Genomic DNA, 240,912 nt, shown 5'->3' with positions numbered 1-240,912 from the left:
GATTTTTATGAATAAAATAGTTAGTTTTCACGCCTACTAGGCAAACCGCTTAGAGCAATGAGCTGACAATCGGTGTGTAGCTGGAATAATCTTCATAGAAAGTCCTTGCAGTAGTACAGAAGAATCGGATTACAAACCACTGAGTTATGATTCGAAAGCCAACTCCGTGTAGCAAATGCGAGATCGAGATACTCTAATAGAACAGTCACCCTAATAGAGCATTCGGCTAATTTATTTATTCCATTATAGAATTTTATTACATCACAAGTTATTCTGTAGGGAGTTCAGCTGCAAACAGTTACAGTTCAGCAAGAAGACAGTCACCATGTGGAGAGTTAAGCAAATATATCACTATAGAGATTCAGAACATTACAAGTCACACTGAAGAAAGTTCAGCTATAAACAAGTCATACACTGTGTAGAGAATTCAGCTACAATTAAGTCACTCTCTAGAGAATTCAGTTACACAGAATTCAGCTACACACAAGTCACTGTGGAGAGAGTTCAGTTACAAACAAATTACCCTTTAGAGTGATCAGCAACAAACAAAACACTTTGCAGGGTGTTCAGCTGCAACAAATCAACCTTTAGAGCGATCAGCAATGAACAAATCAACACAAATCTACCTGCAGAGAGATAAGCTAGAAACAAGACACAATGTAAGGAGTTCAGCTACAAGCAATCACCCTGTAGAGAGTTCAGCTAAAACAAATCAACCTGCAGAGAGATCAGCTACAAACAAATCACCTTATAGAGAGTTCAGCTACAAACAGATTACCTGTAGAGAGATCGGCTACAAACAAATCAACCTGCAGAGAGATCAGCTACACACAAATCAACTTGTAGAGAGATCAGCTACAAACAAATCACCCTGTAGAGAGATCAGCTAGAAACTACACACAATGTAAGGAGTTCAGCTACAAACAAATCACCCTGTAGAGAGTTCGGCTAAAACAAATCAACCTGCAGAGAGATCAGCTACACACAAATCAACTTGTAGAGAGATCAGCTACAAACAAATCATCCTGTAGAGAGATCAGCTAGAAACTACACACAATGTAAGGAGTTCAACTACAAGTAAATCACCCTGTAGAGAGTTCAGCTACAAACAAACCAACCTGTAGAGCGATCAGCTAGAAACAAATCACCCTGAAGAGAGGTCAGCTACAAAAAATCACCTTGTAGAGAAATCAACTACAAACAAAACACTTTGCAGAGAGTTCAATTACAAACAAATCAACCTTTAGAGCGATCAGCAACAAACAAATCAACCAGTAGAGAGATAAGCTAGAAACAAATCACCCTGTAGAGAGTTCAGCTAAAACAAATCAATCTGCAGAGAGATCAGGTACGTACAAATCACCTTATAGATAGTTCAGCTACAAACAAATTACCTTGTAGAGAGATCGGCTACAAACAAATCACCCTGTAGAGCAATCAGCTAGAAACAAATCACCCTGAAGAGAGGTCAGTTACAAAAAATCACCCTGTAGAGAGATCAGCTACAAACAAATCAACTTGTATAGAGATCAGCTACAAACAAATCACCCTGTAGAGCAATCAGCTAGAAACAAATCACCCTGAAGAGAGGTCAGATACAAAAAATCACCCTGTAGAGACATCAGCTACAAACAAATCAACCTGTAGAGCAATCAGCTAGAAACAAATCACCCTGAAGAGAGGTCAGATACAAAAAATCACCCTGTAGAGAGATCAGCTACAAACAAATCAACCTGTAGAGCAATCAGCTAGAAACAAATCACCCTGAAGAGAGGTCAGATACAAAAAATCACCCTGTAGAGAGATCAGCTAGAAACAAATCACCCTGAAGAGAGGTCAGCTACAAAAAAATCACCCTGTAGAGAGGTCAGATACAAAAAATCACCCTGTAGAGAGACCAGCTACAAACAAATTGCCCTGTAGAGAGATCGGCTACAAACAAATCAACCTGCAGAGAGATCAGCTACACACAAATCAACTTGTAGAGAGTTCGGCTACAAACAAATTACCCTGTAGAGAGATCAGCTACAAATAAATCGCCCTGTAGAGAGTTCAGCTAAAGCAAATCAACCTGCAGAGAGATCAGCTGCAAACAAATCACCTTATAGACAGTTCAGCTACAAACAATTACCTTGTAGAGAGATCGGCTACAAACATATCAACCTGCAGAGAGATCAGCTACACACAATTCAACTTGTAGAGAGATCAGCTACAAACACATCACCCTGTAGAGAGATCAGCTAGAAACTAGACACAATGTGAGGAGTTCAGCTACAAGCAAATCACCGTGTAGAGAGTTCAGCTACAAACAAACCAACCTGTAGAGCGATCAGCTAGAAACAAATCACCCTGAAGAGAAGTCAGCTACAAAAAATCACCCTGTAGAGATATCAGCTAGAAACAAATCACCCTGAAGAGAGGTCAGCTACAAACAAAACACTTTGCAGAGAATTCAGCTACAAACAAATCAGCTTGTAGAGAGATCAGTTACACACAAATCAACCTGTAGAGAGATAAGCTAGAAACAAATCACCCTGTAGAGAGTTCAGCTACAAGCAAAACACCCTGTAGAGAGTTCAACAACAAAGAAACCACCATGTAGAGAGTTCAGCTGCAAACAAATCACATTATAGAGAGTTCAGCTACAAACAAATCACCCTGTAGAGAGATCAGCTAGAAACTAGACACAATGAAAGGAGTTCAGCTACAAGCAAATCACCCTTTAGTGAGTTCAGCTACAAACAAATCAACCTGCAGTGAGATCACCTACAAAAAAGCACCTTGTACAGAGTTCAGCTACAAACAAATTACCCTGTAGAGAGATCGGCTACAAACAAATCAACCTGTAGAAAGATCAGCTACACACAAATCAACTTGTAGAGAGTTCAGCTAAAACAAATCAACCTGCAGAGAGATCAGCTACAAATAAATTACTTTATAGATAGTTCAGCTACAAACAAATTACCTTGTAGAGAGATCAGCTGCAAATTAATCAACCTGCAGAGAGATCAGCTACACACAAATCAACTTGTAGAGAGATCAGCTACAAACAAATCACCCTGTAGAGAGATCAGCTAGAAACTAGATACAATTCAAGGAGTTCAGCTACAAGCAAAATCACCCTTTAGTGAGTTCAGCTACAAACAAATCAACCTGCAGTGAGATCACCCACAAAAATGCACTTGTACAGAGTTCAGTTACAAACAAATTACCCTGTAGAGAGATCAGGTAGAAGAATTCACCTTGTAGAGAGTTCAGCAACAAAGAAACCACCATGTAGAGAGTTCAGCTGCAAACAAATCACCCAGTAGAAAGATCAGCTAGAAGAAGTTACCTTGTAGAGAGTTCAGTTACAAAGAAACCATCATATAGAGAGTTCAGCTACAAAAAAATTACCCCGTAGAGAGTTCAGCTAGAAGAAGTCACCTTGTAAAGAGTTCAGCTACAAAGAAACCATCATGTACAGAGTTCAGCTACAAAGAAACCACCATGTAGAGTGTTCAGTTACAAAGAAACCATCATGTAGAGAGTTCAGCTGCAAACAAATCACCCAGTAGAAAGATCAGCTAGAAGAAGTTACCTTGTAGAGAGTTCAGTTACAAAGAAACCATCATATAGAGAGTTCAGCTACAAAAAAATTACCCCGTAGAGAGTTCAGCTAGAAGAAGTCACCTTGTAAAGAGATCAGCTACAAAGAAACCATCATGTACAGAGTTCAGCTACAAAGAAACCACCTGTACAGAATTCAACTACAAACAAATCACCTTGTATAGAGATCAGCTAGAAGAAGTTACCTTGTAGATAGTTCAGCTACAACAATTCACCCTGTAGAAAGATCAGCTAGAAGAAGTCACCTTGTAGAGTGTTCAGTTACAAAGAAACCATCATGTAGAGAGTTCAGCTGCAAACAAATCACTCTGTAGAGAGTTCAGCTACAAAGAAACCGCCATGTAGAGAGTTCAGCCTAATACAAACCACCTTGTAGAGAATTCAACTACAACAAATCACCCTGTAGAGAAGAAGTTACCTTGTAGAGAGTTCAGCTACAAAGAAACCATCATGTAGGGAGTTCAGCTACAAAGAAACCACCATGTAGAGAGTTTAGCTGCAAACAAATCACCTGTAGAGAGTTCAGCTAGAAACAAATCACCCCGTGGAGAGATCAGCTGGACGAAGTCACCTTGTAGAGAGTTGAGCTACAAAGAAACCATCATGTAGAGAGTTCAGCTGCAAACAAATCACCCTGCAGAGAGTTCAGCTACAAAAAAATCACCCTGTAGAGAGTTCAGCTAGACGAAGTCACCTTATAGAGAGTTCAGCTACAAAGAAACCATCATGTAGAGAGTTCGGCTACAAAGACACCACCATGTAGAGAGTTTAGCTGCAAACAAATCACCTGTAGAGAGTTCAGCTAGAAACAAAATACCCTGTAGAGAGACCAGCTAGAAGAGGTTACCTTGTAGAGAGTTCAGCTACAAAGAAACCATCCTGTATATAGTTCAGCTACATTTCAAGTCACCCAGTAGAGAGATCAGCTGCAAAAAATATCCTGTGGGGAATAATGGGCATGTAATAAATATATGTATATAATTTGTATAATTACTAATAAAATCAAAAATAATTGAAGTACTAAAATTCTTCTTTAAGTTCGTTTCTTCTTTCTATAGTAAAGAAAAAAACACATGGGTTAAAAAAGCCCCAAAGCCAGCCATAGGCCGGCTTTGTAGTATACAAATACAAAAAGAAGTGATATCTAATCAAAAACAGCCAAGCTGTAAAAAACAGGTGCGGCCCCCAAAAAGGCCATGGTGAAAAAAGATGTGAAATCCAAGGTGGCAGCCAAGAAATGGCTGTGATGGTAGGTTAATGGTTACATTTTAATAACGACAATTCAGGTGAATTTTGTGCCGCTTGGTCTTGGCACCAAATTCACCTGAATTCGCCTGACTGACCATAGTCACAGGCCAAACAAAGCAGCACACGTCCACCATTTTATGCCACAATAATATACTCACCAGTGGGATGTGTCTTTTGGGGTTCCAATGAGTGTAGTCCCTCTGCACCTCACTTATCTTTTCTTTCATCTTCAATCAGTCTGCTAGTCTTCTTCTTCATCCAACAAAACCATAATTATTGAGGTGTTAATTTTCCATATCAACATTTTCTTTCAGCAGCATATTAGAGGCCACAGAATTATTTCAGAGCTGGATTTCAGAAGCGCTTCAGTCCTGGTGCTACTATAAGAGGTACATGTGCACACAAACACACACACCACCACTCCTGTACGTATGCATACACGTACAAACACATGCACATATACAACACACACACCTTTATTTATCCCAGTCTAATCACGAGCAACAAGGAAGATAGTTCACAACTGGTGAACTTGTAGACTGCCATACCCAACTCATTCAGTTGATTACGCGCATGTGCCAACTTCTGCTCAACAGACACTGGACCTTCATCCATGACTTTACCATTACCAATATCTGTACAACAACATATACTAGTAGTACAACAACATAACCATCTAACAATGAACCTTTAAAATAGCATCACAAAACAGACCCATGAAAGAACACTAATCTGGTTACCCTTTAACTTTTCAACTAACAAGGGTTAATAAACAGTTTAGGGCAGCTCAGTACTAATGGTACTAAAGATTGTGTACCTAAACCTACCAAGGTGTTATCTAGAACAGATAGGTCCACTATACTTGTATAGTACAATTTCCATACTACACATCACTTGTACACAGAAAAGTCCCACAATAAAGCTACTTGCTTTGTGCAGTCAGACAGTGTTAGCTATCATTTGCAGTGTACAAGGTAGAGCTACCCACATGTTTACTTAACATATGAATGGTTAAAGAGGTAGTATAGTAATAACAAAGCCATTAACTCTGATGACATAATGCATGTTGTAGAAATGCATGGAAGTTTAATTGCAGCATGTGATTATGGCAAAGTAGCTAGCATTAAGACATGTCTAACATAACTGATAAGAAGAGAAAAGAATGGAGGGCAAATCATCAATGAATCCACATGTTGAATTCACTGTTTGAGATAAGATTACAAGGTGGTTACAAAGTGAGAGTTGACAAACACTCAAGAGATTCTGCGGCACTTTAGTTTATACCATTGATACCCGTTAATGTAGTTAGCATTCATTAATCTTGTCCATTAGCATCCAATAGCTACTATACTCGTCCAGCAGGTCCATTAAGTAAACTTGCAATGTGAGTTCCACATATTTCTGTTTACTTTCATGACCTGTTTTGTTTCACTAGCCCAAAGAAATCATTGAAGTTAAATGGCTTTCCTAGTACCTAACTACTCCTTTAATTAAAGCACAAAAAGTAGGTATTTTAAGTTTTCTTTTTTATTCAAAAAGTTTTCCAAAGAAAAAACATTTGGCAAGAAAACTCATACACAAAAGACTGCTAGTCGTATATACAACAGAGTAAACTCTGTTAATAAGATACTTCTCTGTCACAACATATTTGTAGACCACACAGTAATTCAAATACACACTCACTTCCATTTTCTCTGAAGTAAGGGACCATGCCTTTGCCAACATTGCTGCCTACCGTGATACTACCAAACAAACCAGTGATTATGGGGTCCTCCATTACTCACAATGGTACTATAAGACACCTCATATCAACGTAGTCTTCATAGTTCATGTTGTATGTGTAGGAACTCACTTCTGAGGTTCAAGGTGATCATACAATTGCATTACCCACGGTGATTGTATATAGCATTTTAAAAGGGCGTTACTGTGTGTGCAACTATAGAAGAAGAAATTAGTAATTCTGTAGCTTAGTATTTTTCTACAATGGACAGTTTGTATGGATATTTCCGGTATAACTCTAGTTAACAACAGCCTTCTTGGTGGTAACATTATTATATCCTTAAAGTTATTGGAAACATTTCAAGGAGTATTCATATGTATACTACAAGTTCACCTGGATAGGACACTAATGTACATATACATAGTAACCATGGTAATACATAGTACCCATGGTAACCTGAAATAATTATTTTCATCTTAACTGCACAGTCAACATAGTGGTATATCACATAAATAATGAGTCATCAAATCTACTCCATGTAACTACCAATAATATAACAAACATGCTATTAAATTTGAACTTGGTCAGAACTTTGGTGCCATTGTAACTGCTGATGCAGCATAGATACCATGTATGAGTAAACAACAAGAAATTTGTCCCAAATTTTGTATCTTGTTAGTGAAAATTTAAAATTATTACCATTGGTCAGACGTTTGGCTCAGCATAGTGAACATCAGCTAATATAAAAGGAGGCATCACCATCAACGAGTACTACATAATAACTCTGAACTACATGAGAAACACATCTTCTGGTTTGGCTAGTTAGCAAGATGTTGATGGTACTGAGTACTGTTTTGATATTGGTAACAACTTTGCTTACTACAACAGTTGAAGCTGAAACTGAGGTAAGTACAAATCAATGTGATATAGACACCACTGCACTACCAATCCTAGTATGTGTTAAACTTTGTCACATATAAAACACAGTGAAGATGTGTTAATATCAAGCCATAAATAAAATTTACCTTTCTATCTTCTTAGGTAAAGGTGGAGAAATCAATACTACCTTATCACCAGTTGATGACCCCCAAATGGCTGACCAAACATGCCAAAATTCACGTATCATATACCTATACAACTAACTACCTAGATATTCCTGCTGGGGTTGCAAACCAACACATCTTAGAAGTTCCACTTGTTCCTCCCAATGTACTGACTAATGCTGAGGATCAATGTGTTACTGTAACCATAACAATTAGTTTGGATGCAACATGGGCTAATGGTCGTAGTGACCATGACCCTCACTTTGGAGTAAGCGATGGTGACAGATTTATTGGCTTTATCGTAGTTGACAAAAATAACTACGCTGGCTTACCTCCATGTTATTCAGCAGAGGGAGATGATGTCAAGGATGTGCTTACAAATTTAGTCCATGATGCAGCTGGTGCTAAGTTATTATCAAATCCTTCACAAGGTTACTCCAGTGAGGTTAAGATACAAATAAGGCCTTGTGAGAAATGGGGATCTTGCCTAATGGAACATGCTGAAGGATTTCGTTTTATTAAGAATTACCAACGTCAACTTGACCTTACTAAAGGACTGTATTTTAACATGTATTGTCACAATGCTGGAGAAGCTTATCGTATTGAGCACATCAAAGTTGATGTTGAAATGGATTAATCCCACTCAACAAGAACAATGTGAACATTTGTGTACAGTTACAGAACAATTCATATTAGTGTATTCTACAGTTAGCTAGCTAGCTAGATGTACAATTGTGTAAACACTGCATACCTGTAGTTATGGTGATGTCTTTAATCACAACCAAATATTAGTTATCAGAAAACATTGAAAACACTCTCGCGTAATATTTAGTAGGGCTAAAACGAATATACCGAATATTCGAATTCGTATTCGGTTCGAATTCGTTCGAAACAATAATATTGTAATTCGAAACATCGAAATTACAGTAAAGATGGCGGACACTAGTGATGAGGAATCTTTGAACTCTTGGTAACAGCTATGAAGTCTTTTTGCTCACTACAAACAAATAAAGCCTTTCTACAGCTACTATTCCATAAAACGCTACATTACGAGAAGCCATACAACTGCACATGTAAGTAGACTACTACTATTAGTGTTAAAATATTCTTACCCCTGTGGTATAGCTGTTACACTTTAAGGACAAAAAACTGTACCACAGGAAAACTAAACCGATTATCTGTGTATAACAGCCATCTTGCACTTGGTAACTAATCAAAATACGGAGTAATCAGAGACAAGGGAGCATGTATTAAAATAATTATGTGTGGTGCCTAATTGTCTGGGTTGTGCAATAGAGGCCAAACCACTATAGGCAGTTGTGCAATATAGCAAATTTTAAGTTACATTACTTCTGCTTTCTCAATGCTACAAATCATTATAATATACATCATGCAGTAGCTATACCTGTAATTCTATTTGATCACACTTTACAGAATATAATCAGTATATAATCAGTATCAACTCTTTTAGGTACAGATTAATTGGATATTGATACAACTGAAAATCCTTATCAGTACACCTCTAACTAGGACACTTCTACTTCATTTCAAAAGCCACCTACTGAGGTTTTAAGATATCAAATTTTTACAATTCAATAAGAAATAACACATATACACTGTATTTCAGTATTGCACCAAATATAGAGTATTTGGTTATTCGTTCTTTACTAAAAACATTCGTTCTCTTTCATTTAGAATATTCGTTTTAGCCCTAATATTTAGCAATACCATAAACGTATGTTAAAGATTTGCAACGGAGAATATGTGCTATATATTATAATAGAAAATCACTACAAACATTGACAACTCCTCTTCTAGTATTCACAATGCTGTAATGCCATTTCACTTTGATGTTAATGCTTAGACGGGTATATAGCTTTTACATATTATGCAACAAAATTTGTCAATTAAAACTCTAGTATAGAAAGTATAAAGTGAAGGTCCAGTTTTGTGATTAGAGAAATCATGTGTTTGAAGTATTCAATTTTGTGGTAGCAAATTGTTAACTACAAAAATGATGAGTCATCAAACATAACATGATAAGTGCAGTCAAACTTGGTTAGAATGTTAGACTGCTTAGGCAGTCAAGATGAGGCTAACACTTTTCCAATTTCTCTATCTTGTTAGTGAGATCTAATATGATTATGGATGGTTAGACAATCAACCCAACATAGAGTACAACTGCAAGTATAAAAGAAGATGTCCTCAACAACACACAATAGTCCTTAACCTCTCGAGGAACAAGTTTCATCTACAACAATTTAGCAAAATGATTCCAATCTTCACTATTGTTGCAACATTGACAGGTACCTGTTTGACTGCTACAGCATATGCTACTGATGAGGTGAGTGTTGAATGCTTACCATATAGCAAAAGATTATAAAGCGCTGGAGATTTGAATTTCATATCAAATTTTTACGGTTACACATGGAATTGAAGATGTACAAAATGGATTTATCCTATCAGATTTGTATCAATAAAGTCTTATCAACTGTTATGACTTATTCCATATTCTTTTTTCAGGTTCCTTATCACCAGTTGACGACTCCCAAATGGCTAGCCAAGCATGCCACTATTCATGGGTCATATACCTACAAACCGAACTATCTGGAGATCCTTGCCAGAATTACAAACCAATATGTTTTACAAGTTCAACTGGTTCCTCCTGGTGTTCTAACTAACGATGATCATAATGTGTAAATGTTACCATGACGATTGCCTTGGATACTGTGTGGGCTGATAGTAGAGATCATGATCCATTTTTTGGAGTAAGTAATGGAAAAAAGTTTGTTGGCTTTTGTGTGGTTGACAAAGGTAACTATGCTGCTGGACCACCATGTTACTTGACTGAAGCTGATAACATCAATAACGTACTAGAAAATGCTGTGTACAATACTGCTGGCCCGAAACCAAACTCCCCAAAAGGTTACTCCAGTGAGGTTAAGATACAGATAAAGCCATGTGAGAAATGGGGATCTTGCCATACAGAGCATGATGAAGGATATGTATTTATTGCTAACTACCAACATAGCCTTGATCTGACCAAGTGGCTGTATCTTGATATGTATCGTAACAGTCCATTAGAAACCTATCGCATTGAATACATTGCCGTTGCTGTTGAAATAGATTAACCATTCAGCACTACAATTGGAACATTACCATTAGTGTAGTTCAATACCTAAGGTATTATACAGTTAACTCATGATTTTTACACTTCAACTTGTAACAATACATTAACTTTGTACAGTATGTATAGTGGTGTTTGTAGATAATATCTAGTACAAAATTGAATTAGCAAAGAAATGTAATGTGTAACACCTGCATCACAAGATACATGCATACACACAAGAGTACAGCGTACAATATTCATGGGATAAAAGTTTTGTGGCTACGAATATTGTCATCTGCATATGTGATACAAGACAAGAGTCTTGCACTATGTATGCCTATGATAGTAGTGTATGATAGTGTTTGCAGCCTCAACTTTCTTCCCATGAATATGTTTATGCTCTGCTGTGTACATATATAGGTGTAAAACAAGAGTAATTGCTAAAACCAAGCTCCTGAGTTGTAATTATTAGTAATTAACCCTTACTTTATTTGCTAATTACAAATTATCTTATTAGATACTCATAATTAATTGACCAATTACTAATCACACACACACAACTGAATTGGTTACCATGGAGTATCCCATAAAGGACAAAATTTAATTGTAACAGGAGCTTATAAGCGCCCAAAGGTGCATTTGTGAAACAAGTAGTTAAATTAACAAAAGTGGAGACATTAACTTATTACAAAGTACTATCACTGCTATCACTAGTAACCTCGTTAATAAGGCCATTTCATTCATTCTTAAGTACAGAGAGTATGTATGTATTTTGGAAACCTCCTCAACTTGGGGACATGCATGCTAAGCTGGTAATCTATCTTTACCAGTTACCATGATGATTGCTATGGACGATACTGTGGTTGCTGATGCTAAAGACCACAATGTAGTTATTAGAATTAGTGATGGAGAAAATAAATCAGTTTTGTAAAGAGAGTTTACATCCATGTTATTTCAGTGGTAGGTGACATTAATGTCAGTAGAAATGCAGTGTACGATCACCATCAATATCATTAGTTTAACAGTTTTGCACATTTCTACTGTAACTACCCTAATAGAACACTCACTGCTTAGCAAACATTTTTGGCATCGAGTTAACAAGAAGCTTAGCACTGAAGGCACATCTGACACTTATTAGGGCTAGGGCACAAAATAGCAACGCATATTTGCAAAAATTAACACAGTCTAATCTGGTCGAATTACGTGACTGACCACATAAACAACAAGTTATCAAACATATCCCATGTAACCATGTATGTGAATACTCAGTCAGAACTTTGGTGACAGTCAAAATTGCTGAAGCAGCATACATGTAAGACTAACATTTGCTGAGTGCTAACAAGCACTTTGTAACTCTTATTAGTAATAACATAACATGATTATTGTTGGTTAGAAAATATTGACAGAAGAACAGTACAAAATCAACAAACATCACACAATACTAAATTTAACTACTCAAGAAACAACTCGTGCTTTTGACGAGATGGTGTTGTCACTGAATACAGTTTTAATACTGACAGTGACTTGTTTTACTGTAACAGTAGAAACTGACACTGAGGTAAGTGCTAGTCTTAATGATATCTCAAATAGTTCACCAATACTAGTATGTAGGGAAGTGTAATACATCAACATATACAACATTTATGTACAGTGTAGGTGAACATGTGCTCTATCTTTGAAGTATAATGCTGTGAAAAAGGTTATCTTTTCTCTTCTAATAGGTAAACCTTGTCAAACCTTATCACCAGTTGATGACTCCCAAATGGCTAGTCAAACATGCTACTATATATGGGTCATATACCTACAAACCTAACTATCTGGAAATACTTGCCGGGACTGCTCATTACCAACATGTTTTACAAGTTCAACTGGTTCCTCCTGGTGTTCTAACTAATGATGATAGCAAATGTGTAACTGTTACTTTGACGATTGCTATGGACACAGTGTGGGCTGATAGTAGAGATCATGATCCATCTTTAGGAATAAGTGATGGAGAAAGATTCATTGGTTTTATTGTACGTAACAAAGGTACCACATCTCCATGTTACAAAGCTGAAGGTAACAATGTAAACAATGTACTTACAAATGTCAAACATGACACTTCTGGTGCTAAGTTATCAACTTATTCACAAGGTTACTCCAATGAGGTTAAGATACAGATAAAGCCATGTGAGAAATGGGGATCTTGCCATACAGAACATGAAGGAGGATTTGTATTTATTGTTAATTATCAACGTAATCTTGATCTTACTAAAGGATTGTACCTTGAAGTGTATCGCACACATGCTGGTGAAATTTATCGTATTAAATACATCACAGTTAATGTTGACATGGATTAACTTCAAACCTTATAAACAGTGTGAACGTGAACCAGTAATAGTTATTGTCTTTGATACAATGTTGAATAGTAGATAATTTACGTATATGTTTGGTATGTTATGTTGGTTTCCATTACAAAATCGTTACAATATTCAAAAAGCATATTTACAGTTATGCAATAGTGCGACTAAGTAATTATACATATGACCAACAAAGGGTCTAGGTAACTTTGTATAGTTTACACTACAGAACTAGAAAATCAACTGTTAATCTACGTATTAACTAATTGCAAAATAATAGTCATAACACAATTGTTTAGCAGGCCTATGGCTGTAACTACGTACTTGGCCAGAATCTCCAACTCTCTTCAGATAATTGTATGCCTTAGCTCAGCATTCTAACAGCAAGTGGTGATAATTATGCTGAAGTTTATAGTAGTGCTTGAGTCGCTCAACATAATCACAGCTGGATTTGATGATTACCACAAGAGGCTAAGTTTTTTTTTTATCCACCAATCTACTACATACAACACTACATGGTTACACACAATTACAACAGACATGCAAACATCAGTAAGTGACAGTGGAAGGAAACAAGTGTTGTTCAAGAGAAATGGAGCAAACACTTCAGCCAATTGTCTATGGCGCAGTTTTATTATCCGCTTAGTATCGTGGATCCACCTGCTTCTCTGCCACAAATCATCCATCCGCACAGTACATCATAGCCATTTATAGTCAACATGTCACAGTAACAATTAATGATCAAGTGCTTGCAACCAGTTCAACTAGTTGATTTTATACCTGTTAGGTTGAGTGTCACAGGGATCAAGAGACCACAAAGATGTGACAGGATTGGCAATATGTATGCAACTAAATGAGTACTACAGTGAACGTACACAATGCAGAGATGTGAAGCAGTTTTATTGTCAGTGAGAAAGCTAAGTACTTAGGTAGAAGACTTTTTAAAAGTGTTATCATGTGTGAGCCAGTCTGCCATAACAGAGAATGAATAACTGAGCAGAGAAGAGAGCAAAGAACCTCCAGAAAAGATTTTGTACAGGGATGGACTGAAGTCCACGGTTGAGAGAAGTGGATTGAAGCTATGGAGCAAGTGAGAACTCGATATTACCACTACCACATTTACACGATGCAAGAAGAAGCTCCCACCTCAAAGAATTCTCCCTGTAACCATATGGTTCAGAGATGACAAAACACACTTGTGATACTGATATAAACTGAATTCTCAAAATGCGACCCGGTCTGCGAAAAGGGCTCTTGTAGCCTTTCCAATTCTCCACGTTTGGCAAATCATAACTCATGATCAGCTAAATCTATCATCTTGTAATTACACCCTCAGCTAGTGCTATGTTAGGAGTGTACAGTGACCAAATTGTAGGCTTGTATCTTATTCACAAGCTAAGTTATTGGTTACCATGTTTACATAATTGAAAAGGCGATAAGAGCCCTTTTCGCAGAACAGGTCACAAATACTTTCCACATTTGAGCCACATTATATTCTCTGTTATATAGAAAACAATGCTACACTATGAGAAGCTATAGAAATAAACATGTGGCTAAGATACATTGATACAATATTTAATAACAATACAAAAGTATCAAAGTGGAGACCTACAAAATGTAACCATGGGATGAATGAACCAGGAACACAACTTGAAACAACAGGCCAATCTTTACAAACTATTGCTTAAATATAAGGCATGTCCACATGAATTCGAATTAGGAACTGGATGCAAAAGGAATTGAGGAAATGAGTTGCTGTCCATTTAATATCAATTGCTACAACTCAGAAGATCAATCAGAAAACATGCATAATATTTATACATAATTATTTGCATACAAAACCACAAAGGTATAGACAAAAAATCTCTACAGTTTCTGAGGGACTATAGATATGCCCTGACCTCTGCTCTAATGTGCCTACCAAATCTGGAACACATCCCAATTTCAAGCTATTGCTTGTACGCTGTAGTTAAAGTTACACTTCTCCTGTCATATGAAGAACTTTTCTGCACAAAGAAAAGACACATTATAAAGCATAATGCATTTCTGAAAAGCATAAAATCAAGCATAATAGACAGAAAATTGAGGAAATGCCAAAGCATAATAGGGAAATTTTGGAGCATTATAGACTCAAGCCTACCAATGGTTACTTCCAACGTGATTATTTGTTGTATGGTTAATAAGTATTGTATGTTAGCTAGATGTGTTTTCTATGGCTTGTCAAAGTTTACAATTAATTTTTGTCAGTAGCTTACTGTCTGGGTTAACTGAGGCCATGCCATAACGTGATTGTTAGCACTTTGAACCACTATCTAACTAGAATAGTCTATATTTAGTTTCCTCCAGGCTTAATGGCTACACTTTATTATATCAGTATGTCAGATCAGTATTGGTGTTTAGTATATTGTTGGCTGGGTATGCCTTAAATAAGCTCGAGAGTCGCACAGCCTGCTTTTGTCACATTACGGAACAGTTCAAGACATATACAAGTATATAGTCCAGGTCTACGTAAACATGAGACCAACAAGTTATAGTTAAAAGAGAAACATCTCATCAATGTAAGTACACAACCTTATCTGGTTGAATTAACTGATTAATTTAGTGACAGTAAAGCACAACCACATAAACAACCAGTCATCAAACATACGTATCACACATAACCATATTTGGTCATAACTTTGGTGCCAGTCAAATTTCTGAAGCAGCATAATATGTAAGACTGAGTGATAAACAAGTAATTCAAGTAATCTAACATGATTATTGTTGGTTAGACAATATTGACAGAAGTAACAGTATAAAAGGAAATGTCATCCGTAATGAGTCTGAATTGAACATGTCCACATGCAATATGGTGTAATGCGCATCACTAAATTTACTAGTGTGGTAAACAGAAAATTACCAGTTCTTGTTAGGTTAGGTAATCCTAAGGCTGCAGCATGTCAGACCTTCAGTGCTGGTCACTGTAAAGTGCTAATAATAATAACAACAGTGAGTTTAATGATAGAATGAAAGGAATAGCTCATAGTAATGCTTATTCTTGTGTTTGTAATGTACTGCAAGGATTTCTATGAGCAGAGTACGAAAGACCTCTGATGGTGCATGAATGGTATGGGGTTGTTTCAAACTCTAAGAGCTAGCTACAATGATGAAACACTGCTTATACATGTCCTTGCACTTTTATTTCACCCAGTGCTTCTGTATTTCTACCCACTGTTGTTTATAAAGGTCACGGGAAAATGTGTCAAGCCCTCACATGCTACGTAACTAGCATTGCATTATTATGATGTAGCAAAATTTATCTCAATTCACCAGCCAATTTGCGTTCAAACCACCTGTAGAGGTGGGTTCGTGTAAACCACTTTCAATTCGAATTGCTTCAATGCAAATTACGTGTGGACGCAAGTAATTCAAATAAATACTCATTCAATTCGCATTATTTCTGCTGTGTGGACATGCCTATAAAGATGTATAATGTGGGTGGTAGCATGCATTAAAATATTGGCTTATTGCTGGGTTATTAACTTAAGCCACACCACCACAAGCAACCAAGCATTTCCAGTAAAACAATAAGAAGTGTTATATTCCCACTGTGCATTTCCATTATGGTATCTTGAGCACAGTAGGGATATAACACTTCTCATTGTTTTACTGTGATTAAATATCGTGCACTACTCCAGTTTGATTCAGTACTTTTTTCCGATGTGTTATGGTCCCTACTCTAGTTGAAAATTCTAAATTTTGTGTACTTGTTTGTTAATTTTTTTTGTAAAAAAAAATTATTATGACTGGTGAACCCACACATACTGCATCAATAGAAAGAAATAGCGCTGTGTGCTCCAGCTATCAATTATCATCTGAAAAGTGAAGTATTCATTATGCTTCGTTGTCAGCTATGTTCAACCTGTTACATATTAGCATTACGAATCAAGAACTGTTCGAAAAGCACATTTGTAATCGAAGTAGCCACTACGAAAAATACGGACAATTTCTGTTATGAAGGGAAGCTATCACATGCTACCGCCAAATCCACACTTTTCGTTGTCAGCAAAGATGAATGGGACACAAAGGAGGACACTGGTAAGTCCATGAAGAATGCATTGCACATACTGTGGTATGCCAAAAGGCACCTCTCGGGCCGAAGTGATGTCAACAGTGAAAAAATCAAATCCATAGCCTTAGCTGTTATCAAGTTACACTTGTCTGAAGGCATCAGTCAGGCTGTCAGTCAGTCAGGCAGTCAAATCAATCAAAAATTTCATTTAATAATTTTTTAAAAGTCCGTAGCAACCGGTTGGAAACTTTTCTGGTTGATTTGAAAGCTTGTTTGGATTTAGTTTTACTAAACCAATACTGTCTCATCGTCATCAGGGAAAAGTGAGACTGGTGATGTTTTTCATTGACCACGCCCACTCCTTTATGGTCCCTACTATATGGTACAATACTACTGTATGATATGGATAAATAATCTTTAGGTGAACTACCATATCACCAGTCGATGACTCCCAAATGGTTGATCAAGCATGTTAGGCATGTACAAGTATGATGCAATAATATATAAGGTTGATAGTCACATGTGATACAGCATGTTCTGTCCTGTATCAAGTCACATGTAACCTTTTTGTAGTTACAGGTTTTTGCAATTGAATTCGTCGGTATTGCAATTGAATTCGTCCCGTTTGCAATTGAATTCGTCGGTTTTGCAGTTGATTTAGTCGGTTTTGCAATTGAATTCGTCGCGTTTGCATTACAATTCATCATAAACAAAACGGCTCCAAGAAACCAACCCGTTCATTAAGAGATGAACTATTTATGCCTTGGAGAGTTACACTTGAGACACTAGAAGGTAATTGAAGATGGTAGTACGCGAAGCTGATAGCTGTCTGACAAGTTAATTAGCTTGCTCGCGAGTGACCACACCCATCGCGAATGGCGGAGTAGAGTTTGGAATGTTGCTGGAGAGGCTGCAGAGGAAGAATTATTGCCTTATAAAGAGTTGTTTACTACTGTTGTACTTGAACAAGTTCTTGTAGCAGCTGCTACATCATGTTTTCATGTTTGCTCCAGCTACCATTCTTGTTACGGACGAATTTAACTGCAAAAGCGACGAATTCAATTGCAAAACCGACGAATTCAATTGTAAACGGGACGAATTCAATTACAAAACCGACGAATTCAATTGCATTACAATTCGTCAAAAAAAAAAAGTTTCGTCAATATGGCAGTTGTAGTGCAGAAATCTGCTCTCTCTCCTGACCATCCTATTGACGTTATATGTGGTTCCTTACCGGCCAAACTGTTTCCTGATAAGCTTAAGGATGGTTCTAGCCGTTGTATTTCGTTTACTTCGAACTGTTCGTTTATGACTCCTTGTGATTTTGAACGTCGTGCTGGGCGTTCTTCGTCCAAGAACTGGAAGAGAACCATTCGTTACGCTGGGAAACCCATTGGTGAGTTTCTTCAGGATGTGGTGAATCAATATGGTAAAAAAGAAGTTCGTTTAGTCGTTTCGGATCCGCCATTGTGCAGCTCGAGTCTCGGCTCGAGTATCGCTGATTCAGCAAATCATCAGTCTTTGTCGGTGTCTGCGGTTTCTTTGGCTGGCAATGGCTCAATCGTCACTTCGAAATATCCCGTTAAAGTTGTGCCTTGTCCAGCAGTTCCTGATAAATGTGTTACTGTTCCAGCAAGTCCTGTTGTATCTGTCACTGTTCCAGCAAGTCCTGTTGTATCTGTCACTGTTCCAGCAAGTCCTGAAGTACCTGTCCCTGTTCTAGCAAGTCCTGATGTATCTGTCACTGCTGCAGCAAGCCCTGATGTATTTGTTCCTGCTCCAGCAAGTCCTGATGTATCTGTCACTGTTCCAGCAAGCCCACCTGTCACTGTTCCAGCAAGTCCTGATGTATTTGTTTCTGTTCCAGCAAATCCTGATGTATCTGTCACTGTTCCAGCAAGCCCATCTGTCACTGTTCCAGCAAGTCCCGATGTATTTGTTACTGTTCCAGCAAGTCTTGATGTATCTGTTCCAGCAAGTCCTGAAGTGTCTGTTTCTGTCTCAGCAAGTCCTGTTGTATCTGTTCCTGTTCCAGCAAGTCCTGATGTGTCTGTCACTGTTCCAGCAAGTCCTGATACTTTTACTTCAGCAAGTCCTGTTGTTGTTGCTACTCCAGCAAGGTTTGATCCCACTGTTCCTCCCACAGCAAGTTTTGGTGATGTTGTTACCACTCCTGCAAGTCTTGATCCTATAGTTACTTCCACAGCTAGTCCTAATGTTGGCGCTCCAGCAAGTCCTGGTGTTGTCACTCCGGCCCCCTCCTCATCGGTGACTGTGGATACCTCAGCCGTGCCGGAGTGTTCTTCCGTTCTAACCTGTCCCATCTGTACTAAGTCTTGCTCTTCTTGTTCTCTATTGTGGCAACACATCAATTCTGTGCATATTTCTAGAGTGGTTTTTCCACCTGCTGCTTTCTTTGAAAATGCAACCGTCTTATTTGCTCAGTTCCTTCCTGCCGTTGGGCCTCTCATGATCGTTATCGTAAGACAGGATGTCGACGCCTCCTTAAGCCTGGCCAACACTGTAATGCTCCTTTGGTTTCAGCTTCTGACCTACCTGCTGTGTTTAGTATCCAGCTTCCTCCTAGTTCTCCATCACCTCCTTTGGTTACCTCCACCAACATACCCAGTGATCCTTTAGAGTTAGCCCTTCTTTCTGCTTCAGCTTGCTCATTTATTAGCCCACCCAATCTAGAATCAGGGGGCCTCACAGTGCTAATGGAAGCTGTCATGGTTTGCCCAGTTTCTACAGTTGTGCACATCCCCCGTAGTGTTCGTCCATTGCTTGCAAAAGTCTTGTCAACTGAACTTCGCAATGCAACTTCCTCACTTTGGGGCTTTGTGCGTCTTTTCTTGTTTGCTAAAGTTGTGTTGCGTATGCCACCATTCCGTCAACGCCGTCGTCGTTTTGTATTAGCTTCTATGTTGATGGAACGCCTACACGTTTGGTCTCACTCTGATGGATTGTACACTCTATGGAAGTCTTTACAAGATGATTTTTGTGTCCGCAAATCCACCAGTGGTCCTCAGACTAAATCAAACAATGTTTCTCGAGCTCTGTTTTGAGCACGTGAAGGGCGATATAGTAATGCTGTTCAGTCACTCACTTCTACTGGTGTAGCTGATAAGAATGATGATTGCGCTTTTCAAGAGCGGCTCGAATGCCACCCAACTTCTGATCCTCCTTCCTGTTCTGCTCCTGAGTCAGCTTCTTTGATTGTTGATGAATCAGCTGTGCTCATGTACTTGAAAGGGTTCCCTAGGGGTACCAGTCCTGGTGCTTCTGGTTTGCGTGCTCAGCATATTCTTGATGCAGTCAGTGGACATACTACTTCATCTGCTGAGGACTGTCTTCATGCTCTCACTAGGTTTATGAACTTCTTGTTATCTGGTAAAGCATCTCCTCTGCTAGCTCCCTGGCTGTGTGGTGCCCCTTTAACAGCTCTTCTGAAAAAGACAGGGGGTGTTCGGCCTATTGCTGTTGGTGAAGTCCTTCGTCGCCTTGCCAGTCGGTTGTGCTGTCACTTTGTTCGTCCGTTTCTTCCAGATGTCTTCCTTCCTCATGACCAAGTTGGAGTTGGCATTCCAGGTGGCTTGGAAGGGGCTATTCATGCTGTCCGTCATGCTCTATCTTAGTTGGGTGGTGATGAATCACTAGCTCTTCTGAAGATAGATATGAAAAATGCTTTTAATGAATGCAGCCGCACTGCTTTTCTCAGCCGTGTTTATAAGGATTTTCCTGAAATATCTCGTTGGGTGTACTGGTGTTATAACCAGCCTGCAGAATTACGTTTTGGCCACCGTCGTATTCTTGCTTCCACTGGTGTACAGCAGGGTGATCCACTTGGTCCTCTGTTATTCTCATCAGTTTTGCTTCAGTTTCTTGGTTTCAATCCTCTTAGTGAAAATTGTCTCCTAAGTTTGTGGTATTTAGATGATGGCACTTTTATTGGGTCTAGGTCTTCTCTCCTTGCTTTACTATCATGCTTTACTCAGTCTGGGCCAAGTTTTGGCTTGCATATCAATCTATCCAAATGTGAGTTGTATTGGCCTTCTGGAGATAGCTCTTTCCCTGAATTTCCTCATGCAATAAAACGAATTAATCCTGAAAGGAGCTTTTAGGGTCTCCTGTGTGGGGACCAACTACTTTTTTAAATTTTTTTTTGTCTAGTAAACTTGAAAAAACTGCATCTATTCAGGATAAGCTTGCAGAACTTGGAGATCCTCAAATTGAATTGAATTTGCTTAGGAGCTGTCTCAGTGTTTGTAAGATCACTCACATATTGCGCTGTCTCCCTTCTTCATCATTAGGCTGCTTTCCATCTGTGTTTGACTGTAACCTACGCAACTGTCTTAGTAGAATTTTGTGCTGTAGCATCTCTGATAATGCTTGGTCTCAAGCTACTTTGCCATTCCGTTTAGGAGGCTTGGGTTTGCGTGAGTCCCAACGCTCTTCACATCCAGCCTTTTTGGGTTCCTGTAATTCAGCCCGGTTTTTGGTGTCCCGTTTAGCACCAAATTTTGATGTGACTTCCTTTTTTCCAGGTGAAAATTGTGCTATCTCCTATTTCCAAAGTCTATCCATCTTGCCTTCTAACTTATCTTCCCAAAATGACTTACAGGCTTCCCTTGATGATCAATTATTTGCAAGCATTTTCAACACCTCCACAATCCATGACCAGGCTCGTTTACGTGCTGTTGCTCACTCCTCTGGTGTCAGCAGTGGCTGGCTGAAGGCCATCCCTCAACCAACATTGGGTTTGGCCTTTTCTCCACATGAGTTTGTTATCGCTGTCCGTTTATGGTTGGGTGTTCCTCTTTTCCCATTGTTACCACTTTGCACATGTTTGTCTGTCATAGATCAGTTTGGTGACCATCTTCTTGGTTGCTCTCATGGCCCACTACGTATCCAACGCCATGATGCTCTTGTTTCTATAGTACATCATGCTCTACTGCAGGATCACCCTGGTGTTCTCCGTGAGCAAAGCATTGCCTCTGATCAATCTCGTCCTGGGGACATTTACCATCCTGATTTTACTCTAGGCCATCCTGCTTACTTTGACCTCTCTGTCAGGTGCACAACTCAGCCTTCCTTTATTTCCGCTGCTGCATCTAAGGCTGGGGTAGCTGCTGCTGCCGGTGAGGAGGCTAAGGATGACCGTTATTTGGAAACTGTTAATAACCATGGTGGTGAATTTTTTCCCCTGGTTTGCAAATCGTTTGGTGTTTGGACACCCTTTGCTTTATCAACCTTATCTACGATTTCCGACCGTACCACTGTTAAAAGTGGTATTCCCAGACAGTTTGCAAGGAAACAATTGCTTCAGCGCTTGTCAGTTACTCTCTGGTGATATAATGCCAAAATGATCCTGAGGAATTATGGCTTATGCCCAGAAGATGGCATAGACTTGTTGAACTAAGTTATTAATTAAGGTTGTTTTGTAGTTAAGGTAGCTAGTTTTGTAGTTAAAGTACTTAGTTTGGTAGTTAAGCTAGTTAGAATTTTGTATGTTCTACCAATTTAATAGCATCTAACTCCTTAAAAAAAAAAAAAATTCAATTGCAAACGGGACGAATTCAATTGCAAAACTGACGAATTCAATTGCAAAGTCGCCAAATTCAATTGCAAAAACCTGTAATAGATTTTGCACATGAACAGTGAATGCACACATCATGATTTGTAATTGCATTTTGTAAGGTCACTAGCTAACTATAAAAGAACGCAAGTAGCTTTACCTTTAGTAGTTAAGGTATTAATGAACTACTTTAAGTGGAATATCAAGATACTACAAAGAACAACTTGTGCTTTTGATAACTAGATAAGATGGCACTTGTACTGAATACCGTTTTGATACTGGCAGCAACTTATTTTGCTGCAACAGCAGAAGCTAAAACTGAGGTATATAAGTGATATTCCTTAAGATTCATACATTAATATATAACATAATTAATGTAAATACAATATGATGTTACATCTAACAGCATAATGAATTCAACATTTTTTCTTCTGTTTGGTAAAACTAATCAAATCAGTGTTACCTTACCACCAGGTGATGAGTCCAAAATGATTGAGCAACTATGCCACTATTCATGGGTGACGGGTCATATACCTACAAACCTAACTACCTGGAAATACTTGCTGGGATTTATAACCAACATGTTTTACAAGTTCAACTGGTTCCTCCTGGTGTTCTAACTAATGATGATGATGATAGCAAATGTGTAACTGTTACTATGACAATTGCTATGGATACACTGTGGGCTGATGCATCCATATTTTGGAATTAGTGATGGAGAAAGATTCATAGGCTTTCAAGTAGTTGACAAAGGTAACTATGTTGATCACCGTCCATGTTACTTGGCTGAAGGTGACAACGTCAAAAATGTACTTACAAATACAGCAACTGATAATTATGGTCTTACACCAAACTCCCCACAAGGTTACTCCAGTGAGGTTAAGATACAAATCAAGCCAGGTGAGAAATGGGGATTTTGCCACACAGAGCATGATGAGGGATTTGTATATATAGCAAACTATCAACGAACTCTTGATCTTACCAAGGGATTGTACTTTGACATATATCGTGGCAGTGCTGGGGAAGTTCATCGCATTCGATACATCACAGTTGATGTCAACATGGATTAACTTCAAACATTACAAACAGTGTGAACATGAATAGTAATAACAGTTGCATGTCTTCTATGTAATATTTGTACTGTTGACATGTAGCAGTAGTGGTAGTATGTCATTAGTATGTACATTATTAAGTTGTGGTGTTTCCAACTTTTCTGTACCTACAATGCAACACTGTTAGATCAGAAAGCCTACTAAAGTTATAGTCACACCAGGAGTCCATAAGCACCACAAGTTGCAACACGTATGGGCTCCTGGGTATATGTGACTGGATCTACGAAAACAGTTCTTATCGCCCAAGACAGGAAGTTTGATTTCTTCACACAAACACAAAGCTTAATGAATGTACTATCAAGTTTCACTGCCACAGTCGACCAGAGTAAAGTGGTCTGCTTTTGCTGGCTGCTTTTCTAGAGCACAGTGGCGAGCCGTACGAGTGGTCTGGGGTCTTGATGGAGCCCTGGCCAACCAGGAGATGGCTGTGTGTGGCTGTACAGCTCTGTGGTGTTGGACAATGACCTGTGCTGTAAATTTCCTTTCATTTTAGCCAGTTCTGAGCACTGAATGGCCTATAACTTGGCCTAATTCATCCCAGTACGTCTCTTTTCAATTTTTGAACACCATCTTGCCCGCCTTCCAGGGCCCCCACCTCCCACCCTTCTGAAGCTCGCCTGATACAGACAACCTCGGTTTAAAAACTATCTAAAATGGCGGGAAACTTAGCTGTTGACTACTTCTTCAGTGGATGATCAGGAAGGTAAGAAATTGTTGTGAAATGTGTGAAAATTTGGTATGCGTGGCTACCACCATTGGCCAGCTACAACACACAGAATATTTAAAACCGACGTTTCTCGATACTTTTAAATGGGCGATAAGACCGGTTTTCCCAGAGACAGTCACATATGCTGCATAACAATAAACAAGTGTAATGAGCAGAGTACAATGTAAGCATAATGTATTGCTCAGACAGAATGGCCAATCAAATGTAAATTTGATTGGCCATTTGAAAAACTGCATGGTTATTATAATTAAGACAGAGGTGTACTCTGTGTGTGTGTGTGTGTGTGTGTGTGTGTGTGTGTGTGTGTGTGTGTGTGTGTGTGTGTGTGTGTGTGTGTGTGTGTGTGTGTGTGTGTGTGTGTGTGTGTGTGTGTGTGAAACACACCCTGCGCAGTGTGAAGCACAAGCCTTCTAGGGGTTTGGAGGAAATGGAACACTCTGAGATCGAATCTGAAACTAGTTTCAAACAAATTTGATGTACATATTTTATACAGAAAATCAATTGCATTTGTCAGTAATGTAATTATGTGTAGCTATAATTTGTATTTTGTGCAATAAATGAATAACAGATGAAATTGTGCAGCTATCATTGTGAATTTTGTACATAGGTTATATGTGACCGGATTTGCGAAAAGGTACCTTTTTCACACACAAAATTTGACCCACTTTTTGAACTTTAAAGCTTCATAACATTTTGATCATAGCATAAAATTGCTTGAACGTTTCAATGAATGTAGCTACAGCATCTGGCTACATTTTGATACTAGGAGCAAGTTAATCAGTATAAGGAGACAAGTGTTACATCATTTTGTTTGCTGGTATGTCAAATGTGTGGAAAAGGTACCTTTTCGCAAATCCGGTCACATATTTACATTGTTACAAAGCACCAAGTTTTGAGTCAAGTAAAGTGGCACCACTTATAACTATTCACCTAGCTATTGTTGCTAAAGTGTCTTGTGAATTGCATCGCATTAGATCAAAACTTATCACAAATGGTTTGTCCGTCGGCAGAACTTTTTTTGTCACCATTCAATAGCGCTGGAAATTCTAACCACAAAACAGCCGTCATAATCATAGTGTAAATATTATATTTTTCTATCACCGGTAGTATCATCATACATTTCATCACAACACAAAATTGAAAACCACAATCGATAATTGAGTTAAACACATGCTGCAATGTCCTAGTTTACGCGTGTGCGTAACGTTGGTTCTTAGATGGGATAAAGACTTTATGTAGTGATTGAACAGAATTGATAATGGATGGTAATGATGAAACAATAATAACTATCATAATACATGTTGTAAAGGCTAATAATAAAAAAATACAAGTGCAAAAAATATGGTTGGCACAAATGGCCTACCAATGGTTGCATTGGTCAGTCAGCAGCCTACTTTGCTCAGAAAATGGCAAATGGCCAACTGTTATTTTGTATTCTGGATGAGTGTGTATTGATCATAGCCAACCAATTAAGAAATTGTATAGTGTTTGTGGCATACACAACAGTACAGGGAAAGCAACTATGTACCAGACAATATTTAAGACTTATGAACTGAAATAATTAGTATTTAAAACATGGTAATTTAAAAATGAAGTAGGGATATGTGCAATAAAGTAGTGACACAAGAGATGAATGATGGTGTTACAGCATAGCACAGTGGGAAATTCCCTACTTTAGCATTGCACAAAATAAAAATAGTTAATGTGCCAAAGTAGGGACTTTCTCACTGAGTTATGCTGTAACGCCATCATTCATCTCTTGTTTCACTACTTTTTTATTGCATAGATCTCTACTTCATTTTTAATTTAACATTTTTTTACAATACTAGTTTGTTTAGTTTTTTTGTTGTGGCACAGCTAGCTACAATGTAATTTGTATTAGTCCACTTTGTACTTTCCACATCTGTAGGTATGGGGAAGGAAGATACCATAACTTATAAACATCTTGCCCATTTGCTCAGTGAGAAGAGGAGTTCCCCATATTCTGTGGTTATGGGCAGGCTTAGCTGTAATTTGGGGTTCTCCTTGCTGCGCTCTTCAGTAACATGTGTATCACGGGATTGCATTCTACATCCAAGCGCCACTGTGTTCCTCCAGCTGTCAACCTTGCTGTCACTGAGGGGCATCTGTCTTCTTTAGAACAATACTACTATGAATTAATAATTATACTAATTTTATATTGTGCTTGCTTCTTTTTCTTATATAAAATAGCTATGTCTACCAGAACGATGTAAATTTTAACTGTTCTGTCATATATGACTGTTGTATTAGAGTGACTGTTGCTTTAGAGTATATCTCGAGTCAGCCAAGGGGTGTGCAGCTAGCTAGACCAATAAGGAGTGAGTTGATCTTGTTTATAGTTAAGTAAATAGCTAGATTGTTAAGAGGTGGGGTTTCTGTACTCTTTCGCTATTAGTCCACCTAGATCTTTATTTGGTGGGCGTGGTCGCAAACCTACACGAACCAGATCCCAATCTAGTCTGGCGCCGCCCGCCCCTTCGCAAAAAGTAAGGGTCTGGTGAAATACAAATACCTAATCATTTCAAAAGGAATTCAATTAGACAGCGTACGTATTGCTTGTTACGTCAGATGATTGCACTTCTATTCGAACAAAAGCATTGTGTTGCCAAGGCGATTTCTGTGTGAACGTCATTGGCATGCACTAATTGGCTAGCGCCGAATCTGGGCGCTAGAAATGATTTAGTATCTGTATTTCACCAGACCCTTACTTTATGCGAAGGGGCGGGCGGCGCCAGACTAATCCCAATCGTGAAGTTGCAGACATCTAGCAAGTAGGTCTGTGCCTATTATGCCAGCACACTCTTGAGAATAATAGGTAAACAATTTCATGAGAATAATTCCGGAATTATAGGATGGTTACAGGCATAATTGTGACCGGATTTCACATAACAAGGCTTCCACACACAAAATCAAACTTACGATTTTACCAGAAATGGATTGCTGGTCTAATACACTATCATATTTCACACTGTACTTCCTTCAGCACTGACAAGTCTGGTTTCTGTAGCAGCTTTCTTCCGACCCTGTCAAAGCCACGAGTGTGAGATTGGCACCATTAAATGGCCATGGCTTTGTGATAATGGTGTGTAGTGAGCTGGGACTTCACAGAGAGCTCGCCAATAGTGTTCTCAGTCAATTTGGAGTAATCTGAGGGCCATGGAGGGCCATGGAGAGCCCAAACTTGGCCTCTGGATTCCAATCGTCTTCTTACTTCATTTTATACCCCTATATTAAGACCGGTTACAGGCATAATTGTGACCGGATTTCACATAACAAGGCTTCCACACACAAAATCAAACTTACGATTTTACCAGAAATGGATTGCTGGTCTAATACACTATCATATTTCACACTGTACTTCCTTCAGCACTGACAAGTCTGGTTTCTGTAGCAGCTTTCTTCCGACCCTGTCAAAGCCACGAGTGTGAGATTGGCACCATTAAATGGCCATGGCTTTGTGATAATGGTGTGTAGTGAGCTGGGACTTCACAGAGAGCTCGCCAATAGTGTTCTCAGTCAATTTGGAGTAATCTGAGGGCCATGGAGGGCCATGGAGAGCCCAAACTTGGCCTCTGGATTCCAATCGTCTTCTTACTTCATTTTATACCCCTATATTAAGACCACCGTCCACCCCCACCCTCCCACTCTATTAGTACCACCGTCCACCCCCACCCTCCCACCCTATTAGTACCACCGTCCACCCCCACCCTCCCACCCTATTAGTACCACCGTCCACCCCCACCCTCCCACCCTATTAGTACCACCGTCCACCCCCACCCTCCCACCCTATTAGTACCACCGTCCACCCCCACCCTCCCACCCTATTAGTACCGCCTGTGATATTATTACCCGCTCGAAAAAAGCTGCTCAAAACAGGGTAAATCTTGGGTATCAGAAATGTATACACCCACTCAGTGGTAGCTAGTGAATTTTGTATTTGTATTTGTATTTTAAGGATAAAGGCTTATGCCTGTACATCCATAAACAAAATTAATAATTATTACGTACTTAGCTATTCTAATTACTATACAAAATCAAATAAGCAATTACTATAGTGTCTGTCCAGCAGTGTTTTAAAATCATTGACAGAGGGAGAATCGACAATAGATTGGGGTAATGAATTCCAGTCATTGATTACTCTGTTACTATAAAAATTAGATCTTGTATGCAGGTGAACAATTGGTGCAAATTTTGTTTGCACAGCTGTAGGCACTGGGAAGTTATTACACAATGATTCCTTAAAATCGCCATATCTCCTAACAAAGCTTTGTGCGTCGAAGCCTTATTTTGTCAAATTCAGTCACAATTTTAGAATAATCGGACAACCAGGGAAATAATCAGTGGAATGAAGGACGTGTCTCTTCTTGATTACCTAGAAGGAAGAGTTAAGCTACTACAAATGATATAAAGCTGCCAGCAGTGCTGGCTGAAAGGAGCTGAAAAGACCCTAAAAGATCGATATACTCTAATAGAACGCTCAAATACTCTAATAGAGCAGTCAGATCATTTCATGTTAACAATCTGCAGCCATCATCAGGGATTCAACTGCGTGAATATCTGCAATTCTGAAACTTGCACATCTTATACCAGTGTATCTTCTTTAAGTCTGAGCATTATTATCTACCGAACTTCATAGCTATACAGTAGTTACAGCATATCATTATAATACACTTATAATTAAATGCATTTGAATTATTGCTGTAGATAGCTACTCTAGGTCTACTGTAACTATTATGGATAGTAAAATGATGTGTAAGGTGGAATGCTTCATATATGGCTATTAATAATTTGGACAAAACTACTTACAGCAGCATCTTGAAAACTAAGTGACTAGCCACAGATATACTGAATGAGAATAATATTATGGAATAATAGGCTGAATACAAGAATAACAAAAAGAATAATAGGAGAATTTTTGGGAAATTCTGGAAAGAATAAAAGGTAAAAGTTTGACCATAATAGGCTCAGGCTTACTAGCACGTGTACCTCTCATAGTATTGCCAGGACTGAAATCCAGCTCTGAAATAATTCTGTGGCATCTAAATATGCTGCTGAAAGAAACATTGATACTGAAAATTAACGTCTTGGTATGGTTTTGTTGGTTGAAGAAGAAGACAAGCATCCTGACTGAATATAAAAGAAAACACAAGGTGCAGAGGGTCTACACTTGTCAGAACCTCAAAAGGCACATCCACTGCAGCTGGTGAGTTTGCTGTTGTGGCATAAAATGGTAACCGTGTGCTGCTTCATTTGACCTCTAACCTTGAGACTGTGGTCAGGCAGTGAGACTAAAATTCGAGCTTTGGCGATTTAAAAAAAAAAATCTATATCTGGCCACCTGTAAGTGTTTCGTTATAATTTATTTAATAGTATGCATAATAGGCAAAATTTTGGGGATATGCCAAAAAGCATAATAGGCAAATTTTGGAGCATACTAGACTCAAGCCTAGCTGTAGCCCCCCTTCCTTTCTAAGTTAGTACTTGGCCAATAAAACTCAAATGTGTATCAAAAGCAGACTTATTTCAGGAAATAGTCAGTCCTTTTCATTGTGGGTTTAAGTTTTATAGGACACATGCAGTCATGTGCCAACTAGCACCAAGACATGGCAAAGCAGTTTAAAGGTATATCTAATGTGTCTCATCATCTGATTTTGAATAAAATGTGATATGATGATTATGATTATTGAAAGCTCGATTGGAAGACAATTATAGCTACAAGAGAAGTTCTGATGATACCAAGGTTAGTGATGAGTCAGTATAGCTAGTGAATATCTGGACATTGAAAACAGTGAAGTATCTGCAGGTCTTCAGTGAGGCTGAGGTTAATTAACATCAAACCAGGAAAATATTTCAAAAAAGATTGAATTCTCTAATGGAACAGTCAAACACTCTAATAGAGCAGTCATCACGTGCAACAGAGAGAATGAGAAGCATTCAGTGTTTACCCCAGCAGGCTAATATGTTCTTGGCATGGTAGGGCAAATGCAAGTCGCATAATATTATACTGAACAATTGCTGTCCTTTGAATACCAATTGCTAAAACTCAGAAGATCTGTTTTTATCAATAATTATTTGCATACAAAACTACAAAGATATTAGATAATAAAATGTCTATAGCTTCTAAGGGACTATAGATTTGCCCACAGATCCCTTGCTGTGAAATGCCTACAACTCTGGAGCACATCCCAATTTCAAGCTATTGCTAATTTTTGTATGTTGAAGTTGAAGTTACACTTTACATTCACATTCTATAGTATGAAGAACTGTCTTACTTAGAAAAAACACTCAAAGTAAAAGCATAATGCATTTCGGAAAAGCATAAAATCAAGCATAATAAGCAGAAAATTGGGGAATGCCAAAAAGCATAATAGGCAAATTTTGGAGCATAATAGACTCAAGCCTACAAACTGTGATCACAAAACTGGTATGTATAGTTGAGTATTCTACTCATGGTTGAATGATTAGTTGAGCTTGTAGTAGGCCACCTCTCTAATAGTTGAGTTTAATTTCCCCAAGTGAGACATTTATGTACTATAATCTTTTTTTTTATCCTTGTGTATGAAGTAACCATTTGTCTTAAAGGCTAATTATAATCTTGGACTCGGAGATGACCAGCTAGACAGGTTCCACTTTATTACATTTATTTTGGTCAGTTTAGACAGCTAGCATAATTATGTAGTTTGTAGTTCTGCACTTGATGAAATGTTTGTAATGTTTCATTCTAATAATTATATAGAATATAATATGTAATTGTCAATTTTTAATTATAGAAGTCTCTGTACATATTGTGTGGTAAGCATACAATAATATTATGTACAAGTTACACTGACGATATTGTATGGTAAATACACTGTGTAGCACACTGTAAGTAACTGTAACCTGCACAACTGTGAATAAAATTACATGTCCTAATGTGGATTGCACAAATTTAGCTATCAATTTGTTGCTGTGTACTCTATTAATGCACGATTGCTTCTTGATATTGTCACAGAGTAAAGTATAAAATGAAACACAAAAAAAATGTAATGATATGAAATTAATAATGAAAGGATACAATATTATTGCATAAGGAAATTGTTAAAATGTTTACAGGATGTATAAACATTGTTTGTCTGTGTGCACATGCATGTACAAATAACAAATGTTGTCATCAATAACTTTGTGTACAATATTAGAGGCATCAGGTATTTAAAATATATTGCCATCATCATCACTTTGATCGCTTATCTTATCAATGCCTTGAACATAGTAGTAAGCGACACCTACACCTGTAAAAGGTGCAATTAATGTCCCAACTATAGCACCACCAGCAGCTCCAGCAGTTGTTGCTGCTACTTTCTTTATTGTTCCACGCTCTACTACAGAATTTCCAATTGCTCCTCCAACCAAACCTCCTGCGGCAGGTGATGTAACTGTTGCTAAAGTCCACACACCTGGGGATGTAACAGCTTTTAATACTTTATGAGTGCGGGTATTTGCAGTAAGTTCCTCACTCCATTCGCTCCAATAATTCCCACTGCAACTGCGAACATGGAAGGAATAATGTGTTCGAGAATCCAACTTTGTAAAAGTTGCTGAATGTTTATGATAGTTTACTTGGTATAGTACAGTTTTGTATATTTTCTCTTCTTTTTTTTTAATCTGTACTTCATAATGTGATATAGGTAGACATTTATCATGATTTATCTCCCATCGTATCTTGATTAATGAGTGGGTTCGCTTGCCTGAAATACGTATGTTAGTTGGTATAGGCAGATCCATACATAGGCCTTCTGCACATGGCTTATACTCTTGTCCTATTATAAATGGGTAATGTTGTACATGTAAATCATGTAATTGGAAGGACTACTTGTGTGATCACATTAATTTTGTGACTGAATTTTGGAAAATCACCCATATGGACGCATTTGACACCTAAAATATTTAATGATCAAATCACAAACTTTGTAGTGCAAATCTACTGGTTGATAGTTTTAAGCCATTCTCAATACCTTAAATTACAAGAAAATCCTTGAAATATTTTCAAAACTGTGCCCTGCTCTTATTAGCAATCCACTAAACATGAAAATTCTAATTACTTCACGCGTGCCCATATGGGTGATTTTCCAAGGTTCAGTCACATTTTGGAAAATCATCCTTTTGGACACATGCAAAAGTTGTGGAAAATGTCAAATTTCAGCAATTTTAATTAACATTTTGCAAATTATAATTAAGTATTAAACCTTCTTGCTATGAAGTTTCACTCCCATACCTTCTTTATTGCTTAAACAAGGAGAATTAGGAGGTTATGCATGATTATATCTAGGGTAGGATTTTCCAAAAGGTTAAGCTAAGGGCAACTATAGTGGGGGATGCAACAAGTAGATACAACTAGTGTCTAGCGGGTACAGTGTGCAAACCAGCGTTGAAACCGGGTCGGGTCATCCGGGTCACATTTTCTCCGGGTCTGACCCGGTTTACAATTTATCCGGGTCTGACCCGGATTGGATCACGTGAGAAACGAAATTATTCGTTGACGACGTGGAAACTTATAAACGCTATCGCGTAGCTATTTCGTGAGCCACGCCCACTTATCGCATTACCAACATACGCTCAGCCACGCTCATTTGTTAGTAAGTGTAGTATGTAGCACGAAATTGAGGGTATCTATGGTGAGGGGTAGCTATTGTCAGTAGGTGAAGACTTTTTTTTTTTTTTTTTGGTCTTCAACCTACAGCTAGGCTGAAGTTGCAATATTTACTCAACACGAATCGAACGCTCAAAATGTAGACTCGTTCGCTCGCTCGAGACTAGCCGAAACACGTCTCGGCTTTAATTAATCGGGGTCAATCCGGGTCACATCCGGGTCAAATCCGGGTCTGACCCGGATTGCTATCTGGGTCAGTGGGTCATCCGGGTCAGCAGTAGTGACCCGGTTTCAACGTTGGTGCAAACCACACTCAGCATGCAGAACTTGCTTTATCTGGAGGAATGCCCCCCACTGGAAATTTTTGAAAAATTAGCCTACTGAGATTGATTTAGTAACAATAATTATTTTGATAGAACTTTATTAAATAAGCACAATCACTGTAAACCACTTCAACAAAGCAGTGGTATATAAGGGCATATGTAGCATACCATATAGCTGGTTATTGTTGAACCAGAAATTTTGCAAGAATAGTAAAATCTTAATTTTGAAGAATGCATACTTTGAAGTACAGGTGAATTTCGAACAAATTGAAATTTGTGTCACAAAGTACAATACTTAGTCTACGTGTGCTCGCCTTACTGTTGGAATCGAAGATGGAATAACTCCACTTTTGCACACTGGAAAGAAGACTCAGTTATAAGTGGAGTAGTTAGCAGCCACTGGTGAGACAATCATTGGCTAGATCAGAGTACAACAGCAGATGACATGGATTCTCAACAATGCCTTTCTGGATATTCTACTGGCTATTGATTCCTGACTATGATACTGTTCAACTGTTATTAATAATACTGAGCTTAAACTTGTAAAGAATAGCTACATGAGCGAATACATGTTGTTCAATCATGTGAAAGCATAGTATTTTTGCTTGTGGGAAATTATTTTCAAAGAGCAACTGGACTTGTGAATTTATTTTTGAAGAGAAAGGCCTCTTCGAAACATCCAAAAATGAAAACACTTTAAAAATAACCAGCTATACGGTAAATGCAGCAGTTTGGTTTGGGTTAAGAGTTTAGATATACAAAAGCTGTAAGATATTTAATTCCATTACCCTAAATTGATGCTAATAAGTTAAAGGGTAAAACTACAATGCTGGATTTATGTTGCAGCACTTTCAAAGTTTTCAATTTATTGTCATCTGAGAAGGGCAGTTATTTATGGTTGGGAATTTATTCACAAGTATATATATGTAATAGTTATACCACGAGCACGAGTGGTTTGTCTGATATATACACATGTGCCTGAGGGCAAGTGCATATATACAGGCAAAGCACAAGTGCCCGTAGTATAACTAATATGTTCTACTTTAGCATGCAGACTTACCTAATAGGCAAAATCTTTAGTTGCTATGCCCTTCTCTTAAATATGGAACCAAGTAAGCTGTGATTGTGGGATTGAATATTTCCAATCAAGCTGTGATTGTGGGATTCATTTTAATGCATCAAACAGTAGTTTGATTTACTTTTGCTAAAATAGTAATTTTAAGAGACCAGTGTTTATTATGTTTCTTTAATTACTACATTAAAAAACTACTGTTGATATATTAAAATTGAATCCCACAATCACAGGTTTTGGTAAAATTCAATCCCACAATCACAACTTGCTTGACTCCTTATGTAAGAGAAGAGGATAGCAGTATAACATCAAAGAAACCTGATGATTTCTGGATATAGTGTGCACTCTTATTAGGTGTGCACTGTCTCAAGTTAACGAGATATACACACTGTTAGTAGTGCATATGTTAGAGTTAAAGCACCGCTGTGCATGTGTACGGGATATGAGGGGGTGTATCGAGAGGCTAATACAGCACGAGGTGAAGCCAAGTGTTGTATTTTCCTCGAGACACCCCCCGAGTACTGTATTTTTCGTACACACAAGCAAGGCAGTGCCTAAAATGTTATGTTGTACTTCCTGGTCATCTGGCTAGTAGCGATTTTCTCTAGTACTCAAATCGCTGCGATTTTCGGTGATAAGGATATCAGTAAGTGTTTAACTAATCTACTTCTAGTCGTAGAATGATTTAATAGGATTAGTTTGGCTAGTTTTAGTGATTTACCATGTCACGCACGTGATCAGTTGTGCTGTCCTTGTGGAGTAATGTTTAAAAAGCTTCGTGATCAAATGATCGGTAAGTGTCTATGCAATCTATTCCTAGCCATAGAATGAACTTGTAGGATTAGTTTGGCTGGTTTTAGTGATTTACAATGTGTTGTTTGCATAATATTCCTTAACTAAATTCTCCGCATAACTGTACTGCATTTTCCCAAGTTGCCCAATTAAGTGCATAACTGTACCGTATTTGCCTAATTAGCTGCATAACTGTACTGTATGACTCATACAGTACAGTTATGCAGTTGATTAGTACTGTATGGACAATACAATACGCGGCATCGCTTTAATACTCCCACACAAAGTACAATATATCTTGTTAAGGCAGTGTATAACGAGATGTAAGCACTGCCTTAATGAGTTATATGCACTGGTAGCAGTGTGCATATCTCGTTAATATTTTGAGCCAGTGCAATATGTGATATAGGTGCACTGGCTCTCCTTTGATCTGAGGTGTGAAAGTGATACGTATATATATGTACCACTTTCACACCTCAGATCAAAGGAAAGCCAGTGCACATATATCACATATCACACTGGCTAAAAATATTAATGAGATATGCGCACTACTACCAGTGCGTATATCTCATTAAGGCAGTGTGTATATCTTGTTACACACTGCCTTAATGAGATATACGCACTACCACCAGTGCGTATATCTCGTTAATTTGAGACATTGCATACCTAATAGGTGTGCACACTATATCCAGAAATCATCAGATTTCTTTGATGTTATACTGTTATCCTCTTCTCTTATATAGGGAATCAAGCAAGCTGTGATTGTGGGATTCAATTTTAATACATTAACAGTAGTTGTTTTTTTACTTTTGTAAATGTAGCAATTAAAGTAACATAATTAACACTAGTCTCTTAAAATAGCTATATTAGCAATAATAAAATCAAACTACCATTTGATGTATTAAAATTGAATCCCATAATCACAGTTTGTTTGGCAAAATTCAATCCCATAATCACAGCTTACTGGGTTCCCTATATAACAGAAGGGTATAGCAACTGAAGATTTTGCCAATTAGGTGAGTCTACATGTTACAGTAGAACATATTAGTTATACCATGGGCACTCGTGCTTTGCCTGTATATTCACTCGCCCTCGGGCCTGCGGCCCTCGGGCTTGTGCATATATATATCAGGCAAAGCACTCTTGCCCATGGTATAACTATTACATATAGAAATTTAAAATAGAGTAGGGACACTTTATATAGTACGGCAATAAATAGCACTGAAACAAGCTGGATCGGAGTAGTACATAATGTCCAAATACTGTAAAACAATAAGAAGTGAATATCCTTACTGTGCTACACTCAAAATGCACAGTAGGAATATTCACTTATTGTTTTATAGTATTTGGACATTATGTACTACTCCAATCCAGTTTGTTTCAGTGTTTTTATTGCAGTACTATATATACATTGCCCCAACTCTAATTTAAAATTCCTATTTCTTATACTTGTTTGTGAAATTTTTTTACAAGCTCATAACTACTAAATACCCTGGAAACCAGTCACAACATTACTCTAGAGTTAATACTGTAACAGCATATTATAATTATTATGCTAGCAATCAACTAGCATATCACACAACTACATTGAAACCTCACTTAGCAGCTAACTCTTTAATATGACCACCTAAAATTTTGCTATAATTAATGGTTCAAGTAATAATTATATTGTGGGCTCTAGTGATTTACCTGATATGTATACCCAAGCTTGAGGGCTGCAGGACTGAGGCATGGGAGTACATATCAAGTAAATCACGAAGACATGTGATATATACAACTGATATGTAACCTGCAAATCAATAGGCCAAGAGTTCATAAAATTTGTTTGGGGGAGATTGTCTAACTGAAGTATACATTCAGCAAACACACTGCTGCAAGTAACACCTCGGGCTTCTCTTAGAAGAAAGACTTGGCCCTGTCAACACCAATCATCACCTATTAATGGTTCTTTGTCATCAGTAGAATCAGGCTAGAAGTGTACATATGATCAGAACTGAACTTGCAGCAGTGTGTTTGTACAGGCCATACTGGCAATTAAATACTCTCCCCCATACAAATATTATGAACTCTTGTTAGACTGCACCTTTAAGCAGGCTAATAGCCTGCTGGGTAATAAAAGTAATTACCCCAGCTAACATGTAATCCACTTCCTGATTCAATTTATAAACATGACTGATTAATTCAATTATGGTCAACAATTATTGACTTTGAAATAATGTTGTCTACACGATGCATGAAAATCTGTTAATAGTGCATGGAGTGCCATGTGTGAAACATTGTTAATGGTTCACTGAAATAGAAAATTCACTAGCCATTTTATTTAATACCATAGAGTCACTAAGCGCATGTATCTATTAAGTGCATATTATTTAAGCACATACACATTTCTTGTAATTAACCATGGATGATAAGCGCACATGGCCAAATGCGACAATAAAGCTACACACAGCAAGAAATGGCAAGAAAAGCTGAAAGTACTGCAAAATTAATGTCTTCTCAAGTGCTTACGTCTCCCTTGAGGTCACCTTTCGTTATGTATATAGCATATGAGCCATCTGGATAGTGATAATCTTTTGTTATCACGAAGGATTTCACCCAGAAACGGAATCAAATATCCTTACCAGCGTTAAAACCGAGTCACTACTGTTGTCACTACTGTTGACCCGGATGACCTGCTGACCCAGATAGCAATCTGGGTCAGACCCAGATATTACCCGGATGTGACCCGGATTAATTTAAAGTGAGGCATGCGCCAATTGCTACGTTTTGAGTGCCGACTAGTGCATTAAGCACGAGGGTGTCTATACTTAATGATGGTAGTCACTGGGCATGATTCCATGTAAGTTTGCAAAAAGCATGATATGTTTCCTGCAAGTAGGTGTGGCTTTGCGCATACCTTACACACCATAACTTTTTTTTTAAATATGACACATTCCCAATAGAAAGTGGACATGACTTATGAAAGAAACTGGCCTTGACCTATCTCGTACAATAGCAATTGATTAGTGGGCATGGCTCCACATAAGGCAGCAGGCAGCTATGAGCATGGTTTCATGCATATCTGTAGACTTTAATATCACTGATAAATGGCCATGGCTCACAAAAGAAGCTGAGTTGCATCAGGACTTCACTATCACGCATTTATACACTTCCGTACATTCCAACTAAACAATTTGTTTTGCACGTGATCCGATCAGGGTCAGGCCAGGATAATTTTTAAAGCAGGTGACTAGGCTTGCGCCTATTATGTTGGAATAATTTTGAGAATAATAGGTCACCAATTTCACAAGAATAAGTCCGAATAATAGGATGGTTAAAGGCATAATTTTAGAATTATCGGATGTCCACGTGAATAATCAGTGGAATTAAAGAGCATGTTTTTTCTTGATTACCTAGAAGAAAGAGTTAAGCTATTAAGAGTGATATATAGCTGACATTATTATATGAATGCTAGCTGAAAGCCTTTAAAAGACTGATATACTCTAATAGAACGCTCAAATACTCTAATAGAGCAGTCAGATCGTTCAATGTTGATAATATCAAGCCAGCATCAGGGATTCAACTGCATGATTATCTGCAATTCTGAAATTTTTACATCTAATACTAGGCCAATGTATCTTCTTAAAGCATTTGATCATTATCTTGGTATATAGCTACAACCATATCTTTAATACACCATTAATTTAAATAATACTTCAGTCTGCAAATAATTATTCCAAGTCTTTTGTAACTACTTACAGCTAGAGAAATTAATGATGTAAAAGAGGAGTAGTCAGAGCACTTCATTTGTGGCCATTAATTAATTCTCAACTTGAAAGATAAGTGACTACATAGCTACAGAAACTATATAACAATTATTTTGGAATAATATGCTAGACACATGAATAAAAAAGAATAATACAAGAAAATTTTTTGAAATTCTGGAAAAAAATAGTAGGTAAACTTTTGAGCATGATAGGCTCAAGACTAAGCAGGTCTGGCCTGGATGACCATGGAAAATTGTGACCAGGTTGACCCGACCCGATTTCAATGCTGATATTTACACACTGGTGTGGTGACTGGCACAAACTATTAACTACTATATACAATGTAGTGATTCCATGTTACACTCACCATAATTATTTATTATGCACATGCGCCTAACAGATAGTATGATTTTTACAAAACATTTTCTCTGAAAATTATAAACGCATACGCTTAACAACCCGACTTTACAGTAAATAGGCTGTTTATATACTGTAATGCAATGCACTAAAACACCATTTTAATATTTCAATTATGTTGTTATACTGAGATATTAAGCCACAAAGTGGAGTTACTCCACTTCGTGACTTAATACTTTACAGCATTCTAAGATTATGTAGAAGTACTTCGTAGTGTTCCAAGGATTGCTTGAACGTTCTGCTTGAAAACAATAGTGCAGTTGTTCTGTAGTTGCCCATGGCTCAGCCTCTAGCGCTTCACACTATTGAAGCTCACGCTCCACAGAGTAAGATACAAAGCTGGTACCATGAAACAAGCAATGGTATTCAGAGTCAACTATCAATTATCGGGCAATATGGTTTTCGAACAGCTTTTGCCACTCATTTCATGGAAATCCAACAGCTTAGGTTATTGTACCACAAAGTAGCCTAAACTAAGCAGCAATTATCATCCAATAATCAAATATGTAGGATTAATAACATGAGAACTGCAGCTAATAATATGCTTGGTCCAATGATTTCCATGTTCGAACAAATCCATTTATGAACATTGCATTTTACTACCAGAAAAAATGTACATTTTTTTCAAATTTATACATAATAATTATAATGACAAAAATATAGTTGTAATATCTTTAGCAGCGAGGGAGTATGAGCTTTACAATTTTTGGCAAATGCCTTCGATTATTTTTATTTAGCAAAACCCACCAGTAAATTTATGCTTCTACAAGAAATGCACAACTATTAAAGCACAGAAACTAGTAAACAAGCACCATGCATGTGCATAACTGTACTGCAAAGTTGATATCAGTGGATATTTTCACTGGTGCACTACATATTTAGCTCTCCTACATGAGATGCAAAAAAAATGAAAAATTGAAGTTACGAGAAGCAACCCCCTGACCATCTCTATGTGTTAGTCTAGGTGGCCCACCAATCCTAAGAAACGAGGGGCTTTCCTTTCTCTACCTTATATGAGCGCACAAAGATACATGCTATTGTCAAAATTCTGCTAATTTATGTACTGATATAAGGTAGACAAAGCGTGGCATTTGTGGTGGGACACCTAGACTAACACTAGTATTTAAAAAATGTTATTTATAATGAAGTAGGGATCTATGCAATAAAAAGTTGAGAAACAAGTGGTGAATGATGGTGTCATAACCTAGCTCAGTGGGAAGTCCCTACTTTGGCATTTGGCATTGGACAAATCATAATAGCTAATGTGCCAAAGTAGAGACTTTCCCACTGAGCTATGCAGTAACACCATCATTCATCTCTTGTTTCATTACTTTCAATTGCATAGATCCCTACTTCATTTTAAAATTTAGTGAATTTTTTAAAATACTAGTTTGTTTGCCTTGATATGCAGTGTTGAGGGTAACATAACGCGTTACGTAATAATTATTACTTTTGTGGTATATAACAAAGTAGAAATACGCTATAAAAACTGGTAATATGACTCAAGTTACCTTACTTACAAATGTATTGTGTTACATAAGTAATGAAGTTACTGTGACAAGTATAAAGTAACAAAGTTACTAATCTCATTACTGAGCTGCTGAGTAATGCCTAGCTGCAACAAAGTAACGGAGCCTACTGAACAAAGCTTATTAACAGCCTTCTTACTTACAACCAATGTTTACACAGCCCAATCGTGTCACATGATAAGTAAAGGTGGTAGTTGCACACATGACAACTTAAGGTTGTGGACACAAAGTAATATAACACGTAATAATATTATAGTTACTTTATTTTATGAGTAATATGCATATATAACTAAATAGTTCTGTTGCAAGTAATTATGTTATATGAAATGATTAATTTCTACTTCAGTCATATTATAGCTATGAATAAAGTAGGAAATAAATGTTCACTAGTGTAGCTGCAGGAGTAGATGACCTCCTTGTTTCTTTGTTTTATATTTCTATGAACCTATTAAAATTTAAAATGTCTATATACTTGTATTTAAAAAATAATTGCCCCAACAGTGTCGATATGGTTTCATTGGATAAAGAAGAAGACAAGCATCCTGACTGAAGATAAAACAAAAGACAAGGCACGGAAGGTCTACACTCATTGAAACCCTAAAAGTCACATCCCACTGGTGAGTTTATTATTGTGGTGTAAAATGATGACTGTGCACTGCTTCGTTTGGCCTTAAGCCTTGCGACTGTGGCCAGTGAGGCAGACAGTGAGGTAGTCATTGAGACTAAAAATTCAGTTTTGGAGATTTAAAAAAATTTTATCCGGCCACCTGTAAGTGTTTTGTTATAATATGCTGTAATATGTATTATATGGAGTAGTACTATTCCATAAAGGTGACTTTTGTCATGTAAAATGTCTGTACGATGATTTTTGAAGGTAGAATTTTGGGTGGCATACTATATAAATATTTTGAAATAACCGGAGTAGTACCGTTTGATATAGAAATGGTCAGGACGTTGTTTTTCGTTACTTCATTTTTCAGCTTTCCATGTAGTAGGACCTAAAAACACGGTGTGACAATGAAATATCCTTGGTATCAACTTAACAGTGTTCTATAAATGCAAGGTATTTATTTACCAGTTTCTGTATAGCACTGGTGCATTTGTTGCAGAAGGATCAAATCTACTGGTGGGTATGGCTAAATAAATGGAAGATACTACCAAAATTTGTAAGGCTCACATGACCCTCTCTACTAAAGATACAGAGACCATTTTTGCTCATTGATAGCTAATGAACACAGGTATATTATACATATTTGGAAAAAAATTTGGCATTGTTTTCTGATAGTAAAACATAATGTTCGTAAATGGATAATTTTATTCGAACATGGAAAAAGCAGCTCTCATGCTATTAATCCTATGCATCTAATTATTGGAAGATAATAGGTGACAATAGATTTTGTGTCCGTGGTCGTCCGTTTCCCAATGGTTTCTGTACATTTTTATGCCTAACCACAGCATCCTGTGGTTGCGCAAACGCAATTAAAAGATCAATTAAAATACTTTCCCTTACATGCAACTGGTTTTACAAAGAATTTATTTAGGATGTAGCAAGGGTGAATGGATAAAACTCAGTTGAATGATTAAGATTCAATGTTACAGGTTCATTAATAATTGTGACCGGATTTGCGAAAAGGTACCTTTTAAACACAAAATTTGACTCATTTCTTGAACTTTGATGTTCATAACTTTTGTATCATTGTATATAACTGCCTGAACTTTTCCACAGATGCAGCTAAAGTATCCGGCTGCATTTTATACAAAAAGCACGTTAATCTGTATAAGGAGTCAAGTGTTACATCATTTTATTCGCTGGCATATAAAATGTGTGAAAAAGGTACCTTTTTGCAAATCTGGTCACAATTGTAGTTAGTTGCATCAACATAAAGTTTATTCTTGGCCACTTCAGATAACAGCTGTTTTGGTTGCCAGTTACTTTTATTAACCTGTTTTACAACCAAGATATTATTGCATGGATTTGGTAAAACTTTGATAATCATAGTTAGTTGTAGAAAACTTTATTTTTGGCCACTCCAGATATCAGCTCTTTCAGTTACCAGTTAATTTCACAGAGTCTTTTCTACAGCTGAGTTGTTTTTACATAGGGTTACAGGTACTTGTAGTTTCTTGTACGTGCCTTTTTTTACAGCAAAGGTGTTTTGGGGGATATCACAAATTTTTATCAGTTATGTAATTTACAGATCCAGCCATGGGGTGAATGATGAATTTCTGCATTGTAGAGGTGTTGCAACCAAACATAAATCTGCTGATAAGTGGTGAACACATATCATACGTTCCTAGTAGCTGTGACTTCACTGTGGAAAAGGAGGGATATAAGATGGTATTTCCAGTGGCTTATTAAATACAAAAAAGCTTGATATAACCTGTATTATACTAACAATCTCATGTAAGGCTTTAGTTAATGTGTTAAGCATACTGAAACCATATATGTGATGGTATAGTGTGGGAATTATACTAGATATAAACTATCTAATCCAAAACAGCCAAGCTGTAAAAAAAGTGTGCGGCCCTCAAAAAGGCTATGGTGAAAAAAGATGTGAAATCCAAGGTGGCGGCCAAGAAATGGCTGTGATGGTAGGTTAATGGTAACAATTTTAATAACAACAATTCAGGTGAATTTTTGTGCCGCTTGGTCTTGGCACAAAATTCACCTGAACTGTCATTATTAAAATTTTTACCATTAACCTACCATCACAGCCATTTCTTGGCCGCCACCTTGGATTTCACATCTTTTTTCACCATAACCTTTTTGAGGGCCGCACACTTTTTTTACAGCTTGGCTGTTTTGGATTAGATTTCATTTCTTTTTGTATTTGTATACCCCAAGGCCGGCTTTGGGACTTTTTTAACCTATCTTTTTTCTTTACCACAGGAAGAAGAAAAGATGAAGTAGATGTACTTTAAATATTTTATCAGTAAATGTACAAATTATATATATAATACATATATTGATTACAGAAATCTCCATGGTGGTTTCTTTGTAACTGAACACTCTACAAGGTGACTTCTTCTAGATGCTCTCTCTACAGGGTGAATTGTTTGTAGCTGAATGATCTACAAGGTAACTTCTTCTAGCTGATCTCTCTACAGGGTGATTTGTTTGTAGCTGAATTCTGTACAGGTGATTTGTTTGCAGCTGAGCTCTTTACAGAATGGTTTCTTTGTAGCTGAACTCTCTACAAGGTAACTTCTTCTAACTGATCTTTCTACAGGGCAATTTGTTTGTGGCTGAATTTTATACAGGGTGATTTCTTTGCAGCTGAACTCTCTACATGGTGGTTTCTTTGTAGCTGCACTCTCTACAAGGTAACTTCTTCTAGCTGATCTCTCTACAGGGTGATTTGTTTGTAGCTGAACGATCTACAAGGTAACTTCTTCTAGCTGATCTCTCTACAGGGTGGTTTGTTAATAGCTGAATTCTGTACAGGTGATTTGTTTGCAGCTGAGCTCTTTACAGAATGGTTTCTTTGTAGCTGAACTCTCTAAAAGGTAATTCTTCTAACTGATCTTTCTACAGGGCAATATGTTTGTGGCTGAATTTTCTACAGGGTGATTTCTTTGCAGCTGACCTCTCTACAGGGTGATTTGTTTGTAGCTGAATTCTGTACAGGTGATTTGTTTGCAGCTGAGCTCTTTACAGAATGGTTTCTTTGTAGCTGAACTCTCTACAAGGTAACTTTTCTAGCTGATGTCTCTACAAGGTCACTAGTTTGTAGCTGAACTCTCTACATGGTGGTTTCTTTGTAACTGAACTTTCTACAAGGTGACTTCTTCTAGCTGATCTTTCTACAGGGTGATTTGTTTGTAGCTGAACTCTCTACAATGTAACTTCTTCTAGCTGATCTCTTTACAGGGAGATTTGTTAGTAGCTGAACTCTCTATAGGTGATTTGTTTGAAGCTGAACTCTCTAAATGATGGTTTCTTTGTAGCTGAACTCTCTACAAGTTAACTTCTTCTAGCTGATCTCTCTACAGGGTGATTTGTTTGTAGCTGAACTATCTACAAGATAACTTCTTCTAGCTGATCTCTCTACATGGTGATTTGTTTGTAGCTGAATTCTGTATAGGTGATTTGTTTGCAGCTGAGCTCTTTAAATAATGGTTTCTTTGTAGCTGAACTGTCTACAAGGTAACTTCTTCTAGCTGATGTCTTTACAGGGTCACTAGTTTGTAGCTGAATTCTCTACATGGTGGTATCTTTGTAACTGAACTCTCTACAAGGTAACTTTTTCTAGCTGATCTTTCTACAGGGTGATTTATTTGTAGCTGAATTCTGTACTGGTGATTTGTTTGCAGCTGAGCTCTTTAAAGAATGGTTTCTTTGTAGCTGAACTCTCTACAAGGTAACTTCTTCTAGCTGATGTCTCTACAAGGTCACTAGTTTGTAGCTGAGCTCTCTACATGGTGGTTTCTTTGTAACTGAACTCTCTACAAGGTGACCTCTTCTAGCTGATCTTTCTACAGGGTGATTTGTTTGAAGCTGAACTCTCTACAAGGTTACTTCTTCTAGCTGATCTCTCTACAGGGCGATTTGTTTGTAGCTGAACTCTCTACATGGTGGTTTCTTTGTATCTGAACTCTACAAGGTGATTTCTTCTAGCTGAACTATCTCTTTCCATAGTTGCATGAACTCCATACAAGGTAACTTCTTCTAGCTGATCTCTCTACAGGGTGACTTGTGTGTAGCTGATCTCTATACAGGTTTCTTGTTTCTAGCTGATCTCTTGAATTCTCTTCAGAGTGACTGCTCTATTAGGATGACTGCTCTATTAGAGTATCTCGATCTCGCACTTGCTGCATCAAGTTGGATTTCGTGTTATAACTCCGTGGCGTGAAGTCTGATTCTTCTACAACATTTATGAGCCTTTCTAAGATGATTACTCCATCTGTACAACGATTTACAAAGTATTACCCCAAGCGGTTTATCTGGTAGGCGTGGCAAGCAGTAGTTTTTTTATTAGCTAATCTCGATTGCGTAATTGTTACACACTGTTGGTTTTTTCGTTGTATCTTCCTGTTTTTTAGCTCGATTTCTTTCAAACCACAAAAGGTTTGAGGTTCAATAGTTAACCTATTCACCCACCGATTTTCAGCTTCTTCCCATGCGCGGTTTACCCTGTAGGCGTGACAACATATTGGTGTTATTTTTCGTGAATAATCGCTCATAACTCTTTGCCTGTTTATCGTATTCCAGCCAAAGTTGGTACCGAGATGCGCCTTTATATCCCCTTCTGTTTGCAAATTTCAAGGCAATCGGATGTGGCGTTCTATAGCAGTTTTTGTAAGTGTGCGACAAGAAAAAGAAAAATAATAAGAAAAAAAACAAACCAAGAAACTGAGCCAATTTTTGAAGTCGCATATCTTGGGAACGCTTGAAGCGATATCGCTGAAATTTGGAATGTGGAGTGCTGCAGTTGGAGAGCATGTCCACAGCAAAAATCGTCTTGTTTCATCAAGGAAGCACAGAGCTACGGAGGTGCGAAAATTGCGTTTTCTTTCTTCCTGTCAATATACTCACGGGTGTTACGCGCCGGCTTCTTTGGCCGCACGACACACTACCGTGTGTCTTGATTTCAGGTAATGTGGTAAATAAACTGAAACCATATATGTAATAGTATAGTATGCATTATACTAAAGTATAACATGAGTATAATACAGGGTTTATATTAAAGATTATTTGTATTCAATAAGCCACTAGAAATACCATCTTATATCCCACCTTTTTCACAGTGATTGTTATTCAAATCAGGGCCACAGTTTACTGGTCAGGCCAAGTAATGGCTACAGTCAGGGCTACTACTAAAAATATGTGCAAAACACTTACTTGCAAAGCATGCTTTTCTAGGTTGTCTGGGGGGTTGCCCCATCTGAGAAAAATACAATTTTGAGATTGAATCTGGGAGTGTATTCAGACAGAAATTTAAATGTTTTATCATCTTCTGCTATATTATTAGATGACTGTTCTATTAGAGTATTTTATTGCCTGGCTGTTCAATTAGAGTATATCAATCCATAAATAAAATCTGCTACAGCTTCTGATATAGTAACCGTAGTGTCCTGAGGGCAACTTAGTAACTTGGTTTTTCACTTGCAGCACAAGATGCTTTGCTGAGGGTCTATTAAAGAGATCGCAAACGTGGTACACCAGATTATACTAATTTCATTTCATTACATAGATACATCATATACAAGCACAAAACACACACAAAATTTACAAACACAATACATACTATATACATGTTCACACATGTACACCATATATTGGTTGTACTTGATGTAAACAGGTTATTATCACCTAGCTCTCTTGAAATGCTCTTGTAAGCGAGCTGATAATGCTCTTACTTATTGATGTTTAAAAGTTCTTGCAGTGCTACTGCAGAGGTAGCTACTGGGGAGTGAAGGATTGTCTTATGTATACTGTATCACTATACTATTGTTATGTTAATGTACATGATTTACCATTGAGGAATATGATTTTGGTATGTTGGTAGACTGTAGGCTATACTGCATGGTGTGTTTGACTATACAGCAGCATGCAGAGGAAAAAACTTGTATTCATTCAAGTTTTAGAAGGGAGGACGGGTGCATGCAGCGCAGACATTTTGTGATGGTGGGGACCTGAGGATATTAGTATGTATCCACATTAGTGTGCTGTTCACATGCAGAGCATGCCAACTATGGGGATCTGCTGGTGGGTATAGCTATCAGCTATGCATATGCCTCATGGGATACTTATCACAGCTACCTAGGGGCCCCACTTTAACTCTTTGCCCTGGGCCCCTTAATTTCTCTGGGCGGCCCCACTTATAATTATACACTGCTTGAAGTTTCTAAGTTTACTAGAGTGATATATTCCTAGTATATGGAACAGTTAATTGTTTGTTATTTTAGTAGATTTTCAGTAAACCCGCATTCACTGACATTCTACTGAGAGTTTAAAACTTAGTAAAACAATTATGTTCCATATACTTAAAGTTATTGACATTTTACTATCAGTATAACTGGGTACAACTACAGTAAATGTGACCGAATTTGCAAAAAGGTACCTTTTTCACGCATAAAATTAAGTGATCCATTTTTTCAACTTTCAAACTTTGTAACTTTTGTATCATTGCAAGCATGTGTCTGTAATTTTCCATGAGCATGCCTACATTATGTGACTACATTGTGATACAAAAAGAAAGTCAATCAGTGCAAGGAGGCAACAGTTATGGTGCAGGACATCATAACTTTCCAAAAACGTGACGTGCTGTATAACTTAATTGATCGCTACGCATGCTTGTAAACAAAGTGCTGTAAAATTCGAAGTGTTTATCCTGCGGCTACGCAATCAACGTCATTATACTTGTGATGTAATAAGGATTTAAATGATACCTAGGGATTTACCCTACAACGAAAGTGTGAGGATCAAAACACGCCGTGAAAATATATTTTAGTTTATAAAGCACACAAATCCTTTACATACCTTTAGAAAATAATCCATAACTCGTTTCCAGTTGCTCCTATTCGCTCCAAATAACCGTTGGCTGATTCGCCATTCAATGGCGAGTAAGGCCATATACATGTAAAGGCAGGATCACGTGACCGAGCAGAGCTGGAAGACGCACGTGATAGGCCACGTTGCCACTATTGACAGAACTCGATGTAGGCTAGGCTTAGTTGTTGTTTTGAGTATTTGTTAAGAAATATTGATAAGAATATCAACTAGGTACAGACTATTTGTGGGTGGCGAGAACCAGAAGGGCGGACTGAGAAGGTTTTATGCTAGTTGACGCCGCCCACAGTTCTACAACTTGGAGGTCCTACCGAGATAGTCTAAGAGGTTACTACGGCCGAGAAGAGTCCCAGTGAAGAGGATCTTGAGTGATGGATAAAGAATCTGATTTCAAGCTCACCGACCAGTGTATCACGTGCGGAGTTGATGTGAAGGATGAAAACCAAGCTCTCCAGTGCGGCCTATGTGAGGGATGGGAGCATATAAATTGTATTAGAATGTGTGATCGACCATCACAAGCATGTTATGATGCATTAACACAGACACCGTGCAAATTACTTTTGTTCACGTGCTCTCGGTGTAAGCGCAAGGGTACCCTAGCGCGGCGCCTTATACATGTGGAGTTGACGCTCGATAGTGCACAAGTACAGAAGGGGCTGTACGAGCAGTTACTGGCTGATAAGGCGAAAGAAGCAGAGCGTCTGAGTTATGAACGTGAGGCCAGGGCCGCCCACAGGGGGGGGGGGGCAACTGGGGCATTTTGCCCCGGGCCCCAGCCTGAAAGGGGCCCCCTGAATACCTGTTTAAAAGATCGATATACTCTAATAGAGCAGTCAGATCTAAATACTCTAATAGAGCAGTCACAGTATTCTTCAGAGGAGCAGTGTAGCAAGCTTATAGATAAGGAGATATGGTTGGTGCTGGGTAGTTATTGTCATTGCCAGCAGGTTGTGACCTTTTTTTTTTTTTTTTTTTTTTTTTTGGTCTTCACCTTACAACTTGGGTCAAGGGCCCAGGGGCGGATCCAGGAGTTGGCAAGGGGAGGGGCACAAGAAGCCAAGTTGTAAGTGAGCCAGATTCTAATTCAATTTTGCATTTTTGAGGCAACAAATAATCACCTCTTAGTAGTGTTTCACTGTTGATTTTTGCCATTTTTGCCTTTTCAGATGGTTGTGAAGTCTTAAAAGTTGTTTAAAAGGCTCTGAATGTCTTTAACAAATACAACACGATAATTATTTTTAGAGGCGCTTAGTACGTACGAAGGTGCTTGGTGACGATTTCACAGGTAATTTGACTTTGGTTCGCTTTGATTTCAGGTAAATTTGTAACAACTGCTAGTAAAATGTACATATTTTCATGAGTTTCTTGGCCCAACAAAGTTTAGTAGTTATTTTAATCAGAAGTATGACTGCCAGTGGCTCCTCCACAAATTTAGGGGGGGGGCATTTGCCCCAAATGCCCCATCCTGGATCCGCCATACCACTTTAACTCTTTGCCCGGGGCCCCTTAATTTCTCTGGGCGGCCCTGCGTGAGGCACTGCAACTGGAGAGGAAGTGTTTGGAGGACAGGTTGGAGGACGCACGGAGCCAGCTGGAGGAAGCTCGTCATGAACTGTGCGTACTCCGTATAGGCTCGACTACTGAGAGAACTGCAGCTACAAGCAGTGAAGTAGAGATGAAGCGGGTTTACACACCTCCACTGGTGTCCACGCCGTATTCGTCAGGGCCATGGTCACGCCCCCCTCTCGTCGGTCGGTAGACTAAGCTCCCACAGACTCCAGTGTTAACGGCTGTGCAGCAGAGTACTGTGGTGCCATCGTCGGAAGAGAGCACCCGTGTCTCAGCAGTGACACCTTCCGTCTCTGAGGGAATGAATGTTAGTTTGCAGCCGGTGCTTAGTGTCAGTTCAACTGCAGGGGCAGAGAAGTGATGTGACCACTTTGCTAGTAGATGCAGCCAACCATCTGACAACAGAGTCACTTCCTACAGCAGTGTCTTCAGTACCCATGTTCACCACACCTGTGCTAAGTAGAACAGTTGCTCACACTGTAGGGTCAACTGAGCGTGCCTCATTTGCTGCCACTTATCCAGTGTTGGGGAGCATTACTACCACTGTGCCAGCCCCTCCTCCTGCTCACTCTGGAGTACACATGCCATTACCAGTGTCAGTAGGCACCCTGGTACCAGCTTCAAGAAACTTATCCACAACCCCCACTACTGGTAGAACCACTGATTTTAAGCAGCCACCAGCATTTAAAGAATTACGTGAGAGAGTTAACAAATTCTCTGGAGAGTTCAAGGAGGACTTTGAGGTGTGGCTGGCTGACTATTGTGAAGCCACAGGAGACTGTGGATGGTCAGATGAATTAAGGGGAAGGTGGTTCTCATGGTTTCTTTCAGGTGCAGCTAAGCATACGAGGCAACAAATACTGAGCAAAGAGGACAAGGCACAGTGGGACAGCATTGTGAGAAGCTACAAGGGCCATTATGGGGTACATATGGATCCTCGGACAGCATACCTCCGCTGTCATGAATTACAGTACAATGACTTTTCATCTGTGCAGGGACTGTTGGAAGCAATGAAGGATTATCAGAGGATGGCACCTGATCATTTGTCCAATGACAACCTTATCTCTATCTTGTGGAATAAAGTTCCCTTCAAATTGCAGAAGGAAGTGGGAGATATTAAGGATTGGTCATTGCAGGAACTTTTGCACCGGTTGTTGAGGGCAGAAGCTAGAGTGGCTGAGCGAGACCGGCGTACCAATAATCAGATCATTACTACTAGGAAGAGAAAGAATCAGGGTGGAAGTGATGTCACAGTCCTTCATAGTGGTAGGACTACAGGTCCTCAACATAGAGTACCGGATGAGAGTGGTAAGGGCAAGAGTGAATCTGCTGATGCTAAGGGCACCGCAGAGATGGAATTAAAGCATGTGAGATGCTATAAGTGCCACAAGAATGGTCATATAGCCAAGTCATGTCCTAACACACAAGGTACGAAGCCTGCTAACAATATGATAAGTTTGGAGTCTAGTAGTGAATCTGTGGTAGAGCTAGCTGAGTCAGAGCCTTGGATGAGAATTCTGACTGTACATGGAGAAGAGAGCATATCTCAGAAGTCTGGAGCTAAACTGTCTGGGCCAACCTTTAAGGTTAATGTAGTGGTGGAAGGGGTTAAAACCTGAGCTCTACTAGACAATGGCTCTCAGGTGACCTTGGTCAGAGCTGAACTGCTTCCAAAGATTAAAGGATGGAAACTTGAACATCAATCAGAACAAGACTCCAACTTGACAACACAACCAATTGGTGCTTCTGGGAAGGAGCTTGGAGCTACTTCAGTTGTGAATCTATGTACCACCATGGAGCAAACAGGACAAGAGTTGATGATTCCTTGTTTTATATTACAATCATCGAAACCTATCTGGCAGGGAGTAGTCCACGATTGTGCAATAGTGCTAGGTACTAATGCCATGATAGAATACGACATAGAGACGGTACAGGCTGATGGGACCCCAGTGAAACCCTTTAGTCCAACCAGAGGAAGGGAGGACGCAACAGAGCACAGTGTGAGAAGGGTACGTTTGGGGCAGACAATCCATCTGGCACCAGGTGCAGCACGACAAGTGCGAGTTAGAGTGGCATCAGATAGTTCAGTTGAAGAACAACCTTGCAAGTCTGAGGTAGGTATTGTTGTGCCAACAGAGGAAGTGTCGGCTGGTAGGTTCTGTGATTTTCAGGAGTGTCTTTGGAGAGGAGAGACAGAATTCAAAGTGGTGATGAACAATTGGGGGACTGAGCCACTGACAATTACAAGAGATCAACAGGTTGGTACTATTGAGTCAGGTGTTATAGTTCCACAGGTTGACCCTGTTTGGGAAGACACATCAGATATGCAAGTTCGGTTGTGTGAGACCAGTAGCACAGATCTGGAGACAAGGAAGACAACTGCAGATGCAGTTGCAGATTGGAGAACAACTATCCGACCAGGAGAAGACAAGCCTGGAAGAGCTCCTTTTAGCTTACAGTGATGTGTTTGCTCTCACCGATGAGGAACTGGGAGGAACTGATTTGGTGACTCACAGTATCAATACTGGAGATGCAAAACCAGTGAAGACCCTGCCTCGGAGGCTACCCTATGCCTTACACCAGGAACTAGAAGAAGAGATGAGGAAGTTAATTGATCTAGGGTGTATTGAAGCAAGCAATAGCCCATATGCTTCTGCATTAGTGTTAGTAAGGAAGAAGGGTGGAGGGCTCCGCGTATGCGTTGACTATCGTAGTGTGAACAAGGACACAGTACCTGATTGCTTTTCGATGCCGAGAATTGACAAATTAGTAGACATGGCTGGATGCACCAAACCCAGGGTGTTCTCATCCCTGGACTTGATGCGAGGCTACTACCAGGTTAGAATGGCAGAGGATTCCAAGCACAAGACGGCGTTCACTTGCCATCTTGGGCTTTATCAATACCGAAGAATGCCGTTTGGGTTAACAAATGCCCCGGCAACCTTTCAACGATTGATGTCTCAGCTCTTTTCTGGATCAGAATGGACTATTGTGTTTGTGTACCTGGATGACATACTGGTGGCTTCCAGTAGTGTGGAGGAACATGTACTCCATGTGAGAAAGGTGTTACAGCGGATTAGAGAAGCAGGCCTGAGGCTCAAGCCAGAGAAGTGTAATTTTGCAACCCTGAAGATAGAATATTTGGGACATACCTTTACTCCAGAAGGTGTTAAGCCCAATGAAACAAAGATCATAGCGGTGAAGGAATTTCCACGGCCCCAGTCAGTAAAGGAGGTCCGCACTTTCCTGGGATTAGTCACCTTTTACAGAAAACATGTAAAGAATATGGCAATCATTTGTCGACCATTAACAGCTTTAACTAGAAAGGATAGACAACAGTTCACTTGGTCCTCTGAATGTGAAGAAGCATTTGCGAAGGTTAAACAACTGCTTGTGTCAGCTCCATTACTACATCCACCTAATCTGGAGAAAGACTTCTTTTTATGGACTGATGCCAGCGAGCAGGGTTTTGGTGCTGTCTTGGAACAGGAAGATGAGAATGGTATTAGACACCCGGTGGCATACGCTAGCAGACCAACTAACAGTGCCGAAATGAAGTACGCTCCTACTGAATTAGAAGTTGCTGCCCTAGTCTATTCGTTAGAACATTTCCAAGTTTACCTCTTGGTAACAGAGTAACAGTGTACACTGACCACCAAGCCTTGGTGTCATCATTTATACCATATCTTAAGAGCCAAACAAAAGGGCTACTAGCAAGATGGTACTTGCGCCTTTCACCATTCCTGCCAAACATAAATTTGCAGCACAAGCCTGGTACTGTCAACCAAGCAGCTGATGCTCTATCTCGTGCTCCAGTCAGGAGGGAACAGGTGTTACATATTGAGGTAGAAGCATTTGGGTCTATGATGCAGAAGGTCAGAGACAACCAACGAGAAGACCCTGAGCTATCACAACTGATGGACTATTTGGAACAGAATATCCTGCCTGATGACACAGTATTGGCCTAGAGAGTTGCCACTCAGGCTCAGAAGGGCTGTTATATTGTGGATAGTGTTCTTTATTATGAAGACTCATCAGCTTTAGGACGCCAGAGACTAGTGGTACCTACTTTGTTGAGAAAGCAACTGTTGTTGGACAATCATGATGCTATCTTTGGGGGGCCCAAGAAGATGTTACAGAGAGTAAGCCAGTTTTATTATTGGCCAAAGATGAGTGCTGATGTACATGAAGTTTGTCGATCATGTGTAGTCTGCTTGTCTACTCAGGGACAGGAGAGACGGCCACAACCGCCACTGAAGAGTATTCCAGTGGGGGAGCCCTTTGAGTGTGTGGGCATGGACTTTAAGGAATTTGATGTGAGTAACAAGGGAAACAGGTACGCTTTAGTGTTCCAAGATTACCTCACCAAATGGCCTGAGGTATTCCCAGTTGCAGACAGAACAGCTAAGACTGTAGCAAGCTGTTTAGCTGAATTAGTGTGGAGGCACGGAGTACCAGCTCATATTATACATGACAGAGAGGCAGAATTTTTGTCAGATGTTTTGCAAGACACTGCAGCCATTTTGGGAGTGAAACAATTACCAACATCTGGGGGTCATCCCCAAACTGATGGACTTGTAGAGAGGTTGAACAGAACCCTCAAGTCAATGTTATCTAAGCTGGTGGTGAAGAAGGGACGAAACTGGGATGAATTGCTTGGCCCAGTTCTGATGGCATACAGGACAACACCACAAGCTTCATCAGGAGAATCCCCGTTCTATCTGTTGTATGGGCGGGATGCCAGTTTGCCATCTAGTTTGGATTTCTATGTACCCAAACCCAAGGCTGTTACATTGGAGTCAGATTATGGCAGGGAACTGTTCAAGGAGCTCAAGCAAGTGAGAGCATTGGCTAAGCAGAGTATTGCCAAGGCACAGAATGAGCAATACGACAAGGAAGTGAAAGAGTCAAAAATCAGTACTGGAGAATTGGTAATGTTGAAAGTAGACCCTAAGTTCAAGCTTGACAGACAATTTCGGGGTCCATACCGTGTACATAATGTGACTGCAACTTGTGCCTACATACAACCGATTAACATGCCTAATTCAGACGTGATTTGTGTGTCATTGCAACGGTTGTCACATTGTACAGGACAGGGGTTGAAATCAGCTCAACCGTGGTTGGGTCATGGCAAGACCAGAAGAAGGCGTCAAGTAAGACAGACAACGAGATTACCAAGTGAACATGATGACAATAATGATAGTATTTGTGATTAAGTTAGTGGATCTGAACAACAGAATAATGGTCACACTAAGACCAGAGCTGGAAGAACTGTGAGGAGACCTCAGCGTTTTCTTGATGATAACAGCTTCCCTGATGGGTCAGCTTCTGAAGTGGGGGGAGGTTGTAAAGGCAGGATCACGCAACCGAGCAGAGCTGGAGGACGCACATGATAGGCCACGTTGCCACTATTGACAGAACTCGACGTAGGCTAGGCTTAGTTGTTGTTTTGAGTATTTGTTAAGAAATATTGATAAGAATATCAACTAGGTACAGACTATTTGTGGGTGGCGAGAACCAGAAGGACGGACTGAGAAGGTTTTATGCTAGTTGACGCCGCCCACAGTTCTACAACAGCTCAATTGATTCAAACCATCATTAAAATGGCGGATGAAGCATGGATTGTGGCGTTGTGACAAAACCAGTCGCTGTTCTTCATCGCTTTATAGCAAGTAAGTCTCTGCTGTTACAGTGATTGTTTAGTCTTCCCCTAGTAGCCCAATAAACAGGCTTTCTTTTGCTATATAGTTTTAGGCCAATGGAGTTAGACAAGCCAAGTGGTTTGGCCATGTAGCTAAACCCGTTTGTTACCAACACGCATTCCTCAAACATTTTGTGTGGCTTTAAATATTAAAGCCGGTTCTAAAAGCTGTAACTCTTGACTAAATTTGTTTTTAAAAAATCTGTCTTGTATAATTTTTTTACATGTTACAGTCTGTGTGTGCACCAAACTTCATGACCAATGGTGCCTGTTTGGTTGAGAAAAAGTGACTTATGTGTTTCCCTCTTATTGACAATAACATAGAAATAAAAGAAGATATCAAAAATTTGTCTTGTATAAAGTTAGAGCTATCACTGTACTCCTTTTTCACCAAGATTCAGCTTTGTGGCTTACACCTATATGGAGAAAAAGTGAATTATGTGAAATACTGAGTTTAGCCAGTTATTACATCATTGTGCAAATGGTTTGCATTGGTATGGCTTCAACTTCCATTTGTGTAACCACAATAGTTACATGCTCCACCTGTCGAAATTTCAATGAAATACACCAAATCCACATGGAGTTATGACACCACAAACACAGTACACTACTTTTGGAAAGTTATGATGTCCTGCGCTATATGACATTTTGTTTGGCAGTATGTCAAATGTGTGAAAAAGGTACCTTTTTGCAAATCCGGTCACAAATCAGCTTAACAAATTAGTAAACTAAGAACCTTCAAGCAGTGATAGAGAGCAGTGGATTCCACAAGGGTATGGTACTCAAATACATCAATTGTGTACTCTTACCAGCGTTTTCGGACCAAGGACACACAGTCATGTACCTACGTATATTTACAAGTATTTGTGTGCGCTACCGTAGGTGTGAAAGGGACTTTCCAAGGGCCTTTCCCTAAATTTGGACAAAAGTTGATTCCCCTTTGTGACCAGGTCTGCGAAAAGGGCTCTTATAGCCTTTCCAATTGTCCAAGTTTGGCAAATCATAACTCCTGATCAGCTAAATCTATCATCTTGTAATTACACCCTCAGCTAGTGCTATGTTAGGAGTGTACAGTGACCAAATTGTAGGCTTGTATCTTATTCACAAGCTAAGTTATTGGTTACCATGTTTACATAATTGAAAAGGCGATAAGAGCCCTTTTCGCAGACCAGGTCACATTTATGCCTGGCCATCCTTGGCTACCTGCTGCATGGGTTGACGTGCATCTAATTTCTACTAGTATGGCACGTGTTTGAAGTGGTATGACCAAATACAGAAATGGTGCATCACCTTTACCTACTTTGCAAAAGGGTGTAACTAAGTTTACTATCACTTTTGTATGTGTGTATATATAAGTGACTGAACATGAGTGAATTTATCAGAGTTAACCATTAGGTGTGCATGTTATGCACCTGTCAATGTCATGCCTATCTACCCCAGGTTGGGAAGAGGTGGGGGTTTGCAAAAGCCAGATGACAAATTCCCCACCCTGGGGACAACTTTGAATTACGAATCCTCTACTATTGTCCTTGGGAATCACTAACATATGCTAACAACATAGTTTATTCATGCTGCAAATGCCTTTACCTTGGGGATGAATTAGGGTGACCACCCACTGCCCAACCTGGGGTAGGTGGGGCATGACATTAATAGGTGTATTAGTGTAAGAGAGGAGATGGTTGCTACTTTATACTGTTGTACGTAGTAAAGTCAGTAGAACTGAAGTAAGTTTTCTAAGATTATGGTCAAGTTTTGCCAGGTATTAAAATTCTCCTTGCCCGAGTGGAATAGGAGGTGGATTTTCTCCCAGGCAAGTTGAAATGCCATGCAGAGAACTGGCTATCAAAACTGGATGACATGGAAATGATTTGCAATGCTGCTCAAAGAAACCAGGAAGCCAAAGTAAAAGTGCCCCCCCCTCCCCCCCACTTAGTTGGCTTATATTTGTGATCAGGTCACTACGAGTGTTTCTATAACATACAGTAAGTGGATAATGTGTGAAGCACAAAGCACACTCATTCTGGAGGGGGTCTGAGCGCATGCCCACCTCCCTGGAAGCAATGAGGATTGATGTCCTCTGAAGCAGACGATTGCAGATACAACATTAAGAAGAAAAGTCTATAGTCATTATTGTTTTGTCAATACTGGACAATGGGTGATTTTTAAGAGTGCACTTTTTGAAATATTGAATTGTATTGCTGTGTGTTAGCCATTGTTTACTTGTGTGACATGTGATATGAGCAATTGAATTAATTGCGAGATATCTGGCCATGGCTATTGCTGCATGTATCAATTAGCCATTGTGTTTAGTTACATGACATGGGATATGAGCAATTAATTGCCAGTTGTCTGGCTTTACTGTGCATGAGTACCATTAACTTTATTCACCGCCACATCTCATCTGTGACAATTTCTACATGAGTAAAGGCAAATCTTGTGATATCACACAAATGGCGTTAAATGGAATTACCCTGAAAACACTCTCCCTAGGGAAGTTACATTCTTCATGCTTTCAAAGTACATTTATATGAGTGCTGGGAATATGTCCATACGATGTCTTTAAAAGTTATTTTTTAGATTAGGCGTTTGATAAGCAAAATCCACTGTACAAGAAATCCAGTACTAGAAAACTCCTGTGCCAAGTTTAATCCACAAAAAGACAGTTATGTTCAATGATAATAATTATGGTGACAACACTAACACAAGCTGAGATATCAGCATAATAAAGTGAATTTACTCTTATTCTCACGGTTATGACAAGAAAACGACATAATTACAATTCTGGTGCCCACTGTACTGTACATTTCCATTGAGGATGATTGCATAATTCAGGGCAGTCCCTACACGCAAATAAGTCACAGTAGTAGCCACGCATGTTTTAATTGAAGCGTGCATTTTGTAGTTTCTTGGCCACACGCCTCACTACTGTGAGCCTTGATTAATTTTATCTTTTCATTGCCCATGTGGACTCAAGATACAACTGCACCTCTATTGTATGTAGCTTTCACTAGCTTACTAAGGAGAGGTGCTTCAGCACCCCATGTACTCACCCTTGCATATCAATCAGACCATGTAGCAATTTCACTTGAAATTACCTTGCAAATTAGGTGATTTGTTCAGGTGATAGTGTAGCTAAAACTGAGTCTTTAGATAATGGTACATGTTATTTTATTGAAGAAAAGACCAAGAGCACATGATTAAAGTACAGTATTAGCAATCTATTTTATACATTTTAGATGGTAGGAATGGAAATACTTGTCAACAAAGTGATTTGTCATCATTTTTCACACATAATCACCCACAAACTCAACGCATTCCTACAAAATAATTAATAGTTTGTAATGTATTAGACAGTCATGTCTTTGGAATTCAATGTACGTATCGTGTTAAATTTTACAGATAGAAATCACTCAGTGCATAATTTTAGGTAAAAATAAAGAAAATTGAAATAAAGAATACTTTTCCAAAATTGGGTCACATAATTATAGGCTTGTAATACATCACGGCTAATTGAAGTTGACACCAGTGGTGTGCATGTAGGATATGAATCTACATAATTATTGTATTAATTTTGAGCTACATTAGTCCACCATTTATCTAGACATGAATTTTATTTTGATACTGGTGTGCACAATAATTGAAACTTCTATATATCCTACTGAAGCCCTAAGTAAAAGTTAAAAGTAGGATTATACGGTAGTTAAACTTGGGAATGGAAGTAAACTCTAGTAGGTCAGAATCCTTAAATATGATTGACAATTGCAAGCTGATTTGAATTCAGTTAGATACAAACATGAGCCATTGCTACAAGCACAGCAAAATTGAAGCCATACACAACTTTACTAACTTCATTGCAGCTTCTTTTGAAGCAAAATTTTACAAAGTGTGGGATAAAAGGCATTTCATAATGCATTATCAACACCTCAATTTAGCAACTGTCACATTGTTTATGAAGTCAAGTACTTAAAAGCATGGGATAGAAGCCATTTAAACCACACCTGCACTCATACGATATCTGTTATCAACACCTCAGCCTCCGCTTAGCCTCAGCTTTGCCTTGGCTTTGGGTTAACAACGACAATTCTAGCTATAACAAAATCCTACAGAGCAGAGTTTGCAATAAATGTTAGGAAAGGAAGCAGAAGTGAAAATACAAAAGTTATATACCTAAATTATTAATAATGAACTTCAGAAACTATTCATCAATTCAATAAAGTTTTGGTTAGGCAATTTTTCTTAGTATCTGCCCATTTTTAACCAAGGATAGTGAAAGTTCATAACTGTAATCACATAAAATTTTTGTTTCTTTCATAAAAACAGCAATTCATGGTTTATGCCTTGGTGCACCATACTGTGATTGATGGTGATACATACAGTGTAGTGTAATAAGTTATAGTTATATCCCATTACGAGGGTGATATCATTGTTATTACACGAGTCCGAGGCGGAGCTGAGGACGAGTGCAATAACAATGATATCATCCGAGTATACGAGATATAACTATTTTATATCCCAGTGCGCGGGAGTGCGCAGAAGTTTACGGATAGTAAATTAAGTTCCGGTTTGAGTTCCTGTCACTGTGCTCAAGATTTTGTCTGAATTGTGTGGAAATTCTACTTCGTAGCTACAAGAGAGACCTTATATACTGCCTACAAACTGTAGCGAAGGGTGGCATTATGAAGCACAGGCCCGTAGCCAGGAATTTTGAAAGGGGGGTTCTTTTTGACCAAAAGTGGACCTTTACTTGCATGATGATTAATAAAGGTACTGAGACTGGGTGTGCGAAGCACACCCAATCTAGGGGGGTCTGGGGGCATGCCCCCCCCAGAAAATTTTTTGAAAACAGATACTAAAAGGTTGAATTTAGTGGCATTTCAGTCAATAAAATTAACAATTTTTTTAGGTAAGCTGAAGACCAGCTGTATGAATGATATCTGGAAAAATATCTCTACTGCTACTGTAATTATACCATCTGCACATACATGTGTCTAAATATAATATATTGGAATGTCACAATGAATAAGAATGGGAAAGATTGAGCACTCTGCCATGATCAACAGGGGCAGTGTAGCAGAACAAATGGTGTCTTAAACAATGAAAATACATATTGCATGGAGTTGAAGCATGGATGCTATTCGTGGGCTCTGCATGGAGGGGCTTGTCCACCAAAATCTTATATTTTAATGAAAGCTCGGTTTAGACAATCTACATGTAAATTAAGTAGCTTTTAAAAGAAAATGTAATTGTGACTGTTCTATTAGAGTGATTGTTCTATTAGAGTGGTTGACTGCTCTATTAGAGTATCTCGATCTTGCATTGCATTTAATGCAAGCACTGAATGAGTTACTCGGAGCACTTATTTTAGCTTCTTATTATAGTGGTATCTAGTAAACTGTAGCTAATGGACTTTTGCTCCTGAAAATTTGGACTTGTATACTAAAATTGTGGACCTTTTTGCTAAAATTGTGGACCTTTTACTGAAATTGTGGACCTTTTTTCCAAGAGGGCGGTTCTTCAGAACCCCCCGAACCCCCCCTGGCTACGGGCCTGAAGCAGCGGTTCCAGGTACGATTCGCCTTCATCAGAAGTTGGTATGGTGGTGTCGCATGGTGTGCAAGAGAAAAATAAAGACCAACAAGTGGCTACCATAGTCCAAGATAGAACGATGAAGCTAGAGGAAGTTAGTTCTTCACCATAGTGACCGTTGGGAGTGATTGCGGGTTTTACTCCTTTCACCACCTTTCATAACCCTTACGTAATATTAAGCTCAAAAGCATCCAGACTTCCTACTGTAGTTGTTGCTCTCTCTCTTCGACTTTAGGGCACGCATCTAGTAGTTGCCGCGAGTAGTCGACTTTAGGGGATGCGTCCAGTAGTTTCCGCGAATAGTAGACTTTAGGGGAAGCGTCCAGTAGTTTCCACGAGTAGTAGACCTTAGGGGAAGCGTCTAGTAGTGTTAGCGTTAGGGTTAGGATTAGAGTTCAGCTTTGGTTTCTTCTTCACCTTTAGGGTTAGGTTCTTCTTACTATATACAGCTTATTTCGTTAGTCACATTTATAAGATACAAAAGAAGGGAATCAAGGGAGCTAGCAGCGGTAGCATAATCGGTAGCACGCTGGACCATCACACTGGGATCCTGGGTTCGATCCCCCCTCAAGACTGCACTTTTTTTTTGCCTTTTTGGTTCACCGTTTTTTGTCTAAGTTCTGTAGGGTTATGAAATAGGGTGAAAAGAGTGATACCCGAGTGATTGTGGAGCGAAAATCGTCACGGACTATTCTTGACATTTGTTAAACTATCGTATTGGTAACTTGTAGTGTTATTGTGTAAACGATTAACAGTTTTCTTGTGAGATTTAGCTAGTTTAAGTACTGTATTGGTGTCTTTTGTATCAATATTTCCTTATTTGGCTCTTTGTTCCGTTGGTAAACAATGCCATTCGCGGTTATTATGATGTCACAAACGAGACTGAGTGGCTCCGAAATAGGGTGATAAGTTAGTTATCACTGGGTGATAACTAATATATCGTACAGTAGCAGCGCCGCTCTGTCTAGCTGTATGCACAGCAAAAATAGTGTTCCAATACTATCTATTCTAACCCCGTCTTTATTCAGTATTGGAACAACTATTTTTAAAAACTCCCTATAACGAGACAAAACGAACCTCAAAACTATAAATGACTCTAATGTTATTCACTATTGATGGCTGTGGTCTATTTTTGTTTGAGCCAAGGTAGAATTTTTGGACTATTGGTTCCAACACCAAAACTTAGACGGAATAAATACAGTCAGTATTTGTGTATGAATTATGCTGTGATGGTAGTTATAACCCAGCGCGGTGCTTTGATACTCCCATGCACTGAGATTTAAGTATTGATATTTTGAGTATACATTACATGACCGGATCTGCGAAAACCTAGCGCAAGCCTAAATTTCCAGTATAAAGCATTGAAAACAATGGGTGAAACATTTCATTATATATTATCTAATTCAAAGCAGCCTAGCTGTAAAAAAAGAGTGCAGCCCTCAAAAAGGCTATGGTGAAAATAGATGTGAAATCCAAGGTGGCAGCCAAGAAATGGCTGTGATGGTAGGTTAATGGTAAAAATTTTAATAATGACAATTAAGGTGAATTTTAGTGTTGCTTGATCATGGCACAAAATTCACCTGAATTGTTGTTATTAAAATTTTTACCATTAACCTACCATCAAAGCCATTTTTTGGCCATCACCTTGGATTTCATGTCTGTTTTCACCATAGCCTTTTTGAGGGCCGCACACTTTTTTTACAGCTTGGCTTGTATACCCCAAAGCTGGCCTATGGCCAGCTTTGAGGCTTTTTTAATCTATTTTTTTTCTTTACAACAGGAAGAAGAAAAGATGAAGCAGATGTTAAATACTTTAAATATTTCTGATTTTATCAGTAAATGTACAAATTATAATATTATAATACATATTTATTACAGAACTCTCCATGGTGGTTTCTTTGTAACTGAACACTCTACAAGGTGACTTCTTCTAGCTGATCTTTCTACAGGGTGATTTGTTTGTAGCTGAACTATCTACAAGGAAACCTCTTTTAACTGAGCTCTGTACAGGGTGAATTTTTTGTAGTTGAACTTTCTACATGGTGGTTTTTTTGTAGCTGAACTCTCTACAAGGAAACCTCCTCTAACTGAGCTCTGTACAGGGTGAATTGTAGCTGAACTATCTACGAGGTAACTTCTTCTAGCTGATCTCTCTACAGAATGATTTGTTTGTAGCTGAACTATCTACAAGGTAACTTCTTCTAGCTGATCTCTCTACAGGGTGATTTATTTGTAGCTGAATTCTGTATAGGAACTTGTTTGCAGCTGAGTTCTTTACAGAATGGTTTCTTTGTAGCTGAACTCTATACAAGGTAACTTCTTCTAGCTGATGTCTCTACAGTGTCACTACTTTGTAGCTGATTTCTCTACATGGTGGTTTCTTTGTAACTGAACTATCTATAAGGTGACTTCTTCTAGCTGATCTTTCTACAGGGTGATTTGTTTGTAGCTGAACTCTCTACAAGAAAACTTCTTCTAACTGATCTCTGAACAGGGTGAATTGTTTGTAGTTGAACTCACTGCAAGGTAACTTCTTCTAGCTGATGTCTCTACAAGGTCACTAGTTTGTCCCAGAACTCTCTACATGGTGTTTTCTTTGTAACTGAACCCTCTACAAGATGACTTCTTCTAGCTGATCTTTCTATAGGGTGATTTGTTTGTAGCTGAACTCTCTACAAGAAAACTTCTTCTAGCTGATTTCTCTACAGGGAGATTTGTTTGTAGCTGAACTCTCTACAGGTGATTTGTTTGCAGCTGAACCCTTTACATGATGGTTTCTTTGTAGCTGAACTCTCTACAAGGTACCTTCTTCTAGCTGATCTCTCTACAGGGCGATTTGTTTGTAGCTGAACTCTCTACTGATGGCTTCTTTGTAGCTGAACTCTCTACAAGGCAACTTCTTCTAGCTGATCTCTCTACAGGGTGACTTGTTTGTAGTTGATCTCTCTACAGGGTGAATTGTTTGTAGCTGAACTCTCTACATGGTGGTTTTTTTATGGCTGAACTCTCTACAATGTGACTTCTTCTAGCTGAAGTACTTCTTTCCGTGGTTAAACTCCCTACAGGGTAACTTCTTCTAGCTGATCTATCTACAAGTGAATTGTTTGTTACTGAACTCTCTACAGGGTGATTTGTTTGTAGCTGATCTCCATACAGGTTGCTTATTTCTAGCTGATCTCTTGAATTCTCTTCAGGGTGACTGCTCTATTAGGATGACTGCTCTATTAGAGTATCTTGATTTCGCACTTGCTACACTAAGTTGGATTTCGTATTATAACTCCGTGGCTTTAAGTATGATTCTTCTACACCATTGAAAAACCTTTCTAAGATGATTACTCCATTTGTACAGCGATTTTCAAAGCATTACCCCAAGCGGTTTTTCTGGTAGGCATGACAAGTAGTCGTTTTTATTAGCTAATCTCGATTGCATAATTGTTACACACTGTTGGTTTTTTAGTTGTATCTTCCTAGTTTTTAGGTTGATTTCTTTCAAACCGCAAAAGCTTTTTGAGGTTCAACAGTTAACCTATTCACCCACCGATTTTCAGCTTCTTCCCATAAGCGGTTTACCCTGTAGGCGTGACAATATATTGGTGTTATTTTTCGTTAATAATCACGAATAACTTTGCCTGTTTATCGTATTCCAGCCAAAGTTGGTACCTAGATGCACCTTTATACTCCCCCCCCCCCCTTCTGTGTGCCAAATTTCAAGGCAATCGGATATAGCGTTTGCATTTTATAGTAGTTTTTGAAGTATGTGAAAAGAGGAAGAAAAAAAACTAAGAAACTAAGCCAATTTTTGAAGTCGCATATCTCGGGAACGCTTGAAGTGATTTGACCCAAATTTAGAATGTGGAGTATTGCTGTTGGAGGGAGTGTCCACAGCAAAAATTGTCTTGTTTCATCAAGGCAACACAGAGCTATGGAGGTACGAAAATTGCGTTTTCGTTCTTCCTGTCAATATACTTACGGGTGTTGCACGCCGGCTTCTTGGGCCGCACGACACACTACCGTGTGTCTTGATACTACCTTTAGATATAGCTGGCTCTCTGCAGCATTTTTTTTCTTTGCTAATGGAAAGGCTTAGGTAGGTTCAGACAACCAAGCACATGATGCACCCTCTCACAATTGCATGAATGATAGAATAATAATGTTGAAACTGGAAATTTGAATGATACAAGATTGAACCTGAGAGCATTTTAAATGGAAATTGTGTACCTGAATTAAGTATACCGGTACCGGTAATAACTACACAAGTAGATGATCAAGCCTTTTAAACAGACCAATGCACTTCATTGTGTATAGGCGCAGGCAGATTTGGAAAAATTCTATAACAGAACAAACTTTTTTGCTTACACTGAATGTTTTATTACAGTATAGTATATCGATCTTGTACACACCCAATGCTGATCTGGGTCCTTGTTGCATAACCTTTAGCACAAATCCACTATAATGCCTTGGAAAGAAGTTTATAAGGTGGGTTTATGAGTATTTGTATTATCAGTGTTTATATAATTATGCTAAGACAAAATTTCATTATATGTGACCCGGTCTGCGAAAAGGGCTCTTATAGCCTTTCCAATTGCATAAATATGGTAACCCATAACTTGACTGGTGAATATGGTACAAGCCTACAATTTGGTCACTCAACAACCCTAACCTGGCAGTAGCTGTGGGTGTAATTACATGGTGATAGCTTTAGTAGATTAGGAGTTATGATTAGCCAAACATGGATAATTGGAAAGGCTATAAGAGCCCTTTTCGCAGACCGGGTCACATATGTAATTCTCAGCATATTGATCAAGTAAAGCTTAAAAATGAAGGGGGAGCAGGGGGGGTTGGTCACCCCCTAGATCCACCCCCGCTACAGAGGTGCGAAAATTGCGTTTCCGTTTTTCTGGTAATTATACTCATGGGTGTTGCGCACCGGCTTCTTGGGCCGCACGACACACTACCATGTGTCTTGATTGAAAAAAATTCGTAACGTTTTTGAATGCCTTTCTTATTGAAGGAAGTGACTAACAAAAAAAAAACCTGGATATCATCTTATTTGCCTACTCAAGAGGAGTTGGAAAATCTTTGTTTCATTGCAGTAGACCCAGATACACAAGATATGAACGTTTGTTTATGTCACGTCGAAGCAATCGTACTTTTTCTTCATGAAGTTTGCCTTTGTATGTAGTGAAGAAAGGTGATAGAAGGAAGACCTAACCCAGTAAAGGATTCGTATATCCATGGCGAACATGATGGTGAAAATTTCAGCCCAATACATCAACCTGTTCATAAGTTAAAATCATTTTAGTAAGCGCCTGTAATTTATTTTCCCTATACTTGCCGTACAAATCGATTTTTCTGTTGTTGCTACTTTGTAGTAGGGCTTAACTGTGAAAGTTATTGGCTTATGAGGCTGAAACTTTGCCAGAAGGTGTACTTGGCTAAGCATATTATAAATATTTAATAAACAGGAATTCGCCATTGTGTTGGGTTTTCACAGATCCGGTCACATATAGCCAACCAGGATTGCTGACATTTTAAGTACAACAGCTAATAAGTAGCTATCCAAACAGATTAAGAAACCTTTTAAGTACTGAAAATGATGTAACCACAAGTTAGAAATTAGTGGTCCCACAAAACTGGATACATGTTCTTCTGTGCAATTACGGAAATATTGTACTGGTAACAGCCAAAATTGCACTTAGCTTTGCTTTATGCAATTTCAACTATTTTTCATACAATTATTGCTTAATTGCTCTCAAATGTGTTTGATTACCTGTACAATTATGAAAATTTTCACAAAAGAAGCAAAACCGATTTGATGAAAGTTTACATGGCCAAATTAAGTGGAGAAATTACAGGGTATCAGTAGGTACTCTAATACAAAAGGTTGTTTCATCAATTAAAATCGATACATTACCGCTTAAACAAAAGACAAAATCAAAATTTGGTAATGCCTGTAATGCAATGTTCTATACCACAAAGGAAATGATAGCACACTTACTACTTGTAAACACTGTGACTGTGGCATCAGGACAGCAGCTCTCAGGAGTCTTACAAACAGGATAATCTTTATTGGTGTAATACAGCTATTACACAGAACACTTACGCTTGTATTTCTTTTTATTTGCCTCCATGATTTCTTTAGCTGAATCAATCATTTCTGCTAAATCTCTGACACGCTTATGGTCGCATTTACGCATAACAGAGAGCAACTTTTCAAACTGTGTTTCATCACCTTTTTCTAGTTCTGGTTTGATAGTATCAAGAAAATATTTGGCTTTTTCTTCACGTGTTTTAAGTGATTTCAGAGAAGCTTCTGTATTTCCAGGTAGCAGTCCAATTTTGCACAGCTCTCTTATAAATTTAACATCATTCATTGGCAAGGTTGACACTAATTCGTCATAACAATACTGAAATACTTTAAATGCTGTTGACTTGTCTTTTTCCATGTCATCTATTGTGAAAAATTTCCAAGGTTATAACACTCTCAAACTTCCAATATGCACTCAAATACAATAAAAGTTTATATCATCTCATGAAAACCTTTACATACACAATACAATATGACATTTTTACCTCTGGGAAAACCAGTCTTATTGTCTGTGTATTGAGAAATTTCTGGTTCAGGTATTTAGATGTTATAGGCATAGCAACTGGGGGATGGAGTCTTCTATTGATTTTCTGATTTATGTAGCTTTCAAAAAGATTTAAATACTCTAATAGAACAGTCAGTTGTTAAAATACGTAGACTGGTCAGTGTGTAAAATTGCCCTCTCACAAGGCTTCAATTTCAAACTTTTCCTGTGGGAGCATGCTTTCATAGAGAGATCATGCTTCATATGCTGAGCACACTGGTGCACCTGTAGCTTGGAACAGAGCCCCCTATCTAAAATATCTTGCTATACCTATGTTTAGAGTGTTGTAGCTTGCTAATGGGTTAAGCTACATGTATTGTATATACCAAATTTTCACATATTTTATACTTATTTCTTATCTTTCTGGCCATCCATTCCATTGTACAAAGTAGCTAACAGCTATGTAAATTTCCCCAACCACTTAAGATAGCTTTTCTGAAGATGTTGACTGTTTTAGGTGAGCTCCAATAGGGGTAGTGGACAGGAGGATGAGAAGTTATTTATAAAAAGTAGGAAGAATGTGTGGGGATCAATTAGGCCCAGTTATCAGCCATTCAGAACTCAAAACTGGCTAAAACAAAAGGTCTTTATAATTATAAATCCCTTTCCAGCCCAAATCAATAGGTCAGATAATCAACATATTTTTACAGGGTTTTAGAAAAGCCATTTAACTAGCCAAACCATACATTTTTGTAGAAACAAACCAAGTGCCAAATTAAACTACATTAAATTTTACATGCATAATTAATGAAATGTCAGCCTATCAGACAGGGCCAGAGGAAGCAATTCTAAAGTGGTTAGGCCAACCTGTAGGCACTATGAAACAGCACTTTGCTGTGTGAATGCTGGAGGATCTGGGGGTATGCTCTCCCAGGAAAATTTTTTAAATTGCTAGCTCTGAGATTAAATCTGAGACTACTTTCAGCTGTAAATCTAGTACATTATTGACTAACACTTGTATTAAACTCACTGCATGTACAGTACAGCTCACGGGTAACGTCGCATGTACACGCATGACGCGCGTGACATGCGCTCGAGTGACCTGTGTGGATACAGCAAGGCTACAGTAATGCTCCACGATAGCTAACTTTACTCGAGAGCGTCACGCAAGACTAGATAACAGGTCTCACCTATGGTCTTGGGAGGCTGCACTGGCTCAGTTCCGCCAGCTGTGAAGTCTCCTATTGCAATGCCTGTGTTGTAGCTACTGAATACTTGGTAACTTAGCTACTGACTTGACCTTGACTGTCACGGACTACAGTCAGTGCTGTAGCTAGCAGTATAGCTACCTTAAACCTAGATGGATTGGTCGCCAAGTAATGCCACAGAATCCCAGTTAGTGCATTTTTATAATTCGTATTTTCTTTATCTAGATAGTTAAAGGAATGGTCAACCAAAGTTTCAACTCTAGAAGCCAAGAAATTTTGAAGTTACAGCGATACGAAGTGCTAACAGCAAAAAATCGATTTGTACAGTGACAATAAATTACTGCAGGCGTTTAATAAAATGATCATAACAGACGGATGCAGTCCTCTACCAAGATGCAACTTGCACCATCGAATTCTCCATGAACAAGCAAATCCATTGCTGGTTAAGTTTTGTCTTCCAGGACTTTCCTACGTCCACGGGGGACCGGCGAAAGAGAACGAACGTGAGAAAAAAAGCGATAGTGAACTACTCGTCTAACGCAAGGCAGACTAACGCTGATATCTTCTGTCTCCTTGAGAGTACTGACACGAAACAAAGAGTTTGGAACTCCTCTTGCTTTTGGGATCATGGTGCTACCAAGGTTTTTGGTGTTATCACTTTCTTTCATTGTGAAACAAGCGCTTTAGAATTTAGAATTTTTTTTTTTCGTTTTCGTAAATATTCCACCCATTGCGTTCTGCGGGCCTAGGCGTGCGTTTATTGCATTCTACTGTATAATTAGCTAGCTAGGCTTGCAAGAACATAATTATGGGACCGATCACAAATGTTTATGTGATTTAAGTGTTGTATGAAGTTACTAAACTCAGTAGCGAGTGTTCTCATGAGTGGCGAGTTTCTCGTGCGGCTAGTGCATATCCACGTGATATTCCACAGGTATATTGTACAGTACACGGCAAAAGAATGATCCCGCGAGAAGATGCGAGCATTACTCGCATGTGTATACTCGCTACGTTACCTTTGAGCTGTATTGTAACTACATCATGTGTTCATATTGATTTCTTATATTATGCAGTTGTAACACATGTAAATACAGTATTATTCCCTTTGTTGTAGCTACTATCTAAACCAAAACAGCCAAGCTGTAAAAAAGGATGGGCCCCCCCCCCCAAAAGGCCAGCATGAAAAAAGCAATGTGGCAGCCAAGAAATGGCTGTGATGGTAGGTTAATGGCAATATTTTTAATTACAACAATTCAGGTGAATTTGCATTGCCTACTCCACTATGATTCGGCACCAAATTCACCTGAATGGTCGTAATTAAATTTTTTGCCATTAACCTACCATCACAGCCATTTCTTGGCTGCCACAATGGATTTTACATCTTTTTTCATCCTGGCCTTTTGGGGGGCCGCACTCTTTTTTTTACAGCTTGGCTGTTTTGGTTTAGATATCACTTCTTTTTGTATTGCAAGCCACAAAGCCAGCCATTAACTGGTTTTGGTGCTTCCTTCTAACTTGTTTCTGTATTTTTTTCTTTTCTGCAGGTACTGTGGAACAATGGAAGAAATTTTGTGTAAAAATTTTTGTCTGATTAAAAATATTTGTATATTTAACAATGAAAGATAATCACATACTTTGTATAGGTAATAAGGTGACTTCTAATGCATAACTGAACAGTAGCTGAAACTCCCACTGTTTGTAGCTGAACTCTTTCAGAGTGACTTGTTTCTAGCTGGACTCTTTACATGGTGATTTGTTTCCAACACATATTTCTACAGGGTAATTTGTTTGTAGTTGATCCCTATAGGGTAACTTGTATCTAGCTGATATCTCTACAGGATGACTTGTTTGTAGCTGATCTCTATACAGGGTAATTTGTTTGTAGCTGAATTCTCTACAGAGTAATTTGTTATCAGCTGAACTCTCTACATGGTGGTTTCTTTGTAGCTGAACACTCTACAAGGTGACTTCGTCTAGTTGAACTATCTACATGGCCATCTTTTGTAGATGAATTCTCTACAGGGTGATTTGTTTGCAGCTGAGCTCTGGTTTCTTTGTAGCTGAACTCTCTACAAGGTAACTTCTTCTAGCTGATCTTTCTACAGGATGACTTGTTTGTAGCTTAACTCTCTACATGATGGTTTCTTTGTAGCTGAACTCTCTGCAACGTTAGCTGAACACTCTACAAGGTAACTTCTTCTAGCTGATCTTTCTACAAGGTGATTTATTTACAGCTGAATTATGTACAGGGTGATTTGTTTGCAGCTGAACTCTCTACATGGTGGTTTCTTTGTAGCTGAACTCTCTACAAGGTGACTTCTTATAGCTGATTTCTCTACAGGGTGATTTGTTTGTAGCTGAATTCTGTACAGATGATTTGTTTGCAGCTGAGCTCTTTACAGAATGGTTTCTCTGTAGCTGAACCCTCTACAAGGTAACTTTTCTAGCTGATGTCTCTACAAAGTCTCTAGTTTGTAACTGAACTCTCTACATGATGGTTTCTTTGTAACTTTCTACAAGGTGACTTCTTCTAGCTGATATTTCTACAGGGTGATTTGTTTGTAGCTGAACTCTCTACAAGGTAACTTCTTCTAGCTGATCTCTCTACAGGACGATTTGTTTGTAGTTGAACTATCTACAAGATAACTTCTTCTAGCTGATCTCTCTACGGGGTGATTTGTTTGTAGCTGAATTCTGTATAGGTGATTTGTTTGTAGCTGAACTCCCTACAAGATGGTTTCTTTGTAGCTGAACACTCTACAAGGTAACTTCTTCTAGCTGATCTCTCTACAGAGTGACTTGTTTGTACTGAACTATCTGCAGGGTGATTTGTTTGTAGCTAAACTCTCTACAAGATGATCGTTCTAGCTGATCTTTCTACAGGATGAATTGTTTCTAGCTGATCTCTCTACAGGATGATTTGTTTCCAGCTTAACTATCCATAAGGTTAACTGTTTGTAATTGAACTCTCTACAGGGTGATTTGTTTGTAGCTGAACTCTCTACAAGAAAATTCTTTCTTGTTGATCTCTCTATAGGGTAACTTGTTTGTAGCCGAACTCTCTACAGGATGGTTTCTTTGTAGCTGATCTCTCTATGGGGTGACTTGTTTATAGCTGAACTCTCTACAAGGTGATTAATTTTATTTGCAGCTGAACTCTCTACAGGGTGTTTTTTTTGGAGCTGAACTCTCTACAAGGCGACCTCTTCTAGCTGATCTCTCTACAGGGTGATTTGTTTTTAGCTGAACTCTCTATAGGTGATTTGAACTCTATACATGGTGGTTTCTTTATACATAGCTGAACTCTCTACAAGGTGACTTCTTCTAGCTGATCTCTCTACAGGGTGATTTGTTTTTAGCTGAACTCTCTATAGGTGATTTGAACTCTATACATGGTGGTTTCTTTATACATAGCTGAACTCTCTACAAGGTGACTTCTTCTAGCTGATCTCTCTACAGGGTGATTTGTTTTTAGCTGAATTCTGTACAGGGCGATTTGTTTCTAGCTGAACTCTCTACATGATTGTTTCTTTGTAGCCAAACTCTATGCATTGTGATGTGGTTGTAGCTGAACTCTCTACAGGGAGATTTGTGTGTAGCTGAACTCTGGTTTCTTTGTAGCTGAACTCTCTGCAAGTTGATTTCTTCTAGCTGATCTCTCTACTGGGTGACTTGTGTCTAGTTGTACACTCTACAAGGTGATTTGTTTGTAGCTGAATATTCTACAGGGTAATTTTTTGTAGCCAAACTCTCTGCAAGGTGATTTGTTTGTAGCTGAAATCTCTACAGGATGGTTTCTTTGTAGCTGATGCCTCTACAGGTGACTTGTTTCTAGCTGATCTCTCTACAGGATGGTTTCTTTGTAGCTGAACTCTCTACAAGGTGACATTTTCTAGCTGAGCTCTCTCTTGTTTCTAGCTGATCTCTCTACAGAGTAACTTGTTAGTAAAGCTGGACTCTTTACATGGTGGATTTTGGTTGTTAAACTCGCTGCATAAAGACTTGTTTTTAGCAGAATTTCTACAGAGTGAGTTGTTTGTAGCTGAACTATCTACAAGGTGCACAACTTGTTGATAGCTGAACTCTCTTCACTGTGACTTGTTATAATTATACAGTGATATAATTATTAGTAGCTGAACTCTGTACAGGGTAACTTGCTTTTAGCTGAACTTTCTACAATATTAACTGGTTGCTGCTGAACTCCCTACAGCACAATTTGCAATGTAATAGAAATCTATAATGGAGTAAGTCATGAACTAGCTGAATGCTTTATTAGGGTGATTGTTCTATTAGATTACCTCAATCTCACATTTGCTACACGGAGTTGGCTTTCGAATCATATAACTCAGTGGTTTGCAATCCAATTCTTCTGTACTACCACAAGGACTTTCTATGAAGATTATTCCAGCTACACATCGATTTTCAGCTCATTGCTCTAAGCGGTTTGCCTAGTAGGCTTAAAACTAATACTTTTTTATTCATAAAAATCGATCGCATAATTTTGACACAGGTTGGGTTTTGTGTCATATCTCTATGGTCTTTATCTTGATTTTCAAACCACCACAAGGCACTCCTATGATGGTTACTCCATCTACATAGCAATTTTCAACTCATTCCATGAAGCGGTTTACCCTGTAGGCTAATTATGCGATCGATTTTTATGAATAAAAAGTATTAGTTTTTATGCCTACTAGGCAAACCACTTAGAGCAATGAGCTGAAAATCGATGTATAGCTGGAATAATCTTCATAGAAAGTCCTAGAAAGTCCTTACAGTACTTTCTATGACAGTGTAGGCGTGACAACAAATCTATCTTGTTTTGGGAGAATAATTGGTCATAAATCTTTAACCGTTCATCAGATTTGCACCAAATTTGGTACTAGGATTCACCTTTGGACTGCCTTTCTCTGTGCCAAATTTCAAGATGATCGGAGTACGTGTTTGTGTTTTATAGCAATTTATGTGAGTGTGTGAAAACACGAAGAATAAGAAAAAAAAAACAGAAACTTTGGTTGCTTGTATCTCGGAAATTGCTTGCGTAATTTCCTTCAAATTTGGTATGTAGACTCCCCAGGCTGGCGGACAACTCTGCAGCAAATTTGGTTCCAATCGGATAAGGTATCACCGAGATACAAATTTGTGAAAATGACGTTTTCTTTCCTCCTGTCAATATACCCACGGTCTGGCGCGCCGGCTTCTTGGGCCGCACGACACACTATCGTGTGTCTTGATACACATTCAGTAGAAATCTAGCATTTGAAACTATACCTAACTTATAACTAACTTTAATGTGATGAAGTCACAACTCAGTGAATAGATAGCTAGGCACTATAAAACTATAGTGCTTAATCTTACCCTATCATGCTATGCTGCAGTGCTGAAATATTCATCCAATAATGTATATACATTTCCATGCAAAGATATTAATTTTATACTTCATACTTGCTTGCTTCCAGCATTTGACTAATAAATCCACAGTCAATACCTAGGTGCTCTATTAGGGTGACTGCTCTATTAGAGTGTTTCGATCTTTTCCATAACTGATTTTCACGGGGAAGGATTTAATAGTATGATGTAAGTATTCTACTGGCATTATCACAATTCTTGCATGATGCTTTAGGCATCTATCATTCACTAAAACACGCCAACATAATCGGCAGTGCCTATCTGAGGTGTGCCTATCAGTGACTCGGATATGTACTTTTGAAACTAATGCTGAAAAAGTGGTCAGGTTATGGCCAGACTGGCCGGACCACTTCTTCCAGCCCTGCCATCATATGACTAGAACACTCCTTGTATTACTGAACTCTTGTCTCTTCACAAATGATGGGTGTTTTGCATCCTTTTCTTTAGCAATCAATTAATCTATTTTCCGAGGAGAGGTTTCAGCTGAAACCATTGCAACCCCCCTGTATCTGCCATTGGTAACTATACCTATTGTTCAACTCTGTTCCAGGAGAGTCTGACTTCCTTTTCCTCAAGAGCTCTTCAAAAAACAGGTTTTGATTGTAGGTTACTTCTCCAGTTATAAAAGATTTAATTGCAGGTTTCAGATAATTAGCAGTGTTTCCACTATGGCTATAAGAGGTGATTGATGTGGTTTTTATATATGATTCAAAAAGTGTTAGTTGGTTTAATTGGTTAGAATTACAATCAATTACAATCGTCTAATTCTACTGACAATTTTAAAATTTTTATTGATAACTTTTATTCTTAATGTAATTGTTTATTGTAATGAGCAGGACTCACAGGCATAATGCCTTTTTCTCTGTATTTAATTATACAACCAAGTAGTAAAGATAATACGAAACGCGGTTAAAATTACATCATAAATAAATAATAGTTAATAAATAATAAATAATGTTCTCGAAAACTATGAGGTCTAGAGACATGAACTAACCGGGGATAGATTCCCCTGTGAATGAAGGCACAAACGTATAATCGTCGTTCCTGTTCGTGCTGATGACTTGACCATACGTGTAATCAAGACACACGATAGTGTGTCGTGCGGCCCAAGAAGCCGGCGCGCCACACCGTGAGTATATATATATATATATTTGTTAATGTACAAACTCAATCATGAGTATATTCGTACATATGTAGTTAGCTACTTATTTACAAATTTATATAATTGTTAAATAAATCAAGAGATGGAGCTTGGATAATATGATCATCTAGTTGGTTCCATAATTTTATTGTAAAAGGAAAGAAGGAGTTCATATAAGCATCTACCCTTGTTGGCAACTGCAGAAATCTTTGATGGTGACCTCTAGTTGTGGTGTTGCTTGGTCTAAACTGTTGGTGCACATTAATATCTACCATGTCATTAATTATTTTATACATTAGTGAGGCTCTCAAATTATTTCTTCGCTTCTCCAATGTGTGCCATTGTAAACTGTTCAACATTTCTGTCACACTAGCTGTTCTATTATAGTTATTCATCACAAACCTTGCTGCTCTTCTCTGTACCATTTCTAATTTATAAATGTTATGTTCATGGTATGGGGACCACACTGTACTGGCATATTCTAGAATGGGGCGAACAAATGTATTATAGCAGTAGCATTTAACTGTTGCAGGACACTTCGCTAGATTCCGTTGTAAAAGACTTCTTACTGAGTTTGCTTTTGCAGTGATCATGTTAACATGTTGTGTCCATTTAAGATTTTTGTCGATAATGACACCCAGATACTTTGTATGACTTTCTGATGGTATTAAGGTATTAGATAGGTAATAGGATGATTGAACATAATTCATTTTATTGGTAATTCTCAAAAATTCAGTCTTTGAAGGATTAAATGACATCTGCCAAACATCAGCCCATTGTGATAAAGTATCCAAATCATTCTGAAGGGCTACCACATCTTGTTCAGAATGAATACTTCTGTAGAGTAAAGTATCATCTGCATACAACCGAATTTTTGATGAAATATTGTGTGCAATATCGTTAATGTAACATAGAAACAAGAGTGGTCCCAACACTGACCCCTGTGGCACTCCTGAAGTTACTTTACACAGTTGGCTATATTCACCATTCACAACAACTTGTTGGGATCTGTCTGTCAGGAAGCTTTTAATCCATCTTAATATATTTCCACAAATACCATAGTGACTAAGTTTGCTGCAGAGTTTGTTTATAGGTACGGTATCAAAGGCTTTGGACATATCTAAGAAAACTGCATCAATTTGTCCTGATAGGTTGAGAGTAGTGGCAAAGTCATCAATTGTTTCAATTAACTGGGTTTCACAAGATCTTCTGGATCTAAAGCCATGTTGTTGGTCAGCAAGAACATTGTGTTTATTTAAATGAGAGTAGATATTTGAAGATATTATATGTTCTAGGGTTTTGCACACAACACTGGTAAGAGAAATTGGCCTATAATTTGCTGGTAAACAGCGATCCCCTCTCTTAAAAACAGGTACCACAAAAGCTTTCCTCCAATCATCAGGGATAATTCCTTGTTCTAAGGATCCTTGGAATAACATTGTAAGGCAAGGTGCTAGTTCTGAAGAGAATTCTTTCAAAAATCTGGTTGGAATATTGTCAGGGCCACCAGCCTTTTGAGCATCCAAGTTAGACAGTAATTGTGTCACTCCTTCAACATTAACTTCAATACAGTCCATATCTGGAAAAAGTGGGCCTGGTACTTCTGGTGTTACTGAAGTATCTTCTATTGTAAACACAGACTTGAATTGATCATTAAGAGCATTAGCCTTATATATCTGTATCATCTGTGATTGTGTTCCCTTCAACTGTCAGGGTTGTGATTCCAGTAGTATCTTTACGACAATTTTTAATGAAAGACCAAAACTTTTTGTTGTTCACTCTAGGGTCAGGTAGTATATTAACAGGAAGAAAGAAAACGCAATTTTCACACCTATGTAGCTCTGTGATCCCTTATCCGATTGGAACCAAATTTGCTAGAGACGTGCCGCCCAGTTAGGGGAGTCTACATACCAAAGTTGAAGAAAATCGCTCCAGCCATTTCCGAGATACGAGCGAACAAAATTTCGTTTTAATTTCTTCGTTTTTTGCTTCTTCTTCTTCATCTTCTTCATTTCGCACACTTCGCAAAATTCGCCATAAAACATGAATGCGTGCTTGGATTGGGCTGAATTTTGGCACACTTAAAGGGCTCATTAAGGCGGATCTCCGTACTGACCTTGGTAGGAATCCGATGAACATTCACGGAGTTATGACCGATTATTTGCGTAAAATAAGGTCGAAGGTCTGTCACGCCTACAGGGTAAACCCGTTGGAGGAATCAGTTGAAAATTGATATGTAGATGGAGCAACCATCGTAGGAGTGCCTTTTTGTGGTTTGAAAGGAATCGAGATAAAGACAATGGAGATATGACACAAAACCCAACCTGTGTCAAAATTACGCGATCGATTTTTATGAATAAAAAATCTATTAGTTCTCGTGTCTACCAGGCAAACCGCTTAGAGCAACAAGCTGAAAATCAGTATGTAGCTGGAATAATCATCATAGAAAGTTCTTGCAGTAGTACAGAAGAATCGGATTACAAATCACTGAGTTATGATTCGAAAGGCAACTACGTGCAGCAAATACGAGATCGAGATACTCTAATAGAACAGTCACCCTAATAAAGCATTCAGCTGCATGTATACATTGCAAGTTATTCTGTAGGGAATTCAGGTACAAACATGTCACCCTGTAGTCAGATCAGCTAGAAGAAGGTACCTAATAGAGAGTTCAGCTACAAAGAAGCCATCATGTAGAGAGTTCAGCTCAAATAAATCACTCTGTAGAAAATTCAGCTACAAACAAATTGCCCTGTAGAGAGATCAGCTAGAAGAAGTTACCTTGTAGAGAGTTCAGTTACAAAGAAACAATCATGCAAAGAGTTTAGCTGCAAACAAATCACCCAGTAGAAAGTTCCGCTATGAACAGATCACACTGTAAAGAGTTCAGTTAGAAACAAGTCATCCTGTAGAGAGATCAGCTAGAAGAAGTTACCTTGTAGAGAGTTCAGTTACAAAGAAACAATCATGCAAAGAGTTTAGCTGCAAACAAATCACCCAGTAGAAAGTTCCGCTATGAACAGATCACACTGTAGAGAGTTCAGTTAGAAACAAGTCATCCTGTAGAGAGATCAGCTAGAAGAAGTTACCTTGTAGAGAGTTCATTTACAAAGAAACAATCATGCAAAGAGTTTAGCTGCAAACAAATCACCCAGTAGAAAGTTCCGCTATGAACAGATCACACTGTAAAGAGTTCAGTTAGAAACAAGTCATCCTGTAGATAGATCAGCTAGAAGAAGTCACTTTGTAGAGAGTTCAGCTACAAACAAACCACTCTGTACAGAGTTCAGCTACGAACAGATCACCCTGTAGAGAGATCAGCTAGAAACAAGTCATCCTGTAGAGAGTTCAGCTAGAAGAAGTTACATTGTAGAGAGTTCAGCTACAAAGAAACCACCATGTAAGAGAGTTTAGCTGCAAACAAATCACCTGCAGAGAGTTCAGCTAGGAACAAGTCACCCTGTACAGAGATCAGCTAGAAACAAGTCATCCTGTAGAGAGTTCAGCTAGAAGAAGTTACATTGTAGAGAGTTCAGCTACAAAGAAACTACCATGTAGAGAGTTCAGCTGCAAACAAATCGCCCTGTAGAGAATTCAGCTACAAACAAGTTACCCTGTAGAAAGATCAGCTAGAAGTTACCTTGTAGAGAGTTCAGCTACAAACAAATCACCCTGTAGAGAGTACAGCTACAAACAAGTCACCCTGTAGAGAGATCAGCTAGAAACAAGCCACCTGTAGAGAGTTCAGCTAGAAGAAGTTACACTGTAGAGAGTTCAGCTACAAAGAAACTACCATGTAGAAAGTTCAGCTGCAAACAAATCGCCCTGTAGAGAATTCAGCTACAAACAAATCACCCTGTAGAAAGATCAGCTAGAAGAAGTTACCTGGTAGAGAGTTCAGCTACAAACAAATCACCCTGTAGAGAGTTCAGCTGCAAACAAGTCATCCGGTAGAGAGATCAGCTAGAAGGATCACCTTGCAGAGAGGTCAGCTACAAAGAAATCACCCTGCTTCATCTTTTCTTCTTCCTGTAGTAAAGAAAAAAATGACAGGTTAAAAAGCCCTAAAGCCAGCCATAGGCCGGCTTTGGGGTATACAAATACAAAAAGAAGTGAAATCTAATCCAAAACAGCCAAGCTGTAAAAAAAAGAGTGCGGCCCTGAGAAAGGCTATGGTGAAAAAAGATGTGAAATCCAAGGTGGCGGCCAAGAAATGGCTGTGATGGTAGGTTAATGGTAAAAATTTTAATAACAACAATTCAGTGAATTTGGTGCCGCTTGGTCTTGGCACAAAATTCACCTGAATTGTCGTTATTAAAATTTTTACCATTAACCTACCATCACAGCCATTTCTTGGCCGCCACCTTGGATTTCACATCTTTTTTCACCATAGCCTTTCTCAGGGCTGCACTCTTTTTTTACAGCTTGGCTGTTTTGGATTAGATTCTATATAACGCCCAGTACCACACCCTTGCTTAATTATTTACAGATTGCGCGAAGGAAAAGATTAGCGATGTCCGTGCAGGAGAGCCAGACGCCACTTTACGTGTAAAGAAGAAGATTACAACTAAGTTTTTATGTTTGTAACATCTCAAATCTCCATGCCAGCTGCCAGTGGATTCATTCACGTAAATAAACAATACAAGAAAAATATGCCACGCTCTTTACAATACAGTTACATATAAAATACAAGTAAACAATTTTGTCTTGTGCAGCTGGCATGGCGAAGTTCCTTTGTGTCGGTGTCAGGCAATTCAATACGTGCTTGATCTTTTTTGCCTTCACCTGGCGTAGCTAGTAGACTCTGGCTGGCTTGGCTGTCTTCTTTTATCTGGTTTATCTGGCTTGCATACTCCTACAGTATTGTGTAGCTATCTCCTGCATGCAAGTTGTGTATGCATAATTATAGTGCGTCACCCATCACTGTGCCATTGCTACACCACTGATGAACCCTATGTAGCTCTAGTTGATGTTGATATACTGTGCTGTATATTGGCTAATAATTTTTATCTGGTGATGTTGCCTATAATATATTGCTGCATACAATACTGCAATAATGTATAGTTCTCTCCTGTATGTTTTGTATACATATACTTTGTACACGTCACTGTGCCATTACCACACCAATGATGTACTGGCACTTAGCTACTGGTGGCCTTTAGTTACGGTGCCACTATTGTGTTATATCTGTCACTACTGTGACATATTGAGATGATTTGGAGATCGTGCCTTCACTACCTAATAGCCTCACCGGGGGCTGTCACTTTGGTGTATGTACTTGGTTGTATGTGACGTGGTCCTAGTAATAATAATAATAATAGTAATCAGATCTCCGAAACGGTCTTCCCCAGCAACAAAAACTAACCACCATCTTGTCAAGTATGATGTGGCGAATCCGTTGCATCTCATCCCAAGTCCATACACTATAGTATGTGGAATTTGTGGCTGTTTATACTTTGATAGACAATTAAGCTTATTAAAACTTAACCTCTTTGTTGAAAACTGGTTTGTTTATGGTTTACGCCTTTTCCCTTCATCCAAATGCTTAAACTTATTTATAATAATTAATCGTTCATATCATCCAATTGCCCATCCATCCAAGAATCCATTAAGCTTTATCCCACTCTTGCATCTCGAAGTATGCAGATATTACATTAATTAATGTAATTGTGTTGAACATAGCTCCATCAAGCCACAAACCAATCATAAGTTTACAACTGGACTTTGGAAATGTAGTCAGCAAATGCAGACTAGGCGATTTTGACACTGGAAGTATTTATTTCTAGATCTGCTGGGTTATGAAGACTGATCTATGGCTAGCTATAAATGTCAGCACCATAACCTTTAGCATGAGGTCATATCAGAAGTAACTGATACAGATTTTACATTCATAGACAAAAGTGGGTGAATATGCTATAGCTGCCTTATGAGACTGTAAATTTCCAAAAGACTACAGTTTGCTATATGGCTGAGTTGGCAGTAGCTATACATACTGAAGCTGATAAATCTAACCAATTAAACCAACTAACACTTTTTGAATCATATGTAAAAACCACACCACTCACCTCTTATAGCCATAGTTGAAACACTGCTAATTATCTGAATAAAACAAAACCTGCAATTAAATCTTTTATAACTGGAGAGGTAACCTACAGTCGAAACCTGTTTTTTGAAGAACTCTTGAGGAAAAGGAAGTCAGACTCTCCTGGAACAGAATTGAACAATAGGTATAGTTACCACTGGCAGATACAGGGGGTTGCAATGGTTTCAGCTGAAACCTCCTCTGAAAATAGCACACGTCTCAAATTTATTGACGACTTGTCATATGAGTGACAAAATCACCACGAGTTATACATAGTGTGTTATAGTAGGATTTTTTACTAGCGACATTTCATACTTTTGCCTTTGAAATCACAATTATGGCATTCAACAGCAAGTTGTGACCTTTTTTTGGTATTCGACTTACAGGTAGGCTGAAGTTGAGTGGAATCTGAAATCCCCTCTGAAAATTTCTAGATCTGCCACTGGTTACATAGACATTATTTGTGTTGGTAGTGACGCATAGTTCCTGAAATAAGTCTGCTTTTGATACACATAGAAGATTTAGGGTTTTATTGGCCAAGTAGTAACTTAGAAAGAAAAGGGCAAGAACACAGAGCTACATGAAAACACTATCATGACTATCCCCACAACAAGTTCAGAAAGCCCATAAATGCAAATATGTGATCGGATATGCAAGAATCCTATGTTAGGGTCCGCAACGCAAAAAAATGATATCATCCAATCAACTACCTAACGATTGTCATGTGTTTGGCTAAGTGTAACTTGAATAACACCAGCAGGCAGCCAAGTTTGTCACTTTCTTCTGGTAGAAAACAATACAAATGTCTTAAAATCACGTGAATCTTCATTTATTTATTATTTATTTATGATTACTGGGCAGTCAGCACAGCTGGTGTGCCCAGGAAAAAAAAAAGGAATCACAGTATTAGGTACAATTATATACTAACTAATGTGGTGTTGATTGTTTGTAAAGTGTGATATCAAGTTAGTTGTAAACTCATCATAGTTTGTCATCTCTATAATAAATACAGGCAGTTCATTCCATTCTTTGATTGATCTTGAGTAAAATGATTGTTGATGAGATGTTGTTGATGGTGTGGGCAGGATAAAATGCAAGGGATGATAGTGTCTTGTTTGTCTCTCTACAGATTGATAATATGGGGGAATTGATAGGGATATGTCTTGATGGAGGATTTTGTGGAGCAGTTGCAGTCTAGATATCTTTCGTCGTGTCCGTAGGGTGGGCCAGGATAGTTGATTTAATATTTGTGTCACGGAGCTAGTTCTGTTGTAATCACTGATGACCCACCTGGCTGCTCTACGCTGGATTTTTTCCAATTTGTCTACATCAACATTATAACAGGGGTCCCAAACAACTGAGGCAAACTCCATTTGGGGTCTTACCATGGTAAGATATTCGTTGCAGCAGTTCGTAGGGTTGTTCATATGCCATGATGTTCACTCTCAACATTGTTCAAGTATATAGTCTATCATCAACTCAAAGTATTGGTGGTTTGATTTTATTAGTCAGTTTCTGGTGGCAGCATGATCTGTGCAGCTTTTTGGCGACAGACAAAATGTTTCTTCCTTGGGAGTACAGGACAAACAGAGCAGCAACTGCGCCATGGGTCAGCAATGACCAGTACTAGGTAAAGTACTTGCATGTGGAGTATGGTTATAATTGAAGCTTGTTAGCCATCTGGCTGAGCTATCTATATGCTGAAATTCGGCCAATATGATGCAATTTTTGCAAACAAATGCCAGAATGGTTGATACATCAGTGAGACAGTCTCCAACAGCGAGGATATGAAGCTTATAAACACATAACAATACGGCTATCTTGCCCAGTAAACGCACAGTGCAATTCAATGCATGAATAGGCACTCACGTGATCGAAATTCAAATTGCAGAAATCATGCAGTGTGCTCCTTATTTAAATATTTGTGTTAATCATTCACTCAGGCGTGGTCTGGGCCAGTGCAGGTGTGTTTTATGCTGTGATGGCATCATAGGGAGAGTTTCAGACTGCTGGGCTAATCGAGATGCTGAACCTAATGCACAAAAACTGTGATTTTAAGGTCATTAGAATAGATTATGGTTGTATTTTCCGAGATTTAAATATCGATCACGTGAGTGCCTATTTCATGCATTGGATTGCTCTATGTGTTTACTGGGTGAGATAGCCGTATTGTTAGGTGTTTATAAGCTTCGTATTCTCGCTGTTGGAGACTGTCTCATTGATGTATCAACCATTCTGGTATTTGCAAAAATCGCGTCATTTTGGCCAAATTTCAGCATATGGATGGCTCAGCCAGATGGCTAACAAGCTTCAATTATAACCATACTCCACATGCAGGTACTTTACCTAGTAACTGGTCATTGCTGACCCACGGCACAGTTGCTGCTCTGCTTGTCCTGTGCTCCAGAGGAAGAAATATTTTGTCTGTCGCCAAAAAGCTGCACAGATTGTGCTGCCACCAGAAACTGACTAATAAAATCAAACCACCAATACATTGAGTTGATGATAGACTACTTGAACAATGTTGAGAGTGAATATCGTGGCATGCGAACAACCCCACGAACTGCCGCAATGAAAAATCACGTGATTTTAAGACATTTGTATTGTTTTCTACCAGAAGAACGTGACAAACTTGGCTGTCCCACTGGTGTTATTCAAGTTATACTTAGCCTAACACATGACAATAATTAGGTAGTTGATTGGAGGATATCAATTTTTTGCGTTGAGAACCCTACCTATGTTACTGCAAACTTAATTTTACAGTAGTAGCTATAAGTAATAAATGAAATGGGTGAAATATTTACGAATTCAAAAAAAATTAAGTAAATTTTTTGAACACTTGTCTCACGTTGAAGGAAGGTGATAACAGTGGAAGCATCGTGATCCATAAAGCAAGAGGAATTTGAAAATCTTTGTTTCATGTTGATGCTCCTAAGGAGAGAGAAGATATGAGCATTAGTTTTCCTTACATTTGACGAGCAGTTCGTCAATTTAGGCCTGCGCTTATTATGCCGGCATAATCTTGAGAATAATAAGTCACCAATTTCATGAGAATAATTCCGGAATTATAGGATGGTTACAGGCATAATTTTAGAGCAATCAGATGACCACGGGAATATTCGGTGGAATTGGGGTGTGTGTCTCTTCTTGATTACCTAGAAGAAAGAGTTAAGCTACTACAATGATATAAAACTGACAGGAGTGATGGCGGAAAGGAGCTGAAAAGCCTCTCAAAGATCGATATACTCTAATAGGACACTCAAATACTCTAATAGAGCAGTCAGATGATTTCATGTTAACAATCTGCAGCCAGCATCAGGGATTTAACTGCATGATTATCTGCAATTCTGAAACTTGTACATCTTATACCACTGTACCTTCTTCATATCTTTGAGCATTACTATCTGCCTAACTTAGTAGCTATACAGTAGTTACAGCATATTATTATAATACACTTATAATTAAATACACTTGAATTATTACTGTAGATAGCTATTCTAAGTCTGCTGTAACTATTATGGGCAGAAAAATTATGTGTAAGGTGGAATGCTTCATATTATGGCTATTAATAATTTGGACAAAACTACTAATAGCAGCATCCAGAAAACTAAGCGACTAGCCACAGATATATACTGAATGAGAATAATTATGGAATAATATGCTGGATACAAGAATAACAAAAAGAATAATAGGAGAATTTTTGAGAAATTCTGGAAAGAATAATAGGTAAAATTTTGAGCATAATAGGCTCAGGCCTATTCATCATTGTTTTTTCTCACATTTTTGCCTTTGCCCAGATTCTAGGAAAAGCCTGAAAGACAAACTTACCCTTCAGAGGATTCACCTGTTAATGGAGAATCCAATGGTGTAAGTTGTATGACTGCATTCAAAAGTTATCACCATTTATTCAAGTGCCTGTAGGTTATTTTCCGCATTGTCACTGTACATTGATTTCTCTGCTGTTGCCATTTTGTAACACTGTAACATAGAAATTTCTTGGCTTCTAGAGCTGAAACTTTGGTTGACCATCTATTTGGCTATCTAGATAAAGGAAATGTAATAAAATGGAATTCGAAAAATGCACTAACATATGGGGTTCTTGCAGATCCGGTCACATATAGTTGCACTTTGCTAAGAATTGCCAGTGGAATAGCTAATAGCTACTAGTACCCTTCACTGCATTCTACTTTTCAGTACACTTCACTGGTGTTAAGGCTAACAAAGTGTTACTAGGCTAAGCAGCATTCATACTAATAACTGTGACGTCCAACACCACTACTACTTAGACTTAGCTACAGGGTATACATGCATGTTTCTGCCTCACAGATTTAGCTGATTAGAGCATGGCTAAGTGGAGCTGATGCACTATAGTATATGGTTAGCTATATATAAATGTTTGGTAGCTACAAATGAAACGATTATTATGTATGAATGATACCATATACGTAAAAAAATAATTTGAGGTGGAAAATTTTCATAGATTTTGTAGATCACCTTTCACCTACCAAAATTTTCCTATGAATCCAGAAATTATGCATATTATTAGCTATTGTGACTGTCTAGTTATGAACGTTTCCTCCAAATCTTGCCATAGTCGCTCATCTATGAAAGTTTTCTGAAACTTTTTACGTATACAGTAGCTAGCTACTCAATGCATAAATCAATCAATCTTGATTTAATGGAAAAGTAAAATTTAATGATATAAACTGAATTTCTATTATTTTTCACTAAAAAAACTGCTAAAAATACTCTCAGATTCACCTTTAGAGGAACTAATATATTATAGTATATTAAAAATTATAAAATTTTAAAATAAAGTATGAATCCAAGCAATAAAAAGTAGTGAAACAAGAGATGAATGATGGTAGATTATTACAACATAACTAGGTGGGAAATCCCTACTTTGGCATGATATAGCCATTATTTTGTGTTTAATAGCAAAGTAGGAATTTTCCACCAAGCTATGTTGTAATAGCTACCATCGTTCATCTCTTGTTTCACTACTTTTTATCGCTTGGATTCCTACTTTATTTTTAAATTTATGATTTTTAATATACTAGTTTGTTAAGGCATACAACTAGCTATAAACATGTGACTGTTCTATTAGGGTGACTGCTGTGTTAGAGTATTTCGAGTCAGCCTGCAGAGATGTGCGCTTGCCCAAAAAGGGGCATGGTTTTGGTCGATTATAGAGTATCTCGAGTCAGCCTTTCAAATTGAAGGTGTGTGGTCACCGAAATACAGCTAGTGCCAAAAGGGGTGTGTCATCGTGGTTTAAATCGATAGATCAATAATGCGTAGAATGAAGAAAGGGCGTGATCCTGTGACCTATCGTGAAAGCTATCTAGTACCGGTACCTCCGTAGAGTAGCCTCCATCATAGATTATAGCTATAAGTAAGAAATATAGAATCTATTCCTCCGTACAGTAGCATAGTCTAAGTGCCCTAAATAATCTTGTGGCGTCTATTATGCTGCATAAAGAAAGTTTTGATATGGAAAATTAATACCTCGATATGGTTTCGTTGGATGAAGAAGACAAGTAGCCTGATTGAAGATAATAGAAAAGATAAAGCACAGAGGGAACACACTCTTCGGAACCCCAAAAGGCACATCCAACTGGTGAGTTTGTTATGGACTTTATCCACAATGATGTCATGCACAACAAGATGGCCACGTTATTTGGGGTACTAATGTACAGGCGCCTATGGAGAAATTGTTTGGAGTGATCATATTATTATTTGATACAACACAGAAAATAATCTGGTAACAATAGGAATAGGAAAAAAAGGTTCAGTCCAGCATAATGGATACACGTACAAGAGTACAATAAAATGTTATTAGGCTGTAAGCCTTTGTTCATATCCATGGCCTGTACTGTCCCAGTACTTGTCAAGCTTTGCCTTGAAGGATGTAACAGTGTTTGTGGAAAACATTTCCTCAAGTAGATTGTTCCAATGATTGATAACTCGTTGAGTAAAGAAATTAGATTGGACATTCAATCTGGAGTGTGGTTTAAACAACTTCATGTGATGGCCTCTAGTGTTGGTACTAACAGCTGGTGTAAAAAAATTCATTAGGGTTGATGTTATAAAAACCATTCAGAATTTTAAAGACTTCAATAAGGTCGCCACGTTGTCGACAACGAAACAAGGTGTGCATACCCAAAGGCTTTAATCTCTGACCATAAGACAAGTTTCCAATGCCTCTAATCAACCTTGTAGCTCGCATCTGCACTTTCTATAAAACGTCAATATCTTTAGCAAGATAAGGACTCCAAATAGCTGAACAATATTCCAGAAGAGGCCTTACATATGTTTTATATAAAAAGGTGAACAAATCCTTTGAGATATTAACAAACAATCTTCTAATCATGTAGAGAACCTTCATGGCGGAAGCTGCAGCCTTACAACAGTGCAAAGATGGCTTCAAGTTACTAGATATCCATACTCCAAGGTCCTTTTCATGATCAACTTCAGGCAGCTGAACAAATTCTCCAGAATCAATATCCCACAGTACATATTCACTAGCAATTGATGAATGACCTACGTGCATAACTTTACATTTCAGCAAGTTCAGTTTCAGTAACCATATTTGACACCAATCCTGTACACTGTTAAGGTCAGCCTGTAGTTGTTGGGAGTCTTCCAATGATTTAATGATGGCATAAGCTAGTCATTCACTTGCGAAAAAGATACCGACCAGTAGCCAACAGGTATGAGTATAACATAACAAAAACTATTGCACACAAGTGTTATCTAAAAATTTTTCCGGAAATCAATACAAATTATTTATTGTATTATCTTGTAACTGTACCTGTTGCTTGGAGCCCAATATCTTCTTGCCTGGCTGAAATATGATCGATCAAATGAATTTCTCCATAGGCGCCTGTACATTAGTACCCCAAATATTGCGGCCATCTTGTGCTCGTGACATCATTGTGGTGTAAAATGGTGGCTGTGCACTGCTTAATTTGGCCTCTAGGCTAGCGAATTTGGTCAGGCAGTCAGGCAGTCAGGCAGTCAGTCTAAAATTCCAAGTTTTGGCAATTTTTTAAATTCTGTATTCGGCCACCTGTAAGCGTTTTGTTGTATTTAATGCTGTTTTATGTATTGTATGTGACCTGGCCTGCGAAAACAGGGCATGTGGGCACAAACTACACCTCGTCACTATATAGGTCATATCTCAGTACTGGAAAAGTATATTTCCATTCTGTAACTTGCATCATGATGCCACTTAAATGTGTACTACAAGCAGAAAATTGCAATGCCATAGCATAATGGTACAAAACGTTATGAGTGATGCAACTTTGAAAAGTTAGGCAAAAATCATGTGCCCACATACCTTATTTATGCAGACCTGGTCACATATGGACTAGTACTATTCTGTAAAGGTGATTTTCGTCTCGTTAGATAACTCTAAGATGATTTTTAAAGGAAGAATTTTGGGTGGCGTACAAAAATTTCACCTGGATTCATACTTAAATGGTACAACCGTACCGTTTGATTTTCAAAATTTTCCTTGGGGTGGCATGCCCCCAGACCAAGGACCCTAAGGTTGGCATGCTTTGCATGCTAGTGTGCGAATGAAGTCATTATTCCAAATAGCTGATTTCTAACTGTGCTTATGTAGATGCTATACAGGGGCGGCTCCAGGGGGGTTTTCTGGAAACCGGCCACATTTAGATCAAGATACTCTAATAGAGCAGTCAGTTACTCTAATATAGCAGTTACAGTATTCAGAGAAGTAGTGTAGCAAACTATTAAGTTGTGAATAAAGATTTTTATGTGCTTTATCAGTGATACAAATATTATTTAGTCGAGAATAGCCATTCTTAGGAGGTTTCGACCATTTTTTTGTCTTCACCTAAAATCTAGCTATGCTTTTGATCAGAAACCAGTCACCAAAAATCCTGGGCCTATGCTATATTTGTGCAAAGAGTACATTTGTTACAACTCAGTGAGACCAACTAAATTTGTTGCTAAGAAGTAGGCCTGAGCTAAATATGCTCAAACTTTTGTCCAAAATACTTTTAGAAATTCCCCATATCTGCCTATTATGCACTTCAGTGTCCCCCATTGTACTTGCATTATTATTATTGATTTTCACACAGTGTACAACTGGAATAAAAGTCCTATACAAAACCAAGTACAGTGACTATAAAGTTACATTTAAATAAGGTCTAATTAGGTGAACTGATGACAACAAAACAGTCTTTTGTATTGTCTTCACTAAAGTAGCTTGTAAACCAATGGTATTCAGACACTTAGTCAAATTAGCTGGGATAGAACCCAATGCTCCTACAACAATTGGTACTATCACACATTTGACTTTCCATAATTTCTCAATCTCAATCTTTAAGTCAGTATAACGAGTCTGTTTCTCTAACACTTTTGAAGACAACCTGGAATCCCCTGGAATAACTATGTCCACCAGAAAGGCCTTCTTATTATTTGGGAACACAATTGTAATATCTGAACGATTATGTGCTAGATGACGATCAGTCATAATCGTATGATCCCACAATATCTTACATGACTGTGAGCACAACACCCTGTCCGGACTATGTTCCCACCAATTATTGCACACCCGAAAGCCAACATCCCTTGCGAGATGCCTGTGAATAAATACTGCAACCATATCATGACGTTATTTGTATTGAATATGAACAAGAAATGTGCAACTACTGAGAAGATGGTCAACAGATTCATCATAGCTGTGCCACAGCCGGTAACTGGGAGAAACTGGCAAGCGATAAATACTACACTTTATCAAATTTGTGGAAACTGCCTGTTCTTGCAAGGCCATTATAAGGCCCTCTGTGTCTGGGGTAAAACCACGATGTGCCAACCAAGCCCACTGATATTTGTTATCAACTTGGCCATGAATCTCTCTAAAATACTGTCCATGTAATTGTTTATCTACAAAAGCATCATAGTGTTCAGATTGGACTTGCCGTTTATATTCTGCACCAGAAACACCAGACTGAAGATGAATGTAACAAGGTACTTGCTGCAGCAGTCTCTCAGATGAAGACGCAGCATAGGCTGATAAGTTTCTTTCTTCACTTGAAATAGTCTCTGTTCCAGACAACAAACCTCTTCCTCCCATCCTTCTTGAAACATACAGGCGGTCCACATCTCCCTTGATGTGAAATAAATGATGAAGCATCAACTGCTTTCTATTATTATTATATTAATATTATTATTGAATATATCTCTGGAACATGCAATGTACATGAAATGGTGTTTGAAATGTCTCAGCTCGGGATGCTACCCGCATCCTGAGAGCTGCAGAACCTTCCGCAGAGTAGTAGCTGTTCCTAACAATGCAGTCTTTTGCAGGAGATAAACATTTAGTGAGCTTATATCTAAAAGTTCCAAAAAGTATTTAAACCGCGTGGTTACAGATCCAAGTGCGCCAATTACTATGGGGATCATTGTTGTTTTCTTCTTCCATAATCTCTCCAATTCGATTCGTAGATCTTGATAGTTCATGAGTTTCTCTTCTTCTTTAGCAGAAATGTGTTTGTCTGCAGGTACATCTACATTAATCAAACTGATGGTGGCAGCTTCCTTGTTTATTACAACAATATCAGGCCTCCTTGCAGATATGAAATGGTCAACAAATATATTGAAGTCCCATAAAATTTTAACGCTGTCATTTTCTATAACACTATCAGGGCAGTGCTTCCACCAATTGCTGACTCTTTCAAAACTATGCTTGCCACATAAACACCAATGAATATATCTTGCAACATTATCATGTCTGAGTTTGTACTGCGTACCAGCTAATTGGCTACAGCCAGAGATCAAATACTCTACAGTTTCTGCCTGGGTGTTGCATAAACGACACTGAGCATTGGCAGAGCCAGAGTAAACTTGCTGAACTGCTCTGGTATTAAGAGCTTGGTCCTGTGCAGCTATGAGGAAACCTTCTGATTCAAAAGTCAAGTTACCTTTGGTAAGCCAATATGAGCTGCAACTCATCAGCATTCTCATCCCGTGATCTAACAAAATAGCTATGAAGAGCTTTCTGTGAATAACAAGTCAACCGCTCTGCCTGTTTACGCCTCACAAATTCACACTTTGTTTCAGATGCCTCAATCAAACCAGAATCATGAACAACTTTCAGTAGAGACTCCTTACTCTTAGCAAGATAGTGAAAAAGAGAGCACTTTTCTTCATGCACCACATCTTCAACTGACTTCAATCCCCTTCCTCCTTTCTTTCTGGGGAGATAGAGACGATCCACATCACTTTTAGGGTGAAGTCCTCTATTGATCGTTAATAGTTTCCTAGTTTTTCTGTCCATGGCTCTCAAATCATTCAGATTCCATTTAACAATCCCAGCTGCATATCTAATAACAGGCAGACAGTAAGCATTGATAGCACTTATCTTATTTCAGCTGTTCAATTGTGACTTTAATATCAATCGCAGACGTCTGAGGTATTCTTGCCTAATCTTTACTTTCATCTCGTTGTGAAGGACGTCACCACTCTCAAGTACACCAAGATATTTATAACCACTCGCAGCCTCAAGTGACCTGATTAACTCACCATTTGGCAAACTAATTCCCTCACTGGCATAATATTTTCCTCTTTTCAGACTAAGATGGGCACATTTGCTGGTGCAAAACTTCATACCAATGTCAGTGCTAAAGATATTTACAGTAGTGAGCAATGATTGAATTTCACCAGCATTTCTAGCATAGAGTTTTAAATCATCCATGTAGAACAGATGGTTTACAACAATACTCTCACTACCCAGCTTATAACCCATTGAAGTTCATCTAAGTAAAACTGATAATGGGATTAGAGAGATGATAAACAACAGGGGAGAAAATGAATCTCCTTGGAAAATTCCTCTTCTTATATCAACATATCCTAGTGATGTGTTATTTAAAAATAGTTCGGTTTTCCACTCATTCATTACTGTGTCCATGAATCTCAAAATAGAAGGGTGGATCTTGAATAGTGTCAAACATTCTAAGATCCAACTATGTGGTACAGAATCGTAAGCTTTGGCATAATCAACCCAAATCATCTCCAGGTTTTTTTGTCTTGTTTTTGCTTCCTTCAAAATTGTGCGGTCTATCAAAAGTTGATCTTTTGAAGCCCTGGAGGACTGGGTACATCCTTTCTTTTCAATAGGAATAAGATTTTCTGCTTTAAGATGTTTATATACTTTCTGTGACAATAGGAGCTTCCACATTAAGGCACATAATTGGTCTGAAATTAGATGGAATTGGACCCTTTCATTACTAACACTGTTCTACCTACTGTCATCCAGCCAGGAGGACCATCTTCCAGGGCCCGCTGTAGCTGACTTGCTATCCTCTGATGTAAACTAGAGAGGTGCTTTAACCACACAGCATGGATTTCATCAGCACCTGGAGCCTTCCAATTAGCAAACTTTTTTACTGTTTGAGACACCAATGTAGTAGTAACTGTGAAGTCCTCTTGATCATGAACTGTTTCAGAAAATAAACATCTTAAAGTTGCCAGCCAATCTGAATGATAGTTATGAGGCACACTATTGGCCCACAAATTTGTCCAGAACTGCTTAATACCTTCTACATCAGGTTCAACTTGCAAATCCACATCCCTGGGAGCATCCAACTGTTGATATAACTGCTTCTGATTATAACAGAATAAAGTATTTTTTAACTTTTTGCTTACGGTAGCGATCAAGCCTGCCTTGGAATGCTCTCACCTGCTGTTTAAGACTTTCTAACACTTCTTTGAGAGATTTCTGTGGTATATTATACCAAGCAGAAGAACTTGCTTGTAAATGTTCTTGCTGTAGATTGCCAGCCTCCATTGCTACTAGCCTGCTAAGGTCAACTCGCAAACGTTGAATCTTTCTAGCTAATCTGTACTCCCATGAAGGAAGACGATTATTATGAGCTGGTACTGTAGGCTTGTTGATATCATAACCCAGTGCCTCAGTGACCACCACCGCAGTTGCATATAAAAATGATGATGTCTCAGTAAGGTTAGAAGTTTCAATACAGCTAACAGCTTTGTTAGCCTCTCTCAAGATTTGCTGAAGTCTTTTATTCCATGCTAGCCTAGGTAACCTGGTTCTTGAATTATCAGCTTTGAAGATACTCTCTATCTTAGTTTTCAAAGCCTGTTCATGGGCACTAAGATCGATTGTAGGAGTGGTGGATGTCTCATCTGATAAGTGGAAAGAAGCGATTTCACTAAATGTCGAATCACTTTCTGGATGGATGATTTCTGTTTGAACAGATGATATTGCCAGTTTCTCTTCATTTGCATTACCCAGTCCATTGTTGCAGCATCTATGAATATTCTCTAGTTCTAAATCTGTAAACACTTTTCTACGTAGCAATGACAATGCTTGGTCAGCAATTCTTTGTTCATTAAATGGCGTATCTGGATATAGATTGCACCATAACTCATACATCCTTGCACGATATCCACGACTTTCTGGTTTTCTTGACTGATAGTAACAACGCAAAATATTTTCATTTTCTTGTCGAGTCCAACTGTGGCGCTGTGAAAAAGAAGCCATGATGTCTTCTAATAGACGCTCACCAGTTGAGTAGGAACAACTCCGTGACGTTAAAATCACCAGTTCTCAGTTGAAACAATGCAGTAACAATACCACCTTCTAGGTGAAACTGCCAGGATTATAAAAAGAGTGCAATAAGTCTGATGAATTAGAGCCTCGTTTTATCACCACCACTCGAGATCACGTGATTTATTATTATTATTACTAGGACCGCGTCACATACAACCAAGTACGTACACCAACGTTGCAACCTACCCATTGGGCAAGTATAAACAGTGCCATAGGCAGCACTCAAAGCAGTGTGCGTGTACCGGTGGAAATGATACATATGCATACGTACACAGGCAAGGGAGTTTAACTGGAATCAGAAAACCACAATACTAAAACACAACCTACACAAAAACCAAGCTATATTGAAAGTAGCTATATATTGTAGTTAAGCACCGGCCGATTATGCCGGAATAATTTAAAGCATAATAGGTGACCAAAAGCATCAGGCATAATGCCAGCATAATAGGGACGATGTTTGAAAAATTAATTAAATACGCAATACGCGCGCCTGAAAGAAAGCAAATATTCAGTGCCAATAGTATTATTAGTGCATTTTATAATCGAAAACACGTAATATAACTTATTAAACCGTTTCTTTGTTGGTTATTCACACTTTGCAGAAAGAAGATCGAGATACTCTAATAGAGCAGTCACTTACTCTAATAGAGCAGCCAGGAAAGGCTGATATACTCTAATAAAACAGTCACTTCTAGAGCATAATCTTGATTTTGAAAGCATAATTTTGAGCATAATAGGCTTAATTTTTGAGCAATGCTCAAAAGCATAATAGGTAAAATTTCGGGCATAATAGGCCGGTGCCTAATTGTAGTTGTGACGTGTCTCTCAAGATGACTCAGCAGTGAAGTGAGGCTATGCAGAACAAGGGACATGGTGAAGGCACAATTAACAATTGATCCCAATCAAGCCAATATGGCACAACAGACTCTGTTGTAACTAGAGGCCACAGGTGATGTGCCAGTATATCAGTGGTGTCGCATTGGCACAGTGATCACAGTCTATAATATTATGCATACAGCCATGCACAACATACAGGAGATAGTTACACATTGTTGTATATGCAGCACTGCATTGGCTTCTTGTTTAGCTATTATACAGACTCACAGTAGAGTAGTAGATAAGTCCAGTGGAAAATAATTCCAGCCTCTAGCAAGCCAAATGAAGGATGAAGATGTATAATATAACTACCACCGGTACAAGTATTACATTACTCATTACCTTGTTGTTCCAGCTGGTTGTTTATGAGCGCATCAGCTGGTGTCCCAACTGGTCATCAGCTGGTTGTTCACTGCATGATGCCTGGAGCGCATATCCTGCACAAAAAATACACAGTTACAAACATTTTAACATACTTGTAATGTTGTTGTTTACCAGTAAAGTGGCCTCTGGCCTCTCCGCGGACATTTACTAATCTTCTCCTTTGGGCAATCTGTAATTAAACAAGGGTGTGGTGCCGGGCGTTACATGTAAGGTAAAGTCATCAGCACGAACAGGCGTACTTATTATACGGTTGTGCCTTCATTCACAGGCGAATCTATCCCCGCTTAGTTCATGTCTCTAGGCCTCGTAGTTTTCTCAAACATTATTTATTATTTATTTATTTATTTATTCATTCATTATTAATGACGTAGTTATAACTGCATTTCATATTATTCTTAGTACTTGGTTGTATAATAATAATAATTATTATTATTATTAGGACTGGGTCACATATAACCAAGTACATAACTATGTCATAGAAGTAATCTACTTTTTATGGTGAATAATACAATGCCATTGACTTGTCATGGCTACATACATGATAGACACCAAGACCAAGGGAACTAAGTGATTTGGTAATCCCGATGGCTCAAGGCTGTAGCATCTCGAGTTCAGCGAGGGCACTATACTAAGCTATACTAGGCCCGGGGCACATACAACCAAGTACAACCACCCTGACAACCACCAATGGGGCAATCTACAAATGGGGCATGTACAACAGTGCATGACCAGCACAGTAAATAGTGATAGTCACAGGTTTAACGATAAAATAATTATTTTGCAAAAAAATATATAAATTCTTGCAGGCAACATAAGTACAAGTATAAGAAAAATTTGGAATTTTAAACTACACTATAGAGTAGAGACAATGTACATGTATATGTGTATATGCAAGTAGTCAGCAAATTTTTGCCGATTAGTTAAAAGTATAATGCACCACATATTGCTAGACTGCATGTACTCACTTAGAAGTTTATCAAGTTATCTAGCTTAACACAAGGTTCACTCACTAACTATGTTTACATGGTATTACATGTATAGCTATATTATGTGGTTTGCTTGACATATCATGTGAAGAAACACAAAGAAAATCACGAAGGAAAGAATGCTACCAGTCCAGATATGATGAAACAAACAAGAGAAGTGTGCTTGACTTTATCCAACCAATACTGTCATGTCATTATGAAGAAAAATCGAGGCAAGTATTGGGGTGATGTTTTATCACCAGCCACGCCCACACTGTCATCATCCTTACTATGCAGTACTATTGTACTGTATGATAAATGTGGCCTTGGATTGGTGTTACTGATGCAAATTTTCATACTCATGCAATGGAGGATTTTAATAGTGTTACATATGGTGACTGTTTTATTAGAGTATTTGACAAGACTACAAAATCTTGTGTACAGAATTAGTGTGTGTCTGTGTGTCTATGGGGAGGGGGAGGGGGGGAACGGAGACTGTCAGTTGAGTGGTTACCACAGCCTCAGCCTGTGCATGGAGCTAAGGTCCGTTGGAGAGACAAGGTGAGGCAGGAGTCATAGGACCTGATTCAAGAGATACAGTACTGCCTTGCCAAAGACAGAAACACGTAGAGAGATGTGTGCCAGGAAAAACTGAAGAAGGTGCAGAACACTACTCTTTCTGCACAGGAACTTGTCACCATGAATTTCAAAGGAGACAGGACATTGCCAGACAAGTATTAAATGGCATGTCCACAAAGGAGGAAGAGGTAGCTATGGTTTGGTCCTCTACCAATAGTGTGAGGCATCATCCAGTAGATGGCTTCACTTCAATGGTCAACGGTGTGTGTGTGTGTGTGTGCGTGCATGTGTGTGCGTGTACATGTGTGCGTGTGTACATGTGTGTGTGTGTGAAAGAGAAGTGGCATGTGCCCAGTACCCCTTCCCACCACTGTAATACATGCACTGTATATATATTATGTGGAAATTTGATATTTAATAACATATAAAACATTATAGTATTGTAAATACAGTACGTACATATATGTGCTTTGACTTCAAATTTGGTGACACTAAACCAACTAAAGGCAGCCATACAATGTTAATTTGACTGCATGTTTGTGGTTATGCACAACAAATGCGGAAACCCATACCATACTGAAGAATCTAAGTGGACTAACTTATGTACGTACATTGTTTCAAAAGTGGCAGAATGGATCGGATAAAGCATAATACAATCAGAATTTTAAAAGGAGACTACTGCAATTTATGTAACATATGCAAGTGGCCAAAATGAATAATGATTCTAGTTGAATCTTTATTATGTGGCAGTAGGTTGGCTCCAAAACATCAGGATAAAAACCAGTTACTGATGAGGAAGTTTAAACATTGTAATTGAGTGGACATCAGAGATACCCTTTCTACAGCAGTGTGAAAATGACAATCACAAAGTTCACACAATGTACTTATTCCTAATAGAGCAATCACCAATATGTTGTCAGTACAATTTATTGTTTCACACTATCAGAGAGTAGCTGGGAAAGAAATAACACTTATTTTGCTTAAATTATAGTACAGTTGCCATTACAGTATTTCCACCGGTCATGAGAACTTTGTGAAAAACCGAACATAATAACCATTAACATGAAGGGACACATGCACTTAGCAGGTGGACAATCAAAAGAGATCAATCTAAGGACTAGTTGATGTAACTCAACAGTACTGTAAATGACAGTCAAAACCCTTCACTTTATGATGTGTGGTGATAAACAAAAGTTAAATAGAGCCTACATTATTGAGGTAACTTTCAACTGCTGTATTAGCGTATCTTGACGTGCTTGACATTAGTGCTGCCACAAATATGTAACTAGATATGTGACTGGGCCTGCAAAAATAGGGCATGTGGGCACATGATTTTGCCTACTTTTTCACACTTTTATCCTGCATAACTTTTTGTACCACTATGCTATGGAAATGCAATTTTTAGCTCTGAGTAAGCATTTAATTGGCTTTATGATGCAAGTTACAGAATGCAAATATTCTGTTCCAATACTCAGATATTAACTGTTATGTGAAAAGGTGTAGTTTGTGCCCACATGCCCTATTTTCGCAGGCCCGGTCACATAAATTATAGCAAAATCAACCATATGGGCGCAAGAGCCAAAAATGAGATAACACCAGCATGAAGTTTCTGCACTATCAGGCTAACAATTTCCATATCAAACTCCTCCTGAACTTGTCAGGTCTAGACTGTTTTCTGGCAGCCTGTATAACCGTGCCAGATGTCTGTACAGGCTTGTGAACAGCAGAGAAGTGCTTTTGGGGGTTCATGTATACACTCTGGACAGACGATCAGTGAGCTGAATGTGTGATGTATGCTTGTTTTGTGAGATTTCAGTCTATTCCTGCCTCTGATGGGCTTTTTTGTGGTCTGGTTCCTTCAATTGCCATCCTCGCCCATTTCGTAGTCTATCTCTTACCCCACCCTGCCACCCCCACACTCAGCCCCTTTTTGAGGACTCATGATATAGTAACACTGGTGAAAAATCTATCTAAAGTGGTGGGAAACTCTGCAAGAATTATCTTGGCCACCAGGTGTTCTTAAATGTTATGAATTGCTCCATCTTTGGTGAAAAATCCATACGTGTAGTTGCCAAGGCTGGTGAGTAACAATGCATTAAATTATTAAAATACATTTTTTCTCTGAATCAACAATGCAACCACAAGGTGATTTTCCAAAATCCAGTCACACTTAGAAAACCTCCATATTATATCACCAAGGTTTATGTCACGATACAAACATATATCATGATAACTAACTATAACATGACAAACTCCTCTAAAATATTTAAGTTGGACATATACGTTAAAGTTACTTGTGGTAATCAGCATATTTTACTACAGCTGAGAAAAGTGGTTAGCACTCTATAGAAATCTTAAAACCTCAGTTTAATTAGGGGTTGAATTGTGCCTACCACTATAAACCATCAACTTAATTAAATAACAAATACCATATGTCTGGCCTCCCCACATCATTGTACAGGATACAAAGTGGTGCTACTATTGTGAAAACGTCGATATAATTGATTGGCTATATCACCACCTTGTTATCTTGATACTACCGATATATTGTGGCAACACTACTATTAATTTTGACATTTTCCTGGTGCCAGTGGCTTAGCAAGACTTTTCAGGGCATAGCTATACATACCATATAACTGGCATGCCAATCTGAGGGAGTGCACCCAAGTAATGTTATTTTGGAAATTAGACTCACTGAAATTGAACCTGACAGTGATTTCAACAATTTATTCGACTGTTGCATTAGGGTGACTACTCTATTACGATATCACAATATTTTATAGCATAAGCTTTCTACTAAAAACATAACACCAAGAGATTTTTAAACTTTAGACCCTCTGAAATTGTGTGTGAAATGGACTTCAGCAGTTTAGTAGAATAGCCACTACTTAATACTCTGACTGCTACATTAGCATGACTGTTCTATTAGAGTATCTCGATCTTTTTAGTTATGTTCGGACCTGCGCCTCGATTCCCGCTACGCCTCTGTCAGCCTGGTGCTATCTTTCAGTCCTACCCCTACTTAAACTACAGAAACTTACAACACTTCTAGCCAATTTAGTTGTAAATCTTTGGCTCAGTTGTTTGAGTGCCGTTCAGCAGCAGCCATCCTTCTGGTCAAGCAGCTAGTCTATCCCAAACACCAACTTTCTATGTAGTATGACGGTACCAGTATGGTACTCTAGCCAACGGCAGTTCATCCTAATCCGCTGAGTTTGTCTTGAAAAAGTTCAAAGTAGTATCTAACGCCTAGTTAAACTTGCAGCGCATAGCTATGAACTGGTTGCTATAAGCTAAAACCGGTTCCAACCAGTTCTCAAACCAGTTATACAAGTTCAATATTTACTGTTACACGTAGTGCATATAAACTGGTTTTCGTACACTCAAACTGGTTATACGAGTGGAATGTGTTGTAACTAATACGTACTGCGTTTGAATTAGTTGCCAGGTACTGAAGAGATGTTACTATGGATAGCGTTATATAGAAAACCTAACTTGGTAATGAAGAGTTTCAGAAACAAACCTGTCGTTTTATTTAATGTTCACATATCGCTTCATCCAATACCGGTCAGTGTTCTGTTCTATACCTTGTAGTTTTGTCTGTGAATTAATTATTTATGATGTCACGTTTGTATTATTATTAGTACTTGGTTATATAATTATTAAATATACACACAGCAATACTGGAATTACAACTAGATATAAAAATAAGTCAAATCCCACACTTTAGCCAAAAGGTTAGGACTTTAATGTTCTGTCACAACCAATGTAAAATATGACAGGAGCTCAGTAAGACACTCTTCTGCATCTTTGGGATGAAGTTAGCATGATAAATCTGTAATGTTTGTAGTTGATCTTTTAAACCTTCAGGAACAGAGCCAAGAGAACCAATGATAACAGGAGCCACAGATGCTCTTACAGACCATATTTTTCTGAATTTCAATCTTCAGGTCACTATAGCATTGCTGTTTTTCAGAAATCTTTTTTCGGAAATTCTACTAGCGTAAGCGATTGAATGTCGACCAGTATCTTATGTCGACCACAGGTGTATTTAAAGTCGAATACTGAAATTATGAGGAGCTGCCTGAATATTCACTATGGTAAAGATAGTTGGTGACAAGAGCTCTAGAAAGAATCCCAAGAAGTGAAACAGGCCTCAAGGAATATGCGAGAACTCTATCATATCCAAATAAGGAAAATGGCGATCGAGATGCTACAACATTATGGAATGAACCTGAAATAATGCTCTGGATGCATCAACAATGAAATTGTAGTCAGTAATGGCACTGTCGTCCATTTGAGTCATGTTACAATACTAGACAAGGTCTTCTTCGTGTTTCATTTCATGAAAACTATAGAATACTTCGTTACCACGTGGTTGTTACAGGCAATACCATATATGGATATTGATCTTGAGAATTGTGGAGTCCGATAGTATCCATTACTAATCTACTCTGTAAATGCAGCTACTATGGCAAAGGGAAAAACCGAGGGTGGTCGACTTAAAGATATTGAATAATCTATTACGGTCGAGTTAAAATACGCGCGGTTGACTTGATACGGAGGGAATGAAACCAAAACCATCTTGACTACGTATTAAAGGTTAGTTAAGTATAGGCACAGATTCTACTTACACTTGCAGTGATGTTAAACTAATAAGCTTTGCCATGGGTTGAATGATGTTGGCTTTGTGGAGTATAATTGAATAGTGGTCGAGAATCAATCGCTTACGCTATCTCCTGGTATAGCAACATCAATCAAAAAACATCAGTTCATTGTTGAAATAAAGGCATATTATGTCAGGCCGGTTGTGTGTCATTCTGAACTGTAAAGTCCCACAAGAGTTTATTGAATTATTATTATTATTTACTAGGACTGGGTCACACATAACCAAGTAAATTGTTTACATATAAGACGACTTCTATATTGTTTCTCTAACTGATGTATAGTAAGTACAGTAGGACCTCCACTATCCAAGCATCTGTGTGCCAGTTCAGTTGTAAAAGTGTTAAGGTAAGTGAATTCGTTTGTATAAATCAAGCCCATTCATTTATATGGTAAGTTCCATACAACTGCTCTAATAGAACATACACTTACTCTAATAGAACGTTCACCTAATAACAGAATGCTCAAATAGAACAGTCACTTACACTGTTCAGATAATAAAGAGTTCAGATAATCAAGATTCAAAGTCCTACTGTATCAGCTGGTTATGTCACTATTGCATAGAATTCATGGTAGCCATTACCTTGCATAAATAATTTGAGTTTGGTAACCTTCCATGTATACGGCAATGCTATGTACAATGGAAAGGCTGCCAAACTCAAACTATTTATTGCTACTAGAGAGTCTTACACTTTGCTTTATTGAATACCATGTACTTCACAGATTAGCATTCAGCAGGAGGTTCATAGATGATGGCACAAATCCCCCTCCTTTCAACTCAATAAGTGAGATGTAGGAGGTTGCCAATCATTTCTTTAGTGTCAACACTTTTCCATTACCACTGCTGGGTTGACTTAACTAATGGCAAAATAACCAGTATAAAAACTGAGATGTGTTCCAGGACCTCATCAGTTATCATACAAAAACTACTAGTCAGACTATTGCTACCACACAATCATAGCTACCCACTAAACTATATAACACATATGGTCACAAAAATTCACACACACACACACGCACGCACGCACACACACACACGCACACGCACACACACACACTCAAACACTGTACATGTACACATGCACACACACACACACACACACACACACACACACACACACACACACACACACACATTATGTACATGGATAAATGCACACATAATTACATGCACACATATTTGACAGATACACACACATGCACATGTACACACACATGCACACCCACACACTCACACATGCATGCACACCCACACACTCATACTCACTCACACATATACACACACACACACACCATAGGTGTAACCATGGCCACGGTGGGTATGAGCAGGCATTGCCCTACCATTGCAGTTCCTTCCCATCCATCAACGTTTGCCCAGCCATCACAAGCACTAACTCAATGTTAGTTAGGCACCGGCCGATTATGCCAGCATAATTTAAAGCATAATAGGTGACCAAAAGCATCAAGCATAATGCCAGCATAATGCCAGCATAATAGGGACGATGTTTGAAAATTTAATTAAAATGCGCAATACCCTCGCCTGAAAGAAAGCAAATATTCACTGCCAATAGTATTATTAGTGCATTTCATACTTAAAAACACGTAATATAACTTATTAAACCGTTTCTTTGTTGGTTATTCACAGTTTGCAGAAATAAGATCGAGATACTCCAATAGAGCAGTCACTTACTCTAATACAGCAGTCAGGAAAGGCTGATATACTCTAATAAAACAGTCAGTTCTAGAGCATAATGTTGATTTTGAAAGCATAATTTTGAGCATAATAGGCTTAATTCTTGAGCAATGCTCAAAAGCATAGTAGGTAAAATTTTGGGCATAATAGGCCGGTGCCTAATGTTAGTTATGCTACACTAGATTCATAGCAGAGCACACTCAACCCTGTGACAGCAATATGGCACGTACTACATTGTTTGAATTATGATTTTACCAAAGGCCTGAATTCATGATTGACATCACATGATGTATTTAGGAAACATCTCTTGGTAAGCCCTTTTCACACCTCAAGTAAATTCAAGTTTATTTTGTACATACTGTAACTCTTCATTTGTAGCATTGTGTAATGGACTGAAATATATAAGAGTGAAACGTAATGGCCAGCATTCAACCTCGAGTAGTTGGCCTTGACATTTTGTGCTTTAGTCTACTACAGAAAGTGCTGTACACCCAAGGCACTAGACTGCCAGTGGAAAAGAAGAAAATTCTGTTCCATAAAATTCATGATATATGCCATGAGGGACGGATGGAACAGGAAATGGAGAGATCAAGTCATTGTGAAGAATTCCAACTGTATTTATGTAGATACTAAATCTGTGCAAAGAGTACATTTGGTACAACTCAGTGGGACCAAACTTAATTTGTTACTAAAAAGTAGGCCTGAGCCAAATATGCTCAACTTTTGCCCAAAATGCTTTCAGGAATTTCCCAAAATATTTACCTATTATGCACTTCATGCAGTGTCCCTTCCTAGATTAACAACATTCCTTACCATAATTTTAGAATATTTTAATCAGCAAATGCTGTATTAGAGCATTTCACTACACACTGACTGTTCTATTAGAGAGTATTGATCAAAGGAGGTATGCACAATGTATTTGAGTACTACATTGTAGTTTGCATTTTTCTATGATTGCTCTGTTAGGGAGTATCGATAGAATTAAGTTTGAAACATTTACTTAATATGCTAGCATTATGCTGACACAGCACACTAGCCTATTGTGTTTCTTATTTTATTGATATATTTGTCACAGGCTTACTAAGAAGCATGTTGCATAAGTATGCCAGGTAGGAGTTTGCTGGTTCGCACATTAGTAAACCTGTCCTTCATGCTCATTTAGGACACAATGTTTATTTGAGTATATTACAGGTCACTACTTCTATTTGATTGTAGCTTGTAAGTCAGAGAGATGGTTTTTTTTTACACTTGTTTAAGGCTTACTAATTGTGATGTCACATGATGCTCAACTATGACGGTCATCACCAATGGATACTGTAGCTACAAACCATGGCCAGGGCTACAACTTGTAGAATAGCATAATATAGTTAAGTGTATCAATTTGCATGCCATGCAAGCAGCATTTGTTCACATTATAGCATAGCTAGTTATAGACCTTGTGTGTATGCATAATTTTACTATTTTTAATAATGACTCACATGAATGTGAGTTTGTTTTATGTATGTATAAAGTTGATAATATAGTGGAACCTCAGTTATCCAAACCCCTTGGCACCAGGGGTGGTCCATAAATCTGAAAAGTTCAAATCTCTGAAACTGTATAAAATTGCATAAGAACATTTCTAAAATTTCAGTATTGTCAACTACCCTAATAGAACAGTCACTACTCTAATAAAGCAGTCATTTCTGTAGTTTGGTTAACTGAGAATCCGAATAAGTGGGGTTTGGATAAATGAGGTTCCACTGTAGCTATGCCTATCTATCAGAAAGTTGGCTGGTTATACCCCAATGCATGCACACACACAGGGGTATGCTAAGGAGGTTACAGGGATTTCAGGAAGCCCCTTTTGATTTTAGTTTAAACCTTAACGAGTTGAAATTTCTGGTATCCAGAAGCCGGAACCTATCATGGAACAGGACACATTTTATGGTATTATCTTAGTCTCTCACACAAAAGCAACACTTGTGCCACTGTTCTGGATTATAATTTTGGGGAAACATTGAGATACCTTAATAAAGCTGTCAGGCAATAAACCACTCTAATATAGCAGTCATTTATCTATAGTGGAAACTCCTTTTCTAAATTCCTACATACACCTCACACACACACACACACACACACACACACACACACACACACACACACACACACACACACACACACACACACACACACACACACACACACACACACACACACACACACACACACACACACACACACACACACACACACACAAACAAACATACCCATCTACACACAAGCAAAACATGTACACAAACACTTTCAAAAGAAGTACGCACATGTGTTTTGTGTATGTGCTAAAAGGTATATAGGCCCAAAACATAGGGGTAGAAAATAGTTGTTGGAGCAGTGGCAGAGGAAGTAGTTGATATGAGGGGGCTGACCAGAGTATAGAATTTCTGGCAGCAGAGGGTCTGGGGGGCACAGCCCCCCCCCCCCCCCCAGAAGTTGTAGCCATTATAGATTTCACAACATCTCAAAGGTCACCAAAATTAATTTACAGGGTACAATTTGAAACATTTAAACTAAAACACCAACTTTTAATCAAAACTATTTAAGGTTACGGTATAATCACAGGCAATCATTCAGAATTTTGAATGCCTATCAATACTTTTTGAGAAGGCCAGTCTAGCAGCATGAAAGGTTTAAAGTGAACACAAAGCCCTTCATATTTAATGTTTTTATGTCATAACAGTACAATGTAGTTTGAGGTAGGTGGAACACTACAAGTTGTTGTAGCAAGGCATGTAAGCCAGCCCGTACATTGCTCAGCTCCAGCTATCACTACCATGTTTTTCTGTCACCAAATGCAGCAAAAGCTGTAGGCTCTATATATATATATATATGGGCAGTTCTGGGGCATGGTGATACTGTACATTAAATATATTAGGTCCTGTGGAAGCATTTTTGGCATATTTCTTCCCAGTGACAGAGATACAAACCTTCAATGAGCTTGTTTCACTCAAAGAAACTACTAAAAGTTTAATAAAACGTCTTCACAAACAGTACCTTAAAATATCACTTCCACAAGACCTAGATATTGTAGTTGCTTAGTTACTTGTGTCAAAATTATAGGGATTCAGTAATCTGTTAGTCTGGTTTTTGGCGGCGCATTTTTGAAAAACATTGCTCTATCATGGACCACACACCCAAGAACAGTTGTTGTTCTGCAGTATGAACAAACAAGAACAAATATATAGTTGTATTCACGTCCACAACACAGTTGGTGAAATTATGTTTCCCTTGCTTGGTTTAGAGCAGGTTCTGTAAATTGCTCTGCCCACGCATTAAAAATATACTGTAACCTTAAAACAGGCTATTTGCAGTTAATAAAATCTTTTTAGCAAAGTTTTTAGCTGTTGACTGCAGGGTTAATGAACATATATTTATAAGCAGTACAAAACAGTCTATAGTCACCTGGAAACACTTGATGCAGTGGTAAGACACCAACTCTTAAATTAAGAGGTACCTGGTTCAATTCCCGCTAGAGATAACTTTTTTAAAAACTACTTTTAAGAACATGTTTTTATGTAGGCGCCTTGACTGCTGTATTAGAGTATTTGAACGTTCTATTAGAGTATATCGATCTTTATCATGGTTTAAGCCCCACTCCAAGAAGGATAATTTCAGCGTGATATCATTCTGGGTGGGGGCTTAGCCTCCCTCAGCAGACTGAGGGGGACTTCAGCCCCCTAGCCCTCCCCCCCCCCCCCCCCCGCCTATGCGTTGGAGTACAGTTATGAGCTATGAGGAAGGTTTAACCATAATTGATTGTTTCAGAAATGTTGACATTGGTGGATGAGTAGATTGTATGGACATCAGAGGTAGTCTCTCCACAGCAGTATGAAAATTAAATGTCACAATCTTATGCTTCAAAAATCTATTTTGCACTAAAAACTAATACATTGTAAACACAATAAAATTTGTTGTTTCATATTATCATAGTCCACCATGGCCAAGAAGGAAACATCTACAGTTTTGAGTTGATTTCACAGATGTTAACAGTGTTTTCATCAGCTATATGAAAATTGTATGGAGGACAAAATGTTGAAATATAAAGGAACACACATTTAGCAAACTGAAAAATCTCTTTCAACAGTAGAAATCTAAGGTGCGAGTTAGCCAGCCATACAGCAATTGAGTTAAATCATAAGAAAAACTGTTGACTTCGCGTGATGATGCAAGGGGGAAAAGCTGATTGCAAAGCTGAATAGAGCTTTTTTGGCTGTTTTATTAAGGTATCTGTCAACTGCTCCTAAAGAGGCAGTGGAGCAGACTAAAGCGCAATTTGAAGCATACAACAGACATGTTGGGATTAGGATGTTTGCCCTCAATTTTTCATAGTTTAGGAGCCCAGAGAGCCTATACAATTTAACTGTTCTTAGCTACTACTAAAGAGAGAGAACCATCAATGATGATGAAAATAATGCATATGTATCTTACACAGTATGCGAGAGTGTGGTGTGTCCTCAGGCACACATGACCACAACATGGAAGACCATAAGATGGGTATGGCAAGGAGAGAAATTACAACAAAACATACAAAAAACTGCTAACTTTTTAAAGGAACTGTAAAGGTGACTATTTTATTAGAGTAGCTGACTGCTCTATTAGAGCATCTTGATCTTTCTTTGCAAGTATTGTTAAAGGGCCCCACCATCTATATGGTTCCATTAATTAAATAATTAACATGTTTGACATCATCCTGTGCTACCTTTTAGGCCCCACCCTTTTAGGTAATAACAAAAGTTGCTCGGTTAACCTAGGGGCAACGGTTTAAAAAAATTCACACAGTCTAAGTCTATTATAAAACAAAACCTTCTACTCCAGCCTGTTGTTTTCGTGTAAGGCATTCATGTATTCTCCCTTTGTTTGGTCGAGTGTCTCTCACACCAGCATCTTGATCTTTCTTACGCTGCTCTAGTTCCACCCGGTAAGTTCTCATGTTGAAGTGTCGAGTCGAATTTTGTAGTATCCAATGCTTAGTTTAACATGCAGCGCATATGAACTGGTTGCTAAGAATTTAAAACCTGGTTCTCAACCAGTTGTATGAGTTCAATGTTTGGTTTTACGCGCAATGCATATAAACTGGTTGCTACACGGCTGTAGCTACTTAAACAGGTTATACGACTCGAATGCCTAGTAACTAACGCATGGTGTATTTGAACCGGTTGTCAGGAACTGGAAAGGACGGTGAAACCTAACTCATTAATGAAGACACTGAGGAAAAAACCCATAGTTAATTTTGATGTTTGTGTATCGTTTAACACAACCTCGGTGAGTATTGGTTTGTACACTTTGTAGTTAGTACTGTACATTAATTAATTATTTTATTATGTCATTTCTTATTATTCTTATTACTTGATTATGTAATTATGCTCCTAGGTTAACAGCAGCTCTTGCCATAATTTTTGAATATTTTAATCAGTGAATGTTCTATTAGAGCATTTCACTACAAATTGACTGTTATTAGAGAGTATTGATCAAAGGAGGTATGTACAATGCATTTTAGTGCTATATTGCAGTTTGTATTTTCTATTGGCTGCTCTATTAGTGAGTATTGGTGGAATTAAGCTCCATAGTTTGAAATATTGCTATCAACATAGCATGCTAGCCTATCATGCTTTTTATTTTGCTGGAATATTTGACACAGGCCTACCAGGAAGCATGCTGCCAGGAGCTTGCCTGGTTCATACATTAGCACTCCTGTCCATCATGCTCATTTAGGATGCAATGTTTATTTGAGTACATCACAGCTCTCTACTTTAATTTGATAGTAGCTTGTAAGTCAGATAAGATGGATTGTTTTTATACTTGTTTCTTTATCCGGGCTTACTAATTTTGATGTCACATGATGATCAGCTATGACGATTGTCACCAATGAATATACTGTAGCTACAGACCATAGCCAAGGCTACAAGTTATAGAATGGTATATAGTTAAGTGTATCAATTTGCATGCCATGTGAAGAAAAGGTAACATTAAAAGTTGTTTACAGAAACTGAGTCATCAACATGTGTAGATGAAACCTTATAAAATGACATAGAATCTACAAAAGTGATGTCATATGACAGGTCAACAGATAGAATAAAAGGACCTTTCGAACAGGAATTCGGTCTGTCTATAGCCAGTGGTAAGAGTGTTGTTTGAATAGTTTCTTTGAGTAAAAAGCTTTTGTTGTTGTTGCAGAATAGAGATTAGAGAAGGATAGGACTCAGTACAGCCAGGCTGAAGATACAGCAGCTAGCAGAAGATTGAACAAAATTGACTATTTTTGTTACTTCTAATTACTGATATTGCTGTCAATAAATATCAATATTCTTTGTTCATCGAACAGGTCTTTAAACAAAGAACTTTCTGGTAGTAGAGGATGGTTAAGGATGGGTAAAGGTCAGGAAAAAGGTCAAGAAGAAGAAGCTTCTTTACTGCCAGAGAATGGCCTTTCTGATGGAGGATTTCAGACCAAACATCTTGAACAAACAGTACGTGACTTAAAAAGGGAAAAGGCAACAGCAAAGACAGGGTTTACAAAGGTTAGAAGGTGTTTATTGACAGTAATTCAGAGAGAGGATACAGACAGTGTAGAAATAAAAGGTATTTGTGAGGAGTTTGATGTAGCTTTAGGATATGCTATGAATGTTATGGAGAGGTTATATGACAGGTACAAGTTAGATAAAGATAGTAAGAGTGCAGACAAGCTTAGTGATGAAATAGAAAAGAATTAAATAGAATATAGCAATGTGCAGAATCGAGCACAGGAAGTCTTGGATTCACTAAGCACACCAAGGAGGTATGACAAGTTCCTAAATAGATTACAACAACAGAAAGAAGATAGACAACAGTCAAATAGAAAGGAGCCTGAGCTACCTCAACAAGAAGCTCCTCAGTCACCACAAGAGAAAAAGCTGTCCTGAGTCAGTTTCCGTGAGTAATGTTAGTCAGAATAGTTGTACAGACCCCGGGATTATTGGATTAGATTTGTGGAAACAGCTAAAAAGAGTAACAATCCCAGTCTTTTCAGGTGACAAAAGGACTTATCAAAATTGGAAAGCTGTATTTACAGCTTGTGTGGACAATACTCCTGCTACACCAGAGTACAAACTGTTACAGTTGAGGCAGTGTCTGGCAGGGGAGGCACTTAGGCACCGGCCGATTATGCCAGCATAATTTAAAGCATAATAGGTGACCAAAAGTATCAAGCATAATGCCAGCATAATGGGAACAATATTTGAAAATTTAATTAAAATGCACAATACATGCGCCTGAAAGAAAACAAATATTCACTCCCAATAGTATTATTAGTGCATATCATTTTTTACAAACACATAGTATAACTTATTAAACCGTTTCTTTGTTGGTTATTCACTCTTTGCAGATATAAGATCGAGATACTCTAATAGAGCAGTCACTTACTCTAATACAGCAGTCAGGAAAGGCTGATATACTCTAATAAAACAGATAGTTCTAGAGCATAATCTTGATTTTGATAGCATAATTTTGAACATAATAGGCTTAATTTTTGAGCAGTGCTCAAAAGCATAATAGGTAAAATTTTGAGCATAATAGGCTAGCGCCTAGAGGCACTAAAGGCTATTGATAGTTTGGGTCATTCGGCAACAGCATACCACACTGCTAAGGAGAGGCTAGAAAGAAAGTTCGGAGGACAGCATCATCAAATAACTTTGTATTTGGAAGAAGTGGACAACTCCAGGCCTATTAATCCAGGAAGTCACAGAGATATAGAAAAGTTTACAGATTTATTAGATGTTACCATTGTTAACCCAAAGGAAGCCAATCGCTTTGAAGAACTTAATGATGGCCTGTTATATTTGAAATTACAGAAGAAGCTACCCACAGCAATGTTATCGGTTATCATAGGTGGATATTTGAAAACCACAAACGAGAGTCAGTTGAAAGTTTGAGGGAGTGGGTTATCCAGGAAGTAGAGTTTCAAACAAAAGCCCTGGAAGCAGTCCATGGATTTTCCACAGTTAAATCAGGAAGGTTTGAAGTTAAGAAATTTAAGAAAGATGTACTGTATAGTTTCTTTGGTAAATCCAATGTCATGCAGGTTACTAATGAAGACAGACAGAGTTCAAGAGTCTGTAGGGTGTGCAGTAAACTCCATGGGGCATGGGCATGTCCTGACTTTAAACAGATGGATTTACAGAACAGGTGGAACTGTGCTAAACAATGTAAATTGTGCTTCTGTTGTTTAGGCGATGGTCACTTGGGACAGTATTGTAACCGAACAAGAGTATGTGGAATTGACAACTGCAAAGAAGTTCACCATAGATTACTACACAAAGATTGAGGTCCTCGTTCCAGTAGTCAAAATAAAGGAGTGGTACATGGGAAGGAAGAACTACAGTTACTGAGTAAACATGATGTGGCCAGTGAGAAGACGATTTGTGCTCCAAATGAGGGGGAACCAAAAGCTACTAGTGACCCAAGTCAAAACGAATCATACACCACAATTACAACAAACCCAGGTACCATTGCTCTGAGGATAATTCCAGTGTATTTGAGAAATGGTAATAGAAAGATTAAGGTGAACACATTATTGGATGATGCTAGTACAAAAACTTACATCAACTCAGATGTTGCAGCAGAACTTGGTCTACAAGGACAGTTACAAAAGGTTAATGTTAGCATATTAAATGGTCATGTTGAAGCGTTTGAAACATCTCCTGTGGAATGTACTATTGAAAGTTTGGATTGAAGAGATGCTGTGACAATTACTGCCCTTACAGCAGACAAAGTTACTGGGGAGTTGAAGGCCATTGATTGGAAATCATGTGCTGCAAAAATGGGCTCATTTACAACTTTTGGAATTTCCTAAACTAGGATCACAACCAACTGTGGATGTGTTGATTGGCCTTGATTGTGCAGACCTCCATTTTTCATTCAAAGATATTCGTGGAGCACCTGGCCAGCCAGTGGCACGTCTTACCCCATTAGGTTGGACATGTATCGGTGCCATGGATGACAAAAAACAAACAAAACTGAGCAATAACTTTGCTTGCACCTTCTTTTCTATAGGTCAGACAGATACTGAAAAGGTCAATTTGATGTTACAAAAGTTTTGGGAAGTTGATACTAGTGGGACAGAAGAATTTTCAATATTGAAAGCTGAGGATAATCTGGTTTTAAATATGACAGAAACATCTATAGCCTACAACAATGGTTGTTATAGAGTCGCTATTCCTTGGAAGGAAGAATTTATTAACTTACCAAACAATTACGAGATGGCAGAGAAGAGACTATACAATCTGGAGAAACAATTGTTTAGAGAACCAGAAATTGCTGAAGAATACAAGAAGATCATTGGTAAACATCTTGAAAAGGGATATGTGACAAAGGTACATTTAATGGAGGATAACCAAGCAGTGAGATGGTACTTACCTCACTTTCCTGTTGTGAAGAAGGATCGATCAACAACAAAGGTACGAATAGTATTTGATGCTTCAGCTAAGTACAATAATGTTGCCCTAAATGATGTTATACACCAAGGTCCCAAATTACAGAATGACTTGTTTAATGTCTTACTCTGGTTCAGAAGGTATCCCATTGCTTTGGCTTGTGACATCACAGAAATGTATTTAAGAGTAGAATTGTATCCTAATGATAGGCCATATCATCAGTTTTTATGGAGAGACATGGATGTTAAAAAGAAACCAATTGAATATCAATTTAATCGCTTAGTGTTTGGGATAAACTCATCACCTTTTTTAGCCCAACTTGCCTCTCAGCATCATGCAAGGGTTTATGAAAAACAATATCCTAGAGCGGCAGAAGTTATATTAAAATCAACATACATGGATGATAGTATGGACTCGGTAAGTAGTGAAACAGAAGGGATTGAGCTTTATAAGGAATTGTCTGAATTGTGGGATAAGGCAGGCATGCACACTCACAAATGGTGGTCAAATTCTCCAAAGGTGTTGGAAAGTATTCCTACACAGTGCAGAGCATCTGAAATGAATTTGGACAGTGATAAATCTTTACCAGTAAAACCTTTGGGTGTTTTTAGGCTAGCTAATGATGATGTGTTTACTTTTAAGTCACAAGTCAATGAAAGGGTAATTACACCAACTAAAAGACGTTTTCTGAAGTTAATGGCGACTCTGTTTGATCCCCTTGGGTTTTTGTCTCCATATATTATCAGAGCCAAGATTTTGATGCAGGAAATTTGGATTTGTGGTTTAGATTGGGACGTGATGAGTTGTCATCCAAGGTGATATCGTGGTTTAGTGAGCTAACTATGTTGACTAAGATCAAGGTTCCTAGAAGCCTTCAGTTAAGTAGAAGTGTTGTATCTGTTTCATTACATGTGTTTTTTGATGCATCTCAGGATGCTTATGGAGCAGTTGTTTACATGAAATCAGAATACAGTGATGGAAAGGTATCAGTCTCAATTGTAATATCTAAAACCAAAGTAGCTCCTTTACAGTCAACAAGCATTCCCCGTTTAGAATCAATAGGGGCAGTGACAGAGAAGAGATTGGCTTGATCTGTGGCAGAAGCATTGAATATTGACAAACAGTTTATAACGTTCTGGACAGACAGTACCAGTGTGTTGTGGTGAATAAAAGGGCACAGGCGACAATTTAAGCCATTTGTAGCTAACTGGATTGGAGAAATTCAAGCATCGGTTAGTCCAGATAAGTGGAGATATGTACCCACGAAAGAAAATCCTGCTGACTATTTAACAAGAGGTACTACATTGGAAGAGATATCAGAGTTGAGAGCCTGGTGGGAAGGACCAGCATTTTTGTTCGACAGTCAGAGCAATTGGCCACAGCTTAACATGGTATTCAATTCAGATAATGATATGACAGAATTGAGGAGAAAATATGTTATAGGTAAGAATCCAAGTACATGTATTGCTACGCATTTATCATCTACTGCTACACTATTGAATGATGGTGTGTGCACTGGGAGGCTACAGCCAAACAGATTCTCAAGTTGGAAAAGGCTGACTAGAGTTGTATCTTGGATTTTGAGATTTATAAACAACTGTAGAAAAGAGAGTAAATTAGATCAAGTAGAGTTAAGTGCAGAAGAGATGTCAGATGCTGAGCATTGAGCATTGCATAACCAAAGAGATGCAAAGGAAAGTGTTTAAGGAAGAGTATTTGTCTTTGGCGAATCATAACCAATTACCCACAAGCAGCAAGTTGCTTGGACTCTGCCCAAAACTGGATAGTGAAGGTGTGCTGAGGTCAGATGGATGATTTACATATGCAGACTTCCTTCCATATGATGCAAGGCATCCCATAATTCTGCCTCACAAAAATTGGGTAACGAAGCTCATAGTCAAGCACCATCATGAACCAGGGAATCATTGTGCTGGTACAAACCAAACTTTATCTTTATTGTCCACTAGATTTTGGATCATTTCTGCATGACAAGAAATCATAGAGTGGGAAAGAGAGTGTGTTATTTATAAGAGGAGAAAAGCTAAGGTAGCTCAACAGATTATGGCACCGTTACCACAGAACAGACTTACTACATCGTTACGAGCCTTTACCAAGACAGCTGTTGATATTTGGGAACCATTCATGACAATGCAAGGAAGAGGAAGGCCACAACAAAAGAGGTATTTGTGTTTGTTACTTGTTTGGCTTCCAGAGCCGTACGTTTAGAAATGGCATGTGGTTTAGATGTGGAGTCTTTTGTAAATGCTTTAAGCAGAATGATTAATAGAAGAGGTGTCCCAGAGGAAATGCTGTCAGATAATGGAACAAATTTGTAGCAGCTAATAAGGAATTGTGTGAGTTGTACAAGGATCTAAAAGCTAAAGCAGCTGTATCTGATAAGGGTATTAAGTGGACATTTAATCCACCTTACGCTCCACATTTTGGAGGTGTCTTTGAAATTATGATAAAATCAGCAAAGAGAGCCATCACAGCAATTTTGAAAAATGCTGAGGTAAATGATGAAGAGCTGATGAAAGCATTTTGTGGAGCAGAAGTACTGATCAATTCACGACCACTGATCTATCAGTCAGCCAGTGTTAAGGATAACATTCCTCTCACGCCAAACCACATCTTACATGGCCAATTGGAGGGCCATTTGTTCCAGAGGTAATCAATGAAGTGGGATTTAATCGTAAGAAACGCTGGTGGCAGATACAAGAATTAGTGAGACATTTTTGGAATAGGTGGCTCCAAGAGTGGATACCCAGCTTAAGTCCTAGACAGAAGTGGTTCAGGTTAAAAGCAGATGTCAAGCCTGGAGATACAGTGTTGCTAGTGTCCTCAGATACCCCTCGTGGTCAGTGGCCTCTTGGAAGAGTATTGGAAGTGTATCGTACTAAAGACCACCATGTTCGATCACTCAAGCTACAGGTTGGGGAAAAACAGTACATAAGGCCTATTGTAAAGGTCTGCCCACTAGAGCTGGACTAAGAATATTTACATATACATAAGTACTAAAGTAGTGCATAAACGAATGCTAGAATTGAGCATTCGAATGTTTGAATGAAAAACTGTGGATTATTCGAATGTTTCTAATATTTAAAACCCACAATCAATTTTTTTTATTTATTGAATCTAAGGAGTAAGACTTATTATTGTGAGGATTCTATGCACTTACTTGTTGAAATGCTCTACAGTAAAGTGAGTGTAAACAGTAGTGAAGTAGCAGTTTTATCGCTGTATTTGACCTCACACCTGGCGTGCTAGCCGTCGCTTGTAGCGTTTTTGGCTTCACATGCACCTGACTGCAGACAACAGGCTGTATACAATAGCGAAGTACATGTTAACAACTTGACACCTGGCGCGTGTCTGGTCTGACGTAGCTGACCCGCGCACGTAGCACGAGGGTCTGGTGACAGCCGCATTCAGTACCTGTGCAGATGGAATGCAATTAAATTTGAAAATACGTGCGAAACACGTGGACAATTTCCCGTAACAGAACACGACAGCTACTGTACTTGCACTTGAATGGTGTATGTTTCCTCTACAAACCCTTACATTTGTGCTAGTTGTGGAAAAGACAAAAGAAGCGCGCCATAATCAGTGGGCAAATCAGGAATAACGTCATAGAATGTTGTTAATTGGTCATTAAGCGATCTGATTGGATGCACCAGTTTTTCGTAAGGCTGGCACAGGTACTGAATGCGGCTATCACCAGACCCTCGTGCTATGCAAGTGGGTCGGCTACGCCAGACTAGCGCGTGTCGTGTCCTGTACTATTTCAGCTGCACGTGACCCAATTATATACATTGGGCGCCCGCGTAAAAGATTTTAATGTTGTGAATTTGTGTTCGAATGCTCCCAAACAAATGAACATTCGAATTTCAGAGCATTCGTTTATGTACTATACTAAAGTAACCAAAATTATGGAACATTAATCGATAAATTCAGTATGTGTCAATTAACTTCAAAGTTGTAATTTAACCTAAAAAAACTTGTCATGTGGATCATGACAATGAGGGGGAGGATGAAGAAAAGGTAACATTAAAAGTTGGTTACAGAAACTGAGTCATCAACATGTGCAGATGAAACCTTATAAAATGACCTAGAATCTACAAAAGTGATGTCATATGACAGGTCAACGGATACAATAAAAGGACCTTTTGAACAGGAATTCGGTCTGTCTATAGCCAGTGGTAAGAGTGTTGTTTAAATAGTTCTTTGAGTAAAAAGCTTTTGTTGTTGTTGAAGAATAGAGATTAGAGAAGGATAAGACTCAGTACAGCCAGGCTGAAGATACAGCAGCTAGCAGAAGATTGGACAAAATTGACTATTTTTTGTTACTTCTAATTACTGATATCGCTGTCGATAAATATCAATATTCTGTGTTCATTGAACAGGTCTTTAGAACACCATGCAAGCAGCATTTGTTACATTATAGCATAGCTAGTTATAGACCTTGCGTGAATATAATTTTACTATTTTTATAATTACTTACATGAGCATGAGCATGTTTTATGTGTGTATAGAGTTGATACTAGCTATGCCCATCCATTAGAAATTGACTGGCTATACCCTGATGAATGCACTCACACAGGGTGTACCCAGGGAGTTAATTAAGCCCCTTTGGATTTTAGCGTAAAAATTAAGAGGTTGAAACTTCAGTTATCCAGAATCTGGTGGAACAGGACACTTTTAAAACTATTATCTTAGTCTCTCACACAATAGCAACACTTGTAGCAATGTTCTGAATTGTGAGATTGATGAAAAGATCAAGATACTGTAATCTAAACCAAAACAGCCAAGTTCTAAAAAAAGAGTGTGGCCCCCAAAAAGGCCAGGATGAAAAGATGTGAAATCCAAGGTGGCGCCAAGCAATGGCTGTGATGGTACGTTAATGGCAAAAAAGTTAATTACAACAATTCAGGTGAATTTGGTGCCAAATCCTAGTGGAGGAGGCAACGCAAATTCACCTGAATTGTCTTAATTAAAATTTATGCCATTAACCTACCATCACAGCCATTTCTTGGCCGCCACCTTGGATTTCACAATGGTGAACTAGAACAAAATAATACAAGAATCAACAGTATTGAAAACGGTTTACTTAACCTTCGGGGTGCCTATTAACACCCAGCACCAAGGAATTAGTGTTTAGGGAGTCCTGGCATGGAGTCCTTGGGACATGATCAACTGACTTCAATGAAGGATCGGTAGTTGCACAGTCGATTGTGGCCAGTTGCTCACTGCAGGAGAATCAGTAGCTTGTCATCATGGAGTGAGTCACTCAAGCCCCACGTAGGGTGCCAGATATTGCAGAGTTACAGTCAAATTGACACAAGCAACAGAAACAAGCTGCTAACTTTAAAACAATTTTTACTAATCTCAACCAATCAAAAGAAAACTTACAACAATATTGCATCATGTGCATTACACCATATCAAAATGGCCTAATAATACATTACATAATTCTAGTTCAGGTTCTAATACTCTGAGCAGTGTGTGTGCTGGTGGAAATTATACATATGCATATGTACATAGGCAAGGGAGCATCAGGAAATCATAATACTAAAACACAACTTGCACAAAAACCAAGCTATACTGAAAGTTTATATTGTAGGTGTGACGTGCCTCTGAAGATGACTCAGCAATGAAGTGAGGCTATGCACAACAAGGATGTGAAGGCACAATTGGCAAATGATCCCAATCAAGCCAATTTGGCACAATAGACTCTATTGTAATAGAGGCCAGTACCCACTGATGATGTGCCAGTAAATCAGCGGTGTGGCATTAGTACTATTTGGCACAGTGATCACAGTCTATAGAATATGCGCACGGCCATGCACAACATACAGCAGATAGCTACAAAATTAACTGTTGTATATGCAGCAATGCATCTCTTTGTTTATTGCAGACATAGAGTAGTAGCTAAAGGTGGAAAATAATTCCAGCTAACAAACCAGGTGAAGGATGCATGAAGACATACAAGTATTACATTGAAACAAACTCATTACCTTGTTGTTCACGAGTGCATTAGCTGGCCATGGTAACTGAGCCAGTATCCACTGATGCCTGGAGCGCATATGCTGCATATGAAGTACATAGTTGCAAACATTTAAACATACATTTAAAGTGTTCTCTAGCTCTTCCTGGGGTGCGAGTGTGTGTTACGAGATTTTGAGTCATGTATCTTCTTCTCAAGGAAAGGGCAGATGAAACATTCAGCCTGCACAGTGAACTGTGTCTTATAAGGTTGCTTATTTCCTGTCTGTCATTTGCTCGTCTGTCTTCATTTTGTTTGTTTTTGTAGATTGATGCAGAGTAGAGATCAGATCGACCATTAATAATCCAGCATGGATGATACTGATGACCCCAAACGTTTGTGGTGTTACTGCAACCAACCAGATGATGGCCAGAGGATGATTTGGTGTGATTGTTGTAAGCAGTGGTATCATTGAGTAGTGGTATCATTGTGAATGTCTGGGGTTAGAGGACTCGCAAGTTGACTCCATAGCCAAAGACAATAGTAACTTTATTTGCTATAAATGTTCTAATTCTCCTCTGCCATATGGTAACTTACCTAAGTATCCTCCTCTATCCCCTCCCTCATTCTTGTGGGGAGATATTCCAAGATCTGTGTTTGTAGATATAGTTAATTATGTATATGATGAAGCTATCCATTGGCAACGTAATGTTTTCTCTGTGCCAGTTGGTAAGGCAGGTACACATTTTGTGCAGGAACTAGCTAGACTGTTTCAGTCCTTTGCTGATTGCTCTGCCCTGGAGGGATTTGCTCTGAAAGCTGCAATGTTGATGCCCAATCTCTTATTACAGAAGACGCATTTGAAGTCAAGATCTAAAGAAGATGCTCAGGTTTTGGAGAATCAATTGAAGTGTTGGCAAAAGGGTGATTTGGACAGTTTGTTACAAGAGTGCCACTCAATACAACATAATCTTCCTTTCACAGTTTGTCAGTCTGTTCCTTCCTCTGGTCAATTTGCACGTCACTTTGCTAAGTTGATGATGGAGGGAAAGCTTCATGGCTCCACTCGTTTGATTGAAGGCAATGCCGATAATTTTCCACTTTTCCTTGGATGCTTCAGTTACTATTTCAGGAGTTACATCTACAGTTAGGGACATCTTGCTGGAGAAGCATCCTTCTCCTCATCTTCCAAAGCCTTCAGTCTTAGTGTCTCCATCTGATTTTTCCCCTCCTCCTTTCCATCCAGCTTAGTTTGACAATTTGGATGGTATTCTCATACATCATACCATTCTACATATAGACAGTGCTGCTGGGTCTTCTGGACTTGATGTTGCTTTTTGGGAAAAGTTGTGTACTGCCTTCCAGGAGGCTTCTGATACTCCCTGTTATTCTCTCTGTGCTGTTTCTAAGAAGTTGGCTGCATTACTTGTTGATCCAGCCAGCCTTTTAGCTTTTACTGCTTGCCATCTTAATGCTCTAGACAGGCATGCAGGAGTGAGGCCCATTAGAGTTGGAGAGGTCTGTCAGTGAATTATTTCTAGGGTAGTTTTATGTGTTATTTGAAAAAATGTGTTGCATGCTGCTGGTCCCTTGCAATTGTGTGTTGGCCAACCTGCTGGTTGTGAAGCAGCCATCTGCGCTATTAGGAAGGCTTGTGATTCATCTGATACAGAAGCAGTCCTTAAAGTGGATGCTACTAATGCTTTTAACTGCTTAAATCATCAAACGACTCTTAAAAATATTTCAGCCCTCTGTCCATCTTTTGCTAGAATTTTGAGTAACACATTCGTGAGGATTCCAGGCTTTGTATTGATGGTAACTATTTACTTTCCCAAGAGGGCACAACCCAGGAAGATCCATTGGCAATGCCAATGTATGCTCTAGGTGTTGTGTTTCTAATCCAGAAATTAGCCGATGTTAATGTCTCTCAGATGTGGTATGCTGATGATGCTTCAGCAGGGGGCTCCTATAGGAGTCTCCTCTAGGTGAGGTCACTTGATTTGTCTGGGACCTGATTTTGGATATTTTCCAAATGCGGTTAAGACTTCCCTTATTGTGAAGCTGCAAGCTTGCTACACAACTTACATACATCCGCCCTACACTTGAGTATGCTTGACAGGTCTCCACATCTAGTTAGAGATATAAACAGAATTGAAATGGCCTAGCATCACTCAGCGAGGTTTGTGCATAGCAACCTCAACTTAACAGCTAGTGTAACACTAATGCTAAACCATCTGAACTGGCCCAAGTTACATATGTTTTACAAAATTATCAATAATCTTATATCAGTACCACATGACCATCTTATACAGTCATCTGCAACCACCCACGGTCACAGCGTGAGATTCATACACCTGGCAGTCAGAACTAACAAGTGCCTACACTCCTTCTTTCCCTCCACAATCCGACTTTGGAACATCCTCCCAGAACATATTTTTACATCACCAGACTTGGACAAATCAAAGCACTTTTAGAAAATTACTTATTTAACCAATCACTTGCATGTTTACATATACCATATGCTCAATTCTGAGTCCTGTACATTACAAATAAAAAAATAAATAAACATATACATAAGGCTAGGGCTTTGTTTCGGGGCACTGGTGTGGTCATCACCGATGCTGGTAAGCGTCATCTTGGCTCTGCATTAGGCACTGATGAATTTCTGAACAGTTATGTTCAAAACAAGGTTTCTACATGGGTGGGTGAGATGGAGAAGCTTTCTGAAATTGCTATCACCCAACCACAAGCAGCATATATGACCTATACACATGTGTTTCTGCATTGTTGGTCATATATTGTTCAGACAGTACCTATGGCTTCTGAGCTTTTCCTTCCACTAGATGATGTCCTGAGCCTTCGTTTTCTTCCTGCTATGACTGGATGACCAGCATTTGGTTCTACCAAACGAGAGCTGCCTTCACTGCCTGCTCGCCTTGGAGGGCTTGGTGTCATTATTCCAACTGTTCACTTTTTCTCATCATTTTTTGTCTTCAAGTCACGTTGCTGCTCCTTTAGTTGACCATCTCTTACGGAAATGTACCTCTTGTTCCTTAGATGTATATCAGCAAATGTACTGGTGCAAGCTTGATCTACGGGTCTCTCACCACAGTGATCTATCTGTTCAGGCAGACTTGCTTTGTGATTGGCTGTCTCCACATTTGCATTGTTCCTTTGAAGCTGCATCAGAGCGAAATACGTCATGCTGGTTAACAACGCTCTCCAATGCTGAGCATGGGTTTGCCTTAAGCAAGGGAGTTTTGTGATGCCCTGTGTTTAAGATTAGGATGGCAACTTGTTAACTTGCCTCATACATGTGTTTGTGGTAAACCTTTTTGTGTGGAGCATGCCATTACTTGTCGGATTTCCATCTATCTGCCACAATGAAGTCAGGATTTAACTACAAGTCTTTTGAGTGTAGTATGCAGTGATGTTGGTGTTTAACCTGCTCTCCAGCCTGTTGAAGGTGAGCCATTGCAATTTGCTACTTCCAATAGAGAAGATGGTGCCCGTCTTGATGTTGTCACCAGGGACTTTTGGGGTCGAAATAGGCAGCATGTGTTTTTCAATGTCTGAATGTTTAACCCTTTTGCGTTAGAGCGTAGATATAAATGATTGGTTTAACCAATGCTTGATTACTGTTTGGACCCTTACCATCGAAATGCAATCAACCAACTTGAAATGATCCAACTTAGAGCTGTGCGGTTTGTCACAACAACCCATGGCGAAGAGACCTTGACGACAGTATTACCACAATCCTACACCTGTTAAATTGGACAACTCTACAAGATTGAGAGAAAACAATACACTAATTCTTTTATTCAAATTAGTAAGTAACCTACTTATTGTTTCTCACCACTATTTGCCATCTCCGTCCTTTCCAAACACTAGAGCTAATCAGGCCCCAGCCTATTATACCCAAAACTTTACCTATTATGCTTATGAGCATTGCTCAAATATTAAGCCTACTATGCTTGAAATTATGCTTTCAAAGCAAGGTTATGCTCTAGAATTGACTGTTTTATTAGAATATATCAGCCTTTCCTGACTGCTGTATTAGAGTAAGTGACTGCTCTATTAGAGTATCTCAATCTTATTTCTGCAACGTTTAAATAACCAACAAAGAAACAGTTTAATAAGTTATATTAAATATGAAATGCACTAATAATACTATTGGCAGTGATTATTTGCTTTCTTTCAGAAGCGCTTACTGAGCATTTTAATTAAATTTTCAAATATCGTCTCTATTATGCTGGCATTATGCTTGATGCTTTGGTCACCTATTATGCTTTAAATTATGCTGGCACAATTAGCCAGGGCCTAGAGCTAATCATCAACTAAAATTTTCTTACTACCAATCTAGAACAGAAATTTATTACAATTTCTTTTCTCACAAGACGACCATTGAATGGAATCCCTTACCCTATCCTGATCTTCATGAGATTGACATAGAGATATTTAGGCATACTTATTTACTTAATAATTATCACTGTAATTGTACATTAGTGTATTACCTATAAGGGTTTTGCTAATCAACAAATCGATAAAAATAATAATAATGAATAAACAAACGACAGGTATATGAGGTTGAGAGAGCTTGCTTTTTCACAGCTATTAGTGGCATGGGGCCCCACTACTACAACAGTTTTTAGGAAGCTTGCTTCTATGATGGGCGAGAGACATAGCATTAATAACAGCAAATGCTTATTCTGGCTGTGGTGTAGGCTTTGCTTTTCACTTTTATGATCTTCAGTGATGCGCTTGAGGGGTCATCCATCAACATCAAATATTGATCTGGCCTACTCTGAGGGCCACTTGGAGTCTGGTGGCCTTGTTTGATTGCTGGTATTTCCAGCTGTCCAGCACTTTAACACATAGTGTTGGGTGTGGTGGCAAGGGCAGTCCATCTAGCCGAAAGGAAAAGCCTCTGGCTCTCCTGTAATCACTTCCCAGATGTTTGCTAATCTTCTCCTTTGTGCAATCTGTAATTAAGCATGCAGATCTGGTCGCTATTTGATTTGGTGAAATGCTCTCACTGAAAATTTGGCGGTGTACGTGAGTGCTGTAAGTACGATAATTATACAACCAAGTACTAAGAACAATAAGAAATGTAGATAAAATTACATCATAAATAAATAATGAATAAATAAATAATTAAAATTAATATTCTTAAAACTAGGAGGCCTAAGACATGAAATAGGTGGGGATAGATTTTCCTGTGAATTAAGGCACGGCCGTATAATAATCACACCTGTTCATGCTAATGACTTGAGCATACATGTAATTCTATATAACACCCAGAAAGACACCAAAACCCGACACAATCGCACTTTTTTTTTCAAAATCCTGTTTATTAAATATTTATAATGTACTTAGCCAAGTTTATCCTATAGCAAACTTTCAGCTTCATATGCCAATACTTTTGTTTCAGAGTTAGCTACAGCACTACAATGTAGCAAAAACAGAAAATTGATTTGTACAGCAAGTAGCTATAGGGAAAATAAATTACAGGCACTTACAAAAATGGTTGTAGCTTACCAATGGATGAGGTACAGAGCTGAAATCACTGTATACAAAAGGCAAAATTTGTGAAGAAAAAATTGATCACGTACGATAGCTTCAATATGATGTACACAAATGCTAATAACTTGTGCATCCTTGGGTCTACTGCAACAGCACAAAGATTTCCAACTCCTCTTGAGCAGGTAAATAAGATGATATCTAGGTTTGTAATTTTTGTCCCTTCTTTCACTAAGAAAGAGGCTTTCAAAAATTTTACAGATTTTTCTTCAATAAAACCCAAGTATTTCATCTATTGTATTCAATGCTTTGTATTGTAAATTTAGGCCTGGTCACAATTTTCGGCTACTGCTATTTTATAGCAAATCGCCACATATTAGTTTCACTAATATTAATTTTGTTGTTAAGTGGTATTATGGGTCAAGCTTTGTGTGTGAAAAAGGCACCTTTTGCAAATCCGATCACAAAATTAATATATGTGCATAGGTAGGGTTTCCACTCAAAATGGGAAGGTGCTTCAATTTTTGTTAAAACCAGGCACACGCCCACAGCCGGCCGAAGGCCGGCTGTGGGCGTGCGCCTGGTTTACTGTAATTGTTTCCGTAAAAGTGTGTGTGTGTACCTATCTGTCTACCTATTTACCTATGTTTGTCCGTACGCACCCACGTGAGCAAAATCGTTTAATAACGGTGAAAGCAGCTTTTACGTAAGAAGTAAAAGTGAAATGAAGTCTGTATTAAACTTCTGCACAGGTGAACTTTGCTCTGAGGTGGTTTCTTTTCGGCGGACTGAAATACGGGTGTGGTGACTTTCCTCAGACTACCTTCCCCTTGAGGTTTTCAGGCATTTAGCAACTGAAAAACAACGGTGCAGGCCTCGTACACTGCCAGGAATAACCTATCGCTTCGAGTTGAAAGGGGGCGTATTCCTTACGTACGCGAACGAAAATGAAGAGCAGCTTTGAGGCTTTGTCGAGAGAATTTGTGGGAAAAAACACGTTAGTCACACTATAAAACAGTTTAGAAGATAGTTTTGTGCGTAATATGTTGGTAAAAGCGGTTTATTTAACAAACGCTTCCTTAGCAGTGCATAGCAACGTAATTGAATGAATTACGAATATTTCATGAATTACGAGAAATAGCTATTTATATTATTGCACAACCCAAACTACCATATTGTAAAGTAGTAATACATGGTTGGTTAATTCATAGTAGTATATACTGTCTATAGTTATTCCAGATGAGTTAGCTAGCTGCATGGCGCCTGGTTTTTAGAAGTAGCACAACATCAACTTGTTTCTGGAGATTTTCATAAAGATTTACCTTTAAGATAAAGCAAACAATAAGCCTGTACCTAATATTCCAGCATAATTGTGAGAATAATAGGTCACCAATTTCGTGAGAATAATTCCAGAATAATAGGATGGTCGCAGGTATAATTTTAGAATTATCGGACATCCATGGGAGTAATCAGTGGAATTAAGGGGCGTGCCTATTCTTGATTAGCTAGAAGAAAGTACTAAACTACTAAGAATGATAGATAGCCGGCATTATTATATGAGACTGGCTGAAAGGAGCTGAAAAACCTCTAAAAGATTGATATACTCTAATAGAACGCTGCAATAAATACTCTTTGTCCACACCAGTGGAGGTGTTATGGAATCAATTCAAACAAATGTGCTTCAAGTGCTTAGCTCAAGTACCATCAAAGTTTTCTTCCACTAATACAAAGCAACCATGGGTGACCTCTCACATTAAGCGCTTATCTCGTAAAAACAACGACTTTACAACTTAGCCAGGCGCTCAAATTGTAATCATCACTGGGATACTTATCATAGTTTTAAACACAAAGTTCAACAGGAATGCCGTAAAGCTTACAATGATTATATTGAAGGGCTAGTTGATTCAAATGGTTCTGTGTCAAAAAAGCTTTGGACTTACATCAAGAGTCAAAAGAAAGACCACTGTGGTGTGGCACCATTAAAGGTTAATGATGTTGTAATCAATGATAGCTTAGTTAAAGTACAAACACTCAATGAGTACTTTACATCAGTATTTACTCCAATTACAACAGAGACTCCTCCAGAGTTACATGTCCAATCTGCACCGGACATAAACCCTATCATAGTTGACACTAATGGTGTTTCTGAGCTGCTGCAATCTTTGGATATCCATAAAGCTTGTGGACCTGATGGAATACCAGCCCGTCTACTGAAAGAAACTAGAGAAATTATTTCTCCCTCCTTAGCCTTCATTTTTCAAGCCTCATTACAACAATGTTCACTACCTTTAGATTGGAAAAGGGCAAATATTGTACCACTCTTTAAAAAGGGTGATCGTTCTCTTCCTAGCAATTATAGGCCTGTTTCATTAACATGTATCTGTTCAAAACTGTTAGAGCACATCGTGTATTCACATATTTACTCCCATTTTGCTAAATATAATCTTCTGTGTGATCAACAACATGGGTTTAGACAAGGTCGCTCATGTGAAACTCAGCTACTATTGACAATCAATGACTTTGCCGAAAGTTTAAATAACAATGATCAAACCGATGTTGTACTACTAGATTTTTCAAAGGCATTCGACAAAGTGTCCCATCAACACCTGTTCCATAAGCTCCACCATTACGGTATCCGAGGTAATTTACTTGACTGGATTAAAGACTTTGTACTGCAGAGATCTCAGTGTGTGGTGGTTGAAGGTCAACAGAGCCACTTAACAGCAGTTACCTCTGGTGTTCCTCAAGGTACTGTCCTTGCTCCACTTTTGTTTCTCTGTTTCATAAATGGTTTACCAAATAACATATCATCCAAAATCAAGTTATACGCTGACGATGTATTACTTTATGCCACCATTCGCACAGAACAGGACTGCAATCAGTTGCAGAAGGATTTAGATGTACTGGGAAAATGGGCAGACAATTGGAAAATGGTGTTTAACCCACAAAAATGCGAATTTCTTAGGATAGCTAACAAGAAACACACAATACTAGCTCAGTATAATGTTCAAAATAAACCAATCAAGGAAGTCAACCATGCCAAATACTTGGGTGTAACAATAAGCCAAAATCTATCCTGGTCAGAACACATAAAACAAATAACTTCCAAGGCTAACAGAACTAAAGGTTTTCTTCAGCGTAACCTCCACAATTGTACACCAACAATTAAGGACAGGTTGTACAAAGCAATGGTTAAGCCAATTATAGAGTATGCAGCTGTTGTCTGGGCACCTCATACTAAGAGGGATATTGATATGATTGAGAGAACACAACGACAAGCAGCTAGATTTGTGACCAGCAACTACTCCCGTTACGCTAGTGTCACGCAAATGCTTACAGACCTTAATTGGCCTACACTTGCACTATGCAGAGATGAACTGAAAGCCATAATGATGTTTAAAATAATTAACCACCTTGTTGACATCCCAGTAAATCCGTTTCTGACATCCATATCCACTGTACATAGTACCAGAGGTCATAATATGAGATTTATGCAACCAATGACACGGATTGATTCTTATATGTACTCCTTTTTCCCTTCGGCAATCAAAATCTGGAATGATCTACCCCAAAATGTGATTGACTCTAATGATATTGATCAGTTCAAACAAAAACTAGCAATTATTTAATTTGTATACTTGTATGTATGTTGTGACCTGTGCACTATACTCTAATAGAGGTCTGCACAGTATTACCAATAATTACCAATAAAATACTGCAATAGAGCAGTCAGATCATTTCGTGTTAAGAATCTGCAGACAGCATTAGGGATTTAACTGCACGATTATCTGCAATTCTGAAACTTTTACATCTTATACCAGTGTATCTTCTTAAAATCTTTCAACAAACATATTGATATCATTATCCACTAAACTTAGCATGTAGTTACAGCTCCAGCTTTAATACACTGATAATTGAAAACTCTTTTGTTATACTACCAATAGCTATTTTAAATCTGTTGGAATGGCTATAATAATTATGTGTAAGGTGGAATGCTTCATTAATTTAGACAAACTAATTATATCAGCATCTTGAGAATTAAGTGACTACAGCTACAGAAACTAAGTGAGCATTATTATGGAATAATAGGCTAGATAAAAGAATAAAAAAAGAATAATAGGGGAAAATTTTGGGAAATTCTGGAAAGAATAATAAGTAAAATTTTGAGCATATTAGGCTCAGGTCTAGCAAACAAGTGCTCATTTGTTATTGGATTGTTTACAGCATTCAATATCAGCATATTGTTAACTTATGTATGTAAATATCCAAAAAGTGGTCACATGACCAAAAATTCCTTCATATAGGATTTCCACTGCAAAATAAGATGATTCCTCAACGATTTTCATTGTTTCTGATGATTATCACACAAACTGACTTTAAGATACGTAAGCAAACAAGTGCTAAACTGTCAATTGCTTTCTATATATCATGCAGTTACATGTCCAACAATCCCATTACAGCTATACAGGATGTGCTATAGAACTACATAATGTAGATGTCATTATTAAGGTAAAAATTCACTATTTGTTACTTAGATCACTCCAAAGTACAAATTGGCTGTCCAATGTAACTATTGTGGTATTTTTGGTCACGTCACCACTTTTTGTACGTTCTTGTGTGTTAAACTTGTGCTGATACCCAATGTTACAAGCAACCCAGTAATAAATTATCACTTGTTTGCTTTATCTTAAAGGTCAGTCTGTGTGAAAATCTCAAGAAAACAACAAAAGGAAGGACCTTCCTATTTTGAGTTGGAAACCTACAATGCATCTGTTATTTTGATACTATTACTGAAACAAGCTGGAGTAGTGCATGATATTAAATCATAGTAAAACAAAAAGAAGTGTTGTATCCCTACTGTACATTTCCATTATGGTATCTTGAGCACAGTAGAGATATAACACTTCTTATTGTTTTACTGTATATTTAATATTGTGCACTAACTCCAGCTTGATTGAGTACTTTTTTTATCGATGTGCTATGGTCCCTACTCTAGATACATGCCTAATATAAGTGAAACATGCCAACAGCTTCCCTCATGTGTAGGTGATCGACCCACATGGTGCATAATTTTTAGTTATACCATAGGCACTTTCGCTTTGCCTGGTATATGCACTCATGCTTGTGACATAACTATTACATATATTTTGTAATTTTACCCTTAATTGTGGGTATATATATGCTGTGGAGCTATAATGAATACATTAATTAATTAATCAATTAATTGATGTTAGAGAATCCTAGAAAAGTTATTTATTTAACTGCACATGCAACTAAGCACTCATTGCATATAGAGGAGGTACAACACAAATTAAGAGCTATTGAAAAGAATTTGCAGTAATTGCATTCTTCAAATGTGACCGGATTTCATATAACAAGGCTTCCACACACACAAAATCAAACTTACGATTTTACCAGAAATGGATTGCTGGTCTAATATACTATCATATTTCACACTGTACTTCCTTCAGCACTGGCAAGTCTGGTTTCTGTAGCAGCTTTCTTCCGACCCTGTCAAAGCCACGAGTGTGAGATTGGCACCATTAAATGGCCATGGCTTTGTGATAATGGTGTGTAGTGAGCTGGGACTTCACAGAGAGCTCGCCAATAGTGTTCTCAGTCAATTTGGAGTAATTTGAGGGCCATGGAGGGCCATGGAGAGCCCAAACTTGGCCTCTGGACTCCAATCGTCTTCTTACTCCATTTTATACCCGTATAATAAGATCACCGTCCACCCCCACCCTCCCACCCTTAGTACTGCCATCTGTGATATTACTACCCGCTCGAAAAAAGCTGCTCAAAACAGGGCAAATTTTGGGTATCAGAAATGTATACACCCACTCAGTGATAGCTAGTGAACAGATGAACAGTTGGTGCAAATTTTGTTTGCACAGCTGTAGGCACTGGGAAGTTATTACACAATGATTCCTTAAAATCGCCATATCTCCTAACAAAGCTTTGTGCGTCGAAGCCTTGTTTTGTCAAATTCAGTCACAAATAGTAAAATCATGGAAAATCTATCAGTAGACAAGATTTGATCAACTGGAAAGCTACTTAGACACTTGTGCAGTTGATTTTCACTGGTTTCCTCTTCCCAACTTGCTGCTTGGCTTTATTTCGTATGGTTAGTTATTCATCACATGATGGTTCCTCCAATAAGCTGTGTATATCAAAACTTAACCACTGGGATTGAATACTACTTTGATTGGGTTCTAGGCTTGCAACCGGGGTCAGTGAGTGAGTGAGATGAAATTTCAAGTTTTGGAGATTTAAAAAAATTTCTATCCGGTCACTGGTAAGTGTTTTCTTGCTTTTAATGCTGTATTTCATGTTAGATGGACTAATATTATTCTTCTGTAAAGGTGATTTTCGTGGTATAAAATGTCTCTAGGATGATTTTTAAAGGCAGAATTTTAGGCAGCGCTTGTCATTTTTGGGGAATCCCTACTTAAACAGTACTAATTAGAAAATTAAATCTAAGAAACAAATGCATTATTTAGAAGTTTAGATACAGTTTTAGGATTAGTGAGATGGACTCCTCCAGCAAAAATAATTCATTGTGCTTGCACGGTCACCATTTTATGTCAAAACAACAAACTCACTGGTGGGATGCGTGCGCCCTTTAGGGTTCCAACAAGTGTACGCCCTGTGCACCTAGGTGTCTTTCCTTTCATCTTCAATTTGGTTGGTTGTCTTCTTCTTCAAGCATTGAAACCATACTGAGGTGTTAATTTTCCGTATCAGCACTTTTCTGGAGACACCACAAAATTATTTCAGAAAGCACTTATGCTGCTGAAAGAGCGGGGCACATATATTATGATTTCAAGTGTTGTACATGAAAAATTAAGGCTGCTGAGTTGTCACTTTGACTTTTGCCAATGCCTAAACTACAATCAACGAAAAGATTATTACTTAATAGATGGACAGATACTCGAAGGCTTGTTCCTCTAAACAAACTGATTCAGTCATTTAGTGTCAGATGGTGAAATCAGCGAGTGATTTGATAGTACACAAGTGAAAATTTTATTACCTCATCCTGTTAGCCAAGACTAAGCTCCAAACAACTGAAAGGACCTGTTCATTTGAAAAACTTCTGGCCTGGGTGAATAGAACGCGGACCATTGTACTGAAAGTGGTCATAGATCTGAGCACCACTGCTACTACGACCAAAGGTAAGCTATGCACACTACTACGGACCTATGTGCTTCTAATTTTGGTACAGTACGTACTTTAATACAGGAACTTAATAGATAGTTTACAAGTTGCACTGTAACTAGCTGTGCTACAACAAAAACTAAACAAACTAGTACCTTAAAAAACCGTTAATTTGAAAATGAAGTACGGATCTATGCAATACAAAGTAGTCAAACAAGAGATGAATGGTTGCATTACAGCATTGCTCAATGGGAAAGTCCCTACTTTGCACATGGCTATAAATTTGCTCAATGCCAAAGTAGGGACTATCCCACCGAGCTATGCTGTAATACCATTATTCATCTCTTGTTTCACTGCTTTTTATTGCATAGATCCCTACTTTATTTTTAGATTAACAATTAAAAAAAATACTATAAAAGTGAATAACTATGAATATTGCACACATGCCAATCACTCTGGAATAATTTATTGATCTGGCTATGCATTTTAATAGTAGGATCTGCACATACATGGGGACATAATATTGTCTATCACCAAAACTTAAATAGCAAGTGCATTGAACATGACGATTATAACTTAACAGTAATTATGTATCTTACCACTGACAACAAGTTCTGCACTGCATTTAGCTGTATTTCCATAAACATTTTCAATAATGCATACATATGTTCCTTCATCTGCTTTTGTAATATTTTGGACTGTAAGAATATTATTTCGTGAATGGCAATTCTTCCCTTTATATTGCCACTGGTAAGTAAACTCCTCCTTTCCTACTCCTACAGATGTTGCAGTAAAGGTTGCTGTGTCATTCACTTCTAAATGCAGTTTGACAGGTTCAATTTTTACCTTAGGCAGACCTACACATAATTTATACCAGGATTTACTTCATTACGTTTACAACACACAGTATTCACATAAGGATTAACTGTAGTCAACTCACCAGTAACAGATAGATCAGCTGGATTTGATTCAATGCTGCCGTCAGCATTGCTGACTTCACAAGTGTATGTATTTTGATCGGTTGATCTTATTTCTGGAATCACCAATGTTTTTTCATTGATACCAGGCACTTTATGAGGAAATGATCCTGATGCTATTATCCACTGATACGTCACATCATCAGTTGTAGCAGAACAACTAAATGTAGCACACTGTGCAAGATCCAAAGTTTGTGAGACAGGGTGACTTGCAATCTTAGGAGGTTGAGCTAGGGAGGTAATTACACTGAAAACTATAGATTTGCAAGAAGTATAACATCAATTGGCTAAAAGAACAAGTTTTTACACTTGTTGGTTAGGTCTTTAGTAGATATGGTTAGCTAAAAGAGCATGGTGTGATTGTGTTGGAAGCACATGTCTAATTTGACAAAATAATAGTGTTTCCATGATGATAGACTCTGTAATAATATCAATAAGGAACCTAAAAAATGGCTGATGGAAACTGTTGTTAAACAACAGTTACCAGCATTGACAGTCCCAGACCCAGGGGTTCTAGGGGGTTCAGTCGAACCCCCATTTTAAACTGGAAATTTTATTTTTACTGTAAAACAATCTTATCAACTGTAATCTGTGTTTTAGGTTTTAACCATAGCGCTTTGAGATTATCTGTGTACATAGAAACCAATTTAATGATGCATGAATACATACAGTGGTTTTCTCTCTATTGCTAAGGATTCTGATATTCTTAGATAATTACAGTATCATGAACCATGGTGGTGGTTCATAATAGAGATCGCCTATGTTTTTTTTTCCAAAATCCTAATACTCTACTCAACTAAACAACACCTTATCAACTTCAAAAGAAGCCTTAGAAGTTAATATGGAAGAAGTTTAGATCCACTAGCAAAGATAAAGTAAAAAGGACTTGATAAAAGTACTTTTCAAAGAACTGAAATCTGCCATTATAAGCCATTTTGTTCATCATCTTATTATTCTTATTATTAGCACACAGTATGGTAGTACTGTTTAAGTAGGATTTGCATCAAAAGTGACATGCACCACCAAAAATACCACCTATTAAGGTTATGGAATAGTTTAAAATGCGTGGGCGGAACAAATTACAAAACTTGTTTACATTAAGCAGGGATAAATAATTTAAACATCTGTGTTGTGTTAGCAATACAACTAATTGTCTTCATTTGTTTTTACAGTAGAACAACTACTGTTCTTGGGTGTGTGATCCACAATAGAGCAATGCTTCATAAAAACGTGCCGCCGAAAACCAGACTAACAGATTACTGAATCCTTATAATTTCAACACAAGTGACTAAACAACTAAAATATCTAGATCCTGTGGAAGCGATTTTTTACATTAATGGTTGTACAGACATTTTATTGAACTTTTAGTAGTTTTTTCGAGTGAAACAAACTCTTTGAAGGCTTGTATCTGAGTCACTGGGAAGAAACATGCCAAAAACGCTTCCACAGGACCTAATAAATTTAATATACAGCGTCACTATGCCCCAGAAATGCTAATAGAGCCTACAGCTTTTGCTGTATTTGGTGGCGGAAAAACATGGTAGTGACAGCTGGAGCTGAGCGATGTATGAGCTGGCTTACCTGTGTTACTACAACACATTATAGTGTTCCACCTGCCTCAAACTACACTGTAGCTACATAAAAACCTTAAATATGAAGAGCTTCATCTTTATTTAAAACTTTTCATGCTGCTAGACTGGTTTTATGGGGTTCTCAAAAAATATCGATAGGCATTCAAATTTTGAATGATTGCCCATGACTATACCGTAACCTTAAAACCAGCTTAGAAACTTCTTACACAACGAAAATCACCTTTACAGAATAATATTAGTCCATCTAACATCAAACGTAGCGTTAAAAACAAGAAAACACTTACTGGCGGCTGGATATAGAAATTTTTTTTTAATCGTCAAAACTCAAAATTTAAAGTAGACTTTTTCTAGTGGGGCTAAGATCTGTTCAACTTCTTTAGTAACGATACTAGTATCAAGGACCTCTTTCAATGGCTGATAGTTAGAATGATTTTTGGGAACTGGTTGATTGCTGGCTAATGAAGCAATGTTACCTGTTTGTGTAGACTTTGATAATAAATAAGAGATGTAAATATCCATGCATCATTAAAGTAGACTTTGATTTTAAACTCAAAATCAAAGTCTACTTTATCGTATGATCATTATTTAGTTAACTATTATTGTATATAAGTTTTTGCTATGTAGTTGCAAATTTGTTAAATTCTTTTTGTACTGATCAGGCTTTACAGGCTCCTTGAGCCTTCTTTACCTGTAACACAAATACTAATACTAATATTAAACCTAAGTATTTATATCAGCATCTTGAGAATTAAGTGACTGTAGCTACAGAAACTAAGTGATGGAATAATAGGCTAGATAAAAGAATACAAAAGAATAATAAGAGAAACTTTTGGGAAATTCTGGAAAGAATAATAGGTAAAATTTTTAGCATATTAGGCTCAGGCCTACCCTGTAAAGAGTTCAGCTACAAACAATTCACCCTGTAGAGAGATCAGTTTAGAATTAGAAGTTACCTTGTAGGGAATTCAACTGTGGAAAGAGATACCTGTAGTTCAGCTAGAAGAAGTCACCTTGTAGAAAGTTCAGCTACAAAGAACCACCATGTAGAGAGTTCAGTTACAAACAAATTGTCCTGTAGAAAGATCAGCTAGAAGTAGTTGCCTTGTAAAGAGTTCAGCTACAAAGAAGCCATCATGTAGAAAGTTCACTGCAAACAAATCACCTGTAGGGAGTTCAGCTACAAACAAATTACCCTGTAGAGAGATCAGCTTGAAGAAGTTACCTTTTAGAGAATTCAGCTACAAAGAAACCACCATGTAGAGAGTTCAGCTACAAACTAGTGACCCTGTAGGGACATCAGCTAGAAGAAGTTACCTTTTAGAGAGTTCAGCTACAAAGAAACCATCATACAGAGTGTTCAGCTGTAAACAAATCACCTGTAGAGAGTTCAGCTACAAACAAATCACCATGTAGAGAGATCAGCTAGAAGAAGTTTAATACCTTGTAGAGAGTTCAGCTACAAAAATTCACCCTGTACAGAAATCAGCTAGAAGAAATTACCTTGTGGAGAGTTCAGCTACATACATATCACCCTGCAGAGAGATCAGCTAGAAGAAGTCACCTTGTAGAGAGTTCAGTTACAAAGAAACCACCATGTAGAGAGTTCAACTGCAACCAAATCACCCTGTAGAGAATTCAGCTACAAACGAATCACCCTGTAGAGAGATCAGCTAGAGAAAGTTACCTTGTACAGAGTTCAGCTACAAAAAAAATCATCATGTAGAGAGTTCAGCTACAACCAAATCACCCTATAGAGAGATCATCTAGAAGAAGTCATCTTGTAGAGAGTTACAAAGAAACCAGCTGCAAACAATTCACCCTGTAGAGAGATCAGCTAGAAACAAGTGATCCTGTAGGGCAATCAGCTAGAAGAATTTACCTTGTAGAGAGTTCAAATGCAAACAAATCACCCTGTAGAGAGATCAGTTAGAAGAAGTTACCTTGTAGATAGTTCAGCTACAAACAAATCATCCTGTAGAGAGATCAGCTAGAAGAATTTACCTTATAGATAGTTCAGCTACAAAAAATTCATAAGATCAGCTAGAAGAAGTCACCTTGTAGAGTGTTCAGTTACAAAGAAACTACCATGTAGAGTTCTGTAATAAATATATGTATTATATATCCCTCCCAAAAACACCTTTGCTGTAAAAAAAGCGCATCCAAGAAACTACAAGTATCTGTAACCCAATGTAAAACAGATAAGCTGTAGAAATACCCTCCATGGAATTAATGGGTAACTGAAAGAGCTGATATCTAGAGCGGCCAAGAATCAATAATGTTACTACAACTGACTATGATTTCCAAATAATACCTTGACTGTAGAACAGGTAAATAAAAGTAACTGGCAACCAAAACAGCTGATATCTGAAGCGGCCAAGAATAAAAGTTAAGTTGATACAACTTACTACTATTATAAACTTGCAACATTGAATCCTAATCATTCAACTGTGTTCTATACATTCACCCTTGCTACATCCTAAATTAATTCTTTGTAACTCTAATTGGCTGGTAATTTGGCTGCCTTTTTCAATGGTCAGAGTAAAGAAAAAAGGCAGCCAAATTACCAGCCAATTAGAGTTACAAAGAATTAATTTAGGATGTAGCAAGGGTGAATGTATAGAACACAGTTGAATGAATAGGATTCAATGTTGCAAGTTTACAATTGTAGTAAGTTGTATCAACTTAACTTTTATTCTTGGCCACTTCAGATATCAGCTGTTTTGGTTGCCAGTTACTTTTATTTACCTGTTTACAGCCAAGGTATTCTTTGGTAATCATAGTAAGTTGTAGTAACATTATTGATTCTTGGCCGCTCTAGACATCAGCTCTTTCAGTTACCCATTAATTTCATGGACTGTTTTTCTACAGCTAATCTGTTTTACATTGGGTTACAGATACTTGTAGTTTCTTGGACGTGCCTCTTTTTTACAGCAAAGGTGTTTTTGGGGGGGAATATCACTATTTTTGTCAGTTATATAATTTACAGACCCAAAGTTCAAGCCATGGGAGGTGTTTGATGAATTCTGCCTTGTAGAGGTGTTGCAACCAAACAGAAATCTGCTGATAGGCGGTGAGCATATAACATACATTCCTCTAGTAGCTATTAATTTTTTCTTAGGACAAGGGCCAGTGGAAATTACTGGTCATGCCAAGCAATAATGGCTACAGTATGGGTAACCAAAGATGTGTGTAAAGCACTTATTTGCAAAGCATGCTTTTCTAGGTGATCTTGGGGAATGCCACCATCTTGAAATAGCATCTCTGAGATTGCATCTGAGATCTGGGAGTGTTTTCAGACAGAGATGTAAATATTCAGCTATATTGTTCAATAACTGTTCTATTACAGTATTTTATTGCCTGACTGTTCTATTAGAGTATTTATTGCTTGACTGTTCTATTGGAGTATATCAATCATTCTGTGCTTGTCAATGAATAAAACCAAGAGTACATAATATATATATTTAGGGAGAGTGTCCAACGCTGCATTGCTCCATCAAAACGCACTGCGTAAAAGTGTTACATCATCTCCCACATATCTCAGTATAACGTCAGTAAACTCCAGTACAAGGCTTCGCCGCGAAAGACTCGTTGATAGGCGTTGATAGGCGTTGATATATCAAAGGCAGTGAAAGCGAAGACCTGCAACCTCTTAGAGTGCTTGGTATTAGTCACTGCGCTTGGTTATGGTGCCTATTATAAGTCACAGGCGCTTTGCGACTAGTGACAAAATGGCGGCTTCCAGTGGAGGTGAGTGCAATCGTGATTTAAACGGACAAACGCTTAACACTTTTATCGCTTTGTTTCAGCACACATTTGTGATACAGATCGCCTGCAAGACGGAATAGTGATCTCGAGTCGCGTTGTAGCGCCTCGGAATCTTCCTGCCATTCGATCCATCGCTACCACTCGAGAGGAAGAGGTGGTTCAACGGAATGATAATGTCGAGGATGCTGTAACGATTACTGCAACACAGTCAGGTATTATATAAGTCTACCTGCAGCAAATGAATCAATTTCACATTTGTTTTCTCTGAAGGAGGAGTGGTGATGCAACCAGGTGGTGTGTTAAGACAGAGTGGAGTATTGCCAGGTATGCAGCAGGCTGGTTTGAGACTTAATAACTACAAAAATTATTCAGAAGGAAGTGGAGCTGCTTGTATACAGTTGCCTGGCAGTCACACAAGCTGTAATGCAGCAAGTTTCTTCTCCTTCAATCCCTTTGCAGTGCACAGAGAAGGCCAAATGGATGCTGCAACACTGCCAGGTATGTCAAAGTCTACTTGAAGTGATTGAATCAATTTCATGTTTGTTACTCTGAAGGAGGAGTGGTGATGCAACCAGGTGGTGTGATAAGACAGAGTGGAGCATTGCCAGGTATTCAGCAGGCTGGTTTGAGACTTAATAACTACAAACATCATTCAGAAGGAAGTGGAGCTGCTTGTATACAGTTGCCTGGCAGTCACACAAGCTGTAATGCAGCAAGTTTCTTCTCCTTCAATCCCTTTGCAGTGCACAGAGAAGGCCAAATGGATGCTGCAACACTGCCAGGTATGTCAAAGTCTACTTGAAGTGATTGAATCAATTTCACGTTTGTTACTCTGAAGGAGGAGTGGTGATGCAACCAGGTGGTGTGATAAGACAGAGTGGAGCATTGCCAGGTATTCAGCAGGCTGGTTTGAGACTTAATAACTACAAACATCATTCAGAAGGAAGTGGAGCTGCTTGTATACAGCTGCCTGGCAGTCACACGAGCTGTAATGCAGCAAGTTTCCCCTCCTTCAATTCCATTGCAGTGCACAGAGAAGGCCAAATGGATGCTGCAACACTGCCAGGTATGTCAAAGTCTACTTGAAGTGATTGAATCAATGTCACGTTTGTTTACTCTGAAGGAGGAGTGGTGATGCAACCAGGTGGTGTGTTAAGACAGAGTGGAGTATTGCCAGGTATGCAGCAGGCTGGTTTGAGACTTAATAACTACAAAAATTATTCAGAAGGAAGTGGAGCTGCTTGTATACAGTTGCCTGGCAGTCACACAAGCTGTAATGCAGCAAGTTTCTTCTCCTTCAATCCCTTTGCAGTGCACAGAGAAGGCCAAATGGATGCTGCAACACTGCCAGGTATGTCAAAGTCTACTTGAAGTGATTGAATCAATTTCACGTTTGTTACTCTGAAGGAGGAGTGGTGATGCAACCAGGTGGTGTGATAAGACAGAGTGGAGCATTGCCAGGTATTCAGCAGGCTGGTTTGAGACTTAATAACTACAAACATCATTCAGAAGGAAGTGGAGCTGCTTGTATACAGCTGCCTGGCAGTCACACGAGTTGTAATGCAGCAAGTTTCCCCTCCTTCAATTCCATTGCAGTGCACAGAGAAGGCCAAATGGATGCTGCAACACTGCCAGGTATGTCAAAGTCTACTTGAAGTGATTGAATCAATGTCACGTTTGTTTACTCTGAAGGAGGAGTGGTGATGCAACCAGGTGGTGTGTTAAGACAGAGTGGAGTATTGCCAGGTATGCAGCAGGCCAGTTTGGGACTTAATAACTATAACATCACTCAGAAGGGAGTGGAGCTGCTTGTGTACAGCTGCCTGGCAGTCACACAAGCTGTAATGCAGCAAGTTTCCCCGCCTTCAATCCCTTTTTAGTGCGCACTGCCCTCAGAGAAGGCCAGACAGTTCTAGGTGCGTACTTATGTAGCCTACTGTTAACTTGAAATTTTGTATCTTTCCCCATAAGGGAGTGGAGCAACTGTGCAGTCATCATGTATTCCTACAAGCTGCAGTATAGTGAGTGTTGCTGGAGATTTGCCTTTGAAGGTGATGGAAGGTCACAGTGAGATATCCAGAGATGATGTAATTGAGCCAGGTATGCCACGAGCCAACCTTGTCTTTTGCTGATGTTACAACAATTTAGAACGAATTACAGCTACCCAGTCATCTAGTAGCCTTACAAGCTACATATCCCAGGGTGAATCACACTATGAGGATTTGTGTTTCATACCCAGAAAGTGCTCGGATAGTGCCTCGAGTAGGCCTATCCTGGAAGTAATTCAGAAAACTACATTTGATGTACCACCAGCTGGGCACATTTCAGTTGCTAGGGTCCTTTTGTATCGAATGGAAGCATCCTACAAATACGAAACACAAGTTTTGTTTACCACTATTAACAATGGCACTATTTCTACTGCTAAGGAATTCTTAGATGCTTGCGGGGTGATATCGGAGAAGAATGGATACAAATTTTGTCCAGGGCTCAATGTGCAGCATTACCATGAATATTTCTTTGCTGTTATCAGATACCATCTGGAAAGTTGTCGTTTGTGGGAACACCCCTTTAAACGAGTCGACTCCAAAAACTGTTCGTTGTGGCATAAACTTCCAGTGCAAGCCCTGTTGAAAGATCGTAGCAAAAGTGCAGTGTTGTGCCGAGGATGCAAGAGACTCAATACTAACCTAGAACACCAACGGAAGAGATCTGATGTCAGTCCAGCTAAACGTGCTAAGCGACTGCTGCCATCATCCAGCTTTAAACTCAAGTACTTATCCCCTAAGAGTGTGGCTAAACGAAAGCAAGCCACACAGCGAGAACGCTCACGAGATAAAGTGGCAATTGCAGAAGCTAACAATGAAGTTGTACTTGAAGATGACCAGAGTGATGAAGTCAATCAAATCATGCAGACCATAGAGAGTGAAGCTGCTACTGAGCTCGATGAAGTACTGAAAGAGATGCCAACTGGTCGCAGTATTTGGAATGACGATAAAAGAAATCCAAAAGCAGAATTCTTTAAAGATCAAAGGCTGAATCGTAAGTAGCTGAAATTTACCACTGCAATAATTATAAGTCATTTACCTTTTTGTGTATTTTTAGGCAATGGGAAAAAGCAAAATCAGTGGAGTACTATCACCATCAGGATAGGTAAATATATGCAAAATAATTAGTTACTAGCTTAATTTCTTTTTTTCATTTGTGCAGCTCTTGCTGTGTTTGTCAGAAGCCCAGCTGCCTACGAGGCATTGAAGAGTTTCAATATCTTACAATTGCCATCACGATCAACTCTTCAAGCCTATACTGGTGCTTTCTTACATGAGGCTGGTGCTGCTGCAGAAAGCATTGCAAAGCAAGTTGAAATGTATGCGGCATCGGTGGCAAAGTGTAAGAAAGAAGGAAAACTAACCCCACAGTCAGATGGCACACTTATATTTGATGAGGTCAAGGTAGTTAGTGGCTTAATTTGGAACTCCCGAAGTCAATGAATAATTGGACTAGCAATGACTGAACGGGACCAAGCTAGCTTACAAGACGTGTTTCAATCCCTTTCTCCAGATCAACATGTCCAGCAAACTACCCACATGCTTCAGTTCCTGTGGAGGGATTTGACCTCTGGTTTTGACATAGTGGGGCCTTACTACAGTTGTTCTGAAAGCATGTCATCGAAGTTTGTTTTAGCCTGCATTTTAGAGACAATTCAACTGTTTCAGGTTTGTATTTTGTTATTAATCTAGCAGTATAGTATGACAATTTTTTGCCACTGTTTTTTTTTTCAAGAATATTTACTCGTGTACTTGCAGGTATATGATCTGAGAACTAGCTTATTAATTTGCGACGGATCTTCTGCAAATTTGGCAGCTCTTAAGGCATCTCATGGCCACTTTACTGGGGCAAACAATAACGACCATTCTGGATTGGATCCTTTTGTGATTAAACCATACTTTATCAATCAATATGATCCACCCAACAAAATTCATTGGCTGATATGCCCTAGCCACCAGGTACACATGTTCACAAAGTTAATCAATGTAATTTTTTTGTAATGCAGCTGAAGAACATGATTAATGCCTTATTCTCGTCTCAAAGTGGTGGCACTAAAGGCTTTCGGTATACTATTGATGGTCAACAGTTCGGCTGGAAGGCTATTACTGATTTGTATGCGAGGGAATGCCAAAGGAGGGAAAGTGGAGTAGCAAGGCTGGTTCCTAAGTTGCGAGAGGCTTTTGTCCTTCGTGACTCCTGGACAAAATTGAATGTGTTGCCTGCAAAGATAATGCAGGTTAGAGTAAAATTTTATTTGTGCTACACTGTTAGTAAATCAAGGATTTATTTGCTTGCAGCAAGAGCTAGTTCTTTCAGAACTATACAAGTACTGCAAACAAGACCCAGCCCCATCTGATTCGGTCAGTGTTGAACTGTGTCTGAAGTATCTTGAGGCTTGCAACAAGCTCTTTGAGAATGGATATTTGAGCCACAAGAAGATAGTCAGTTTGCAGTCTCCAGTGCTAAAATCCATTGAAGATGGTTACTCCTATTTCACCACATGGCACAAGAATCTGTCTACAAAGGGTAAAATAATAGAGAGATTTTATGAATTACCTGCTGATGGTATTTGTATTTCATAGGACCAATGAAGTTACAAGATCCTAGGTTTCTGAGCTGGCAAAGTACGTAAGCTTTTAAATAATGTATTTGTTGTAGAATACTGTGTGGTGTTACATGTATGAAGTGTGACTTGTATTGTTAAGTGTTGGTATGTTGAGGTACAGTGTAACCTCTATATAATGCACCCCTTAAGGTCAACAAACTTAGATGAGAATTCACTGTTACCATATGGTTATTTGATTTTAAGGCTTAATAAGATAAGACAGCTTTCTACAAAAAACTGAACTGTATTATCAGCAGTCTATTGGGAACTCAAAAGCTGTGCTTTATATAGAGGGGTTGAATGCTCAATGGACTAAGGATCCTTCAAGAGCGATTCCACTATACATGGGCATGTATGTCTGTTTGGGTGATGCATACATCATATCATATTACATTGTGTTGTTTTTTTTTTGTTTTTTTTTTTGTAGCATGGGACCTCCTACGTGTTTGCATATATGGATTCAAGAGCTTTGCAGTTAATTTTCTTGAAAAATACCCAGACCACTTTATCAGTCCAGTGAGACTCTCGGGCAGTGCAGTGGAAACACTTTTTAGTCAATTCAAACACACCGCTGGTGGCAAGCTGAGTGCTACCAACTATGCCAATACTCGAGCTGCCCACTTGATTAAACACTGTGTGACCGCCCACCATAGCTCAGTAGGGTACCGAGATGCCACCCTTCAACTAAGTGAATGCACTCTGGAAAAGAAACAATATAACAAAAAGAGTAAATAATTTTATTGCTGTTGATTATCTATCCTACATTAAATTTTCCAAAATAATCATGGTAAACATTTACAGTTGAACCTGTCTAAGCCAGCCACTTTTGCGACAAAATCTCTTGTCCTCAGTGAACAGGTGGATGCTTTAAGACAGGTGAATCAGTTCATAAATTTTCGAGTCATGAAATTTGAGGTATTTAAAAGAAGTGGCCATTAAAACAGGTTCCACTGTGTAACATACCGGCATGCACTGAATCTTTAGTCACAAGATCTTAAAATCATTGCAATTGATTGTTATTTACACACCTCACATACATTTTAGCAAACTCTTACAAATATAGTTTATTGTTTCATGTGAGTCTTGAGATTTATGTGGTGACTCAATAAGCTATCCCTTAGGTTCTGCCCTGCTAATGTTGCCATCCCTTTGGAAGCAGCAGTTGTTTGCTTGAAAGAATTGATAAACTCATTAATTCTAGTGTTGCTCAACTTGCGTACAAATTCACAGTACACGCTCTGGATGGAGACTTGACTCAAATCATCAAATTCAGGTACCTTGGCTAAAAGAAGCTCCACAAAGAGAGATTTGATGTGGTTTGCTTCTTGAAGAGAAGTAGTGACAATGTGCAAAAGCTCAGATCCATGTTCTTTAAAACCAGATTCGTTTACATTTTCTCGGGTGGTTAAATCGACAGCTGTTAGGAATGGCAGCATCTCAGGACAAGGGAAGTACATATGTCCATTGTCCCTATACTTCAGGTAGTCAGGAATATGTTCTTTAGTGTATGAATTGATTCGTTGCAGAATTGTTATTTCTTCTGAAATCTGTCTTCTCTTTTGATCTTCTAAATTATCAGCTCTCATCTTGTCATAACGCAAGTGTAGCATGGTTGCCAGAGCAGCTCCTCCAAAACGTAAATAGGTGTCCTTTCCATCTTCAGAAATTTCTGCTGTTTCCTGTTCCTTCTGCAAAACTCCGTGACACTGCTGTAAGAGATGGTTGAAGACAGCAGATGAATATAGCATCACAAATTTTTTCTTTTCCTTCAGTGAAATTGAATTCTCAGCACAAATTCTGCTCCACTGTGCTCGCACTGCCACAACCTTTTCAGCCAAAGGATCTGAAGGGTGTAATCCCATGGTAGTCAGTTCCTGGTTGCAATTGAGGAGGAAAATACCACAATGGTTATGCCACTTCAGTTGAAAGTGTAAATATCTATCTTTTATCGTTGAGCACTCATTGTAAAATGTTTGGTACATTTCCTGTAAATGCTTAACATAGAAAGCAGTTGAAGATGGCACTATGTTGGAACAAACTTCTTTCAAGTGAGCTTCACAGTCAGGCAAAGAACGAACCACTGCAGCTATTGCCATTACTGCAACTCCCGTTGGATTCAAACTTCCAACGTACTGCATGATTCGGTGTTTCTCTGTCTTTCCTAACATCTTACGAGACACTGATTTCTTGGCTTTTCCGCAAGTTAGGGCAGAACTGTCCTGACAGTCGTCTCCACTCTCTTCACCATCCTGTGTCACGGTTTTTTTGGTTTTTCCACCTCTGGCCTTTGATCGTGAAGAAGCAGCATTACTTCTTCCTTCATTGTCAGCTCCAGCATCAGTGCTAGTGGACGATTTTACCTTCTTGCGAGGTTGGACCGATCCTTTTTTTCTCCCACGTTTCGCTCTGCCGGTTGGTTCTGGTGGAACATCATTGCTGCTTTCTACACCAGCTGGACAATCCGTAGTGTTCGTAGATTGCGATTTCTGGCGAGAAACAGCCCGCTTTCTTCTCCCACGTGAATTGCTTCGTTCCACATTTTGAGCAACATCGTCATCGCTTCCCTCATCCACGCTCACTGGGTTTTTTGTAGCTTGCTTCGCTATCTTATTAGAAATGGCCCGCTTTGATTTAACAGGTTTTGTACCGGTTGGCTCTGGCATAGGCTCTGGATTACCATCACTGCCGCGTTCGAAATCTTCACCAGCCGTAGTGTTCTTAGAAAGGTCAAGCTTCTTACAAGTAGCACTCTTTACTCTTCTACCTTTCGTGAGAGAGTCTGGTTCATGAAAATCGTTTGCCTCGTCACTATTAAGCTCTTCGGCTTCTTCATCGAAGATAGCAGATAATATGGCAGCATTTTCCATCGTCCGCCACATCCTTACGCACACTGGAAAATAAAATCGCGTCTGCATAACGCGCATTCTATGCGTACAATAAGCGTTTTATGAACATGTTGTGCGCTTATATCGGCTGAAGGAAACCTTATGTAAATTAGCACCTTTTGGTGGTGATGGCTATTGCGTAAGATTTTTACGCAGTGCGTTTTGAAGGGGCAATACAGCGTTAGACACTCTCCCTAAATATATATATTATGTACTCTTGATAAAACCTACTGCCATAGTGCCATGACGATGACCTACCAACTTGGTTTGCCACTCGTAGAGCTAGATGCTTTGTTAAGGGTTATGAAAGAGATCACAAACATCGTCCTATTATTTTTATTTTACTACATACAAACACATGCTTACATCATATACAAGCACAAGAACACACAAAATGTACTAACACTATACAAAAATGTTCACAAACATGCACCACATATTGGTTGTACTCAAGTTAATATCACATCTCTTGCGAAATGCTCTTGTAGGAGAGATGGTAGTGGCTTTACTTGGTGCTAAAAAGTTCTTGCAGAAAAGAAACTCTCTATAGGGTTATCTGTTTGTAATTGAACTCTCTACAGGATGGTTTCTTTATAACTGCTCTCTCTATGGGGTAACTTGTTTCTAGCTGATCTCTCTACAGGGTGAACTTGTTTCTGGCTGAACTCTCTACAGATGATTTGTTCATAGCTGAACTCTCTACATGGTGTTTTCTTTGTAGCTGAAACTCTCTACAAGGTGATTTCTTCTAGCTGGTCTCTCTACAGGGTGATCCGTAGCTGAACTTTCTACAGGATGATTTGTTTGCAGCTGAACTCTTTATGTGATGGTTTCTTTGTATGTACAAAGTAACTTCTTCTAGCTGATCTCTCTATAGGGTGACTTGTTTCTAGCTGATCTCTCTACATGGTGACTTGTTTCTAGCTAAACTCTCTATAGGGTTTTCTGTTTGCAATTGAACTCTCTACAGGATGGTTTCTTTGTAGCTACTCTCTCTACAGGGTGACTTGTTTCTAGCTGATCTCTCTACAGGATGACTTGTTTCTAGCTGATCTCTGGATAACTTGTTTCTAGCTGATCTCTCTACATGGTGACTTGTTTCTAGCTGATCTCTCTACAGGGTGAACTTGTTTCTGGCTGAACTCTCTACAGATGATTTGTTCATAGCTGAACTCTCTACATGGTGTTTTCTTTGTAGCTGAAACTCTCTACAAGGTGATTTTTTCTAGCTGGTCTCTCTACAGGGTGATCCGTAGCTGAACTTTCTACAGGATGATTTGTTTGCAGCTGAACTCTTTATGTGATGGTTTCTTTGTATGTACAAAGTAACTACTTCTAGCTGATCTCTCTATAGGGTGACTTGTTTCTAGCTGATCTCTCTACATGGTGACTTGTTTCTAGCTAAACTCTCTATAGGGTTATCTGTTTGTAATGGAACTCTCTACAGGATGGTTTCCTTGTAGCTACTCTCTCTACAGGGTGACTTGTTTCTAGCTGATCTCTCTACAGGATGACTTGTTTCTAGCTGATCTCTGGATAACTTGTTTCTAGCTGATCTCTCTACATGGTGACTTGTTTCTAGCTGATCTCTCTACAGGATGACTTGTTTCTAGCTGATCTCTGGATGACTTGTTTCTAGCTGATCTCTCAACATGGTGACTTGTTTCTAGCTAAACTCTCTATAGGGTTTTCTGTTTGCAATTGAACTCTCTACAGGATGGTTTCTTTGTAGCTGATCTCTCTGCAGGGTGACATGTTTCTAGCTGATCTCTCTACAGGATGACGTGTTTCTAGCTGATCTCTGGATAACTTGTTTCTAGCTGATCTCTCTACATGGTGACTTGTTTCTAGCTAAACTCTCTATAGGGTTTTCTGTTTGCAATTGAACTCTCTACAGGATGGTTTCTTTGTAGCTGATCTCTCTACAGGGTGACTTGTTTCTAGCTGATCTCTCTACAGGGTGACTTGTTTCTAGCTGAACTCTCTATAGGGTTATCTGTTTGTAATTGAACTCTCTACATGGTGGTTTCTTTGTAGCTGAACTCTCTACAAGGTGATTTCTTCTAGCTGATCTCTCTACAGGGTGATCCGTAGCTGAACTTTCTACAGGGTGATTTGTTTGCAGCTGAACTCTTTATATGATGGTTTCTTTGTATGTACAAGGTAACTTCTTCTAGCTGATCTCTCTATAGGATGACTTGTTTGTAGCTGAACTATCTGCAGGGTGATTTGTTTGTAGTTGAACTCTCTACAAGGTGATCCTTCTAGCTGATCTCTCTACAGGATGACTTTTTCTAGCTGAACTCTCTACAGGGTGATCTGTTCATAGCTGCACTCTCTACAGGGTGATATGTTTGCAGCTGAATTCTCTACATGGTGGTTTCTTTGTAACTAAACTCTCTGTAAGGTGATGTCTTGTAGCTGATCTCTCTACTAGATGACTAATTGTTTCTAGCTGATCTCACTATAGAGTTATAACTTTCTCTATAGAGTTATAACATGTTTGTATAGCTGAACTCTTTACAGAGTGGTTTTTTTGATTGGTTGCTAAACTCTCCAGCTACACAGCAACTTGTTTGTACTACAGAGTGACTTGTTTGTAGCTGAACTCTCTACAGAGTGACTTACTTGCAGAGATGGGGTAACGCGTTACGTAATATAACGCGTTACGTAATATATATTACAATTTGCAAGTTGAAGTAATATAACGCGTTACATTGCGAAATGCATGTAATATAACTTAAGTTACTTTTAGAAACTATTAACTCATTACTAGTAATGAACAAAGTAATAATATTACGTAACGAGCAAGGTAACGAGTAGCGATCAGTGCGATGTAACGAGTAATACTATGAGCAACAAAGAGCCAGTAATGCATTACAAATGGCTTTTATACTGCTATTTACTATCCATTAAACTACTCAGTGATCCATTATCTCAATCCATTAACTTTTCACCTATATTAAAGGATACTGCCCGGTCCATTGGACTGATGCATACCATGCAACCACATAGACCATTGCTATTAATGCCCACCGTCTGTGTGAAAACATGTGGTTTGCATGCATATTATGCTGAAGAGTTAATTTAATTCATAATATTAAAGTACATGAAGTTACTTGCATTCAGTAACTTTAATATTTACAGCTAATAATATTAAGTTCCATTTCACAAGTAACTTAATATGTGACCAGGCCTGCAAAAACAGGGCATGTGGGCACAAACTACACCCTATCACTCTACAGCTCATATCTCAGTGCTGGAAACATATATTTCCATTCTGTAACTTGCATTATGATGCCAATTAAATACTTACTAAGAGCAGAAAATTGCAATGTCATAGCATAATGGTACAAAATGTTGTGTGATGAAAGTGTGAAAAGTAGGTAAAAATCATGTGCCCACATGCCCTATTATCGCAGGCCCGGTCACATATGTAATATTATTAAGTTATATTTTATTTTAAGTAATATGTAACTGTAATATATTTCATTGTGTAGAAAGTATTATGTAACATTTAATATATTACTTTGAAAAGGTAACTTCCCCAACTCTGCTTACTTGTAGCTGAACATTGCATAAAGTAACTTGTTTGTAGCTGGTCTAGATGAACTCTCTACTGAGTAGCTTTTTTGTAGCTGAACCCTTTACACAGTGACTTTTTTTGTAGCTGAATTCTCTACAGAGTGACTTGTTGTAGTTGAACTCTCTACAAGGTGACTTGTTTATAGCTGAATTCTCTTCAGTGTGACTTATAATGTTCTGAATCTCTACAGCAATAGCTGAACTGTCTACAGGTTGACTTGCTTGTAGCTGAATTGTATATAAGATTAACTGTTTGTAGCTGAACTCCCTACAGAATACTTTGCAATGTAATATAATTCTATAATGGAGTAAATTATAACGTAGCTGAATGCTCTATTAGGGTGGCTGTTCTATTAGAGTATCTCGATCTTGCATATGCTACACATAATTGGCTTTGGAATCATAACTCAGTGGTTTGTAATCTGATTCTTCTGTACTACTGCAAGGACTTTCTATGATAATTATTCCAGCTACACACCGATTTTCAGCTCACTGCTCTAAGCAGTTTGCCTTGAAGGCGTGAAAACTAATAGTTTTTTTATTCATAAAAATCGATTGCATAATTGTGACACAGTGTGTCATATCTCGATGGCCTTTAACTGGATTCCTTTCAAACCACAAAAAGGCACTCCTACGATAGTTACTCCATCTACATAGCAATTTGCAGCTCATCCTTCAATCGGTTTACCCTGTGGTTGTGACAGACCTTCGACCTTATTTTATGCAAATAATCGGTCATAACTCCGTGAATGTTCATAGGATTCCTACCAAATTTGGTACTGGAATTCGCCTTAATGACCCCTGTGACAACTTTCAGCCCGATTGGAGCCCGCATTCGTGTTTTATGGCGGATTTTGCAAAGTGTGCGAAAAGAAGAAGAAGAAGAAATGAAGAAAAAACCCAAACTTTGGCCGCTCGTATCTCGGAAATGGCTGGAGCGATTTTCTTCAAATTTGGAATGTGGACTCCCCTACCTAGCCGGCACTTCTGTAGCAACTTTGGTTTCAATCGGATAAGGAAGCGCGGAGCTACAAAGGTGTGAAAATCGCATTTACTTTCTTCCTGTAAATATACTCACGGTGTGGCGCGCCGGCTTCTTGGGCCGCACCACACTACTGTGTGTCTTGATAATATGTAGCTGAAAGTTTTACATGGAGAATCATAATGTAGCTGTACTCTTAGACAACATGGTGAGCAGTTTGTACATAGTTGGACCCGTCACATGGTGACTTGTAATGTAACGGTGACTTGTAATGTAACTAAACTCTACAAAAAGAATTGCAAGATAGCTGAACTTTATACAGGGTAGTTTTCTTGTAGGTGAAGCCTCTATAGGGTGACATGTTTCTAGCTGAACTCTCTACAGGGTTTCTATCTGATAGCCAGTCACATATTTTATGCCAATGAGGACATAGCTGGCTTCTGAATGCAAATCTTTGTTTTGTAAAAAAAATACTAGACACTATAGAAAACAGTTAAGAGTGCTTATGATACCGTTAGCAGTTTACAGAAGTTTGTTTGAGTTATGATTCCTTAAGGGGGGAGGGGGATAATGAATTATAAAAAAAAATGAATTGAAATTGCAGTAAGTTTCCCTGTGAATTTATAAACACATTTGAGCTACCATTGTCACAGACTGACTATAATTATAGGTTTCATTGTATTTAGAAATACTTTTTGTTGTAGACGCATGCGTGTTCATTCATGTATTGAGTACGTTGGCTTTAATAAGAATTCGAGTTAGTGTATCGATCAATAGTCCCTCCGGATCCCCGCCATATTGGACATTCAACTGCTCCTTTGACTCGTCGTTCACGACATTTTGGTGCTGTGACCAGGATCCGCTCCCTTACGCTACTTTGTAACCAGAAGTTCAGACGTCGTGGTACCGTGGCATTCATATACGGTACCCCGTAAGGGAAGCGGACCTTTTAAGAGAACCATTGTTGTTGCCTTTCTTTCGTAGTGAACGTACCAACAGGATGGAGGGATTGACCAAGCTGCAAGGCTCGCGCAAAGCCTTTCGATCCCATCTAACGCGCATCTACGGGAAGGTAGACGCATTGGACTTGACACAACCACTCACCGAAGCCATCGCCACTGATGTTACAACGTATATTGAACAAATGAACAGGAAAGCAGAAACTTTACGACAGTTAGATGCAAAGATTTCGTCCGCGATTGAAGACGTCAGCGAATTGGAATAGGATACGTTCGAAGCTGAAGGGATACAGGATACAATAATCGAGAAGACAGTTCGATTGAAGCGATACCTGGAGCAGCAACCTAGTACTACAGTAGGCACTGGAACAGTTCATAGCGTATCCCACACTTCATCGGCCAGTCGCCTTCCAAAGTTAGTTTTACCTACATTTGCTGGCGAACCGCTTAAGTGGCAGAGCTTCTGGGACTCCTTTGAGGCAGCAGTCCATCTCAACAACAGCCTCACTGATGTGGAGAAATTCAATTATCTTCGGGCTCAATTAGAGGATGAAGCAGCCAGGACAGTGAGTGGATTCACACTGACCAACACCAACTATGAACAATCTGTTACGTTGCTCAAGGCAAGATTTGGTCAGCCACAACGAATTGTGAATGCACATATGCAAGCCCTGCTTGATGTACAATCCCCCTCCAACACGGCTGCTAGTCTTCGACAGCTACATGATACGATTGAAATCCACATCAGGGGTTTAGAGTCGTTGGGAAAGGAAAGGGCATCATTTGGAGATCTTCTAGTCCCAATTGTGTTTGGAAAGTTACCTCCACCCATCAAACGAAATCTGACTCGGGAACACCCTTCACAGGAATGGAATATTGATAAACTCCGCCAAGCCATCGAGAAGGAGATCATTATCCTTGAGTCTGGACTTGACGTTCAAGGGGAAAGGAGTCAATCTACCTTGACAGGATCATTTCACACTAGTACACACAAGAAACAGCCAAGCTCACTTCCAGATGACAGAAGAGCAGTAAGTGCTAAGCCATCATGTGTGTACTGTAAGGGCCCACATTCACCTTTACACTGTAATACAGTAACTGATGTACATGCAAGAGTAGACATTGTAAGGGGGGAGAAACTATGTTATAATTGTTTGGGACACCATAAGGCTGCACAATGTAATTCTAAAAATCGATGTAAAGTTTGTCATAAGAAACACCATACCAGCCTATGTGGAATGGATGGTGGTCCCAGATCAGTACCCGCAAACCAACATCACCAGACTGTTGCATCCCAGCCCTTGCAAGGCACACTACATACGACCGCTCAAACCTTTGTGCCCAACCAACCATCTGATTCAACTAATTCCAATCCCACTCAACAGATTAGTACCAACTTAGCTACAACCACACACTCCTTACTTAGTAGTAATCAGAGCTCAGTGTGTCTATTGAAAACAGCCATAGCATTGGTGAAGGGTGGTACCAACAAGGCTTCCGCTAATATTTTGTTTGATGAAGGGGCACAAAGATCATTCATAACACAAGCTTTAGCTGACCAACTACGAACAATCCCCTGTTACAAGGAGGATCTGTGCATCTCGTCATTCGGTGGAGAGACCACCGCCAATTAATACTGCAGTTGACGTCGTCAAAATTCAGCTTGAAGCCAACTTAGGCAACATAAACATTTTGGCACTAGTTGTCCCAAAGATTGCTGCACCCCTACAGTACTTTGCTAGCACAAATCTACATGAGCTTACCTATCTACACGGACTACGGCTAGTTCATCCAGTCGGTAATGAAGAAAGGTTTGATATCTCCCTACTGATAGGTGCTGACTATTACTGGGATATAGCGGGGGATCGCATCATAAGAGGCAGGGGACCCACAGCCATGCAGTCAAAACTAGGATGTTTACTCTCCGGACCATTACCACTACCTGTACAGTCCAATGTCACTGGTGTTCTCCATGCTTGTACCACCCAAGTGCTAGACTTGTCTGACATAGATGAATCAGTCCCAGTTCCCCGTCCCAATTCTTCCCTGCAATTTGCAAGCCAACCTTCAGCAGTACTCATGAAAGCCTATCAACGTGATTGCATTTCACGGGACAAGGATGGTTCGTATATTGTTGGCTTTCCCTGGAAACTAGACCATCCCATTCTCCCAACTAATCTAATCATCTGTGAACGTCAAGCAAGAACATTGGCAAGGAAGTTAGGATGGCAACCAGAGCTGCTCAAACTGTATAGCAATATTATCGTTGAACAGGAAGAACGGAACTTTATTGAACAAATTTCCCCGTCAGTCATCCAGAGCACCAGAGGAGTACACTACCTACCACACCACCCAGTGCAGAAGAATTCTCCAACAACCCCTGTGAGAATCGTCTACAATTACAGTTTTCGACCATCACAATACCATGCAAGCCTCAATGACTGTTTAATGGCTGGTAGCCCACCTTCAATTGACCTGAGTAGCATATTGCTACGTTTCCGTTTACACCACTATGCCCTATCAACAGACATCGAGAAGGCTTTTCTTCATGTAAGACTTAAAGAAAATGACAGAGACTTTACTCGATTTCTTTGGTTATCTGACCCAAGTAACCCAGACAGCCCTCTCATCACATACCGATTCAAGGTGGTACTTTTCGGCTCAACCAGCTCCCCATTCATGTTGAATGCAACCTTAGATCACCATCTCAATTCTCATACTTCAGAAGTATCAACCGATATGAAAGAAAATCTTTATGTTGACAATATTATTTCTGGTTGCCAATCAGAGGAAGCCATTATCCAGTATTATACAACAGCAAGAACCATCATGAGTGAAGCTAACTTTAATCTACGCTCTTGGGCATCAAACAGTCGACAGTTACAGATAACAGCCCAGGCAGATCATACACTTGACTTGAACACCACAGTTAATCTTCTAGGATTGCAGTGGAACACTTGCACAGATGTACTTAGCTTTCCACAGAGGGAGATTAAACCCAATGATACAACTCCTGTCACAAAACGAAGTGTATTACAAGGAGCATCACGTCAATATGATCCCCTTGGATGGCTAGCTCCCGTTACCATCCGTGCAAAGTTGTTTATACAAGAACTATGGAGGAAACAAGTTGCTTGGGATGACCCTCTAGAACAAGAACTTCAGAACGATTGGTGTCAGATAGCAGCAGATGTAGAGAATGCAGCCTGCATAGTATTGAACCGCAGGTACTTTGCCTTGTCATCAAGTCAGTCTATTTACTTGCACGTGTTTGCTGATGCAAGCACAAAAGCACAAAAGCATATGGAGCGGTGGAATATCTTCAGAACACAGAGAATGTTGCTTTTGTGATGGCAAGGTCACGTGATGCACCACTTAAGGACCACACCCTACCCAAACTGAAGCTAATGGCAGCAGTCACAGCAGCACAGCTTGGAATGTTTATTCTATCTGCACTGCAACAACACTTATCAGAGATAACCGTTCGACTTTGGAGTGATAGCCAAATTGTCCTCCATTGGATATTCAGCACCAAAACACTCAAGCAGTTTGTAGCCAACCGAGTCAGGGAAATCTGTGACATGTTTCCTACCTCAGTGTGGAGGTATTGTCCCACAAATGATAATGCTGCAGACCTTTTAACCAGGGGAATTACTGCAACCCAACTGACATCCTCACAGCTTTGGCTCAAGGGCCCAACCTGGTTACCATCTGAATGTGATTGGCCCTCATGGTCACCCACTTCTGTCCATCATATCCACACCACTGAAGAAGTTGAACCAACTACCTCTAACACAGAACAACCAACTATTCCCCAACCGGGATTACACCAGATTATAGACATAACCAGGTACAGCAAGTTAGCACATCTCTACAGAACTACAGCTTATGTCTTACGGTTCATCAACAACACCCGGAAGGCATCTCAGAAAGAGAATGGAGTCATCACAGTTACTGAACTCAACACTGCACAGAAGCTGTGGATTAAGTCTGCACAAGAACAGGTATTTGCAAATGAACTTGTGGATCTCAAGTCGAAATCAACAAAGCGACTACCCTTAGTCCGACAACTTCGTCTCCAACTGAACAAAGATGGCCTAATTTTCTGTGGTGGGAGGATACATAATGCTCCTCTATCCCATTTGACAAAGTTTCCACTTCTGCTACCGAAGAAACATTATTTCACACAACTCATTATTCGTGATATCCATGAAAAGCATTGTCATGCTGGAACAAATGGCACAGTGACATACCTGCGTGAAATGTACTGGATTCCAGCAGCCAGACAGTGTGTGAGATATATACTGAAGCAGTGCGTTGTGTGTAACAAGGTTTCCGGAACCCATTACAGAGCACCTGACCCACCACCACTTCCAAAGCACCGAGTCCAGATGATGAACCCTTTCAGTGTAACGGGTGTGGATTTTACTGGTGCATTGTACATTAGAACAACAAAATTAATGGAGAAGACAAGGTTTATATATGCTTGTTCACATGCGCCAACACTCGTGCTGTACATCTGGAGGTGGTGAGTGATCTGTCAGAAGAGACGTTCTTACAAGCATTTCATCGATTCGCTAGTAGAAAGTCATTGCCTCAACTCATGGTGTCTGACAACGCCTCAACATTTATGGCAGCTGCTGAAGAACTGAAGCACTTGTTCATGTCAGATAAGGTACATGAAGGTTTAGCAAGGCAGGGGGTAGAGTGGAAATTCATTCCTTGTCGAGCTCCATGGTATGGTGGGTATTGGGAGCGTCTCATTGGATTAACTAAGAGCTCACTGAAGAAGACGCTTGGCCATGCACATGTTACTCTAACCAGCTTACAGACATTGGTAGTGGAAATAGAGGCACACCTGAACAACCGTCCATTAACGTACGTCAGCTCAGAACTGAATGACCTGGAACCCTTGACACCCTCACATCTTCTTTACGGGAGGTTGATAATCACCACGCCTCATCCAACAGTAGAACGAGAGGAAATTGACGACGAAGACTATACCATCAATCCTTCCTCACATTCCAGTCTTAGTAAGAAGGCCAAGACTCAAGCGCTCATCATTGAACATTTCTGGAATCGTTGGAAAAGAGAATATCTCACATCACTACGAGAAACTCACACTGCCAATGGAGCGAATAAGGAGATTGTGAAGGTTGGTGATGTAGTAATTGTACATGACGATTGCCCAAGAGCCAAGTGGCGATTAGTTGTAGTCAAGGAATTACAGAGACGATATGACGGATTTGTGAGATCAGTTAGCATTCAAACAACCACTGGCGTAACCACTCGACCAATCACGAAGCTTTATCCACTGGAGGTTAACGCAGAAACTACAGTAGAGAATAATACTGATGATGACCGTCCGTCTAATGATGATAATAACCCCCATGATTCATCCTCGTCTCCTACTGAAGAACCCCAGACGCCTGTACGACCTCAGAGAAGGGCTGCAGCTAGAGCTAAGGACAAGATGACTGAATGGAGCAAAATATTTCGGCGCCGGGAGGATGTCACAGACTGACTATAATTATAGGTTTCATTGTATTTAGAAATACTTTTTGTTGTAGACGCATGCGTGTTCATTCATGTATTGAGTACGTTGGCTTTAATAAGAATTCGAGTTAGTGTATCGATCAATAGTCCCTCTGGATCCCCGCCATATTGGACATTCAACTACTCCTTTGACTCGTCGTTCACGACAACCATTACACAGCAACCACTGCAGCTGGACGACTAGTCTTAGAAATACATAAAGGACAGCATCAACTTCTTTATCTTAAAATGTAAATGCGATTTGTGCTTATGATCTGTGTCACTTAAAATGCACTTTACTTTTTCAGATGCTACAGAAGAGCCGTCCTGTGAAACAAAGCAATGTGATGCAAAGCAATGAATTCCTGGTGACCAATGTATGTCACAACATCCTGACAAAGGTTGTTAAAAATATTTATAAAGTTTGTATAGAAGTAACACTTGTATTAATAGTTGAAGCTGATGGAAGTGTGGAATCTACCTGTTCAGATGAGGAGAATTATGGTAAGTAATTAAATTATCATTCACTTACAGTATAATGCCTAATACTCTAAAGCAGGCCATCAACAAAATGATACAAAGGAGACCAGTTCAACACCTATTTGCAGTTGTAAATCTGATTGCACTACTTAATGTTGATGCTTAAAGTATGGTTAACCATGTACAGATCATCGTCACAGTGGCATGAATTGCAAGAATAAAGGTATGTATAACAAACTTTACTTGGAAAACAACATTACAGATTTACATCTATTAGCTGGTAAAGAGTATAGATGTGATGATGATATTAAAGATGGTACATTGTTAAGGAATAATGTAATGGTATAGTAACACTGAAACATGTGCTTACATAATTACAAAACCCTATTAAGTACTGTGTTTATTATCATTGTGTTTTAGAATTACCAGACTGAGAAGGTTTTGACAAGATATGTGGAGTGAAGAAAAGCCAGTGATCACATCACTAGAAGTAGAGGACATTATTGCCAGCGAATCATTTTCTGTTCAACCAATTGGGCCTATTGATACCCACATTCCCGATGGGTTTAGTCACATAATACCACCATCATTTGCAAGTTCATATGTCGTCAACTCATATGAGGATGCTGCCAAGCTCCAAAAAGTGCTATCTGATCACAAGCAGCCACAGCCAAGCATACTTGTATACACTTATGGAGCTATTGTCAATGAAGATTCCATGATTAAAAAACTACTGATGGACCACTTTGTACACTGCTTCGATTTTGGTGCATAATTAATGCATATATGGTAACTGAGTATGCATAAACAAATCACCAATGGCATGGTGTGTGTATCAGAAATGCTAAATCCCAAAGGTTTTACATTTTGTGTCGAATAAATTTTACTGAAAACATTCTAATGCAAGCCTTTTATTGATACATTTGATAATACTAACTGTTCACAAAGGACTCATTATCACATTATTATATATAGGTCTTGTAATTATATCAGGCTTCTCCATTAATAAAAGACCTCCAAAGCACTTTTATGAAAGAAGCTGCATTGTGTTGATAACAGATTTTGTAACTCCATCAATCATTACAGGAGCACTCAGGGATGTGCCCAGGTGTAGAATAGTGGTAGCTACAAGAAATGAAGTTAACTCTTAAAGGCACATGGAACTTTTGGGAAATGTGTGTTTACACAATACAGTCATACGCGGCAACATTAAGCACAGATAGCATTACCCCATCAACCTAAAATATCTACACATCAATTAGAAGTCTATCCACTGGGCTTCTTGAGGAGCTTAAATGAACATTTTAACTACAGAGGTTTACTTATTATAAAGTGATGAACAATGTTTTCTATTATTCAATGTTTTCTATTATTCAATGTTTTCACCATCTGTACAATTTGATTGTGGGTTTTATCACATGAGTTCTATACAGCTCAATCTGAATTCCATGGCTAATTGAATGAAACTTGACTCAAATTGATAGGAGCACCCACCATTGAGTTATAAATCATCTAATCAATGAATGTAAAGTGTTTTGTTCATTAAAAATTGCTTACATGGCGAGTTTGCTTTAGAGTGAGGGTAAATCCCTAGGTATCATTATAAACTTTATTACATCACAAACAAGTACACGAAAAAATTAGAAATTTTCAACTAGAGTAGGGACCATAGCACATCGATAAAAAGTACTAAAACAAGTTGGAGTAGTCCATGATATTAAATCACAGTAAAACAATAAGAAGTGTTATATCCCTACTGTGCTCAAGATACCATAATGGAAATGCACAGTAGGGGTATAACACTTTTTATTGTTTTACTGTGATTTAATATCATGGACTACTCCAACTTGTTTCAGTACTTTTTATCGATGTGCTATGGTCCCTACTCTAGTTGAAAATTCCAAATTTTTTCGTGTACTTGTTTGTTAACTTTTTTGTAAATAATTTTATTATGACTGGTGAACCAATGCATACCGCATCTGAAATGGCGCCGCACGAACCAGCTATATCAATTATCATCTGAAAAGTGAAGTATCTATTACGCTTCGTTGTCAGCTATGTTCAATTCGTTACACAGCAATACGAATCAAGAACTTTTCTGGAAGAACCTCTACAATCTACGCATACCAAAAAAGAAATGGTGCCGCACCCCAATTTTATTTACTAATCGTCTGAAAAGTGAAGTATCCATTACACTTCGCTGTCGGCTATGTTTAACCCGTTACACAGCAATACGAATCAAGAACTGCTTGAAAAGCGCCTTTGCAATTAATATAGCCAATATGACAAATACGGACGATTTCCATTTCGAAGGGAAGCCATCACGTGCTCGCACCAAATCGACACCTTTCCCTGTCAGCAAAGATGAATAGGACACAAAGAAGGACACTGGTAAGTCCATGAAGAATGCATTGTACGTACTGCGGTATGCCAAAAGGCACCTATCGGGCCGAAGCAACGTCGAACAGTGAAAAAATTAAGCCCGTAGCTTTAGCCGTTATCGAGTTACTCTTGTCTAAAGGCATCAGTCAGTTACTTACTCAGCCAGTAGAAAATTCAGTCGAATAAGAAAATTTTAAAATTCCGTAGCAACTTGTTGAAAGCATTTCGGGTTGATCTGAAAGCTTGTTTGGGCTTAGTTTTACCTCACCAATACTGCCTCATCGTCGTCAGGGAAAATTGAGGCTGGTGATTTTATTTCGTAGGCCACGCCTACTGCTTTGTGGTCCCTACTATACAGTTACTATCGTACTGTATGATAGCCATAGGAAGTATGCTTTGAAAGGTATAGAGCTTTGTTTACAGCCATGCATGTTTGGGCTTTTGTACCTTTAAGGAATCCGTGCAGAGAGTGTGATAGTGGTAGCTAATTTATTTGAGTCCCAACTAGAGTTGTACTGATAGTTGGATCGGTAATCGGTTGTAATGGGCTGTGGCCAGCAGATTATTAGTCTATTCAGCTTCAGCAGCTGCAGTACCACTGGTAGGGACCCACCGATTGTGCTCATTATTTTACCTATTATGCTATGCTGCACTGCTCAAATTTTTGCCTATTATGCTTAAATTAAGGCTCAATATAATTATACCTATTATGCTCAAATTATGCTCAATATTTATACCTCAGTTCCTATGTTTTTCTAGTAAATCTGCACTTTATGGGAAAACAGTAAGTTGCTGAAGTACAGCCTCTAAATCCTTGCTTGTCGAAATGCATGTCACAGAAAAGATCGATATACTCTAATAGAACAGTCAGCTGTCCGATTATTCTCTGACTGTTCTCTTAGAGTATATCAATCTTTTTCTGTGATATGTACTTTGATAAGCAAGAATTTATGGTAATGCACAAGTGTCTTGCCTATTATGCTGGCATTATTCTCAATGCTTTCAGGCACCTATTATGCTCATTACTACGCCAGCATAATCGGCGGGTCCCTAACCACTGGAGGGCTGGTATCAAAGGCTCTGGTATATACTTAGGTAATTTGTTTATGTTTTGTGGTAACCACAAAGATAAACAGTGATGATTCAGGCCCTAGCCCACTTGTCTGAGTAGCAACTTTGAGTTGAGGTAAATGTACAATCTCACAGCATTGGCTTTACCAGCTGTACTTTTAGTGGAGTATGCACAAGTATAACCTATAGAGACCTACAATCGGGTATTGGCTAACTATCGGTAAAACAGGGTAAAAATATATCGGATATCGATTTTCCTGGGAATCGGTACAACTCTAGTCCCAACCACCGCCTATTACTGTGTACACATCCTTAGTACTGTATATTAAAAACACAATGCACAAAATGATTGACCAGAAACGAGCCCTACAATACTTTCACAGTGCCCAATACTAGCAGTTTAATCAAACCCAAAACTGTTCTGATGAATGACTATTACCTTTAAACAAAGCTCATGCTGCAAGTTTTTCTTGCCAGCTAAAAGATAACTAAAGGATAGCAGGAAAGTGCCAACTTTGATCCTGATAAATTGTGAATCTTTCCAGACTATTATGCAGATTAGTCACATCTGGGCCTAAAATATGCTGCCCTCCTGTGATATAGTTTAAAAGACTGTGCAATGTATGCAACTATCAAGCTATACAACATGATAATAATTGTATGAACGTTTATATGCTTTTATGACAAGTAAATAAGTATTTGCAGTATGAGGTAATTGTTGTTACAGAAAGCTATGCTTTTGATTCAAACAGTACAGGGGGCACCCAAGAAGGTATATAACAGTACATTTACATAGTTAAACACAATAGATACATTCTACCTATAATCTGTATTGATGCATTGTCAATTAAAAATTATCAGTTCTGTACACAAGTGGCATTAAGTACAGTAGCTAGAGGCAAAATATATAAGATAACAAAACGAACTTCATTATGCAAGTCTTCTTTCTCTATTTTATGGCAAAACACTTGTATAGGCTATCATTAAGTAGTATGCACATCCCATTCACAATGTACAAGCAGTTTGTGTTAGTTGGTTAATCAAGTTTCCTTCATGACATTATGAATGTGAGAATTGTAATATTTTGTGTCACATGTAATAACAGAATGGCTGCTACAGTTCTTAGATGCTCTTTTGGCAAAGCTGCTTTTCATCTGTTAAGAGCCTCAATGCTATGAAACAGAAGATTGTGCCAAACGAAAACTCTATCCACCCTACTATTGTTGTTGATGTTCTTCCAAATGAAATAACCACTAATATTGCTATTTGGATTAAGAAGTTTAACTTTCTCACATCAGATAAGGAGATATATTGCAATTCGCCATACACTGGCTTAATTCCTCTACCATAGACATTTCACAGAGATTATTGGCTGAACAACTTCAGTACTTGGATGGGTTCCAAAGTGTAGGATGCAGCTATACAATATCTTTTGCAGTTCATGGCAAATTTATCCACATACTTCACAACAGTGTGAAAAGTCACTGGCTTACAATTTCAACAATTGAAACAAAGGCACCAAATGTTACAGCATAGATAATATAGTCCTTACCCGGGATTAGAAACGCCAGCTCAACACTGTACTTTAATCCAAGACTATCCGCACCCGCTTGTTATTAACACATTTGCAAGTGACGATAACAATATCCGTATAATATCCGTGAATATACGAATACCCGCCAAAAGTGTAGTGGACCGCGTGTTCTTTCTGAGAGATATTTTTGGCCGAAATCGCTAGCAGATGGGAACTCTCTACCGATAGTGATAGTTGTGAGTGTGCAAAGTTTAATATAAGCGTAGCTGAATGCTATCTGGGACGAATTTAGGCTTATGGATCGCTTTGCCACGTACATTTGAAAACCAGCGAATTGAGTTTTGCACTGTATCTCTCTACCACGAGCTCTTAAGCGGTTTGTACTGGAGGTACGATGCCTTGAGGACGTTTACCACTGGAATAACATTGTTATACTTACGTAGGACACTTGATGGTTCTAATTCAATACAATTTTTATTCAAGAAATGATGTGTTTTGTTGTACCTATCCTGTTCATTGGTTTAAAGGTAGGAAGTGATTCTTGCTAGAATAGTGAAGGTTACTAGTCTGGTCAATGGAATAGACTGTTCTTTTTGCTTCAGGATGCTGTATAGAGCTAGTATTAATGCTTGAAAGTTGTACACAGCATTCGTTGATGCTAGTTATGCATGTTTGTGTGATAGTGCTATTTGCATGCTGCAAATATAGTGGCTTACACTGAAAGTAGTTGATTATATAATTAAATACTGTTTTGTAGAGGTAACATTGCTATGGGAAGAAGATTAAAGTTTGATGTCAGGAAGCAGAAAGATGTCAGAAAGCAGAAACGTTCATCTGAGGATACTAGGAAGATGGGATTGACTGAAAATGTTGTGAAGACTCTAGATCTCTCTCAACCTAAACCTACCATGGTGGATGCTGGAACCCAGACTGAGAATCAGTGGTTCTCTAGTGATGAAGAAGTGCAAACAGAGCTAGAGAAAAGAGAGCCTGTTACTGCTACAGTAGGTACACAGACTGAGCCGGATGTTGTCTCGCAAGTGCACCAAGCAGTGAGAACTGGAAATGAGAAGTTGTGTGAAGGAATTGTTGATGCAAAGTATGCTTCATTGATTGCTAAATGTGATGGTTTATTGAAGGATGCTACAGGTAAGCAATAACACCATCATAACCGTAATATTTTATTCTGAACTCAGGAAAAGTGATTGGCTATGTTGACCAGGTGAATGGAGAGATACACCACGTAGATTGCATAAAACAGATTTCACTGGATTCACAGTCAAGGATATGTCCAAAGTGCAGTAGGTTCCGTGAGAACGTTTTACGTGGTAGACTAGCACGAATTCTCAAAGACAAGAACACTAGTCAATCTGTAGAGGCTAGCAGTCATACAAATTTTCGTTTCCTTAGGAAGTCCGAAAGAATGAAGAACATGGCAGCCGTGATTCATAATAGGGATCAACAAATTGCTTGTCTCCATGAGAAGATAAACGGACTAGTAGCAAATCAAGGAATAGTAGTTGACCAAGACATTCATACAGATTTAGTTTCCATGATGAAGGAATATGGTGGACTTGCTCAAAAGGATCAGTCTAATCCATTCATGACAATTTTTTGGGACCAACAGTTAAAGGCAGCTTCCTTGGACTCTACTCATCAGATGCGCTGGCACCCAGCAGTCATTCGATGGTGCTTGTATTTGCATCACCGTTCAAGCGGATGCTATAAAACCCTCAGAAATTCAGGCTTGTTATACCTCCCAACAGAGAGAACTCTGCAAGATTATCGACATTTTTCACCATCGTCTGCTGGCTTTTCTAAGTCTTTAGATGAGCAATTGTTGGAACAGGTCAACGCTCAGAAGCCAGAAAATCTTGCAAAGTATGTTGGTGTTGTGCTAGATGAAATGTATGTGAAGGAGTCTCTGGTGTATGACAAGCATACCGGATCATAACAGGCTACGCTGACATGGGTGAGGTGAACAATTTGTTTATGGAACTGGAGCAGGATAAGAAGAGTGCAAATTCCAGACGTCCACTTGCTAAATCTGTACTGGTATTTATGATCAGAGGACTTTTTAACAGCTTGAAGTTTCCTTATGCTCATTTTCCTACTGCAAGCATTACAGGTGCTGAACTATTCCCAATCCTGCAGAAGGTTATTGCACGATTAACTAGACTTGGCTTGCATATCATGACAGTGACATGTGATGGCGCAAGTGAAAACAGGTTGCTGTTTAGTTTGCATGACAAAAACAATGACAAAACCGCATATAGGATCAAGAATGTTTATACCAATGCAGGTCATCCTATTTTTTTCATATCAGATCCAAGCCATTTAATCAAAACAATTCGAAATTGTTTTTCAGGAGGAAAATTGTGGGTATGTTTGTAGCTTGCTTAATACTATAGGTTGTATGTGTATTACATTTACTAGCATGCGTGTTTCTGTCCGTGCTTTTATGGCGATAATTTTTTTGCAGTGTAATGGACAGGATATTGACTGACAGCTCCTGACTAAGTTGTATGAGGCTAATGCTGGATGAATCACTGAGACACCAGGGGTATCTATTGTTCACAAGCTAAAATATGAACATCTTCACCTCACTAATTTTTCAAAGATGCGGGTTGATTTAGCTGTTCAGGTAAATGTCACATCTACAAGTATCTATGTTTATTTTAATTGACTATACTTTAGACTTTGTCGGAGTCAGTGGCAGTTACGCTAGAGCTGGAGTTTGGGGAAGCTGCTCGTGAAGCAGTCAAATTTGTTCGGCTCATGGATCACTTTTTTGACTGTTTCAATGTGTCATCCTTCACAAAAGGAAAGAACACGCGAAAGTGCTTTTTATCTCCCTATCATAAGGATAATGATTTCCGAATGGAGGTAGGTTTTGCTGGACATTGTATTTGCAAATTACATAGTGTATCAGATGCCTATGTTTGCAATTTTACTTGAAGCATATCATTATACTCTTGTTTTCTTAGCAAAGCTATTGTGCAATGATATTTAAATGTATGCTGATACATTTCAGTTTCTAAAGGAACTCATAAGCTATCTGGATGAATGGAAAGCTACTGTTGACGGCAGACCTGGGTTTGATGGTGATCAGAAGAAGCACATGTTACTAAGTGCTGCAACTGATAATGGTGTTAGAATCACAGGTGTGTGTGAGTGTTTATACTACATGTCGAGGCTTTAATGTACATTCTACTGTAGTGAAGTCATTTCTGGAACTGGTACCAATTCTTCTGCATATTGATGGAGTATGTGCATTCCTGAGTGAAAAGCTCAGCCAGGATTCTATTGAGAACTACTTTGGGAGGCTGAGACAGCATGGTAGAGCTAATGAAAACCCAACCATCGCCCAAGTTTTAAAAAGCTCTCAAAATATACGAGTGATAAATTCTATTTGGGTAGATGACATTACAGGAAATTGCTGTGGAAGCAAGAGAAAGTCATATGACTTAGAATCTGTTAGCTTTGAATATTTCAATAAGTCTTTGCCAAAGAGACGCAGACACTGTTCATTTTAATGTCACAATAAAATAGTGTATGTATCCATCACAATAATTATGTAACTACTGTTTATCACAATACAACTTTGTTCTCAGGGACTTTGATTTTCCAGTCCCTTTCTTATTTTCTTGCTTGTAGATCTCCACCATAGATGAAGCAAAGGAAATTCCACGGATCGTAATCCATTTATCAATGATATGCTGAAGACACCTTTCATTCTCCTCGTCATCAAATCCTGCCATACAGCAATAAAACAGTATATCATCATCATGGATTAGCATGTTTAGTAAATATCTTTTAAAGCTGTCATCCATCTTTGATGCCTTTTTGACATTAAGGTAACGTCGGACACAGCATTCAATTGCCAAGAACATCTGATAGGCCTCCGGTGTTATTTTCACTAAGCCACCTCTGTTTATAGCATTCGTCCAAGCTGCAGAGGGACTGTTTTCAACTGATTTATCAGAACAGACCATTTCAGTCAAGAGTGGTCTAAATTCAGAGCAAACAGGATTCTTCTGTAGCTTCTTCACCACATATCCACCAATGTATCGGACAGCATTTTCCTCCTCAAAACTTGGGTTATCGCTGCCCGAGTCATCAGTTTCCATACTAGTAGTGCCAGTACTGTCAGTATGCAGAACAGCCCTCAATTTATTCTGTACCAAATTATCGAACAGTTCATCAGTAAAATGCTGATAAACACCAGTTGGTCATCCAACTGGTTAGCTTCTAAAAAGTCCTGCCATTTTTTGGTGAACTCATCAGAATTAGTTAGTATGTTAAATTTCCTCCAAAGACGCTCCTGGTTCAATTCGTTAGGCTTGCCTTTCTTTTGAGCCTTAACAATGATGCCATTTAGTGTTGAAACAATCCAGTGGGAAAATTTCAATGTTGCTTCAGAGGGCAGAGAGCCATAGCACTGAATCATTGCCCTAGCCAGTTCTAAACACTTCCTATTACCCTCCGTGGGTAGTGTCATACTATCATCCGATAAAATACCTCCAAGAACACCTCTTATTAATCGAGTTTCCTCACTAACATGTCGCTGATCTTCACCACTGGTTCCTCCAGCCATTGCGATTTACGAGCACGTGAACTGGACCGGTTCCAATTGAGTACAGTCCGGCGAGCGCCTAACGGGTGTGAAGAGAATGTGTTAATGTGTCGGTTTCTAATCCCGGGTAAGGACTATATTATCTATGGTTACAGTCTATACCGGCAATTCTCAGAAAATGTCCATAATCAAATAGAATGCATTATGAAGACCCCATTCAGACAAATTAATGTCCACTTCATGAATACTTAACGGATAAGTGGAACAAGTGATTGCGGCTTATTTTCTATCGCATTTGCTACCTCATTATTCTTTGGTAAGCAACCTGAGTTGATTTTTTGTAACCAGCCATTAATGAGACAACACTTGATGATAAGCACCAGCCTATTATGCTTTTCATTTTATCTATTATACTATGCTGCAGTGCTCAAAAAGTTTACCTATTATGCTCACAATTATGCTTAAACTTTTTGCCTCAACTTTTATGTTTAACTATCAGTTTTGCAATTTCTGTAGTTATATGGATAAAAATAACTTTTGGCTTGCGAGAAGATAAACATTTAAAATAATTCATTTAGCAGCTTATTATGTCAAATGTTTAAATTATGTAGCTTGTTGGCTCATTAGAATTACCAAGAGTAATGGAAGAGAGAGTATCCAACTGCCATATACTACATCAAAAATGAGCACATCAAGTAGAGAAGCCATCCCGTAGTGCTATCAAAGTAAGTGTTGAATGAAGTAATAAACACCTTCTAGTTCAGACTGTTTGACTTCAAATCATGCCTGGGCACTTCAAACAGACTGACCTAGCAGGTGTTTATTACTTCATTCAACACTGTCTTTGAAAGCACTACAGGATGGCTTCTCTACTTGACGTGCTCATTTTTGATGCAGTATATGGCAGTTGGATACTCTCTCTTCCATGGAATTACTAATAAGGCTACACACCACAACTTTAATTCATATTGTGTGTAAAGAGATTGTATAGGAAAGCACACAAGGCTATGAATAGAGTAGCTAAGGATGCCAATCTTTTCCACTGACAACAATTTATGGCAAAAATCTACCCATTACACTAGCATTATGCTCCATGCTTCAAGGCACCTATTGTGCTGCAAATTGTGCCAGCATAATAGGCTGGTGCCTACTTGATGAAATTTTTTGAGGCAGGAAGAATGGAGGAGTTTCCGATAGCACGCACTTGAAGATTAAAAGCAACAAATGTCACAAATACACATAAAGTTTACTGCATTTGCTGAATGCCTTAAAATCACTGAGGCATCAATGGTCGAATGTTGTGAGTGCAAAGAGTGGTACCATGCAAATATATGTATTCAAGTACCCAAAGAAGCGTGGCAGCATAAGATGACTAGGCTGTGCACTGATTGTCAACCTGTGGTTGATATCACTCATTTGTGATCGCATTTGCAAAAAGGTACCTTTTTCACACACAATATTTTGGCCCATTTGTAGAACTTTCAAGCTTCATAACTTTTTAATTATGGAATATAATTGCTTGAAATTGTCAATACATGTAGCTACAGTATCTGGCTACATTTTGATACTAAGAGCAAATTAATCAGTATAAGGAGTCAAGTGTGGGTAAAAGTTGCCTATGGTGGGGTCTATTTTACAGAACGGAACTGAATTACGGACTAATTTGCAGAATGAAATGCTTTTGAATCACACTACCAGCATAATAATGTTGAAACATGGCTATGTGACTGCAGTGACTGTAGATCAAGAAAGTGCCATACAATATTTATGGTAACAGGTTGAAACTGCCATCAATAGGTGAATGGAATGGATCGAGGCTCCCACACAGTTTTATGGGAAGCTGTCTAGACGTGCAATTCATTGCGGGATTTGTGTGCCTATAGACCCTAGCTAGTCTCGCATACCCTGACCACTACCTTTTCTATTTTGTGACTTTTCCCTCCCACACAAAAAATTGGGTATTGGTCTGGCTACGCCTAGTGGTGCCAGTCCAGTTTAAGCTGTCCAGTTTCTGAGGCTATGATTGCAGCAAAGATGGCTCTATTGATAGCTAATACATGAACATATCAGGTTTGTGTACATTTTATGTTCATGTATTACCTATGATTACAGTAGTGCAGGTCTTAGAGGCTCGTACTTACTTTATTTACTAAGTTTTACAAATTTTGATGTCAGATTTTAGTACACTATCCTGATTCAGAGACCACCATGCTTTATGAAATGAGATCTCACCTGTGAAAGGTCAGATTATAAGGGTATTTTGATCATTGCATCGTCAGTTCTTATGGTCACTTTGGTTATAGATATTTCTTCCAAACAGATAAACTGCATGGCAAACTTTGTCTTAATGTTTTAGATCTCCAACAGCCATTGAGTTTAAGAATTAATTACACGGTCACAGTGTAAATGGTTATGCAACAGTCCCCAGTGATGTACAAAAATGTGCATATATTTCAAGCCATTATAATTATTATGATGATTACATTAGATAAAAGATAAAAATGCGTTTGGATTTGCAAAAAGGTACCTTTTCCAAACATTTGACATACCAGCAAACAAAATGATGTTAGGCCATTACTCGACACCAGGCCACTATTCGAGACTGGCCATTATCCGAGGCAATATGGTAGCTAATAACTGGTTTCTGGGTACTCAAAAACAAGTTGTACAAGTGGAATGCTTAGTAACTAATGATTGGTGTTTATTATGTGATGGCATTTTTATTAGAAAACCTAACTAATTAATGAAGGCACTGGGAGAAGCACTCTTAGTTAATTTTTACATTCACGTACCATATAGAGGGAATCTTTTATGGGGTAAACTTTGGCAAATTCAAGCTCAATCTATAGCTATAAAGATGCTAATCTCAGGCATTATGAGTAATTGGTGGGTTAAACTTCGGAGAATTTGTAGTGAATCACAAAATTCGCTAAAGTTTTCTCCTGCCAAAGTTTCCATCTATACGGTATTGTCTAACTCAATTTTGGTGAGTTTGTATGTTACACTTCACAGTTTAGCTGTACATTAATTAATTATTTATGACATCACAACCACTATTTCTTATTATTCTTATTACTTGGTTATGATAATTACTAGGACAACACTCCAGAAAGAGTGTAGAAGTCCCACAATAAGTATGTTGCAAACTTACTCTACCCAAACAATAATCACAGTAATAAGCACTTTGGTCATACACAAAGAGCAAAAAGAAAGATCAATGTGGCATACCATCCCTAGAGTTACACCATCAGACATTTAGTGACAGCCAGTCAAAGGCCAAGATATTAAACAATCATTTTGCTTCTGTATTATTTTACCACCAGCTCCCTAATTGATTGTGTGAAAGATCTTGATGGAGATTCCTATCCTACTTTACTACCTGTTGATGTTGATGGAGTGGCTAGACTTTCATCCAACCTACAACTGCACAAAGCACCAGGTCCTGATGGCATCCCTCCTAGGTTCTTAAAAGACACAGCTACAGACATTGCACCAATGATTTTCAGGCATCCCTTAAGGCAACTTTCTAATGACTGGAAAACAGCTTCAGCTGTACCAGTATTGAAAAGGACTCACGTAGTGATCCATCATATTATAGACCTATTTCTCTCACTTGTATTTGTTGTAAGCTGCTTGAACATTGTCTGTTCATCTATATCCACTCATATTGCTAACTACAATATTATCTGCAAGGAACAACACAGTTTCAGAAGACAGCATTCATGTGAAACACGATTACTTGAGGCAGTTAATGACCTACATAGCATCCACACTGAATGCAGGTGGTCAAACAGACCTAATTCTGCTAGATTTCACAAAAGTTTTTGATACAGTCTCACACAGACACCTGCTGCACAAACTGAGCCATTACGATATTTGTAAAAATACTATCAACTGGATAAGTGACTTCCTTACTGACAGAACACAACATGTACTTTTAGACAACAAGAAGAGCACCACCTACAAAGTTCTCTCTGGTGTCCCCAAGGGCTCAGTACTTGGACCCCTTGTATTCCTACTATTTATTAACGACATATCCCACAAGACACCTTTGAGCATTAGGCTGTATGCAGATGATCTGATACACTGTAGTTTACCAAACAATCCACTGTAGTGATGACATAGTAAGACTGTACAAGATCTAGACATATTAAGTGAGTGGGCTATTACTTGGAAGACTAAGTTTAACTTTTCTAATTGTGGACCTTACAATTACCAACAAATGGTCCCCCATCAACTCGATATACAAACTTTAGTACAACAACATAAAGAAAGTGACATCTACTAAATACCTCGGCATTACCATTAATTGTAACCTCTCCTGGTCAGAGTACATTGCATGTATTTGTAATAAAGCTAGATCTATGCTTGCATTCCTACAAAGGAACTTGAAAAATGTTCTAATGTCTTCAGAACACAAGTAGGGACCCGTCGATTTTTCCGGCAAAATTTTTGGCATATGAGTGGGTAAAAGCAATGAGCAAAATGCTGGCATAATAGGTGCAATTTTTGTGAAGTGGACATAAAAATTGCACAAAAGATTGAGATACTCTAATAGAACAGTCAGACTTGTTAAAATATCAACAATGCATAGCTAATTGCTACAGGAACAAGTGACAATCGAGATACCCTAATAAAGCAGTCACACATGTTAAGCAATATTAGCTAGCTTTTTGCTTTACATGTTAGAAGTAATTGCTGATGGAGATACTCTAATAGAACAGTCACTTTAAGGCGAAACTGTCTTGGAAATATTCAATTAACAAAGATCAGTGCCAATCAAAATTTATAATTCTTGAGCAAAATATGGAGCAGAATAGGTGAAAAATAAAAGAACTACTAGAAAGAAAAATAGGTGGAAAAAAAAGCTAAATAGACTGGTCCCTAAACACATGCATACTTCAGTTATGTCAGACCAATAATTGAATACACATCACAACCACAGTATGGTCTCCACACACCACAACAGATATTCAGAAGCTTGAAATGATACAGCATAGTAGGAACCAGCCTATTATGCTTTTAATTTTACCTATTATGCTATGCTGCAGTGCTAAAATTTTTTGCCTATTATGCTCATAATTATGCTCAAATCTTTTGCCACAGTTCCCATGTCTTGTTACTTTCTAATGGATAATGATAAACTTTGGCTTATGAACAACCGGTTAAATGTAAAAAGTATTTGTTGTGCATTAAGATTTAGGCTGTAATGATTATGCTCGATGCTTTCAGGAACCTATTATACTCAAAATTATGCCAGCATAATAGGCTGGTGCCTACAGCATAGAGCTGCTCATTTTGTTTTAAATGAATTTTCAAGATATGCTAGTGTAACTATGATAAACAAGCTAAAGTGGACAACACTTCAATGTCAAAGAAATATTGATAAGTTGATTATGTTTTACGAGATTTTAACCGTTCATGTTAGTCTAGACTTTCAAAGCTATTTACATGTACACATGGTCACAACTTAAGATACAGGCAATTCCCTACCAGAATTAACACATACCTTCATTCCTACCTACCCTCAACCATCCAGCTATGGAATTCACTACTTCCTGGTGTTGTGCACTCACAATCTTTAACTGACTTGAAGAACCATTTATATGTACATTTTACTCAGTAATAAGGTCTGTACATTACCTCCAAATTAAATTAAAGTCACTTACATATGCCAGCTTTGCAACCTACATGCATAGTGTATAATACATTATGACAGTGAAACGTTATGATATTATACTGGCACTCATTAGACTACAACAAGTTTGATACTGAAATTTGATTGGCTGAAAACGTGGTCTCTAAATCTCGTAGAGCCACGGTCATGTCCAATAGAGACCACGCTCTGAGGCGATACGAAACACGATAATTACGCGCCTGTAACATTGGCAACGCATGGGCATTTAAATGGCTAGTAACAGCCGTACTGAATTAGAGGGAGGTGTAATGGGCTTGTTTGTACTAATCAACACTACATTACTTGCTTACAAGCAGCTGTCGAGGCACAACAACAGCAACAATGAGTTGTAGTCCACTCGCTGAGTCCAGTACTTCGATACATAGCACGCGCCTGTAACATTGGCAACGCATGGGCGTTTAAACGGGTAGCAACAGCCACGCTGAGGTCCCGCCATGTCGGGAGGTGTAGAGGGCTTGTTTCTAGTAATTAGCCATACATTTCCTATTTACAAGCAGCTGTCAACTCAAGGTACAATAACGAGTTGTAGTCTAAATAAGTTAGACGTCGAGAACCACTGGGTTCTACGGGATTTAGAAAACCCTCAGGCCCTTAGTAGCGCCCTCGCTGCGCTCAGGCGCTACAGCCCAGGGCCTTCGAGTTTTCTAAATCCCGTAGAACCCTGGTTCTTGACGTCTAACTATTATTTATACAAAGCAATGAAATTACAGGTTTTTAAACCAGGCGCACGCCCACAGCCGGCCGAAGGCCGGATGTGGGCGTGCGCCTGGTTTACTGTAATTGTTTCCGTAAAAGTGTGTGTGTGTGTGTACCTATCTATCTACCTATGTTTGTCCGTACGCACCCACGTGAGCAAAATCGTTTAATGACAGTGAAAGCAGCTTTTACGTAAGAAGTAAAAGTGAAATGAAGTCTGTATTAAACTTCTGCACAGGTGAACTTTGCTCTGAGGTGGTTTCTTTTCGGCGGACTGAAATACGGGTGTGGTGACTTTCCTCAGACTACCTTCCCCTTGAGGTTTTCAGGCATTTAGCAACTGAAAAACAACGGTGCAGGCCTCGTACACTGCCAGGAATAGCCTATCGCTTCGAGTTGAAAGGGGGCGTATCCCTTACGTACGCGAACGAAAATGAAGAGCAGCTTTGAGGCTTTGTCGAGAGAATTTGTGGGAAAAAACACGTTAGTCACACTATAAAACAGTTTAGAAGATAGTTTTGTGCGTAATATGTTGGTAAAAGCGGTTTATTTAACAAACGCTTCCTTAGCAGTGCATAGCAACGTAATTGAATGAATTACGAATATTTCATGAATTACGAGAAATAGCTAATTATATTATTGCACAACCCAAACTACCATATGTGACCGGGCCTGCGAAAACAGGGCATGTGGGCACAAACTACACCCAATCACTCCACAGGTGATATTTTAGTGCTGGAAAAGTATATTTCCATTCTGTAACTTGCATCATGATGCCAATTAAATGCTTACTACAAGCTGAAAATTGCAATGCCATAGCATAATGATACAAAAAGTTATGAGTGATGAAAGTGTGAAAAAGTAGGCAAAAATCATGTGCCCACATGCCCTATTATCGCAGGCCCGGTCACATATTGTAAAGTAGTAATACATAGTTGGTTAATTCATAGTAGTATATAGTTATTCCAGATGAGTTAGCTAGCTGCATGGCGCCTGGTTTTTAGAAGTAGCACAACATCAACTTGTTGCAATTGACTTCGTTTTGTTTGCAATAGGATTCATCACCTCTGCAGTAGAATTCATCCCGTTTTGCAACTGAATCTATTGACAGACAAAACTGGAGGGAACAGGGAAGGTGTGACAATACAATTGAATAGTCAGCACACATTAAAACTTCAAAATTGCAGTGACGATAATAATTAGTATAGGTAATCACACACATTTGAGTACAATTAGGGAATAATTGTGCGAGTAATAGTCAAAATTGCATGAGGCGAAGCTGAGTACAATTTTGGCTGTTACAAGTACAATTATTCCCTAATTGCACGAAAATGCATGTGATTGCCTACTAATCACATAGTGACCACCCTCCATGCTTTGTACTGCACATTCATCCGGTACTGTGTGGCCTTAAAATACCATTATTATTATTGCTTTATGGTGTAAACACACCAAAGGTCTGTTGGTAACATGTACCAACAGCCGCGAAAGTACATTACATTAACTTCTAACTAGTAATTGCACCATTCTATTAGTACTTAAAAGGTTTCTTAATCTGATTGGCTATTAATGATATCACTGTAAGTTGCATTTAAAAGGATTCCCGTGTCAGCAAATCTGATTGGCTATTCTACAATAGACATTCTGTTTCACTTGAAAGGATTCTGTTGACAGTCTTTTGATTGGCTGTTCACCTAATCACTTTCTTGTCACACTTGAATGATTTCTGTGATTCTGTATTCTGATTGGCTGCTTTACAGTGCAATTACTGAACATGAACCATGTGATTTGGGATTAATTACACTTTGGCTGTTGGAACTAATGTATGGCAAACCAAATCACTATATGTGACCCGGTCTGCGAAAAGGGCTCTTATAGCCTTTCCGATTATCCATGTTTGGCTAATCATAACTCCTAATCTACTAAAGCTATCATCATGTAATTACACCCACAGCTACTGCCAGGTTAGGGTGGTTAAGTGACCAAATTGTAGGCTTGTACCATATTCACCAGTCAAGTTATGGGTTACCATATATATGCAATTAGAAAGGCTATAAGAGCCCTTTTCGCAGACCGGGTCACATATGATTATTTATCTAAATCAATTATCTGAAGCCTCAGCAAATACATTCATGAGGTTATGTGGACCAATCACACCAGGTTTTAGGGTGTACGCCTCATCACTACTAGGTCCTGTGGCTGGAGTGAACATTAGTGTGTCCCCATCATTATCATTGCATTGTGAGGGACTCAGTCTTGAGAGTGGACTGTTCTCTAGCTATAAAAGTGTTAAAAACATGAATCTAGCTTGAGAAGTGTTAAAAATGTGAAATGAGCTATTGTGATCATCATTGTCTACAAAGTTCAGTGAAACGGGTGGACCACTGTGTACCAGTGACTTGAACCTCACTGGATTGTCACTGAGCCACGACTGATTATGATCCTTGCCATCATCAGAGAAAGACTCGTCCAATTCTTCCTTGTCCTCTTCAGTGTCAGAGAATGAGAGATAGTGCAGATACTTGTTGATTGTTGATCACTGGAATTGTTTTTTACTTTATCGTTACTGGGGAAGATGGTAGCAAATAACATGAACAGTTTCACTAGTCCACCCCACATTGTGCTAAACCAATGTGACATGAAGGCAGTTGTCTTGTGATAAATATGATAATAGCTGTTCCTTGATGATATCTTGTATAGAGAAGAGTGAGCTAGTACCTGGTCAACTGTGGCCTTGATTGCGGTTGAGGATGCATCATCCATTATAGAATGTCCAGTAGTTCTGTTGACAAGTGAGATGCAAGCTCATCTGGTAAGTAGCCAGAACAAAGTTGGTGCTACACGTTACCACCATTGGGTAACTCCGTATCACAAACCATCTCCAGTAAGCTAATTTCCAAACAGAAAATATCTGCTGGTTTTCCAAATCATCCTTGCATCAGTTCTGGAGCCATGTACTTGGGATCTCCTTCTTGGATATCTGATCCACCAAGCTGGTCTTCAGACACAAGTAATCCAAAGTATTAGATTGTGGGTTTGAAGTGATGTGGCCTTGCTGGGTTCTCAAGCTGAAAGGAGTGAAGTGTACATTACTTGTGGTACTTTGTGTATGAAGTTAGAAACCAAGAACTTGTCTAGTGATTCTAGCCACTGTATTTCTTTCGGTGGAAAGATTGTCACACCTTGTAAATTTGAGTGCTATGCTGGCAAATCTGCCTCTCAAAACTGGAAATCATCAATTCGCTATTGTGGGATCCTTTATCAAGTTATACTGAGTCGTATGAGACTCCTAATGGAAAGAAACGCTGGCGTTTTGTTATGCCATAGCAGAATTTGTGCCACTTTATTTCGTCCAAATAATCAAGTGTGACTTCTCACTGGAATGATGTTGTTACAGATATCACTGATACGTTGACTCAAAATGAATCTTCTCTATCAGATTTTGTACCTTCAGCCATCCCTGTGTTTACATGGGGCTCTGTTAATTCAGATGCATTTGTCATTACCTTGAAGCTGCTTATAGTGAAGTTGTTCATTGGTGAGATAAAATACCATCTGGAAATTTTGGCAAGAAATTTGTATTAGAGCTGTCCTGGCTGTTTCGTTCAGCAGGGGAGGGTTCTAGCCTACAGTTAATTGCTTTGAAAGTTGCCTTTACCTATTGTACCTTAGTTACACAGAAACAAACCCACACATCAAAATCAAAAGATCACATATCTTGTACTGCTGTTATGGAACAATGGCAATTTGAATGAGGTGTTATTGGAAGGCAGAACTATTTATAGTCATCTTTGTTCCAATGGTCATGCCTCTAATAATGAGAGTTTGGCACAATCGTTTGCCAAATTAATGTTTTCTGGTAAGACTGCTGCTGCTCTCCACCTTTTGTCCTCTGCACCTGGGTAAGGAGGCATTTTTCATTTGGATGACACTGTATATACCTGGATCAGGTAAACTATATGACATCTTTTAATTCAAAGTATCCACCTGCTGTTCCATTACATTCTGCTGCTTTATTACCTGATACTGCTTCTACAACTACAGTACACTCAGTCATTTTTGATGCATTGGATGGTCCAGTCATAAGAGCTGCTGCACTACGAACTTCAGGTGCTGCTGGACCTCTGTCATTGATGCTCATGGTTGGAGAAGACCGTGCTCTTTGTTTTGTTCTGCTTCAGATGAACTATGTTCTGCCTTAACCTTATTTGCTCATCATATGTGTACTACTTTTGTACACATATGATCCTTTCCCTTCTGATGGCTTGCCATCTTATAGCTTTGGATTAGAAGCCAGGTGTCCAACCCATTAGTATTGGTGAAACAACTCACCGTATTATAGCTAAAACTGTCTTGTGTGTGATCAGTGAAGATATTCAATTTGCTGCTGGCGCTGTGCAACTATGTTTCGGTCAACCCTCAGGATGGGAGGCTACTGTCCATGCAATGAGGGAAGCTTTTTGTGATGAGGACACTGAGGGTATGTTACTAATCAATGCTACTCATGCTTTTAATTTTCTTAACAAAGCTGTGGTTTTGTATAATATTTAACGTCTGCGCCCATCATTTTTTACCATTCTACTAAATACTTACCAGCATCTAGCTTGCCTTTATGTTGATGGTTATATTCTGTAATCAGAAGAAGGGACCACTCAAGGTGACCCTCTTGCAATGCCATTTTATGCTTTAGCCACTGTACCCTTGATACAGAAACTGACTGCTCCTGTCATTCAAGTGTGGTATGCTGATGATACTGCTGCATGTGGTAAGACTTCTGCTCTAAGAGCACCATGGAATCAACTATCTTCATTGTGCCCTAGCTTTGGCTACTTTCCAAATGCAAGTACAACCTGCCTTGTTACTAAGACACAGGTTAACTCTATTGGTAAGAAGATCTTTCATGATACACCTGTGAATGTTACTGATGATGGTAGACATTGTCTTGGTGCTCCTATTGGCACCTCTGAGTATGTTGTTTACTGTTGACAAGAAGTTTAGGAGAAGTTTACTGTTGACAAGGTTGACAACTGAATTTCTGAGGTTGATACACTATCTTCCATTGCTACACTATCTTCCATTGCTATCTCCTAACCTCATGCTGCTTACTCTTGCTTTACTCATGGGTTCATTAGTAGGTGGTTCTATGCAGCATGTGCAGTTCCTGATACATCTTCTTGTTTCCACCAACTTGAGAAGGCCTTAATAATAAAGTTTATACCAGCCTCAGATAAAGCAGTGAGCCAGCTAGAAGCACCCTTTTCTTGAGCCAAATAAACAGCCTTTTGGAGACTAGAAGCAAGCTTAGAAAGCAATGTTTTTGAGAAGGAGGACAAATTCAAATTTTTTGAATGTTTGGTTTTTTGCTTACAAGAAAATGGACTGCATTGAATATCTGCACTGTAGTTAAAATCCTGTGACAAAATCAGTGAATTTAAAGGTTCTGTGACACAAAGGGAAGCTGAAAACTTAGTTGATGATAACGAGTCAGGTAAAACAATACCCAAAACCACCAAACCTTGTAGGAAGCACAAACAATGAATGCTGTAGTGCACCAGAAGGATCAAGACCAGTCATACAAGAACATGATTTTCCTTACACAAAACTGCTTTTCGTGATGCACTTGCTTTGCATTATGGTTGGTTAACTTCTTGTACACCATCTCACTGTGCTTGTGGAACCAGCTTTTCTGTAGATTATTCCCTGTCTTGCCCAAAGGGCAGATTTCCATCCGTCAAAATAAAGTAAGAGACCTCACCGCTGAATTGTTATCTGAAGTATGTCACAATGTAGAGGTTGAACCCAATCTATAGCCCCTAAATGATGAAACTTTTCAATTTAAAACTGCAAACACTCAGGATGGTGCACGATTAGACATTTCCATGAATGGCTTTTGAGGCAGCCATTATGAAAAAAATTTTACCAACATCAGAGTCTTTAACCCACATGCTCCATTCAATAGTGCATTCGGCATTCAATCTTGCTATAGGAAACATGAGTCTGCTAAAAAGAGAGCTTATGATTCACGCATCCATGAAATGGAGCACAGTATTTTCACACCTTTAGTGTTCTCTGTGACCAGAGGAATGGGTCATGAAGAGCTAGCCTGTTGTCTGAGAAATGGAAGGAAATTTATTAGTGTCCACAATCCAAAAAATCAACTTTTACAAATAACCCCCCTACCATTGTGGGATATTCATTGTAGTATCTCATTGCTAGATCCACCACGAAACCAGAAGCACGATTGTTGACTTCACAGAAATATCGATTTTAGTAACTCGCGAAATGTAAATTTTATTTTTAAGATTTTGTGCTCCACACAAAGAACTGGATAGAATTTGCTACTTAACTAGATATTATCTAGAGTTATTGTAATTAAAAAGTACGCACAGTAATAAGCAAATGATTCACTGGGTTCCCAGCACAGGGTTGCTTTCTTTCAAAAATCAGAAGATGAAATACAAATTTTCAAATTCAAACTGCCCTACCAGCCAAGACAAGATAATCCAACTCATCCTCATAGTGATGTGATAAGGCTGGATGCGTGGTTTGTCTATGTTGTTAGTCTTGAAAAGATCTGAGACTTCTCACCATCTGGGTGAAGAGCGTCAAAATTTTCATGCGTCATTCCACAGGATTCTCTCAGTGGTGTCAAAGTCCTTTCCAGTACATCTGATGACACACTGGTCACCTAATTTTGCTTAGAATGATGATAAATGATGGTCCAAAACGTTTGTAGCAGTTAGTGATGTTGTGATTTCATATGATGCAGAATACCAGCTGCTTACCAGCAGCTCCACCCAGCAAACTGAAAAATTTTGTGGTTTGTTTTGGAATATTCTGCTTAGGCTTGATCTATTATGCTCCAAAAGTTGCCTATTATGCTTTTGGCATTTCCCCAATTTTTTGCCTATTATGCTTGTTTTTATGCTTTTCAGAAATGTATTGTGCTTTTATTTTGCGTGCTTTTTCTTTGTGCAGTGAAGTTCTTCATATGATTGAATGTAAATGGAGAAGTATCAATTCAATTGCAACATACAAATAATAGCAATAGCTTGAAATTACAGAGTTACTAGGCATATTAGAGCAGCGGTGCATATCTATAGTCCCTCAATTGCTATAAGAATTTTCTTGTCTAATATCTTGTAGCTTTGTATGCAAATAATTATGTATAAAATATTATGCATGGTTTCTGATTGATTTTCTGAGTTGTAGCAATTGGTATTCAAAGGACAGCAACTGCTCAGTATAATATGTGAATTGCATTTGCAGCACCATGCCCAAAACATATTAGCCTCCCGGGGACAAACACTTAGATGGTTCTCATTCTCTCTGTTGCATGCGATGACTGTTCTATTGGAGTATTTGACTGACTGTTCTATTAGAAAATATCGATCATTTTGAAATAATTTCCTAGTTTGATATTAACCCCAGTCTCACTGCAGACCTGCACAGACTCCACTATTGTCAATGTCCAGATATTTACTAGCTATACTGACTCACCACTAACTATACTATCATCAGAGCTTCTATTGTATTGACTTCCAATCAGTCAAGCTTCCAAATAATCATAATCATCACATCACATTTTATCCAAAATCAGATGATGAGATGCTTCATGTAATACCAACACAAAGATTGAAGTTCACCTAAACTGCTTTGCCATGCCTTGGTACTAGCTTAAAACTCAAACCCACAATGAAAAGCATTCATTCCGTCGAGTGCAAATTTGTAGTCTGTAGTGCCTTTTTCTACTAGTTGTCAAGAATCATTTCACCATCCAAAACAGGTTAGTTATTGACTTTGTGACTTTTATAGCAGAAGTTATATTTAGTGTAGTGGAAATTTGTCCATTATGCTCTTAATTATGCTCCATTATTCCAGCATTATGCTTTATGCTTTTCATCCCCTTTTGTGCCAAAAATTATGCCGGCATAATCGATGCAAGCCTAATTCTGCTATATAATGGTGATGTAGGATGATCTAATAAAGATTTGACACTGCTGTGGAGCATGGGAGATTAAGTTAAATTTGGACGATTTAGCTGTTTCTTGAGGTGCATAGCTTAGAGTAAGTCGTGGAAGCAGTAGATGAAATAATAATTGACAACCACTGCTACCAAGCATCCAGGGACATGTTTTTCCATAGTTTTAGTCAATAATTAATGAGAGTTGTGGCTGCAGAAGCACTGGAAATGGCTAAAAATAGTAGAGAGTGGGACACAGTTCTTTAATGCTGCAGAAAACTTTGACGATCATAACCCAGATGGTGAGAAATCTCAGATCTGTTCCAAACTAATAACATAGACAGACTATGCACCCAACCGTATTGAAACACTATGAGGAAGACTTGGCTTCTATTGCTCTGGGTGGTAGAGCAGTTTGAAATCGAAAGTTCATATTTCTTTGTCTGTTTTTTCAAAGAAAGCAACCCTATGCTGAGCACCCAGCAAAACATTCGCTTATTACCTTGAGTATTTTTTAACTACAACAACTCTAGATATGACCTGGCTAAGTAGCAAATTTCATCCGGTCCTTTGTGTGGAGCACAAAATTTAAAAAATAAGTCTTCCTTCTTGTGAGATACTAAAAACGATATTTCTGTGAGGACAACAATCGTATGTCTGGTTTCATGGTGGATCTAGCAATGGGATACTACAATGAAAATTCCACAATGGTAGGGGGTTCATCTGTAAAAGTTGATTTTTCAGATTGTGGACCCTACCTTTATGCTTCAGTATTAGGCTGGATCAGGTGCCAACTATCTTTCCACTTGCTTTGATCAGTCATACAATGTATCAAAGGAGCCCATTCTTCTCAAGGCCACTTATGCATAAAGTGTTCTCCAGCTGGCCTGATCCAAGCAGAGACTCAATTTTTAATGTAATTGTGTATGTGCCAAAAACAGCCCAGCTGTAAAAAAAGGCGAGGCCAAGAATGAACAAGTACATGTTCATGGAATAACCAAAAGACATGATATCAAAATCTGGCCAAGAAAGCATTTACAGTATAGGCACTTTTGTGCATTTATTTTCTATATGCTTCACATTATCACATCCAGCTAGCTGTACATGTGTGCTTGCAATATAAACAATACTACTGAGATGATAAAAGATATTACACTGCATTGTTGCCAAAATTAATTTAACTAAAAACTTACAATTAGTTTCTACTTGGCCATCTTTTTATTTTAAAAGGTGGCCAAATAGAAACCAATTGTAAATTTTTAGTTAAATTAATTTTGGTAACAATGCAGTGTAATATCTTTTATCATCTCCAATGCAGTGTAATATCTTTTATCATCTCAGTAGTATTGTTTATATTGCAAGCACACATGTACAGCTAGCTGGATGTGATAATGTGAAGCATATAGAAAATGAATGCACAAAAGTGCCTATACTGTAAATGCTTTCTTGGCCAGATTTTGATATCATGTTTTTTGGTTACTCCATGAACATGTACTTGTGCATTCTTGGCCTCGCCTTTTTTTACAGCTGGGCTGTTTTGGGTGCAGGATATCACTACTTTTTGTTGAATAGAGAACATACAGTTAGGTATTATATTACATAGGAGTAGTCTTTTTTTTTTTAATTTTATGGGATCATCATAATGTAAATGTTTACTATTACAGTATATTCATGCTATCATTAAAGAGTTTCTATGATTGTGGGTTAAGTGCTGAAAGGTGATGCGCTGATACTGGATTTTTAATTTAACAATGAAGTTTCACAGGCACTGAAGGGCTGGGGCAGGATTAAAGACGTGCATGGGTAATGTAGCAGTAAGTTACTTCAACTATATCACTACAGCGGATATGAAACAGCTGGCTATAGCTATGCACGGCCCTGCATGGGCCGGAGTCACACTATAATGAGTCAGTGGAGGCATACAAATTCCGAATTTAAAACAAATCAGTGACTGGACTCACAATTAAACCAAGAGTTGACAGCACAATGTCTATCAAATCAGCCAGCTCACTATGGCTAATGACCTTGCCCACTTCCACACTGTTTGGGTTTGGGAATTGAGGCGGGCGCCTCACACCTCGACGTCATGGCAGCAAGTTTGAATCTTCAAAGAGCACAAAAGCGATCTCATAATCTAGCAAACAACTTTTAGCAAAATTAAATGTACAGATACATTGTGTAAAAAGCCCCTGATAACCGCAGCCTTTTTACAATACGACTTCATGGCTGAAAGAAAATTGCTCCAATGGGATGCGATGACGAAGAAAATGAAAAAAAAGAACGATGCACATTTGAATAAATAATTTAATTAATGCATTGTAAATGGGTGGGTGATGGAACAAACTACTCCAACATTTCGCCTGACTTTTTGTGTGGTAGTTACTCATTATACAAAGGTTACATGCCCTTAGTTTTGAGGCGGAATCTTTTATTAAAGCTGAGATTTTGCTATGCGGATTTTAAAAGATTGCATAATCGATCCCTCATGTAAATGACTCACAATAGTGGTCACGTGTTTATTATTATTGTGGGTGCACGCTTTATGCTTCTTGGCCTCATGACTCACTTCCATGAGTCTTGATGATTGTGTTTGTAACCTTTTATCTCACCTTTTGAGAAAAGAACTTTATTTTTGTTGGAATTTGTTGGTTTTGTAATTAAATTTGTCACTTTTCCACTAGAATTTATCACATTTGCACAAGAATTAGTCTATGACAAGATTGGTAGCTGCAATAAACATGAAACAAGATGTAGCAGCTGCTTCATTATTTTTTAAATTACATCTGTTCTATTAAAAGTCAATAGAACTATGACAAATTTTTGTGCAAACACGGTGGATTCTAATGCAAAATCAACAATTTTAATTGCAAACGGGACGAATTCTACTGCTAAAGTGAAGAACTTTATTGCAAACAGGATTAAGTAAATTGCAAAAGTGACTAATTCAATTGCAAAAACCTGCAATAAAGCATGTACTTTTTAAGATTTTATGAGCAGCCAAATACAGTACCATTACACAGCAGTCAAATTATGTAATTTTATAAGCTACAAAGCAAAAGTACTATCAGAAAATCCTTTGAGGCAGATAAATAGTGTCATAGCTTATTTTTCAACTGCACACTTTCACCTGTCACAATACTAGGCTTTCACACATCCAGTTTTAAGTTGAAGGAGTTGTTATTTATGATACTGTAGAAATTGTGTGAAAATTTTATATTAATAGCATACTGAGTGGCCAAGATACAGTTAAAAAATTTAATGCAAGTGGAAGCTATATTTTGTCAAATTTCACTGCAATTTAATAATACTGTGTAGATCAAGGTAATGCCAAGCTAAGCACTCATCACCAAACAGTTTGCTACTTTACTTCAAATTAACTTACGGTCTGTAAGTCTTTTTAGTTCATAAAAATCCTGTTGATAGCCTTTATCAATAATACCTATAAAAATTAATTAATATCAATTAATATACCACTTTGACACCTCAGATCAAAGTATATATCACATATTTCCCTGACCACAGGGCGATATCTAGATATTGCCCTTTAGTTAGGGCGATATCATGATATAGCCCTGACCACAACTACCTTTGATGCTGAGGCAGCTACAAAGCATTAGTTCCCTTTGATTGTTTAGAGATGCTTAAAGTTTTGCATTGTGGGTTTGAATTAAAGCTGCTTAAAGTTTTGTATTGTGGGTTTGAGTTAAACATGTTGGTTTAGTTAGGGGCATTGTTGTGAAGCAAAAAGAATTGAGTGAGTCAGCATTGCATAGTTCAGTTACTAAGCATCACTAAATAATCATTATAGTAATGTGGGGATTGTTTTTCTACAGAGTACATTCAACTGCATGAAAAGATGCCTCAAACATTCACAACCTATATATCTAAGTGCTTATTTTAGCACCTTAGGTTGCTTTATTCTTCCACAATGTGGTTATTTGGTTTAAAATGGTGTCACTACAACCAGTGAAACCCACAATCATTTCATTTTTGTGCCCACAATTTAAACCCACAATCAATGTTTGCAAACCTCTTTATAAAAGTAATGTGATGAATGCAGGTTTGTCTTCCTTCACCTATTAGGTGAGCATACCAGAGTGGTATATATTACTTATACCATGGCCACTCGGGATTTGCCTGATATATATGTCCACACCCTTGGCCTCGAGATTGGGCATATATATCAGGCAAATCCCGAGTGGCCATGGTATAACATTAATTATAGAAATTCATCATCCTATATACTAGTTATTACTTATTGTTTTATTCTAGAATACCACCGCTATTACTGTTTGTCACAAATTCCAGTATACACTAATATATATATATATATATATTAGTGCTGTATACCTACAAAATTTTTGTCACCAGTTAATTGCCTATCAATAAATAATAATAACCGGTTAATTGGTTTGTGTGTATATTGGCAGACATAATATGTACTCAACAAGCCTGCTGGAAGGTTTAGGGTGGTACCAAAGTGACCATCAACATCTTGTCTTGCAATAATAGTTATTATAATCACATATTTACACATGCTTTGAGGTTATGTTATCATGTTAACACTAGTCAGCAGAGATAATTTATGGCTTACCAAGTGGGTGGGCAATAACCGGTTTAAAGGTTTCTTTACTGGTTATTGGCTGACCCAGACAACACTGGTTAATAACTGGTTATTTGCACACTGGTGTACAGCACTAATATGTACATAATCTATATTTGTAATAATCTATATTTGTAATAGTTATACGATGGGCACGAATGCTTTGCCTGATATATACACATGAGCAGAAGGGTGTTAGCCCGAGTGCGAGTGTGTATATATCAGGCAAAGCACGAGTGCCCATGGTATAACTGATATTTGCCACATGGATTAATCACCTATACTGCTGGCATGCTTTATGAGTGTATTTACCATACAGTAAAAAAATTTTGGTAGTAAAAAACTTTGACGAATTTGGCGAATGGCATTCAATTCACCAAAATTTATTTTTCACCAATTATTTTAGATGATCACATTAGCACATTGAGTCTCGCACTGAGTAACTATAAATTGAGATGAAGGTCAGCTCGCACCACCTCACAATAAAGATTGAGCTGATTTTGGAGATCTTGATCTTCCTAGGAATGTGTCCCACAGTTGTAAGCACTTCTTGGGATAGCATTTCCAACTGGCTTCCCGTTTGCATGTCAGTTAGTTCATCGTCTCATGATGAATTTGGCCAAATACTTTGATATCCATGGTAACCTCTGCTACTGTAGTTTACTGAGAAGCAAATACGGTTGCTCTTGGCATCGCAGGAGATAGAGAAGCACACCTTTGCTAGTACGTTGTTAGATCAGTAGCTATATACAAAAGTACTGTTACAACAACAACGCTAGCTACCTATACACTTACTACACTACTTAACTGATGAGTTGACACCTTGTCATTTTATCCTTACCAAGATCCTTACGTACTGTACAGTAAAAACTTTGAGGGTAAAAAACTTTGGTGAATATTATTTCAATCGCTAATGTTTTTTCTGCCAATTTTTCAACAGAGGGGTTTTGTCACAGTTTTTTACTGCCAAAGTTTGTACTATACGGTATATTGGGCTTTGTGAATTTTGATAATAGACACTGGAAACAATGTAAGAATAATGACAAGGCGTTGCTGTGCTAAGAGTTCAAATGTACATGCAACGACACGAGCATATGAAAATTTCGATTGTTGGTTTATACAGTGAGCAAGGAGACACAGGACATTGAAACTCAACTTGATAATGATGGTTTAACACTGGTATATAAGTGCTCCCAGGTATTCACTGATAATAATCGTGAGTAAATCATAGCCATTACAGTCATGCCTGAATACCACTTTACCACCAATGGCTCAATCTACTTAGCATGTCAAGACAAAAGATATTGAAGTACACACCTTGATAATGAACACATGACTTGATAATGATGGTTTAACACTCTTATAAGTGCTTCCAGGATTTTACTATAATAATCATGAATAAAATTAATTGTATCCATTACAGTCATGCATGAATACCACTTCACCTCTATTGGCTCAATTAACTTGGTACGTGTTACATAACATCAAGGCAGGTGTCTAGAACTTATCAAAACAGAGCTCACTTGTATTCAAAACAGCTCCATTTCAGTCAAAGGAACTACTCAACACAAATTGAGAAACTACAAATAAGTCTAATCCACAATCATTCTTAAGATGTGTGATTATATAATGGCACAAAGAGATAGCAAAGAACATCAAAGAAATCTGAGGATTTATTGGAATGGGTTAACGTGATATATGCACACCTAACTGTGCAATATCTTGAGCTACCAAGATATACGCATTGCCTTAACAAGATATACGTACTGGTACCAGTGTGTATATCTCACTAAGACAGTACATATATGTGACCCTATTTTAGAAAGCCATACATTTTGGCACATGCAAAATTTATGGGAATGCTCACAATTGAAAATTTCAGCAATTTTTTCAAATTACTTTTTTTGCATACTCTGATAAAGCAACTATTAAGCCTTCTTGCTGTGAAACTTCACACCCATAGCTTCTTTATTCTAGGAGATACACTCAATTATATCCGACCATGTAGTAGTTTCACAATGTATTGGACAGCAATTAACTTACAAATTGGGTGATTTGTTCATTCCCAAAAGAAAATATTCTCTTGTCTTTAGACTATAATACAAGTGATTTAATTGAGGAAAAGCACAAAGAACACATGATTAAACTCTCAAGGATCTCTTTTCATCCATTTTAGATTGGAAGAATGGAGATCCTTGTCAACAAAGTGATTTGTCATCAATTTGTCACACTTGATCACTATACACTTCTATAAACTAATAATGAAAAGTTAGTTTGTTATGTATTAGACAGTAAATTAGCCATATCTTTGGAATGTTTCAACGTATCGTCACAAACTTTTCACACAAGGTAGATAACTACTCAGTGCTTCATTGTAGTTATAAAAAGAAAATTGGCTAATGCGCCCAAATGTATGGTTTTCCAAAATAGAGTCACATATCTCATTAACATTTTGAGCCAGTGCAATAACTATGCATTGGCTTTCCTTTGATCTGAGGTGTGAAAGTGGTACACACACACACACACACACACACACACACACACACACACACACACACACACACACACACACACACATATATAGACCATAGGCGATTCTAAGGGGGGGTGCCCCCCCCCCCCCCCCCCCCCCGCTAAAAAATAACTTTTTAAAAGTCTTGGGGAAAAGTTGCAGTATAGATTGGCATTGTTATTTTTAGCATTTTTCATGTTTTTAGAATAAATTTTAGGCTGTTTTCAAGCCTTTAAATTGCAAAAATCATGCAGTTTCTGGGGGTTGCACCCCCAGACCCCCCTGAAATTCTACTTTATACTATAGCCAAACAACAATAGTTATGCTGTTCCCTACTTGGCCCCCCTGTAGGTCAGGTCTAGAATCGTCACTGATATAGACCCACACTTTATAGACCCACAGTTCTACATCAGGTAGTTATAGTACTGCCAGGCTTATTTGCAAGCTAATAGTCTGCTTTGAGTGAGTGATCACTCACTCTTGGCCAGTACAACTTATCAACCAAGCCAGTCTAGGATGATAGCCAATATTGTGCTGGCTAACCAGTCAGCTCAACCAGTAAGAGGAGAACCACTGGGTTTAATTTATAGACACACTTGAAGATTTTGATGATTTTGTCACATTGTCACATTGTCACATCAAAGTGTCACATTTTTGATGATGTATTAACATGAATGGACATGTCCTACGAATATCATGGAGTCCTATGAATATCATGGAGTCCTGTGAATATCATGGAAATATACTTAGTAAAGTACCAAAATCAAAAATTTTAGTCATTGAGAAGATAGACTAGACTCACAAAACAGCTTCTACAGGTGTAGCACAGTGAAACACAGGCGCAATGTCTATTCTACCAATGATAACACTACTCCGCAAGTTTCTAATTGTTTCGTGTGTCTTGTGTGTATCTCAAGTTGGCAGTTCTCCATACAAGATAAAGCACTGCCTTTACTCATACTGTACACAAAATACAGCACTCAAAAAGTGATTTATAAATTTAAAATGAGTAGGGTTTCAAGCTATAAAAAGTAGTGAAACAAGAGATGAACAATGGTAGCTATTACAGCATAGCTCAGTGTTAAATCCCTACTTTGGCATGGTATAACAATTATTTTGTGTTCAATGCCAAAGTAGGGATTTCCCACTGAGCTATGCTGTAATAACTACCACTGTTCATCTCTTGTTTCACTACTTTTTATAGCTTGAAACCTTACTTCATTTTTAAATTTATAACTTAATATACTAGTTTGTTTAGTTTCTTTGTTAAAGCATACAGCTAGCTATAAAGATGTGACTGTTGTATTAGGGTGACTGCTGTATAGAGTGTTTTCATCGCGTGATCTAAATTACGTAATTTTTCAAATCCGCCATTTGTCTGCACATGTGTTGCGTATGGAACAGGACTCATGCAGCGTTTATCGTTATACGCCGAAAACCTGCCACCTGATGCCAAAGACAGGTACCTTGCCAAAATCTCGGTTATTAATGGAACAGATCCTCTATCTGACGGCCTGTTTGGGGAAGAAGTGGATGTGACACCTCCCGTAGATGCGTGTGATTTGGTGTCCTACCTAGTACTACAGACTAGTTTCGTCACAGCTAAGCAGTTTAAAGCCCGTAAAGGCCTAGAGGCATATAACCAGTTTGTTTGTGGATGGGTGAAGGAGATTAAGACTCGTAAAGTTGCTGACAAGTATCTCACTACTGGTCGAGTGAGTAGCTATTTCGTACAACTTCTGGCTCTTTTTGCCAGCAACATCTACATGCATTTCTTGTACTATTATTACACTGCATTGTGTTGAATAAAAATGTTTAAACTCTTGTTTGTTCTAACGTGTAGGTCCGTCATTCACAACGGCTGAGAGAGACTCCATTGAAGTGTTGGGTTATCATTGAAACCACTGGTGAAATCTCCTGTGCACATTGTAACTGCATGGCAGGGCTAGGAGAAGTGTGCACACATGTTGCAGCATTATTGTTTTATTTGGAGGCTCTGTACCGAATGGAAGAAGTACAAACTTGCACACAACAGCAGTGTGGTTGGATAATACCTTCAGCATCAACAGCAGTTGAGTACTATTGGAGATCAGAGATATTGACTTCACATCGGCACGAGGAAAGAAGAGAAAATTGGATGAAACGTTAGAGGGCAGTGAAACCAACTCAGATAGACCAGTTTCCAAAAGTGGTACATTACCAACAGACACAGAAATGGAGCAATTTTTTAACAATCTGAGCTTGTGTGATACAAAGCCAGCAATTCTATCATTAGTTCCACCACATTCAGATAGATATATTCCAAAAGCATCACTTTCAAATTTCCCCAAACCACTACCATCACTCCGTACTTCAGATAGCTGCAAACTAAATTACCCTGATTTGTTGAATGCCTGTGAAAAAGTTTCTATAGAAATAACTGATGACATGTCACAGGCTGTGGAGAAGGAAACAAGGAAGCAAAGTAAAACACCACTATGGTTTAAGTACAGGGCTGGAAGAGTTACTGCATCTCGGATGAAGGCAGTCTGTCACACTGATGTAACCAACCCGGCTCAGAGCTTGGTAAAAACTATTTTTTATCCTGATGCTTTCAGCTTTACATCCAAGCAGACAAGCTGGGGTTGTAGACATGAAAAGCAAGCCAGGGAAAGGTACGAAAAAACAGTTAAATCCAAGCATACAAACTTACATGTAGCTGAATGCGGGTTGTTCATTAATCCACAATGGCCTTACATTGGGGCATCTCCAGATGGCATCATCTATTGTGATTGCTGTCCCAAAGGTGTGCTTGAAATTAAATGCCCTTATTGTCATCGTGATGAGTCCATATCAGCTGCTGTTGCAAAGGATAAGAATTTTTGTCTTATTGAAGTGAATGGACAAATCAGCCTAGATCATGACCATGCCTACTATTATCAGGTGCAGACACAGATATTTGTTTGTGATGTTGATTATTGTGATTTCTGTGTGTGTACCTTCTCTGGGAATGAGGAGTCTACAATTCACATTGAAAGAATCTCCAGAAACAATGCGTTTTGGAAGAATGAATGTGTACCAAGAGCAGAAGCTTTTTTCAGGACTTGCTTGCTTCCTGAATTATTGGGTAGTTGGTACACACGACCCCTCACTACACCCAATGAGATTACAATTGATAGCAGTACTTTGGAAACTCATGGCCACAGTTCATCTCAGGGACATGTAGACAATTCTCAGTATAGCAGCAGTGTATCAGACGAAACCAGGCCACCACCTAGTCAAACTTTTTGTTACTGCAATGGCCCAGAAATTGGCGAGATGATAGGGTGTGACAATCTAGATTGTACCATTGAATGGTTCCATTTAAAGTGCTTAAAAATTAAGGCAGATTCTGTGCCAAAGGGAAAATGGTACTGCCCAGATTGCAGAATATTACCCAGATTCAGCAAATCAAAAGGGAAAAGAAAATCAAAGAAGTGATTATTAGTATACATGTAATAAAATGTTCACAGTGTATGTACATGAATAAAAATGTTTTCACTATGTATATAGTACATGAATAAAAATGTTAACAGTGTATGTACATGGATGAAAATGTTCACTATGTAGTAGTTAACAAAGTGTGCTATTCGAACAGAACAACGGAATCACATAGGTTGTTCAAGGCACAACAGACACGGACAATATGGTCTAGAATAGGCACTTCTTCATTTGCCCTTTTCGTTACAAAATTAATTGGTACAGTGCTCCGCAAAATAGAGTATTTCTGCCTGACACAGCCAATCACCCGTTCAACATGAATACGAACATTTGCAATTTGCCTTGTGTCTTCGATTTCTATGGCTGAAAGCTGTTGTTTACCCCTAGTAAACGCTGGAATATGCAAACTAGCTTGCATTAAACCAACAGATTCGGCAATGTCAAATCCCCTGTCAGCCAAAACAACATCTCCAGGTAGCAACTTGCCTAAAAGACCACAATGGTCTGTTAGGTATTTATCGCTTACTCGGCCTCCCCAACATTTTGACACAAACGACACTACTCCTTGGGGTGTAATGCCAATAAGCACCTTTACAGTGTTATTATGCTTATAGTTGGACCAGGTGCTAGCTCGAGCTTGCAAGTTGGATGGTCGATCTATGAAAATCTCAAAGCAATCGATAATGATAGCAACTTTCTTCCCAAAAGAGGCTTGAAAGCAGGCTGGCATTGTTTTACGAAGAGCTTCACGGTCTGGCCACAATATCAAATTGCTTAGTCGTAAATCCATCTGCTTCAACCACTTTAAGAATATTCTAGATACTGTCGACGGTGAGACTCCAAAACGATATGCCAGATATTCCACTGAACTATTCATTCTTAACTTGAGCAACACACACATGAACTCTTGAAATGGTGATAACTTGGTTACACCATCTGATGGCAGAGTCTTGAGCACATGCTCAAAAACAGCTTTTACAGTTTTGGCATTAGGCAAACCAGTGTGAGTCTTTGCAAAATCGTCATCTACTAAGCATTCTTCATTAAAAGTGAGTTTTTTAAGTTCCATTGTTAGAGATGTAGCATGCTCTTTACTCTTAGCAAGTTCCTTCTGCAGACTTTCAATCTTGCTTGAGCACTCACAACTGTCCACTGGTCTAAAGTACTGTCTTGCAATTTCTATTTGCTCTGTGGCAACTAGTCTAATCTCTTCTGCAACAATTACCTGGACTTCCTCTGCTACTAAAGTGGGCAACAATTCTTCTATCCTCTTCCACTTCTCTCTTTCTTGAGCTCTTCTCCATCTATCCACTGAAGCTGTGACATCCGCTGTATCAGCACTCCCATGTTCCTTGTGGCCAAGGTGCAAGGTGGGTAACCAGTCAGGATCCGTTGTATTATAGAGATAAGCCGGCTTGCCAGAATGGAAGTGCTTTTCACAAATCTTGTAATTGTGTAGTGCAGTTAGGTCTAAATCTGCCCTGGAAATAGCAGCCAAATATCCGTCTCTCCTCTTTTTCCGTAGTTCAAGTTCTGCTTCTCCGTATCGATCAGTCACAGTAGGAATACCGTAGAAAGATATTCCGCTGCCATTGTCAGAACGACTTGAACAGTCGACTATCGCGCATAACACCATTGCTACCTGTGCAACAAAATGGCGGCTTCGTAATTTCAATCACGTGATGAAAACTCTCTATTAGAGTATCTCTAGTCAGCCTGCGAAGATGTGCTTGCCCCAAAAAGGGGTGTGGTCATCGTGGTTTCGATCAATTATTAGACTAGAGTATCTCGAATCAGCCTATCAACTTGAGGGTGCGTGGTCACAATTACAGCTATCGTAAAAGGGGTGTGGTCATCGTGGTCTCGATCGATAGATCGATAATACGTAGAATAAAGAATGGGCGCGACCTTGTTACCTATAGTGGAGTACTGGTACCTCCGTACAGTCAGAGGCCGTACAGTAGCGTAGTATAAGCGCCTTAAATAATTTCGTGGCGTCTATTATGCTGCTTAAATAAAGTGTTGATATGGAAAATTAACGACTCGGTATGGTTTCGTTGGATGAAGAAGAAGACAAGCAGCCTGATTGAAGATAAAAGAAAAGACAAGGTACACAGGGCGCACACTCGTCGGAACTTAAAAAGGCACATCCCACCGGTGAGTTTGTTGTTGTGGCGTGAAATGGTTACCGTGCGCTGTTTCCTTTGGGCTCTAGGCTTGCGACTGTGGTCAGTGAGTGAGTGAGTGAGTGAGTGAGTGAGTGAGTGAGTGAGTGAGTGAGTGAGTGAGTGAGTGAGTGAGTGAGTGAGTGAGTGAGTGAGTGAGTGAGTGAGTGAGTGAGTGAGTGAGTGAGTGAGTGAGTGAGTGAGACAAAATTTCGAGTTTTGACGATTTTAAAAAAATTCTATATCCGGCCGCCAGTAAGTATTTTCTTGTTTTTAATGCTACATTTGATGTTAGATGGACTAGTATTATTCCGTAAAGGTGATTTTCGTAGCGTAAGAAGTTTCTAAGCTGGTTTTTTAATGGCGGTATTTTTGGCGGCGCGTCACTTTTGATGCAAACCCTACTTAAACAGTACTACCGTACTGTTTGATACTACGTACTATGCTATTGTCAGCTGGTTGTGACTTTTTTTTGGTATCACGGCTTACCAAACCAGAGACAATGTAGTGCCTCATTTCCATAAGTCTGGGTCAGCCCAGCCCCCCTCATATCAACTACTTCCTCCGCCCCTGATACATAAGTGACCGGATCTGCGAAAACCTGACACAATCACGTCCCCCTTTAATGTAACTCTTTAAGCATAAGTAATGTAATTTTTATAAGTAAAATGTAATACGGTAAATATAAATTTTTGATTTTTAATGGCTGGTAGCCTTGAGCTAGCAGACCATCAGTTTTTTTTCCCCGGGGTGCCTGCACCCCTTGCCACCACCCCCAGCACCAGATGGTAAAAGTGCTGGACAAAAAGACTGTAAACTCAAAAAAATCAATGAGATGGCAACACTTGGCCTTCCGAAATAGCAAGGTCAAGTGCTCCAATAGTCACAGGGCTGCCACGGTGTGACCTTGCTCCACGCAAGCAGGTCACTGCTGACCAGAGCAAAGAGAAGCTGGTGGAACATCTAATCCATGATACAACACTGCTGTAAGATTGGCCCCGTTGAGTAGATAACATAGAAGCTAGACGCTTATAAGCAACTGTAGCTGCACTACCCATCCCTCCAAAAGTGGAGAAAACCAATGGAGTGAATGAGCCCATTTCAACATCTCTTATTCTCTGTTCATACATCCTTTGTTTATCTCTTTCAAACCTTCTGTACAAGGAAGAAACCGCTGTGTTTCGATAACTGGGAGCAGTTGGATTGAAAATTCTAACATCAAAGAAAACCTTCTGATGACGACTTCCCCAAAAACCATGTGCACTTACATCTAAACGTGCCTCATCCTCCACATTAGCTGTGGCATAGCGAAAGGACTCACCAGACAGGGGTTGCAGCACTGGTTCAATGGCCACATTATGGCATACTTCAGACAGAGCAGCAGCAGTGAAGTCCCTAAGTTCATCATGACGTAGAGTAGGGAAACCACCTGTAGCACAATTCATTGCATGATCAACAGTAAAGCCATGACCACAGACACACTTAGCAGGTAGACCATTGGGCAACCAACCATATCGTAAACACAGTGCATCCCTAAATACACCTTTATGGAGTGCAAAACCATGTTCTTCAATAGGAAGCACTGATAACCATGATGAGGCACCTTTCTCACTAGATAAAGAAACAATACGACATAAACTAGCTGGCAACTGTGGTGTGAATTCCGATTGCTTACAAACCAGCTGCCGATGTCTCAAAGCTATAACATCAGCGGACCATCAGTACTGTACCCTACAGATTTTATTAATTGTACATCCCTTATTCTGTACTTGTATGCAGTACTGTAAAGTTATAATCAATCAATCCATCAATCAATCAAATCAATCAATCAAATCAAATCAATCAAATCAATCAATCAAATCAATCAATCAATCAAATCAATCAATCAATCACGCAAGCCTAAATTTACATTATACTGTGGATTTCTGTCCATTTGAACATGGCGTACTGCGTATCGTGTACTGCAATGGCGGAGGCATATGGAGTAAATGCCCCCTCATCTTATGGAGGAGCCATACTCCTGATTAAAACACTAATATGCCAAGCCAAGATCAGCTTTAAAATTCAGGAAATATACACATTTACTAGCATTTATTACGAATTCACCAGAAACTAAAGCGAACCAAAGTCAAACTAGCTATGAAATTATCACCCAATACCTTCGTGCGAACTAGGCGCCTCTAAAATAATTATCGTGTTGCTGTTGTTTAAGACATTCAGAGCCTTTTAAACAGCTTTAAAGATTTCATAATCATCTGAAAGGCCAAAATGGTAAAAATCAAAAGTGCGATACCAGGTGCGGATACAGGAGGGTCAAAGGGGGCTATTGACCCCCCTTCAAAAATTTTTAGTATACCAAGATTGAGATACTCTAATAGAGCAGTCACTCTAATAAAGCAGTGACAGTACTAGAACAGTATGTAGTGAGCTATTTAAGAATTTTTATGTACTTAAGCAGCTATAAATGTGTGGTTGGTAGGTGGGCAGCTATTGTCAGCTGGCTGTGACTTTTTTTTGATCTCACCTTATCAAACCAGAGACAATGTAGTGCCTCAGTTCACTTTTGACCCCCCCCCCCCCTCCCCCCTTTCCATAAGTCTGGATCCACCCCTGTGCGATACTACTAAGAGAAGTATTATTTACTGCTTCAAAAATGCGCCAACTAACAAGAGGGGTTTTACTCTTTTCACCACCTTTCATAACCCTTACGGGTCATTCCATGTCAAATCAACAAGGAATTTAGGGTCACCTCTCGGATTTTGACGAAATTTGGTGTGTTTGTAGTACCTGTGGTGCTTATCACTCATGCAAATTTTTAGCTCCATACATTCCATAGTTTCTGATTTATGACCACAAATATTTTGAATATTCCATGAAAATTTGGTCCATCTCTGGTTACAAAATCAACTGCAACTTTGTACTGTGTAAATATTATTAAACATAGTTCTCACTGATGGAGGACTGTTGATTGACCTTTCCAGTGATACCTAAATTATGGGATATCTACTTAATTATGGTTCAAAAGTACTTCATTGAAAACTTTAATCCTTTGTATTTTGAAAAATGCTGCTTGAAATTTTTCAAATTCTTTTGTGAATAATGATTGGATCATAGTCTATGTTTGATAAAATTTTTGTGGTGGGACCACAATGGGCTCAAGAGGTATAATGAATTATGTTGTGGTATGCAGTGGAATTTTCAGGCTATTATTGCTGTATTGGAGTGTACACCTCCAATAACCACTCACAACAAGGCCATGCCAAGTTTGTCTTACAGAGTGAAGGTGTCTAGGTACATTGAAACCTGTATTAATGACCACCTGTATTGAAAGACCATCTATAAGCTGCAGCTAATTTATACTTTAATTGGATCTTAATGTATAGCACCAAAGCATCAATTTTTCTAGCAAATCCAAAAATGGTCCTTATTAGACAGGTTGACTATAAATGAGATCATCATGCATCCATAAACACATTAATGTTGTACCATCTCTTCAGTTATACCTTATTTATTAAGTAAAATCTTGCCGTAGTGCACTTACATACATATCCCCACTCTGCACTATTCAAATTACGTACATGGCTACATAGGTACAACAGACCTCCTCAAAAAGGGTATCTGGGTACCTTGATAACCTCATGATCTCACTTTATAATTGTACGTACATTTTGGATCCAAGACAAGTCTGTGGTTTCTCAAAAATGAGCACTTTATCAATGGTCCAGGGAATAGAAGAGTTACACCGTATATAGTAGATGCATTACTTGTACCAAGAGTTTTTATATTATTAACACTTGCTTGCACCTCAATGTGTGATTTATAGTACTGTAATTACTAAAATTAATGGTTTATCAAAGTATTTTGTGTTCACGTTTTTGAAGATCAGTACAGGTAAATGGTAAATATGTGGTCAACATATTTACTTCCTATGTGAGTATGTGTATGAATTTATGATTTGATCTTCAAAGTGGTTGTGAATGTAATGTAGTAATTAATTTCACACATTGAGGTACAATCAATGCATGTACGTATATGGTAAAACCCCTCCATTCTTAGGACCATAATAAAGTGCTCATATTACAGAAGCCACAGAAATATCTTGGTCCAAATGTATGTGCACCGCTAGAGTGGGAGTACAATGTATAAACAGGTGTCCTGGTTATCAAGGTATCCCTTCTGAGGAGTCCTGTTGTATGTATCTATGCAGCCACATACGGAACTTAAATATGGCTAAATCCACTACAGTGGGATTCAACTTAATAAAGAAGGTACTTGTGAAGAGATGGTACAACATTTACATGATGTTTAGGGACACATGGTGGTCATATCTATAATTTATAGTCAACCTGTCTAATAAGGACCATTTTTGGATTTGCTAGAAAGGGTTGATGCTTTTGTGCTATACATTAAAGAAGTATAATTTAACTAAAGTATATAGGTGGCCTTTCAATACAGGTGGTCACTAATACAGGTTCCAATGTACCTAGACACCTTCACTCTGTAAGACAAACTTGGCATAGCCTTGTTGTGAGTGGTTATTGGAGGTGTACACTCCAATACAGCAATAATAGCCTGCAAATTCCACTGCATACCACAACATAATTCGTTATATCTCTTGAGCCCATTGTGGTCCCACCACAAACATTTTATCAACCATAGACTATGACCCAATCATTATTCACAAAAGAATTTGAAAAATTTCAAGCAGCATTTTTCAAAATACAAAGGATTAAAGTTTTCAATGAAGTACTTTTGAACCATAATTAAGTAGATATCCCATAATTTAGGGATCATTGGAAACGTCAATCAACAGTCTTCCATCAGTGAAAATTGTGTTTAAAAATATTTACACAGATTAAAGTTGCATTCAATTTTATAACTAGAGATGGACCAAATTTTCATGAAATATTCAAAATATTTGTGGTCATAAATCAGAAACTATGGAGTGTATGGAGCTAAAACTTTGCATGAGTGATAAGCACCACAGGTACTACAAACACACCAAGTTTCGTCAAAATCCGAGAGGTGATCCTAAATTCCTTGTTGATTTGACATGGAATGACCCTTACGTAATATTAAGCTCAAAAGCATCCAGACTTCTTACTGTAGTTGTTGCTCTCTCTCTCTCTTCGACTTTAGGGCACGCGTCTAGTAGTTGCCGCGAGTAGTCGACTTTAGGGGATGCGTCCAGTAGTTGCCGCGAGTAGTCGACTTTAGGGAAAGCGTCAAGTAGTTGCCATGAGTAGTCGACTTTAGGGGAAGCGTCTAGTAGTATTAGCGTTAGGGTTAGGGTTAGAGTTCAGCTTTGGTTTCTTCTTCACCTTTAGGGTTAGGTTCTTCTTACTATATACAGCTTATTTCGTTAATCACATTTATAAGATACAAAAGAAAAGAATCTAGGGAGCTAGCAGTGGTAGCATAATCGGTAGCACACTGGACTATCACACTGGGATTCCGGGTTCGATCCCCCTTCAGAATTGTGCTTTTTTTGCCTTTTTGGTTCACTGTTCTTTTGTCTAAGTTCTATAGGGATATGAAATAGGGTGAAAAGAGTGATACCCCTAACAAGAGGATCTGGCTCTTCCTAACCACCTACAACTTGCCTGTTTGTACCCCTCCCTTGCCAGGCCCTGGATCCGCCCCTGTACTGAGTATTGCGTATTTCATTTTATTCCATTGATTTATGCAGTACGTGCTTCAATTGCGCAGTATACAATGTTCAAACGGACAGAAAATCCACAGTACAGCATTGAATACAATGGGTGAAATAGTTGCGTATTAGAGATAATTATAAGCCACCAATGTTCGACCATCATCGTTTCGGATGCGATTTTTCTTTAAACCCGCAAGGAAATTTCTGCTCTTGCTATGCCTTTGGAGAGATCTAGGCCATAAACTCTTGCATGCAAAAAATTTCAGACCTGCAGCTTTCTTCGTTTGGTTGCAGGAGCTGCAAAAGTGACCTGTCCGAATGCTCTCAATTCTCGGACAAAAATATTATCGGTAGAGTGGCACTGCTCGTAATGCTTGAAGTTGATCAAGTCTTTCTTTGCTTGATATATGAAAGAGTATCTCTTATACTCTCCAAATATATGCAGATAGCCATTCTATCAACACTACAACTAAAAGAACTCTGTACATAGCACTAGTAAGGTCTCAGCTCCTGTATTGTTCCCCATTGTGGCATCCCTACCTTATCCAAGATATCTCTGCTCTTGAAAGAATACAGCGCCGAGCTACCAAATACATCCTCAACGATTATGTTTCTGATTATAAAACTCGCCTTATCAAGCTCAACCTACTACCATTAATGTATATTTATGACTAGTGTGACATTCTGTTTTTCATAAAATCAATTCAAAATCCATCTGATCATTTCAACATCCAGACCTTCATCAAATTCTGTCATCTTTCTACTAGGTCTTCTTCCAGTAACAAACTTGAACATGTTTTTACATCATCTAATCAACAAAGAAACTTCTACTTCAACAGACTTCCTCGAACCTTCAACAGCTTACCAGTAATTTACCTAACTCAACCCTTTGTTACCATTAAATTTCAACTAACTAAAATCCTATGGCAGCATTTTATAAGAAACTTCGATCCAGACAACCAGCATAGTTTCCATTTTACATGTCCTTGTAGCATCTGCTCCAAACATCCCAAGCCACCTAACTTTGATACATTTAGCAGCTAATTGTAATTATATAAGTAATGATAAGTACTTAATTTAAGTTATGGGATCTGGTACTTACCAGATTACCTTTAGTGCAATTGTATACAAACTCACTCTTATTGTTGTACAACCATGTACACCTGTAACATTGCACTATAAAGCTAATAATTGAATTGAGATATTTGGCTTAGTCCTTATTGGCTGTGAATTACAAAGCTCCAAAGTCTCCCCTGTCGTGCAATCTTAAATTCGGCCACATGTGAAGCTCGTGCAAATATGCAACTCATAAATGACAAAGTAGTTGATTTATACAAGAACATTATTCTATCAGCGCTCCCAGGGGCAGATCCAGGAGCTGGCAAGGGTAGGGGTACAAACAGAGTAGCTAAGTTGTAGGTGGTTGGGGAGAGTCAGATTCTCCAGTTCAGCGCTGCATGATTGAAGCAGCAAATAATCACCTCTTAGTAGTGTCTCACTGTTGATTTTTGCCATTTTTGCCTTTTCAGATGGTTGTGAAGTCTTAAAAGCTGTTTTAAAGGGTCTGAATGTCTTGAACAACAGCAACACGTAATTATTTTTAGAGGCACTTAGTACGTACGAAGGTGCTGGATGACAATTTTACAGTTAGTTTGACTTTCATTCGCTTTGGTTTCAGGTAAATTTGTAGTAAAATATGTATATTTTCATTAGTTGATAAACTGATCACAAAGTTTAGTACCTATTTTAATCAGAAGTACGGCTGGCTCCTCCGCAATTAAGGTGAAGGGTGGGGGGACATTTGCTCCAAATTCCCCATCCTGGATCCGCCAATGACTCCTATCCAAGATCTCTGGGAAAGCTTTAAGTCTTTTTGTCAAGAATGTCTTGATCTTGTCCCACACAGGTTTTATAAATCTTCTACTAAGAGACCTTGGATAAATGCACATATTAAGCATCTTTCTAACATATTAAGCATCTTTCTAACAGAAAGCATCGACTATATAATAAAGCTACATCATCTTCTCTTAAATCACATATAAAACCTTTAAAAGATATACACAGAAGGAATGTCGTAATGCACACAACACATAATAAATTATTATGTTTCTAGACTTTTTGACACGAACAGTGGCTGTGGCTCTAAGAATTTCTGGTCATACATTAAGTCCAAAAGAAACGAGCAAAGTGGCGTCCCATCTCTTGAAAAACGTAACAAATTATTTACAGATAATCTAGCCAAAGTCAACATCTTAGATGAACAATTTTCGTCTGTATTCACCATTGACAACTCCCTTCAGTTCCTTCTCTTGATGGCCCCTCCTACCCAGGAATATCTCCTATCCAAATTGACTGTGATGGTATTTCTTATCCCTTACAGGAACAGAATCCTCATAAAGCTTCTGGTCCTGATGCCATTTCAGCTAGATTTCTAAAAGAGACCTCTGTTAACATTGCACCAACCCTTGCATTGATATTTAATGCTTCCCTCACCCAAGCTAAACTTCCACTTAATTGGAAAAGTGCTTTTATTGCACCTATTTTTAAGAAGGGCTCCTATACAGATCCCTCCAACTACCGTCCCATTTCATTGACATGCATTTGTTGCAAAATATTTGAACATAGTTATATTGTCTTCATCGATAACTAATCATCTAAACACTTTTAATATTATTTGCAAGGAACAGCATGGCTTCCAAAAGCACTGTTCCTGTGAAACTCAACTTTTAGAGGCTGTAAATGATCTTACATCTAATCTTAATGCTAATATTCAAACAGATCTCCTCTTGCTAGATTTCTCAAAAGCATCTGGTACAGTATCTCATAAACGTTGACTATCCAAATTATCCCACTATGGTATCAATGGCCAAATATTAAGTTGGATTAACGATCTTCTGCTTCACAGGAAACAGCAAGTCATTCTTGGAAATGTGTACAGCTCATCTTGCAGTGTGCTATCCGGTGTTCCTCAAGGCTTTGTCCTGTGTCCTCTCCTGCTCATAATATACATTAATGACCTACCTATCTCTATATCCTCCAGGATTCACTTGTATGCTAATGATGTAATAATTTACAGAGCTATCCTTTCAATTGAAGATGCTTCAATATTGCAAGAAGACTTAAATAAACTAGTCAGTTGGGCTGAAACCTGGCTTATGTCTCTCAACCTTAACAAATGTGAACACCTAGTTATAACTAACAAAATCAACCCTTACCAACTATGTACAAGATCAGGGACTGCCCCATTCACGAAGTTACCCCGGCAAAATATTTAGGAGTTACAATAAGCCAAAATATTTCTTGGTCTAAACATATTGGCATTATCACTTGTAAAGCAAATTCCATTCTAGCTTTTTTGCAAAGAAACCTTAGTCAATGTTCACTTCATGTCAAATGTTTAGCTTATTTTACATATGTTAGACCGGTGTTGGAGTACGCCTCTGTTGTTTGGTCACCATTCACACAATCTAGCACAGACAAGATTGAAAAGATACAACATAAGGCTGCTAAATTTGTTTTTAATGGTTATTATAGATATTGTAGCGTAACTAACATGCTCAACTGCTTAAAATGGGAATCCCTTGAACACAGAAGAACTAAGTCTACCATTATCAAGTTCTACAAAATCATCAACAATATTGTTTCAGCTGACTTTTCCAATTATCTTCATAGAAGCTTTACCAACACAAGAGGTCATCAAATGAGATTTATGATTATTCCTGCTAAAAGAAACACCTACTATCACTCCTTCTTACCCACAGCTGTTCAACTAAGGAACTCACTGTCTGAAGAAACAGTTAAATCTCCTAACTTACATTCATTTTGTTAACTTATTAAGTATACGTTAACTTGATATGCACTACACTCATATTTGAATCTTACATAACAAAAATTAAAATTAAATCAAATGTGACTGGGCCTGCGAAAATAGGGCATGTGGGCACATGATTTTTGCCTACTTTTTCAAACTTCCATCACTCACAACTTTTTATTCCATTATGCTATAACAATGCAATGTTCGGCTTTTGTTAAGCATTTAATTGGCTTTATGATGCAAGTTACATAATGACAATATTCTGCTCTAGTACTGAGATATGACCTGTAGTGTGGCAAGGTGTAGTTTGTGCCCACATGCCCTGTTTTCGCAGGCCCGGTCACAAATAGTTACCTATATTGAATTCAAAGCTATTTTTATGAACACTGAGGGAATCAGCTACCGTTCAATAGTAAATAGATACATGTACGATGACCACACCTTGATTTTTTTCCCAAATAGCTACATTACATATAGGCTTCTCTGACAGTAGCAGCCTAGCTACTGCACCCACCATGCATATACACAATCCAAATCCACTTAATAGGTTTTTGACTATCCCCTGTCTTTAAAATGTCAAAAGCTTCTCTTCAAAATGTCCAGGATATTAGCCAGTTCGAAATACTCTAATACAGCAGTCAATTACTCTAATATAATGATCAGCCAATGTATTATCACATGTTATCAGTATTTAAGCATTGTAATCAACAAAATTCACATATTAATAGTCTTATTGAAGTGAATATGCCTGGTTGTGGCCCTCAGATTTTCTGACTTCTCCAGTTGTATATAGGTGACTGTTCTATTAGAGTGTTTCAATTTGGCTAATATCCTGGACACCTTGGAGAGAAACTTAAGACATTTGCTTCATAATTGCAATGCTACAACAGTAAGTGATTCTATTAATTTATATGATTACTCTAAGGCAGACTTTGATTCAATAAATGAATACCTTTCACATGTTGACTTTTCTCCCTGTTTTAATTCGTCTGATGTAGAATTTGTATGGACTTTAATTAAAGAAATTGTACTTGATGCAATTCACCAGTTTGTTCCACAAATCAAGATAAAACTCAGTGATTTTCCTAAATGGTCTACCCTAAGCTTAAAGCATAAAATCAAATGTCTTTGTTCACTTAGAAAGTGGTACTCAAAATCTCCAACACCTCATATCAAATATCAATTGCAGGTTGCTGAGTTTGAAGCTGCAGAAGAAGCCTCAGCTGCTCGATCTGCATTATGAATCTAAGATAATTAATGAATTCTCTACTACCAATCAACCCAAGATATTTAGCTACATCAGAAGCTTGACTAAATCTGATTCTATCCCACACACTGTGTATTATAAGGATAACAGCACAACCAATGATAAACAAAAAGCGTCATTCTTTAATAATTACGTTTACTCTGTGTTCACTACTACTAATATTAACCAACCCCTTCCTAGCAAAACATGGAGTTATTCTCTACAAAAGGTAATTAGCATATCAATCAGTTGAAATTTTCAACTTTGTGGCTCTGTTAGAGGAATTTTGACAAATCACTGTTGTTTTATTGACTTCATACCATCATAATAGTAGGGACTCCCATGCCACAATGTCTTGATAGAGACAGCTACATCTATGAGTTTTCTTAGCATTTGTTTTATTATACTGTAGGTACTGAGCTACATTTTTAATTCATGATTTTGGTGTCTTGTATAACTATATAATCCTATATTTTCAGTGTTTATCATGTCATCATTGTCTTATCAGTATAGCTAGCTAGTGGCAAACTTACATCACTAAGTATAACTATTATAGCTCCTGCATGCTGGAAGTACATCAGCCGCCCTGGCCACTGAGCCATATTTAATTTAAACATCATCATGAATATGATGAACAAATGAAATTAAGTATAATATATATAAATATATAATTGCAGAACCTTGGACAGCGAGTATAGCTTTAAATGCAATGTGCACAAATCAATATGCAAAATAATACACATATGAGCTACTTGAAAATTCATGTGTATGGATCCTCGGTGAACATGACCAGATGCACATCTGCCCAACTTGGGTCAGCTGTGGGCATGGCAAGGAAAGCAAACACACTAAGTATAAACTAAAATTACAGCTATAGCTAGCATACAAACTTCATTGACTTTAAATTAAATCTTATCATGATAATTGTGTTTATACTACAGCGGAATTCCTTGCCAACTTTGCTGTCAAGCTTGAAAATTAATTGGCTCTTCTTTCTAATTAAACATCGCCAGTATTTATGATGGGCAGCTAGGGGTATAACCTCTATGATACTTGCTGTCCCCATCCAGGTTTTACTCTGGTTAGCATCCCGGTTTTACTCTGGTTGGCCGTCCCCATCCCTGTCCCCATCCTGGTTTTATCCTTATTTTCCCCATCCTGGTTTTACCCTTATTTTCCCCATCCTGGTTTTACCCCTGTTGTCTCTGTCCCCATCCCTGTCCCAGTTTTACCTCACCCCAAAGGTTGAACTCTAGTATTTCGATAAAGGGTCCTCTCCTGTTTATAACGTACATTAATGACCTATCTATCTCTTTATCCTCCAAGATTCGTTTGTATGCTGATGATGTAATAATTTACAGAGCTATCCTTTCTAGTGAAAATGTTTTAATATTGCAAGAAGACTTAAATAAACTAGTCAGTTGGGCTGAAACCTGGCTTATGTCTCTCAACCTTAACAAATGCGAACACCTAGTTATAACTAACAAAATCAACCCTTACTAACTATGTACAAGATCAGGGACTGCCCCATTCGCGAAGTTACCCCAGCAAAATATTTAGGAGTTACAAAATATTTCTTGGTCTAAACATATTGGCATTATCACTTGTAAAGCAAATTCCATTCTAGCTTTTTTGCAAAGAAACCTTAGTCAATGTTCACTTCATGTCAAATGTTTAGCTTATTTTACATATGTTAGACCGGTATTGGAGTACGCCTCTGTTGTTTGGCCACCATTCACACAATCTAACATAGACAAGATTGAAATGGTACAAAGTAAAGCTGCTAGATTTGTTTTAATAGATATTCTAGCGTAACTAACATGCACAACTGCTTAAAATGGGAATCCCTTGAACACAGAAGAACTAAGTCCACCATTATCATGTTCTACAAAATCATCAAAAATATTGTTTCAGCTGGTTTTTTCAAATTATCTTCACAGAAGCTTTACCAGGACAAGAGGTCATCTATGACTATTCCTGCTAAAGAAACACCTACTATCAGTCATTCTTACCCACAGCTATTTGTCTATGGAACTCTGTCTGAAGAAACAGTTATAATTAATTCTCCTAACTTACATTCATTTATTAACTTATTAAGTGTACGTTAACTTGATATGTACCACACTCATATTTGAGTCTTGCATAACAAAAATTAACATTTAATTAAAATTAAGGATCGGGGCGCATGAGAGTTACAGTTCGTGATGTCGGATTTTGCAGATATTTTGATCGATTTCTACCCCAAGAAGACAATGGAATTTATTGCCGCTGCAGTTGTATTCAAGTGAGAATTAGTCCAACATGTAACAGCAGTTAGCAAGTTATTTTGAAGAAGTGAAATTTTTACATTGGAAACCCTAACGTTGTTACCGAGATGCGCCTTTATACCCCTTTTGTGTGCCAAATTTCAAGGCAATTGGATATGGCGTTTGCGTTTTATAGCAATTTTTGTAAGTGTGCGAAAAGAGAAAGAAAAAAGATGATGATGAAAAAACGAAGAAACTAAACCAATTTTTGAAGTCGCATTATCGCATATATCGGGAACGCTGAAGCGATTTCGTTCAGATTTGGTATTTGGAGTACTAAAATTGGCGCCGTGTACACAGCAAAAATCGTCTTGTTTCATCAAAGCAGCACAGAGCAACAGATGTGCAAAAATTGCGTTTTCGTTCTTCTTGTCAATATACACACGGGTGTTGCGCGCCGGCTACTTGGGTCGCACGACACACTGCCGTGTGTCTTGATTTTACGAAAACTTGAAATGTATAGGTTAATTTTTGATATGCACACAGATAACCTCTGAAGCGCTATGGTTGATTCCTCGGGAAGCCACACCCGGTTAAGCTGGAAGCCATGGAAGGCGTATAATGAATGCTAGAACACAGATTACAGCTGAAAATGTGACCCAGTCTGGGAAAACTGGGTTTATCGCCTATTTAAAAGTATCGAGAAACGCCGGTTTAAAGTATTTAGCGTGTTGTAGCTCGCCAATGGTTGAAGCTATGTGTACCAAATTTTCACAGGTTTTACACCAATTCATTACCTTCCAGAGCATCCACTGTGCAAGTAGTCAACAACAAAGTTTCCCACCATTTTAGATAGTTTTTAAACCGAGGTTGACTGTATCAGGCGAGCTGCAAATTGGGTGGGAGGGAAGGCCCTGGAAGGTGGGAAACATGGTGTTCAAAAATTGAAAAAGAAGGCTTAGGGATGAATTAGGCCAAGTTTTGAGCCATTCAGGTACCAAAATTGACTAAAATGAAAGGAAATTCACAGCAGAGGTACTTATTCAACACCACAGAGCTGTACAGCCACATACAGTCATCCCTAATCTGACCAGAGCTCCATTAACGCCTCACGCCACACGTACGGATCGTCACTGGGCTTAGGAAATTCGGCCAGCAAACCAGTCTAGCTGATTTGATTGTGGAATCAGATAGTTTATTCATGTAGCTTTGTGTCCTAGGTAAAAAATCGAATCTGCTGACATGGGCGATAAGACCGGTTTTCTCAGACTGGGTCACAAATATCGTTTTACATTAAAAATAAACGCAGTGGATATTCGTCCGGCAGCCGGACGCTATTTCTGTTTGATACCCTTCCGGTAGTGTCACCGATAACTCGAGTATCAAACACACTAGTTGCATGAAGGCATAGATAATATATACCTCCGGATATATCATCTATGATGAAGGTAAGATTTTGGGTGAGTTCTAGGCGAGCTAGTGTTGGAGCGAGTGAGGTCAGCGTCCCGCAGCCGGGCCAACCGTAGCTCGCCTCCAATTCACCCAAAAACTTAACTTCGTACAGACAGTAGAAGTCATCATTGTGCTTAACAGGTAAACGTCACATTAGCGCTAGTGTTTCGGTCGGGTTCAGCTTTGGTTTCTTTTTCACTGGACATTCTTCTTATACAGGTTTCTTCTTGAATGACGTATGTAAGGTAGAAACTAAGAGAGGTAGGTAGCTTGAAGCCACGTAGCACAGTTGCTAGGATCCTTGCCTAACGCACCGGAGGTCCCGGGTTCGATTCTCTGACCGGTCATGGTCTTCGTTTGGGACTCTTTTTTGTCTAAGTTTTTTTTATTCACGTGATTGGCAGACGGATATCCACTGCCAAAAATAAAACTTCCAGTTTAAAATAACCAGGTACGGGCTTGGAAACCACTTACTAGAAATGGCTAAAACTTTTAACAGGGGGGGGGGCATTAGTTTTCCCCTCTAGACTACAAAAATGTCATAAAATGAAATTCAAGGCGAACGCAAACAAGTCGGGTTTGCGCTCAGTGAGTCACAAAATTATATAGCTATTAAGCAATTACATTGATGACACTAAACAACTGAAGTTGATGTGGCGTTAATTATAACTACTTTTACCTAGTTAGCCAAGCAATTACCTTCAATGGTTAATGGACCTCTTTTAGCATCACTTAGAAAAGAGAAGTCATCAAACACTCCACGAATACTTACAGAAGGTGTTATGCAGAAATCCTTTTTATGCCTGTGTAGCTTTTCTAATCGCTTTGCAACGCCGTCTTCAAGTATAACTTTCACATTTCTATCCGACACTATCAATTCCAGAATGAATATGTTCGTCCATATACTTCCATGCATGAACCTATCTTTTTTTATTCTGAAATCAAGATATGAAATGAAACCGGGTGTTGAGGAATAGCCTATAAGAATGTTCCCATTGTTCGGATAACGCTGATTTTCTTGTTTTTCTTCTGCTTCCGGATCGTTATCTTTGGGACGATCTATAGTACTAAAGCTGTTTCTTCTCTTCATATTATTATGATGTTCAGGTGAATAAACTTTCTCTTCCAAACCTCCTCGACATGCGTCAACAAGGAATACTCTAGAAATGTTGATAAGTTCAGGATTATTTGCTTTGTTAGGCTTGAATAAGTTGATGATTGTTTCCAATTTCACTGAAGGACACACGTCGGATTTTCGTTTATTCTTTGGGTGAAACAATAGTTCATCATCACGACCGTGCCCAGAAAAATAAACAATGATTCGTTTGCATTTTGCGTGCTCCGCAATTAACTTGCAAACTTCGAACATTTTATCTTTAGAAATATTTGTTTCCTTGTACACAAAATACTTAAAACTCTCAAGAATTTTTCCCAGTTGATCAACGTCATGGTGGGTGTTGCGCAGTTCGTTTTGGGCAGTACCAATGTAATCATTCCCAACTAATAAAGCGATGCCTATGCACTCTTTGTCATATGAATATTGAGAACCAGACATCATCAAACAGCTGGTATGAATAGCAACTAGTTATATATTTAAGCTACTGTTTGGTTTTATCAATGGTGAAGTTCTATAATTGCAATGGCAAGTGTAAGTGTGCATGCTTGCAGCTATAGACCGTCCCTTAGTCAACAACTTTGATCACGTGGTGTATTGAAAACGAGCTCTCCTTGGTGCTGCTTCTTTTTACTATAGCATGGTTTTCTACGGTGGTTTTGTCTATTGCTAATTTCCCGTTCTGTGCTTCTTATGGCGGTCTTTTCAGGTGCCAGACGTCGAGTCGGGCCTTAATTATTATTATTATTTATTATTTCATTGCTTTACAGATACACAGCAAAATTACAAGGATGGTAGGTACAATAATAAGACAGTATGATTGGAAAGGTGATCTGAAGGACAAATGACAATCAATGCCAGATGCCTAAAAAACTAACTACTTATACTTAACTTAATTACCAAAAACCTATAAAACTAGTTATTACAATAAATGATAGTTACAAGGGTTGGGGAGCTTAGCACAGTTACAACAAGGACATGCGAAATGGAAAGTACATTTATTATTTGAATTAAAATTGCTTTAAAAATGTTCCCATAAATAGCTCTTTAACTGTTTCTTAATTGTGTTGAAGGAGAGGGTAAGGTCAATTACTGGCAGAGAATTCCATAATCTGGGAAGTCTATAAAAATAAGAATTGGCACATATTGAATTACTTAAAATTTTGTGATGTAGTTTGATATTTGATGATCTGGTATTAGAATTATTGAAGGTTACATAATTCTTAATTAAAGATGCGTCACTCTAAGTAACGCACAGCCCCGCTTGTCAGAGTAACATGCTGGCTGCATTACTCTGTTTTCCTTTTGTCTTTTACAGTTGTCCAGCACGTGCCTTTCTTTGTGCTGGGGGTGGTAGGCAAGGGCAGTCCATCAAGCCCGGGTTAAAAAATAATAAATAAAAAACTAAGTAACGTACAGCTGCTACTTCCACTACGCTCCGTGGTGAACGACTCTTCTAAACTTTGGTGTTCATGTCAGTAGCCTGATGACGGCAGGCTTATGATTTGTTGTGACTCTAAAGGACTAAACTGTAAGATCTGGTATCATGTGGATTGTGTTGGTATTACACAATCTCGTGGAAACGTATGCGGGAGCATGATGATATAGACTTTATCTGCCCTATGTGTTCTGATATTATGAACTTAGGGACTTTACTGCGACTGTTCTGTCTGAGGTATGCCATGATGTTGCCATTGACTTGGTATTGCAGAGACTGACTGGTGAGAATCTTCAGTATGCAATAGCGAATGTTGATGATGAGGGTCATTGAGACGTTAGCTCCTGAGGATTTTGGGGTTGTCTACATCAAAGGGCTTTATTGATGCAAGAGTGTTTAATCCAACTGCTTACAGCTACCGTGACACTGTTGTTGCTTCTATCTATAGACAATTTGATCGAGGGAAACAGAGATGGTATGAGCAAAGAGTTTGTGAGGTAGAAATGGGTTCGTTCACCCCTTTGGTGTTTTCCACCTTTGGGGGAATGGGTAGTGCTGCTACTACTATTTATAAGAGAATTGCTTTCCTGCTCTCTGCAAAGAGGGAACAGCCCTAGAGTTTGGTGAAGTCTTGGCTGAGGTTCTCCATAAATTTTTCCTTGCTGCGGTGCCTACATGGAGCTAGATTCATCCGTGGCAGCCCAGTAGTGACTGGAGCACTTGACCTTACAACATCTGAAGGTCAGGTGCTTCCTTCACATTAGTCTATCATCTTTGTCCGGCATCTTACCATCTAGTCGATCACGTGATTGTCTTTAATATATATATATATTATTTTTTTTAATTTTTAAATCTATTAATTTTTTTTAATTCTGGCCCTAATGGCACTCCCATCCTCCTTGATCTCTAGCTTGAAGTCAAACTTAATCTGATTTATAAATAAAAAAAGCAGACAAAAGTAGCTAAACATACAGAGCCCACACAGACATAAAAATCACCACATGGACCGCCAGCATACATACAGCCAACCCCCGGACAGCATACATACAGCCAACCCTCTGATTATTGTCAATCTTCGCATCACTTTTTGCCAAGGACAATCCAGGACTGGAATAACTTGAACATTGAAGACTTAATTGTGATTTAGATTCCTTTAAAGATTATTTATCTCATTGTTAATTAGCCACTACACATGATTTCTGTACATTAGCGTTGTACCCTTGATGAGTTTTGCTAATCAACAAATTAATAAATAAATAATTTTTTTTAAAATGTCTCATAGGTAATCGTCTATATTCGCATAATTATTGTCTACCGTCGCATGGGTATTGTCGATCATTGCATAGATTTTTTTCAATTCCGGCCCCAATGGCACTCCCGTCCTCCCTGATTTCTAGCTGAAGTTAAATCTTAATAAATGTTGACCCATAGATGTTTTTGCTTAGATATTGGTGAATGACACAACATTTAGGGCCACGGTAGTCTATTCTATGGAACAGAATGGAATGATGGACTAAACTATGGAACAGAATGCTTTCTCAAATTGAAGCTTGCAACTTATCATTGCTGTATAAGTTATTGGTGGCACCTCTAGTAGGTACCCAAACGTACCCCAAGAAAGATAGCAATGCTTCAAGAATCGATTGTGGGTTCTTGTTGGTTGTAATTAGTAACGAATTGGGATTAGCTGAGTCAGTGTGTTCATCTTCCGATGTATCAAGTAGGAAACTTAAAGCATTACTTGTTTTTACTAGTATATGAGTTGTTTTCTATACTGCAATAATTTAAGGATCGATTTTGGGTTCTTGTTGGCTGTAATTAGTAACGAAATACTAATTGTGAGATTAGCTGACTCAGTGTGTTCATCTTTGGATGTATCAAGTAGGAAACTTAAAGCATTACTTGGTTTTACTAGTATGAGTTGTTTTTGCTATACTTTGACTTTAGAATATACAGTCTCGGGTCCAGCCTTTCTATTCGGCATAAATCAATAGCTATGTAGCTACAATAAGTATGGTGACAAGCTGAATCAATTCAGAGTTTTGTGCAGTGTGTGAGGAGCAAACATTTAGATACCACAAGAGGCTATATTGTAAACAACAATTTATTAACAGTGCAGTGGACTAATGCCAGATATCTCAATAGTGAGTTAAATCCAGGATAGGGTCTATTCTACAGAATGGAATGCTTTGCTAAACCAAATCTTGCATCTTGGTTATCATCACTGGAATTGCATTTTATCAGTGGGACCTCCAGGAAAATGCAATAGAATAGTGATCAATATTGATAGTCGTCTCATGCAGTGATTGTTCTCCATCCTGATATATCAAGCAGGTCTCTTTGATTCATTTATTGCATGACCAAGGCAAGTTTTGTTACTACAATACAGTAGCCGATTGGATGTCAGTTGTTTCTGCTGATCTTGACAAGATAAATTGTTTAGAAGACCACTCAGTTTCAGAGCATAATGTCCGCAGAAAAGATAACTAGAAAGTTATTGGTGACAGGAAAAGGCCGACTAGGTGATCATGACTATTTAATCTAATAAACAGAATATACACAGTAAAAACTAACTAGTGAAGGTCGCTACTAAACGTAGTGAATGTCACTACTACCACAATACTTACAATTTTTGTGTAGTGACATTCACTACAATGTAGTGAGGGTCACTACAAAAAGGTAGTGAAGGTCACTACAAAAGTAATGAACGTCACTACACAAGTAGTGAATGTCAATACACAAAAATAGTGAGTATTGTGGCAGAAATTAGTAGTGAACTTCACTACTAATTTTTTACAGTGTACAGTAGATTAAGTGAGGTATCACTTTCAGATTGTTCAGATGACCAGTGATGAAATTCATAGAATTTGCAGTTGGAGACATTAAATATCCAAAAGCAAACTGACTGTATAACATATTTTTCTTTATATTTTCTCAAGTTTGAACCTTAATACAAATACGTAATTAACTCAATAGAATAAGATGGGAGAAATTGTATTTTGTTTACTTATACTGTACAACTTTAAAGGAAAGTAAAGAAAACATAGACAAATGAATAAAATTAGTACAATTAAATTATAGATTTACATACTTGATAATATGAATTATTCCAAAGCACAATTGTAGATAGAAAAACAAAGACTGATGAGGTCTACAGTGGTTGGAGATTAATAGGGTGATAATTTCTTGTTCTTGACTATGTTGCAAAGTGGAGGTAGAAACCAAAATGGGATATTGTGAATAATTTGTATAATAATCTAGCATTACTGTGTTCATTTGTCCTCCACTATAACATGCTACAACAGTATTGGTACATTGGAAATCTACCTTGAAATCTCAACTATATATTAGTAGATCCAACACAGAGCAGCCCGCTTTGTAAGAAATACATGTAATCCCACTGTATTATCATGGACAAGAAACCGCTTGGAAATAGACGAACACATTTAACCTGTTTTGTATGAAGTGAAGCATGTGAAATGTTACACTTAAGAAATCCTAAGATTCTTAGGTGGTATGTAATTAATGTGAGTATTCCACTTCAGGTCTGACAAGATACATTGAAATCACATATGTATATTGGTCCAAATCACATTTTCCTGGCAGCTATGGGCATGGTATCACATGTAAGGAAGGCTTAATTGGGATATGATTGATCTGGGTTTTGGCATTTAAGGATAGCAGTTAGACTCATCCATGAATTTGTGCAGCAGAAAAAATCAGCTCACTACTGAATACACCTGGCATTACTCCACTGCACCAGCTGTTAATAACTCCATGCATGCACTTTAATGATGTTTGCAGAATATAGCCTCCTTGGCCCTTGCGGTATCAGCCAAAATAATCTGCTCCTCACACACCGTACAAAATTCATCAAGTTTTAATTCAGCTGGTTCTTTCCTGTCACCAGTGTCTTCCTGGTTGCTTTATTTGTAGTATACATTTAGTATACCAACAACGGGTTCATGAAGTAGAGAATGCCTCATTTACTCCCTTAATTTTCACCACTACTGGTGGAATGGGTGATGCTGCTATGTACTCAGTTTTATAAAAGATTGGTCAACCTTTTGAGTGCAAAGCACAGCCTTTCTTATGTAATAGTGATGGGATGGCTGAGATGTAAATTAAGCTTCTCTTTGTTGAGATCTGCAATTATGTACATTTGCAGTGCCAGGTCCAGTTTGCATTGTCACATTGCTGAGGCACCGATTGCTATGCTGGTTGCTGAGGCTCATATTTAAGTTCACTTGTATTTGCTCATTATGTACTGTTTTATCGTAAAATAATTTTTTAAATTAAAAAATACATTTAGTATACTGTTCTATGACTTGAAAAGCCAGCCCAGATTGTTCTCTAAGTCTAAATAAGCAAAAAAAAAAAAAAACAGCTTACATACTATTAACTTTGGTACTCTTCTTGATATATCCGTAGATGAACCATGGATGAACGTCACTGAGACAGCTAATCCCACAGTTAATACTCCGTTACTAATGCCAACCAGCAAGAACCCACAATTGATCCTTTAATTGTTTTATCTTATGGTTAACCCCCGCGCTGGGGATGTCACTGACAACTTGTCAGGGTAGTTTCAGCAATGGCAAGTTGTAAGCTTCGATTTGAGATAGCGTTCCATTCCGTGGTTTAGTCCATCCAACCTATTATCTTAAGGTATACGGACGTATAGTCCAAAGCGAGGGGTCGCCAACGCCCACGCAAAATCCCTAAATTGTGTACTGAAGTCCCAATATTTAAGTATATATAAATACATTATAATTCTAATTTCTAAGATGTTTTTACCTCGAGTTTTTGCTAATTATTGTGCAGGAAACACCTAAGAGAGTAGCTGACAGGAGATCAGAGGAACTTCAGAAGAGACAGGTGTACTTAATTGCACTGTCAATTGAAGCGTTCGAGGACGGAATCGTTGTCCTTGCTTGATAAGTGACTCAAGGGGCTTAAAGTGACTACTCCTCGGACTACCCAGTGCTATCAAGTGATTTCTATCGAGCAGTGATTTCTATCGAGCATGGCTTAGAAGACTCGCCAAGTGGCGGAGCATGTGCAAGCGGGGGGTCCGCCACTTTCTAGAAGGGCGTACGAGATTTCGAAATCATAGTGATTTCTCTGAGATCAATGATTTCATTAGTGATTTCATGATTTCAATTGTGATTTCGTGATTTCAATTTTGATTTCGTGATTTCACCATTGTTGACTCATGGAGCTAGAACAGGTCCAGAAGCTTCGTCATCAGTAAACTGGATGGTAAAAGTTATATCTTCACTAGAGTCTAGTTCGTAAGCAAAGATGCTGGGGCCAAAGCCGTCTGGCTGAGATGATTCCAGGCACCAGTAGCGGTGATGGTTTGTGGTTGTGGTCGTACGGTAGTGCTGATGATTAACAGGCAAGCTAACAGTGTAAAGAGGCTGTCTAAAAATGAATAGAAGCCGTCCCAGAACTTCGTGCATAAGTTATATTCTAACAAGGGTAAAAAAATAATAGGCGTGGATCAGGGAATGCCGCACTGGCCTAATTATAGCTAGCCGCCGGCATTTTTACGAGGCAATCCACGACTTATCTGCAGCCTATCAATACCATTATCCTCTTAGCCACACAATGTTCAACTAGACACCACTACCCTTACCACTTCATCCAGGTACTTAGCTACATGAACCGGCATTCCTTCTTTCCAAGAGCTGTCATCGACTGGAATAATTTGCCAACTTCCGTGATTGAGTCAGAAAGCATGCATTATCAAAAAGCTACTACATACTTGTGCTGTAAAGTAAAAATGGTATAGGCAATGTTAGGCATTGTCGAGTATCGTCTTTACCGGTAGATATAATAAAGCAGTACTGTTGTTATCTTGTGTATTTTTTCCTTGTAGCATTACTCACGTCCCCTTGGCACATGCATCGGCATGCATGCCCAGCAATAATAATAATAAAAGTAGCTGATGGTGATACATGTGATTAATTATTAATAAGTATATTGGAATTGGTTACTATTACATGGTTGCGTGTCATCAGTGGGTCCAGTTACACTTTTATCACTGAGCTATGATGAATTTAAAACAGTATCTTTGGTAGGAGATAGACTTGGACTCAATCAGTAATGATTAGGTAATGAAAAAGGTGTAAAATTATTTACAAAAATAGATAACAAACAAGTACACAGAAAAGTTAAGCACAAAAGAATACAAAGACTAGCAAATTACAAACTACCACACTATAATTACAATAAACTAAACTACTTACAAGCTACACCTACTTAACTACATTATAAAACCTAAACAAAATCTATAATGTCCTCTGAGCAAAGAGCATAGTGTCTGAGGACCATTTTGGCATTGTATTTCCATAAAGTCACTGATTAGGTAATTGTTCTCCGTAAAATTTGTGTGCTATACACTGTTAGCTCCAATGCATCCTGCATTATCAGTTCTTCAGATAATATAATGCAAACTAGTATGATGCATTGCCAGCAATGAACATACTTGCAAAATTTAGCAGAACTTATAAACCTTATCTGATCAATATGTGATGTATTTAATCTGCATGAAGCTGACTTAGCTATATGCAGAAAGATAGCTACTTGTATGTATTACCTACCAGTTTTATAATACACAATAGATTAAATCACACCTGAAAGTTGACATAAACAATATCTCTGCTAACATCAGTAACGTGCACATCCCTTCCTTCACAATGGTATTGAAAACTGGAATGGCTCTCTGTTAACAACCCTGATCTCATTTCATATTGACCAACAACCACAGTGGCAGGAAACACCTAAGTACACAGTCAACTGATCTGGATACATCCATGGTCTTCATTGTGTATGCCAGGATTGTTTTATATGAAATGTTTGCTTGCGAGTTATGTAAAGATGTTTAGTGGGTCAGCTGAACAAGCAGAATCATAATTATTATGTGAGCTAATCTTTGAAAAGTTACACCTAGTAGCTAGTTACTAACCAGTACTGACATACATATTTTCTAGACAAGCTGCATAATTATTTGTCCTGAAGCTAATGCTGGAAACTACTTGCTTTGCAAAAGTGTGCTTATAGTTTGCAGCCCTGTCACAGAAATATCGGTCCGGGTAAAATCGGTCCGGCCGGACCGATTTTGGATACCAAAACTGGTCCGGCCGGACAAAATTTGGTTGACCAAGTTTAGTCCGGCCGGACCATTTTTGGCATCCAAAATTGGTCCGGCCTGACTAAAATTGGTCCGGCCAAAACTTGGTTGGGCTCATGCACCCCCTGACCACTTGGACCGATTTTGGTTGGTCCGCGGGTGTGTGGACAGGTCGGTCCATGCTAAGTTTTTTGTGACGGATCACTGCAGCCGACTTAGCCTGGAAACTATATAAATGAGTAGCGTATAGTTTATGATTATGATTATATTATATTGGAAAGACAGCAATGTGCTGATATACATCCAATAATATAAATTTACTTATAAATGTTGGTCCAGGAGTTTGTCATAACTAGATGGTTCGTTTCCCGAGTTGATATACGGGTTAGTAGCTAGAAACTAAATTCCATGTCATAGCTATATGCAGCGATGAACATAGTCGCAAAATTAATGCTGTTTTAATTTTAATTTAAAGCAGTGTGAGATGATAAAAGTCCTGCATTCTTCTTTTCCATGTCAGTAGCTATAGCTGTCCTAGTGGGAAGTAGAGGTTTTCTTCTGGCATACATCAACTCAAATGCATGGTCAATACTGGACTCTTGGTGTGTAATGTTGTATGCAAAAACACAGGCATCAAGATATTCTTCCCAAGTATATTTTTACATGCTCAATAAACTTCACAAGCATCATCGGCTCTGCAGTGTTTGGTTGAATCTTTCATCCAGCCTGTTAGTGTTGATTATGACAAACAACTATAGCAACATGACGGAAATCACCAGCCTATGCTGGATCACTTATACTTGAGGATGGTAGACAATTATAAAATCTATCATTAAAACATGTCTTATCTTCAACTTCTACATATAGCTAGCTCAGAATTTAATTTGTTAATTCTGACCCTTGGTCAGTTCTTTATTAATCTGGGAATACCCATGCATTCATTGTTATAAACAGCTACACATATCATCTCAGGGACTGATCCAGAGGGGGTGGATGGGGTGGCTAGCCACCCACCATGCATAGCCTTGCAGCCAATCAGACATGCATTATTTAATAATGCTGAATATTACTGATCACGAACATGCACTCTTTCGTTATATCAACATGAACTAAATCCCTGCATTGCATCAGATTCCAATGCTAGCTGGCTATAACCTTACAGTAGATTGTAGCAATATACATGAACTTATCTATGATCATGGGCAGTATATTAACTATCACCAGGTAGAGGACTTTTTGAAGGAAAATATGGGGTCTGTTTTTAGGACTGAGTCAATTTTACTTTTATGTCTGCAGCAATTCACCCTAAGGCCATGAAATAATGCGACTGCCTCAAAATTTTAAGTTGACTAAGTAGTGAAAAGCATACTGAGAATATTATAGCTACAACCTTTATGGTGATGTTTCTTCTTGTGGGGCAAGTCATGAGTAGGAGATGATAGTTCACATTTAGTTATTCAATGGAGTAAACCTAAACTATCATCTCCTACATATCACATATGACAGAGAGGAATGTGCAGTATGTGTTGCGTGTTACAGGTGTATTACAATTTGTTTTAACCACTGGTGTTAACTCATGATCAACCTGTACTGGGATTACCAAATACATTAGGCCAGGAAAACTTGATTACTAGTTTCTCATCCACTAAAATTCAGATTTCCATGCGGGTGGGAGGTTATTTATCATTATTCATTAGTAAAGAAATACTCCAAATCAAGCTGTCTGTTATAAAGGTTAACTAAAACCTTTTAAGAACTATTACTGATGTATTAGCTACCTTTTCTGAGGTGCAAGTGACATTTGCTGTGCTGTAAAATGATAACCAGCCTTCCTAACATCAAAATACGTGTGCACGTGATTGATAACAGCAACAATGAAATTAGAGGCGGTGAGGTAAAAAGGGATGCGGGTGGGGATGAGAAACAATTAATCAAGTTTGCCTGGCCTTATTATGTTCACAAGGGCATGCTACTAGCTATGTGCTTCACTGTACTAGCTAGATGATAATATTGTCAGCCCTTCTTCCCTGATGTAACTACCAAGACATTCAAGGCTCTCATCTTAAAATCTGGGCCAGTAACCCACCTTGGTTTATTCTGGATCAGTGATTGCATCTCCTACTGGTATATGTGCACAGGTGAAAATTGGTAAAAATTTAAAGTTGGTTAAGTAGTGAAAAGTATACAGGGAATATTATAGCTATAACTTTTAAGGAAATGTTTATACCAGTATATAGGACCATGTGATCAGTAGGAGATGATAGTTCACATTTAGTTATTTAATGGAGCAAACCTAAGCTATCATCTCCTACATATCACATACAAAAGAGAGGAATGTGCAGTATGTACACATGCAGGTGTTACAGATGTATTGTTCTAACCATTAGTGTTAACTCATGATCAGACATTATATGTGCATAAGAGCACAGTGCACATGCTACTGTGCATGCGCTTCACTGTACAAGCCAAACAACAACAGTGTCAGCTTTCCTGATGTAAATTTGGACTCTCAACTTAAAATCTGGGCTAAGCTGGGTAGCCACCCACCTTCATTTATTTTTGGATCAATGCCTGGTGATGAATGTTATAGGTGACTGCTCTATTAGAATATCTCGATCTTAAGCACCTCCAATGCAGCTATAACTGATCCCATGCATGCAATGATCCGTGCCCTTGTTGGATAACCTTTTAAGCACAAATCCATGCAGTAATAATGCCTGCAATGCTCATTATTCGAGATTGATAAATGAGAATAGCTATAGCTACGGTCGGCTGCAGTGTTCCGTCACAAACAACTTATAGCTATGCATCATTGGCTGCATGCGTTAGTGGTCCACCCGGACCCATTTTGGTCTACCAATATTGGTCCGGGTGGTCAGGAGTGCATGTGGCCAACTAGGTTTGGGCCGGACCAATTTTGGTCAGGTCGGACCAATTTCGGATGCTAAAAATGGTCCGGGCGGACTAAATTTGGTCGACTGAAAATGGTCAGGCCGGACCGATTTTTTCCCCGGACCAAATTTTGCGTTACAGCCCTTCTACATGGTTTACCCGTTTCATCATTAACCCATGCAGTCACTATGATGTACCGTCACTTGTGGCTGCGAGTAGAGCCTAAATTGCTAGTTAAAACTGAATAAGATTCCGAGATGGATTCTCAGATTACTCGTGTAGCTCCAGCATAGATTTTAGAGGCGCTTACGCGCCTCTAAATTCTATGGCTCCAGTGATGGAAGCTTTTGACCATTAGTGGACTCAGCTTGGGCTGTAAAATTCTAGAGATTGGCAGCGAACCAGTGCCAGATCAAGTGATTCGGGCCTTAAATCACTTCTGTTATGTTCCAATTAATAATATCGCGTAATTCAATTCGTCCGTAATTTACGGAAATATACGGAGTTTTACGATTTTTATTTTCAAAAAGTGTGATCTCTGATTTCTTTTGAGTGTGTGATTTCGTGATTTCTGACGAAGCGTACGAGATTTCAAGAGTGTCGGACCCCTCGGAATATGCAGTGACTGGACTTGGGTTTGCAAGGCCCGGTTGGAACTCAAGAGGCCAGCCTACTCAGTCATTGAAGGTGAAAATGCTAGAGGGACCTGCATTTGCTTGCTAGGCTGTGTTTTAGGTATAGAGTACGTGTTTGGTGAGAATTTTATTTGTGACCAGATTTATCCAAATCGCACATCAGGCAAAATCAAACTTACACCTCCAGTGGACAGCTACATTATCGTACTAATAGTTTTGACTCTCACTACTACTCAAACTAATCGACGCTGGTTTCAACAGACGTCTTTTCTGGGTGGTGTGTAGAGCTCTAATGGTGGTTTTCGGTCTTGTGAAGGACCTGGCTTGGCAAGAATCACTGGTTTACTGGTGGACAGCCTCGTAATGTTGACCAGACGTTTTTGTGTTGATTTTGCTACATATCAGCCACTAAGGAGCCAGCACAGCCCTGTAAATTTGTGTCTGGACTCCAATCGTGGTCTGCCTCCATTTTGAAGTCTATCCCTTGCCCACCCCTCCAGCCCTTTGTGGAGAGCTGGTGGGAGACTCTACAAGCAGCTACAAGTACTGGAAGTAGCCTGAAAGGTGTTATGCTGACTTGAATTCTTTAAAGCTGTTTATCTCAAAACTTCTAATGTGCGATTTGGATCGTTTTTCAAAATCCAGTCACATTTAGTTTCAGCCTCTAGGTAGAAATTAATACTTCTGGACTCCGCATCATCATGTGACATTGTAAGCGCCCTGTGCTTTCAAGTCATGAATCTTCCAAGTAAAGTATTAGCCACTGAAGTCTCTATAGGGTGATTTGTTTGTAGCTGAACCGCATGACACACTAGCTACCGTGTGTCTTGGTCTCAAGTTTGAATTTTATAGCAAGACCCGAGATTTCTGCAAAATTCATACCACATTGGAAAATTTTATACCCTATTCCAGACTGATTTTAACAGCTACCACAATTGAATATTTGCCTGTTGAGTGACTGTAGGGTGACTATTCTATTAGAGTATATCTCAATCAATGTAAAAGTCATACTGTCATAAGCATCTTATAAAATATAGTTTATTACAAGCGATGTTTTGCTGCATTGCATTGCTATGGAATTGAGCTTGGATAGTGTCAGGTTCCATATGTATTTACACTGCTGTACATTGTTTTTTTTGTAGCTACGTATGTGCGGACAATGTAGCTATGAAACCGAGGCAGCTACTACTGTATGAGTCCCCTGGAGGCCCCCTTGGGGCTCTTACAGAATGTGACTGGGCCTGGAAAAAGAGGGCATGTGGGCACATGCTTTTTGCCAACTTTTTCACACTTCTATTACTCATAACTTTTTATACCATTATGCTATGGCAACGCAATATTCAGCTCTTAGTAAGCATTTAAGTGGCTTTATGATACAAGTCATAGAATGAAAATATTCTGTTCCAGTTCTGAGATATGACCTGTAGTGTGACAGACTGTAGTTTGTGCCCACATGCCCTGTTTTTGCCGGCCTGGTCACAAATGGTTCCCTGTAACAACATTGACTATCTGAATCATTGGAATGTAGGGAGTGAAAAGGAAACCTAAAACTGTTCAGGTGTGAACAAACAATTCTTCAGTAATGTTATTGATTCCATTATAAAATCCCTCATAGGAATCCTTATATAAAGATATTTGATCTGATTTAATATATGTCACTACAAACAAGTTCCAAGAAATGTGAAGTTAGCTGGAATTATCACTCTATGGCTACCTACCTAGTTATTGTAAGCCAACTCTATGTACCTCATAGAGTTTGTGGATTCATATTAACTTATGTTAACAGATTGTACTTTAATGCTATGTTGATAGCATGTGTACTATTGTATGTACAGTACTATAATAAAGGTGGGTTCATGTTTATTGTTGATTTGTTTTGTGTGTATTTATTTGTGTTATTGTGTTATGTGTGTATACATAATTATACACTGAGATAGTACTTAATGGAATCTGATAATTATAGTAATATATACATGTACAATTACTTTCAAATAAAGCATTGGTTGCCAGGGATGAGTCAGGGAAACAAACACTATTCTGCGCAACATATTATACTTTATTTTCTATAATGATTGTCAGTACTTGTGTCAGTACAATAAAATGCTGTAAGAAAGATAACAGGCATTTTATGGGTAATTATGTGCTTTTCCATCAACTTCAACAACAACTACAGTACCAGATGTTAAATATTTAGCCTTATATGGATGGTCCTAAGTATGTAGTCATATTTCTTGGAGCTATATAGTTAATCTGATTAATTATGTGATTGATGGTTGCTGATCCTGCATGGGTTCCAGCAGCTCATAAGCTAATGTGTTGATTTTGCTTTTAAGTATGTAAACAGAACTATTTTTACTAACCTTAACCTATTCCATTGTTCAAAGTAACTCACTAAACCACAGGGGCTGTAAAACATGTTTAGTTATACAACATTCATGGTGTCACTTTAAACAGACACAGGGATAGCTCTAGAAAATTTGCTGACTGGTCTCCAATTCCAAAACAAAAGAGCACCTGCTTTACTCATGCAAGGTCATGCCAATGGACAACCATTACTGACTTAGTAGGAGACCAGACGTCTGGTTCTACTATGATGTGGCAGAGTAGCTAAGATCACATATATAGTGTAACTGGATACCAACATTTTTTTATCATACATAGTTAAAAGTAGATACATTGCAAAATATTTGAACTCTTAACAAAGCAGTTACAACATAAAGTAACAAGAAGAATATTAGGAATTTTAAATTGTATTAGGGATCAAAAAGAAAAGGTAGTGAAACAAGGGAATAGCTAAAAAGTGGTGAAACAAGAAGGCTGCCTATACCTACAGATATACTAGTGGACATCAACAACTCTTTGGCTCCAAAGTTAATAAAAAGTGTTTTGTTAAACACGAATGCCACTATAGTGGCTCTCACAACATGTGTGCGTTCAAATACATAATATGTCTTGTAAACAGAATATCCTATGAGTAAACGGTTTGTAGCCACCATGTTTATTCTACATTTGAAGCCCAGACATAAAATTACTAGGCTGTGCTGACTTCTTGGTGGCTGATGTGCAGCAAAATAAACAGAAAAAACTCATGTGCAACATTACTAGGCCATCCACCTGTAAACTACTGAATCCAGGTCCTTTACAAGGCCAGAAACCACCATTCGAACTCACCACACCACTCAGGAAAGACATCTGTTAAGCCAGCCATGAGTAGTTTGAGTTGTATTAAAGGTAAAAAGTAGTAGTACAATAGTGTAGCTATCCACTGGTGTTGTTGGTTTGATTTTGCCTGCATGATATGCAATTTGGATTAGTTTTGTAAATCTTTTACAAACAACAATATGTGTTCATCCAAATACACTGTATGTGACCCAATTTTTGAAAACTGCATCCTTTTCTGTACATGAAAAAGTTGCAGGAAAACTCATTTGAAAGTTTCAGCAATTAAAAACAATTTTTTTGTACATTTGGATAAAGTAACTATAAAACCTTCTTGCTGTGAAGTTTCACACTCAAAGCTTTTTTTCCTAGGATATATGAATGATTATATCAAGCCATGTAGCAATTTTACATGTGTGGGACAGCAATTAACTTACATATTGGGTGGTTTGTTCAGGTTATGGAATGGATAAAACTAATGATATGAGTTATTTAATTGAAGCAAAGGTCCAAGAACAAGTATCAGAAATCTCTTTTTATATATTTTAGATGGTGTGAATGGAAATATTTCTCAACAAAGTGATTTGTCACCATTTGTCACACTTAATCACTCACAGAACTCAATGCATTGATATCAAACTAAAATTTTAACACAAGATAGATAAACACCCAGTGCTTCATTTTAGCTAAAAAGGAGAAAAATGACCAACGTGCAGAAAAGGATGGTTTTCCAAAATTGGGTCACACAAAATTATGACAGTTTGAAGTATGCAATTATACAGTAGTTCTTGTAACTATATATTAAATAGTTGTGGCTACATGGATTTCAACTGCCTAATTGTGGTGAAGTGTGTTGTTTTGGTCATAGGCGATTCTAAGGGGGGGGCCAGGGGGGGCCAAGGCCCCCCCTGTTAAAAAATAACTTTTAAAAAATCTTGGGGAAAAGTTGCTGTATAGATTGGCATTGTTATTTTTAGCATTTTTCATGTTTTTAGAACAAATTTTAGGCTGTTTTCAAGCCTTTAAATTGCAAAAATCCTGCAGCGTCTGGGGGTTGCACCCCCAGACCCCCCTGAAAATTTTACTTTATACTATAGCCAAACAACAATAGTTATGCTGTTCCCTACTGGGCCCCCCCTGTAGGTCAGGTCTAGAATCGTCACTGGTTTAGGTCTCTATTTAATCTATGTAGAGCCATTAAAGTTTTTAAGCTTATAGTTTTTAAGTCATTACAGACATTAGACAAAGTGACTACAATAACTACCAGCCTGGCATGCAGATGTCTGTACATCTGATCAATTTTAAATTTCACTGAATATCATGCTAGACCACTGAACTCTCTTACCACATAGTAAATATAACTAATTGTACCATGCTGCATGGGCAGATCAAAGGGTTCTACCATGGTCTAACTAAGATATACCACTGGTTGGTAGTTAGACCATGCATGGCTGGAAGTTTAGAACATGCAGTCTTTTAATACCTTAAAAAACAAGTGACAGATAAGCAAATGTATTTGGCTTCTTATATAGCACACATGCATGGCTGGCAGTTGAGAACACAGACCAAAGAGGTGTCAATTGTAGTCTATTAACTCCTTAAACAAGCAAAATTAATGTATTTGGCTTCCCATATTGATATCATTATAGTTAATAAATCATGTGCACACTGTATTTACACTTACAAGATAAAATTCACGCATGCTATAATCCCAAACTAGTGTGCCTGCACACATGCAATTTAACTATGTATCTTTCACAAATTCTTTTTTTTATATCTAAGCCCTGTAACAATTCATCACCAGCAGGTAAGCTGACAGATGGCTGCATGCTTTGGATGCTCCTTTCTCCAAAGTTGATAGTGAAATTGATTGTTCCACTACCATTACTGTGAATAACCAGGGAGAAGACTAATGGCCTGATGGCACTGGTAGAGCTACCATTACTGTTAACAACTGAAGAGAAGATTGGTTCTGGTACAGGAGTGATAGCACTAGAATTGTTATAGCTGCTAGTAAACAATACTGGAGGTGAAGCACTGCTGACATTAGTGTTCATCACCCTATCAACTTCTGCATTAAAATTTTGACTTGAAGTACCAGTAAGTATATTGCTCACAGCTTTTTTCTGAACACTTGATGCCTTTTCATATTGTCGTAGAGCTTTTAGTGATTGGTGTCCAGTGATTTCCTGGATTACTTTTTCTGGGACTTCCTTTTGAAACAATTCTGTTTGTTCCTGAAGCCTTAAACTGTGGTTAGTAAATTTCCCCTCAGTATTACCTTTACTAAACATTGTTTTCACCATTTCATTTAGATAGTTGACACCTCTAGGTTGTTCAGAATACCACGGTCCCTCTTCAGAAAACTTCACTAGGGACCTACAATAAAACACATCTCTGTCGACAGCACTTTGTGGTAGTTTGCTTAGATATAAATTTAACAATGTTACCAAGCAATGTTCCCCAACAGAAACATTCTTGTAAATCGACACTGTTTTATTAGGCATGTCAAGTTGATAAAATCCCCCATTGCGGTTCTTTGATCCACGTTCAGTGTACAAATACATATCAGGATTGGTTTGTCGCTTGAATTGTCAAGGCTTTAAATTATGCTGTTCTCCTCCTCCTCGTAAACAGCACACCTTTCCAACATAATAGAACACTGCTCTTTGAAGACCGTCAGGTGTTTTCGTAGTAAGAACACCACTTTTCCAAAGGTTGTTTTCATCTTCTGTTGTAATAACCTCAGCTGACTTTACCTTTGTACCAACTCCCTGTGTATGGAGTGACTGAAATATAAAATCACATGTGCTGTGTAGCTCTTTAAATCTAAAGTCCTTTCTGTCCAAACAAATTGGCAGGTTTGTTTGACTCTGTCAAAGATACCTGAGCAGCCCACAGAGAATCTGATAAAGTGTTTTAGGCGGATATGACTTTCCATCTCCTCTTCTAGCTTCAGACGCAAAGCGCTTCAGGCACTCACACAAAACAACACAGTCATGCTCTTTCTCTAGAATATCGCTAGGGTATTTTACTTCTGTGCGCTTGTTTCTCAGTTGGATCCATTCATTAAATATCCTAACTGCCCACGAAGTATTCTTAGTGGTATTCTTGAGGAGTACATCCCTCGAAAATTTAGTTACTTCTTCAGTAACAGTATTGTTAAAGCGAGACGAAGGTGAGATTTTCTCTTTTGAAAGTGACAGCCTTTTTATCTTGGGTTCTGGAGCATTTTCTGAAGTTCCACAGCAGTTGTAATCCCTATTCTTGGGTTCTGATGAAGAAAGAGAAGTTCCACAGCAGTTGTGTCAGACATTCCAAGGCAAAATGGAGACATCGCTTATAGTCTTCAGTCATCTATTCGACCCTACTGGACTCGTTTGAACTCGAGTTGTGTGGCTTCAGTATTGATGTGTTAATTTGATTCCTTTGATGGTACAAGCCAGTTATACCACGTTTACTTGTATGATATCATAGTTATTAACACTCGTCCTCGGCTTTGTCTTGGACGCATGTAATAACTTCGATATCGTACTCGTACCGTAATATAACTAGAACCTGTACATACTTGTTTACTTATCAATGGTCAAGTAGCTAGAAGATTCACCCAAATCATTGGAATTTAGGGAGTCAAAAGGAAAAAGTAAAACTGTTCAGGTGTGAACAAATAACTATTCAGTAGTGTTATTGATTCCGCTATAAAATACCTCCTAGGAATCCTTATACGATGATATTTGATCTATATCATTACAAATAAGTTCCAAGAAATGTGAACTTAGCTGGAATTGTCACTCTATGGCTGCCTATCTAGGATTGTAGGTCAACATGTGTATTAGTGTATGAACCTCATAGTATATTAACATTTTTCTTCATTTTTCCTCTACTCTTTTTGCATACTTTGCAAAATCTGCCATAGCATACAAGCATGTACTCAGATCAAGCTGATATTTGGTCATTAAAAGGACTCATTAAAGTGAATCTCAGTGCCAAGTTTAGTAGGAATATTCACAGAGGTATGACCAATTATTCACGTAAAATAGTATCAAACTTCTGTCATGGCCATAGTGTAAACCCTTTGAAGGAATGAGCTGAAATCACTGTGTAGATGCATGGAAGTGACCATCATAGGAGTGCCTTTTTGTGGTTTGAAAGAAATCAAGATAAATACCATGGAGATACGACACAATACCCGACCTGTGTCACAATTACACAATAAAGTTTCATGAATAAAAACATTATTATTAGTTTTCCCACCTACCAGGCAAACCTCTAAGAAGAGTGAGCTGTAAACCAGTATAGTAGATGGAGTAATCATCATTGAAAGTCCTTGCAATAAAAGATACTGAGTTATAATACAAAATCCAACTACTGTATGTGTAGCAAGTGCATGATTGAGATACTTTAATAGCTCAGTCACCCTATTAGAACATACAGCATCATTAGTAAGTTATTTTACCCCTCACGAAAGTGTTGGAAATTAAAATGAAGGCAGTGCACCTCACAATACACCCTGGATTTACACCCCTTATAGTAGCACCTTTACACTCTGGTACTATATTTCTTGCAGCACCTTAGTACTCTTCTTTACAATTTACACCCTCCAAGTGTCACCACAGCACCCTTTTCTAACACCGGAAGGAAGTTGTTTTTAAACATGCAACTGGACACCCCTAAAGGTGCTTTGGTTACACCTGAATTATAAAAGTGCAGTTGTATCAACCAGTGTTTCCTTTCTTAGCAAACTAACCATTATAAATGCCCTTGTTAGAACCCCAATTCTGAAATCCTAGATTAGCCCCTGCCTACAGTCACACAAATTACAAATAATAAAAATTTATAGCTATAGCATAATTGGGACCATTAATATTGTTCACGTAGTACCAGTCATTATAATGCACTTTTCCCAAAGCCATTTCAATAATTCAATTAACACTGGTATATTAAAAGGCACTGCCCAACGAAAGTCCAATTCATACAGTCAGTTGGAATCTGTAGGGATTGTAGTATTATTACTCCAATTAGCTACAAGTGATCTGGTGAGACTAAAATAACAGTTGGTTCTTGTAAAACTTCATAATTATGTTTACTTAATATATTCATATAACTGTCTTCTGTTAAGTTGTGACACACCTGAGAGAACATCCTACAACATACAGCTAAGCACTGTTAAATGTGTGACAGGATCTGCAAAAATCCAACCGAATAGTGCATTTTTGGAATTCCTGTTTATTAAAATTAATATTTATGATTCTATTTAGCCAAGTGTACTATCTGGAAAATTTTCAGCCTCATATGTTAATAGCTTTTCGAGTTACAGCCCTACAAAGTAGCAACAACAACAGAAAAATTGATTTCTACAGCAACTATAGGGAAAAATAAATATCAGGTGCCTACTTTAAAATGGTTGTAACTTACTAACAGATTGATGTATGGAACTGAAAGTATCACCATCATGTTTGCCATGAAAAGGGGAATCAATAATTGGGTAAGTTCGAGCTTTTGTTACCTTTCTTCGCTGCATAAAAAGGTGAAATTTGTGAAGAAAAGTCGATCGCCTATGATTGCTTCAGCATAATGTAAATGAATGCTCATATAACTTGTGTATCTCTAGGTCTACTGCTATGAAACAAAAAGTTTCCAACTCCTCTCGTGTAGATGAATAAGGATGATATCTAGGTTTTATTGTTACCCCCTTCCTTCATTAAGACAGAAGCTTCAAAAAATGTAACGAATTTTTTCACTAATACACAAATATTTTGCCCATTGTTTTATACTGTAAATTTTCGCTATTGTGTTTCAGGTTTTTACAGATACGTTCACATAATTATAGACACATAGAAAACTTACTACAAAGAGATACAACACTACACGAAAAGTAAAATTTCCTGCTTGTGTCAGCATGTAGGAAATTTTTCTGATGATTTCCTGTAGAATTTCCTATTTGTGTTAGCATGCAGGAAATGTCTTTGAGCATTTTCTGTACAATTTCTTGTTAGTGTCACATTGCAGTAAATTGTTTTTAACATTTACAAGAAATGTATATAAAATGTGTATTTATATTTTTACCGCATTCATGACTAGTGAAAATGCAGCTGTAAACTAATTAATTAAGGTAACTGGATACTGCAGGTTTCGTACGTATAATAGCTGAGTGTAATACTGAGCCAACACTTGGTTCTCAACATATTATGGGCTTTCAACATAATTATCATGTTATGGATACAAAGTTTGGCTCCACTGACACAATGGTGTCTCTACAACGATATGTAAGACTGCAACCCGTATTATGCTGTTGATTTATACATTGCAATGACTTTTTAGCATGCAGTATATGAATTGTTATACTGAGGAAGCTCCATTTTGCTTTTAATATTAACTTTAAATGAAGTAAAATTGTATTTAAATCAACTACACTGTATTTCTCAGTTACTGTATACCGTGCTGCAGAAAAAAGAAGCTATGGCACACAGTGATGATACTTATCCCTTTAGGCTTTCAACTATATAAAAGTCAACACACGTAGATAGTTATATCCTGCATGGGTACATAGATCAAAATATTGTATGCATTATGCGTATACTACAAAGACATACCTAGATTTGTGGTAATGATTATCATGTAAAGATCAATGCTGCTGATTAATAGCACTTGGTTGCCAGGAGATAAGAGTTAAGGTTACGGTCAACTGGAAATAGACAAAATTCTGCATGCTATACTTTCGGTGATACCCCACATTTGCTAATAAGCACACATCTTTACTTACTGGCCCATTAAAGCCCAAAGACTAATCTAATAGGTTGGGAGATTTGAAGCTGCTAGTGTTAATCACTCAAGAGTTATTGTGTGGTTTGCTACACATCAAATCACTGGGAAACTAATTATTATTATTTATTATTATTAATACCATTTTCACCAAGATGATTATTGAAAAACAGCCAGCAGACACATCGGCAGGGATAGAAATCCATTAAGAAAGGCTTACTTTTAGCGATCAGAGTGCAGTGCACGAAAACAGTTATTAAATTTTCAAAGTCTCACACAAGTACTTTCAGTATTGCTAAGAAAATACAATTAAAAGCACTTTTTGGTATTTATCCCTACACCCACTACTACTGAACTGTTCTAAGTCACAACAACTAGCCTATCCAGTAGTATACTGTAGAAAATTGATGTGAAGTAATAGTATACTGTAGTGAAATGTCAAAGAAACCACAGATAATTAGTGATGTCATTCAAGCGCCATGCACTAACAGAACTGACAGTGTATCACTGATATAAGCACCCAGCAACTTTGTTTCACTAAGCTGATGTTAGCTACAAGCCTTACAGAACTAAATACAGCGCTAACCTTGATGCACCTTGCAGACACGAAGAAGTCATCACGTCATACTACAATTAAAGCATTACCTAACGTATTAACAAGCTTTTGTCAACTCATTTACACAACATTTATGCTATCCTAGTGGTGAGTAGCACTAAAAACCAAACACAAAATCTAGCCTTGGCACAATCGCCATTTAAATTTTATGGCATATCATGCAATGTGGTACACTTAATGAAACTTTTGCGGTGCACACTTTGGCTTCCCAAGGTTGGAGGGCTTCGACTTGACCCTAACCTTAATCACAAAGGAATAATACACTTATTGAATATAATAAAGGAAGTGTAAGTGGCTATGAACAAAAAGACTATAGCTGCTAAAAGTCTGTCACTATCACATCCATTACCTTTCTATAGTAGGCACAATCAGTACTTTGATACAGGGAAGAATTTTCATATTTCTGTAATAGGCATGCACATTCTAAACTGAGTTATAGTTTATTTAATGGTGTGTGGTGTAGTGTGTGTGTGTGTGTGTGTGTGTGTGTGTGTGTGTGTGTGTGTGTGTGTGTGTGTGTGTGTGTGTGTGTGTGTGTGTGTGCGCGTGTAAGTAGCATAGCCAAGTGGTCAGAGCTTGGTAATTGAAAGGTTTCAGCCAAGTTAGATGCATTGTTGTTTCCTTGAGCAAGACATTTTACTCACATTGCTCCAGTCTACCCAGCTGTTAAATGGGGACCTGGTAACAGGTGGGGAAGCAGACCATCCATAGCTCTGGTATAACATATGTAGTGGGTAAATGTACAGGTGGGACTTGATATGCCCACACATTCACATGAGATATGGTAAACATGATCTGTGGGTTATACGATAGTCCTGCCCCAGAAGGATTATGCCTGTGATGACCATTTTAGAGATGAGGTCATTGCTCTAAAGTATACTTTCTTGCTCATATACCAACTGCACGCATGCATTCACAGACTGCAAACAATCACATTCACTGCATGTTTCTTCTGATTCTTCACAGCTAACAATGAGGCAATGGAAGGAAGCTGGTTTGCTGTTATTCAGAACAAGAACAGTGCTTGTGCTCCATGGGAGACTTATCTGCAGGTATAACTATAGGCAACTGAATTTGACAAAACCCGGCTTTGATGCACAAATCTTTGTTAGGAGATATGGCAATTTTAAGTAATCATTGTGTAGTAACTTTCCAGTGCCTACAGCTATGCAAACAAAATTTGTGCCAATTATTCATCTGTTTACTAGCTATCACTGTGTGGGTGTATAAGTTTCTAATACCCAAAATATGCCCTGTTTTGGGCAGCTTTTTTGAGTGGGTAGCAATATCACAGGTGGTAAAAATGGGGGGGGGGGGGGGGTTAATATAGGAGTATAAAATGGAGCAAGAAGACGAATGGAATCCAGAGGCCAAGTTTGGGCCCTCCATGGCTCTTAAATCATTCCAAATTTATTGAGAACACTATTGGTGAGCTCTCTATGAAGTCCCAGCTCACTACACACCATGTTAAAGCCATGGTCATTTAATGGCGCCAATCTTCCACTCGTGGCTTTGACAGGATCAGAAGAAGGCTGCTGCAGATTCCCCCACTGGATGGTAAGTGAAACAGGTCATGATCACAAGTTGGTTTTATAGAATTATTACTAAGCCACTGAGCAGCCAATCAAATCATGGGTGGTAGTGAAATAAATGTTATTGTACACTGTTCAGTGAATAGTCAGTTGACTCTTCAATATTGCACTCAATCTGCAGACCTCTAATTACAAGCAGTGCATGCATGTGGTAGCAAAAAATATCATGTTCCATTGGAGCTAGTGAGTCTGCATTTATACTGTATTCTCCATCAAGCACTTGACAAAACAAGCTAGGCTTCCAGCCTTCCACACACACCCAGTTTTATGACTTTGAAGCACCTTAACTCAATGTAGAAGTATGCAAGCGGTTTCAAATTTGACCTGTTATTTCACTATGCTATGAAAGAATTATGCAAAATGTTCGAACAATAGCTATAGCTTAATGAGTAGTCAAGTTAAAGTCAGAGAATTGGATGTGTGTGTGGTAGCCTTGTTTTGTCAAACTTGATCGGAGTAAGAGCATACTCACTAGTGCTGAAAGACCATCCAAATGGCAAATGCAGCCTTAAACTTCACTGTAGAAAATTGGTCTGTGGACACAGTACAAACGGACATCTAATCATTTATAGCTGTTTGACACTAGTTTGACTTACATGTGTAGTTATTTACTGAGTGTAAAAATTGTTTCGCAACATATGTTGTATATGTTTTGTTTCACTTTGAGTGGAATTGAATTTGCAACTATCCCATTGAGTGGAGAATTTGATTTACAACATTTGCCAACACCTTGCATTGCTCCTCTATATCAGGTAGTTTCTTTATATTAAAACATTTAAATTGATTGATTAAGATTAATTCACTGTTACGTGCATGTGAAACTGTATAAAATAGCTAGAATGTAAATCTTATAAAATAAAACAATTAAGTTCTGCTCTCTAATCCTCTGTTAGTACCAAGTATTGTCAGTCCAAGTACAGACCCTTTGTGTGGAAAAACACTTCAATATAGCACTACCTATGTATATACAATACCAATAGCTTACCAAAGAATTTGAGGACACATAGCCCCATTTGCTAAGACAAGCCAGTCATATCTATAGAATAAACAATATATACCATTACGTGCAGCCAAACATCAAGTATACATTACTGATTTACTGTGGTAATACAAATCCATTTCCCTCCAATTAGAAAGCAACGTGGCTGGCTAATAAAAACCCCAGGATTATAAAATGTGCAAACGCTAACAGCACTGCAAAGTTCATAAATCATTTTTGTATGAGAAGCTAGTGTTGCACAGATTTGGATTGGTTATCAAAAAAACCATATGCATATTGGTTCCTTTTTTTGTATATCAGACCGGCACCATGACAGAAAAAGTAGCAGATACAGATATATTTATTTATCCATAAATACGTGCTCATGTGCACCAAATGTGACCCAATTTGAGAAAACCGGTCTTATCGCTCATGTCAGCAGATTCGATTTTTCACCCAGGACACAAAGCTACCTGAATAAACTATCTAATTCCACAATCAAAATCAGCTAGACTTGACTGGTCTGGTTTTGCTGGCTGCTTCTCCCAAACCCAGTGGCGATCCGTACGTGCGGTGTGGGGCCTTAATGGAGCTCTGGTCAGCCTGGGGTTGACTGTATGTGGCTGTACAGCTCTGTGGTGTTAAATAAGTACCTCAGCTGTGCATTTCCTTTCATTTTAGCCAATTTTAAGACCTCAACGGCCCAAAACTTGGCCTAATTCATCCCTATGCCTTCCTTTTCAATTGTTGAACACCATCTTGTCCACCTTCCAGGCCCCTTGCCTCCCACCCATTTTGCAGCTCGCCTGATACAGTCAACCTCGGTTTAAAAACTATCTAAAATGGTGAGAAATTTAGTTGTTGGCTACTTGCACAGTGGATGCCTTGGAAGGTAAGAGATTGGTGTAAAAGGTGTGAAAATTTGGTACACATAGCTTCAACCATTGGCGAGCTACAACACACTGAATACTTAACACCGGCATTTCTCGATACTTTTAATTAGGTGATAAACCCAGTTTTCCCAGACTGGGTCACAAATGATGTTTACAAATGCATAGTGTTGCGTTTTCATGCTTGTTATTACTGTTAATAATTTTAATGTACAATACTGTAAGTTATTGTAGTAGCAAATCTCTTATGATGCATCAGTACTTGCGGGTAAGGTTATCTCGTCTATTGGGTAACATTTTGTCCATAAAAACTGTTTTATAGAATGTCTAGGTTGTTTCTCTAAATGACAATACTTTGCTAAAAGTAAATCGGTGTGTAAAGTGGTTTGGTAGATAAAAAAGGTGAATTACAAGCCAATTGGAAGATAAATTTCGTCCAATTTTATATATAATTTGCCAAACTGCCAACTTTTTGCCTGCCTAAATATTGTCATCAACGGTAGCAAAGCTTGGGTCTTGTATACAATGCTGCATTCAACACCATATTATGGTGCTTAATATTTATCCTAAATCAAGCTTTTGATGCATGCCTCTATTAAAACTGAGTCAGATTTAGGTACCTTCCCTCCGGCCAGTGAAACTTAAGGTACAATATTTACGGTAACACATATCCCCACTTAGAATTGAAACCGGGTCAGTATTGCTAACCTGGTCGATATATTCTTTGTGTGTCCATATTAACACAACTTGTTATTAGGGCTGAGCGATACTGCCATTTTAGTATCACGATTGATACTAAAGCCACTATTCACGATACCGAACGAATAGTTCACGATACTTACAAATAAGTCAATCATAGCTGGTGCCACATAGTGTATTGCTTAGCATTCCTGCAGGAAGTCCTTATAGGTGATAGCAAACTAGCCACTATCATCCTTGTTTACAGTAACAGTTATTCTAATACATGCTTTAAGGTTGTTATGGTTTTCCCACCTCTCTGCAGGGGAAACCAGATGGGTGGACTTTATTATTTACAAAGATTCTTAGCCTAGTACTGCATAACAAATGGATTTTTAATGACAGTAATGTACAGGCATGGTATCACGATAGTTTATAACAAAATATCGCGATATCGATACTTTCAAAATATCGCGATATATCGCTAAAACGGTAGTATCGCTCAGCCCTACTTGTTATCCCCTCAGCTTTGATCGAGTCTCTATGTACAACATTTTCTGTTGGAAAAACAAACACAATATAACCCTTAAAACAGAACAACTGGGCTGTACATACAACTTATTGTGTGTGCATAACAAACTAGCAGTTTACACTTTAATAGCCTAGTAATACCACAGATTTAACAGCACAGCAAGGAGCTACACAGAACACATGCTCTCTTTTTCCATGCATTTATGAAGTAGAATATCAAACCATACATGCACTGATTGATCATGTAGGACAAAACATACACCTTTCATGCTACTTTGACATTCAGTCATACAATATACATATGTGACCCAGTCTGCGAAAAGGGCTCTTATAGCCTTTCCAATTGTCCAAGTTTGGCAAATCATAACTCCTGATCAGCTAAATCTATCATCTTGTAATTGCACCCTCAGCTAGTGCTATGTTAGGAGTGTACAGTGACCAAATTGTAGGCTTGTATCTTATTCACAAGCTAAGTTATTGGTTACCATGTTTACATAATTGAAAAGGCGATAAGAGCCCTTTTCGCAGACCAGGTCACATATATGAGTACATCTCTTATAAATGTATCACATACTAATACAGTATTGGTGTGGGCTTGCAGTGTAACTATTACATAAGCACCATCAAACTAGAGACTTGCAAGAATGACAAAGAGGAATCTTGACAATAAGGCTAACAATTTATAGTACTAGGTAGGAGATTGTTGTATTTATTACATACGTAAAAATATGATATTACAAATTGACAGAATCTTGGTACTATAACCTGAGGGCAGTTACGTATAATGATATTACAAACTTTGTACATACACATGTCAGTGTACTAGAACATGTTTTACATGCAGCACTGTGTGCCATACAATGAAAATCTCGATGGGACAAAATAAAATTCCTGTCTCCTCACTGAAATTACTTACCTTTTGAGCTGGCTTGTATTTACTAGCTTACATTTATACCCTCACCTGACAAAATCACGACATAAGATAGTCGTAGACTTTACTCCAACAGAATTGGTTATCAAGGTTACATACAAATATAACTACATTAAGAAAGTATTTGAATCTATTTTCCAAACCACAAATTCAATTACAAGTACTCAAAATTTGTGACTGGACCTGCAAAAATAGGGCATGTGGGCACATGATTTTTGCCTCATTTTTCAAACTTTCATCACTCATAACATTTTGTACAATTGTGCTATGAAAATGCAATTTTCAGCTTTAAGTGAGAATTGAATTGGCGTTATGATGCAAGTTACAGAATGCAATATGACCTGTAGAGTGACGGGGTGTAGTTTGTGCCAACATGCCCTGTTTTTGCAGGCTCGGTCACATTTGTATTTATTAAAATGTGCTAAATAATGTATTTGATCCCAAGACTGGTATATGTGTACCTGGTGAAAACTGGGGAAGCAAATGCTAATGGTCCATGTCTCACACAATGGTCCAGGTGGGACTTTGGGTGCCCACCTCATTATCTGTGAGACATAGTACAGCCTTCTGTGGGTTACTAGTCTTGCCCCAGGAGGATTTTCCACTGCCGACTCAAATCACCTGAGTAGCACACAGGTGTTCCAGTGCTGACCCGTATGGGTAGTCTAGGAATGGGACTTGTGTATATTGTGTGTATGCTGTGTTTGTGTGTGTGCACAAGCATGTGTGTACAAGTATGTAGTGCTTGTGTGTGTGTGAATGTGTGTGTAGTGTATCCTGACATGCCTGTGTCTGTGTCTAGACCTTGCTTAGTTAATACAGAGATGGCTCTGCACATTTAGCACATAAAATACACAGCAAGGCAAATACTGCACTGTGAAGCAGGTACTACGACAGTATGTACAAATTCATGTCTTTTGTTGTCAGCATTTTAAATATCATCAATGATTTTACACAAGCGTGCATAATAGGACAGGTATTACTACTAGAACCATTTGTACCTGTATGGTAAACTCTATAGGTATACACAATATACTACAGTTTGATTCTGAACATTATCGGTGCAACATTTTCTGAATGTGTGCCTTGAAGCATAATCACGTTAAACTAAGCTAAAGTATAGACAAGTGATGTTTAATACTTGGGTTTCCAATGCTGTGTAGGAATTTTTGTCTCTAGACATGCAGCTACAAGATTAAACTGAGTGTAAAGTGCATGACATTGCTAGCAGTCCTGCACCGTAGGGCAGGTACCAGTGCTAGTATGTGTATATGTGAATATACGTAAAATACTCTTTGTTTAGTGTGTCCACATCATGTACGTAGGATACACTGCACATACTGTACACACAACACTAAGCACACTCGACACACACAGAGTGGACAGATATACTAGGCACACACACACACATACACAAAGCAAAGCCTTAGGCTACTGTGCAGGCACAGTCACACCCACCCAGTAAACTAGTACTGGGACACAGGTCTGTACTTTACCCAGGTGCTTCACTTGGAGTTTGTGCAGGCAAATCCTCCTGGTGTATACTATAGGACTAGTAGCCCGCAAGAGGCTGTATGTACCATGTCTCACAGATAAAGGTGTGGGAACACAGCTGGGTGGGCTGCTTCCCCAGTTGACAGCAGGCCACCAGGTCTCCATTATACAGCTGGGTAGATTGGAGCAACGTGAATAAAGTTTCTTACTCAAGGAAACGACAACACCAAAGTGGATTTGAACTTCGAACCTTTCGATTACAGACCCAATGCTCTGCTGCCTCTCTCTCTTTCTCTCTCTCTCTCTCACACACACACACACACACACACACACACACACACACACACACACACACACACACACACACACACACACACACACACACACCACACACACACACACCACACACACACGCACACACGCACACACACACACTCGCACACACACACTTTTACATCTTTATATCATCATGTCTGCCCCAACCCTTCATGGAAGGTACATACACTCAGCCGGGGGATGCTAAATAACTCATTTACAAGCCAGGCCAGGAGAGAGGACTCACCTAGTCAGGGGATGTTAATTAACCTATTTAGAAATTTACAACAGGTGAGAGGATGTGGATTGGCCATAGGCAATAGTGACCTGGGACAGAGACTTGGTCTACCTCGTACAAAACATGGTGTATGCATGATGTAAAGCCTTCTTCTTGTATGCATGCACAAACCCACACTATTTAAATTCTACATACTTTTTGCTAATCACACATAATACATTTAGTGTCCAGCACATATTTTTTACCTTGACAGTCACTCTGCATCTACAGTATGTGTGTAGGGTATTCCAACAGGCTGTAATTAAGACACACAGAATATAACTTGTACACTTACATGCAATGAAAACCAGCAATCATAATTTACGTGCACACATATGGTTTACATTGCATATAGACCGCAAGTGGGGGAAGGGGTGGGGCTTGAGGGGACACTTTATTACATTGGTATGTCATCCTTACAACATTCATGCATCAGGTTCTACCAGCCATACAGTGTAGTATCTGACTTCAAATAATTACAAAAATTGAAACTCTAACACAGCCTTGACAGAAGTCTACTCAGGATGCTACACATCAATGAAAATTTTTGAATCGATTGATTAAATAGCTGCTACCAAATACCACTTTGGATAGAAGTACAACACATATATTATCCATAAACAATGATCTGCAAAGTTGCAATTAACTATTTTACTCAAGAACATAATTATGTGCATACAATTGCACTTGCATTTTAGTTATCAACATGACTCAGAACCCTGTAAGCGCATTACACAGCATTAGACACGCTATTCTAACAAAAAATCTACAGACAAGCAAACTCTGCAGCCAGCTTTGGGCATGCACCTCTACTTAAACAAGGTAGGTTGATTTAATCAAGTAATTAACACCTTGACACTAAAATATAGTCTTTCAGTCATTGTGATCTATCTGTGGCCGAATGTGTAAAAACACAATAGTGTGCATGGATGCTGACCAATCAGAACAGTGAACACCTTCGTTTATTACCAGGTTTGTATATATTGTGCAAAATAAAAGATAGAGTTGCAATGGTGGGTGTTTGATGTACAGGGTACATTGAAAACTTATATGGACAAATTTGTCATGTTACAAAATTACTTTGGGTAAACACACAAAGGATTTAGTGCTACATGCTTCAATCGCATATAAGGCTGCTTAGCTTGATCATGAAACAGCTAAGTCACTCCTCCTTGTATAATCATGACTGTTTAGTATTCATGTTTTTTAGAAAACCTCAGATTTCATAGCCTATGAGCCAGGTCTAAAAAGTAGCTGATACAAAAAAATCTAAGTGAATTCTA

At 38.4% G+C, this 240,912-nt stretch overlaps 6 protein-coding genes and 1 long non-coding RNA gene across 17 annotated transcripts; 5 read left to right on the top strand and 2 right to left on the bottom strand.

Annotated features, from left to right (window-relative positions):
• Nucleotides 1-7,328: 7,328 nt before the first annotated feature.
• On the top strand, nucleotides 7,329-8,418 carry LOC136244972 (uncharacterized). The gene is made up of 2 exons (XM_066036498.1): nucleotides 7,329-7,482; nucleotides 7,619-8,418. The coding sequence occupies exons 1-2, from the start codon at nucleotides 7,408-7,410 to the stop codon at nucleotides 8,255-8,257; spliced, it is 714 nt and encodes a 237-aa protein (XP_065892570.1). The 5' UTR covers nucleotides 7,329-7,407; the 3' UTR covers nucleotides 8,258-8,418.
• Nucleotides 8,419-31,333: 22,915 nt separating this feature from the next.
• Nucleotides 31,334-209,758, bottom strand: LOC136247287 (uncharacterized). Of its 2 annotated transcripts, none has more exons than XM_066038905.1 (6): nucleotides 208,888-209,758; nucleotides 184,421-184,477; nucleotides 132,648-132,914; nucleotides 132,307-132,564; nucleotides 67,532-67,879; nucleotides 31,334-32,350 (listed from the first exon to the last, which is right to left on the bottom strand). In XM_066038905.1, exons 1-6 carry the CDS (start codon nucleotides 209,744-209,746, stop codon nucleotides 31,743-31,745), a joined length of 2,397 nt encoding a protein of 798 aa, XP_065894977.1. In that variant the 5' UTR covers nucleotides 209,747-209,758; the 3' UTR covers nucleotides 31,334-31,742. The 2 variants fall into 2 exon arrangements, with proteins under 2 accessions (XP_065894977.1, XP_065894978.1); XM_066038906.1 differs by having other exon boundaries at nucleotides 31,334-32,278.
• LOC136247285 (uncharacterized) lies at nucleotides 137,735-141,529 on the top strand. Of its 10 annotated transcripts, none has more exons than XM_066038899.1 (15): nucleotides 137,735-138,023; nucleotides 138,083-138,253; nucleotides 138,312-138,365; nucleotides 138,414-138,539; nucleotides 138,596-138,823; nucleotides 138,880-138,933; nucleotides 138,982-139,107; nucleotides 139,165-139,392; nucleotides 139,449-139,676; nucleotides 139,734-139,787; nucleotides 139,835-139,957; nucleotides 140,013-140,141; nucleotides 140,190-141,080; nucleotides 141,144-141,191; nucleotides 141,249-141,529. In XM_066038899.1, the coding sequence occupies exons 1-15, from the start codon at nucleotides 137,960-137,962 to the stop codon at nucleotides 141,527-141,529; spliced, it is 2,805 nt and encodes a 934-aa protein (XP_065894971.1). In that variant the 5' UTR covers nucleotides 137,735-137,959. The 10 variants fall into 10 exon arrangements, with proteins under 10 accessions (XP_065894971.1, XP_065894967.1, XP_065894970.1 ...); XM_066038898.1 differs by having other exon boundaries at nucleotides 137,736-138,023; nucleotides 138,596-138,649; nucleotides 138,698-138,823; nucleotides 138,880-139,107; XM_066038900.1 differs by having other exon boundaries at nucleotides 137,736-138,023; nucleotides 138,880-139,107; nucleotides 139,165-139,218; nucleotides 139,270-139,392.
• LOC136247286 (uncharacterized) lies at nucleotides 141,545-143,474 on the top strand. Its single transcript, XM_066038904.1, has 6 exons — nucleotides 141,545-141,754; nucleotides 141,845-142,045; nucleotides 142,093-142,323; nucleotides 142,385-142,613; nucleotides 142,670-142,711; nucleotides 143,120-143,474. The coding sequence occupies exons 1-6, from the start codon at nucleotides 141,545-141,547 to the stop codon at nucleotides 143,425-143,427; spliced, it is 1,221 nt and encodes a 406-aa protein (XP_065894976.1). The 3' UTR covers nucleotides 143,428-143,474.
• LOC136244961 (uncharacterized) lies at nucleotides 164,663-165,670 on the top strand. Its single transcript, XM_066036491.1, has 4 exons — nucleotides 164,663-164,749; nucleotides 164,803-164,991; nucleotides 165,140-165,269; nucleotides 165,325-165,670. The coding sequence occupies exons 1-4, from the start codon at nucleotides 164,726-164,728 to the stop codon at nucleotides 165,639-165,641; spliced, it is 660 nt and encodes a 219-aa protein (XP_065892563.1). The 5' UTR covers nucleotides 164,663-164,725; the 3' UTR covers nucleotides 165,642-165,670.
• Nucleotides 191,586-193,310, bottom strand: LOC136247283 (uncharacterized). The gene has a single exon (XM_066038893.1). It carries the CDS (start codon nucleotides 193,246-193,248, stop codon nucleotides 191,758-191,760), a length of 1,491 nt encoding a protein of 496 aa, XP_065894965.1. The 5' UTR covers nucleotides 193,249-193,310; the 3' UTR covers nucleotides 191,586-191,757.
• Nucleotides 209,759-221,312: 11,554 nt separating the features above from the next.
• LOC136244955 (uncharacterized) lies at nucleotides 221,313-223,294 on the top strand. Its single transcript, XR_010695671.1, has 3 exons — nucleotides 221,313-221,457; nucleotides 222,548-222,963; nucleotides 223,021-223,294. It is a non-coding gene; the product is annotated as an uncharacterized lncRNA (long non-coding RNA).
• Nucleotides 223,295-240,912: the final 17,618 nt, after the last annotated feature.

This window comes from Dysidea avara, chromosome 2, assembly GCF_963678975.1.
Source record: "Dysidea avara chromosome 2, odDysAvar1.4, whole genome shotgun sequence".
Lineage (NCBI taxonomy): Eukaryota > Metazoa > Porifera > Demospongiae > Dictyoceratida > Dysideidae > Dysidea > Dysidea avara.
Note: the sequence above shows the minus strand (reverse complement) of the source record. Positions and strands in the feature narration are given on the sequence as shown.

Bases quoted from the DNA above. Each gene is read 5' to 3' on its own strand.
- LOC136244972 (XM_066036498.1), top strand. From the start codon at position 7,408: ATGTTGATGGTACTGAGTACTGTTTTGATATTGGTAACAACTTTGCTT. The intron at 7,483-7,618 runs GTAAGTACAAAT...CTATCTTCTTAG, and splicing joins CAGTTGAAGCTGAAACTGAG to GTAAAGGTGGAGAAATCAAT.
- LOC136247283 (XM_066038893.1), bottom strand. From the start codon at position 193,248: ATGGTGTTATGCGCGATAGTCGACTGTTCAAGTCGTTCTGACAATGGC.
- LOC136247286 (XM_066038904.1), top strand. From the start codon at position 141,545: ATGACTGAACGGGACCAAGCTAGCTTACAAGACGTGTTTCAATCCCTT. The intron at 142,324-142,384 runs GTTAGAGTAAAA...ATTTGCTTGCAG, and splicing joins TGCCTGCAAAGATAATGCAG to CAAGAGCTAGTTCTTTCAGA. The intron at 142,614-142,669 runs GTAAAATAATAG...TGTATTTCATAG, and splicing joins CAAGAATCTGTCTACAAAGG to GACCAATGAAGTTACAAGAT.
- LOC136247285 (XM_066038894.1), top strand. From the start codon at position 137,960: ATGGTGCCTATTATAAGTCACAGGCGCTTTGCGACTAGTGACAAAATG. The intron at 138,024-138,082 runs GTGAGTGCAATC...GCTTTGTTTCAG, and splicing joins AATGGCGGCTTCCAGTGGAG to CACACATTTGTGATACAGAT. The intron at 141,192-141,248 runs GTAAATATATGC...TCATTTGTGCAG, and splicing joins TACTATCACCATCAGGATAG to CTCTTGCTGTGTTTGTCAGA.
- LOC136244961 (XM_066036491.1), top strand. From the start codon at position 164,726: ATGCGGGTTGATTTAGCTGTTCAG. The intron at 164,750-164,802 runs GTAAATGTCACA...ACTATACTTTAG, and splicing joins GGGTTGATTTAGCTGTTCAG to ACTTTGTCGGAGTCAGTGGC. The intron at 164,992-165,139 runs GTAGGTTTTGCT...GATACATTTCAG, and splicing joins ATAATGATTTCCGAATGGAG to TTTCTAAAGGAACTCATAAG.
- LOC136247287 (XM_066038905.1), bottom strand. From the start codon at position 209,746: ATGATGTCTGGTTCTCAATATTCATATGACAAAGAGTGCATAGGCATC. The intron at 132,915-184,420 runs GTAAGTTAATTT...TTACCTCCCTAG, and splicing joins ACTAAAAAGACTTACAGACC to CTCAACCTCCTAAGATTGCA. The intron at 32,351-67,531 runs GTAAGTGTTCTG...CATTTATAATAG, and splicing joins AAATAAAAAGAAATACAAGC to GACAAGAGTATAAGCCATGT.